The 280535-nt window shown below is 54.6% G+C and overlaps 6 protein-coding genes and 4 long non-coding RNA genes across 25 annotated transcripts; 5 read left to right on the top strand and 5 right to left on the bottom strand.

Moving 5' to 3' along the window:
- Positions 1–10916: 10916 nt before the first annotated feature.
- Positions 10917–13922, bottom strand: TFF2 (trefoil factor 2). The gene is made up of 4 exons (XM_045437039.1): positions 13793–13922; positions 12954–13103; positions 11957–12103; positions 10917–11099 (listed from the first exon to the last, which is right to left on the bottom strand). The coding sequence occupies exons 1-4, from the start codon at positions 13875–13877 to the stop codon at positions 11086–11088; spliced, it is 396 nt and encodes a 131-aa protein (XP_045292995.1). The 5' UTR covers positions 13878–13922; the 3' UTR covers positions 10917–11085.
- A 258-nt stretch (positions 13923–14180) lies between these two features.
- On the top strand, positions 14181–18145 carry LOC123575987. Its single transcript, XR_006701118.1, has 4 exons — positions 14181–14422; positions 15287–15524; positions 15609–15722; positions 17722–18145. It is a non-coding gene; the product is annotated as an uncharacterized LOC123575987 (long non-coding RNA).
- A 7681-nt stretch (positions 18146–25826) lies between these two features.
- TFF1 (trefoil factor 1) lies at positions 25827–28264 on the bottom strand. Its single transcript, XM_045437037.1, has 3 exons — positions 28047–28264; positions 26435–26587; positions 25827–26004 (listed from the first exon to the last, which is right to left on the bottom strand). Exons 1-3 carry the CDS (start codon positions 28120–28122, stop codon positions 25988–25990), a joined length of 246 nt encoding a protein of 81 aa, XP_045292993.1. The 5' UTR covers positions 28123–28264; the 3' UTR covers positions 25827–25987.
- Positions 28265–29430: 1166 nt separating this feature from the next.
- Positions 29431–39921, top strand: LOC123610529. 2 transcript variants are annotated; one of them, XR_006718175.1, is made up of 3 exons: positions 29431–29642; positions 36912–37397; positions 38857–39921. It is a non-coding gene; the product is annotated as an uncharacterized LOC123610529 (long non-coding RNA). The 2 variants fall into 2 exon arrangements; XR_006718174.1 differs by lacking the exon at positions 38857–39921 and adding an exon at positions 37563–37946.
- A 6489-nt stretch (positions 39922–46410) lies between these two features.
- TMPRSS3 (transmembrane serine protease 3) lies at positions 46411–62947 on the bottom strand. Its single transcript, XM_045501292.1, has 10 exons — positions 61506–62947; positions 61012–61135; positions 58853–58978; positions 57611–57654; positions 56758–56923; positions 55837–56006; positions 53907–54002; positions 51139–51281; positions 50379–50531; positions 46411–47088 (listed from the first exon to the last, which is right to left on the bottom strand). The coding sequence occupies exons 1-10, from the start codon at positions 61726–61728 to the stop codon at positions 47071–47073; spliced, it is 1263 nt and encodes a 420-aa protein (XP_045357248.1). The 5' UTR covers positions 61729–62947; the 3' UTR covers positions 46411–47070.
- LOC123610528 lies at positions 51227–54310 on the top strand. 2 transcript variants are annotated; one of them, XR_006718173.1, is made up of 3 exons: positions 51227–51322; positions 52387–52915; positions 53958–54310. It is a non-coding gene; the product is annotated as an uncharacterized LOC123610528 (long non-coding RNA). The 2 variants fall into 2 exon arrangements; XR_006718172.1 differs by having other exon boundaries at positions 51302–52915.
- Positions 62948–75621: 12674 nt separating the features above from the next.
- UBASH3A (ubiquitin associated and SH3 domain containing A) lies at positions 75622–116307 on the top strand. Of its 6 annotated transcripts, none has more exons than XM_045501287.1 (14): positions 75641–75837; positions 77641–77694; positions 80650–80836; positions 83061–83259; positions 86648–86817; positions 87870–88078; positions 96440–96566; positions 101287–101386; positions 104263–104385; positions 106250–106342; positions 108807–108951; positions 109671–109777; positions 112318–112424; positions 115770–116307. In XM_045501287.1, exons 1-14 carry the CDS (start codon positions 75725–75727, stop codon positions 115905–115907), a joined length of 1872 nt encoding a protein of 623 aa, XP_045357243.1. In that variant the 5' UTR covers positions 75641–75724; the 3' UTR covers positions 115908–116307. The 6 variants fall into 6 exon arrangements, with proteins under 6 accessions (XP_045357244.1, XP_045357243.1, XP_045357242.1 ...); XM_045501286.1 differs by having other exon boundaries at positions 112315–112424; XM_045501289.1 differs by lacking the exons at positions 112318–112424; positions 115770–116307 and adding an exon at positions 110069–110264 and having other exon boundaries at positions 75642–75837.
- A 16761-nt stretch (positions 116308–133068) lies between these two features.
- RSPH1 (radial spoke head component 1) lies at positions 133069–150430 on the bottom strand. 2 transcript variants are annotated; one of them, XM_045501285.1, is made up of 9 exons: positions 150324–150430; positions 147900–148013; positions 147692–147797; positions 140863–140953; positions 139995–140130; positions 136407–136478; positions 135490–135652; positions 134509–134664; positions 133069–134284 (listed from the first exon to the last, which is right to left on the bottom strand). In XM_045501285.1, exons 1-9 carry the CDS (start codon positions 150375–150377, stop codon positions 134280–134282), a joined length of 897 nt encoding a protein of 298 aa, XP_045357241.1. In that variant the 5' UTR covers positions 150378–150430; the 3' UTR covers positions 133069–134279. The 2 variants fall into 2 exon arrangements, with proteins under 2 accessions (XP_045357241.1, XP_045357240.1); XM_045501284.1 differs by having other exon boundaries at positions 133069–133271.
- Positions 150318–232958, top strand: SLC37A1 (solute carrier family 37 member 1). Of its 8 annotated transcripts, none has more exons than XM_045501276.1 (21): positions 169039–169200; positions 169832–169928; positions 173206–173438; positions 182892–182973; positions 190770–190902; positions 191603–191681; positions 194933–195068; positions 196286–196362; positions 197409–197575; positions 202474–202511; positions 204222–204302; positions 210671–210802; positions 213121–213211; positions 215262–215324; positions 215644–215729; positions 216682–216730; positions 218357–218430; positions 221047–221125; positions 227657–227754; positions 231466–231530; positions 232021–232958. In XM_045501276.1, exons 3-21 carry the CDS (start codon positions 173383–173385, stop codon positions 232034–232036), a joined length of 1602 nt encoding a protein of 533 aa, XP_045357232.1. In that variant the 5' UTR covers positions 169039–169200; positions 169832–169928; positions 173206–173382; the 3' UTR covers positions 232037–232958. The 8 variants fall into 8 exon arrangements, with proteins under 8 accessions (XP_045357235.1, XP_045357236.1, XP_045357238.1 ...); XM_045501277.1 differs by having other exon boundaries at positions 169829–169928; XM_045501279.1 differs by lacking the exons at positions 169039–169200; positions 169832–169928 and adding an exon at positions 150318–150426.
- Positions 232959–241913: 8955 nt separating this feature from the next.
- On the bottom strand, positions 241914–243532 carry LOC123575985. The gene is made up of 2 exons (XR_006701117.1): positions 242491–243532; positions 241914–242253 (listed from the first exon to the last, which is right to left on the bottom strand). It is a non-coding gene; the product is annotated as an uncharacterized LOC123575985 (long non-coding RNA).
- Between the last annotated feature and the right edge of the window lie 37003 nt (positions 243533–280535).

The raw sequence follows: 280535 nt of genomic DNA, 5'->3' as shown, positions 1-280535 counted from the left end.
TCTCCCGCTCTCTCTGCCCCTCCCCCATTCATGCTCTGTCTCTCTCTATCCCAAAAATAAATAAAAAAAAAAAAAAAAAAAAAAAGAAGAAATTATGATCGGTAGACTTGATGCATGCAGGGGGCCTGTGCTGGTCCTCTGGGAGATAATCCCACTGTGCTGGGGCACAGTCAGACCTGTCGTAGTAAAAACGCACCTGCACGGAGCAGGGGGATAGGGTTTGGTGTTAGCAGCTCCCCCTTCCACTGGGGAAGCCGTGCTGCTCGCTGAAGTCTGACCATGCCGGTGGGGGAGGGGGGAGGGGAACGGTGACACCCTGCTCTCTCATTCCCAGAGAGGGGACCGGGCACCCGCCGCGGTTCAGGTAGCCCTCACAGACAAGCAGTCTCCCCTCCTGTGTCCCCGGCTTCCATCGGATCCCTGCCCTCAACCTGTCTACCATCAACCAGCTAACACCACAGCTCTCTTGTGCTTTCTCTCTGGTGCGGCTGGAATTCAAAACCCCAAATCTTAAAGGACCTGACAAGGTGGAGACCCACTCGCCTCCTCCAGAGGAGAGACTTGCGGCCTCGCAGCACCGTGCCCGGCACTGTTCCGTCCCAGAAAAGCAGTCGCACGGCTGCACAGGTGCCTGGAGTTTATGGTGAGGCACAGTGATAAGCTGCGACCACTCTATCTGCCCTGTTGCCAGTGAACTCAGGGAAGGGGAACATTCTCTCCCAGAGGGACCCGGGGGATCCTCACACGCCCCTGTCTGCCGCCCACTCCCGGGCCTCTGTTCTCCTCCCCAGGAGCGCGGCCACGGGCCTGGCTTGACTCTGTCCAATGGCTCAGACTTTTAAAACCTCAGAACTTGAGCTCTGCTGCATGTAAACACTTGCAATAGCTCCCCTCAATTCCCCAGTTAATGGTTTTGGGGAGTGCGTTTCTTGAGCGAACCCAGCGTGCTTCTCTCTCTTTTTCTCTCTCTCTCCTCTATCCGAGAAAAAGGCTCCCCCCACCCCCCCCCCCCCCGTTACACGCCACCTCGGCTTTCCTCTCCCCTAATTCACGTCTCCGCACCACGTACCTGCCACGTTCTCTCCCTCTAGGTGGACAGACTGTTCTCTTAATCTTCAGATCGATTTCCTAGGTGTTCACAAGGATTTGATGTTGATCTAGCTGCGTTCAAGGGATGAGACGAGCCCTGGGTTCCCCTACTACTCCTCCACCTTAACTCCCCTCCTGGCTGCTGAAAATGTTCCTTTAGAAAATCCAGACAACGTAAGGTGGTTTGGGAAGGAAGGAGGGAATGTGCCGAGTGTGACCAAGCCTGGGACAAGCCGGCTCTGAGGCTGGGGATCAGAACACTGGGGTCCTGGTTTGGAGAAGCAATTGTAATGTTCCATCCGGGATGCCGGGTCAATATCAGAGGGGTTCATCTGGTCAGGGATGAGGGAGGGGACCACTCTGGAACCTCTTCCAGAATTCCATCTTTAATAGGAAACAATGCCTCCAGTCATTTCAAGTTTTCTGATTTTGAGTCCCAGGTCTCTGGGCCTCCGCAAGGCAACCTCAGCTTTCCCTCTATATCAGTAGGCTTGACAAATCTTCCAGATATGGAGGCCTGGCTGTGCCCTGGGTGGGGACGAGGAGGCCGTATGTGTGTGGCTCGGCATCCCAGCGGCAAGTGCCAAGTAAGTGGTCAGGGTTCGCACTATTAACCTCTGGATCGAACGTGCTATCGGTTTGTCCCCCTTCTGTACCTCATCTCGTCCTTCTCCCTCGAAGTCCGTCAGAGAATAAACTAGAGATGATGATTCTGACTTTCTGGAAATGAGCACTAATCCATCAGACGAGACTAAATGGCCCATTAGATGTTTCACTAAAAGACACAGTAAGAACGATAGAATTGAAAGCATCTTACATCTCATAAAACACAACTGTAGGCCATGCCTGGTTCTTTCCAACCACACCTCAGACAATTTTTAGTTCAGCTGCAGTAGTTTTTAAGGACTTCAAAAGAAATGGAAAGCAGACGCCATCCTTAAGCAATGCATTGTGTTCGGGGCGCCTGGGGGGTTCAGTTGGTGGAGCATCCGACCTTGGCTCAGGTCATGATCTCACGGTTCGTGGGTTCGAGCCCCACATCAGGCTCTGTGCTGACGGCTCAGATTCTGGATCTCCCTCTCTCTCTGCCCCATCCCCATTCATGCTGTCTGTCTCTGTCTTAAAAAATAAATAAAACATTAAAAAAATTTTTTTAATAAAAAATAAAAAAGACATACATCATTTGCCAAAAGCAAAAAAAAAAAAAAAAAAAAAAACAAACCCACATATCGGACCATCAAAACTACAAAGAGAATGTACAAGATGGCTTGGACCAGAGTGTCCACTTGCTTCCTTGAACGTGTCCATGCAGGGGAGGGGGAGTCCTCTGCATGGAGGAGACACTCCCCACAGCCAGCCACCTCTCCGGGGCTGCTGCTCACAGGGACTCCGCCTGGTTTGTGTCAAAGGTGCCACACGGACATTGTTGAAGCGAACGTCTCTCATGTACACCCTTCTTGTACTCACCATCAATGCTTTGAGGAGTGCTTTTTCCCTGCTGTCACTCATTCACCCCGTGAACCATTTAATCCACCAGGGAATTGAAAGCAAAGTGTGTCACATCACAAAGAAGGGCAACATCCATAGGAAACAGGTGGCCTCAACAGCCCATGCGTCCCTGTGGTTCTAGGTCATGAAGGTGCCCACCTGCTCTCAAGACTGTTTGGTGCCTCAAAAGGCAAAAAGCTAGATAGCACGGTTCATTAGCAGATTATTCGTACAGAGCACTCTCCGAGATGTTGTGTTTGAACGTCTTGAGGGGTTTTACCAAAGCGTGCATGTTTGTTGAACTCCTATAGGTGGATAAGTTATTGGACAAAGAACAATCAGTCAATATTTACCAAACATCCTTTGTGTGCACAGGCTTCAGCCCAGGTGCTGTGGGAGCCTATAAAGGAAGAAGATGTGATCACCCCTGATAAGAAGACTGCGGTCTGGAGGGGGCGTCAGAAACTCAAAGTCAAAGGCCACATTGTGGGATCCATGCCGCGTTCTCGCGGCTGCAGCGACCGCCCTCTAGTGGCCCGGGACGCCGAGTCGGTGAATGTGTTCATTGCAAAAATAGTTTCACAAACACGCATGCCCCCCCCCCCCCGGGGGAGGAAAGACGCGTGGGTGTCGGCTATGAACATTAGCACCTTGCTCTTTCCAACAGAGGCGGTAGTAAAGGGACAGGAGACCCTGCACCGACTTCCACCAGGCAGGCGGGATGTGAGTCAGTCAGTGTCGCCTGAAACGGGAAGGCACCCCTCTCCAGGGCACCAGGGCAGGGTGAGACATCCGGAGACTGGGAACAAACGTGGGAGGAGGGATCCTGGGCAGCCCCGGGGGGGGCAGAAGGATCTCCGGTACTTGGCCTCCTTTTGGCAAGAGCCGAGCACAGTGGTCACGGGCCGGGTTCTTCACCGTGATCTTTGCGGTGGGGTAGGAAGGTTGAGAGAGGATGACCCTGATGGGTCTGGAGACAGAGACTAGGATTCAAGCTTTCGTGGGTGTCCCTGGACACCCGAGCCGCGGTTTCCTGATGGATAACCGTGATGCCTTCCTTCCAAGGTGGAGTGACTCGAGGAGCCACACTCGCACAACCTAGTGGGCGAAGCACCATCCACCTGCCGGCGCCCGGGGTTGTCGCCGGCACGACAGAGACCCGCACGGGTCTTTACCACGGCTGTGATGATCGGGGGGTGCAGACGATAAGCATTCTTGGTCCCTCGTGACTCAGTTCCACGGGACTTGGTCTAACTCGCTAACCAAGCCCCTGAGTTTTATGCCCGGAGCAGCTGGGGACAGTCCTGGAGCAGACGCCTGGCCTCACCCGACCTTCCTGCTCTTGTCTCGAGCCGCCCCCGCTTAGCTGGCAGCCGCTGGCTGCTCAGCTCCCCCCTGCTGTACGGGGTCTGCAGACGGAGGATGGGGAAATGAGCGTCACCCCGACGCGCTTGGGGAAGAACCTTGTACCACAGAGCTGCGCCCTGAGGCCAGAGGTGAGCTAGGCAGCACGCACCCAGTGGCTTCGGATACGAATGGAAAACCATCCGCAGAGGCTGAGCACTTTCTTTTTTTTTTTTTAATTTTTTTTTCAACGTTTATTTACTTTTGAGACAGAGAGAGACAGAGCATGAACGGGGGAGGGGCAGAGAGAGAGGGAGACAGAGAATCGGAAACAGGCTCCAGGCTCTGAGCCTTCAGCCCAGAGCCTGACGCGGGGCTCGAACTCCCGGACCGCGAGATCGTGACCTGGCTGAAGTCGGACGCTCCACCGACTGCGCCACCCAGGCGCCCCTAGGCTGAGCACTTTCTTATCATCACGCTCCTGCAGACCTGGTGGAACAAACCGAGAGCGGGCACACGGGAGCCCTGCGTGGTTTATTTGCCACGACGAGGATCATTTGGATCCTAGTTCGATACGCCCAGTGTGCCGAGGTGCATTTTGCAGAACAGTGTCGCCACAAAGCACAGAAGTTCCGATTCTAGAGTCAATGAGTAACGCATGGGGGTGAGAGGTCGAGAGTGATGGGGGTCGAGAGTGGAAGGAGCGTAGAAGCAGACTGAGCAACCCTTCCCAACCCTTCTGTCTGTGAACACTTTACATGGGGAAAAAAAAGCCCCAAACCCTTTCTGATGGAATTATAAAAAATAATTGCCAATAAGTTTGTATGGCATAGGATAAAGCAAGTTGATATAAAAATCTCTTATTTCAGACACGTGTTTCATTTAAAAAACACAACAGCGTAGGGGCGCCTGGGTGGCTCAGTCAAGTTAAGAGAGCCCAATGCCGGGTTCGATCCCACAAACCGTGAGATCGTGACCGTGAGCCGAAATCGGAGCCACATTCCTACTGAAAAGTTAACTTGAACAGTGTCCTAAACCCAAAATGCAAAAACTATGAAACTTCTAGAAGAATATATACCAGCAAGTCCTTGCGGCCTTGAATCAGACAGATTTTGTTTTAGCGGGGACCCATCAAGTGTGAGTCATAAAGAAGGCGGGACTTCAGAAAAACGAAAACCATTTGTTCCTTGAAGGGTCCTGTTAAGGAAATGGAAAAGCACCTGGCGGGCTGAGGGAAAGCGTTTGCACAACACACACCCGATGAAGAACTCACTTGCAGAACAGGTGAAGAGCGCTCCGACTTGGAATAAAGACCACAAAGCCCCCTGAGTAAAATGGCGTAAAGGTTTGAGCAGACGCGTTCGCGGAGGAGAGGATGTAACACCAAGATGGGCCAACGAATGGATGTTCCGTATCACCGGCTGCCAGGGAGACAGAAATGAAAATAAAATCCTGTATCCCATCCACTAGCCTGGCTACGATTAACACATGACGGCAGGTGCTGGCGAGGACAGGAGGACACCTGGGGTCCTCATACGTTGTTCCTGGGAAGGCAAAGCCGGCCGATGACTCCAGAGAACAGTCTGTTACATTCTTAGGAAGTTAAGCAGAACACTACGCGGCAATCTGACCACCAGATAGTTGCCATGAGTAAAGGTGTCTTCCCAAAGCCCACTGAAGACCTGTAGGTAACCATCCATAGCACTTGGTTCGCAGTAAAGAACCAGGAACCGCCCACGTGTCCAGCAGCTGGCAAGCCATTCGCAGCGTGCGGTGTCCCCGCGGTGGGGGGACGATGGAAGGGAGTCCCTTTACCCGCAGCGACCGGGATACGTCTCGAGAGCACGGTGCCGGGTGAAAGGAGACAGGCCCAGGAGCACACACTCTTCGGTCACCTTGTGAAAATCCACAGGAGTCAAAACCGTCCCGAAAGAATGTGGACGGTCGGTCTCTCGGCGCCGGAGGTGGGAGACGGGGACCGACCGCCAAAGGGCGGAGGGAATTCGGCACCTTCGTGCGGTAGTGTTCCCGTGACCGCGTATGTTTTTCAAAACTCACCGAACCAAGTCACTTAAATTAGGCACGTTTTGTTGTATTGGATTATACCTCAATAGAGCTGATTTGAAAAAAAGAAACTTTTAAGGTACAACCGTTACAATTATCAGCATCACTCGTGTGAAGTCAGTGAGCTGAGGGCTGATGCTATCACTGAGTGGTGCCCCCAAATCCATATGCCGAAGCCCTGCCCCCGAGGTTGATGGTATTTGGACACGGGGGCCTTGACAGATGTAATTCAGCTTAAATGAAGCCATAAGGGTAGGACCCTGATCTGATAGGATTAGGAGCAGAGAGACTGGATCTCGGTCCTCCCTTTCCCTCTTTCCCTTCCCCTCTCTCCCTCTCCCCCTGCCTCCCCTCTCCCTTTCCTTCCCTCTCCCTGCCCTTCTCTCTCCCACCCTCCTCTCTCCCCTCCCACCTCCCTTTCCTTCGCCTCCCATGTGCAGACACATAACTGTCTTCCAGCCACAAGAGAGTCTTTTCTAACCCCCCACCGCCCCCTCCAGCTGCATCGTCGGACACAGAATCTCGGCTTTGTGAGCCCACATCACTAAATCTGGTCCAATCTGACTTACGTTATGAGTTCAGCAACTTACGCGTGTTACTGAGATCGCTCTCTTGACATTGGGAGGCTATGTGGTCAGACACCAAATCTTTGCAACTGCCTGGGGAAACCCGCAGGTGCCCAACGGGTGAATGCTGGGGACGTCCGCTCCCAGGGTGGCCAGCAGAGGGCACCAGAGGACTGGCGTGGGAGCTGCATGAGCGTCCTTGGCCGGAAGGTCCTTCTAGTCAATAGCCCTGTGTCCCAAGTAGGACAAACAGAACAGAACGGTCCTTCTTTCCCCCAAGCCACGTTTCTGCCTGTGCCAGACGAAGGTTGAGCACCTATGAAGTTCTGTGCTCTCTTTGGGCTACAGGGAATCATGGAGTCGGCCAGCCATGGGACCTTGTGGAAACCTGGTCATCCAGCCATGGTATGAGCACGTCCCTGTCTGAGCTGCCAGGGGAGCCCGGCTGGGCTGGAGCAGGGGTCAGACTCTTCCGGGTGCTGTGGACAGAGGCTACCCATCTGGGCCGTGGGGAAAGGCGGCAAACTCCCAGGAATGTCCTGGAAACCTCCCACAGGTGTTCACATAGAGGCAGACAAGCCTTGGGCAGGGGACAGAGGCTGTGAGAAGCTGGTGATGGGACCGAAAAAGTCCTCTTCACCGGAACACCTCTGGCCAGTGCCTGGGACAGGGATCACTGCCCCCCAGGACCACAGCACAGCCAGGGCCACAGGAGAAGCCCTGGGGAGGGGACTCGGAGGGACTGGCCTCCAGCATCAGCAGGCAGGATCGTGGAGGGTCTGAGAGCTGTATCCTGAGGCAGCGGGGACACATTTGTCTCCTGGTGGGGCCTGGACTGCTGGGCTGTGGCTTCAACAAGATGCTATTGGGGGCCCCTGGGGGGCTCAGTCCATTGAGAGTTCAGCCCAGGTCATGATCCCAGGGTGAGCCCCACATGGGACTCTGGGCGGGGCTTGGAGTCTACTTACGATATTCTCTCTCTCTCTCTCTCTCTCTCTCTCTCATAAAATTTAGAAAAGATGCTGTCAATACCCCCACTTTGCACATGAGTAAAATTAGGCACAGAACATCTACGTAACTTGCTCAAGGTCACACAGCTGCGAACTGAGCTTGAAGCAGAAATCATATAGAACATAAGTGCAGCATATGTATTTTGGAGATCTGATACCTATGCTCTCGCTGCCGCAGTCCGATTCCAGGGCTCCCCACGGAGGCTCAGATTGTGCTGTGGTCTTTTCTTCTCTTTCTTTAAGCAAAAGGAGCAGGGGGGGCCCGGGGCCCCTGGACCCCAAGGCAACAGCGAGGGGTATTTGTGTGTATAAAGCACACCTCCAATATCTGCGTATTGAGCATGCAATACCTATGATGAATATATAACCGATCCTCATAATTCAGATCCCCTATGTGCAAATTCACCTGCTGGCTAATGTTTATTGGTGACACGAACACTGCCAGCCGAGGTCCGGCAAGGTGACGCTGTGCCTTCTCGTTACAGCTCTTAGACTGTAGACAGGAGACCTTTCGTGGCCGATTTAGTACTGCATTTTTCGCATCTTTGTGCTTTTCGTTGATTTCGCTGTTTAAATGGTTCCCGTGTACAGTGGGGAACTGCGACCTGTGGGCGAGCAGGTCATGTCGTGCCGTGCAGAGAAAGCAGGTGTGCATGTGAGGTACGTCCGGGCATGAGTTATAGTGCTGTTGGCTGTGGGTTCAATGCTAATGAGTCAATAATACATTTGAAATAAATTGTCTTTAAGCGGACACACACATCAAGCACGGTCACCTATTGGTCATTGACGAAATTGGTTAGGAGGCCCTCGGGAACCTTGAACAGAGAATCGGCTGCACGTATATACTCGGGACATGGTGACCGTGTCGTGAATACGAGGAGTAGATACGCATTCGTCAGGCTCCCCCCACATTCTGGACACAGCCATGCTGCTGTGCGTGGGGACGGGCTTTCCCACCTGACCCCACTTGGTGTCAGGATGAGAGCAGATGATCACCTCTGCCCAGACTCTCCCGAAAGAGCCCACAGGCACCAGGCACCAGGCAGTTCACAAAGATCGGTTTTAATTCCCACCACAACACGGCGAGGAATCTAACTCCTACCTATGTTTTACGAACAGAAAAGCGGAAGATCTTGAGAGATAAGAGAACCCCCCCAAGGTCACACACATGGGATATCAACCCACTTGTGCCCTGTGACTCGTCCTGCTACTCCCGCTGCCAAAAGGCTGGCCAGTCCCCTCTTCTGTGAGCGCCTGTCATGGCACCTGTTACCTGAACCAGCCAGGAAGAACCCTGCAGGACCCTGAGAAGCCAGAGACCAGGACGGTGGGATCGAGGGCCGGAGATGGCCTTCCCCTTCCTCTGCTCAGGCTCTGGGGGCAACCGCTGGACCCTCTGCACCCCTGCCCGGCCAGCGGGGTCCCACGGGAGGGAGACGGAAGGAGGGAAAGAGAAGCAGACACGGCAAAGGGGTGAAGGAATTACCTCATCGGAGGAGGAGAGAGGAAGGTTGGTTTTTCTCATGGGGTGGGTTTGAATGTCACCAGCTGTTGCTCCTGGGACAACGAGGACCCTCCGGTGGCCCATCTGGAGGGGGAGGAGGGAGCACAGCCCCAGCCACCACGGTGGGGTGCCCCGCTGTGGCCTGCGATCTGCAGGGGTAGATCAGGAGGCAGAGGATCTGACACGGGCTAAGTCGGCCAAGCCCCTGAGCCCAGGGCGAAGGCCATGGCCGCTGTTCAAGAATCCACCCTTGGTCATCAGACGGGCGGTGTAGGCTCCGCTCCTCCAGGCAGGGCGTGCTGCACCAGGAGACCCTCCGGGAGGAAGCGAGGCTGGGGGCGGGGGGGGGGCGGGGCACGAGAAAGCTCTGAGAAGGACGCCACGTTCCCGCGCCCGCCGATGGGGGCAGAGGGCCCGAGACAGGAGCGGCGGGCCAGGAAAGGCCCACGGAGGGCATGAGACCTGGACCTTCCCGAGCCCTGCAGGCAAGACGGCCCTGTGCCAGTTCCGGGAGCAGAACCCCAAACTCTCGGTTCCAGTCCAGGGGCGAGACCCTTTCTGAAGTTCGGCTGTGCCTCCGGCGTGAAGTACACGGTGAGGGACACGGTGCTCTGTGGTGAGTGACGTCACAGGCGCCAGGGTCCGTCTCCGCAGCCCATCTGTCCTGTGTCAGAGACCCCGGTCCCACGGGAGCCCTTGTCTCCTTGAGCTCACGGGTGTGTTGTAAGCCAGACCGAGATATGACGCTCACTTGGCTTGACTCAAAATAGGCGTCCCGAGAGGTGATGTGGGCCGAGGTCCTTCCTTGAAGAGGCGTTTCTGAGCATTCCTACTTTTGGATGCAGAGTGGGCACCCTGGGCAACCCCCGGCCCTGGAAGGAGAGGCCTTGGATTTCCACGGTGGCAGGCAGACCAGTGGGTGACACCCTGGCTAAGCCGGCGGGCTCAAGCTGGAGGCGGCATCGGGGAGGAGGGAGAGGCCACAGAAAGACTGGCCTGTGTCATCGCCCGCGCTCCCGCCCGACTGAAGAATGCCGGGACCCTTTCGTGGAGACCCGTAGAACGAGGTTTTGAGCCCAAACCTTCCTCCGGGCTGGCTTGATATGATGGAAGCTGTCAGCCTCCTCTCCGGACGGCTTCAGACCTCGGCACTGAGAGGGGGAGGCCAGGAAACATGGAAACCCATTTTGGGAAAGTGTCGCTGGGTGGGGGGTGGGGGGCGCTGAGCCGGCTCACCCCGCCCCACACGCGGGATGAACAGGTGGCTCCCACCCTCCGTGCAGAAGCGGCGATCCAGGATGCATTGGATACAAGCGAAGCAATTTTGTAACTACGATCGGAAATTACGTGTTACTCCAAGACTTTTTTTTAAAATTTTATTTATTTATTTTTTAAACTTAAGTTTTTAAAAAATATTTATTTTTGAGACGGGGCAGGGGGCTGAGGGAGACACAAAATCCGAAGCAGGCTCCAGGCTCTGAGCTGTCAGCACGGAGCCCGACGCGGGGCTCGAACCCACGAATTGCGAGATCGTGACCTGAGCCAAAGTTTCAGTTGGCTTAACCGACTGAGACACTGAGGCGGCCCCCCCCCCCCCACAAGAGGTTTTCAGGGCTAAAGGCACTTGAGTTTTTACACAAGTGATCGGGAACAGGAGTGGTTGTGGTTTCTGAAATTCCCGTGCACACAATCCTTGATGGCGGCTGGCGCAGCCTGTGTGTGCCGGGTGGACCCTTGTTCCAGCAGCAAATGAGAGAATCAGAGCCGTGCACCCTCTCACCTGTACACGCACACACACTCCCTCTCCCCCTCTCTCCACTTTTGCCTCAATGAAGCCAAGAGGAAATTCAGCAGATTTTAAGGATTTTCTTTATTCGAAGGAGTTGTATGTGGAACCAGTGGAAAGGACAGAAAGCCGATTCAGGAAAGCCAGGAACTCAGGAAACCTGAGATGTGGTGGTGAGTAGTCCTCATTTCCAGACATCCAGGGAGCCTGCTGGGTCCTCGGAAGGGACTCCTCTTAATAATGACAGTCTGAAAATTTGAAATGGTGGAGGTTTGAAATGGGCAGCGTTAGGGGGCCAGGGGAGCCCTGGGGGCTCCTATCAATAGACTTCCTGCTGAAAGACCCCCGTTCTGGGGGGTGAAGGGGGACATTTCTAGGGGGTCCATTCTTCCCCCCCCCCCACCCCCACCCCAGGAATGGCAGTTGTCCAGAACGACCCTTAGCAAAGGCATCGCTCGGACGAGTCTGAGCGAAGGCTGCACTCTCCGGAGGACCCTGAGGTTCTAAAACGGGGAAAGACCATCCAGCACGGTCAAGGCCACGGTGCCCGTTTTGGGAAAGTGTCTGAGCTTTCCTTGGTGTGGCCAAACGCAGTGTCAGGAGACACGCTGTAGCTAATGGGGAGGGGGCAGCCAGACCTTCCTGGGGTGGCGCTGGGCAGGCAGCCGTGGGCAGAACGTGTCCCTGCGGCCCCCACGTGAAGGGAGCAGTAAGGCCCCGGGGGTTGGGGGAGGCCCACGTCCCCCCACGCGGCCCCCAGCACCACACACAACCCTTAGTAAGTAGCACCGCAAACCGGTGGCCTGAGGACAGTGAGTTGGGCGGTGCCACCAGCCGCACCGGGACCCGGGGGCGTGACTGAAGTGACCTGCTCCCTGCGGCCGTCACACGAGCCACAGTGGGAGCCTGGGGGCTTTCGGCTTCTGGAAAAGCAGCCGTCAGCGTGGACAGCATTCCGGACTCGCCCTCAGAGCCGCTTGGTGCTGACCTGGCCCCCACGGGGCCCAGGGGCCTGGCGTCGATGGCCGTGAGGCCAGAGTCGGCTCGGGGCCCGGCAGCCCCCCGCCACGGCCCCGGTTCCCGCCCCGACCTGCACGGACATTACCGTCCACGGACATCGGGAAGAAGCACCAGGGCACTTCGAAGATGTTGTCGGAAAAGCAGCAATTGCGGGAGGCGCACTCCTTGGGGCTGATGCCCGGGTACCCGCAGTTCCTACGGGCCGAGACTTCCATGACGCATTCCTCCGACGCTGGTCACGAGGCCCCCGGCACCGGGAAAGGAGCGACACGGAGACCCGGTTAGGGCAGCTGGCTAACGGCAACTTCTCTTCCCGTCCCCCCCGGAGGATGCGCTGGACGTCAGCCTCGGCGTGCGCGGGGGCCGCCGGACTACAACCCCCAGGCCGGCCGCCTTCGATCCACGCAGAGGCCGCACGTCGGAAGTTCTGGCGCCCGGGCCGACCCACCGTGCCGTGAACTTGAACATGCGGAGCGTCTGGCCGAGGTGCTGAAAGCCAGCCCCGCTTCCGCCAGCGGGAGGGCCCCGGCTAACAACCACCCGTCTGTCTTGTCCCCTTCAACGCCCAGGGAGCCCGTCACCCACAGCCGCTGGCGGTGTGGACGGGCGGCCGCGGGCACGAGCTCCACCCACACGGAGCGCTATGCACACGCAACTTTCTCTGGCGCACGCCTTGGAATTAAAGACCTGGTATCTTGCTGATGTGCTCTGACGTCAGACTCCTTCTCAAAGGAAAATCCTGGATGTTTTAACTGAGCCTCTTACCATTTAAGGTCTATGAGCGGTCATGTGGATACCGTCCTATGAAATGCCTTCATTGCCCTTAGAAGCTCCTTCCGAAGTCGTACTTGCACAGCTAGGAGGGCCCTGAGAGCTGTTTTTCCTTCTAACACAGTGAAACGGACGGGTTCTCACAAAAGTCTGCAGAAGGGCGAGTGGCTGACCCTGGGGGCTCCGGGTGTGGACAGCGGGCCAGGGCCCCCTTTCTCCTCCCTCCTGGCTGGCCCGGGCGGGGGTCCACACATACACACTGGGAAGCCGGTCAGGGCGCCGGAAGAGGGCCAGCTCCCCCTGGGGGTTACCTTGCTTCGGGAGGGGGTGGAAACACCAGGGGACCCCCACGACGCTGGAGTCGAAGCAGCAGCCAGAGGAGAAGCACTGGTCGCTGGTGATGCCCGGGAATCCACAGTTCTCCCTCTTGTGGGGGGCTACCCGTGAGCACCGGCAGGGGGCTGTGGAGACAGCCTCGGTCAGCCTGAACCACACGTGCTCCCCGCCTGCCACGTGGGTCCCGCGGCCACGCAGGGAAACAGGAAAGTCCCATCCTGCCTGTATTTGAACCATGCGATGCCCCTTCTGACACAGGGCTCTGCAGAAATTATTTTATTAGTTTAAAAAAAAAAAAAAAAAAAAGGAGAAACCTTCTGGAAACAGGGCCGACAGAGGACCCAGGAAAAGTCAGAGTAAAAGGTGACCAACGTGGGCTCCAGACACCCTGGGGGCCCCTTCCCAGCCCTTCTCCGTAGCTGGCCCACCGGCTCCTGTGTTCACCCCGACCTTGTCCGCGAAGGTTGGCTTTCCTGGAGGTGTCACACAGCCCCCCGTCATCAGGGTGTCCTTCCTGATGGCGGGAAGGGTGCACGAATCGCAGAGCCCACATCACGAATCTCGGGGTGCCTTCTCAGCTACTTCTGCTCTCAAGCGAGCCCATCACACCCCACCCCGGCGCTTTGAGGGAAACAACCAAGAGCACAGAGACCCAGCGAGGCCAAGGGAGGCACCGCAGAAAGCACGCAGTTTGCACACCTCCGTTGCATTTGGGGGGCGCGCGAGAAGGTTCTCGGGGCTTGCTGGCCCCAGTGCTCCGTCGCCCGGTCAAGGACTCCGAGAGACACAGGACAACCTACAGCCGCTCACTTACAAGGTTTCTGGGCCCCTGCCGGGGCCCACAGCCCCAGGACCAGGAGAACCGCCAGGAGCCGGACGCCTCGAGGTCCCATGTCCATGTTGCGTCCCAGGGCAGAATGCACAGTGCCTGCTGCCACGGGCTGTTTTATAATCTGCTCTCTGTTTGCTCACCAAGTGCAGATAACCTTCCTGTGTCCCCTGGGGCACCAGCCCTGTGGCTCCTTTGTTAGGAAAAGGGGCTGAGGTAGCCCGCTGCTCCAGAGACAATACGAGGTTTCCGCCAGGGGCTGCGGGCACACTGGCCAGGCCTCCCCCTGCCCTGGGCCAGGAGCCAGGTCACACCAGGATGCCGACGTGGAAAACTGGCCACGTGCACATCTGGCACTGGGCGCTCACGGGATCACACCCAGGAAGGGATAAGCCATGTATGTCTCCTGATAAAGGAGGCGGTTACAGGATTTTTTTTTTTCTTTTTAAATATTAGGCCCAAGGTTACTGGGGAAAATGACCAAGCCAGCCGGAGACATGGAGAAGACCCCACCTCCAAGGCAGCGGGGACGCCTCTGCCAGCCCCAGCCCCTTGTCTCCTGTGTCTCCTCGTGTCCGTCCCGGGGAGGGGCTGCTCCCCCTGGACACGGGGCCGGTGAGTAAAACGACAGGTTCATTTCAGCAACCCCCGAAACACCTCGGTTTCTCTTCCATGGGAGCGCTTTGTCTCCTCAAGACAGAAGTCTGCCCACGCGCAGGGGTGAAATGCTCCGGGGAAGAGAGTCCGTGCCTGGGACGGAGGGAGAGAGGAGGGGAGGGAGGGGGAAACACCCCAAGGGACAAAGACGGGAGATGGAGGGCAGAGGGGAGGTCGTGACCCCCTCCCCACTCCCGCCTGAGGTCCTGTAGGGGGTCACCCATCTGCGAGTCGCAGGTTGAGCCTCCCGGGACCCAGAGAGGCACAGAATCCCAAACCCGGCGTCCTCTGTGCTCCAGGCCTCCTGCCCCACCCAGTCCGGCCCCAGGATGTGCACACCCAGCATCCACACAGTCCTGGGGGCCGCGTGCCCGTCACCTGAGCTCGTGGGGGCCGGGGGGGGGGGCTGGGTGCTGGCCGTGTGCCCAGATGTCTCCACGTGCGCGGGAAAAGCATGCTCCTTGGGGAAGCAGGCTGTGACCTGCACCACTTCCGATGCCCCTGCCCTACGTCATCTGCCGACCTTCAGCCGGTCACTTCTGTCCAGGATTTCAGCACTGAGTTCACTGTGTTCCTCTCACGCCAAGACTTAGCAACATCCCTGCTGGCTTCCGCATCCCACGTCCCCGTGGGCCGCTCATCCAAACTCATAGTCGCTTGTGGTTTCATCTCTAGGAACACCCCTCCCTACTCTGTGTCTGCCACGGGTCTCCCACGAGCACGCTGGGGATCCACGCTCCACTCAGAAAGAAGACACGGCAATGTCCTTTCCGTTCAGGGGTCCTAAGCTTCTAACGTTTTCTCTGTCCTCCAAATCCCCAGGGACCCCTCGGTCCCTCTCGTCCCCTCTGTGAGCCATCGTGCCCGTCCCTTCCTCCGCCCCTCCTTCCCAGCCTGCTCCCCACGGTCCCCACTGCATCCGCTCTGTCGCCCTGGTGCCCAGTGGTGCGCCCATCTGCGAACTGTCTCCAGGCCCACTGCACCCGCCAAACCCAGCGGACGTCCGCCTCGACCGCGGCCACGGTCGGTGCGGGATCTGCACGGATCCCGGCCCTCACCGGTACGGACCCTTTCCTTTGAGGTTATTCTGCTCCAGCCCCGTCGCTTCCGTCCCCCAAACGGCAGCGGTGATACCGTCTTTCAGTTCACACAGAAAACAGATACTCACAGATGGGAACCTCCACAGACGTCCCTCGTGGGGATCGCTGCCTCCGACTCTCGCGGAGAAACTGGTCCCAGACCATCCCTCCCGGCACAGGTGACTCGAAACATAGGAAATAGCGGGCACGTACAGAGCAGTGGCAGGCCGAGGGAAGGAAGCGGTGCGGGCCCCCCTCGGTCGCCCTCGTTCTCTGCCTGCAGGTGCCGGCTGGACCACAGGCAGCAGGCAGACTCGCCGGGCTGCGGGGACGGAGGCTGAATTAGAAGCCTCGGAGGGAGTGGATTTCAGGGAAGGGGTCCCAGAGAGGAGGGCGCTCCGGAAATAGGAGTGGGGGGGTCTCCCTGGGGTTTTACTGAAAGAACCAAGCTGCCCGCACGGACACAGAGCAGGTGGGAGCAGCTGCTGGGGAAAGAACGAGCCCCGAGGAGGGCGAGCGGGGTGGCCACAGGGCGGGAATCATCCGAGCTCTGACAGTGGGAGAAAGCCCATTGGTCGTGTTGGGCACTCAGCAGGGACACAGAAGGCCCTGCCGTGTCTTAGCCGGCTCAGGTGACCACGTCAAAACGCTGCAGACGAGGTGCCTTGAACAGCAGGCCTTTATTTCCCACAGCTCTGGAGGCTGGATGTCCAAGATCAGGCTCCCTGCATGAGGGGGGTGTGGTTCTGGGGAGGGGTCTCCTCCTGGTCCGCAGACGCCACCTTCTCGCTGTGTCCTTGCCTGAGAGAGAGAGAGAGAGAGAGAGAGAGCGAGCTCTGGTGTCAGACCATGAGGACATCATCCTCATGACCTCAGCTGGCCCTAATTACCTCCCAAAGGCCCCACCTCCAAACAACGATCGTATCGGGGGTTAGGACCTTAATCTTACGGGGACACAAACATTCAGGCCACATTATGCCATAAAAGCAGGGTTGATCCAGTTGCAGAGCAAAGGCGCTCCGTGCCCGTCCTCGCGGAACTTTAAAACGAGTCCTAAAAGCAAGTCATTTTACTAAGGGAGACAGCAAAACCCAGACACGTGACGTTACATCCACGATGTTTAGCACAAAACCAGACATGTGAAGGAGCTGGAAAGCATGACCCATGGTCATTGGAAAACACAGGGAATAAAAATAGACCCAGGGGCGCCTGGGGGGCTCAGTCGGTTGAGCGTCCGACTTTGGCTCGGGTGATGATCTCGTGGTCCGTGGGTTCGAGCCCCGAGTCGGGCTCTGTGCTGACAGCTCGGAGCCTGGAGCCTGCTTCGGATTCTGTGTCTCCCTCTCTCTCTGACCCTCCCCTGCTCACACTCTGTGCCTTTCCGTCTCTCTCAGAAATAAGTAAACATTAAAAAAATTTAAAAAAAGAAAAGAAAAGAAATGGCAGTTTATCTGAAGCCAGCGCAGTGTAAATTTTTCAGACTCTAGCGGAGAGAGAAAGGGGGCTGAGAACAGTGAATAGAACGTCAGTGACCCCAGAGGCATTTTCAAGGGTTCTAACAGTCATGTAATCGGGGTGCCGGCAGGAGAGGAGAGAAAAAGTATTTGAAGAAATAATGGGCAAGCAGTTTAGGGGGGACGCTTGTTGAAAACTCTAAACCCACGTATCTTAGAAGCTCAACAAACTCCAAGCAAGAGAAGTACAAAGAGAACCGCACCCAGGCAAAGCTCGGATTGTTGAAAATGAGTGTTTAATATAACCCTTGCGGCCGCCGGAGTTCTCCACATACAGGACAAGTCAGGTGACTTCTCGCTGGGCCAGTGCAAACCAGAAGGAACCGAGTGACAATGTTTAAGCTTTAAGAAAATGGATTTTGGGGTGCCTGGGTGGCTCAGTCGGTTGAGCGTCCGACTTCAGCTCAGGTCATGATCTCACGGTTTGTGGGTTCGAGCCCCGCGTCGGGCTCTGGGCTGACAGCTCGGAGCCTGGAGCCCCGCTTCAAATTCTGTGTCTCCCTCTCTCTCTGCCCTTCCCCCACTCGTGCTCTGTCTCAGAAATAAATAAACACACAAAAAAAATAAAAAATGGCTTTTATTTTTAGAACCGTTCTGGGTTCACAGCAAAATTGAGCAGAAGAAGGCACAGAGATTTCAAACCATTTGTTTTGTTTTTTTTTAGACATGTAACAGAAGCCAAGAGAACCGGCCACCTGCAAACCTGTTGTCCGGGGGCTTTTCAAGGTCGTGTTTCTGGCTGAGGTTGCGGTGACCTCTAACGCAGGGTGTGAGTGCCCCCTTCTCAGCTGGCAGGATCCACTCAGCGTGGCACCTGCTTGGCACCTGTGTGTCATTAAAAACTTTTTTTAATGTTTTATTTATTTTTGAGACAGAGAGAGACAGAGAGTGAGCAGGTGTCCCAAGGAGAGGTAAGAGGAGAGGTGGAATGAAGAAGTTTAAATGCTTTTCAAAGTGTCACAAGCCCCCTAAAACCTGAGTAAGATAAAATCTCACATTTTTAAGTTTACTTATTTATTTTGAGAGAGAGAGAGACTGAGCGAGGGAGAGAGAGACAGAATCCCAAGCGGGCTCCGTGCTGTCAGCACAGAGCCCGACGCGGGGCTTGAACCCACCAAGTGTGAGATCATGACCGGAGCCGAGATCAAGAGTGGGACGCTTAACTCACTGAGTCACCCAGGCACCCCAATAATATACCATTTTTACACTATCATCAGGGGAAAATGTATGGTTACTTCCAGCATTTACAGACCCAATCTCCTCAAATGCAGAAGAGCAGGGATCGTCCAGCCCCCTCCTCAGCATGCAGGCATCTGCAGTTTGGTTGTGCTGGTCGATAGATTGGCTGAAAAGGGGCGCCTGGGGGGGCTCAGCTGGTTAAGTGTCTGATCTTGGGGTCTGTGGGTTCAAGCCGCCCATCGGGCTCTGTGCTGACAACTCAGAGCCTGGAGCCTGCTTTGGATTCTGTGTCTCCCTCTCTCTGCCTCTCCTCTGTTGTCCTCTCTCTCTCTCTCTCTCTCTCTCAAAAATAAGTAAAATATTTTAAAACTTGCTAAATAATAGAATCTTTATTTTTTTTTTCAACGTTTTTTTTATTTTTATTTTTGGGACAGAGAGAGACAGAGCATGAACGGGGGAGGGGCAGAGAGAGAGGGAGACACAGAATCGGAAACAGGCTCCAGGCTCTGAGCCATCAGCCCAGAGCCTGACGCGGGGCTCGAACTCACGGACCGCGAGATCGTGACCTGGCTGAAGTCGGACGCTTAACCGACTGCGCCACCCAGGCGCCCCGAGAGAATAATAGAATCTTTAAAGCCCAAAACTAAAATCATCCATATAATAAAAAAAAGGGGGCTAAAACTAGGAGAAGAAATAAGCAAATGAGCCAATGCTGATAGGAATTCTGATAGAGTCTGGGAGGGAATGACATTGGAGATTGTTGATAACTTATATTTGAGAGATATAATTAGACAGACATGAATTTTAGCACCGTTTTCAATGGGCTGTGTGATAAAATTCCTCCTTGAACTTCTTTGAAAGACTCCTGTTAAGATTGAAATTACTTGAAGGGGCACTTGGGTGGCTCAGTTAACAATCCGACTCTTGATCTCTGCTTGGGTCATGATCTCACAGTTCGTGGGTTCGAGCCCAGAGTAGGGTTCGGCACAGACAGCGTGGAGTCTGCTTGGGATTCTCTCTCTCTCCCTCTCTCTCTGCCCCTCCCCTCCTCTCTCTCTCTCTCAAAATAAATACATAAACTTACCAAAAAAAAAAAAAAGATTTAGGGGCGCCTGGGTGGCTCAGTCAGTTAAGCATCTGACTCTTGGTTTTGGCTCGGGTCATGGTCTCACAGTTTGTAGGTTTGAGCCCTGCATCAGGCTCTGTGCTGGCAGTGTGGGGCCTGCTTGGGATTCCCCCTCTGCCTCTCCCTGACTCCCGCTGACTCTGTCTCTCTCAAAATAAATAAATAAATTTGTTTAGAAAAATTTTTAAAATGATTTAAATTACTTGAAGACGTCTCTGTGGTATCTGAGTGGGTTCTTTGTTTCGTTTTACCAGCACCACACTGAGACAAGCCACGATCTGGCCAATCTTAAAACTTAAAAATATTTGAACCATCGGGGCACCTGGGTGGCTCAGTCGGTTAAGCGTCCGACTTCAGCCAGGTCACGATCTCGCGGTCCGTGAGTTCGAGCCCGCGTCAGGCTCTGGGCTGATGGCTCAGAGCCTGGAGCCTGTTTCCGATTCTGTGTCTCCCTCTCTCTCTGCCCCTCCCCCGTTCATGCTCTGTCTCTCTCTGTCCCCAAAATAAATAAACATTAAAAAAAATTAAATAAAAAAAAAATTTGAACCATACAGGTTACTACATATCAAGGAAGAATAATACATTGTAAAGAAGTTGGCAAACTATGGCCCGTGGGCTCATTGTCTGTTTTCTAAATAAAACTTTATGAGAAGCCAGCATGCCCATTTAAATCCTGTTTATGACTACTTCCACGTCATAGTGGAAGACCTTTTGAGTTGTGATGGAGACTGTAAACCCCACAAGACCTAAGATATTTACTATCTGGCCCTTTATGAAAGAAAAATCTCCATACCCCGTATTCTAGTCTTAAAACTCTAACAGTGAATTTTCAAAATAAAGATGGAGAGAAATATTTGTATTTTATTTCATTTGTAAAGAAGATGTTGCGGGAACACGCCTCGATGTTTGTTCTCCTTCTTCTGTAATTTGCTCTTGAAAAACGCCTCGATGTTTGTTTTGTTTTTTGCTTTTTCTCTCCTTCCGTAATCTGGTCTCGAAAACAATACGTTGGGTACACTGTTTGTTGGGAGACAGTTCTCCACGAGTGTCTCATTTCTGTGCATGTGAATGAGGCATTAACGATCCATACGGTATGGGACCTACAATCAAGGTTTAGGGGTACACGCTGCCTTGGCATCTGGTGGAACTGGAGGGCTTCGAGTGGCGAAACTCAAGTTCCCCTCCCTGCTCTGCTCCCACAGATATGGCCCCCTGGCCAAACAACCCTCCTTATCAAGGGGCCAGGCCTGGTTTCTGCTCACCCCTGAGCGGTGGGTCTCCCTCCCAGGCCAGCCGCAGAATTACTCAAACAAGCCAGCCACCCTCTCCTGTGGGAACCTCCTGAAGGCACTCCACCCTCTCTCGTTCCTCTAGAGCCTCCTGCCACAGCTCTCGGGGCTCTTTCTGTTCCCGGGGCTGCAACCCATGTGGCCCTGTGCGGCGTGACGTCTTCCCCCCCCTGGGGTGAGTGTATGTGACTCATAAACTGCTCTTGATCTCAGCTGTCCAATGTTTGTGCAGCAAACAACCACGGAAGGGAGATACGATGCCTCCCTCCAGGACAAAGGCAGGCAAGCTTCCTGCCCCTGAAAAGACTGGAGTCCCTGAAGTGGTCAGAGCTCCCCGCCTCTACTGCAACCCGCTGTGTGTGCCCGCATCCGTCCGGGGCCGTCCATGCCACCCCAGGAGGACCTGGGGGCAAAGGGAGGCAGCACAAAGATGCTGAGGCCCGTGCTGTGGGCTCTGCCGTGAGTAATAAAGCCCTTTGCCTCTGAACCAGGAATCTCGTATCCTCTGCCAGCACCTGGCAGTCTGTCAGCTTGCAAGGAAGGTAAACTCTCAGCCCTTCCAAGTTCTCCGCACTGACTGAAAGTCCTTTCAACGTTTGCCTTAAGAGTACACGTCCCCCACTTTCAGGTCACTCAGTCGTGTTGCACCGCATACGTATGTAGCTGTGTGTGGTTTTCCCCGATTCAATCTGCTACTCCCCAAACGGCCAGCTCAGAGCAATGTTACGAGCTGAGAACAATTAAGAAATACCTTTAAAAACAATGCCAATGCTCTTCCTGTTGCCAACTGTAACTTTCCATCTGCTCCGACCCTACACGAGTGACTGTTCCCTAGGAGCCCTTGACACCTTCCGGTAAGTTCCGGTGCTGGGCTTGCCATGCGTGTGTGTCTCTTTGAGCTGATGTTTCCTATCAGGCTCGCAGGCACTGAACCTTTCCACCAACCGCCTTTCCCCGAACTCACAGAGAAAGGTGAGGGAGTTTTCTTAAGCTAACAATATCCTTGTCAGTGACCCTACAAACATGATCTGAAACCACAACTTGGCTTCGAGAACTGGTTCCTGGTCTGGCGCTTAGTTCAACATTTTTCTGAACAGAACCCTGTACCTGTGCGGGAAATCATCTGGAAGCAAGGGTCGCCAACAGGTACACAGAACAGAAAGGCTCGTGGAGCAAAGCCACAGAGCGTGGTAATCCATCTGTAACGCGTGTGAAAATCGAGAGGCAGGTTCACATTTCGCCTGAGGTGCAGGTGGGTTTAGAAGGACCACACACCTGATCCTGGGTCAGGAAATACTCACGGGTCCTGTCCTGTTCTCGGACTTTCCACCAACGCATGGTAACCGGGACCAGAATCGGCATTTGAGCAAGGGGCCAGGACATGGATGGCACCAGGGGCCACCCCAAGCTCAGGCTTCATCGGAGAGACCCGGGGTGAACCCTTCCTGCCCAGCCATAGCCCACGGTGACCCGCAGAACAGCCGTGACATTAGTCTGTGTTTCTGGGGTTGACACACGGACCCCCATTTGGGCCCTGACGGGAGTCACGATGGGTACCCGACCGAGGGGTGTCAGAAAGCTGTCAGCCCAGACATGCACAGTCTGCTTCTGCTGGCCTGGCCTTTCCTGCCCTGCCTGTTTTTGGCAACATTTCTGTTGTTCGTTCCCTTTCATCATGTCACATGTCCTACAGGTTACCGTCTACCTTTTTTTTAAAGTTTATTTTATTTATTTACTTTGAGAGAAAGAAAGAGAGCACGTGAGCTGGGAAGGGGCCCAAAGAGGGGGAGAGAGAGGGTCCCCAGCACGTTCTGCGCTGTCCTTCAGTGTGCGGTCCTTCACCGAGGTGGCCTGAGCTAACACACCAACGCCAGCTGGAGGAGAAAGCGGGGAGAGGGTTATCTGGCTTCGGGGTGTCACTGGACCCTCAGGGCCGCAGCCCCGTCAGCCTCAGGGTCGGGACGTGCCTCCGCCCTGGCCTGGCCCCTCTCCATCGTCCTCCCCGCTCCTCTCCTGGGAGCTCCTCCGTCGTGCATTCCGAGATTCTGGGTCCATTCCAGGGCTGACGGAGACCAACTCTCTCCCACACCAGCTGTCTACCTACGAGATCCCCCAACTCTGCCTGAAACGTGAATCACTTGCCACGGGAGACTTCCTGAAGTCTTTCAAGGACGTGGAAAGTTCTGGAAGGTCCCCTGAGATGCTGGTTTCCAGGCTGGTGGGAAAAGGGCAGCATGTGGGATGGGAAGGACAGCTTTGCCAGGGTTTAAATGGATCAAGCTGGCATTTTAGCTTCGTGTCTAGTAAAACCAAGATCACTGTAAGCAGACACATCACTCCATTGCCTGTTCCTGAAAACAACATAGAAAATATACAAATCTGTCCACTGCCAAGCGATGTGTTCAAACAGAGCAGTTATCAGGTGGCCTCCTCTCCTGCGATGGAAATCCAGCGGTGTAAGGTACGGAAGGCTTGCCCCAAATGGCCCCCTTTGCTGGTTTCCCCGGGGCCCTTTAAGAGCCGAGTGTGCATGCGTGTGTGCACGCGTGTGACAGACACGTCCTTCCTGGCGCCTTATCAGCACAACAGTTCCCACGAAGGTGCTTTGTTGCCACAGCTGCCTGCTTCCCACCCCTTTTGGCACTTCAAGGACTCAAGGGCCCCCAGGCTGCCACAACCAGGCCACCCCGGGTTCCTATTTCTGGGAGGCAGGGGAGGGCTGGGGGTGGCCCCGGGGCCTGGAGAGGGGGCTGGAGAGAACTGGAGGGGCCTGGAGGGGGCCTGGAGGGATCTGGAGGGGACGAAGAGGGAGCCAGAGGGGCCTGGAGGGTGGCTGGGAGGGTGGCCAGGAGGGGGCTAGGAGGGGTCTGGAAGGGGCTGGAGGGGGTCAGGAAGGGGCTGGAGGGGGCCTGGAGGGTGGCTGGGAGGGGGCCGGGAGGAGTCCAGTGGGGGGCTGGAGTGGGCCCGGGAGGGTGGTCAGGAGGGGGCTGGGAGGGGGCCGGGAGGGGGCCATAGGTCCACCCATGGAGCAGTGACTCCTCTGTGTTCCCAGCGCTGAAGACACAGCCCCTGTCACCGCCGCAGAGCCTCTCTGTTCTGCCAGGCACCCTCCCTCCTTGGACCCGAGGGGAAAGCCGCACTCCCCCAGTGCCCCTGACCCCAGCTCCAGCCTCTGCGCCCACGTTACCCCCTCGGGCTCCCCAGCCCCCGCAGCAAAGCTTCAGGGAGCTGCGGGCCACCAAGGGACGGAGGGACCAAGGGACAGAGAGACAGACACAGAGCAGCTTACACTGAGTGTCCCCAAGGCAGTTCGAGTCCTAGGGACTTCGGGGCGCCCCACCCCTCTGATACGTCAGGACCCCCGCTGCCGCCTGAGTGTTTTCTCGCCCTCCCCTCGTCTGTAGTCTGCTGGCGGGATTCTTGGACAGGGTGCGATTTTCCACAAGGACAGAGTAGCAGAGACCAAACTGAACCTCCCTTGTGCCCCACCTCCCAGGCAGGGACAGAAGGCCGCGTGTCCCCTCTGGAGGCAGGGCCATCCCTGCAGAGTCCCCAGGCTCTCTCTAGTCTGCAGTCCAGATGGTGGGGCCAAGATCACACAGCCACGCATCCTGGATGGTGCCCAGCGGATGCCAGACCCGGATTTCTCCCCGTGTCACATGGTGGGAGGGGGAGCTGGAGACACTACCAGCCTTCAGCCCCTCCCCCCACCCCGCCCTCACTGGGCAAAAATCCAGGGAAATGCAAGGAAGGTGGGGACACAGCTCGTCACCCGGCCCGGGGCCCCTCCTGGTGCATGGGCCAGGAGGAAGGCCCGTCCCTGCTGGACACTCCCAGCCACGGGAGTGCTGCGATCAAGGAGCCCCCGGTCAGTGGGTCACAGAAAGTGCCACTTGAGCCACACAGCCCTCTGGGGGAGTCGGGGGGGGGCGCATCTCACAATCACATGCCCTGCTGTGTTGGCTCCAGCAGAGAAGTCGTCTATCGTCCAGCACGCTAGGTCCCGTGTGACACGGGAAGGAGCGAAGGCGTCCTCCACCCCCACCTTTCTCTCAGCTGCATCCTTGAAATTATCACAGACCCGGATTCTGGAGAGCCCGTGATCCAGGAGGGTGGCTGGGCTGGTCGGGCGGTGTGCCTGCTCACGCGGGAGACTGGCAAACGTTCTCCCGCCCATCCTTGTCAGTTGGGAAGATAAGGACGAGATATCATTTGTAAGGGAGTTGGTTTCGAAAACGGAAAGATATGCCTTTTAACTCTCCCCGCAACACCTGCTGTTCACTCCTGACACAGACCCCGAGCTTCCGCTGAGAGCCTGCGTCACACCAAGGGCTTAGGGAGTAGCCGGCGGGGGGGGGGGGGGGGGAGTGCTGGGTGTGAAGGAGAAAACCAATAGATTGCCTGCTCCTTTAACAGCTCAAGGGAGGACTCCGCCTAAGGACTTTCACATTGGGTGAGAGTTCGCTGCACCCCTCTCCCCCCACGGTGGCTGGGCCTTGGTTATGTGTGGTGGAGGAACAGAAGACCAAACGAGCAGTGGTTTAACCCATCGGGACATTGGGTTTACTCAACATGAAGTCTCAAGGTGGGTGAGTCAAATCAGGAGACCAAGGGTGTCAAACCTCTAGTTCTATGCCTTTTCCTCATTAGCACAGAACGGCTGCTTGGAGCAGCACATCACACCCTCAGAGCACACAGCGTCTGAAGGCAAGGCTGCAGAGCCTGGCCAGGACCGCCAGAGGGAGCTCTTCTCCCAAGGAGGAAAAGTCGCTCCCCAGAGCCTCCGAATAGACGCCCTTGTGGCTCAAGAGTCAGAAGGAAGCCACGCAGCCTCCTGCAGCTGCGAGAGGCTGGGAGAGTGAGTCCTTGCCTCCGCTTTATGTAGAGTGGGAGTCAGGTAAGAAAGAAGGTGGGGAATGGGCGGCAGGTACCCGGGGAAAGGCCTGGGGCTCCATGTCATGGGGGTGAGCCCCCCCCTCTGGTGCCGGGGACCAGACCAACTGCCCTCCCCAGGACGCGAGCTTTGCCCGAGACAATCTAGCGGGCTCATGGGTTGACGCCCACCGCTGACACATGCCTAGGAGACCTTGGTGGCACGGTGAGCGCGTCATTCCCTCCTCGGGCCCTCGCAAAGTCCAATCATTTGCAGTTTTTCACAAGAACTGAACACACGAGTAACATCCATGTCTTTTAATCTTTAAGCCAATTTCGAGCAGGGGAGTGTGTGAGTCCGTCCACGCAGTGAGCGCTGGTGCAGGTGCGGAGGCCCCGAGGGCTGGGCTCCCGGCCACCGGGGAGGCCATGGCCGCTCTTGGCGAGGTTCGGCCGAAGCGCGTCTAGAAGGAGCACTCCTCTGAAGGGTGAGGCGGGGGGAGAAGGCGCGAGGCAGGGAGAGGTAAACAACCACAGAAATTGGACTCGGCAGCCCAAGGGGGACATTTCCTTAGAAGACTCGCTCCACCCTCATATCGTGGTTGGCGTTTCCTCCACTGCAGCCAAGCGGCAGGTAAGGAGCAACCAGGATTCGTCAGAGGCTTCCGGTTAGCCACGCGAAGAAAAGCCACGAACAGACAGAACTCCTCGCCGGGCGACGTTTCAGCCCGGTCTTTGTGTCCCCAGCCCGACGTCAGCCCGACGCCACCTCCCCACGGCCACCCCGCGGCCCCTGTTGGGCGTGCAGACACAGCCGGCGGTGCGGACCAGGGCCGTGCGCTCCCAGGCCGTCCTGTCACTCATCCTACACCTTCAGACCACCCCCCCCCCCAGAGCCTCCCTGGCCCTACCTTCGGGAGGGTTGTCCACGGCCACGGGGAAGAAGCACCACGGGACTCCACGCACAGTGTTGTCAAAGCAGCAGCCCTTATCTTTGCACTGGGAGGGCGTGATTCCCGGGGAGCCACAGTTCGTCCTCTTGTGAGGATCCACGATGCACGTCTCTGAACATATAGGGGACAAGAGGCCAAGTCAGGTCTCGGGCTGTCATCCGCCTTCCTTCTCCAGTTGAATCAGCAGCCAGCTGGCTCTGCTGATGGGGACTTGGGGCTCAGGGGACAAGAGGGACACCCTGTCCCTCGTCTCCAGATGCAAAGACACAGAAGCTCAGGGCCATCGCAAGGTGCCCGGGATTTGTAAACGTCACGCCCAGCGACAGAACTTACGGATGCATTCATTCATTCCAGCCAACAATAACTCTGCTTAACACCTATGGAGCATCGTTTGTCTGTGCTAGAAACAGAAATTAGCACAGCAAAACCAGACGGTGAAGGTCAAGCTCGTGCCGGGCCCTGTGCTGGGAGCTGGGGACCCAGAAACTAAAAATAAGACAGTCGTTGTTAAGAAGCTAGCAGCTTAAGGGAGAGAAAGCCAAGTAAATGCCCCAAACGGCACAGTGTGTCCGTCCCAGGGTGCTGAGGGCAAGCACGGGACGGACAGGGACCAGACTGAATGAAGCAAGGAGGGCTTCTAGGTGAGGACGAGGCCGTGGGGGTATCCTGCAGGGGGAGCGGCGTGCTCAAAGGCAGTCAAGAGAGAGGGAGAGCAAGGTGCATTTCCGGAGGCATCGCCCCGTTTGCAAGAAAGACGCAGGGGCTGGGGTGGGCGGGCGCCAGCTTTAACCCGGAGTGGGGGCTGGTGATGGAAGCCAGACCACGTGGCCAGACCTCACAGGGGACGTGGGGCTCCCGTGTGGTCTACACACGAGAACCGAAGGGGCCGAACCCATGTCTGTTCCTCTGTTAGACCCGGCAAAGCACATGAAGGGGAGGATCGCCTCAAGCTTTCTCTGAAGAAAGGGTTCCGTGGCTTCGCGGGAAAGTTCTGGACCATCTCCCGCCGGCTGGGCGGCCCCTGCAGGATGGCAGCCTCCCCGGGTCTGGCTCTGCACCCGAGAGGGGGGGGTGGCATTGCCCCCCACACACACACACACAGGGAGGCTGTGAAGTCAGGAGGACACATGCACGTGCACGTGTGAGTGTGTGCACGTGCGTGTGCACGTTCAGACGCAGCTCTGTGTCCCTCCCCCTGCCCGAGGGAGAAGTGGCAGCTGGGGTGGGGGCGGGGGGCTCCCTGGGCGATGCGGCCCCTCCCGGCCGGCACTGCTCAACAGGAAGTCAAGGTTTCCAAGCTGCTGTCCACCCGATGGACTGTCGCATGACAGAACTACGCAGAAGCGATTTCCACTGGGGCGTCCACCCGCGTCCTCCCAGCAGCGCTCGGAGCTTCTGTGGCCTCTGGTCTTTCGCTGCTTTCCACCTGCCTTCACCCTCCAAAATCCTCCCAGGGCCCAGAACAGTGCTCGGCTCAAACACATGGAGTGTGATGCACGGTGTCCCCCCTCCCCTCCAGGGGCTGACCCGGGCCTGGCGCCCACCGTGAAGCGGGGAGAAGGCTGCTTACCCGGCTGGCCCTGGGCCAAGGAACTGAGGGCCAGTATGGAGACCAACAGCAGGACGCAGATAACCCTGGGCTCCATGGCGGCCGTGACCTTCCTCTCTGCTCTACCGGAGACCACGAGTCAGGGATGAGAACCCGTCCAGGCTCTGGATTTTATGCAGGCTCTGTTTGCCCAACGAGTGTTAGGTAACATTTGCCTAAGGAGGGTCCCGTAATTCTCCACTCCGCATAATCTCCTCTGATCAACACAGTGTGCTGATACAAGCAAGTGCCGAATTGTCATCTGGCTGAGGGACCTCAGAAGGTCCCTCCTGTGCCGTGGGAGTCTCCTGGGCCACGACCCCATCCAGCTCCTAACCGCAGTGGAGGCCCTCCTGTGAATGTCAACATTACACTCACCGAAGAGTGAGTCACCGGAGAGGTGGCCCGAAAAATCACAGTTGTGTCAACAGTGGCTCACAGGGTCACCCTTCACGGGGTCGGCTGATGCGGGGACGGGGTGGGGGTGGGGGGTGGGAAGGAGAAGGAGCCAACAGGGCCTGGCCATCAGACCACGTTCTCCATCGATCTGAGATTCTGAGAATCCAGGTGGGGGTAAAGGGGAGAGCCCTGGCGGGACAAGGAGGAGCAGGAAGGGGACAGGCCCGCGTCCCCTCCCCTCTCCACCAGAGCACTCGGGACTTCGAACGTCATCTTCTCTCCAGGAGTTCTGTCTCTGTTGGGCGTTTCTGTGGCAAAGTCGTATGTGACCAAAGCGCAATGAGGTCCCTCCCGGAGGAAACGTGACTCCCCCGGAGGGGCTCACGATCCGCGGGGCACCAACATTGAAAACTTGGAAATGTTTAACATCCCACTCAGAGGACGTGCGTGTGCATTTTTACTTATTTACCTAATTTTTTTCTTTTTCCTTAAAAAATTGTTTTTAATCTTTATTTGTTTTTGAGAGAGAGAGAGAGAGAGAGAGAGAGAAAGCACGAGCGGGGGAGAGGCAGAGAGAGAGGGAGACACAGAATCCGAGGCAGGCTCCGGGCTCCGAGCTGTCAGCCCAGAGCCCAATGCGGGGCTCGAACTCACACTGTGAGATCATGACCTGAGCTGAAGTTGGATGCTCAACTGTCTGAGCCACCCCGGCGCGCCCAAATTGTCTTTTTAAAATTTCATATTCATAACCAGAAGTTGTGTAGATAAGAGCAGCTATCTAAACCGACCGAGGACAGGTGTTCTTCCCTCTGGGGGTCCGCTCTCCCCATCTCAGGTCCCCAAGTGAGGCCCCCTTGACTTTGTGCTCGAGAGCCACCTGCAGCCTGTGCTCCCCTGGCCCCAGCTGCTCTGGGGTCTTCCGTCCCGGAGCCCTTGCCATCCTGGTGCACAGGGAACTTGCTCTGTCCCCTGGAGACAGAAGGTCCACAAAGGCAGGGGGCTCTGTGTGCTCCGTGCATTCCCGTGGCCCAACGCTGACCTCTGTCCTTATTCCATAAATATCTGTGGAAGAATGAATGAATGAATGAATGAGCCATAGGAGAAAGAGTTTTTCCTCATTGAAAGGTGGGGCTCTGAGAGCGGCTAGCCTTGGAGAGGTGCTCACTTGCCTTGGGCCTGGTGAGTAAGTCCTTGCGGCCCCTCTGGAGGGGAGCTCCCACCCTGAGCCCAGGCCCCTCTCAGGCCCGCCAACCAGGGTCTCCAGGAGAAGCCCCATGTGCAGGGCCCGGGGTGGGGGGACCAGGGCGCAGAGTCCTCTGTGGGGTTCAGTTTGCCAGGGATGGGCCCGGGGGGCAGGGGCTGCGTCTGCAATGTTGCTCATGATGAAGGAAAACCGCTACTCACTTCTCAGGGTGATGCGGGAGCTCTCAGACACAGAAATGCGAACAGCACAACAGTTTGGGAGAGAAGTGTGTGATGCTCAGTGGAGTTGACGCTACACAGGCTCACAATCCAGCAGTTCCAGGGGTTCTGGGTCTACTGTGTCCCCCAGATAAACCCCCCACATTTGGGCAGAAGGAAACACGGACAAGGACCATCTTTGCATCATTGCCTGTAATACCTTTCAAAAAAAGAAAGGAGGAAGAAAGGGAGAAGCTTTTTAAAAAAGGAAGAGAAGAAAGAAAGGAAGAAAGAAAGGGAAAGAAAGAAAGAAAGAAATGGAAAGGAAGGAAGAAAGAAAGAAAGAAAGAGAAAGAAAGAACAAAAGAAAGAACGAAAAGGGAAAGGAAGAAAGAAAGAAAGAAAGAAAGAGGAAGAAAGAAAGTAAGGAAGAAAGAAAGAAGAAAGAAAGAAAGAAAGGGAAAGGAAGAAAGAAAGAAAGAGAAAGAAAGAAAGAAAGAAAGAAAGAAAGAGAAAGGGAAAGAAAGAAAGAAAGAAAGAGGAAGAAAGAAAGAAAGAAAGAAAGAAGAAAGAAAGTAAGGAAGAAAGAAAGAAGAAAGAAAGAAAGAAAGGGAAAGGAAGAAAGAAAGGGAAAGGAAGGAAGAAAGAAAGAAAGAAAGAAAGAGAAAGAAAGAACAAAAGAAAGAACGAAAAGGGAAAGGAAGAAAGAAAGAAAGAAAGAGAAAGAAAGAAAGAAAGGGAAAGAAAGAAAGAAAGAGAAAGGGAAAGAAAGAAAGAAAGAAAGAGGAAGAAAGAAAGAAAGAAAGAAAGAAGAAAGAAAGTAAGGAAGAAAGAAAGAAGAAAGAAAGAAAGAAAGGGAAAGGAAGAAAGAAAGAAAGAGGAAGAAAGAAAGAACAGAAGAAAGAAAGAAAGAAAGAAAAAAAGAGGAAGAAAGAAAGAAAGAAAGAAAGAGAAAGAAAGAAGAAAGAGAAAGGAAAAAAGAATGGAAGGAGGGAAGGAAGGAGGGAAGGGAGGGAAAGAGGCAGGGAGGAGGAATCAGGAGGAGGGAGGGAAGATAAAAGAGGAAACAATATAAATGTTCATACATGTTTATTGACAAGGGAAAGGGAGAAAGGATGTAAAATACACGGGCACCAAGTACCTTGCAGACGATGAACATGAACGAGTAAATGGAAATGGATAAATATTGAAACAAAGCTGAACGGACCTATAAGAATGACCTTTACAGTGTGAACCCTTTGCTGATGCAGATTTCCGAGGTCAGCAAGGAGCACAGAGCGAGGGCCGCCCCAGGGAGGCCGAGGTTGCAGCCCTGCGTGGGGGGCAGGTTGCTGACCTGTGTCCGGGAAGGGGGACAGGAGGACGGGGACATGGGAGTCAGGAGGGTGCCGAGGGCCATCAGAAGGCACATCGTGTTCCTTCCACAGCAGGAAGTGGAGGGGCGCTGTGGTGGAAAGGTCGGCATCTATTACTTTAAGGAGACGCAGATTCACGGCTGTGCGTCCGGCTGTTCTCCCTGTGTTCCCCGCGGTGATCCCTGCTCCCTGGGAACAGCTGGGTGGGGGGTTCGCGGGTGCACTGGGGGCCCGGGCACGGTGACCGGGTGGTGGGCTGGCAGGTGGGGTGCTGTGGTCTGGGAGCTGCGCTGGGGGCTGGGGTACTGCCACATGGGGGCCATGCTGGGGGCCGGAGTGCTGAGACCGGGGCGGGGGTGGGGGGTGCTGGGAGCCAGGGCGCTGTGACTGGGGGCCTCGCTGGGGGCCCTGGGTGCAGTGACCGGGGGCCGTCCTGGGGGTCAGGGCACTGCGACTGGGAGCGGGGCCGGGGGCCGTGACCGGGGGGCACTGGGGACCGGGGCTTTATGACTGAGGAGTGCTGGGGGCCCGGGGCGCCGTGACACTTGTGGTGTAAGTCCAGGACTCCTGGCGGGAGTAACACAAGATCGCACAATTGCCTTACACACACCTTGTCTTTTGGGTTGTTGTTGTTCCTCTTGTTTCAATGCCCGGCCAGTGGGGCAGCAAACGCACCGAGTGCTGTCCCCGCTAACGCGCCAGGTCACGTGGCGCAAGTGCCTGGACCCCGAGACCCCTTGATGTAACGCGGTGCTCTCGCGCTCGGGCTCCACAGACACGCGGGATCCCTTGCTGGGGGCCCTTCTCCCCAGTGTCGTGCCCCGTGTTTGGAGCGGCCCGGCCGGTCTCCTGCCCCAGAGCCGTGCTCTTCGGTGCAGGGGTGAGTGTGCCGTGCAGGGCTGGATTCCTCGTCTGCCTTTGCCAGCCTCTCCGTGTCCCGCGAGGGCAGCCGCGTGGGCCCTGTCCGCCACACCTGCTCTCTGGCTTCTGGCCGCTGTGGGCGGCACTCGGGAGCAGGTGGGCTCGTGGACTTTACTCCTGGGTCCCTCCTTGCGGGGTCATCCTGGACGGCCACGTCCCCGTGTCCCGCCCTCTGCACAGGGCCCCCAAGCGGTCCCCTCTCCTCGCTCCCCCAGGCCGGGAGGTGCACAGCCTCCAAAGAGAGGCCAACGGTCCCTCCATTTAACCCTCCCCAAGCTACCCAGACTGAGAGTGCCAGCCCCCCGCAGCAGTGACGAAAGAGTGAACCCCTGAGACACGGGGCTGGGACGTTCTGGGCAGAAGCGTGAGGCTGGGAACTTTGGGCCCCAGACGCCCCGGGCCTCGTCCAGCAGCAGAGGTGAGCCCCCTGGGCCCCTGTGTGAGGGGGACAGCTCTCCTACCCAGCAACCTCCGCAGAGCATGGGCCACAGCACAGCTCACCCGGGTGTCGGCCCAGGAACAGGGCCCCAGTGTCCTCAGGACCATTCCACGCCTGACGTGGCCTCCAGGTGCGTCGGGGTTAGACCCCTCACGACCCAAGGCCCCGGGGAAGCTGCACACCTTCCTGGACAGGAGCCTGGGGGTGTCGAGAGCAGAGTCAGGCGACTTGAGAGCCTGGGGAATGAAGGGGCCGTGCTCAGAGCACTGACGTCATCATACCCGCTCAGGGTGAGAGGCCACCGTCTGGGCGGGCCGGAGCCGTGGGCTTGGTGGTGGCCAACGGCTCATGCAGTGGACATGCTGAGGGTCCCGACACACGTCAGCCTCGCTGCTCAAGGGGGTCCGTCCCCTCGCAGACGTCATGAAGTCAAATCTGCATTCTAGAAAGTTCCCAGGTGCTTCACGTGCACAGTAGGTGCAGGAAACTGGGTGCCGCAGCGGAGGATGGGGTCTCGGGCTCAAGGAGGCTTGGGCGCTGGAGTGCTCCTATCACGGGCACCCTTCTTAGCCACACTGGGAATGCCCGGAGTGTGCCTCTGTCACTCGGGTGCTCAGAACTGCCTTGGAGAGGGACCACCAGCATCCTTCACCGTGGGATGGAGGCCAGGTCCCTTTGAGGAAGGGCCTTGCATCGAGGCCACAAGTGCCGTGATGGGCCTTCCCCAAGCCATCCCCAGAATGATCTGAGCCACCCACCAGTGCTATGGGTTCAACTGTGTCCCCTCAAAAGATGTGGAAGTCCTAGCCTCCAGTACCTTATTTGGAAATAAGATCTTTGCAGATGACCAGGTTAGGATGAGGTCATTGGCGTGGACCCTAATCCGATATGCCCGGTGTCCTTATAAAAGGGGACATTCGGACACAGACGTACCCAGAGGGCGGATGATGTAAAGACACAAGCCAAGGAATGCCTGAGGCTCCAGAAGCCGGGAGAGGGGCCTGAGATAGATTCGCTCTCAGAAGGACCTAACCCTGGGGCCACCTTGATTTTGGACCTCCAGCCTCCGGACCGTGTGACCATAAGTTTTGGTTGTAAGTTCTGTTTGTGGTACTTGATCACAGCAGTTCTGGAAGACTAATCCAAGCAGGGTGAGTGAGCACCAGAGAAAGGAAACTATTTGGAGTTTCTGATGGTCATTAAATATGAGCTCTGAACACCACTAACCCCGAGACCCAAACTCATGTGAGTCACCAAAAAGGGATCCCGTGGGTTTCAGGCCCGAGATGGACTCTTGGCCTGAGTCTGTCCCATTATGGGTCTCTTTGGGACCCCCCCAGGCCCAGTGAGACGGGCAGCCCTCTTTGCAAAAGACCCAGTAGTAAATACACCAGGCTTTCTGGGCTACTTTGCTCTCGGTCGTGCATCTTCTTCACTTTATTTTTGCAACCCTTAAAAAGTACAGAAACCGTTTTTAGTTTGCAGGTTCACAGGCAACGTTTGGCCCCCAGACCGCCCTCTGTTAAGCCCTGTGCCTACAGTATCATAAATGTAATTGCAGCTGAGGCTCCAGAGGGGGTAGCTTTCCTGGAGCACCCCCCCACCCCCACCCCCCAGCCACCCGGCCCCTGATCTGCAGGGACTGACCCGGACAATGTCTGCCCTTCCCCCCTTCCCTTTAGACAAATTAGTCCACAGGATTTTGCTATCGTACGGCCCCGGCCACAATACAGCCCCACAGTATGGCGGGTTTAGGCTCCTGCCAGCTCTCCTGCTCTGTCAGAACACTCTGGAGAGACCTTGGACACGGTGCTAAACGTCCTGCTGGCCCGTTACATTGGTGTCATGAGGTTATGTCAGCTGGATTTGGAACACAGGACCGAGGACGCCTTCGGAAAGCCCACGTGCGTCAGAGATCGCAACCGCAGAAGTTCAGGGTCCCCGGCCTGTTAGTGGGGGTGTTTGGGAGTGTGGGGCAGTGGAAGCCTTCTCTCTAAAGGGGGAGATAAACCTCTGCACCTGCACCACTCACCCCAACAAATACACGTGGGCCTGTTTGGATTTCGGAGGGGACATATGCTAGATGTGAACGTTCTGTTCTGGCTCGTCGGCCAGGCTGTCAGTAAAGATTGCGGTTTCCAGGGGATGTCAGAGCAGCACACGCCTCACAGGAGCGGGCGGGGCTGTGATGCGAGAGCCCCGACCCTCGGGGCCGGGAGGCCGGACGTCTTGAGAAGTAGGCACCGCCGAGGCGGACGCTGTATGGTCGGGTCTGCACGAGCCTTCCCTCTGAGCCTGTAGCTGCCGGCGGCCCACACTTGTGAATTAACAGAATGCACAGTCCACGGCGTGGGATACAGAACAGTGCAGCGTAGGGCAAGGAAATGTAACGATGGGCAAGTAATTCGCCCGTCTTTCCACGTGGCCCAGCACGCGGGAGCAGTTACCTCGACAGAATGTGGACTCGTGCTCAGCGGGCAGCTGGTGGCCCATATGTCAGCCGATGCCTTAGACCAGAGCAGTATATGGTTCCTTCTCAACCGAAGTGCCCACGTCTGGGCACCAAGCGACAGATGATTATAGGACGGGACTCCTGGAAGAAATGTTGCTTCTGATGCCCATGACCGCGGCCCTCATGGGCTGGAGTGTTGTGGCCCACGACAGGCTGGCTTCCAATCAGAAACACACTCCTGGGTCCACTGAATTGGCCGTGAGGGCTGCTGTTCCTGCCTCCAAAACAGCAGACAGAGGAGGAGGTGTGACTGGAGGGACCCGTCCCAATCGTCAAGGGACATAGTGCTTCTGCACAGCGGGGTCTGGGAGAATGCTTGTTCTGCGCCCTTGCTCTGTGCAGACAGCTCGGGGCCTGGAGCATGTTTCGGATTCTGTGTCCCCTCTCTCTCTGACCCTCCCCCGTTCATGCTCTGTCTCTCTCTGTCTCAAAAAAATAAACATTAAAAAAAATTTTTAAAAATATGTTAAAACTATGAAGTTTATAGTACACTGGATGAACAAAGGTTTAGAAACTGTTTGACATAAGCGTCTTACGCACGTCAGAATTTAAAACCCTGGAGTGCCCCTGGATACAGAAGCAAAGAATAGGAACACAAAACCTTAGAAGACCATATGTAAATGCCTAAAAACTACAGGAGAGGTGAGAACAATAATTAGTAGTCAAAGAAATAATTTAAAATGACTGTAACAGGGGCTCCGGGCGGCTCAGTCGGTTGAGCGTCCAACTCTTGGTTTCGGCTCAGGTCACTACCACACGGTTCATGGGATCGAGCCCCACATCGGGCTCCATGCTGAGTGTGGAGGCTGCTTGGGATTCTCTCTCCCTCTCTCTCTGCCCTTCCCTGCTTACTCTTGTGCTCTCTCTCTCAAAATAACTAAATAAACTTTAGAAATAAATGAATCAATTAAACAATAAAATAAAATGACTGTAACAGTTTAATTCCGAGGAGACCACCGTTGAGGCTGAATCTTGGTGTTTGGAGCCTTGATCCACGGAAGGGGGTGTTGAGCCCTGACGTTTCGTCTCCCGGCGAGCAGGGTGGTGGTGGCTGGGGCGGGGCCGTGTCAGGGAGGAGAGAGCGTAGAGGCTCCCCGCGTTCACCATTTCTGTTCCCTTCACGGCCAAGTCTGCATCTCCCTGGCCTGCCCTGCATGGCCTTGGGGTTTCTGGATGAGACAAGGACTTGAGGGACAGGAAAGGGTGGCTTCCCTCAGTGAGGTTGCTGAAATCTCCAAGATAACAGACGCTGCAGGCCGGCCCCAGATCTGTGTTTGACTTCAGGGAAGGTGCCAGGAAGCAGGTGTTGGGGCAAACACATCGGGGTGTGGCCCACGGGGAGGCCTGCTGGGTCCAATACCCCTCGCTTGACTGGCTCACCGACTGTGGGGTCAGGGCAACACTCCCCTTCCTTTTGGAGGAGAGTGAAATCTTTACATGCGACTCATACGAACACAGTATTTTCGAGTATAAAGTCGGTTACGCTCATTACAGAAACAGTTCAATGACAAGGAAAAGCAGAATCCCGATGTGACTCGCCATCTTGCCCTCTGCTGTTTCTCCGTTCTTTTCCCTACTGAGTTGTTCTTCACCCTCTTTGCCGTGTTCTTTTTGGTGTGACCAGAACATTCTCCATGTTACTGCGAATTCCATACGGTAAGCTGCTGACGGTTCCATGGTGCTTCCTCAGACCCGCCATAGCCACACTTCGTTGATGATTTTTACATCATGGGTCAATTCTGGGTTGTTTACGATTCTTCACGATTACTGGGATTTCTTTCACGAACGTCTTCATGCGAGATGATTTTTTCTGTGCTTAGGACGGTTTCCTTGGGGCAGCCCCCAAAGTACATTTACTGGGCCTGGGAGCGTGTTCTTCCTAAGGCTCCGGATACACAGCACCGCATGCCGACTTCCACCCAGGCGATGTTCATTTCCGCTCGCCCTGGACGGAGGCGTCCATTCACCCAACCGCCGTCTTCTGGTTTAAGAACCAAAATTTGACAATTTTGCACAACTGGCACTCCCTGACGTGGCCCCGCTCCCCCTGTCACCACTGTGCATGCTCCGAGACGAAACGTCAGGGCTCAGTGCCCCCTTCCGTGGATCAAGTCTCCAAAAGCCAATATTGGGCCCCAACCATGCCCTTCTAGGCATTTAAAACTAGCAGCGAGTGACGAGGGAGCCCATGCCAAGTCTGTCACCAGCAAGCCAGCACCTCCGGCATCCGGGCTGTGCCAAGCTGAACCTCCCCCACGCGGCTCAGCACCAGCCAGGGCTGAGCAAAGCCCGGCTCCTGCCAGCAGGTGAGTCTGGAATTCATCCGCTGGTTCCTCTGCCCGGTGCCGGGGAATATGGGGGAAGTGTGGCCTCTGAACATCCCCCCATCCATCGGCAACTCCGTCCCTGTGGTGAGGAACCCAGCCCGCCCCTCATATGGTGCTGACGGCACCCCTTCCTCCTTCCTGCAGGCTGGAATCTGCCTCTTCGGGCTCAGTGCTCCACCTCTCTGACCAGAGTGCTGGCTGGTCCCCGTCACAGACTTCTGTCCCCAGGATCCACTATATTCCCCCGGCCAGCCCCCGACGGAGCCCTGTGATAGAGCCCTTTGGTCAGCTTCAACCGCGTCGACCCCAGACATAGGCGTGCGGGTCGGTTTTCTATTTCACACGTGGGGATTTTCCATCTGGCCTGAACTGTTGGTGAACAGTCCCTTCTCTCGCTGAGCAAGGAACGAGAGGCATTGCACGTGAATTACTATTATTGGGAGCTTCCCAGTGATGGCAGTTCAGGTCCCTGTTCTGTTCTGAGGCCATTGTGCTACGCTATTTAAAAGTCCCAGAGAGGGGCGCCTGGGTGGCGCAGTCGGTTAAGCGTCCGACTTCAGCCAGGTCACGATCTCGCGGTCTGTGAGTTTGAGCCCCGCGTCGGGCTCTGGGCTGATGGCTCAGAGCCTGGAGCCTGTTTCCGATTCTGTGTCTCCCTCTCTCTCTGCCCCTCCCCCGTTCATGCTCTGTCTCTCTCTGTCCCAAAAATAAATAAACGTTGGAAAAAAAAATTAAAAAAAAAAAAAATAAATAAAAGTCCCAGAGATAGGGACGCCCGGGGGGCTCAGCCGGTTGAGCGTCCGACTTCGGTCGTGATCTCACGGTTCATGAGTTCGAGCCCCGAGTCGGGCTCTGTGCTGACAGCTCAGAGCCTAGAACCTGCTTCAGATTCTCCCTTCCCTGCTCATGCTCTGTCTCTGTCTCTCTCTCTCTCTCTCTCAAAAACAAACATTTTTTTAAAAAAATTAAAAAAATAAATAAATAAACGTCCCAGAGATGAAGGCAGAACAAAGAAGGGGCCAGAGCGTCCTCTAGTCTCAACTGATGGACAGGGAGACTCTTTTACTGGGCAAAGGCCCTGGGGTTGGTCTGAAGATCTCCAAAAAACTTTACTTCCTGTTTATACCTTTTATTCATCTTCCCTTGGTTATTTGCTTCTTCTAAACGTGGTTACCGAGGGCTGGGTCCTACAGCTCGGGCAGATCTGGTCACACAGTGATGCTTGGATTATGATGCATAAAGGATTGTGACTCTTAGACCAAGTCCTAGCTCGTTGGTTGTGTCCTCGCCTGGTCCTCATGTCCCTGCGGGGCACAGCGGCCCTGATGACAGCCTGGCATCCCTCTGAGCTAGTTGTCAGGGTTCCAGCTTCTGTGCAAAACTCTCACACCTGCTGGAGACAAAACCAAAAACGTTTTTACGACTTTTATCATTACAGTTGTTACTGGAAGTTTATGCAAAACCAAACCGCAGAAACAATCTCCCCCAGCCGGGATCCTGTTTCCTCTTCCTGACAACCCTAAGATTTAGCCCAGGCGGGTGATCGGGGAGGGCTCTGGGGGGTAGGGGTGAGATGAAGAAACCGCCTGAGCTCCGTGGTTAGGCCAAGGTGGTGGGGGCTGGAGCCCGCCCTCGGGCGATGTTTGTGCTCCACAAGGCGGCCTCACTGCTCCGATGGCAGCCACTGGGACGCCCCCGGAAGCCGGCTGACGCCAGGGGCCAGTCACACTCCCAGACGCAACCACGTAAAGGGTGAGCCAGCGCGGGTTGATCAGCAGCCCTCTCTATGGTATGACCAGCAACGTTGACAGGAGTGACTTTATTTTTAAAATATAAATGAGAAGCCATCCAAGATTCTCCCCATATTTTCCTCTCTCCCCACATCCTTGGATACTTTCTTCAATAGCAAGAAATATGGCGGTGGAGTTATCGAGCTTGGGGCCAAACTCAGCCCAGAGGTCTCGTGTGAACCTCACCCTGAACACAGGAGGCGGGGAATAGCTTCATATCCACAAGGTTCTCTGTGACATTCTATTTTTTTGTTTCTTTTTTTAGAGACAGACAGACAGCGCAAGTGGGGGAGAGGGGCAAAGGACAGAGAGAGGGAGAGAGAATCTTAAGCAGACTCCACCCTCAGCCCGGAGCGCAAAAGGGGGCTCGATCTAATGACCCCAGGATCACGACCTGAGCTGAAATCAAGAGTTGGATGCTTCACCCACCGAGCCACCCAGGCACCCCTAGTGACATTCTATTTTTAAATCCCTGCTTCTAAAAGGGGGCATCATGGGGCATCATGGTTCCTAAGCGTGTCAGCGGAAAGATTAGACTTGCCTTGAAAGTCTGCCCTTCCTGTTTTTCGTCTTTCCACATGAGGAGGTAATGAAAACAAATTTCAAAAACATGTCAAAGGGGAAAGTCAGTTTCTGAGACCCACGGTCCTGGCCTCCCCGACCAGAGTCGGTACCCAGGATGGCGAGAAGAGGAAGGTGACAGTGGCTCAAAATAAAACATGTGGTATGTGCATTCTTGAAAACTTATGACACTTCTGTCACTTTAAAACATCATTTTGCGTTTTAGGGGCAGCTGGGTGGTTCAGTCGGTTGAGCGTCCGACTTGGGCTCAGGTCATGATCTCATGGTCTGTGAGTTCGAGCCCCACGTCGGGCTCTGTGCTGATGGCTCAGAGCCTGGAGCCTGCTTCGGATCCTGGGTCTCCCTCTCTGTCTCTGCCCCTCCCCCATTCATGCTCGTCTCTCTCTGTCTCAAAAATAAGTAAACATTAAAAAAAACCCATCATTTTTCATTTTAAGACTTCAAAATGTATTAGTTCTTACGATGAAACAGCACCAACAGATAAAGCAAACACTGATAGAGGAGAAAAGGGAACTAGATTACCCACAGTTACCGTAGGGGACCCCAAGATGCCCTCCCAGCCACTCACAGAACTACTGGTCAGGGAATCAGCAGAGACAAGGGGATCGGAGCCACACCCCACTCTCAGGACCAGCTGGTATTTACAGGACACACAACCCCACAATAGCAAGATGCACACTGTTTTTGTCCACGTACGTTCACCAAGGAGGACCACATACTGGGTCGTGAGACAAATGCCAACAAATCTAAAAGAACTTTTTTTAAAAAATCACACAGGGTACGTTCTCTGGCCATAACGGGATCAGACGAGAAATCGACAGCAGACAGGAAAATCTCTAAACACGTGGAAGTGAAATCACACACTACTCAATAATCCTTAGGTCAACAAGGACGTTTCAAAAGCAATTTAGAAGCGCACAAACCGAATGAAAATGAATACGTGACATAGCAAAGTGTGCGGGACTCTGGCTAAGGCAGCGCGGAGAGGGAATTCTGTCGCATCAACTTACACGGGAAATGAGGAGAGTTCTCAGATCAAAGCCTGAGTTTTCATCAGCCCCTGGGGGAGTACAGATTAAAACCGTAGTGAGATATCACCACTCACCTGCCAGAATGGCTGAAATGAGAAGCTGTCGCAGCACCAGATGCTGACAAGGGCTGGGAAAACTGGAGCCCTCCCACGTTCCTGGTGGGGATGTAAAACGTCGGGGCCACGCTGGGAGAGAGCGTGCAGCTTCTTTTTTCTTTATTTTCTTTATTTTCTTTATTTATTTAAAAAAATTGTTTTTAACGTTGATTTATTTTTGGGACAGAGAGAGACAGAGCATGAACGGGGGAGGGTCAGAGAGAATCTGAAACAGGCTCCAGGCTCGGAGCTGTCAGCCCAGAGCCCGACACGGGGCTCGAACTCACGGACCGCGAGATCGTGACCTGAGCTGAAGTCGGACGCTTAACCGACTGAGCCACCCAGGCGCCCCATGCAGCTTCTTAAAAGCCCGCACTGAGCACGTACGGTCTCACCCAGCAACCTGAGAGACGCAGGCCGTTTGGTTCCACGACGCGAGAGCCGTGAGCAGTTCTTCAGGAGCGAGACCAGGGCTGGCCAGGGCTTGGAACGATGGCAAGTGTGGAGGATTCGTGAGGGGGTTCAGTGTGGTTTACATGGGGGAGCTTTGGGGCGCCCGGGTGGCTCAGCCCGTTGAGCGACCGACTTCAGCTCAGGTCACGATCTCGAGGTCCGTGAGGTCGAGCCCCACGTCGGGCTCCGTGCTGACAGCTCAGAGCCTGGAACCTGCTTCGGATTCTGTGTCTCCCTCTCTCTCTGCCCCTCCCCTGCTCGTGCTCTGTCTCTCTCTGTCTCAGAAATAAATAAACATTAAAACAAAATTTAAAAAGTAAAAGTAAATAAATGGGGGGATCTTTGTGGCCATGGAGCTGCTCAGTATCGTCCCTGCGGTGGGGGACATACGAACCCCCACGCGCCCTACACGGTATCCAGAGCTATGTGCACACACACACCACGTACACAGATATGTATACGTTTACACACACACACCCCATAGGCAGATGCACACTCACTGCACACAGATGCACAATTACAAACAACACCATGCAGATACATATGGTAACCACACATACCACACACACATATAGACACAGATACACAGAGACACATGGAGACACATACTGGGTATAAATAAGACTGGAAAAGTCTGGGGGAGCCTGCGCGGCTCAATCCGTTGAGCGTCCAACTCTTGATTGCGGCTCGGGTCGTGATCTCATGGTTCGTGGGTTCGAGACCCTGCACTGTCAGCACAGAGCCTGCTTGGGATTCTCTCTCTCTCTTCCCCCCTCTCTCTCTCTCCCCTCCTCCTCCTCCCTCCACTGTCTCTCTGTCTCTCAAAATAATTAAATACGTTTTGAAAAAAAGAAAAGACGCAAGAAATCTGGATAAGATCAGGGGATCTTAACACTGTCGATAACCTGCTTGTGCTGCTGGACTGTAGTCTTGCAACGTTATCCTTAGGGGAAAACTGGGAAGTTCATAGGAGACCTCTCTCTGCACTCTTCCTATGACAGCATGTGATTCTATCATTACCTCAATAAAATAAAATAAAATAAAAATAAAAATAAAAATAAATAAAAATAAAATAAAAAATAAAATAAAATAAAATAAAATAAAAATAAAAATAAAAATAAATAAAAATAAAATATAAAATAAAAATAAAATAAAAAATAAAATAAAATAAAATAAAATAAAATAAAATAAAATAAAAACTTCAATTAAAGCAGACCGATAAGAATGATTCTGAAATCATAGCGTTTCTGACCACGTAAACCAAAGAAAACTTTATTTATGTATTTCTTTTAATGTTTATCACTTTGAGAGAGACAGAGCGTGAGCAGGGGAGAAGCAGAGAGAGAGGGGGACCCAGAATCCGAAGCAGGCTCCAGGCTCCGAGCTGTCAGCACAGAGCCCCATGCAGGGCTCGACCCCATGAAATGTGAGATCCTGACCTGAGGCCAAAGTCAAACACTTAACCGACTGAGCCACCCAGGCACCCAAACCAAAGAGAACTTGAAAAAAGTGGCTTTGAATGAAATACAGAGAACAAACTGTGGGTGGCTGGAGCGGAGGTGGGTGGGGGACGGGCTAGATGGGTGACAGGCATGAAGGAGGCGCTTGTCGGGATGAGAACTGGGTGGGGGTGGGGGGTGTCCTATGTAAGAGATGAATCGCTGGGCTCTACTCTGAAACCAAGGCTACACTGCATGTGAACTAACTTGAATATAAACAAATTTGTTTTAAAGTCATTCTGAAGGTTATTGTCCTCAACCACCCTCTGGGTGATTGGCGAAGGCTCCCGTCCTGGGGGTGTGAGAGCATGTGGGAGTGGACAACCGAATCCCCCTGCCAGGAACATAAGGGGCCTCCCAGCCCCCTACAGGGGCCCACGGAGGGACTCTGCTTGAGGCCGGGGAGCCCCGGGACTGAGTGCAGCCGCAGGCCCGACTCCCTTGGGGGATGGAAAGGACTCGGGCGCTGGGATCTCGCCTACGGGCTCTGAGTCATGGTGGGGGCTGGCAGGTGTGGCTGTGGTGCACAGCTCTGAAGCTGGTCTGGCAGCCAGCAGCCCGGTGACGAAGCCGGGAGGAAGGTGAGATGTGTCACTCGGGTCAGGCCAGGAGGCAGCTGCCGGGTGCTGGAAAAGATTCTGGAATTTTCCAGTGACCAGGAGGCGTGAGTGGGCTGCCTTCCCCAGAGCCCCACCTGGCGGCCAGGCCTGGGAAGTTTCTAGGTCTCCTTTGAAGAAGGCTCTCTGGGAGCGCCTGGGGGGCTCTGACTTCGGCTTAGGTCATGATCTCGCGGTTTGTGAGGTCGAGCCCCGCGGCGGGCTCTGGGCTGACGGCTCAGAGCCTGGTTCAGCTTCTGGGTCTCCCTCTCTCTCTGTCCCTCCCCCACTCAAGCTCTCTCTCTCTCTCTCTCAAAAATAAATAAATCTTAAAAAGATTAAAAGAAAAAAAAAAGAAGGCCCTCTGGGTGTGAGCTCTCTGGACCCTCGGGCAGCGATGGCTTCTGTCCCTTCCCCTTCCTTGCCTTTTCCTCCGGGGCCTCCAGGACTCTGTTGGCAACCACTATCGGCCGCCATGGGCACCACGGGGAGACCGGGGAGTTCGGCTCGTCTGCAGCCCCCCTCGCTGCCCCCACCTGACCAAGGAAAGCAGGAGGGTGGGAGCTTCTAGGGTGCAAGTAAGAAATTTGGGGGAAAATTCAGAGCACGTAGGCACCCCAGAAGGGACAGGTGACCTGGGACGCTTCTGGAAGTGACACAGGAGCAGTCCAGGCGGCCGCGGCTCTCCACCTTCAGCTCAGCCAGCCACCTATGCGGATGCAGGAAACGTCGTGCCAGAAACCATCACCATGGCGGCAAGCTTTCCCTCTGGTGGGGAGAAGGGGGTCCAACGGGTAGGTTGTCGAAAGTAATCTATCTGAAGCCCGTGTCTCAGATTACGCAACAGACGCCCTGTGCTTGTCGGCCATGGCTCTGTCTCTGTGCCACTGGTGAGACCCCGTGCCTCCCGGCTGCTGGGGACCTGACCAGGAATCCGCATCTGTCCGCCTGGAGGGCGTGGTCCTCACACACACACACACACACACGCATCAACCCCCAGTTGCCCTTCGGGGCATCTCGCAGCCAGTCAGACCTTGGACGCGGAGGCCAGTACCTGGAACTTCCTCCAGGGCCAGTGATGGGGTGAAGGTTTGCACACCCGTCCCTGGCTCATGCTCCCTGTGCCGCCGCGGGTAGATTCTCCAGGTGCGAGGTGGAGAAGTCAGACTTCTGCGAGCATCTGGACTACCCACCCCCCCGACCCCCGCAGTTAGAAGAGGGACACAAGCGTTCACGGTTTTCGTGGCCAACTTGGCATTTAAGTCATCAACTGGTTTATGACACTCCTTGTTCCAAATGTCCCGTAATGTTGGTAGATCTTCTATGATACGTTTTAAAATGTTAAAATCCAGCCGTATCAAACACAAAAGAACCTACAAGAGAAGGAGCTGTCCCCGTGGCGCTGTCCGGGACACGTGGGCGCAGGCGCGGGCCCCCTCATTCACTAGCCCCCGACACGCACACCCCGCACTTGCTTCTTCGGGCCCAAGCCACCAGGAGGAGCGGCCCGCCTCAGCCGTGGCATGTTCTCCTGCCTGTTTCTGTGGCTGCGGGTTAGCAGGGCTCCGGCCGGAACTTTCTCTGCTGGCTCCCACTCTGGCCTGGCTGTCAGGCATGACGTAGATGCTAAGGCGTATCCCCCCCAAAAAAGGGAAAAAACTGGAAAGAGCTCCATCCACGAAGCTCTGGCTGCAGCCAACAGGGGCCTCCATTGAGACCAGACGTTTCTAGAGGAGGAAGCAGTTGACCATGACGTTGAATGGCTGATTCGTCCCGGATGGGTTGAAGCCGGTGGAGCAAAGTCTCTTTAGACCCAGATGCCACCGAGCGTGGCTTTGCGGTGAGTTCGTTGCTTTAATGCGTGCTGGTACCACGTGCCTAGTGGAAACCCCCAAGGCCCCACTGGCCCCACACGTGGGCTCGGGAAACTCACTCCTCTCACACCTCAGCTTCCTTATCTACGGAACGGGACTAACGATAATTCCTGTCTCGTAGGGTCGTTGCGACGATAAAAGAGAGCACACAGGAAATGCGGTAGGTAGAGCAGTGCCAGGCACATGGTCCACCCTGATTAATCGCCTGCCGTTGGCATTACTCAAGACCTTCTGAAAGATTGTGAGACAGCAAATATTTCCCCACACAATTCAATAGTAATTAAGGAAGGACAGAGTCACAACGTCTAGCCATTCAACTGCGCTGGCCCCACAGTCAAGGGCTCCCAGCTGAGGTCACATACAGCATCCCTGCTGTCTTCACAACTCGGACGCCCCACGCAGGAGCTACTGTACCTCAACCTTCAGAGAGGCCTGGGCAAAACCCCTTAAAATAAACACGCTCTTGTCCCTTTCTGACACGTGGAGATCCGTGTCGTGAGGCAGGGCTGGTGGGGCACAGATGGAATTGCTGAGCGGCCAGTCTGCCGGGGCTCTCCCTCTCTCCCTGCGCAGCCCCCCCACCCCCGGGGTCTCGGACGTGCCGGGAGGCTCCCCGCGGCCTCCGCCTCCCCAGGCACCTGCCTGCTCTCTGAAACTCACCATCTTTCCTACCGATGCCTCAAGGCAAAGCAATAGATTCACGTCTGACGCCTTCATCTGTGATGAAGTACCTCCGGACAGAAATTGCCTACAAGTACCCCTTCCTGCGATGTGTGTGCCTGGGGGTGACAGAAGGTGTGTGGGTAACCAGGCAGAGACGCAGGGAAGCCTTCGGCCTCTTGATGACACCTGACTGCCCGCTGTGCCTTCGGCACCCCCTACGCGGGGTTAGGTGGTCCTGTCTTATTCCAGTGACCTCTCATCACCCTCTGCTTCCGAGTCTCTGGATAGAATTCTCATCTGCCGGGAAACCTGTTCCGCCAGAAGAATGCAAAACCCACAACGTATCTAGAGGAGATCAAAGTGATCAAGGCTCCCCAGTTAAAATTATGATTCAAATTTACACGAGTGGTCGGTATTCATTCAGACGAGCTCTGATTGACGGGTGCGTTAAGAGAGCACACGTCCCTTGGAAGTAAAGGACAAATACTACACCAAGCACCAAATACTACAAAGAGAGACTAGAAAGAAACCTAACAAAGAATCACTTGTGGGTTAAGTTCTCACAGGCAAAAAGGGATCTTGGAAGTAGAAAGACCTGATTTGGTTCCGGCGCCTAGGGATAAAAAACGTGCAGACAGGGACATTTATCACGACACCCCCTTGTGGCTCCGGGCTGGCGTGTCCCCACTGGGCACCGGTGTGGCCTGTGGTGAGATCTGCCTGTCTCGTCGGTCATGGTGAATGCCCCAGGGCAGAGAAAACCAAATGGACGAGGGGGGCAAGGTAGCACCACGAAGGCGTTCCTGCTTCTGAGCTCAGTGAAGGGCACGTCACAAAGGAGCTTCAGGGCCATTTTAGCCCGACACCCCAGTGGCTCGAAGAGGGGCTAGGAGCTGTTCTGGAGGTGCCGGGGCAGAAAGATGCTCCTTCCTGGGGCTCCGCGGTGGCTCCAGAAGGAAGAGTACCCGAGGCGCTGGCTCAGGCCGCGAGTTTCCACCCGGGGACCCGCGGAAGGACGGGGTGTCTCCATCAAGGCGGGAACTCAAGGTGGCGGCCCGTTCCCCTGTCTTCAGGTTTTCAGGTCCCTCTAGGAAGGAAAACATAGCTGTTACCTTCTTTAGCCCGTCAGGCCGGCCTCCGGCGCCGAGATGGAGTAGGCGCCTGCATTTTGCCACAAGTGAAGTGTGGGTGGGTCCCCAGCATCAATGGGGACAAGGTTGGCCCCGGCTAGGCGGTCCCAGGCGCGCATGGGACAGCTCTCTTCCCCGCACGCGCCCCCGCATCGTCCGTCCCTGACTGAGTCCTCTCCTTAGTTTCCCGTGACTCCCCCAGCCCTGGCAGTCCTGCTTTGAGCCAGAACAGTTACGTTTTACGCCCCAAGCACAGAACATAGTGGATAAAAGAGAAGATGAGCCAGTGGGCAGTCCTGGGTGGGCTCCCAGAAGGCCCGGGCGCCATGTTCAAAGAAACAACCAAAGATCCAGACCCTCTGGAAAACTTCCCTTGGGAAAGGAAGCCTCTTCTGGACCTTCCCCCCTCCCGAGGACACCTGAAGACACTTGCAAAATGGCGTGTCGCATACCGGCCCCCAGTGGCCCCGAGGCAGCTGGTGCCTGAGGCGCCTCTGGCCTCAAGGGAGCCATCCATCCACCATCCATGCATCTGCTCATCTGGGGCCAGGGAGGGTGGGAGCTCCTTTTTTTTTTTTTTTTTTTTAATTATTTTTTAACGTTTATTTTTGAGACAGAGAGAGACAGAGCATGAACGGGGGAGGGTCAGAGAGAGAGGGAGACACAGAATCTGAAGCAGGCTCCAGGCTCTGAGCCATCAGCCCAGAGCCCGACGCGGGGCTCGAACTCACGGACCGTGAGATCGTGACCTGAGCCGAAGTCGGCCGCTTAACCGACTGAGCCACCCAGGCGGCCCTGGGAGCTCCTTTTAATGCCCCCCCAGGGAGCCACGTGGCCCACACCAGTGTTTCCCAAAGTGTCTTCCCTTAAGACCCAGTGCATCAAAATCGCCAGGGCCCTCACCCCACACCCCCTGATCGGAGCCCTGAAGAAGGGGCCTGGGGATCGTCAACGTGCACAAACAGCCGGGGGAGTCCCACGTACCCCCACGGTGGAGATCCCAGCAGCATGCGCGAGGACTGGAGTCCCACTCTGCTGTCACTAGCTCCGGGGGCCTTACCCAGGTCCCCTCCCTGTAATATGGGGATGGTCCTAGGACCTGCCACCCAAGATGACACTGAGGGAACCGGGGCGAGACATCACCCGGCACCCCGGTGAGAAGGCTCCCAGACTCGGGAATCTTGTTCTCCCAGGAGCCAGCCCTCCTCCCCAGCTTGAAGACGGGGAGTGGACTTCCTGGACCTGCCCCCATTTCGACCTTGACCTTCCATGATTACTAGCTCGGCCACATGGACCGTCTGTCCCCGACTGCAGCTGCGTGGAGGGAGCACCTCCGTGGCTCTGTGGGCGACTGCCCCTTCCCCGCCCTCCACCCCTCCACACCCACACGGCCCTCTGCACCCTGGGGTCCCGTCACCGGCCATCGAGGCCACTGCGGCCAGAGGACCGGTCTTGCAAACAGAAATCCGTTTCTCTTGCTTCCAAAGAGGTTGATGGTTGGGGGCTGGATTCTGCACTTAAGAGTGTGACATGTCCCAGCAGTGGGCGCCGGGCCGGTCTGCCGGCTGACAAGATGAGTGCCAGTGGACGTTTCCAGGAAAGGCCTGTCTCCCAGCATCACCTCGCGATGAGCCGGCACCGAGGGTAGGGAGCATCCGTCCCTGCCGAGGATGCACAGCAGGCCTCAGCCTGGACGGGGCAAGTTCATGCAGCTTCTCCTTGAAAAGCAAAACTTCCCCGGGGGGCGCCTGGGGGGCTCCATCGGGTGAGCATCCGACTCTTGGTTTCGGCTCAGGTCATGATCTCACAATGGATCGAGCTCGGCGTGGGGCTCTGTGCTGTGCGTGGAGCCTGCTAGGGATTCTCTCTCTCTCCCTCTCTCTCTGCCTCTCCCCTGCTCTCCCTCTCTCTCAAAAATAAATAAACAGTAAAAAAAAAAAAAAAATTCCGGGAGGCAGAGCAGGGAAATTAATGTCCAAGGCACATGAGGTCTTTGATGTTTTTCTTAGCCAGTTGTTTCAAATTAAAAGGAACATTTTAAAAGGTCTTTGATCGGGGCGCCTGGTGGCTCAGTCGGTTGAGCATCTGACTTCAGCTCAGGTCATGATCTCACGGTTCGTGAGTTCGAGCCCTGCGTCGGGCTCTGTGCTGACAGCTCGGAGCCTGGAGCTGCTTGGGATTCTGTGTCTCCCCCTCTCTCTGCCCCTCCCTAGCTCACATTCCACCCCCCCCCCCCCCGGTCAAAAATAAATAAACTTAAAAAAAAAATTAAAAGGTCTTTGATCTAGGGATGGAAGCAGATTACTGCTTGCTAGAGACTGGGGGAGGGGATGGGAGGGGAGGGGAGGGGAGGGGAGGGATGGTGACCACGCGTGAGGTTCAGTTCAGGGAGTGAAGGCATTCCCGACCCTGCAATCAAGGTGCTGGCTTTACAACACTGAAGAGCCCAGATACCACTGGATTGTCCACTTGAAAACGGTTAATTTTATGTCATGTAAATTTGGCCTTCTTTTAAAAGCAAAAGGAAGATCTCAAGTTCTTTGAAGCTATTCTAAGGCGTGAGTGGTGCGGCTCGGAGTTGGAGGTCAAGTCTGCAAATACGTGCTGAGCGCTCACAAGGCAGAAGGCTGTGCGGACGCCCCCGTGTGGCCGGGCCCCGACGCCTCCCTCCTGCTCCTCCCTCCTGTCCGCCTGAGGTGCTCCCTTCTCCTGCGCGCCCTGGTCCTGCCGAGCCGGCCTCACCGATCTGTTTCCCTCCTCCTCCAGGGAGGCTGCCCCAAAGCGCAAAGCTGTCCGGGGACGCCCCCACCTCCGCCCCGAGGTCAGAGACTCTCCAGCCCATCCCTGGCTCTCCGCAAGGTCCAAACTCTTCAGTGGGACCCTGGGGGGCTGCAGATTCACACCCTCACCTCCTGTCTGCACCTGGTCCACACTCCACTCCACGCACACGTGCCCACGGGATTCATCCCCATCCCCAGGGGCTCATCCTCGGCCACCCGTCACCCTTTCCCCACTTGGTGGAGCAAGTGGTCCGTCTCGTTTCTGCCTCGGTCGCCCTGTGTGTCCCCACCCCTCACGGAGCCTTGCTTATGGGACTAGCCATGCTCCTGTCCACCAGCCAGGGGCCACGGAACACCACTTGCTGAACAGAGCACCCAGTGATCGCTCCCTGGCTCGCACAGCAGCGCTGGGGCCGCAGAAGAGGATGCCGGAGGCCAGTGATGGGGCCAGAGTGAGCTGCACCCACCTCCAACTGCTCGTGGATCCAGTCCAGGAAGGAGGTGATGCGCGTGTAGACGCCGGGCTTGTTCACGTCGGCACAGCCGATGCCAAAGCTTGTCGCTCCCACCAACTTCCACACCCTCCTCTCCTGACACACCAGCGGTCCCCCGCTGTCTCCCTACGTGGCGAGGAGAGAGGCACTGCCGTGCGTGTCCCTTGTCTCAGCACCACGATCCCCCCCTTTGTAGCTCAAAATCGGTTCCACGATGGCTCCACATTACTCCCCCAGCCTCCAAGAGGGGTTGTTGGCACTCCCAGCACTGGGGTCCTGGGTCCCCCGAGGACGGTCTCCCCCCTCTGTCTCCCCGCCAGATTCTGGAGGCGCCGAACCGTGAAGGTCAAGGCAGCTCAGAGGGAGGGTCTGCCTGGCGGGGGCTGGGCTCAGGCAGTGATGGAGTCTCACCTCACGGGTGAGGCTCAGATCCAGGGTTCCCACCTGCCGCCCCTGCCCCCCGCCCCCCCAAACCCTGAGAGCCAGGGCTGGGGCGAGGAGCGCCCTGGGGACCCCTCCCACTGCCAGCACCCAGCCAGAGTGGGAGCGGTGGGTACACTGGGCCGGCAGCCAGGAAAGGGAGGGATATCTTGAGCAAACTTCTTCCCCACGCCCTGTATATTTGCTTTTCAGTCACGGGGAAGTGCTGGCGGTGGCCTGTCCCACAGGCCGGGTCACCGTTCCAGAGCCTCACCCGCGGCTGTGGCCCCCGGAGGTGACCAAGGGCCCCCACCTGGCAGCTGTCCACACCGCCCTTCAGGTAGCCGGCGCAGAGCATGGAGGGGGAGACGATGCCTCCATACACATCTCTGTGGTTGCAGATCTTGTTGGAGAGTAAAGGCACGGCTGCGTGGTTGAGGACCGGGGACGCATCGCCTGTGGCAGAGCAAGAATTCAGAGGGCACGCACCGGGACGGGTGAGGGGCAGGCCACCACACTCCGGGGGCAGAGGAGGCGGCTCCTGGAGGTGGACGGATGGCTCGTGGCTGTGGCGAGCTCCCTGATGCGTGGGCCCTGCGGCCCCGTCGATGCGCATCAGGAGGAGGGGGGACGGCAGTAGCCGGCATGGACCTCCCCAGGGCCCCCCTCGGGCCGAGCACTCGACCCACACCAGCCTGTTCAGTCCTCAGAGCTGTCTGGGCTGCAGAAGGGAAACTGAGGCCCATGAAGGTCACACACACAGTTTGTGGGCAGAACCCGGGTGCGGTCAGCAGAAAAGTGTCCTCCCAAAGACGCCGGCGTCCCCACCCCGGGGGCCTGTGTTCGTGTCACCCTCCATGGCAAAAGGGCCTTGAGATGGAGGCGTGATCCTGGGAGGCCTGGGGGGACCTCTAAATGTCACCATGAGCGTCCGTAAAAGGGTCAGAGAGGAAGACACGATGGTGTGGAGCAGAGGCCAGACAGGAGGGACACTGGATGGGGCTCTGCCAGCGGCTGGGAGGGTGGAGGAGGGGCCACGAGCCAGAAAGCGCAGGCGGTCCCGGATCCCGGAAAAGGCCAGAAAACGCACTCTCCTTCAGAGCCTCCAGGAGGGACCAGCCCTTCCGACGCACTGATTCCGGCCCACGGAGACGGATCTGGGACTCCCGACCTCTCGAACTGTCAGATAACACGTTTCGTGGGTCTAAAGCCACTAAGTTTGGGCTTGCTGCTGCGGCAAAGGGAAATGGTGCATCTGGATTAGCCCCAGCACCGACCCGAAGGGATCGACACCCTGTAACTTAACCCGTTTGTAAAGCAGTTATCCTTACGCTTTATAGGCTTAAAACAAGGGACACACCTCTATTCTCACGCCTCTGGCACGCATCAGCAGGTGGTGTGGGGGGCGTGCTCCTCCAACCCACACGCTGAGTTTCTCTGAGTGTGAATTATACCCTGTTTTCTGCACGGGCTTCCCCGATCCACCCACACAGCCACTTGTATGGGGACCACTGGCCGCAGGTTGGACTGAGAACGGTTCCTCTCCCTACTCGCCCCACAGGATCCAGCGAAGTCAGAATATAATCTGCCACGTCAAGTCACGAGGGACGACATGAACAGGGCTGCGGGGGGAGCGTGAATGCAGCAGACCTCCCACCACCTGGCCGTGGGAGCCCAGGCAAGGTGCTCGGCGCCCCCTCAGCCCCAGTCTCCTGGCCCTCAGGACGACCACAAAAAGAATTCCCCGCCGAGGGGCTGCTGTGAGAAGCAGACAGCGTCTCACGGGGACATCCGGCTCGGCACCTGGTACGTGGTGAAACGGAGCTCAGCGTGTGTGCGGAAGAAGCTTCTAGCATGGGCGAGAGGAAGCAGCCAGCCACACGGGCGGGACCCTGCTCGCGGAAGATCTGGGTACGCCCCGGGGTGCCTTGGACATTCTGGAGGGAGCGGACTCAACTAAAAAGCCTCGAGAGGGACATCCTGAACTTCCTGTGTTGGGGTGAGCTGCACCCACCCCCAAAAAAGCATGCTCACCCACAACCCTAGAAGGTGCCCTTATTTGGAGTAGGGTCTTTGCGGATGTAGTTAAGGTAAGAATCTCAAAATGAGATCGCCCTGGATTTAGGGGGCGCTTTAAGCCAAAGACTTACAGAGAAAGGGGAGGGATCTGCGACATGGGGTAAGGGGGCACGTGAGGCTGGGACAGAGACTGGAGGTATGTGTCTACAAGTCATGGGAAGCCAAGGATGGCTGGCGTCATCGGAAGCCAGAGGAGGGGCTGGGGACAGGTTCTTCACCCCCAGAGCCTCCGGAAGGAACCGGCCCTGGGACACTTTGATCTCAGACTTGCGGCTCCAGAGCCGAGAGACAATGAGCCTCTGCTGTTAAAGATGCCCTGTTTATGGACCTTTGCTGCAACAGCCCCAAGAAACCCACGCTCTTCCTACCAGAGAGAAAGCAATTGGCGGAAAAACTCCACCGGTGGCAAGCACACGTGTGCCCCCCGAGGACGGATGGGGCGGGTTCCAACTGCGTGCACGGTTCTTACTAAGATGACTACTTCTGTTAGGATTAGAGTGGTAGGGTTCCGTTTGTCTGCTTTCTCTGCTTGAGTGAAATAACACATCTTCCAAAGTCTTCACCAGTTACGAACGTCTGTCTTCTGAACAGACCTCGGGAGGGGTTCTCTAGGGGGTCCTTGTGTGCTCAGTTAGCAGGGTGGGGAGGAGGAGGAAGGAGACCCCCCTGGTCATTCGGTAAAGGTCTCCCTGACAAGGGGTGGCCACGGTTCCCCTTTCCGATTTGTTCCTCTCCTGACAAAGTCTGCAATTTCACATCCCGAGACAAACGGAACCATGACTCTGACCCACAAGGGCTCTGCGGAGATCGTGTGTCCAGTGGTCGACCCGCACCCCCTCCCCGGGATTTGTGAGCCTCCGGGGGGGCTGCGCTGGGGGGGCGGGACACGGCGGGGGGGGACGCTGCGCTGGGACACGGGAGGAGCGTGTGGCCGTGGGCGTCCACCCCGACCTCGTGGCTCTGGGCTCCCTGGACTTAGAATCTCGAGTTCAGATGACTGACCTCCATCCTCTGTGGCCCCCCATCCTGACGTCCAGCACATTTTTCCATCAGGGAACTGTTCCTCGGAGTTGGGCAGACAGACCGGCTGGATCATCTCTGTTCCAAGGGGAAACAACAACCTTGAACTCGACTGAAGCAGAAACAACAGCCTTGAACTTGACTGAAACACTAGTCCAAGAAAACAGTTCATCTCTCCAGCGTCTGCCTCTCCGAGGGGCTCAGACCGGCTCCCAAAGGAAGGTCAAGCCCTGGGTCGTGTTGAAAGCTACCGGCTCAGAGCAGGGACTTCCCCCGGCCAGAGCCGTAAACCTTTAAACACCCCTAAACCGTGGCACCGTGAGTGAGTCTGGACCAGGGGCTGGCATATTTTCTGTGAAGGGCCACATAGTAAATACCTGAGGCTTTGTGGCCCCGTGATCTCTGTCGTAACTGCTCCTATCTGCCACAGGGGCGTGAAAGCAGCCACAAATGCACCTGGTCATGTTCCACAGAAACTCCGTTTGCAAAAACAGGCAAAGGGTCAGATTCGGTCCCGGGGCCCCGGCTCGCCCGCTCCTGGTCTGGACCATGGGTACGTCGCCTTAGGAAACATCCCTCCATTAGTATTCCCGTCCCTCCCGACACATCTGGAGGCAAGAAGCTTGCCTGTCCCTGCCGGCCGTGTCACATAAGCCCTCCGCCAGAGGCAGGGTCATGGCTGCGTGAGGCTGTCAGGTGAATACATTCTGACACGCTCTGAGTTTTTCTGCACGGGACGGTGATGGGAAGGCAGACAAATAATAAGGGTGCTCGTTAACTTTTATCAAGGTACAGGTGCGGGGGTGCCGGGGGTGGGGGGGGGCTCCGTCAGCTGGACGTCTGACTCCTGATTTGGGCTCAGGTCGCGATCCCACGGTTCATGAGTTCGAGCCCCGAGTTGGGCTTGTGAACACGCTGCTGATTCTTCCAGGTCAAACCTGCCACTGACCTTGTGCCGGGATCCCGCTGCATAAGGGGCCCCGTTGACTGTACCTCCGCCCGCGCCCCGAGCTGCCGGGGAGGGAGAAGGGGGCTTTGATTGACTTAGCAGTGGGCTCCTAATCCTTCCTTCGCCTCTGCAAAGTGTTTGAGAGTTCTATCCTGGGTGGCTTTTCTGGTATTCTGGTAACTTCCGGAGGTCAGGACTTGCTGTCCCCCATGGAGAAACGTGGCCTGCTGAGCTCAGCCTCTGGGTGGGAGAGAATGTTTCTGAGTCCCTCTGGGAGCTGCAGGTGCCAGTATCTTCTGGCTAGTTAAGAAATGGCGGCAGGGACGATCACGCTACAACTGCGGGCTGACCTGGGGAGTCCACGACTGAGACACCGGGCAGAGGAGTGGCCCCGGCAGGGGACCTCACCACAAGCAGCTCCAGGACAGGGAACAGCTCTTTGTCCCCAGGGGCCAGAGACCCCCTTCTGCCACCTGGGGGCACCAGGTGGCCTGGCCTGGGGAAGTCCCTTTCATCTCTAGGTACCACCAGCAGGAAGAAAAGTGGCACCAGCAGGAGCCCCAGTGGAACCAGACAAACCGAGCTGACCAGAGTAGAGCCGTAGTCTCTAAAATCCAACACCATCAGAAGCACAGCCCACAAATAGGAACGTCACGCACAGTGAGCCTGAACAGGGTCACCGCCTGCTAAAACCGAAGATGGCTAGGGACCCAGCGTCTCCTAACGCAACAGCCCAGCGTCCGGGATGCTACTGAAGGTGACTCATTGTACCAAGAACCGGGAAAGTCACAACTCCGGTGAGAAAAGGTAATAAACTGAGGCCAGCAGCAAAATGAATCAACCAACCAGCGGGATTATCCCGCAAGATTTCAAAGCGGCTGTCACACAAATGCTTCAACGGACAATCACAGACAATCTTGGGACGCACAAGAGGAACCGAAAAACAGAGAGACCCGGACGTACCGTTGAAGGTGAGCGGCCCGGCCAGCTTCATGAGGGCAATGTCATTGCCCAGCCTCTTGGGCTTGTACTTGCTATGGTAGATGATCTTTTCCACCAGGTGGGAAGGGGCCGGACTGTCGAGCAGGGAAACCAGGCCCACCTGGATGGTCCACGACTTGGGGATGTACAGGCTGCAATGAGAAGTCAGAGAGGGGGAGCGAGAAACCCCCAAATACTCTAACCCACGGACCTCAAACGTCCGGAGACCCTGTGCCAGGCGGGCGGCCGAGACAGAGGCTCCCCCTGCACCTCCCGAGCTCGTGCTTGGCCTCTGACCACGCCCCCATGCCCCGCACAAGTGCAAGTGTGCCCCAGGAGTTTTCCAGGCAGGCCTCGGTGCCCGCGCCTCTGGGACTTCTGGACCTTTGAGGCTGTGAGGGGTCTGTCAGGGCCCATTCTCCGTCAGAGAGCAACCAAAACAGAGCGAGGCAGAAAACAAACAAAACAAAACAGGCCATCGGAGAATTAACCAGTGCTTGGGGACTCTCTGTGTGGCTTTTCCCCCGAGCTAATCCCCCTGCCAGCCTGCCCTGCCTCCCGCCCTCTTGGCCGCCACACGTCACTGTAAGTGCCACAGGGAGGCTGGCGGGTTTCTCCCTGCACCAGAGCTTCCTTCTGATGCCTTCTACCTTCTCTGTACGAGCTGCAGGCCTGAAATCCTCAGAATGAGCTCAGAGTCCCCAGTCACAGCCAGCGGCGACAGTGGTGGTGGGTCCACAGTGGGGGCGGGGGGGGTGTCCCTCGGGTGGACGTTACTTTGTGACTATCTGGTCTGTTTGCCTGCTTTTTCCGGACCTGCTGCTGAGCCCTGAAATCTACCCAGTCTAGACGGAGATCTGCGGGCAATGAGGCCCATGCCCGGGAGGCCAGGGGCACACTCACTCGTGGACGCAGTGGGCAGCGGTGACCACCCACACGGGCGTGATGACAGAGCCCCCACACAAGTGGTAGCCCTGGAACTGGAGGCTGGCCTGCCACGGCCACTGCGCGAGCGAGGACACGTTTCCACCCACGATGCGCGAGCTGTAGCCCATTCTCAGACCGCAGGCTGCAGAGACAGAACAGGGTTCAGGGTGGAACCCACAGACCTTTCTGGGGAGACTGTGTCACAGCCACAGAACCCCCCCCCCTCTCCCTGGCATCCTGTGCCCTCCCAGAGCTCACAGCTGAGAAAGAGAGCCGGGAGGGGAGAGGAGGGAGCAGATCCCGGAGATGTGGGGGTGCAGTGGGAAGAACCCCTCCCCGTGGCGCCCGTGACCCCGGTATGACCACCGCTCACCGGGGGGGGGGGGCACGGGAGCCCGGCTTCTGCAGCGCTCCCCTCAGTAATGCGGGGCAGCGTGCACGGGCCTGACTTCTCCAGACCCCACCCCGCGGGGCGAACCCTCCCCGGGGCCAGAAGCAAGGAGCCTGGGGGATTGAACGGCCAGTGCAGGCTCTTCCTTGAGGCGGGAAGGGGGTGGGGAGGAGAAAGCGGCAGTTAGTCAGGCTCCTGGAGCCACCACGGACAGACAGGGCCTCGTGGACCATGGTCCGCCCGCTGCTGAGAAGATGCTCTGGGCTGTCTACCACCCCGCCCCCATCGGGTGACAGGGGCCAGCACTGGCCTCCTCCTCCTGTCCGGTGGGGCCCAAGTGTTCCCACCTGGCACCTAGGAGAGGGGACCCCGGGCAGCCAGAGCGGGGCAGGGGGGACAGGAGTCTGTGAGCGACCTCTGTGGTTGGAGAACTCTTACCCATGCACTTCAAGGCAACCACGTGACCCGAGGCACATTCCTCCCTGAGGAGGAAAAGAGTAGGTTTACGGTGAATACCCAGAGGCCTGTGAAACGGGCGCTTCTGTAGACTTAATCTTGGGGTAAAAGAAAAAGGAATTCTATTCCCCTGCTCTGGAATACAGACGGCAATGTTAGTCTACGACACGAGTGTGAGGTCACACATTCACCCCCAAACACTCGGCTACCGTGAAGGATTGTGCACGCGACAGGGCACGGGGCATTTCTAAGCTTCGTGTAGCTGGTGATGGGAGATACCAAGACCCGTATTATACAAACGCGCACTGGGGTCACGTGCAGGTGGATTTTACCCCGGTGTTCTTCGCCGGCCCCGGGAGGACACCAAGCGCCCTTTGGACCGCGTGGCAGCCTCTCCTGGCACAGAGGCCTTGCAGCCCGGATCCCCCTCCTCCCCAGAACACAGCCGTGATTGCTGCAGGAGTGACACGTGCTCGCCCTGGCATGGGTGGGAGCCGGGACACCTCCAGCCGCGTCCCTTTGTGACCTTCTCTGCCTTTCGAGCCCCAGTTCGCTCATGCAACCATGCAAGAAAAAGGGAGGTCGCCAGACTGAGGTTTTAGGACACAAGGGACGCGCTGTCCCCACAAATCGCATGTGGGCCCTGGGGGGAGGGGAGTGTGAATTATGCAATGACAGGCCGACCAGCTGGTGTTTCCCAGAGCACAGAACACGCTCCTGGGATTGGGTCCGACGTGCCCGGAAGAGTGTATAGAGATGCCTGACCGTGGGGGCAGGGGACCAGGTGGGGACTGGGCCGCGGGTACCTGTCATTTAAGGGCATCTCATTTTACCTTCCCCCACGAAGTGCTGGGGGAAACACAGAAGAGAAACGGGGAGCGTTAAGTACTTTACAGACAGATGACACGCGTCTGGGTCTTACTCTCTTTCCTTCTAGTTTCCTTGTCCCTCCGTCCTGTCCCGCACGCACACCCGGCGCCTACGAAGAGAGGGCCCCGTCGCCCTCACCACCCCCTCCCCCTGCCGGGCCATCTTCGCCCGGTTCCGGGTGGGTATTCCACCCCAGCCGGTGCGTCCACCCAGTCTAGCCGCGGTGGCCAAGCCCCCACCTCGCATCCGGAGAAACGCTTGCCTGTCCCTTGGGTCCTCGTGGGGCCGCGCAGCTGGACGAAGCCAGCAGGCGACTCGACCCCGTGCAGACAGCGGCGCCTCCTGGCCGCCTACCTCACGTACACCGAGTGGTGGAGAGCCGTCACTTTGTCATCCGGCAGCAGGTGATTGACGGAAGCGAAGCCCCCCTGCAGCCGCTCTTCCACTAAGTCGACCTTGAGGGCGTCTGAACTCACGTAGCTGCAAGCACATCGGGAACGCAGACCCCATGCGTGAATTCTCTCGGCTTCAAAGCCAGTGCTCCGGTCAGAATGCCACACGTCTCACGCTGGGCCGTGTCATTTCCCCACCACGCTGGGAGCCAGGCTCGCTCCCACGTGCTCCGAGGCCGCTGGAGTCTCACACGACCCTTGAGAGCGGCCGCTACTGTTCTCCAGATTTTCGAGGCCCGAGTCAGGGAACTGGGCGGAGGACATGGGGGTTCGAACCCAGGTGATCTGGCTCAACAGCCCCCCCTACTTCTGTCATCACAGACAGCTGACACGGGACACAGCCGAGCAGAGGAGGGCAAAGAAGGGCTTTCGGAGGGAAGTAGGGAGAGAAAACAGAAAGGGAACAGAGGTACATCTTGGAATTGAAGCACCAGATAGGGAGGGAAGGACGGGTTCGTAGTGAAGGGAACAGGCCACATTGAGGGGCAGCCGGGGAACGTGGCCTTGGCTGCACGTCCCCTGAGGGGCGCATGCTGGGGTGGGCAGGACTCTCTCGCCCTGGCCGGGCAGACAGGGGTTCAAGAGAAGGGGTCTCTGGGTCCTTCTGCACAGCAGAGGGAGGCTGTACGGTTCAGGGCAAGGGGTGGCGCTCCAGGAGGGGGAAGCAGGGGAGCTGGGAAGGGATGCGCACCCCCCCCCCCCGCCGTGAGTCCAAGAAAGGGCCTCCGTAGGGAACAGAAATGCCGGTGGAGGCTTTCAGCCCTTTGCACTGATGGTGGGGGCAGCGGTGTGAGTGTGTGTGTGCGTGTGTGAGTGTATATGTGTGTGTGTGCATGAGGCTGCGTGTTGTCTGAGTGTATACATGTGTGTGATGTAGTGTGCTGTGTGAGTATATGTGAGCGTATGTGACTTCGTGTGTGTGTGATGTGCCTGATGTGGTGTATGTGTGATATGGTGCGTGTGCATGTTGGTGTGTGGTGTGTGGAATGTGTGGTGTATGTGCATGTGCTGTGAGCGTGCATGTGTGTATGTATGTGTATGTGGGGTGTGTGCTGAGTGTACGTGTATGCTGTGTGTGGTGTGTGTGCATGTGTGTGGGGAGGGGTGTGTGCCTGTGTGAGGTGTGTGTGTATGTGTGTGATGTGTGTGCACATGTGTGTGGAGTGTGCAGTGTATGTATGTGTGTGTGTGTGCATATGGGTGTGTAGTGTGCGTATGTGTGTGCATGTGTGTGGGGAGGGGTGTGTGCTTGTGTGAGGCATGTGTATGTATGTGTGTGTGTGTGTGCACATGTATGTATGTGTGCGTGTGTGCATGTGAATTGTGTGTGTGCCTGTGTGCATGTGTATGTATGTGTATATGTGTGTAGTGTGTGCACATGTGTGGTATGTATGTGCATGTGTATGATGTGTGTGCACGTGGTGTGGAGTGTGTATGCCTGTGTGCAGTGTATGTATGTGTGTATGTGTGTGCATGTGTGTGGTGTGTACGTGTGTGGGGAGGCGTGTGTGCCTGTGTGAGGTGTGTGTGTGTGTGTGTGCACATGCATGTGTGTGTGCATGTGTGTGCATGTGTATGTGTGTGATGTGTGTGCACATGTGGGTGGAATGTGTATGTCTGTGTGCAGTGTGTGTATGTGTGCATGTGTGTGCATGTGTGTGGTGTGTGTGCATGTGTGTGGGGAGGGGTGTGTGCCTGTGTGAGGTGTGTGTATGTGTGTGTGTGCACATGTATGTATGTGTGCGTGGCATGTGTGTGCATGTGAATGGTGTGTGCCTGTGTGCATGTGAATGTGTGTATGTGTGAGCGCATGCGTGTGCATGTACGTGGGTGTGCGTGCATGTGCGCTTGTGTGCACGCCTGTGTGCGGTGCACGGTGATCACGGCACGGAGCGTGCGGGGCCTCGGTGCGCGCACCTGTGACGTGAGGACGCCGTCCAGCACCGACGGCTGCCGTGGGGACGCAGCCCGACGAGCCACCCGCCCAAAGGGAGCTTCCTCCCTCCCCCGTCCCCGCCATCCAACGCTTTACCCGGCAGCTGGCGATGCTCTTCACGTTACCTTGGAAACCCCAGCTGGGCACAGGCGACGTTAGCGTGGTGACCCCTCCAGTCGTCAGAGCACACGGTCCTCCAGGCGGCAGCCGTGAAGACCTGCAGCACCGCGTTCCGGCCGCTCACGCGGACTGTGCGGAGCGGGCAGAGCGGTCCCTTAGCGGCCCGGAGGCCTGAGCCCGCGGGCGAAGGCCCCTCTGCCGCCTGCCCAGGTCCCTCCTCCGCTGCCTCTGACCCGCCCCTCCCCGCCAGGGCACGTCCCCCCCTGGCGGGCGGGCCCGGACCCCCAGCTCTCTTCTGACTTCTCCTGTGGCCTCCCCAGGCGAATCTCGGCCCCGGATGACAGCCCCTGCCTTGTCCCAACCCGGCCACCCCTGGGGATGAGTGCCAGCCGGATCCCAGCTAAGGCTGAGACCTGACACTGGTGTGGACCTGGACCCACTTCACGGATGGGGAAGGTCAAGGCTGGGTGGTGCTTCTGCGGGGAAGAGCGCGCCTTACCGCAGCGGTACTCGTCCTCCCCATCCCTGCAGTCAGAGACCCCGTCACATCGAGCTGTCAGTTCAATACACTTGAAAGACGAGCGACACCTGTACTTTCCGGAACAATCGAAGTGGACTGAGGAAAGGAGAAGACGGGTGTGGCAAGGAAGGGCTTCTTCGGTGCTCAACACTAACAACCATCCACTGACCACGTGGCCTTGAGCCATCAATAATGAAACCATCAATAATGAAACCTGCACTGAAATTGCAGCCTGTTTCCCTCAGCCCGGTTTCTGTGCCAAATTCCAGAGGGTGGGGCCGCTGTCTCACTATGTGGCCTGGAGCCACAATGCGTGGGGTTCAAGGTCAAGAGAGAAAGGGCCTGGCTGTGGGCCGACTGGCTGAGCCTGCTGAGCAAGGAGCTCTGAGTGAGGGCCACGCAGCCCCCAATCCACCACCTGTTGTCTCCGACTCCGGGCAAGAAGAGAAGGGACCACAGACCACACAGCCGAGCAGGTGGGCCGGTCATTTGAAAGAGGAAATGAGATACTGTTCCCTATCAGAGCCCATCCAAATGACTCACTTTCTCAAAAGCCACATGAACCTTCTTTTAAAAATAGCAGGTATGCCCGGCCCGGCATGAATGGCCTCCTTGTCTTCTCCTCCCGGCCACGCACCCCCTCCTGCCCGCAGGATTCTATTTCATCAGCTGCTTTGGGACACTTCCAACTGGGCAGGTTCCTTGGTGACAAAGCCCCGAGTGTGGCCAGCAGCCCCTCCTGGGCCCCAGGCTGGCTTTACACTCGTGCAGGCAAATAAAACTCAAAGTCAGCAAACCCCAAAGACATTTGCCTCCAGTAATTAAGGCTGAGTGGCATGAGCTGGGGGCAGGGGGAATGGGGGGGGCTCATGAAAGTTTAAATGCCTGAATAGGCATTTGAGAGCCTACTAAATAATGAATTGTACTCACTGCCCAGACCAATGGCCAGTGCTAATATCAGTGCAATGATCCCGATGACGATGATTGGAAAGAACTTCAACGGCAGGAGGGACAGTATCTGTGCCGCGACCGCGTCCGCATCTGAAAATCGAAAGGTGGGGCAAGAACAGGAAGGCACAGAGAGGAGGATTTCAATAAAACAAAACTTAAAATTTAGCTATCTATTCCCCCTTCCCCCGGAGCAGAGAATGTTCCGGCCCAAAGCAAGTGGCCACCTACCTGGGGACACTTTGTCCCGGGGCTCAGCCCCACACTCTCCGCCCTTGGCCCCGTTGTGTCCATCCTGGGTTGGGGGGTGGTGTTACGGCTGAATTGTGTAACCCCCCCATCCCCGATTATGTTGAAGTTGAACCCCAAATATCGTCTTATTTGGAGATGGAGTTTTTGCAGACCATCAAATTAAAAAGAACTCGGGGCACCTGGGTGGCTCAGTCAGTTTAGCATCCAGCTCTCAGTTTCGGCTCAGGTCATGATCTCATGGTTTGATGGGTTCAAGCCCTGCATCAGGCTCTGTGCTGACAGTGCGGAGCCTGCTGGGGTTCTCTCTCTCTCTCTCTCTCTCTCTCTCTCCCCCCCCTCCCCTGCTCACCCTGTCTCTGTCTCTCTCAAAATAAATAAATAAACTTAAAAAAGTGTTTACAAATTAAAATAAAGTCATTGTGTGGGTCTAATCTAATCTGACTGGTGTCCTTTACAAGGGGGACATTTGAACACGGAAACAGACATGCACATGGTGCATGGTGTGAAGACGCACAGGCACGACCCCATGTGAAGATCCAGGCAGAGATTGGGGTGGTGAATCTACAAGTCAAGGAACCCCAAAGGTTACCAGACAAAAATGGGGAGGAAGAGGTGGGAAAGAAAGGAGGAGAGGGAGAGGAGAGTAAGAGAAGGAACGGGAAGAAGAAAGGCCACACACTTCATGGCCCGAAGGATACAGAGCAAGGGGGTGGGGGCAGAGGGCAAGGTCTTTGTTTTGGCCGCAATGAGCAGGCAGCTGCACTCTCAGAGCCTAGACCGACACTTGGCGGGCAGCGGTCCTTGGTCAATATGGCTGTCCATACAGCTGACCCTTGAACAACGTGGGTTTGAACTGCGCGTGGAGTTTTTATAGGACGGTCCGGTCAATGTATTTTCTCTTCCTTATGATTTTCCTAATCACGCCTTCTCTTCTGGAGCTTACTTTATTGTAAGAACAATGTATAATACGCACAGCAATCAAAATACTTGTTAAGTGAGTGTTGATGTGATCGGTAAGGCTTCTGGTCAACCGTAGGCTATCGGTAGTTAAGTCTTGGGGGAGCCAAAAGTTATACGTGGATTTTTGACTGTGAAGGCGAGTCAGCAACCTAACCCGCCCCTGTGCTGTTCGAGGGTCAACTGTGTCAGGAAACTGAATGGATGAATGGATGAATGACATCATGATAATGGAGGTTGTCTTATCTCCGCAGAGGAGATCAATTCCTTTCAGGACAACCAATCTGCGGTCTTGAGTTAGTAGAGCAGACTCTTCCCCCCAATCCCTTTGCGCCTCCAGAAGCCTGCCCCACATTACTGAGTCCCCCTTACTGAGAGCCCACTCTCCATTTACACTTTAAAAACCAGGAGGAACCCCAAGAATGACCTCTTATCATTCCAGTCGTTCTGTGTCTAAGAGTTGGATTTAGGAAATCAGTCCAAATGGTAGATTCAAAGATGGCTGTTCATTTAGAACGTTTAGTATCCATTCACATTTGCCCCTTGATAGTGCCTTGGCCATGGTGCCCTGTGGGCGGTACTGTGGCCCTGCTCCCTCTCCTTGTTCTGTCTTTGAGGGCATGCTTGGAATAAAAAACAAAAATGCATAGCACCTCTCCAAAGAAGAAATGCAAATGATCAAAAAGCACGAAAAAAACCTTCCACCTTCTCTGGGAATCTGGGAAACTGCAAATTAAATGTAACGACATAACAACCTCACAACATTTATCATTATTATTATTATTATTATTATTATTATTATCATGATTACATCCCCACTGTCATCCAAAGTGAAAAGAAATGGACCCCCACTTACAATTGATAGGAGTATACGCTGTGGAAACTAACTTCTGAGAGTTCGAATCGGAAATATGAACCAAAAGGCTTAAGAAATGGATGGAGGTTTTGACATAGTAAAACCACTTCCGGGACTTTATCTTAAGAGGTCATCATTGATGCACACAAATTTCTACTGACTCGGACACTTAAAGAGGTAGCATGTGTAATACCGATGCACAGGAAACAGCCTGAATGTCCATCAGAAAGAACTGGTGACAGAACAGATGTGTAGAGTTAGTTACGTGATAGGGAAAGGGGGTTGGCAAACCTCTTCTGTAAAGGGCCAGACAGTAAATATTTTAAACTTTGGGTTCATATAGTGTCTGTTGCAACTACTCAACTCTACTATGGTATGAAGGCAGCCATGGACAATAGTGAATAAATGTATGTGTCTGTGTTCCGATAAAACTTTATTTATAAAAACAAGTAGTGGGCCAGATTTGGTCCATGGGCCATAGCTTGCCGACACCTAAAAAAAATTTTTAATTATTTAATGCCATGGAAAGAATAACATAATATTGTTTGGTTTGGAGGGGGGACCTTCAAAATCGTATATGTCACTTCCAAAGGAAAATGCTGATATGCTGGACAGAAAAAGGCAAGAAATACAATACTAAAGCACAAATAGGGTTATCTCTGAATAATGGTAAAATTGTGGGCAATTAAAAAAAATCTTTTTGGGGGCACCTGTGTGGCTCAGTCCGTTGAGCGTCCGACTTCGGCTCAGGTCATGATCTCACAGTTTGTGGGTTCAAGCCCCGTGTCGGGCTCTGTGCTAACAGCTCGGAGCCTGGAGCCTGCTTCAAATTCTGGGTCTCCCTCTCTCACTGCCCCTCCCCAACTCATGCTCTGTCTCTCTCTCTCTCTGTCAAAAATAAATAAACATTAAAAAATTTTTAATAAAAAGTAAAAAAGTATTTTTGATTAACTGTGTTTTCTAAATTTCTATAAAGAACAATACATTGCTCATTTTTTTTAAAAAAAGCACTACTAAATTCCTACCACTAGGAATTAATCATGAAGAAGTCATCAAAAGTTAGCAGAGGTGACTGTGTATAGTGTTATTCTTGCTCATATTACTCGTACTATAAAAATATTAGAAACAATTGTATGTCAAATTATGATTTTTAAAAACCATGTAAATTACACATTACTTGATGGGATGTTGTGATGTTATGAATGCAAAGCATTTATAGAAACCAAGTCACACATGGAAAAACACCCATCTGGACCCACACGGTGCGTGAATGTGTACTTATCAGCAAAGACAGGAAGAGAATGAAGACAAACATAATATATCTTGGGGGTCAGGTGATAGGGTGTTTTTTAAACTTATAGTTTTGCCAACTTTTTGAGCTGTATTTTAAAACCTGTCCTACCTCAGTCTTCTCCACCCCCCCCCCAACCACAATTGTCCAGAGGGTTTAAAAAGAATCATTAGGGCAGCCCCCACTCCGTGTTTTCTGGAACCTCAGCCAGAGCCCCCAGGTGACCCCCTTTCCGGTCCCAGAGGTCAGCACTCCTGAGAGCACCCAGGACCAGAGAGCTACGGCTCACCGTGACAAGTCCTGTGTTTGTGACCTCTTTACAAAACCAGCTTTCCTTCCTTGTTGCTCAGAGTGGCTCCTGTCTCCTACAGTTGGATTTTAATCTGGGCATCGAATACCTTCAGCAATGCCCAGCTTATTTTAAATTTCTTGGAAGAGCTGGTGAGCCCTAGTTCTTAAGACTTTCAGGGGGAGGGGGGGCTCAGAGATTTCCTGGCAGGACTTGACCCCTAACTCCCAGGGGCAACTGGAGTCTCAATTTCTGAAAACCTCCATCCAGAGAATGCAAACTTCTCTCTCTGGGAGTTGGTAAGGGGCTGGACAAGGTGATGCCCTCTCTAATGCCCCCCTCTCCAGGGTTCGGTAAACCCAAGGAAATGCAAGCATCCAGGTTGTGGGTGTGAGAAATCCTGGTGGGGTGTGTGCCCAGAGGGACATTCTGGGGACGCTTCCCCAGAAATCACACCTGGTTCCACCTACCTGGTGCTACAGGACTTATTTTCAAATCGTCAAGTCCAAAAAGCGATCTGAAGGAGAAGGGGGCCTCAGCCGCGGGTGGGTCATTTTCCCCCATGGTGACTATTTCAGGACCTCTGAGACTTGGCTCCACATCGACCTCCACCTCCTTCACCGGGAAGAACAAAAAGCATTTGTTTCCCTGTTTATAGTTTTAGCATCAACGCATCTTTGACAAGTTAAATCTCTGAAATCTAACAATCCACATAAAGCACATTCAATACCGATTAATCAAACCGTTTGTCCAGTGAGAACTCATTTTTTTCCAAGCCACAGCAGGTAACAGAGAAACTTCCAGAGTTAGTAAAAAACTATGAACTTACTTCCGCTAAAATAATGACTTTCCCCTTGTGTAGTCTACCAATCTTAAAACCAATTCACTAGCCATCTTTAGAGATATGCCTTTTCACGATTTAGAAATTACTGCACCATTATTTTTCAGAAGATAAATCACTTTCAAAGCACTTTCCTTCTCTTGTCTGCATTCTTTGTCCCATGTAAACTCATCCCTTTGCCAGGACCTGTGGGACACCTATCGTAAACATGACAAGTTTTTTATACTCACATAATGTCCGTGCCCAAAAATGTAGATGGCACCAGGGAGGGGATGCTCACCCACCGTGTTTGTAGTTTCCTGTAAACACAGCCCTTCCCGGGCTCACGCGGACATGACCTAGTTAAGGATGAAAATATCCATGCCTTCTGGATGCCCCGTCTCCCACACAGCAAAGGGAGGAGTGGCTGGGGACCGCTGGCTTGCACCAGAGCCACACTGGGGCTCTGTTTCCTCCAAGAGAATTGCACCTATCACAAAGCCAGAGAGGTCAAAAGCCTCTGGAAGTCATTCCTGCAACTCTAAGAGGGGCGGAGTGAGCAAGAAAATGGCGGAATGTTCCCAAGGAAATCCCAACTCACCCTCCCAGGCATCAGTCAGGCATGAGTTCTCTGGGAACCTGCTTCCTCAAAAGAGGTTCCTACGGGCATATAAGCATAGACACTTACATCTTTCTGTTCGGTTGGTGGCAATGTTTGAGATTTGAAAAGAAGCTACGAAGCCATTGAACGCACACTTTGTCTTTGTGGTCTTAGGAAAATCTAAGCAGGAGTTATGTGCTAAAAGGATTGGTTTCATTTCCATCTCAAGAGTGGCTTTGAAGGGTACCTTAGAAAACTAATAAATTCACATGCAGCATTTTTGCTTTTGATTCTTGCTGTTACTTGCTTCATACTACCAGCATGTGGCAAATTACACAGCTTAACTTTATGACCAGAATAAGAACAAATGGTAAAATGGTTTCTGAAACCTTGAACCTGGGCACAGAAGTCCCTTCCCAGACAGGCCATCGGCGGTCGGTTTCAGAACACTGAAAAATGTTGAGAAATCCCCTTTCAGAAGAGACTCACTTCCCCAGCCCCCCCACCCACTTTACTCACCATTTCTGGAGCCGCCATCATCCAAAGCAGAAATATTTTCCTTTTTCATTATAAAAGCAAGCCTGATGGTAAGCAGGCTGCCAACAGGGTAGTCCAATCGGGAAATACTTCCTTCCACCAAGTCACCCAGCCTTGTCGACTCAATCGTCACAGCGAATGGCATTATCGCGGGCATCTGTGTAACCCAATATGGCTGTGGCTATCAAATAGCCATTGGTGGTATGACTGCAGAGACCAGGGAGGGGAAAAATGTGACTTGCCTTTAATTAGTAAGTAAGGTAAGCAAACCTTTTCAGAAACTTCACATAAGAGAGTCTTCTGAACACAGACACTCCTTTTATAAAATAACAGATAGGTCCTGCCCCGTGCTAAGCAAGTGCGCCAAGAGGGGCAGGCAAAACGCTTTGGTGGGGGTTTCTATTCCTCCCCGTGACTGAGTCTGAGTTTAGACTCACAGCCGCTCCACAGACAAAAGAGAGGGAACCTGAGGGTGTTCTCACACAGTCAGCACTCTATAGAGACACTTGGCACTCTCTTCTGTGGGGGCCTCTAAGTCCCAAGGGGTTTCTGAACACAATGCAGCTTTAAGATGTTTTATCAGGAGAGAACATAGCCCTGCCGCCGTGGGCAGAGGACTGAGCCCCATTGGAAGTCTAGTGGAGTGGAGCTGGGTGTGAATCGAGCATTCATTTATTCACCTAATATTTATGGGCCATCTGCCATGAGCCTGGCATCTAAACTCAGAGCAGATGGCAGAGGGGACAAAGCACTCACCTGTGGTCTCAGGTGATGACAAATGCTAGAACAAGATGAGGCTGGGAGAGGCTTAGGGAGGGATCAGGCAGGGTGGTGGAGGAAGGCTTCTAGGAAGAAGTGGTATTTTAGTCAAGACCTCCATGGTGGGACAAAGTCAGTCTTGTGAGCTAAGATGGTTCCAAGCATGGGACCGTCAACTCCAAAGGCCAGGAGAGATGAGCTGGGGATGTTTGAAGAACCCCAAGAAAACTATGTGCTTGGAGATTGGCAGATCGTGGAAGGCCTGGGACACTGGAAGGACTCGGGTTTGGTTTCTTTGAGATGGAAAACCACCAAAGAGCTGAGCAGGGCAAAGTCGGGTTCTACGCATGTCCAAGAGGTATAGAGTCAGAGGTGGATTCACAGAAAGCCGGGAGGATGCTACTGAAAACCTGGGTCACCATGGCAGTGACTTGGACCAGGATGCTGATGGTGCAAAGGCTGGATTTGGGATTGGTTTTAAAGGTATCGGTGGCAGGATTTGCCACTGGCAATGAAGCCAAAGAAATATATTCAGCCAATTGTGGTTTCATTCAGTCTCGTTTTCCTGCCCACACCTCTCAATGTTTTTTGATTTAAGACCAGGAATCCTTCAAGCTCACCCATACGTCCTTCACATCTTTGTAACTACTATCTCTAGCTCTTAAACCAACATTTGCCCTCAAAGACAGGGACGGAAGACTTAGAACTTAATTCTTTCTTTCTTTTCACCTGGGTTGCTGTAGATGGTGCCCCCATGGAACAAAGCTCTTGGAGGACAGAGTCTAGAATGTACTCTCGTGATGCCCGGCGCAACGATGAGTGTGTGATGGGGCTCCACAAACACAGATGAGCTGATCACAAACTAGGTTGTGGAATAATACTGAGTAGACACGTGGAAAACCAAAAGCAATCATGAGCAATCATTCATATATTAACATGTTGACATCTTGGCATGTGTTTCAGATGAAGTCTGTTTGCCGAGGTATAACAGGGAGATGACCCATGATGGTGGCTGAACTTCTATGACCACATAGCAGCCTCTCAGAAAGTTCACCTGTAAATCAATCCCATCAAATTCAAAATCAAATTTAGAGGAAATAGAAATCAGCATCTCCAGGGCTGGCATCTGACATTCACCGAGGCCGTGTTTTGCTGGGTTTGGTGTGGAGGTATGAGAAGGGACACCCTACCCTGAGGGTCCTCTATGAGCTGTGAAGCTTTTGTAACCATCTGCACCCAGCTTGAGGTCCCGGCATGGTCTCAGTCTCCACCCTGACGCTGTTAGTGAGAGAAGGGTGGCTTTGAGGGTAAGGCACAGGAAAAATTGTCAATCAAGAAGCTTTTGTCACTTCACTGTTGGTCTTGGAAGGTAAATTTTCAAGGTAAGAAAAAGGGATTGGGCTTGAGAGGGCATTTCTTGGCTTACATAAATAAGATTTTTTCCAGAGAAATTTATATTTTAATATGTTGTAAGCACAGTTGCTCAAAAAGTGGTTTACTATTAAGAAAAGAAAAATATGTTTGAGTAGAGGCTATATTCCAGACCCAAAATCTGCTTTTTTTTTTTTCTTCTGGATACCAAGTTTTGTCTACTTTGAGACTTTTAAATTTAAGATATTAAATTCAGGGGCGCCTGGGTGGCGCAGTCGGTTAAGCGTCCGACTTCAGCCAGGTCACGATCTCGCGGTCCGGGAGTTCGAGCCCCGCGTCGGGCTCTGGGCTGATGGCTCAGAGCCTGGAGCCTGTTTCCGATTCTGTGTCTCCCTCTCTCTCTGCCCCTCCCCCGTTCGTGCTCTGTCTCTCTCTGTCCCAAAAATAAATAAACGTTGAAAAAAAAATTAAAAAGATATTAAATTCATTTAATTATGAAATTGTTTTATCTTTTGGATTCCTCAAAGCAAAAAGATATTTTAAAACATAATTAAAAACTTACAAGTGCAGTATTGAAAACTTTTCCTCCGAAATGGGGGAATGCAGGGAGATGCACAGTATTGATATATACTGTATCTATTCAACATTTGGAGTTCATTCCAGTTCAATAAAAGAAGAAAAAGAAAAGGAAAAGAAAGAGGAAGAAAAAAAAAGAGAATGAGGAGGAGGAGGAGGAGAAAAGGAGGTAAATGAGGAGAAAAAAAGAAGAAAAGAAAAAAGAGAAGTAAAGAAAATTTAAAAGTAAAGAATATGTACTGGTAAGAAAGAAATAAAAATAGCATTATTCATAGACAACTATTTTTGTACATATAATATTTTTAAAATTCGAAAGATTATGAGAATTAATAAGGAAGTCAAGCCAGACATAAAATTATATATAAGTTCAATATAAAATAATGTGAAAGCAATAATATTTTGATTTACCAGCAAGAAAGAGTATGAACATGAAATTTTGAAAAGATAATTTAGGGGCACCTGGGTGGCTCAGTCGGTTGAGCGTCCAACTTTGGCCCAGGTCATGATCTCACAGCTCGTGGGTTCGAGTCCCGCGTCGGGCTCTGTGCTGACGGCTTGGAGCCTGGAGCCTGCTTCAGATTCTGTGTCTCCCTCTCTCCTCCTCCCCCACTCATGCTCTGTCTTTCTCAAAAATAAATAAAAACCATTTAAAAATAAATAAAAAGATAATTTACAGTGGCATCAAAAATGATCCAATACATAAGAATAATCTAATAAATACTGCAAGACCTCTACACAGAAAATTATGCGACAAAATTGAAAGAAATTTTTAAAAACCTGGCCTGCTATGCCAGGAAATTTGACCACTTAGATAACATTTTATCTAAGGAATTTATCTATCAAATTCCTTGAAAAACAACTTAATGAAACCAACACTAGAAGAATACTCCTGTATCCGTTAAATAAATTAAATCCATAATTTAAAACTTTCCAAGGAAATTCTAGGCCGAGATGACTTGGCCAATAAATCTTTTCAAACATTTAAGAAAGAAGTTATCCCCATCTTTAAAAAAAAAAAAAACTCAGAGAATTGGAAAAGAGGAAATATTTCCCAACTCATTTATGAGGCCAGAATAACACTGACACCTCGAGTGACCAAGTGTCCTTGACTGCCTGGGACTGAGGGGGTTCCTTCAGTATTGTGACCAGGAAGTCTCAAGAGCATCAGAATGAGCTGATCACTCTACTGACAGCAACATGGGAGAAGGAAATTATAAGAAAGGAAAACAACAGGCAAAGCTAATTCACAAACACTGATGCAAAAAAATTCTGAACAAAGTATTAACTAATGGAATCCAGCAATATACACAAAGGATAACATATTACGATCAAGGTTATATCTTAGAAACACAAGGTTGACTTAACATTCAGGAGTCAACTGTCGCAAGCTACCTCATTCACTGAATAAAGAAGGAAAACAATATAATCATTTCAATAGAAAAAGCCTTTGATAAAATTCAATACCTGTTAATAAATTTTTAAAAATACCTCAGTGAACAAGGAGTGAAAAATTCATTTAATCTGATATAAGGTACCTATCCTAAAAGCCCCTTTTATTCAACATGGCACTGGAGGCCTTTGTCAGAACGATATATATAGCAAGGAGAGGAAATAAAGTTTACAAATATTGAGATTTTTTAATATATCATAATTTTGAAGTATACCATCATTTGAATATACCATAATTGATTGAATATAGCATAATTTATGTATGCATTCACCAGATGATGGACATTTGGGTTCTTTCTAGTTTGAGTCTACTGTGAATACAGCCATCAATGACATTCACATACAAGTCTTTGTACAGTCACGGATTTTCACTTCTCTTTGGTAGACAGTTAAGAGTAAATTTGTCATATAGCAAATGTATGTTGAACTGTATAAGAAACTGTCAGAATATTTTTCAAAATGGTTGAACAATAAATAAAAGTTCCAATTATCCCACAGCATTGTCAAAATTTAGCATTGTCGATCTTGTCAATTTTTGCTCTTCTGGTGAATGTGTCGTGGTATCACAATGTGGTTTTAATTTATATTTCTCTGATGAATAATCAAGTTAAATATCTTTTCACGTCCTTATTAGCCATTTATGTACCTTCTTTTGTTAAGTGTCCCATTTAGATCTTTTGCCCATTTTTAAGTTGGATTTTTTTGTTTTCTTAGTATTAATTAAAAGAATATGCATATACACAATTATGTTACATTCTATAAATAATTCTGGATACAAGCCCTTTTCAGATATATACGGTGATATTTCTCCCAAGATTACATTTTAATTTTCTTTATAGTGTCTTTCAAAGAGCAGACGTTTTCCATTTTTTTAAAGTTCACTTATTTATTTTGAGAGAGAGAGAGAGAGAGAGCATGAGCAGGGGAGGGGCAGGGAGAGATGGAGAGAGAATTCCAAGCTGCCTCTACTCTGTCAGTGCAGAGCCCGATGCGGGGCTGGAACCCACAAAGTCATGAGATCATGACCTGGGCCAAACCAAGAGTCAGTCGCTCAAACAGCTGAGCCACCCAAGCACCCCAGAAGTCTTCAATTTTGATGAAACCCAACTTACCGATTTTCTTCTTTTACGACTCTTTTATGAAGCTTCGCAAACCCCAGCATAGCAAAGAGTTCTCTCCTAAGTGTTTTTTTAGAATTTTTGTAGTTTTAGCTTCTACATTTAGGTCCATCATACATTTTGAGCTAAGTTGTGTGCATCATGTGAAGTAGGCATTGACATTCATATTTTTCCCGTATCAATAGGCAGCTGTCCAGCCTCATTTGTTCAGAATATTATCCTTTCCTTTATTGAATTACTTTGGTCCTTTTGTTGAAAATTAAATGACCACATACGTGGGTCTTTCTGCAGTCTCCAAAGGCACACTATACTGATCTAATTTTTAAGTTTATATGAAACAACAACGGGCCTAGAGGAATTAAGGCAATCTTGAAGAAAACAAAATCAGAGGAGTTAACACCATAGTAATTAAAACCAGTATAGTGTAAACACAAAAATGAACAAACCAAACAAGAGAAAGGAAGAGAGTAAGAAACAGATTAATATATATTCAGTCACCTGATTTACAAAAAACATCCAGTGATTCACTGGACAATGGATGGTCCCTCAATGAAAACAGGTGTAGGGAAATAAATGAACATTTACCCCTACCTCACACCATACACAGAATGAATTCAAATGGATCAAACAGCTAAATATAAACAGGGAAAATAGTAAACTTCAAGAAAAAAACACAGGGGAATATCTTCATCAATGTTGGGTTAACAATGATGTCTTCAGTAGGATGCAGAAAGTTCTAACTATTAAAAAAAATGCTAAATTACTTTTCATTCAAATTAGGAGATTCTGTTTCACCCAAAGACATTAAGAGATTAGAAAGGCAAACCACAGCCTGGAAGAAGTCGTTACCATTAAGCACATCCAAAAAAAGACTTATTATCTCCAGGGTTTCCACAAATTGGTAAGAAGAACCCAAGAATCCAATTTTTCAAAGGCAGAAGATTTAAGTAGGTCCTTCCCCAAAGAGGTTATTCAAATGGCCAAGAGCCTGTCTCTTGGGGCTCGATGTCATTGCCATTTGGGGAAATGCAAATTAGAACCACAGCGGGACACCACTCCACACCCCCAGATTGGCTACAACTAAGAAGACTGACAGTAGAAGGATGTTGGTGAACCGGCCCCTTAACCCACCGCTAAGAGAGCAAATTGGAACCACCATTTGGTAAAACCTCTTCGTAGTTGCTAATGAAGTACGCATGTATCCTATGACCTAAAAACCCCAATCCTAGATGTGTACCCAGCATGAATAACATAAATCGGGCACTAAAAGGCATATACACAAGAATGTCCACTGCAGCAAAACACCTGACAGCCACCCAAATGATACACCAACAGAGAAGTGGAGAAATAGGTTATGTTTCATTTATCGGATCGAAAAATATACAGCAATGCAGCGAACGAAGTATAGTTACAAGCAATCGCGTGGGTACGTTTCACACGCATAGTTTTGGGGCAAAAGAGATCACACACAAAAGGGTATATGCTCTATGGCTCTATTTATGTAAGACTCAAAAATGGCCAAAGTTAATGTACACGTGAGCACAGCAGTTACCTTCGGGGGGGGGGGAGGGAGGAAATAACTAGGAGCCGGGGGGAGGGGTGCTAGGGGGGAGGGGTGCCTCTGAGGTTCTGGGTGTGTTCCAGAGCAGATGTTCTCAACCTTGATGCTCTTGATATTTTGGGCTGGGTCCCTCTTTGCTGTGGGGTGCGCCCTCTCCGTTCCTGTCCTCGACGTGATAGATGCCAGTAGCAAATGTCCCTGCCTCCAACTGGGACCCTCAGAAGTGCCTACAGACATTGCCAATGGTCCCCGGGGGTGGAGCCCAAATCCCCCAGGCTGAGGAGTCCCGTTTTATTGCTGGTCCTGGAGGGAGCTAGGTATGCGTGCTCACTTGCCAGGTCACTGACTTCTACATAAGATTTGTCAACTTCTCTGCACCCATATTAAACTTCAGAAGACTCTAAAATCAAAAACAGAGTCAGTGAATAATTAAAAGAACCAAAAATGTCAGAGCCCGCAGGGACAGTAGATGGTGTGTTGTTTAATGTCTCGTTTGCAGGCAAGGGGGCTCGGGGTCTCCCCGGGCCCATGGCTGGTGGCCCCAGTGGGGCACTGAGTCAGGGGCTGATCCCGCGCGGGGGCTTGGCTGGACCTCCGGAACGCGAACCCCATGTGGAAACAGGGCCGGTGGACATGGCGCCCCAGCACCCTGCAGAGAGCATTCTGAAAACCAACATCTCATGCAAACAGGATATTAGCTTTTGTCAGAGAGATCAAAACGGGCTTGAGGTTTTTCTTCACACCCTCAGCCTTGCCTGCGTGTGTCTCTCTCTCTGGCTTTATCTATTCATTTCTGTCCACAGGCAGGAAGAGATGGCAGCCGGGGAGACTCAGCTCTACGCCAAGGTCTCCAACAAGCTCAAGGTCCGCGGCCCGTCCTCACTGCTGGAGCCCCTTCTGGGAATGGGCTTCCCGGTACACACCGCGTGAGTACTGTCCTGCTGGCCGCTGGACGTGCGTTCCTGGCCCACTGACGCTTCTGCCCCCACCACAGAACTGCAGGCAGCTCAGAGCACTTACTTCCTGCCCGAGGGGTGCGCTTTGCCGAGCGAGATACGCTCTCAAAATACAGCCCTTCTCTGCTTTTTATAAATGACATACTCTTTGCCCTTTGGTCAAACTGTGCTGGCTGGCTGGTGGAGGGACCCTAAAAGTTGTGAGAGTCGGAAGCCGCGTGTTACGGGGACACCCCCATTTCTCAGGGTTTGGAGGGGCTTGGGCAGCCTCTTTGTGGTTCAGGGACCGAGACGACCCTGGGAGGGCATTTCAGATGCCCTTCGGCTTCCCTCCAGGCCGAAGGGAGCGGTGGAGGGCACCACCAACTAGAAAATATTTCTAAGTGGTGCGGGGGAACCAGTCACCCGTAGGCAAGATCTCTTCAATGTCTGCTGGTGAAAAGAGATGGTTAAGAAACTACCGGAACAGTGTTGATCGATCCTGCTTATCCAAGGAGGAGGTCCCCGTACAGAAAATGTTCATCGTAGGGCCCACCCTGTCAGAGAGAGACAAAGTCCCCAGAAGCCATGAGCTATGGTTGGCACATGGGATACTGATTTTTCAGAGTTACTCACTCCTTGGACTGGGGACCAAGGTTTCCTGAAACGTTATAACAAAGCCCTGAGCAAACTAGCTGCCATCACTTTGAAGTTTCACCCTTTTCTTTTTCTTCTTTGAAAATTTTCTTTTAATGTTTACTTATTTTTGAGAGACAGAGCATGAGTGGGGGAGGGGCAGAGAGAGAGAGAGAGAGAAAGAGAGAGAGAGACAGAATATGAAGCAGGCTCCAGGCCCCGAGCTGCCAGCACGGAGCCCGACGCAGGGCTTGAACCCACAGACTGTAAGATCATGACCTGAGCCGAAATCGGACGCTTAACCAACGGAGCCAGCCAGGCGCCCCAAACTTCACCCTTTTCTTTTCTAATCCAAACCAGAACTTGGTCGCTTTATGTTGATAATAAACCGGGGGCCTTTGAAATGGGCAGCGGAACTGTGTGCCAGGCCCCGTGCCGGACACCTTCCCCCGGGTGCAGCCAGGGATACCGAAGCCAGAGAACACAGGCGGTGGAGGGGTGGGGCCCTATTCTTGGCACCTCTAAAGCCCACCCTTTATGATGTTCTCGAAGCTGGACTCATGCTCAGAATGCCTTGTGATTTAAACCAGTATCATCCTTGTCGGTATTCACCAAAGAGCAGCTCTGAGCAGCGTCACGTGGGTCCGCTGATCAACTCCAGCTGTCTCCAGGCTGGATTCCTGAGTGAGTTACCTTAGCCTCCTTCCATGCTGTCCAAGTTGGTCCCATTCAGTTACCCCAGTGTCTGTACGTCCTGGGTTCTAATGATGAGTAGGACAGGGCTGGGCCTCAGGGACCCTGCAGGCCGGTAGAGGAGGCAAACAGACACAAGCTCATAGACGAGGCAGGTGGCCCTATGTGGGCAGGCTGGGGGTGGGGGGGGGGAGGGGGCTCGGGGAAGGTTTCCCGGAGGTGGGAGCCCCCGAAGGAAAACGAGCAGGGGGGTGTGAGCAGGTCCGCGTTTTCAGAAACCACGGTGAGGCCGCACGGAGGCCTGGTCAGGGCATCCGGCTTCAAAGTCTAAGCAGTCCAGGCCCTCGTGGGGCCCCCAGCCCGGGCCCCATGTGCCACAGTGCTAGCCCTGACTCTCCCGTGCCCCCCACCCCCAAAGAAGGGAAGGCAAGGTCTGAATGCTCCTCCCGGTCTGCTCTCCTGTAGGCTGAAGGCTCTGGCGGCCACTGGAAGGAAGACAGCGGAAGAGGCATCAGACTGGTGAGTGCGGCTGCCTCCACGCGTGTGCAGGGTGTTTGGCTCGAACTGCTCGGGCCTCGAGAGCTCCCCGGGGTGGGCGTGGGAGGGCCCCATACACCCTGGGCAGGCACCCCGCCCACCCAGCACCCTGGGAAAGGAATAAAGAGCCCGCATTTCAAGTGGAAAACGGGCACCTGGGTGGCCCAGTAGATGAAGTGTCCAACTGCGGCTCAGGTCGTGATCTCACGGTTTGTGAGTCCGAAGCCCTTGTCGAGTGCTGCTCTCAGTGTAGATCCCGCTTTGGATCCTCTGGCCCCCTCTCTCTGCCCCCTTCTGCCCACTCCCTCGCTCACGTGTGTATTCTCTCTGTCTCTCTCTCGAAAATACACATTAAAAAAAAGAAAAACAGGGGCGCCTGGGTGGCGCAGTCGGTTAAGCGTCCGACTTCAGCCAGGTCACGATCTCGCGGTCCGTGAGTTCGAGCCCCGCGTCGGGCTCTGGGCTGATGGCTCAGAGCCTGGAGCCTGTTTCCGATGCTGTGTCTCCCTCTCTCTCTGCCCCTCCCCCGTTCATGCTCTGTCTCTCGCTGTCCCAAAAATAAATAAACGTTGAAAAAAAAAAAAAAAGAAAAAGAAAAACAAAGTAGAGAGATTGAACTTTGAACAAGCCTTTCTTCACTTAAAAATCTGAGTTTATCCACATGTGACTGTCAAAGAAGGAAGAAACCCACGCGGTTTGTTGAGTAAATAGGGAAGAGCTATTTCTTCTGCCATAAAATACAGGCCACCACTCTCTCAGGCTCCCTCTGATGGGGAGAGAATTTACTGGTGGCCCCGAATGGCGCCTAAGGCATCGGCACGTTGCACCTCAAGGGGGACGGGTGGTGGGGGCGGGGTGTGGAGCTCAGGGTGCCAGGAGGTTCTGCCACAAACCGGCTACGCGACTGGGCAGGCCGCCCACTGTCGCGGACCTCCTCTTTCTGCTCTGGGATCACAGGTCCTCTTAACCCCCAGTCCCGCCTGAATGTGCCATGATGCCATCATTCTGTCCTGAGGCGGGAAGTCCCCTCACACGCTGCTCTGGAAAACCACAGCGAAAATCAAACACTAAAAACCGGGTCGCGCCCAGCTGCGGTGCCCGCCCCGGAGCAGGATGGCAAATAAGGACAGTGGGCCTCTGAGGGGCCAGTGTGTCCTCAGCGGGGACCTCCTTCTTCCCCCAGAACCTCTAGGCCAAGGACAAAACATGCAACCCGTCTACCAGGCAAAGGGAAACACCCAGAAGCCTCTGGGTGAGGCTACCTCTAAAGTCAGTCGCCAAATTTGAATTTCAGATGAAACCCACGGTTTCAAGGGCCACGGTTCCTTCCCCCTGGTTACAACAGGTCAGCCAGACCACGAGTCCCACCGAGGCCCGGGGAGGCAGTGAGGTCCCCTAGGCTCAACCAGGAGTGGGCCGACCTTACCGAATCAGGGAAGCGCAAATTCAGATGCCGTTAAAAACAGAGGGCAGCTTCAAGCGTCCACGCGCGGTCTCTCACGGTCCCAGTGGCAATCGCAGCCGACCGCCCGTTTCCACGTCCAAGTACATGCCGTGGAAACACACAAAGGGCCTAAAAAAACACGGGCCAAGATCTTGATTACAGCGCCATGACATTTTTCAAAAAGAAACCAATTTAAGTGTCCAGCAGTGGAACGGATGAGTGAAATATCACCCGCGAGTGTGACGGGCACCCACAGCCCTTAGAAAGGTCACTCGGACCCACTTAACCAGATGCCTCCGTGCCAGTGTGGATAAAGCACAAAAACGGGGTCGACAGAGAAAATGTAAACTGCAGAATAATTTAAGCAGCAGCTTGTGATTTACGCAAAACACACACGAGTGTTATCTATGGATTTGTTACTTGGGTTTCTAGGAGGAAAAAGCAAAGTGACAATAGAGGACATGTGTGTGCAGGGGGAAGGGGGTCAGGATAAAGGATCAGAGCGCCCCCTGTTGGTATTTGTTTTTACTCTTAAGGAGACTATATCTGTGCGTAACTAGTGTTTCCTCGAGGCGCGGCACACTGCCCGCTAAACTTACTTTCACATCCCGGGCACGTCTCTGAGTCATTAGAAAGTCGTCAAAACTGTGGATCCTGATGAATACCTGGTAAATACACTCCTCGTCCTTTGTCCCACGTTTCCTAACTGGGACCCGTAACCGTACAATAAAATATGCGTGCAGTTTTATGTATACCGTCTGCTTCCTGCTTTGGAGAAATTTCTGGAAGTAGAAATGTTAATGGAATTGTAGAATTGTCAGATGAAATGGGTATTTTAAGGCTCTTGGTGCGTCCTGGCAATTTGCTCATGTACACACAAATTTGCACAAATTCGCTGCCCCTTTGACACCGCTGGGCGTAACTTTTATCCTTTCAAAGGCATTTTGTTAGTTTGACAAATGAGCAAAATAGCACCTTGGGGGTGTCCCCATTCTTGTTTTTGTTGTTAGTGAGAATGACCTTGAATTTGGGGTTGTAGGTCATGTCTCCTTGTCCTTAAAGTAAGCTTCTGAATGCAAAGAAAATATGTAATAGCCACCTAAATTTCGTCTATTTTTTTTCTATAGTTTTAACTTTTACACTCAATTTGAAGTCTGCTACAATTAAAATGTGAAGGTTTTCTGCAAATTGTTCTCAACACTAAGGGGGTGGCTGGGTCCCAAAGATCGCTTGAACAGGTGCTGAGGTCTCCCGTCACCTTCTCTCATTTTCTCAGTCTCTGGCCTGGGCATCAGACTAACGCGGGTCCGAGACTCGGGTGGCCCCTGAGCTGCTCCGCGGCCTGGGCCCGCTGCGTCCCGCCCGAGAGGGGCTGGGGGTGCAGCGTGGGTGCTGGACGCGCTCGGCACGGCCTGTTCCTCCGAGTTGCTGCCCTCCGTGGGGAAGGGGCCTTTCGTCCTGGCTTCGGGTGACAGCGCTGTTCTCTGTTACAGGCTACGCTGTCATCGCAACGACCCTTCTCTGGACGATCCCATCCCCCAGGAGTATGCCCTGTTCCTCTGCCCCACGGGGTCCCTGTTGGAACAACTTCAAGAGTTCTGGAGAGAGAGCAAGCGTCAGTGCACGAAGAACCGAGCTCATGAGATCTTCCCGCACATAACGCTCTGTGACTTCTTCACGGTGAGTCGGCCCAACACGCCTTTAATGCTCGTTACCAGGCCGCTGAAGCCATTTCCCTGAGATAGCTAAGCGAAGTTGGATACAACTGAGGGCAGCCACGTGATCTACTTCCCACGACTGTAGTATCAGCCGTCCTCTTCGTGTGGGACACCCTTTACTTTCCTCCTCAGCCTCATCCGGTCAACTCCTACGCATTCCGCAAAACCCCACTCACTTATCCCCTCCCTCTGTTAAGTCTTGCCCAGCTCCCCGGGCAGAAGGGGCTGCTGCCCTTTGTGCTCCCGTCATCTTTTGGCGTGAATCTCTTGTGCCACTGTCCATGTGGCGTGACCATGTGTCCGGTGCAGCCCTGCAGCCCCCACGAGGCTGAATCGCCACAAGGTGGACGCCTCACTCACCTTTGTGCCCCGAGACCAGCACGGTGCCTCAGAGCGGGTGTTGCGGAAATGTGTGATGGATGAACTAAAGAACGGTCGTTGCTGGCCCTTGCAAGCGCGGAACCGTTCCCTGCTTCTGTGGGGACCGGCCCTGATTTAGAATATGGCCCAACACGCACCTTCACAGGGGTCCTGGAAAGGGGAGAAGGACCTGGGCCACTCAGCAGAGAAGCAGGCGGGCACGAGAGAGAGGGAGGGGCCGACAGCCACTTCCTGTGTGGCTCCACACCAGACAAACCTGGAGAGGACACGCCCTGGCCGGCCGCCTCTGCCATCGGCAAGCTCTAAGGGGCCCACTCATTTCAGGGGCCCCGCCAGGGCCCGAGGAGCGCTCCGTGCCAGGCTCCACGGCGTGCACGGGAAGGGGGCTGCGAGCCTCCACCGGGAATGTTTCCAGCAGATTCCCCGGGAGCCTTTGACGGTCACCCCGGTTTGCCAGGGGCTGAGGGGAGGGGCTCCCAAAGCACAGAACCTTCAGTGCTAAAACCAGAAAAGTCCCGGGCACACTGGGGCGCGTGGGTCACCCTACTTTGCCGGCAATGGCATTTGTGACGGTCAAGCTGTTTTCCAGCTTGTCCTTAGGAGCTCGTCAGGAAAGGAAGCAGCCAGAGACTGTGATGAAAATAACCCTCGAATGGGCCATGCTTCATCACTCCAGCGAGGGGGCCACCTGGGCCTTTAGGTCCTCTTTCCACGTCCATGTCCAGACACACACACACACACACACACACACACACACACACACCTCCCTTCTCCTGCGTTAGCCACCCCACCAACCCCCAGCCCCGTCCCACCCTGCCTGGCTGGCTAAGCAGCCGTTCCGGCAAAAGAGTGACAGGGAAATGCAGCCTCTGCCTTTGACGCTGTGAAAGGAAAACGTCCAGCCTCCAAGGGCGGGTGTCCATTGCGGCTCTGTTCATACACGACCCGGTGCCCCCAGACTACTGACCTGAGACCGAGAGACACGCTGTGGACAGACCGTCATTTATTCAGGGTTATACCGTCCGTGCGTCAGGCGCTTTCCCAGGACCCGCGAGGGCCACAAAGACGCAACACACAGGGACGAGTTTAGCGGGCCGCTGGTCAGGGGGGACGTGAAAATGCATCTTAAAACTACAATGCAGCTGATTCGTACAAGAATGAAAGGTGCTGTGGGAAATTCGGGGGGAGCCAGTGCCGGGAAGCACAGGGCTGGGCTAACTTCCTGCTTGGGGCGGTGGGGGAGGGTCTGCGTCTCACCGTGGTCTCACTGTGGTCTCACCGCGGTCCCACGCGGCCACGTGAGTCTTCCACATGGAGGAAGGTCTTCAAGCCCAGGAGGCGCTCGGGCAGCGCTGAGCCCAGGAACCAGGAGTGGGGAAGGGCGGTGAGGGTGCGGCCGGCGCCCGCAGCCTGGCACCCAGGCTGAGCAGGGGGCCCGGAGCCGTGCATGCACCGTGGCTACCTCCGAGTCTAGGAGAAGCCTCCAGAAGTCCGAACAGCTGAGCACAGCTGTGGGTTGAGTCAACATGACACAGAGGGACGAGAGGTAAGTCAGGGTGACAGGCGTTTCCAACCTGGACCCTTAGAGGACATTCCATTCCAAAAGGAATCTTACCTGGAATCTCTAAGAAACCGAGGCGGGGTGCAGAACAGATCCATAGCCCCAGACACGGGGGCGAGAGAATCATGTTCCAGCACTGTGGCCACAAATAAGCTCACGGGGCTGCCTGATCCGAATCAACTAAGCTAATAGCTGCCCTTCTGACGAGAGGCAAGAAAGCACATCCTTGTCTCCTCTCTCTTAGTGCGAGGACCACAAAGTGGAGTGTCTGTACGAGGCTCTAAAGAGAGCCGGGGACAGGATCCGGGGTTCCTTCCCCTTGGTCGTCCCTCTGGCTCTCCATTCTTCCATCAGCTACCTGGGCTTCTTCGTGAGCGACAGCCCTGCGGACGTCATCCGGGAATTCGCCACGACGTTCGCCATGGAAGTGGCTGTCTTGGCAGGTAGGCAGCCCTGGCCAGTTGCGCACGAAGGGCGCGGTTGACGGGGACTGACTGCTCTGTGTCCGGGGCCGTGCTCTGCTCCTCAGGCGCCGTGGGCCAGCCGCGGGGGGAGCGGGCTGCGGGCTGCGGGCTGCTCCTTGCTGCCGCCGGCTGGGCTGGGCTCAGGGGACGCAGACGCCCTGGCCCAGGACTTTTCCATCGCTACCTCTCCCTTTTCAGCCAGCTCCTCCAACGTGGCCTTGCTCTGGGGCTGAACAGCTTAGCTGGAGCTAAATCTAATGAGCCAGGATGTCCTTCAGAAGGAAAGCAGACTCTGAAAGCAGAGGCCACCTTTTCTCCAAGTGGGAATACCTTTGTCTGCATCGATATGGGTTTTCAGAACACTGGGTGCGCTCCAGCTGCCTGGAAAACTGTCCCAGGAGGAGACCTTGAGTGGTCACGTGATGACGGTGGATTACAGGCTGGTTCCCACACGGGGACATCCGAGGCTCCCCAGCCCCATGCCCGCCTTGGGCAGATGCCCTCCCGGGGTCAGTGCTGTGTGTAAAACACAAGTCCTAGTTGGTTTTTGTTGTTGTTTTAGGGAAGACCATAGTCTTTTCTCCTGTCGGGGAAGGATCGTCGAGATTCACTTTGAGAATCTTTGAGCCTCCCTTTTTCCCCAACCCCTGCGCTGGTCTGGAGACAGGATCCGGCTGGGGTTCACGGGAGGGACTCTGGACTTGACCTCAGAAGAAGAGCGTCTCTCCCTCGTCTCTGGTTAGTGCTGGGCCTTCATCAAGTCACATCAGCCCCAGAAGTCGCTCTTTCTCTGCAAATCGGTGAGGACTCTGGCCCTTCAAACAATGCAGCCTGTTTCTGTGGAGTTTCCCCCTCGGTCCTGGCACACAGAAGAGGTACAGTGTTGTGGTGACTCCCGGCACCCTGGTGGAGAGACGCCGCCCTACCCCTCCGCAGGTGTCGAGGCCCCTTCTGATCTGGCCATGCCAGGAGGTCACTGAATCCCGGATTTCCAATTGGAGGCTGGCCTCTGGGCTCCGGGGTCCTATTTGCTGGACGATTAGCAGCTTACCCTGTGGCTTTGTGGATTGGCGTCCTTTATAGAAACAAGAGTCAGGTGAGGGCTCTTTAGTCTCCTTGTGGCCAAAAGAACAAGGTGGTCTCACCCTGCCCTGCCCTGTCAGCCCCTCGCCTCAAGGCACACAGGGCACCTCCCTTACGCACTGCATCCCCCAGTTGGGTCTCACTGACCCCATTTTAAAAATGAAGAGACCGAAGCCGGCGAAGGGGAACATTCCTGTCCAAGGTCATTGGCGCGGGGGAATCGTGTCCCCTAAAATTCCTGTCCACCCTGAACCTTAGAAACAGGCTTTATTTGGAAACAGGGGCTCTGCAGACACAATTAGTTAAAATGAAGCCAGACTGGAAGCCAGACTGGAGGCTGGGGTCCAAATTCAGCGACTGGTGGTCCTATGAGAGAGGAGAGAACACAGAGACACAGGGGTGGAGGCCATGGGGAGGACACAGGGACGCAAGGATGCGGCCACACGCCAGGGACCACCCGGAGCCCCAGGAGCTGGGCGCAGCAGGGAGGGGCCTCCCCAGAGCCTTCAGAGGGGGCGCAGCCCTGCGGACGCCTGCAGACTTCTGGCCTCCAGACTGCGAGAGAGCACCTTTGTGTGGTTTTAAGCTCCCCAGTTTGTGGCCATTTGTGACCACAGCCCCAGGAAAGCAACAGGGTCCCCTAAGTGGGGGTCGGAGCAAGAACCTCAGTCCAGCTCGGTCTTGTTCGGCCCCACCCGGGTTCAGGCTGACCGGCCCCACGGCTCTCGCCCTGCCCTCCACGCCTGTGCCCTGGCCTGACCCCAAAGGGCTGGGAGGGGCCGGCCAGCTTCAGTGTGTCCCCATCAGGGCACCTGTGTCTGTCCCCAGAGACACGCCCCCAGAGGCAGGGGCTGGGGAGAGCGGACAAGACAAGGGCCCACGCAGAAGCCACGTGTGGTTCACGGATGACAACCGGCGTGGATCTTTCCCGGGCCACACTGACTCACGTGGCCAGGTGGTCCTCCGCCCACGGCCGAAACACCCAAGAAAAGAATTTCCCCGCCACCCACACGTGCTCTCAATTTATGCTTCTCGCCCCGGTGGTTTCTTGTTTGCCGCTGAAGTCTCATGTGGCGGATGGGAGACATCGCTGGGCCACCAGGTCTGGGCCCAGGAAGCAACTGCATCATCCAGGCCACGTTCCAGGGGAGAACGGGGCCTGTCTGTTGGTATGTGTTGCCCGGGGGAGAGGTGGCCGGTAACCAGTAGTTACGAAAAGACTCCCGGAGATGCGAATCAAGAGACGGGTTTCAGCGCCGCCCCAGCAGGTGGCCCTCACCGTCCTCAAGCCGCTGCTGTGCAAACGCAAGCTCTTCCCAAGGTCGCCCCACCAGGAGAGGAGGGTGGCTCTAAAGCCAGGCCTACGTGACGCCAAGGTCCGTGTTCCCGTCGGTCACCGCCTCCCCCAAACACAAACTACTTTGTGGCCCAGAGGCCGTCGGATCCTGGCTGACCTCAGGGCCCTGGAATGAGGACCAGGAGGGCAGGATCCACCAGGGCAGAGGCCTCCCAAAGACACCAGGGACCGACCACTCCGAGGGCTCCCTGCTCCGCCAAAGTGAGCGAAATGTGAGAGATGCCGTCATGTTTGACACAGTTGGATCCCCTGTGGCATTTTCTTCCCGAGACTCTGCAGCAGAACCAAAACCATCGGCCCAGAGTTCAAGGCTATGAGTCCAGGCAGCTGGGTAGTGTGTGAGCCCCGGAAAATGAACGGAGAAGCTGTGACTACATCCACTGTAATCAGAGGTTCAGGCCACTGGCTTGCAAACTGATAGGCTCCAAACACCCGGACCCGTATCTCCACCCCTCCTCCTTCCTCCTCCTTATAGGATTTGCAGTACCCAGCTATGTCCTCTATAAGCTGAACTCTGGGGGGTGCCTGGGGGGCTCAGTCGGTTGAACGTCTGACTTCAGCTCAGGTCATGATCTCACGGTTCATGGGTTCGAGCCCCACGTCGGTCTCTGTGCTCACAGCTCGGAGCCTGGAGCCTGCTTCGGATTCTGTGTCTGCCTCTCTGCCCCTCCCCGCTCATGCTCGCTTGCTCTCTCTCTCTCTCTCTCTCAAAAATGAATAGACGTTACAAAAATTTTTAAGCTGAACTCTGTGAAATGGCACAATCTGGGGGGAAGGAGAGGGCAGAGGCAGGAGGCACCGGGCAGACAGGCTTCGCACGCCAGCCCTGGGCACGTGGCCGTCGTGGATGCATAGCCACCCCACGCACGCAGCGCCCACGGTGGGGGTAAAAGCGCCCACCATCCTCGTGTTGACCTGGTTTCGCAGACTGCACCGTGAAGCCCTGCGCCAAGCAGCTGCACCTGACCCTGGCCCACAAGTTCTACCCCCACCACCAGAGGACGCTGGAGCAGCTGGCCAGAGCCATCCACCCAGGCCACAGCTGCCAGTGGACCGCCGTGCTGTACTCCCGAGACATGCGCTTTGTGCACTACCAGGTGAGTGAACCCAGGCCGGGAGCCTCGGCCGGAGTGGCCCTGGCCAGGCGGTTGAACTGGACAGTCCCCAGGGGAGCCAATGGCGGCCCACCGGTAGACAGAGCACTTACCCCCAGGAGCCCTCCTCCTCTGGAGCTATTTCAGGGAAAGGAAGTCCTTCTACTATTTTTTTTTTAAATCATTCCTATTTTTGTGCAAATTTAGAACTAGTATTCTTTTATGTATGACTGGCAGACACAAAAAAGTTTGAAAAAAAAAACACCAGAACCATTTCTGGCAATAAAAAGTGGACTGTTGCAAAAATTTATGAGTACATGGTGTTGCTTATTAATTTGCTTCAATGACGATTTCAGTGAAACCTCACATGAGACTTCCTCCCCCAAGATGGATGGTTCAAATGGAAAGCATGCAGTGCTCCTTTCAGACCCGTGGAAGTAGCATGGATGAATCCACCCTGTTCCGTGTTGTCTGAAAGGCTATAAATAACCTTATGCCAAGGGAGGTGGATGTGAATGTCTAATTCTGCTCTAAGATCTTTCATGTTAGAAATAAGTAGTAATAAGAGATGATAGATATAGGTAGATAAATGAATAGATAATTGATAGATGTGGATAGATAGATGATAGATTAGACAGGTAGATAAAATAAATGATAGATAGATAGATAGATAGATAGACAATAGATACGAATAAATAGGTAGATTAGAGAGATAGGTAGATATGGATACATAGGTAGAAAGATTAGATAGATAAGATAAATGGATGGATGGATGGATGGATAGATACATAGATACATAGATAGATACATAGACAGATGATAGATAGATGATAGGTAAATACCAGAATTCATTTCCAAACCTATCCAAAGAATTCTGTGCCATAGTCTGTCATCGGCTACTATCTATCACCCGACACAAGCCTGGACAGGCCCTGGAGCCGTAGAGCACATCCGGGGAGCCTGGGGGCAAAGGGCAGATGTTATCCCTCTCACGCTGCCATCTTTCCCAGCCCGAGTCCATGCTTGAGACATGAAAACACTCGCGTCTTTTCCAGACCCTCAGGGCCCTATTTCAGTACAAACCCCAGAACGAGGACGAGCTGACACTAAGTCCGGGCGACTACATCTTCGTGGACCCCACCCAGCAGGAGGAAACCAGCGAGGGCTGGGTGATTGGGACCTCCCAGCGGACCGGCTGCCGGGGCTTCCTGCCCGAGAACTACACGGAGCAAGCCAATGAGTCTGACACTTGGGTCAAGCACAGGTGAGTACTACCTCTAGCGGCAGCCCAAACATCTTCTCTCTGATTAGCATCCAAGAATGTCCCTCGGAAAACAGTGGTTGCCGCGTGCTTGTAGACCATTCCATCACTGGAAAGAAAATTGCCTTCTCCATGCTGGTGACATTATCCCTGCAGGTATATGGTAAATATCTTGGCCAATCCATGGTTTTCTGCAAATAATGCTCAGAAAGCATGAATTGCTCTATGTGGCTTCTGAGATCGTAATCCCGAAACAACTGTAAAAAGTTCCGTATTATGGACCTGACAGATTATATCAGAGCCTGAGCTTGGCTTTACCTAGCCTTCGGCTCAGCGTGTCAATTGTCAAGTCCGAAGGTCCATTACTAGTTTTCTACTGCTCTGTAGCAGATGACCGTGAACTCCCCAGCTAAAGCAACACACGTTTACTACCTCATACTTTTCCTGCAGCAGGCGTCCGGGCACGGCTTAGCTCGGGGTCTCTCGAGGCCACACTCAGGTTTCGGCTGGAGCTGGGGATTTACCTGAAGCCCAGGGTCCTCCCCCAAGCTCACGTGGTGTTGGCAGAACGCATCTCCCAGAAGCCGTGGGGCTCCTGGTGGCTTCTTCGCGTTCAGCTGGAGAATCTTTTCATTTTAGCACTTTTAGCCTCGTCTGGAGAGGCTGGGGTTGCTCAGAGTCATTAGGTACCGGTTCCTTTCGTCCCATTTACTTCCCTCCATTAATCTCTTTCCTCACATGTGTTACTGTGAGCAACAAAAGGAAACCGGTGCTTGGAAATATTCTTAGCGACGCAACCAACTTCACTCAACTTGCTGCCACTACATGGTAGGGATCCCCCTTCCTCCAGTTTCCTGGAACGTGTGACTCTCACCAGCATCCATAAGACCATGAAGAGTCTGTCCAAAGTAATTTTTTTAGCGTGTGTCTCAAAATTCTCCCCACCTCCACCCACGGCTCAGTCCCAGAGCTGCTCCCGTATTTTAGGTATTTGTCACAGCAGCACCCCACGCTTAATACCAAGTTGAGGAGCAGTTAAGGCTTAGCCAGAGAAGCAGTAATTTATATACATATCCACACATACAATAGAAATGCACTTATAAAATATAGAACATTTCGTATTTAATATACAAAAATTATTTATTAATAATGTAATAATTTCTATTTACATCATATTATTTATATTATAATATATGGCCGTGTTACACACCACACACATACACACACATTTAAGGAATTGCCGTGTGTGACTGTTGGGCTAGCTAAGTAAGGACAGGCAGGCAAGAAGGGAGGGAGGGGACCACAAACGTTGGAAGCCATGACTCATGGAAGCACTTGTCTGCCTCTGACAATCGGGGAGGAAGCCCCCCAGGCAGGTGGGAGAATGGTTGCAGGCACAGCTGCTCTTTGGAATCACTGAGCTCAAGGAAGCCCTGAGCCTTTTTTAAAAACCTTCCAATGAAAGAAGTCAGGCTCCCCTCCCCCCCACCCAGGATAATCTCCCTTTTCATTAATTTAAAGTCTGCCCACCGGGACTTTAATAGCATCTGCAAAATCTCTGCACAGCAGCACCCAGCTTAGTGTTTGGTTGGATAGCCAGGAAAAGGTGTGTGTATGCTTCCCACCACGACCTAAACTTCCCCTAAAAGAGACCGTTAAATCATGAAATAATGTATTAGTGAAATAAATTAGGATATATCCATATAGTACAATACTTGCAGTCTTTAAAAAGGGTCACAAGAAAGTATTTTACGTGCTGATATGAAAAAAATCCAAGATAGGTTGCAGAACGCAGTGTATATTACAGAGCTATTTGTGGGGAAAGGTAAAATAAAAAACTATTGTCTGTACATATATGTGCTTAATATGGATTTATATGCATGCCTGTGCCTAAACACTGCCCGGAAAAGAGAATCTCTAGAAACTTCCCACAGTGGTCCCCTGGGGGTTGGGAAAGGGGCTGGGGAAGAGAAAAGGACTTGGGGAAGGGACTTCACTCTCTACCATCCATGATTTGTAAGTATTTGAACCATATATATATATATATATATATATATATATATATATATGCATTACCTATTCAAAATATAAATTCATCCATTTTAAATTTGAAGAAAAGAATATAAGGACATGGAGTCAAAGAGACAATAAAGGGGGAGAAGTCAGACAAATCCAGGGCTAGGTTGCAGCCAGCATGCATGCTGTGAGATCCCTTCCCACACCTGATGCAAAAGGGTCACAGCTTCCACAGAATGGTCACGGCCAACCAAGATGCGGTAGACCAGTTGTCTGCGAGAAACACCACCGTGCGAGGGCAGACACGGCCATGGGTCCTGTGGGCTACCACAAAGTCATGGGCCATTGGTGCCACAAGGGACTGCAGAGATAATCCAATAGGGCCTCCTGTCCTGGAGAGTCGAGGACACTCTGGCCCAGGGAGGTGGGGAGGTTGGATGATGTCACACAATTAAGGAAGGACTTGTTTCCCTTGAGAACCAACTCCATCCACCATCCAGTCCAATGAACTGTTTAAGAAATCAGGAGATTCTGGTTATACCCTAACTGACCGTCGCAGTTCCAGGAAGGGTGAGGCAGGTCCTTCACTCCCTGCTCAGGATGTGAGAGCTTCACTGCCACCAGGAAGTTGGCAAACCGAGATATTTCTAGAACTACATGGCGAAGACTCTGTAGAAGATGAGTTTTTGGCTCCTACATTTTTTGCTTCACAATTAATCCTCCAGCCACCTGTGGCCAACGTAACCATTCTGGACTTTATCCCTGACACTTCTGGGACTATTCTTCCTAAAGACACGTTTCCCTTATGAATTAATAAATACTAAGAACAATCGAAACAAAAAGAGAGAAAAATAAGTTGTAGTAGGCTCGGCGATGGGGTGTCTGACTGGCCATGTTTTGGAAGCACCCCCATCCCCTCTGGGAGCTTTCAGGACTCCCACTTGGCATGTGCAACCACTGGCCTTACAGTGCCCGAGGACAGATGTGCACGTGCACCGGGAGGAGCCCCTACCTGCCAGAGGAGACACCCTTCTCGGTATGAGGTTGCATAGGTATGTTCTACCTATGCACATCTAGGTGTGTTCATTGCTTGGCAATTGAAACATCATTCACCCGTCATCAATACAATGCCAGCCTTTTCGAAATGGTCCCAGGCGTCTTTGGATTCACTGGGCAACAAAATCGCCCCCCAAAAATCTGTCCACGGCCTTGAAGAAGGAGATCAGAGGGGACCGGCATGATACGATGAGGGAATGTCTTCCTGGTTCAGAGTGGTTTTCAATGCTCTACGTAAAAGAATGGATATAGCATAATCTAGAACAAACAGCAGAGAGGTTTTGAAGGTTAGAGCTCAGAGAACAGTTTGTCCTCTGGGCAGGGTGAGAAGATTTTCAAAACTAAAGCCACACCTGTCCAGTAATTTCCAAAGCCACAGAGCGAGTCGGTGGCAAATATCTCAGACGTAATAAAGGCACTGTCATGGGTTGAATCGTCTGCCCCAAATTTCTATGTTGAAGTCCTGGCCCCCAGCACCCCAGAACGTGACTATAGAGACGGGATCTTCACAGAGGTGATTAGGGTAGAATGAGGTCCCTAAGGTTGTCCTGACCCAATCTGACCAGTGTCCCTGTGAGAAGAGGGGATGAAGACACAGACACATGCACAGGAACGACTGTATGAGGACACGGTGAGGACAGCATCCACACCTCCAAGACAAAGGCCTCAGGAAGAGCCAGCCCCACCCACACCTGGATCTTGGACCTTGAACTCCCGCCCTGAGACAGTAAATGTCTGTGGTTTCAGCCACCTGGTCTGTGGCGCCTTGTTATAGCTGTCCCAGGAATCTACTATGAGGATGTGGTCCACACAACCCCACAGACTACAGTTACGCCCTTTTTAAAAGCCACGGTGAATTTAAACCCATCTATTTTCATGGTGTAAGTTGCCCATTAAGTAGTTCTCCTAAGTTCAAGAGAAAATCAGAACTATTTAAATGTTCAGTTATTTCCTTTCTCCTCTCGTTGTAATCTTGATTATATTTCCTTTGTTGGGGGGCCCGGGTGGCTCAGTCGGTTAAGCGTCTGACTCTTGACCTCAGCTCAAGTCTTGAACTCAGGGTCGTGAGTTCAAGTCCCACGTTGGGCTCTGCCCTGGGTGTGAAGGCTACTCTGAAAAAAAAACTTGCGTTTGACAGACAGGCAAAAAACAATTTGGTTTTCTCTCCGACTGTAGACTTCACAGATGTTATCTATAGATAAGGAGGCTCCGCTGTCTGTGAGGTAGAACACTAGCAGGATGTGCCATTCCCTCCCCCCCACGCCCGCCCCGGAAGAGGAAACCCACGGCGTTTCCTTTGTCAGTGGGAGACTGCGAATGGGGCCTCTGCTACGGGAGGAGGGGAGAATGTCAGCAGTCTGGACATGGATTCCAGTGTTCTTGGTCCACTTATGGCCAACGAAAGCCCGCACCTCTCAGGAGCTGGCCACCGACGCTGTGACAATACATGAGCAGAAGAAATCCATGTGACCTGGATCCCGCCAGTGGGAGTTTCCAGCACGAGGCAGGGCAACAACCTGAAAACAGAAGGTAAAACTCGCAGACATTTTGAGAAGTGCACTCGCCAAATCAAAACACCACGCAGGCACAAATGGTCCAGGGCACGAGGCGGTGTCTGTGGGAGGCCAGTGGCCAGAGCCTGGGGTGCAGGGGGCATGCTCCCGGGGAGCCCCAGAATCTGGCCCTGGTCAGGTCTCAACATGAACTTGTGGGGGCTAGCGGTGACTGCGGGTGAATCGGGGACATGACGTCTGTATGGGAGAAATACTGACGTTCACACACGGGCCGAGGAAGTACAAACACACCACGTTCATGACTGAGGAAGAAGAATCGTGAATGTATCGATTCCTCTCGGATTCACTTCCAGGTTTAATGAAATTGCAGGAAAAGATCCCAACGGAATCATTTGCTGGAACTCTACCGAATGGTCGAAAAGTTTATCTGGAAGAATGTACAGGAGAAGAGCTGAGACAACTTTGAAAAATAAAAATAACGAGAAGAGATAGTTACTCTAGGATGTTAAAAACCTATTATAAACCGACGATATAGTCCTGGATTGAGGGAAAGAGAAAAACAGATCCGTGGCACAAAACAGATACCAGAGCGGGGAACCTGGCCCGTCAGGAAGTTTACAACCTGCTCGACACATCAGAAGCAGAGGAAGAAACAGGCATAAAACGAACAGTATTTTATGTGGCCTCACCTCATACACAGAACTCCATTCCCGACAAAGATGAGAATTGACCGGAAGCAGAAAATCATGTCAGGTAGAATGCACTTTAAATGAATGTATTTCTGATTTCTACACTGAAGGGAGCTTTGAAAGCATACAAGTAGTGGAAGGAGTCTTTTTTGTGTGTTTATTTTTGAGAGAGCACGAGCAGGGGAGGGGCAGAGAGAGAGGGAGACCCAGAATCCGAAGCAGGCTCCAGGCTCCGAGCTGGCAGCACAGAGCCCGATGCAGGGCTCGAACTCACGAACAGTGACATCATGACCTGAGCCGAAGTCTGATGCTTAACTGACGGAGCCACCCAGGTGCCCCCAGAAGGAGTCTTAATCAGAGACCTAGCAGATCGGTCTTTAACACTGACTGTTAAAGGCTTAGAATTTAAGGGTTTGGGGTGTTAAGAACAATGAAGTACACTACAGTTGGAAGGTCAGGAGGAGAGCAATGCTCTTTGGAGCACAGGAATGAGGACGATGAGCCCTGATCGATCATCCCCGTGAGCACATCACCTCCCCTTCTCTCCCTCCGTGACCACACCGGCTGCGACCCGGGTGTCCGCCCTCCGGATGATTCGTTTCTGACGTTTTCGTTTCACCAAGAGGTCACCTACTGTATTCTTCACTCTTGGCCACAGTGACAGGTGAACAGTCAGAAGAGAGGCCACCAGCTCTGGCCACCAGGCCACCCGCCCACCTGCAGCCTGGGCCCACATGCCCTTCTCCCCCATCAGACCACACTGGGCTTTTGGAACTCCTGCCCAGGGGCCCACGGCGCCCCACACCCCGTGCCCCCAGGCATCCCACGCCCTCCGAGGGCTCCGCTCCAGCATCTGCCCTTCCCAAGACTCTCCCCCCGTCATTCCCGCCAGCAAACAAACACGCCGCTATCCTTAAAAACAAACTCAAGCACAAGCCCTTTTTTCTTGTTTCCCTTTCTAGCTACTCTGCTCCTCTTCTCCACTCAGATTGTAGATTTTTAAAATTAAATTAATTAATTAATTTCATCATAAGTATACTCTTTGATCCCCATCATCTATTAACCCATCCCCCACCCACCTCCCCTCTAGTGACCATCAGTTTGCTCTCTGCAGTTGAGTCTGTTTCTTGATTTGTCTCTCTCTCTCTCTCTCTTTTTTCCCCCTTTGCTCATTTGTTTCGTTTCCCAAATTCCACATGAGTGAGGTCATATGATATTTGGCTTTCTCTGACTGATTGATTTCACTCAGCATAATACCCTCCAGCTCCATCCACGCTGTTGCAAATGGCAAGATTTCATTCTTTTTGATGGCTGAGTAATACTCCATTGTATCTATATACCACATCTTCTTTATCCATTCATCAGCTGGTGGACACTTGGGCTCTCTCCGTAATTTGGCTACTGTAGATAATGCTGCTATAAACATAGGGGTGCACATATCCCTTTGAATTCGTGTTTTGTGTTTGGGGGGTAAATACCCAGTAGCACAATTACTGGATCGATGGGTAATTCTATTTTTAACTTTCCGAAGAACTTCCATACCGTTTTTCAGAGCGGCTGCACCAGTTTGCATTCCCACCAACGGTGCACGAGGGCTCCCCTTTCTCCACAGCCTCGCCAACACCTGCTGTTTCTTGGGTTGTTAATTTTAGCCAGTCTGACAGGTGTGAGGTGATAGCCCACTGTGGTTTTGATTTGCATTTGCCTGATGATGAGTGATGATGAGCATCTTTTCATGTGTCTGTTGGCCACCTGAACGTCTTCTTTGGAGACATGTCTGTTCGTGTCTTCTGCCCACTTTTAGTTGGATTATTTGGTTGTTGACTCTAGATTATTTTTATATTTATTTTTTTAAGTTTGTTACTTTTATTTTGAGAGAGAGAGAGAGCATGCACACAGGAGGGGCAAAGACAGAAAGAGAGAAACAGAATCCCATGCAAACTCCACGCTGTCAGCACAGAGCCCGACACAGGGCTTGAGCTCACAAAACATGAGATCGTGACCCGAGCCGAAATCAAGTCAGAGGCTCAACTGACTAAGCCACCCAGGTGCCCCGACTGTAGATTATTTCAACATAGAATTTATAAACATGATTTCTCCTTTGATAAAATGAATTTCCCGTAGGGAACTTGGCCAGTTTCTTGCTCGTGGAGCAGGTAGATGCCCTTCTCTGTCCTCCTCTGGCCGCTCTCCCTGTTCCTTCCAGACACACTCACTTGGGGCACCTGCATGGCCCCTCTCATGTTGAGGAGCTCACACCACTCTATTTAGCTGTGACTTTTCCCCTCCGTCCTTCCCAGGCCACCTGGGGGCGTGCCCACCTCACAGCATCTCTCTTGGTTGCTCGGACAGGTAGCGATTTCTTCCCTGCGTCCCACCCCTTTCCTCCGTGTTTCCCTAGATCTTAATGTGTCTCTTCACTGCTTATTCATTCTTATATCCCAGCCACACCTATCTTCCCACCGTTGGCTATTTCAGAAGGTGAATCTACGAGGACGTGGTACCGGGTTGCCCGGACCACTCTACCGCACAACAGACCCGGGGGCGGAAACCACCCGCATCTATTCTGTCAGGGTCACAGGCTGCAAGTCCAGGATCAGGGTGTCGGCAGGCCTGGTTCCTCCAGAGGCCCCTCTCTTTGGCGTGTAGACGGCCACCTTCCCAGTGCTTCTTCATGGTCTTTCCTCTGTGCTAGCATCCGTGTGTTTCTCTGTACCTCCTGGTCTCTTCTTATAATATAGAATCGGGCCACACTGCTGACCACATTTTACCGTAATTACCTCTTTAAAGACCCCGTTCCCAATAAAGTCACGCTCTGAGGTACTGGGGGTCAGGACTCCAAATGTCAAGGAGACACGGCTCAGCCCATAACCGGTGGCGACAGTGATGACGGACAACCAGGGTTTACTCGGGATTTGTTATGCGCTGAGCACTGAGCTCCTTGAACACACCATTGTGTTGTGTCCTTAAACAATGACCTTACCTGCCCATCTTGTCGTGAGCATTCCCGCACACACGCGTGACCAGATGCGGGCAGGTCGCTTCCCAATGCCTTCATGACAAGAGCACCCTCGTTTCTTCCTCCACAGGACGTACACCTTCAGCCTGGCCATGGACCTGGTCTCCAGAAAGGACGGGGAAGCCAGCAGCAGGCGAAACGGAGAACCGCACCCTCCACAGACGCCGAGGGACGTTAGCAGCATCCAGGCTTTACAGGTGACAGAATTCCCTGCTTTACAAGGTGAACGAAGGGAAACCACACTTTATATCAACTCCCTGGGAGACTCAGGCCCTTGGGTACGGCTACAGACCCGGGGGGCAGAGGGATGGATGCCCCATAGCTGTGAGCCGGGCTGCAAGCCCCTCACGGCAGCCTGCTGGGCATTGCAAGAACACAAAGCATGTGTCTGTCATTCTGTCAGTAATGATGCCAGGACATAAGGCAGGGAAAACGCAGGGACACAGCCCTACCCAGAATCCTGGACTCTAATACCAATGATCTCATCAGCAAGTTGTGTGGCCCTGAAGAAGCCACCTCCCCCAGAGCCCCAAAAGTTGGAGGTTCTGAGCTTTCAAGTCTGCACTGGGAGAGAGGATGCTGGTGCTCAGTAATCATGAGGGCCAGAGGCCGCAGGGCCAAGCGTTGGGGCACAGCAAGGGCACGGAGGCCCTGCCACCCGCAAGGCGTACGTGCATGGGTGAAGGCTGCCCGCAGGACCTCCTTGGAGCAGGCAGCCCCTCCTCCAAAGCACACAAGTGACATGGTGTCCCCGATGTCGTCAGGGCGGTGGGCAGGCTGGCCCTCTGGTTCCTTTCCCAGGAAGCCCCAGGGGGCAGGCCAGCACGTGCAACGAGCCCTTGACCACTTCCCACTTCAGTGGGGGTGCCTCTCTGACCCGAGGAGTCTCCAAAGTGGTCCCTCCAGGCCCCGCCTCCTGTGCCCCCACACTGCGCGAGGACTTCATCCCAGCCACCTCCAGCCAGCATGGGATATGTCAGTCCTCATTTTACAGATGGGAAGACTGAGACTTATGGAGGGGAGGAAGCTTGCGGGGGCCACTCAGGCACGTAAGCGCCCCGGAACTTGGTTGTCTTGGAGGATTACGGGAAACAAGGTGCCCACCGCAGGCCAGGCCCTTAGTGCTGAGAGTCTGTTCCTGTGCAGAGAGCAGGCCTGTGCTGTCTGGCTCGTCCCTGTGTCCTCAGCACCTGGCTCAGGGCCTGGTTTGTAAGTCTCATTGGATGAATCACCGAATGACCAAATGAAGACCCTCATCGGGACTCTTGATCGAATCACCCTAAATCCAAACTCGCCCTCCTTCCCCAAGAAGCCACCAGCCGCTCAGAGGCTGCCTCCAGGCTGAGGTGGGCTTGGTCCAGACGAGAGCTGAGCACAGGACGCTGGGCACTGGGGAGGCCACAGATCGTCCCTTGTAGATGGATCTCCAGTTCCAGAGCCGCCCCGGGCAGAGCAGAGCGGCCTCTGGCTGGGAGCCAGAGACAGACAAAACCAGGGCTCCTTTACCCAGGCTGCCCAGACTCCGGAAGGCACAGCGGAGGCGGGACTTGCCCCCCTTGGTAGGCTGCAGGAGAGAGGGCATGGACTGGGGTGGGGCTCCCTGAGGCCATGCCCCCTTTTCCAGATGGAGGGTGGGAGAAGCTGGAACGGGAGGGTCGGCCCACAGCTTGGCCTGTGTCTGAACTTGCCGAGGCTCTAAATGGGCGAAAGCCCGACAGACGTCTCCCTGCGAGCCAAATGCTCCTCACCTGGTCTGAGGTCCCCCCTCCACGTGGTAAGGAGAGAATACAGTGGCATCAGCTTTGGTGAATGGACGTCAGTAGGCTGAAGAATGGCCCCAAAGATATGGGGAGCTAATCCCTGGAACCTGCAAATGGTCTCTTATAAGGAGGAAGCGTCTTTGCGTATGGGGCTGAGCTCAGGGTCTTGATGGGGAGTGTCCCGGGGGGCCTAAATCTAATCACAGCAGCCACTAGGAGAGGGAGAAACAGGGGATCTGACCCACAGGGAAGAAAAGAGCACGCAGATACACAGAGGAGGAGGCTGTGTTGAGTATCGGGACAGAGACTGAAGTGCCTCAGCCAAATCCAGGGATTGCTGGGGCCCCGGAGCTGAGAAAGCCAGGAAGGATCACCCCCTAGAGCCTCAGAGGGAGCACGGCTCTGCTGATACGGTGACTTCAGAATTCCAGACTCCAGACTCTGAAGGAACACATGTCTTTTGCTCTCAGCCTCCAGGCGGTGATGCGTTGTTACAGCAGCAACACTTAACCTCCACCCAGGGACCTCGTGTCTAAAGAGGCGACACGGCCCTGGTATCCCCTGGACCCCAAAAGCAAGGTCATTCCACTCCCCGTGGACCCTGCACTTTTTCTTGATACGCCTGTTGCAAAGCTCTGCATTTCAAATTTCAAATGCTCCAAATTTAAAAACCCAGGGAAGAAGATGCTCCAAACTCAAAACCCCAGCCCAAAGCAATCAACAGTACTTGGAGACTCAGTAAGCGGACTAAGGCTGGGAGCCCTGTGTGTCCTGCAATCTGCCTGCAGACAGGGGGCAGGGATGAGACATTTTAATGTTCATCCTCCTGGGGAAAGGCATCCTGGTGGAAATAGGCATCAACCATACTTCACAAGTGGAGGACAAGACCAACTTCCCTTTGGTGCTCTACCCGAGAAGGTGGGTGTTTGCCTCCAGAACCAAACGTCTGCACCCTGTATTAAGAGACCATCATAATATTGGCTTTGCTTTGACCATATGTCCACTTTGGAGCATGGGCCCCGAGGCCCTGAGAACCTGTGCATGGAGACTTGGAATGTTCCACGGGCTCACAAGCAACACATTTCATGCACACATCAGAAGGCAGCCAGACTGGCCAGGAATGGCCGGTGGGTCAAGCCGCTGGAAACTGTGCATGGCTGTGGCCTTCACGAGGGACGAGGGTCTGGCAGGAGCTGTCCGTGGTACTGGCCCCAAGAACACGATGAGGCACGTGGTGTTTGCCCGCCACCTCCTTCTCAGCACGTCCCAACACATGGTGCCACTTGACCCTGCCGACAAACTCAGAGAAGTGCTGAGAAAGGAGGCAGCTGGTGCAGACCCTCCAGGCTCCACTCCGTTTGAAGAATCAAATCTGAAAAGGAACGGCCAGTAGCATTGCCTGGGGTACAGATGTGTCATTGTCTCTCCAGGGTGCTGGGTGTCCAAGGCATCTGCGTTTTCCATTCTAGGATTTGGGAGAAATCAGAGCAGGCCTGGGGATTGGTGATGGGGCTCCATGCTGAGGAGGGCCATGTCTCGCCGCCTCCCTTCCTTACTCCACTCTGCAGCAAGAACACACAATATCAGCTCCTTCCTTCTCACCTCTAAGCCCAGCCTCAAACTGCTATGAGGCCAAAGATGGGAAGCAGGAGGAAAGGGTCCATCTGCGGAAAAGGAACTGGGCAAAGACAAGCTGACCACCAGCTACAGCTGCCTGCCCAGTGCCCTTCTCATCCTGACCATCCCTGGTGAGCTTGGCCCATTCCTCCCCAGTGACCTTGGCCCACCATCCCTGGTGACCTTGGCTCCAGGCATGACCAAGCTCCATGTCCTACCTGAAGTCCCCCCAGCCCTCCTGCTGTGGTAGGACTTGCCACCTCTGCCTCTCATCTTCTTCTATGACTCACCTTTCTATGTTTTTCCCTTGGTCCCAATGAGATCCAAGGTCCCTAGGTGGGGAACCTGTGAACTGAAGCTTGTGTCCTAGTCTCTGACATGCATGCTCCCAGTATGCTAGGCCCCAGGGATGCTGACAGCAGTATCTACATGCAGAGAAAATACACAGTATCTATTATATGGTAATATATATGTATAGATATAGATAACGTCCTAAGAAGTCGCTATGGAGCGATACTCTTGTCTGAATGTTTGCGTCCCCCCAAAATTTGTATGCTGAAATCCTAACTGCCAATGTACTAGCATTAGGAGGTGGGGCCTCTGGGACTCGATTAGGTGAGGGGAGGTGGGGCCTTCATGATGGGATTAGTGCCCTTATACCGTTGCATCCACACGACTCCTGAAACAGAACGCTATGGGCACCAGTGACAGTCACAACAAAATTTATTGCGGTGAGAGGCAAGGCAAACCGATCGATCGGGACCAACACTCTTGACCAGAGTGCGGTCTCGAACAGCCGGGGTACAGAGTTTTTATAGCCCACCACGTCATCTTATTATCACCTGGGAACAGAACAAAAGAATAGTTCCCAGGTGGAAACAGTTCAAACAGGCCCTTGTCCCCATCCAATCAAACACTAATCCTTCCCTTGATTGATAGGATAAGGCTGTTATCTTTTAACCTATAGTGTTAAAACAAAGCTGTTATTTGTTAAGGCTACAGGTTAGCCCTGCACTACAATTTAACCCTTACAATACGAGAGACCCCACAGAGATCCCTTGCCCCTTCCCCCGTGTGAGGACCCAGCAAGAAGTCAGCCCAGAAGATCACCAGGCACCCCAATCTCAGATTTCCAGCCTTCAGAACTATAGGAAATAAGGATCTGTAGCTAATAGCCCCCAGTCTGTGGTGTTCCATGAGAGCACCCTGGAGGGACATGGGGTAAGGACCTAGAAGAAACAGAAAGGTAGACAAGTTGATGTGCTATGTATGGCATAGGTTATTCCTGTGGGTTTTCTTTCCCTTTATAATGTCATAATGCCCAGGAAACAGAAAGTGGCCAGAAATTAAAGAGATTCCCACCTTCAATGCCCAACCTTCTTTCATTGCAATGACTTTGGTGAAATGGGCTACAGTCCCTGAGCAAGGAAGACGACACTCTGTTTCTCGGCTACCTGTGGGATGACGAGGGGAGGTGCCCATTGAGTAAGTCTAAGAATGGGGGTGTTAAATTGCACATGTCTTTCCTCCACCATCTCAGGCCACAATAGCGAGGAAGAGTGTGTTGGTGGTACGCCACGGGGAGAGAGTGGATCAAATCTTCGGGAAGTCGTGGCTGCAGCAGTGTTCCACTCCTGATGGTAGGTAACATCCTGGCAGGATCTAGCCCCAGAAAGTACATAGATCTAACAAATGACATCACTTCTCCGTTTCCTGAGCCGGGTCCCCTGTGGCACCGTTCTTCAGGGTGATAGTATATGTGGGAGGGGTACGTGCTATATCTTTCTCCGGAGATATTCTACATGTGCACACTGTCTGTAAGTATCTTACCTCAAATGCTTTGTGGAAGGTGGGGGAATGGCTATCAACAGTAAGCAATCAGCTGGTGTGACCCATGGACAGTCGTCTTTATTCTGGATGCACACACGGCAAGTTGGTTAGCGAGTGCAGCATTGAGTTGACACTGTGTCACTGTGACCTGCGGTCTCTGAACCCTCAGCTGCTGGCACAACCCTATCTCAGTCTCATTGCTGTATCTCTCTGAGATAATCTTCGCTGCTGTGGTCACTTCCCTGCAATGTTTAGCTGTGCAACTCAACTGATGGACATATTTTGAACATGTGTCTTGCTTATCCCAAGTTCACCCACTGGATACCAGGAACGAAGGACAGTGCTTATAAATACAGCCCACCCATAATGATACGCATCTATACCAATGCACATCCCTGAACGGAAAGCCCAGCATGCCACAACATCTAAGCCACAAATAATTGTACAACTGAAGATACTGAATGAACAGAGTGATAAAATCCACTCACAGTAACTGGTCCAACTAAGCTCTTTTGGAATTCCTCTGGGAGCCCAGCAGGATAAGAAAGGGGGGAAATGAGTAGGGGAAACCACTGGCAGATGACCAGCATGCACCAGGAAAATTCTGAACGGATTACATCATGGCCAAACATATCTACAAGACCCTACGGAAGTGATGCTATGCTTGTCTCTATAAAACAAGATCAATCACAGACGCAAAGGCTCAGGAAAGAGACAACAGGATGACACGTGGCTGTGAGGACAAATTGACATTCAGACGTGCAATGAGAAGAAACTTCCCTGTAATACAACAATTATTGAAACCACGGATTGAAATGGCACACCACGTCAGTGTGCGTGTGGCCGTGGCGGTGTGAGGACCGACACAAAACAACCAGCGCCAAAGACATTCATTGGACATCATGGAAAGAGGAAGAATATTGACAAAAGACTGGCATCTACAGGGGAAAGACACCGGATAGTCCCAGCTGGAAGGAGGCTCCTGGTGGCTCTTTCCACAGGCCGAGCAGGCCTTGATAATGTGAATACTGACAGTCTAATTTGTCCAAACTTTGCGTATTACATTGTTTAATCAATTACAATGGGGTATTCAGGGGGTGCTGCCAGACTCTCCTCGGACCCCAGATTTCCTCCTCGTTTCTGCTCACTTCTGGCCCTCATATGGCCCTTCATTTCTCAGTGGTGCTAGCCAGTTGACCCCCCTCCATCTGTGAGGCTCTACACCATCAGACCCTAACTTCGTTCCAATCCTTATCCCCTCCTGAGCTCTGCTCTCTGCTTCTCACAGATAAAGCGTCAACGAGGACAAAAGACCTATGTGGAACAGGTTAACAATACCATCAAGGGACCTTCTCTGGGAAGAAAACAAATACGACTTTCCCCAGAAAACACAAGATATGTTTTGGCATTTAATGAAAGCCTTTCTTCAAACAAAGTCTCTGCCAATGGAAATGCCAAGGAGGGAGCTTCCAGGAAAGTCATGCATGAAAGCAAGCCATTCAAAGTAGCAAGCTGCCTCTTTGTGTTTGTGAAGGGCTAGGAGGCCATGTGGAGGGCTGGGCTGGTGTGCTCGGGCAGGGTTAGTGACAGGGTCTACCCCAGGATGCGCAGCAGGTCTCAGGAAAGGAGGCTGGGCTGCTAGAAACTACCAGCAGCCGGAAGGTTTGGGGTTGCTTGGGGGGACGTGAGGGCTTGGTGTGGCCTAGTGTCCTCTGTAGGGGTAATCAATAATTCGATATGAGGTTGAGCTTACCACTTATCGACCACCTCCCCTGAGCCAGGCGTTGGGATCCGGGCACTACCACACTGATTCATTGTAACAGCTCTATCATTTCTCCCTTTCACTTATGAGGGAGAGTAAGTCAGTTGACTCTAATCATACAACTAGTAACTGGTGGTCCCAGGATTTGCACGTGGGATTGTCAGATCATAGAGCTCAAGATCAAAGTCAGGGTAAGCGTTTTGCAGCCTCTGGTTGGAGGGTTGTGGGGAGACCCCACAGATCCACCTGATTTCCAGCAATCGACTGAAGGAGCATTCTGGCCATGTGCACTCTGTCCCCGGGGACAACGTAACACACTGTCAGCTGCAGGGATGGGTAGAATTTCCCTTCCGTAATTAATGCCAACTTGAGATGTCTATCAAGTTAAGCTCAGTCAGTAATGGAGACATTCCTTTCTTAACCAAGAAGATTGTATGAGTGAATCTTCTTGAGGAGACCTCAGGGGACACAGAGGGTCTCGAGGTTTCTGGGGCTGACACCTGGGTCCTGTGCATTTGAAGAGATGTGTCACAGTTGACTCCACATCGCAGAGCACCTTTAAGAAAAAACACAGATGAGGGGTGCCTGGGTGGCTCAGTCGGTGAAGCGTCTGAATTCAGCTCAGGTCATGATCTCATGGCTCGTGAGTTCGAGCCCCGCATCGGGCTCTGTGCTGACAGCTCGGAGCCTGGAGCCTACTTTGGATTCTGTGTCCCTCTCTCTACCTCTCCCCCATTTGTACTCTGTCTCTGTCTCTATCTCTCAAAAATAAATAAACATTAAAAATTAAAAAAAAAAAAGAAAAAACACAGATGACAACAATTTAAATGATAACCTTGCTTCCGATGTGGGTCATGATCTTGGGGGTTTCAAACCTGCACTAAGTCAGTGGACCTGAACGCCTGGTGATTATTTATGCTTCAGGGAAATACTACCGGCCAGACCTGAACTTCCCTTGCAGTCTTCCCAGAAGGAGCAGTGGAATCAAAGACTTTGAAAATGATCCTCCACTATCATCGTGTGGAATTTTCCAGTCCCGCATGGCAGGTACGTTTGGGGATCATTCTCGTAGAAATAGTAACATTCATCACAGCAATGATGATCACTAATGCATACTGAGCCCTTGCTACATGCCCGCAGAGGTCCGTGTTAGCATTAACCCCATTCTGCTGAGGAAGCGGCTCAGGCACAGAGAGGTTAAGGAAGTTGCACAAGGCCACACAGCTAGTAAGTGCAGGTGCAGGGGTTTGACCCAGGATGGACAGTTGGGGGGGTCAGAAGGAATGAAAGATACAAGAGAGGGGAGGAAAAAGCAATGAACACTAAAAATTTTTTTTTTAAAGAACACATCCTCTCTGATTTTACTTCAGAATCTGTCAGTCTGGGCTTATGCTTTATGTCTGGGGTTCTGGTCCCACATGGTTGACTTTTTGGAGCCAAAAAAGCCAACGGGTTCATCTGGTCTTCATTCTATGAATGAAAAGAGCCGAATCAAGAAATGAGGGAGGTGTGTGGGCTTGCACACTGCTGGTTACCGGAAGGAGCTCAGGGTCTCTGAAGGGGTGTCCGTGCGGGCAGTTTTTGACCTCTGCACTCATTTCCGGGGACGCCCTGATGAGGTGCCACAGGTGGAGTGGCTCCATCAGCAGAAACGTGTTTGTTCTCTTGCGGTTCTGGAAGCCAGGCGTCTGAGTTCCTCCCGAGGCCTTGAGGGCGGCTGCTCCAGACCCCTCCTCCGGGCTTATAGACACCGCCTTCTCCCTGGGTCTTCACGTCGCCTCCGTTGCCTCCTCGCCTCCCTCTGTGCCCATCATGGCTGTGTCCAAACTCCCCCCTTTGAGAAGGACGCCGGTCAGATTGAACCGGAGCCCCCCCACCTAGTGACCGCATCGTAACCTGACTGCCATTATAAAGACACCGTGCCCAAAGAGGGTCACACTCTGAGGAACGGAGCGTGAGGACCCCCGCAGATGAATTTGGGGGGTACGATCCAGCCCGTGACAGCCTCCCCTACAGCCTCGCCAGCTTGGCACCATGCATTTCCTAAAAAGGTCTCCTTCTTTCCCAGGGGCGAGGCCTTCTAATTTTGCGAGAGGAAATGTGAGTTCTGGGCTTGTCCTTCTCTGCTCAGGATCTCACGGCCTGAACTCCAACTGTCAGCAGGGCTGAGCGCCCATCCGGAGCCTCTTGGAAGCTGTTGCAGTTTCCCCCAAAAGACTGTTGGGGGAATTCGGTTCCCTGCGGTCGTAGGACTGAAGTCCTGGTTCCCTTGCTGGCCATCGCCAAAGGGCTTTCTTTTCTCAGCTCCCACGCTCCTTGCCATGTGGCCCCCTCCATCTCCGAAGCCTGCAATAGGGAATATCTTGCATGCGGAATCCGCATACCTTGGACTCTCTGACTTTTTTTCTGTGACAGCCAGAGATAAATCTCTGCTTTTTTTTTTTTTTAATTTTTTTTTTCAACGTTTATTTATGGGACAGAGAGAGACAGAGCATGAACGGGGGAGGGGCAGAGAGAGAGGGAGACACAGAATCGGAAACAGGCTCCAGGCTCTGAGCCATCAGCCCAGAGCCTGACGCGGGGCTTGAACTCACGGACCGTGAGATCGTGACCTGGCTGAAGTCGGACGCTTAACCGACTGCGCCACCCAGGAAATCTCTGCTTTTAACGGGCTCGCCCGGATGGGTCAGGCTTACCCGCAATTATCTCGCTTCTGCCGTTGGACACAACACTCCCACATTCACAGCCTCCAGCCACACTCACGGGGACCTTACGGGTGGGTGCATCAGGGGCTGGAAATCTCGGGGCCATTTAAGATCCTGCCTACCTCAGGTAGTGAGCCCGCCCTCAGAGTCCTCCCCATGGGAGGTTACAATTATGAAGAGGGGTTTTTGCACCTGCTGTTTTCCAGGAGAAGCACTGCTGGACAGCGGCATCAGAATCACCTCCGTCTTCACCTCCCCAGCCCTCCGCTGTGTGCAGACAGCCAAACACATCCTGGAAGGTCGGTAAGAGCTGCAGTGAGCATCGCAGGTGGCCCTGACCTCATGGTTATTCTCCAAAGGGGGGAGGGAAGGGAACGGGGGTAAGAATCGGATGAGTGGCAATGAATGGCCACAGAAGTCGCAAGACAGTTTTGGACCAGTCCTCCGAGAGCGGTTAGCAGACACTGAGCCCCTCAACATTTCTGGAATGCCAGGATTCTAATCGAGGGGCAGGAGCCTGTCATCACACTGTCCACCTGCATCTGCTTGTATCTAACATATGTTTAAAAAGAGAGAGAGAGAGAGAGAGAGAGAGAGCAGAGGAGGGGCAGAGAGAAAAGGAGAGAGAGAGGATCCCAAGCAGGCTCTGCACTGTCACTGCAGAGAGCCCCACATGGGGTTTGATCCCACGAACCGTGGGATCATGACCTGAGCCGAAGTTGGACGCTTAACTGACAGAGCCCCCAGGCGCCCCTGCCATGTGGTTTTCAAAACAGCATCTGAGGAGGGGTTTCAAAAGCCCACAGAGCTGGGAACAGCTGTGGTCCCTTCTGAGGGCCAAGCTCATGACTCTTGCCAGGGCGAGGGGAGCGGCTGCTGGGAGCTGTCCAGCACCACTGAAGGCTGATGTCCCTCAGGAAGCCCCCAGACCATCTTTAGCAGCTTCTGCCTGCAGGAAAAAGAGAGTTCCTGCCAGAGAACTGCAGCCTGTTCTGGGGGCCTTGGTTCTTCGTCTGCTGCTGGAGCCCTGCCCTGCCCTCTTGGAGGGAGGGGGCGGGGGGCAGTGGACATGACGTAGTCAGCAGTGCAGGAGCACAGGCCAAAGCCCCACAGTGATGGGACAGAGGGCAGAAGACTGGACAGAGACACAGCAGGTGTGCTAATGTGGGGGAGGGGGCTTGCCTCTACTTTCTTAGAGACAGTGGGGGTCAGGCCACCAGCTGGAAGCGAGAAAGGGAAGGACTTCTGGAGGCTTGGGGTGCACGGAGGGCACGACACGTCTATCAGAGAGATAGAGGGTGGTCACTGAGTACTGACTTTACATGGAGACCCAGCCACCACAGGGCCTGGGGCTTTCCTGCGGGGGCAGATGTGGAGGACCAGGTAGAGAGCTGGAGCTAATGACGGTGGGCTCGACAAGTGAAGTGCAAAGTTCTCAGAAATGTTCTCCGGTGATGATAACGTCAACGTCTCTAATACGATGTCTCGTGGACTTTTGGTCTATATGCAGAACATCTTTTTTTATTATCACGATGCTGTTTAAAGTCCAAGTGTATAAATTCTGGGTCGTTCAGGAAAATGAGGGCGCTCAACCTTCTTCACAGGTCCTGGAACAGGACAGACCTGTTTCCAGACTGACATCTGAGAGGCTTACATGCTACCCTTAGTTTCACTGTCATGTCAGTGACTGTCCAGATGGACCATTTCCCAAAATGTGACCCACAGAACAAAGTGGCTGCAAGATGGCTCCACAGAAGGAGTGGCCAAGACCATTTGGGAACCTCTCCAACTGTTCGCACTGGACACACGGGCCCTCCACAGGCTGGAGGGAACTCAGGAGCCTGGTTAGACCGTGTAACTCCCTTTCGTAAATGTGCTTTGGCAAAGGAACTTGTTCCGTGGACCTGGAATACATTTGGGGAACTGATTTATTTCCAGCATTGGAGCTTAATGACATTTTCTCCATTTCAAATAAAAGCATTCAGGCCCTCTTTCCCCCACTCAAAGAGATGGCCTTATGCTATAGGTGTTCTCTTGGTCAAGGTATGAAATTCTCGGGAAGGGTAGCTGGGAGAAGTCTGGGTGTTCCAAGAGACAGCTCCCTTCACCCTTCACCTTCTCCTCAATCTGGGTGTCTGTCAAGATGGCGCCTCAGTGGTGACTAGTGTGCTCCTCGATTGGCCGAGTCTTTTCCATGGATCACTGGGTTGGTCGACATGGTGTGCTCTCACTCTTGATCAATGATGAGGCCCAGTGCTAGTCTGGCTGTAGAGATATATGGGACCATCAGGGTGAGCTCACTGATAGTGGCATCTCGCAGGCCAGGCAGACTCTGTCCCCTTCCTTATGGACAGGCGTCACTGCTCCTCAGATGCCTTTCAACCATCTGGTGGGTTCTGTCTTAGAAATAGCATAGCAGGGGCACCTGGGTGTGTCCGTTGGCCAACTGTCCAACTCTCCATTTCAGCTCAGGTCATGATCTCATGGTTTATAAGTTCGAGTCCCAAGTCATGCTCTGCGCTGACAGCTTGGAGCCTGCTTGGGATTCTCTCTCTCCCGCTCTCTGCCTCTCTCTCTCCCTTTCAAAATAAATAAATAAACTTAAAAAAAAAGAAATAGCACAGCTGTAAGTAATCACAGAACAATATTTGCCAAGGGAAAAAAAACCCACATTTTTTAAAAAAAAAAGTATTGTTTAAGAGACTCACATAAAACCAATCTGGACACTGAGGGTGACAAACGCTTGTATTCCGTTGGATCCAGAGCTCAAACTGGAGAAAACAATTAAGATAAGAGTGGAACCCGGCATCTTTGAATGGACAAAATGGGAGTCCGGCAAAACCACCCCAACCCTCATGACCCTGGACGAGCTGCAGGAGGCAGGTTTCAACGTCAGCATGGATTACAGGTGGGTCACTCCCTCCCTTTCTGCTGGGGTGGGGCACCTTCGTAGCTCCTGCTCAAGGAGAAACATTCACGACAGCACTAAAGACTATATTTGGGGGACCACTGCACTAGGGGTGTGACCAGGGACCAGGACTGGACCCGGCTCTGAACATAATGGGGACAAGTGAGGGATTTTAGTGAAGGAGCAGGGCAGAGGTGGGGCGCTACTGAGGGATGGGGCAGTGGGGGGGGGGCAATTCTCCGTACACCGCCAGAGCAGTAGCCTCGCCGAGGCAGGCCAGAGAGAGCGTGCGCAGGCATCACCTGTGGGTGACGGGGGAGGCGGGGTTTGCTCAGGATTCGAGGAGGAGCAGACACCAGGGTGAGGGTTCCGGCTCCCTGTGTCAGCAGGAGTCTCGCTAAAACCGACTCTGTGTGGTTGGACACGGAAGCCCACGGTCGGCCTCGTGAGACGCGGGCTCCGGGAGCCCGGCCAGGGTGTGGTCCAGGAGACAAGGTTTGTCCTTCTCTGCCATGGCCCACTCTTTGCCGTCACAAACGCTCCTGGGGTTCAGTGAGCGTACTTGCTAGAGATCGAACGTTGGTCCCCGGCCTGCTTGGGGCCCACACTGGACTGTCACGTGGACCTAGAGCCCCGCCTTCCCGGAAGGGCTTCTCCTTCTCCCGCTGACCACACGGCCAGCAGGCCGGCGTGGCAGCCACCGCCGTCTCCTCCTCCAGGCCTGCGTTTCCCCTCGCCTCCCTCATGCCGGCCGAGAGCTATGATGAGTATGTGAACAGGTGTGCGGTGAGCGTCGGATGGATCACCAGCATCCGCCCACGGGACGGTAAGGGCCTCCTGCGTCCCCCAGCCCCCGGCCCTGGGGATGGGCAGCCCCCCGGGGAGGTGGGGTCTTACCTCTGGGGTGGAAACTGGCCAATTTTTAGAGTTTAGGAAAGCCCCAACCTCGTCCGCCCCCTCCCCAACCAACAGTGTCACACGGAGGCCTCTGCAGTCACCGGGCGCGTGGCCACATACCTGCCACCACCCGGGGGGGGGGGGTCCCAATTCTGTCACCGAGAGCCGATGGGATCCAGGATGGCAGGGTCAACACAAACCGCTCGTGTCCACTTCCTAGGAAACAAGAGACTAAGAATGGAACGCGAACAAGATGTCAGGTCACATTCGAACAAAACATCTGTACATGTAGACGGTTGAGACCGTTAGAGAAACCTGAATACGGAATTTGAGTGTGGAGTCTGAATGTGGACATGCCTGAGAAACCGTGTGAATTCTGTTAGGTGTGACGGTGGCAGGCTGGGCGTGGCAGGGTGGGAAGCGGTCACGTGAAGGGGCAGACTGAGGTATAGTCTGTGGAATGGTGGGACGGTGGGGGTAGCGGGGGAGGGGCGGTGTAACTCACGGATGGTGCGCGATGTGCCAATGTCACGCCATTGCGGCTCTGGGATGCGTTAGACCCACCTGTGGGCCTATTGAGGGATATTTGAAAACATCCGTGGTAAAAGTTGACGTGTAACCCTTTAGAATTTTAAGTTAGCACACTGAACATCAGCGACATGTCAGAGACCAAATAAAACATCGTGGGGAAAATCCAAGCAAAGAAGGCACGCGCTCTGCCCTCAAAGAGTTTGGAGATTGTTGGGGAAAGGCATGACATCCAGAATATTAGCAGTTTTGAATAACACGAGGAAGAGTCTCCGAGGCAGTGAGAGACCACCAGACCCGCTTCCCCACCTGGCTGTCCTTCGTCCCTCATCCCACAGACTCAGGCAGAGATGTCTGCTGACGAGGGAAGACCGTCTCTGCTCTCAGGGAAGAGCTGAGCACCTGGCCTCCCTGGACAGTCCCAACGCACCAGGGGGACACGCTCCCTCACATCCTGTAGGAAGAAACCCAAACCTGGCCGCGCCCAGCTCCCCCAAACACAGCCAGCCATGAGGCTGCTTTACAAATGGCCCATTTTGACCGGTTGGCACCCTGGGGAATGTGCTTCCGGAAGCCACACCTTAGTGGCATTTGGTTGATTCCCAAACTCCTGTTACGCACAGTTACTGCGACAGAGGGCCTCAGGACAGACGGTGACGTCAGAGCCTTTCGCTGTACAAAGGGGGCCCGTCCTCAGGCCACCGCTGTCCAGCTGCTCCAGTTTGAGCCTCCGTCCTGAGCTGAATTTCAGTGTCCACAGGATGCTCTGCCCTTCCGAGGACACTCCCCCCGTTACAGGGGTGAGGCCTTCCGGAACCGGGATGGGGATCTGCTCAATCAGCTCCAACCCCTCTGAACACTGTCTTGTGACGCTCACCGCAGGGAACACAGCCCATCCGTCCCCGTGTGGCTGAGGCTGTCAGGATGCAATGCTTGAGGGACAGGACAAGTCGGATTTGGAAGGTGAGCGGTGCCGGAGAGGGGACAGCATGAGGCAGGAGGGAGCGTGACAGGTGTGGCCAGCGGCAGAGGAGGATTAAAAACTCCAGGCGGGCTGGAAGGTAACAGCCGACCCTACCGGTCCCCGAACAGACGTTATCTGTGAACTGGTCACCGTCCTGCACAGCCTGGCGTCACCTCCATGCACACCGCATGACTCTGCAGCCCAGAGGACTGAAGCCTACGTGCCCACGTCACCCCAGGACCAAGAGCACAGGCCCAGAGCCAAAGCCGTGCGTCTGCCTCCCAGGCAGCATCCCGGCTGCCACCGCACCGTGACTTTGGAGGCCAGAGATGTGAGAGCGGAATTAACAGGAAATAGTACATCAGGGCTTCGGTCACGCTGGAGAATTCAGTGTCAGGAAGCAGCAAGAATGAATCGTTCTGTGTCGGCCAGAACCTTCAGGAAGCTCTCCACCCGACTGCCTCCTCCAGGTGGATCCTGTGGGGCCGGCCACAGCACCTCGTGAACCCACCAGGACCCGCCAGCTCCCCCCAGCTGTGACTGGTCCCCGCAGCAGTCACGCCCGCCAGCAGAGACTCGCTCCACCCGTGGACTCGGGGTGTCGTTATTGAAGCGAGAGGCATCAGCAGGCTCGTGGTGGCTGATGCCTCTCAAGCTGAGGGACCCAGCCTGGGAGGCAGCCACCACATCCCGCAAGAGGTGGTCCCTCAGGTCACAGCGCAGTCCCATCCCCAAAGCTCCCGACAGGCGTGGCCACCCCCAGAAGGTGCACGAGGACGTGATACAGCAGGGACCGTGCACATGCATGGGGGACCCGCAACTCGGGGTTACCTGCCGCACCGCTTCCGACCCAGGATCTCTCAAGGCTTTGTGTACCCTGGGGGTGATTCCACCCGACGACTTTGGGGACTCTCGTTCTACTAGGAGGCGCTCTCCGTGCCTGCTCTGACTCCGAGGTGTCCCTTTCTGTACAGTAGGCGTCATCCTGATCGTGGGCCACGGCTCAGCGCTGGACTCCTGCACCCGCCCACTCCTTGGGCTGCCTCCCCGTGACAGCGGAGACTTCGCCCAGCTCGTGAGAAAGGTATGTGCCCGCCCCTTCCTCCCCTTCGGGCCGTGAAGTCAAGCACCCCGAGCACATGGGGTCATCACGCTCCCTTCTCAGAATGAAAGCAGGCGTCCAGACAACCCGGGGCAGCCGGGACGCCCCCCACCCCACCCACCCTGTGTCCTGAGAATGTGCGCACCTGCTCTTACACAAAGGGCGGTCCTGGGTGGGGGGCTGATGGGAGCGGTTTGTCATCTTTATCATCATTATGGCAACTTTGGCCATTTGCTGCCCAGATAATATGAAAAATAAGAAACAGGCAGTCCCTGTAGTGGACCAGATGGTCCAGTGAGTAGTAAGCCATGTGGATACAAGGACAAAGGACAACTGCGGGGCTGGCTTCCTCTGGGGACCCAGGGGCAGGGGGTGGGGGGCTAGAGGACAGAAAGGAACCCCCACCCTTCGTCTTTGGAGTCAGCCCACCATGGAACACACAAGCACTTGCGGTGAACAGCCAGCGTGGCCGGGGCCGGGCTGGGGCTCTGCAAACACTCACAAGAAAAGCCAACAGGTGACGGATGTGTAGAGAAGGGTAGCGAGTGGTCTGCACCGACCTGTTGACTGTCACCCAGTGAAATGACTCAAGGCAGGCAAACTGGGGGCTCAGACACACCCCCTGCTCCTGCACCGAAAATCTACTCAGGGCCAGACTTGCCCACTGTCCTTGGCCTTTTTATCAAACTAATCGGCCAGTGACCTTGAGGCCAGGAGTACAGTGGCGTAAACGACACTTGGGATGGGTGATGGGCCCCTGAGCTGGTTCCTTTGTGCAAAATCATCACAGGACCACGACCAGCCCCAGCTTGTTTGCAGAGGGGCAGCCTCGTGCCCTGCCCGGCCCACACGGGCTCTGTGCCTACGCAAAGTTCCCGGCTTTTGGAGCCCCGCCCTGCCTGCCAGAGAAAGCCGGGTCCTCCCTCACGGGGGGCGAGTCAGAGAGCGATACCTGCGTGCACCCTCTCTCTTCCCATTCACTTTCCTCTGGACCTGAGTGGAAGCCCCTCAGAGTGCCCCCGAGGTGGGCTTTCCCAACTGTGACCCAGATGTTCCCGAGCCCTTAGGGGTCCTGGGCCACCGACTACCACTCTCCGAGTGCAGGGCTCGAGGCCACACTGGGTGAGAATGCAATTTTCTGGGGTTTTCCTGGTCGGCCCCCGTGCACCTGCTCCCCGTCTGTGGCTCTAGCCCCTGTCCACCTCCCCTGGGCTCCCGTGCTGCCTGCTCCTGCTCCCGCACCCCTCCCCCCTCCCCTGGGGCTCCAGGTCACCCCCACGATGGCCACCACACATGCCAGCTGCTGACCATTGCAGGTGGTGGGAACAGCATGTGCTGTTCCAAAGCCCTATTAGTCTTTGCAGCCCCATTCCCACCCACTGCCCCGACCCTTGGCCAGCCTTGAACTTCCAAATTCCTCTGACATTTTTATCCTGACACTTTGGTGCCCACCCCACCCCATCCCCAAATAAGCTGCACTCGCCTGCACACAGCAGAAATTTACCAAGGGGCTCCGTGGAGCCACGGGCCTTCAAATCGAGGGCAGACGGAAACAGATCGTTCACGGCCTTCCCCTTGTCCACCCCATCACGCTGCCTCCCCGTGTACACACACACGCACACGCACACACATACACTCACACGCATACACACACAACCACACTGGTATACATGTGCACGCACATAGATGCATACACATATGTGTGTGCACATACATACATGTGTGCACGTGCATACACACATGTGTGCACTTGTACAGGCACACGTGCATACACATGCACGCACACATACATGCATGCACACAGATGCACACACATACACATGCGCGTGCACACACATGTGCGCATGCACACACACACACACATACACACATGCACGCTGGTGTACACGTGCACACACATACACAGGCACGTGCACACAGGGGTACACATGTACATGTATGCGTGCACATGCACACATATATACACATGCATGCACACATGTGTGCATGCCCACACATACACTCACAGACACAGATGCACACAGGTGTACACCCATAGGTACATGCACACAGGTACACACGTACACATGTGCATGCATATATGTGTATGCACATGCATGTGCATGTGCACGCATGCGCACATGCATGCATGCGTACACATGTGTGTGCATTGCACACATACATACATGCGTGCATACATGTGCACGCATGCACACATACACACGCACATGCACACAGGGGTACGCATGTACATGTATGCATGCACACATGCACACATATATACACATGCATGCACACGTGTGCACATGCACACATGCACACAGGTACATGCACACGTGTGTGTACATACACATGCGTGCACACACGTGTACACATGTGCATGCATATGTGTGTGTGCGCATACATGTGCACATGCACACATGCACACACATGCACCCACACAGGTACACACATGCATATGCGCATGCACACAGGGGTACACATGTACATGTATGCGTGCACACACATATATACACATGCATATGCACATGTGCACATGCACACACATACACTCACAGACACAAGTGCACACAGGTGTACACACACAGGTACATGCACACGTGTGTACATGCACATATGCATGCACACACGTGTACACATGTACGTGCATGCACACACACATGCACACACATGCACAGTCTAAGTAGGAGAGAGTCATCCTGAGTCAGCACCATCATCCACGTGGACCCCCACCGCATGTTGGAATTTCTGCAAATTTTGTCTCACCAAGAAATTTCCAGACATCAAAAGAGAGAAGAAAAACAAGAAAGCAAAACATGCAAATGACAACAACAACAAAGCCTTAAAAACAAAGATTTCCAAAAACACATTCATTTTACAGATGAAGGGATTAAGGCCTAAAGTCTCACTTTGCGGTTTTTTCCTGGGCTCTGAAAACGCCTATATCTTTTTGCGATGCCAACTTTGAGAATGTAAGTCACTCTTCAAGCTGTAGCCTGGGCACCGTTGAGCCTCGGGCAGGGTACTTCTGTGCCGCGGGGCGTCCTGGGCACCGTAGATATCAGCAGCATCCTTGGCCTCTGCCCGTTAGATGCCAACAGCACCCCCAGTGCCACCAGCTTATTGCTGGTCCGCAGACATCGCCCTGGTCCGTGGGAGCGAGGGGCGCGGCCCCGCTGGGGACGGCTGTGTGAGGCGCCAGCATCTTGTTTCAGGCAGCGGTGCCAGCGAGGGCCCATCGTGCCCACCTCCCCGGCCCAGCAGGGCCTGTCTGTTGGGTCTAGAGCGACGATAAAATCGATCGACCTCCTACAAGATATTAACAAGTGATTGAAAACTCTGTCCTAGATTCCTTCTCTGGGTATGTGCTTCTGCGAAGAAAATAAAGAGGAAGGGAAATGGGAGTTGGTGAACCCTCCCGTGAAGACTCTGACCCACGGCTCGAACTCCGCGTTCAACTGGAGGAACTGGATCCCGGGCAGCTAAGAGACTCGCTCGTGCTCTGCGCGGCTCGTGCCGAGGAGGCCCAGCTCTCGGCGGGGCTGGGCGATGCCGGCGTTTGAGGGGGTCCGACGCCCCCTCGGTGTGATTTGTAGATGCACAAGACGCACTTTCACATCCCAGGATGTTCAGCCACCTGCCGCCACCTTCGTAGCCGCCACAGGTGGTCCTCTGTCCTGCGAGCTCAGACCCTGTAAGGTGTGGACGTGCCGCGTGGCCCGGAGGGAAGCGGGTCACCGTGACCCACCGCAAAGGACAGAAGGACCTGCCCACTGTGGCTCGTGGGTTCCCCGTCATTCTCCCAGTTCTGTTTCAACCCCCTTTGGGCTATGTCTACACAGACCCAAAGGGGGCGTAATATGCAATAAAATCTCACCAGAGACCACCCACCAGCTGGAAATCAGGGCCGCGCAGCTCGCGATGCCCGCTCCCCGGGTACCAGTTCTATCGCCGCACAGTAAGTCACCACGGAGCGGTGGTCAGGGACAACACGCATTTTTGAACACACACACGCAAATCAGTTCCGTTCCGGCTCTGCAGGTCAGGATTCCTAAGACAGGTCAGCGGACTCCGTGGCCCCCAGAGGCTGTGGAGGGGTCCGTCTCCTGGCCTTTCCCGGCTGCAGAGACCCCTGCCCTCTCCGCCTCGATCCGCACACGGAGCGTCTTCAGGTCTGTCCCTGCCCTCCTCTTGCACCTCCTCACACCCTCACACCCCCAGCCCCCTGCGGTAAGGTCTCTTGCAGTTATAGAGGGTCCTCCCGACAGTCCGGGACGACCTTCTGCCTCAAGATCTGCAGCTTAATCCCATCTGCATGGCCCCTTTTGCCCTGTGAGGGACACAGCCGCAGGTCTGGGATTGGGATGTGGATGTCTTTGGGGACCATCGTCACCCCCCACACCCCACACATGGGGCTGCTTGTACGGGGGCCCCGGTATGAGGAGGAGACGCGCTTCCCTCGTGCAGGCCTGCCCCAGCTTCTCCTTTTCTCCCTTTTGGCCAAGTGGAGGGGGGGGCGTGGCCTGCCCTGACTCACAGGAACACCCACTGGCACGGGGACGCCTGCCAGGATGCTGCAAATCCAGGGGTGCCTCTGACTCCGAAGCAGCTGGTCCAGGTGGCTGATGGGAGTCTCTCCCCCCCCCACCCACTGGTCACAGCGGACCCCACCGCCAGCGCCCTCAGTGCCCCAGACAAAATCCCACCACGGTGCGGTGAGCCCGACTGGACTCCCTGCTGTCCCACCGCGCTCCAGTTCTGACATTTCATTGTCGCGACGGGGGACCGTGGGGGACCGTTGCTGACCCGTGCCTGGCCTTTCTCAGGGAAGTACCCACCCCGTCCCCAGCTCTCCTCTGCCGTCTCCCGGGCAAGGCTGGGGCTACGCAGTCCGTGGAGCTCTTGAGGAGCAGAGACGGTGAACCCAGAGTGGACCCCAGAACCCGCACAGGAAGCGCCACGTCCCAAGGGACACACACAGGCTTTGGAGTCTGACTGTAGAGAGGAAGACAAAAGTGTCTGTCCCTTGTTTTACTTACGCGTGACATCATTTTTCTGTCTCCAAACATAAAGCAGTTTAAGGTTGACACAGAGGAGAGAGCAGAGGGCAGCCGGCTCACAGGCGGCTCCCATATCTGGTGGACAACACAGTCTCCGGGAAAACAACCCTGCACACGTCCCAACAGGAACTGACCAGAAAGCCAATGGGTGTCCTGGAGCACCTCCTATGGGTCCGTCCTGCCTCGGACGGCCGCCCCTTTCTCTGCAGCAAGTATGTGACTGGGAAGAAGTTATTTCCTTGTTTTCTCTCCCGGATACCCCCTGGTGCCACCCGGACACTACTAATCATGACGATGATTAAAAACCTTACAAATCAAGCAAATGGCATTTAAATAGTGGCCCCTTCTTTGGGGCGGTCCCAAGGTGTCTGGATTTACCCTTTCAGGAGGGAGGCTTCTGGGTCACAAGCCCCTGACCCTCCTCCTTGCTGGGCTGCTGGTGGGGGTGGGCGAGGGACAGAGAGATGGGTCTGAATCTCAGATTCCAAGGCCAAAGTGCAAGAAATGTGGGGCGCCTGGGGGGCTCAGTGGCTGAGCATCTGACTTCAGCCCAGGTCACGATCTCACAGTTTGTGGGTTCGAGCCCCGTGTTGGGCTCTGTGCTGACAGCTCAGAGCCTGGAGCCTGCTTCAGATTCTGTGTCTCCCTCTCTCTCTCTGCCCCTCTCTGCTCACGCATTCGTTCTCTCTCTCTCTCTCTCAAAAATAAACATTAAAAAAAAACCTATAACAAAAATAGCAAGAAATGCCATTTTCTTTCTATTCTAGAATTCTGGTCCCCGCTAGCCCCTCATTCTGACACAATCACAGGAAAGCCCAGTTCTGTCACTTTTGGCTTCCAGAACGAGCCTCATCATAAGCACGGGACCCTGAGAACAGAGCCGCCCGGCAGAAGGGCGGGAATGGAAGTTTATCGTCAGTTGGTGCCAGTTTTCAGTTCTACGAGCAAGGAGCCCGGAAACCCAGAACGATCCCCTAAGCTCTCGGAGGTTCTGTCCAGCACCCCTGCGTTTGTGAGCCTAGACTGACCCCTGCTGACGTCCTCTGGAAATGCTTGCCCTATTACCGCGGCGCCCCCCACCGCCTGGGCCACCCAAGTCATCTCTGGTTTTCTCAGCTGTGAGCTGGAAAAAACACACCTGGAAAGAGCTCCCCGCGCGTCTGCTGCCTGCCCCGATGTGGCGAATAATTTGTGCACAGTCACCAAAGCCCCCCTCTGCCCCACCACGGGCTGTTTCGAAGATGAAAGCAGGGGGGAGGGGAGGGGGGGGAGAAACAGCAGCAAAGGATAGGAGCCTGAGCCTGGTCTGATGGGGCACCTGGTGCCTCGGAGACACACGTGTGTGGTGACAGGCCCGGGGCCACCGTCCCCTGGCAAACACCCTCTCCCGTGTTACCCGAGAAGAAACAGCCATCGTGATTTCTCCCTGGAACGAGTCTTATCTTAGAACCGAATGCGAGATTGCTTTTTTTAGACGTGAGTCATGTTGGCGAAGTTTGCAGGCTGAATGGTGTGCCCCAAAATTCATAAGCTGACGGCCGGGCCCCAGCAGCTCAGGAGGTCAAGGCCGGGTCTTTAAAGAGGCAATTGAGGTAAAGCGAGGTCGCTAGGGTGGCCCTGATGCAACCTGGCCGGTGTCCGCGGGAGGCAGACCTAGACTGTGGTACTTTGTCACCGCAGCCCCAGGACGATGCGGTGCGTGAAAGTACCAGTATAAACACCAAAAAAAGGTACAGCTCTGGACAGCTGGGCACGGGCCACGTCGCGCAGCTCAGCACAGGGCGCGTGGCAAACGGCACCATCACCCGAGCCTGTTAAACGCCCATCTCCGTGCACCACCTCTCCTGACCTTTGCCTTTGCTTTTTGTCCTTGCTTTTCAGCATGAAACACAAGAGTTCGACTCCGTGTGGGCAGATGAGGTTAGCGTGAGGGGCAAAGGGAAGAACACGGGTCACCCGCGTGACCTCCCACTCCAGCCTTGGGGAAGAGCTTTGTCGCGGTGCTTCCTGGGCTCCTCTGTCCCCGCTCCACGCGTTCCGGGAGCCCCCGGGGGGCTCGTGGTGCTCAGGAAGGAGTCTGTGTGACACAGCCCCCCAGCTTCCTCGCAGAGCCCACGGCCCTTCCCAGCCCCCCCTGTTCCAGAAGCCTCTGCTGCCTTAGCCAGCCTGCCCGCCGGGAAGAAGGCCAGGAACCCACCTGGGGTCACCACCCAGCGCTTCCAGAGCCTCCAGTGCCCGGCTGGAGGGAGCGGGCTTCTCCGCTCTGACTCTGAGCCACTTTGTCACCTGGTCTCGGGGGCTCACAAAATCCTGCTGCACCCTTCAGAGCCCCAGATCAGCGCAAGGAGCTGCGGTGGACGGAGGTGGGCAGCACAGGTCTCACTCCGCACCCACCCACCCACCCTCCCCCCAGCCCGCACACTCTTCGCAGACGCCAAGACCACGGCCCTGGAACCCCAAGAAAATCAACCAAAATCCTAGAGCCACAGAAAGCGAGTTCAGGAAGTGCCTGAGCTCAAACATAAAGCCCAGACGTTGGTGGATGTCGTGCACGCCGACATCGCCGGGACACGTGGTGACAGGAACGGCCCGTTTGCCCGGCACTGACAGCAGAACGTAAAATGCCCAGGAACATGCTTGCAGGAACACCTGAGCACATAAGCGTGCCACCGAGGGACACGGAAGAAGGCCCACTGGCTGGGCAGGTGCACCGTGTTCCTTGGCAGCAAGATTCGACACCCGGAAGGCGACGTCTCCCTGCGCCAGTCCGCAAAGTGACCACGGAGCCCCTGTGATCACGACTCACCTGCAAAGCTGTGTGTCCGGGGTTTCGAAATCTCAGCACCGCTGACATCTGGGGATGACAACTCTTCATTGTGGGGGGCTGTCCTGGGCATCGTGGGGGGTTTAGCAACACCCCTGGACCTGACCCAGTGAGATGCCAGTGGCACCCCCCCCCCCTTGACAGTGACAGTAACCAAAAATGCCTCCAAATCTTGCTAGCAAAACCGTCCCCCGCTGAAAACCCCTGACGTGTCCCCTTCGTACAGGTGCCGAGAGCCCTGGTCCCCGGTGGTGTGTCAAGGCCCTCGGGCACACACATGATGGCACAGGTGCGCGGGGGAGCCTGGAATAACTATTTCACACCCTGGCTGAATCTACACACTATTACGGAGACAAAAGCCAGGAAAAAAATAATAAGTCTGTATCTTTTTTTTTTTAATGTTTATTTACTTTTCAGAGAGAAAGAGAGAGAGAGAGAGAGAGAGAGACAGAGTATGAGCGGAGGAGGGGCAGAGAGAGAGGAAGACACAGAATCCAAAGAAGGTTCCGGGCTCCGAGCTGTCGGCACAGGGCCCGACGCAGGGCTCGAACTCACGAACCGTGAGATCGTGACGTGAGCCGAAGTCGGAAGCTCGGCCGACTGAGCCACCCAGGTGCCCTTTTTTTATTTTTTTAATGTTTATTTTTGAGACAGCGGGTGCCTGAGCGGGGGAGGGGCAGAGAGATGGGAGACAGAGGATCTGAAGCCGGCTCTGCGCTGACAGCAGGGAGCCCGATGTGGGGCTCGGACTTATGAACCGCGAGATCATGACCTGAGCCGAAGTCAGACGCTCAACCGACTGAGCCACCCAGGCGCCCCAGAATGTACCCATATCTTGAGTCGAGCGGCTCGTGATGTTCCGAAGGGCAGGGTCCATGAAATGAAGACGGAGGACGTCCAGGCACGAACCAGGCTTTCGGAAGCATGCGGTGAAGACGTGAGCCCGGGTGGGGACACCTTGCCAGGGCCACCAAGAAAAGTGTCAGCAAGCCTGAGGAGGGGGCTGCTCTGCCGTGGCGCCTGCATCCGGATGACAGCAGAGCCTGATTTGACCAAGCCCCCCGCCCAGACTCTAGATCTCGAAAGTGTGCCAGGATCATCCAGAGCCTGCAGAGTCCTCGGGCGGGGGGCACGATCCCAGCACCGCAGATGCTCTGAGAGAGGAGTCTTGTCAGCCCCGTCCGGTGCAGGCATGAGGATTTGTGGAATTGCAGCAAACAGGTTCTGCTAATGAGGGAGACGGTAGTCGGTCAACACAAATGAACATCAGCCACAATCTTGTGCAAAGGAATCACACTGGGACTCAGGACACCTGGGCTTGGGCCCCCATTCCGTCTCTCGCCCATTGTGACTTTAGCTGCAGGCCAGCCGGGTCACAGCCTCGCATCCTCTGTCCCGGAAGAATCTTCCAAGTGGTGAGCCGTGGTGGCCTGATCTGGAGTGTGTGTGGTGTCGGCCGGTCCCCATGGTGTACCTGCTCCCCCCACCCCCACCGTGGCTGATCCTGAGCCACCAGTGTTTTAACAGCTCGTTTAGAAAATGCCTGAAAATGTAGGAATCCGCTCTCATGAGCGGGTGTGAGCCGACTTCAGCCCCCCGCTGACAGTAAGCATGAACCTGGCTCTGTTGGGAGAGGTCACCTTTAGCGAGAAGGTGCTTGGACAGGCCTGCCGGGGGACCTGGGACAACACAGCATGCGCTTCAGGCTCCGCCCCCTTCCCCCGCCGAGGAAGTGAACAGTCTCCCCAGTGGGGATCGGGGCGGGGGAAGAGGGGCCACGATCTGGGCTCGGGCAGGGCCAGGAGAGGAAGACAGGGACGCTGGATCTGGGAGGGTAGCAGCGCTGGGGAGGAGAGTGGGCGAAAGGCCACGTGGGATCCCTCCAAGGCTATGCCTCCTCCAAGCTCCCCCCAGCAGCCAGCGACTCTGGCGCCCGGACCAAGCCTGCAGGGAGCCCGACTCCTTGCCTCCCCACCCCCCCTGTTCAACTGGATGTCTCTGCCTCTCCTGGCGGCATTGGCTCAGCCACACCAGGAAGTCACACACTTCTGCCAAGGCGAGACGAAGCCAGCACGTCAGGTTTACTGACAGTGAATTTGCAGGCGGGCATCGGACTATTAAGTCGGACGGAATCTTTAGAGACGTGAGGGATTTTACAAATGCTCCATCACAAAGTGTCACCAGAAGCCGGCTGTGTCAAAAGGTGTTTGTAAGCTGCCACGGAACATTTCCGGAATCGCTAACTTTTCATCCCCATTTGGTTCCAAGCAGATGCTACTTGCAGCTGTTGAGGACCATATGCTCCTAAAACTCGAGCTCACAGAATAAGCCAAGAATCGCACACACACACACACACACACACACACACACACACACCCCTCTTCTTGCTGAAACCTGCGAGCAAGTTCTCTGAGAAGTCATTCGGCAAATAAACGATCTGGAAACGTCAGATGTCTCCTTCTCTCCAAAAGCATATTTCTTTTAACTATCAACTCATCTTTCAGTGTGTGCCACCCCTAATGAGGTAAAGATTCGTCAGTGCAATAAATAAAGTATTTTCCAAAGAAGGTACAGCACAAAATGAACCTAAATCCCAAAGGAGAAGTCTGTGAACCAGCCACCCACAGACAGACCTCCCCACCGACGCCTCCCAGAAAGGCAACACAGCTTATTTTAATGATTGATTTGGGGAAACGCACATTTGATTTGCCCTCAGTGAGCCCTGGACCGCTTTGCTCCCCCCTGGTCTGGGTGCAGCTAGAGAGGGCGAACCCTGTGCCCTGGTTCACTTTGACATGATTAAAAAAACGGGGCTCCCAGAGCACAGTATCCGGAGGAATAGAACCAGCCTTGAGGAAAGGTGAGGAAGGCCCCGTAAGTCATTGGCTACCTTGCTTCTCAAGCGTGTGGTCCCCTGGGCGTCACCTGGGAGCTTGCTGGAAATGCCGTTTCTGGGGCGCCCCGGGGGGCTCAGTCGGTTAAGCCTCCAACTCTTGGTTTCCATTCAGGTCATGAGCCCACAGTTTCGTGAGTTCGAGCCCGTGTCGGGCTCTGTGCTGATGGTTCAGATCCTGCTTGGGATTCTCTCTCTCTCTCTCTCTCTCTCTCTCTCTCTCTCTCTGCCTCTCCCCCACTTGCACTGTCTCTGTCTCTCTCAAAATAAACACACTTAGAAAAAGAAACCAGAGACCCAGGCCCCCTGCCAGGCTGCTGGACCGGAAGCTGCCGTTAGCACCGTCCCCAGGGGGTCTGCGTGCCACCAACGAGGAGCTGGGCCGTTTGCCCCGAAGTGTACACAATGCCATATACCGTGAGGAGATGAGGAAGAATAAAGCAGAGAGGGACATGGTGACGGGAAGGGACACTGTCTAGTTAGAGAAGCCTGCTACTGTCCCCCGGGTCACAGCTGGTCACCTGAACATCTCCCTAAGTCTTCCTCTTGCTTTGTTTATTGCGTGAGATAAGTGAACTCATAATCTTACTGCTGGAGGGAAAGCTGTCCTCACCCTTCAAGGCCTCATAGGAAGCCACGTGGCTTGTGTGAGGCGATCACGGGGTGTCTTTGTGGGCAGCACACCACGAGGTCCTGGCAACAGAAATGCAGGCTCGGACCCTGTCCTGCAGGAGCTCCGGGCAGGTGGGTCTCCTGGCAGGTGGGTCCCCTGGCAGGTGGGTCCCCTGGCAGGTGGGTCCTCTGGCAGGTGGGTCCTCTGACAGGTGGCTCTCCAGGCAGGTGGGTCTCCAGGCAGGTGGGTGGGACCGTGATAGGGAAGATGGAGGGGGCGTGCCCACCTTGCCCAGCACAGCCCCTGTCACTGGGTCGTGAATGTCACCCCAAGCGTGTACTCTGATGCCACAGCCCAGCGCACAAGGCAGGAGCCTGGGCAGGACAAACCAGTGAGGACTCTCGAGCAAAAACACTCACCATTTCGTATGAGCCAGAGATCAAACGAGCCTCACACTGGCGCCCCCAGACTGAACCCCGGTGAGCTGAGTGTGGCAGGTACAGCCCGGGGTTACTCACAGAAAAAACTACCCACTGTTCCCCGTTCAGACCAGACTGGGCCCCTCCTTGTAAATCCGACCTGGCCCTTGGCCCTGCTGGGTCCTAGGGACGGCAACGAAGGAAACCCCCAGAGAATAATGGCTTATCATCCATTTCCGTAGTTGTTTTTATTGTGGTGATAAACCTATGGGAGCCCCGTTATAATCCTCTGTGATCTTAACATACCCTGCGACTTGCCAACATTCCGAACTTCGTGGCATCATGAAACGCATTTGTATTGCATCCGCAAAAGGCAATGAAATCCAATAATGTCGTGTAATCTGTTTTACGCACTCTCAACAATCCAGATTCCAGGCAACTGTTTTCAAGTCCGTTTCGTTCAGCAGATGTGTTCTGGGTCACTGCTGTATAAAACGAACTTGAGCGGACTGAGTCTTACGACGGCAGCGACTGCCAGGCAAAGGTTCAGTCCTTGGAGCTGCTGTGATAAGCAGGTTCCGGCGTTATCTCACCGAATCCTCAAGGCAGCTCAGATCTAGGATGAAGAAATCACATCACGTGCAGAGGCAGTCGTGAAGCTGGCTGGCTGTGAGGCTGGTGCCCGAATCCCGGCACCCTGACGCGTCAACCCGTGGGTCCTGACCACCGTGACCCCAAGGCACGTCAGAAAGGCCCTAAGCAGGTGGTTCTCGAAGTGGGGTCCCTAGACCGGCAGCACCTGCATCCCCTGGGAGCTTGTTACAAACGTACCCTCTGAGGTCCTGCCCCAGGCTCACTGAGTCAGAAACTCTGGAGTCGAGCCCAGTAACCTGTGTTTTAACAAGCCCGCCGGGTGATTCTGGTGCTCGCCCGCTGGAGTTTGAGAGCCACCGATGTAGGGGGACTTGCTTTGTAAAGGAATCCTATCGCAAATCCCTTACAAAGATCAGCCCCTTGAACTTGGCCACCAGGTGTTCATGTCAGCTTTGCTCAAAGGCAAGACCCCCGGATGAGGGGAAGACGGTCCCATGACTTTATAACTATCTAGACACGTACATAATTTGCCCGTCGGTAAAATCCGAACCACAGGGAAGCTGGAGGCACGGACGGTGTTTCACTTGATGGTCATTTTCTCCTCCTCCCCCAGAAGTGTTCCTGCAGCATGCATCGTTGGGGGTCCACACTGTGCCAGGCTGGGTACCAGGCCAAAGGCTGGGTAGGCAGTGAGCTCGAGGACTTCCAGTTGCCTGTCTCCAGGCTGACCTGCGTGGACACATCACCCAGGCTCCTGTGTCCTCGGGGCCATTGGGAGACTTGGGGGGGGGGGGGGGCGCCCAGAAGGAGGGTGGGGTTGGGGTATCTATTTCCACAGCTCATTCCCTTACGAGGTTTCTGTCAAGTTACCCTCACCTTCGTGCATTCACTCCTGCCGCAGCGTTGACTAATAAAGTCATCGGTACCAGAGTGGCTCAAGAAAGAGCTTCTCCCATTATCAGGTTCCACACCAACCAGCTGTGGTCACCCCATCGCTGGCTGGGACAGGGAGTAGGTCACCCACGGCGAGCAGTAGCATCCCTACTGCTCACTTTAGCTGTGGCTGTCACCATAGCAACTAATAACACAGACTGCACCGTCAGTCACCTGGCGTCTCATGGCCCTGGAGGCACACGCCCAGGGAGAGAGAGACGAAAAACCGTGGGCATACAAACAAGACCAAGCACAGGGACTCAGGGGTCCTCCTCCGCTGATCACCGGGCAGATGTGCCAAGGACATGGGTCTGCTTATGGGGCTGGAGGGCAGCAAAGAGCTGAGAGCCCATCAAATGCTCAACCCTGTCAGATCGCTTCCAGGAGAAGGTGCTAGAAGGGAGTGAGGGGTGGAGACACGTCGTGGACACATTTGGGCAGAAGCGGATGAGAGGCTGAAGATTTGAAAGCGCAAATTCCCCTGTCGGTAGAGAAACATCCCCCTCTCTTCCCCTCCCCTCCTCTCCCTCCTCCCTTTCCCCTCTACTCCTCCACCCTGCTCTCCCCCAGGGAAGGAAGCCACCCTTTCTTTGCTACACAAGCCTTTCCACACCTGCTTCTGGGGAAGTTTCCTCTGATCTGCTGTCGGTTCTCAGGGCCCCCTCCTCCTCTCATTGCTCCGGCCCCAGAGAAGAGTTGAGGTCAACGGAGTCCGGGTCGGGGGACACAGACCTTTCCAGGAGGGGGCTGCCCACACAGGGGAAGACGTCGGGTACCCCCAGCACGCCAGCAGGAACCCAGGAGCAAGTGGCCGACCAAATAGGGTGGAATGAGTCGAGATTTGCTGAAATGTTCAACATAAGCGCCCTCGCCTGGGATCTGCGTACGCGTTGCCTCAAGCCCCGAAGGCGTAGTCAATGAGTTACCAGCTTGACTACCTGAAGCCTGAACAAGGGTGGTGTGGAATTCATGAGGGCAGACTGTTTGAGGTCCTGGGCTGCTGTCCAGGACAGAGGTCGAAGGCTCAGGGACGCAGAAGTGGGGAAACGGATTTGTTCTCTGCAAGTGACTCAGCCACTGCCTCGTCATAGCCTCCCGCCTTTGGGGGCCCCGGGGACAAGAAGATTGCATGGGAGTCCTTGCCGAGCCCCGGGCTGTCCTCTGCAGCCTGGACGGGGTGCTGGGGGCACAGCCCCTGCACTGAACTCCGATGTCAGCAGGGGATAATGGGATCCCAGAGTGGGAGTAGCATCCGGCCACCAGGGGTCAGGCGGGCCTGGACGCCTCCAGAGGGCACGGTGTCTTGACCCACTGGCCTGTGTGGCTGGCTCCTTGTCCACGGGGTCCCTGGACACGAAGGAGATACCTTCAAAGTGCTGCGTGACCTGTTTGGGTACGAGAAGCCGTGGTCTGCTAAGAAGGGACCTGACTGATGGCTTTTTCCCAGCCAGTTTTCTACACCCGGTTCACACCTCTCTCGAGAGGCCCTCCCTTTACCAAGTGCTCCCTTGAATCACCCTGTTTGGAGAGGGTCATCCGTTTCCTGCTGGGATCCCCCTCTCAGAGGACAGTATCCGGTGGGGCGGTGGTCACTACCGGGGCCATTGTAAAGATAACCACATCAGGAAGCTCTCCTTACCAGAAGATAAGGGCGCTGAGAAAAAGTCACCCGAGGACAGTCTAGGTGAAACAGCGAAATCCACATTTCACTATTTGTGAAAGCTCGGGCTCGACCGGACTTCAGTTTGATCAACTAAAAACGGTGAACACAGGTCACCTTTACCTCGTATTCGCCAAGAGGGAAATCGTGCAAAGTCGTGGCTGGGCGCCACCGAGGCTTAATACCGACCTGACGGAGTTGCAGCCTTCCCCCAGGGCGGGACCGGGAACCGTGGGCCTGAGCTTTCCTGATCAGCACGAGCGGGTGGCCTGCCTGATGAGACCCCCTGCCTTCCCAGGGGAAAGTGACCTTGCCTCAGACAATGGTTTGCCTTCTGCTAATAACTTCCTGGCCCCGCCCATTTCTGCCCCCGAAAGCCTTCCGTTCTGTACAACTGCTCAGAGCTCCCGTCCATTTGGCAGGTGGGATGCTGCCCCATTCACGAACCCGCCGGTAAAGCCAATTAGATCTTTACATTTTCGGTTAAGCGTCCGACTCTTGATTTTGGCTCAGGTCACGATCTCACGGTTCACAAGATCGTTCCCCGCAGCAGGCTCTGCAGTGAGTGTGGAGCGTGCTGAAGATTCTCTCTCTCTCCCCTTCCCTCTGCCCCTCTCCCCTGCTTGTACATTCTCTCTCTTTCTAAAATAAAATAAATTTTAAATAAATAAAGTTACTTGGTTGAGTTTTTGTTCTTTAAAATCCTAAAACCCTTATAATTTCTTAGGTGATGAGAGATATTCGGTGTTTGGCCCCTGGGTCCTGAAACTGAGCTCCTAAGTCCCTTGGAATTTCCGGGGTGTCAGGAGCATCTCTTGTTCGAACGAGGTGGCTCAGGATGGCTCCCAGGTGGGGGCTGGTCACCAGGAAGACCTTACCTGCTGCCCAAACTGAGACCAGACCAAGTCAGCAGGGAAGAACAGGGGTGCGTCTGACAGGAGAGCCCTGGGAGGCTGGGTCCCCAGCAAGAGAGAAGAGCTGGCCTGGCCAGGGCCCAGGCCATCCCTCTGGACTGTCAGGGAGAACGGGCAGGTGCAGGAACTTTTCTGAGATGGGGCCCCAAGAGCATCACCCAGGAGGGCAAACACGCGGGGAGCAGCCCCCAGGACGGCTCCAGCGGAGATAAAGCCGTAAGGCTGGCGGAGGCCAGGGGACAAGAACCGTCTCCATCTTGAGGTCAAGAGGAATGTCGCCATTGTTCCACTTGTGATAAAGACATTTGGTGAACAGTTCTGTGCTCGGCCCAGCGTCACACACGGCAGGCTCCATACCTGGCAAGCACCTTCGGGACCCAGCCTTCCCAAGGACGATAGCTACGCGCTCTGCGGAGGTTACAAAACAAGGCCCCGGTGCCAGTGGACAGTGAACGAAAAGCAGCCAGCTTCTAGGAGAGCCAACAGCGGCAGGAAAAGCTGGTAAGGGTGACTTCCGTTCGTGTGGCTTCAGCCCGTACCCGCTGCAACCACGCAGAGCGACCTCGGCCCCTGTCCAGTCTGAAGAGCCAGAGGGCTGGGCTCAGGCAGCCACAGCCTTGGAAAGTGAGCGGAGAATCCAGGAGCTGGGGGTACATCTGCCCAGTTAGACTCGCCTGGCTTCCAAGTCCTGCACATCAAGGACTCTGACAAGAAGACAAGGAGGCAGGGGCCCCTGGTGGCTCAGTCGGCTAAGCATCTGACTCTTGATCTCGGCTCAGGTTATGATCCCACAGTTTGCGAGTTCAAGCCCTGAGCCCTGAATCGGGCTCTGTGTTGGTGACACAGAACCCGCTTGGGATTCTGTCTCCCCTTCTCTCTGCCCCCTCACCCACTTGTGCACTCTCTCTCTCTCTCAAAATTAATAAACTTTAAAACAATTAAAAGTTTTGTTCATTTTGTGTCGAAAGTCCATCACCATCTGGAAGCAGATGATGTGTCATCGGAAGGTCAACAGTAGCCTAACGCTAGGTCACAACGTCTCCGACACTCACCTCACCTCATCACGCGGCATTTTATTATCTCCCATCATCACAGGAGGGGGGAGTGCAGAGAGAGAGAGAGAGAGAGACCACGTTCATATAACGTTCATTAGAGAATATTATCATTGTTCTATGTTGTTATTACTTATTGTTGCTAATCTCTTATGGTGCTGATTTACAAGTTAAACTCTATTATATGTATGCGTGTATGTATAGGGAGGACATAGTCTATGTGGAGTTAGGTACTACCCATGTTTCAGGCATGTGCGGGGGTCTGGGAACACATCGTCCTCGGATAAGCGTGACCACGGAACCACATGTATACACTTATACACACACACACACACACACACACACACTATTCTTTCTCTTTTGCTCTCCCTAAAGCAAACGGGGCAAGACGGAAACAATTCCGGAGTCTGGGCGAAGAAAACACAAGTTCCTTTTCCTATTCTTGCAAATTTTCTGGAAGTTTGGAATTATATAAAAATAAATTACAAAACATCAAAAGCACTGGGAAAATGTGATAAAATTTTCAAGGACTGATGGGGTTGTGTCAGAAGGACCAGAAGTAAGCACGAGGAGCTACCAGTGGCCAAAGCCGTCCGTTTCAGCACAGTAAAGAATGAGGATTGCACTGGGTTGGAACACAGTGACTCAGCGAAAATCCATGAGGCCACAAGGATCGCTCGGAAAAAAAAAAGAGAGAGAGAGAGAGAGAGAGAGAGAGATCCGGGGGCACCTGGTGGCTCAGTCGGTTAAGCATCTGACTTCAGCTCAGGTCATGATCTCACAGTCTGTGAGTTCGAGCCCCACATCGGACTCTGTGCTGACAGCTCGGAGCCTGGAGCCCGCTTCGGATTGTGTCTCCCTCTCTCTCTGCCCCTCCCCCGCTCGTGCTCTGTCTCTCTCACTCTCCAAAATGAATAAATGTTAAAAAAAACTTTTTTTTTAATAACAACAAAAAAAGGAAAACCACTGTTTAAACCATGGTTGTAATGGTCTGAGGGGTGGCCCAAAAGATTTCAGGTCCTAATCCCTGGAATCTGTAAATGTCACTTCTTTGAAAACAGGGTCTTTGCAGGTGTGATTAAATCAAGCAACCTGAGATGGGGACGTGGTCCCGGATCATCCAATCACAAGGGTCCTTGCGAGAGAGAAGCAGAGGGAGACGTGAGACGGAAGAGGGGGGCATCAGGGTAGTCACTGAGCACCGGACCCACCAGGAGCTGCAAGGACAGGTCCTCCCCTAGAGCTCCTCAAGGAGCACAGCCCTGCACAGACCTCAGGTTTGGACTTCCCAGCCTCCAGCACGGTGACGGAATAGACGTCTGTTGATTGAATCACCCTGTTTGTGGTGATCTGAGACAGCAGCCACGAGAAAGTAAGGTAACAATAAAACAGATTCGGACAATGATCAGGAGCTGGTGTTGAAACTGGACGGTGAGGATGGAGAGCAGAAGGTCGTACGATGTCAGCGTTCACAGCATACACGCCGCTTTTGGCTGCATGGGACAAGAGGGGTCAGGCTGCTCAGTGCAGGGTGGCAGAGCTAATGCAGGGGCCAGGCAGCCACACTGTGTCTTCTGATCAGATGACACAGGAAGTATACAACAGCAAAAAACGGTGCATTTAGCTAACTGTTCGTGAACGGCGAATCCACCAAGCCTTTGGCCATAACTTCTAGAAATTAGAAATACAGGGGATAGCAGAACAAGCTAAGAGAGCCCAGACACAACCAGGGGCTGCAACAATCTGCAGACAGCAGCTCCGTCCTGAAAACCAGCGACGTGGGAGGGACTGCGCCCAATAAAGGGTGTGAAGGCTCATGAGCCCGAGGTCCCTCCACACCCTGACGGTGTGCTCTCACAGGTACAGGCTCTTGTGCATTTGGCACAAGTATCTTCCCCATGACCATCTAAGTCCTCTGTCTCTTTTCCCTCTGAGGCATTCTGACACCTGCCCCCTGGTGATGGGTGGCAATACAGCCATCACAGCACTTTTAGAACATGATAAGGGATGGGGCACCCAGGTGGCTCATAAGCGTCTGACTCTTGATCTCAGCTCAGGTCACGATCTCAGGATTCACGGGACTGAGCCCCCTGTCGGGCTTTGTGCTGACAGCACAGAGCCTGCTTGGGATTCTCGCTCTCTCTCTCTCTCTGCCCCTCTCCTGTTTGTGCTCTCCCTTTCTCTGTCTCAAAATAGATAAACTTAAAAAAAAAAAAAGAACACGCTAAGGGAGGGCCCAATCGGGGATGGATTTGGCAGGTGTGGGTTTCTGGAATACATGCGTGTTACTGGTTTGTAGTAACTCCCACGTGTGGTTCCGTTCTTGCATGCTGCTCCGGAATAGCTTCCGGAAATACTTCTGTCACCCATTTGGGTGACTTACCCTGCACTCTGACACATAGGTATGGGGTCAAAGGTCAGGTCTCCATCTGCCCTTGTCCCGTGGACCCAGCACCACGTCTGTGGGAGTGGAGGAACGAGCTTTGAGGGACACCAGGCTCTAGAGTGTGGACGTCACTTCATCTACAGGACGCTCTCCCGTCGGGAACTTGATGATGCACCGTGCACAATTTTCGGCGCCCAGTAGGATCTATCAGACCGCCTGTACATAGCGCACAGTCGAAGGCAGTTTTATGGGCCAAGAGATGTGGGGTGTGAGGGGCAATGCTCTAGCCCATCAACCGCCAGGAATTACAAACCGCATTCAAGGGAAAACAGTGATGACCTTGCTGATCTCCCTGCAGGAAATCTTGCAAAATTATCGTCGTAGGAAGAGACAGGCTCGGGGCGTGCGGCGAATTCACACCGTATTCCGATAGTTTTCTAGATGTGCTATTTGTGGACTCGCTGGCCTCTGAGTGGGTAATTTTTTTTTTGAAATTTCTTATCCTAGAACAGTATCTGCCTTGGTGTAATTTTACATTCATAATGCTGTGTGCGTTTCTGTGGAGAGGCTCGGAGGCCATGGTAATAATGCATGGTTCTTAAAGAGGCCCCCGCTCTGGGGACCGGATGACCAGATGCAGGGCATGGCGCCGGGCACACCAGCTACGAATGCCATTCTGGGGTGATGAAGAACCCCCCCCTCCAAGCCACTCTGGGGGTGGAGGAAGACAGATGCTGTTCGTGGAGTTGGGGTAGACAGGGGACAGGGGCTCCTCCGGGAGCTCAGGACTTCACAGCCGTGCTGGGCAGTCAGGAGGGGCTGGGACAGAGAGCTCGTGGTCTACATGTTAGCCCCCGGCCCACTGGAGAACCCAAAGAGTTGGCACCACAGGCCAGAGCCACGCCTGTGGGCAGCCCTGCCCTTCAACCATCCGTAGGGACCCCCGAAACCCACACTGGGATGCTGCAGCCCTAGGATGGCCAGGAGCACCCCCTCCAATGGCAGCCGATGGTTTCTCGCTCAAGCCCATAGTCTATTCATCACTCTGTGCTTCGTGCGCGTCGCACACGGGGTTATTTTCCAGGCGTCTTCCTGGCTCTGTCGAGGAAGGCCTGAGAGAGAAGCTTTGGTGAGTAGTTACTCCACGAGCTCGGCCAGGAGGCCGCTGCCATGAACCATCTTCTGCGGAGTCCGGGTCGTGGGACCTCTTTCTTTGTCCCAAGAGAAAAGACCACTGGGCAAACACAGCAGAATAACCTGGCAACTTCTGGCTTAAATAACTGGAAGCAGAAGCTCCTCCACAAGCAAAGGATGAGGAAGAAATTTATTCGTATTGTCACTATAGTGAACCATATAAACAACTAGTAAGATAGGTGGATAGACTCGCGTCAGCGGGCAAGTAACAGCGCGTTTGTGACGCATTCACCTACTCTCCCCGTCTGCTTCCCCTCACGCGGGCTGCTCTCTCTGCTTACTTTCCTCTTCTTCAAAGTTAACATTTCCTGGAGGGTGGGGGGACAAAGAAACATGAGTATATCCCACGTCCCTCTTGCTATCTTGAAATTCTGTGAGCTAACAGGTCTTTCGCAGTGAATAATATCATAAATATTAAGCATTTCTCGGGCAAAAAAAAAAAAAAAAGGAATGTTCAATTTTATCTCACACAGACGCTGGTGGGTTTTTTCTTTGGCACCGGTTAATACATTAAGCCAAAGTTGTATTCCAAGTCGAGGCTGAGAATGTTCGCGTCGGCGAGCGTGAGCTCGGGAACGTGTCTGCCCGCACACGCCGTCCAAACACGGGCAGCTTTACAAGCGCGAGGGGTCACTATTTGGCCTTTGCATCAATCAAAAGAAAAGCAGGGACTTGCTACATTCTGGAAAGATGTTATCTTGAATGCTTCATGAAATCGAGAGTTACCTTGTTTTGGGAAGTGGGCTCTGTAACATGTCAGAAGTGATGAGCAGGGTGAACCTCAGACACACTGTCAAAATCACGTTAAGTCTCGAGTTTGGGTAATTGTGCACGCAGGCACACGGCAGGAAGACACGGGCACACGCAAGCACACACGGGCACACACAACCACACACAGGCGTGCACAGGCACACGCGGGCACATGGCACATGCTTCTCCACTCACTTCCTGTCGGGCCCTCAGGGCCTCTCGGCTCCCCTGGGAAGCACCCGGTCATCCCATCGGGGATGCTCCGTATCAGCTTCTCCGTGCTGTTTCCATGCTCTACGGACGCAGCCTACTCCACCCTCACACACCCCGGGCCATCCGGTCCACATGCAGGAGGCAGGGGGACAAGTGAGACGTCACCGGGCCGCCCCTTAGCCACGGGCCACCCGGTGCCAGCGCGGGCTTCTCGGGTGTGGCCCTGCAGCGCTTACAATCACTTGCCAACAAAAGCCTAACGCTCCGTGCACCTCAAGCATTTAGATTGAAACCTGATTTACGGGAGTTCATCTTTTCAGGTATCTCCAAAAAACCGGGAAAGACATTTACTCTTACTCTGCAACAGAGACAAACTAAATTGCGCGGGGCCCCTGGCCCTCCAACCACCGTCTAGAGCCGGCCGTTCCCAGACCACCGGCCCCCCTCAGCGCCAACACACCCGCCTTAAATCAGATAAAAGAAATCCGGTTTGAAGACAGCCCTCAGCTGGTGCCCACAGCTCTCGGAAGACCTTCAAAGGCTCCAGGAACCTGCAGCCCCAAGCAGACCTACAGAGCTCACCCTGGTCGATGGCGCCGTATCGAAGCTCCTCTCGGCCGTCCTCGCGCCCCTCCTCCCTGGTGGCGTCTTCGTCGTCCTCCCCAGGCCTCGTGAGGTCAGCCTCCCCCTCGGAAAGGTCCGCCAGAGCCTGGTCGTCCTCCGCAGGCTCCCTGCCACCTGAGACAGAGCCATGAGAACCGCTGTCGTGTGGGCTGCGGCCTGTCTCAGGCGGCCTCCTGCTGATAGGGCGCCCGCCACCCCTCCGGGGACCCTCCCCTTCCCGAAGTCACCCAGTCCAGCGTGCACCAGGAGCGCCTGTCCCGCTCCCCGGCGAGGGGGGCAGAGGGGGAACTCTACTCCCCACTGACAAGACACGCTCTGTCCCCCAGGGTTCCAGCGCTGATGGGGCCACAATCTGATGAAGTCGGTGAGCACCGCTCTCCAAAGGGGACGGAGCGCACACAGCAGAGACCAGAGAGCCGAGGCCTGACCCCACCAGGCCCGGGGAGGCACCTCCACCCCCGACCCCACAGCGGTAGGGACCCCAGCGCGTTAGTATAATTTCACTTGGGCCAGTTCGGGTTTGGGTTTCAATCACTTGCGACGCAAGGACCCCTGCACGGTGTCACCTTCTTCATCGTCCCACGGCACGGTGGCTGCTTCTCGGGAAGACCCCGGGCCAGACACAGAGGCCGCACCCTCCTCGGGAAGGACTTGCTGCCCAGCTGCTGTCGGCCCTGCCCGAGCTCGCGCCCACGGACAGTCGCTGACCGAGGCGGGAGTGGGGGGCTCTTAACCACAGGGCTTTCCCGTGGAACCAGCCAGGCTGTCCCTGCAGCCAGTCTCTGCCACTGCTCCTTCCTGCTCCGCCAGGAGGGTCCGACCCCCAAGTCTCCCGGCCCCCTGACTACATCCTGCACACGAAACAGGCTGAGTCTGAATCCCAGAGATCAACCGGCCACCGGCCCACGGAGAGGAGGCGCCCTCCCCCATACCCCGCACCCTCGGGTCCCGGAGCCTCTTCCTGGATGGTCCCGTCCGCAGGTGGCTGCTCCTCAGGGAGGGTCGGTGTCCACAGAGCCAGTTCTGTGATGCTGGTGGCTTTCCATTTGGGAACAACGGTCATCAGGGTCACCTCCTCCTCCTCTTCCTCTTCTCCTCTTTCCTATTTTAAGTTTGAAAATGTAAAATTACTGATGTCTCTGTGAACTCGCCATGGGATGCTCAGAGTGAAGGGCCACTCGGGCGTTGTCACCGCACGGCTCAGGGGTCGGCCCGATTGCCAGCTGGCCCTGGTGGTGATCTGGGCTGCGGCAGAGTGACAAAGAGGAAGTGGAGCCCAGCAGGAAAAGAGGGGCTGAGCCGCGGCTGGGTGCGGGGGTGCCCAGGGGACGTGGGGGGTGCTGTAGATAAAGTGCCTGTTACCTACAGGCCCCGATCAGGTGACAATGACAGGAAATCCAGCACAGACAGCGCTCCCCCAGCGCACACACACACACACACACACACGGATGCCTGCTAATGACATCATTCGGGGCTAATCTCCGCTTCGACCAGGGAGCATCGAGGTCGCATTAGCATTACTGCTGAGTACCGGAGAGGGACAAAAAGACAAAACTAGGAGAGCTACCTGCCGCATGCGGGGAGCAGTGTCGCTGGACGGACTTGGGGGGACCACAGCCCCCCGACTCGGGGCCAGAGCCACGCGCAGGCTCCAGCGAGAACCGTGACGCAATACCACTCGGTCCTGGCACTTGGGGGCCGAACCAACGCCCGCACGCCCAGAAGGAGGAGGAGAGCGTGAACGATGCCGAGGGCTGGCACCACTCCCGTCCGACCTCGTCGGGGCCGTAGGGTCCACGTCACGGGGCAGCTCGGTCGCCCACGAAAAGAGAAACGGTATGCGGTCTGCCACGTACCACATCCGTCAGACGGTACTCCCCATGCTGCTCACATCCAATGTCGAACACGTACTTTCCAGGGCCGACGGGCTGCGAGCAAAGGGAAACCGAGAAGCACCTCATTCCCAAGTTCACCGCCCAACGTCTAGTGCACCTGCTGCAGAAATCCCGCCCAAAGTCACGTCCCGGGAAGGCCGGTGCGGGTTAAAGAAAGCCTTTTTGTACTCGTGGCGCCCGGAATTGCCAAGTAGAGGGCCTCTCTCTCTGCCTGTCCCTCTCTCTCTGCCCCTCCCCCCTCTCAAAAATAAATAAACGTTAAAAAACTATTAAAAACAAGAGTTAATATAGTCTGTTTCACCCATTTACTCCGCTAATATTTGGTGTGCCGATACTAGTCTTGGACAAAGGCCACTGCAGGAAACATAAGCAGAGTCACATCTTATGTCCCCTCTTGACATTTTCCGCGGGGAAGTTTCCAGAAGTGGAATTTCTGGGCAACAGCACGCGCACGCACACATATACACGGTGCACATATTTACACACAAAAGATATAGACACACGTATTTTTTTAAATATATTGACCAGAATGAGGCTCCAATAATGTCCCTTCCCACAGCAGCACTCAAGAACACCTTGTCCTCAAACGCTTGTTTTTTCCTGGGCATTAACATTTTGTTCTACTTTTAGATTTTTTTTTTAACATACTTTTACATTTTTTTTTTTAACATCTAGAAAACAGGATCTCACCATGAAGTCACATTTTTAAGCTATTAGTAGGGTTGAATTTTTTTTCAACATTTTTTGGCCACTTAAATCACACTGATTGATATACGTGCTTTATATTTATATTAATGTTACAAATACCCTAACCCCATTGGTCGTGTATCTCTTAAATTTTTTAAAATTTTTGTAATGTTTATTTATTTTTGAGAGAGAGAGAGAGAGAGAGAGAGAGAGACAGCACAAGCAGGGGAGGAGCAGAGAGAAAGGGAGACACAGAATCTAAAGCAGGCTCCAGGCTCTGAGCTGTTAGCACAGAGCCCGATGCAGGGCTGGAACCCACAAACCATGAGAGCATGACCTGAGCCAAAGCCGGACACTCAACCGACTGAGCCACCCAGGCGCCCCTCTTAAATTTTCTTTATAGTGCATTCTAATCTATAAGGGGTTATTTTTATCAACCAGCTCTATTGGGTTTTCCTTTTCTATTTCTGTTTAGAGAGTCCTCTCTCCTCATTTCAAAGTTAATAAACATTTGCCTATTTTTTTTCTGTGACTTTGTTCACACTTAAACCTTTCTTCCTGTCCTCACATGTCTCCATCCAATGCTAGAGGGGGAACCCTGAAATTGCTTCCCTGCCCCACCCCCAGTGGTTATCAAGGGTCCTGGGACCACTCTTTCACTTGTCCCTGTCGGACCCTCACTGACTTAAAACGATGCCCTTTTCCGGAGCTACATTACTGTAGGCACCTGAATCTGTCCCCGGACTCTCTAATCCACGCCACTGATCTGTATTTCTCCATTCGCGTATGTCGGTTTCATTTATCACAGCTTTAAATTTGTTTTAGCAATTTGCCGGCAAGGGTTGGAACAGGTGATTCTCTGAGGGAAAGTCAAGCCAGTAGCAAAAGGGTGTAAGGTTGCTGGACTTCACTAGGAATCGGGGAAAAGCGCATTAAAACAACGTGAAAATATTTTTTTATCCATCGGATTTGCAAAAAAGTTAAAGACTGCCGTTGGCGGGAATGCAAACTGGCACAGCTTTGGAGGGAAGTTGGCAGCATCGATCACAATTTAAAATGTCAATATTTGTGGACTCCACGATTGCAGGGTCTAACCTACACGGATATCCCCAAATGCGCAAATGTGTATGTTTCCATGTCCTGATGTAATGTTTTCCCACGTATGTAAGTGTGTGCATGTGGGTTGCACAGAAAGAAGTGTGGGGGGGGGGGGTCACACGGCCCCGGGAGAAGAAGCAGGGGAAGAAGGGAGGGCTGGAGGCTGGAGCTCAGGTGGGCAGCAGAGGGGGCCACGTGTCTGGGTGCCCTACAACTGGAATGGGCAGCTGACCCTTGAATAACGTGGGTTTGGGCTGCACGAGTCCACTTACACGAGGATATTTTTCAATAAATACAGGAAAGCACTGTAAATGTATCTTCTCTTCCTTGTGGTTTTCTTTTTTTTAATTTTTTTTTTAAGTTTATTTACTTACTTTGAGAGAGACGGAGACAGCACAAGCGGGGGAGGGGCAGAGAGAGAGGGAGAGAGAGACCCGAGCAGGCTCTGCGCTGTCAGCTTAGAGCCCAACGTGGGGCTCGAGCCCACGAAACGCGAGACCATGAAGCCGAGCTGAAACCGAGAGTCGGACGTGCCACCGACTGAGCCACCCAGGCGCCCCTCTTCCTTATGATTTTCTTAATAACGTGTCCTTTCCTCTAGCTGCTTTATTGTAAGAATACAGTGTATAATACCTACGACGTACAAAGTGTGTGTTAATCGACTGTTTGTGTCGCTGGTAAGGCGTCCAGCCGACACCAGGCTGTTAGCAGTCACGTTTTGGGAGAGTCAAAAGCTATCTGTGGATCTTCGACTGTGTGGGGGTCAGCGCCCCTGACCCCGTGCTGTTCAAGGGTCAGCTGAACTCCTGTGTTTCTAGCACACTTTCACTACCCGGCAGAACAAAGCCCTTGTCCTCCAGGCCCATCTAGGCTCGCTGATTCTTCCCGATTAACTCCTGCCGACTTCTCTTTCCCTCCACATACCTCCCCATGCCAAAAAATGTCCCAAGAGAATTTTGCCGGGAATTCCGTATAATTACATATAGGCAGCATATAGATTTGGGGGAAATGTGCTGTTTTACAAACACTGGAAAGGAGAATCTGGAAAGTTAGGGCATGAACGATACGAAAATGAAAACTGAGTTGTAAGAGAGTCTGAGGCGACTCCCTGAAATCAGTTAAATATTCCCCACGTCAACTTCCAACACCTTGAATTTGCTCGGGAAACTCTTCAGGGAGAGTTTCTGCCCAACGCCTGCTCGAAGCCACGGGGGATGGCAGCGTGGTGGGCGCTGAATTAGCCGGGGTTTCTCTGTATCCCCGCCAGGGCTCGGCAAAGCCGCGGAGCCCTCCAGACAGAAATGAGCAGTCGTGAGCACTGCAGACTGAACGCGGGCACGCCCGAGTCCAGGCCCAGGGTGGGTGGCCTAGCCTGCAGGAAGCAAGCTCACGCACGGCTCGGCCTCCCCAGGGCTCCGGCCCCGGGCCTCCCGGGGCGAAGAAAGTCCAGACACCCGCACGTGCAACCGCAGGAGATGCTTCACGTCCGATCTAGCCATGACGGGGAGCACGTAGGAGAGGAAGGATGCCCCCGTGTTACAAGGATTGGCTGGATCGCTGCTGGGGGGGGGGGGGAGGATTTCGCTCTCTACTCTGCCCCTCTCCACGCTGCCCTCTGTAGGCACCAGAGGCCAAGGGAGAGGCACGGCCACCTGCTCCCTGTACTTGGAGGGGGCGGGAGGACTCCCTGAGATTTTAGGGTTCTTCCTTCACGTATGTACACAGACGGGGGGAGGGGGCACACGTTGCTGCCCAGTGACTTACGTTTTTGTTCAAGAACTTGCCCTGGTACCTGTGGTTCAGGTGAATGAGCTCGGCCATGCCCTCCTGCTGTCCGTTCACCCAGGTGCCTACATACCTACTGCCCGTCTCGGCGTAGAAGTAGGTGCCTTGCCCGTGCCTGGTGAAGACAGAGAGCGCAACGCGCTTTGTTCCGACGTGGGGAAAACCGCCCGGGTTTCTGAGACAGACGTCAAAATTGGGCGTGGCCTCTGTGTGGCTTGTCTGCGCCCCGTCCAAGCGCGCTCCTGCCCTGTGTGCCCGCTTGCGGGAGGGGCATCGCCGGCTGCGCAAGGACGACCTTCCCGCAGCTCGGCCGGTCGACGCGGGGAAGAGGCAGCGCTCCCGGGAGCTGTGGCCGTGTCCCCAGGAGGGTTCTTCTGTGCCCTCCTCGTCCCCCGGGGCTCTCGGACGAAAGACCACATACCCTCCCCACAACGTGCACCTGCCCCGTGACGTGCCACCCGGCGTGCTCACCTTAAAGCCGTGAGGGGTTTGAACTGCCTGGCAAGAGCTGGTTAGTGGGCTTTTATCATGATTCTGCTTCTTTTTTAAATTTTTTTTTTTCAACGTTTATTTATTTTGGGGACAGAGAGAGACAGAGCATGAACGGGGGAGGGGCAGAGAGAGAGGGAGACACAGAATCGGAAACAGGCTCCAGGCTCTGAGCCATCAGCCCAGAGCCCGACGCGGGGCTCGAACTCACGGACCGCGAGATCGTGACCTGGCTGAAGTCGGACGCTTAACCGACTGCGCCACCCAGGCGCCCCTATCATGATTCTGCTTCTTAATAAGACAGCATCCTGTTCTCGTTACGTAAGTAGGTCTACCGAGCTGAGGGGAAAATGCGCACCTTTGGTGAGCAAACCACTCTCCGGTGTAGGTGTCGTTATTGACGTAGCAGTAGACGCCGTAACCGTGTCTTCGGTCATCCGCCCACTCCCCTGGAAGGGGCGACACAAAAGCGGACCCGGGTGAGAAGGGAAGGACAGCCGCCACCTGCTGTGACCCTCACCTCCTGCCGTGACTCCCCGCTGTCCCCCTGCCCCTCTGGCTGGATGGCGTGGCGTCGGGCGCTGGTTAGGGGAAGCTGGGTCAGGGGCTCACCGCGTGCAGGTCTGGGCGTGTGGGCCGCGGCCACCCGCGTGTGCCGACAGCAGGTATCACGGCCGGTCAGTGGCGTGGCCAGGACTCAAACCAGGGTTTCGTCCGCCCGGCCGCCACCAGTCCCCAACACCACCCTCCCTCTGCTTGCGTGGGTTTACCGATCCAGCAGCAACCATCTCGTGCCGTTTCCCACCTCCTTCCTCACCAGACTCCCGCACACTCTCCCAGCCTGGGCGCCCAGGGCGCCCCACCTGTGCCCCTGCTTCGCATGACTGGATGCCACACCTTTGCCAACCAGCGTCTGTGCGTGGACTCTTCCCTCACTGATTGTCCCCGCCGACTTACCTCCGAGCAGGTTCCTGCTGATTTCTGAAATACTGGAACCGGCAAAGATACCATAAAATTCGTAACACCTCTACCAGAATGACCGCAGCAAAGTAGCTAGTGATCGCTGCCCATTCTTGAACATTGATCCCTGCCCTGGGAGACTCACAGCGTCCTCAAACAATGTCCTCAAACCTTCCAGCCCCCAGATGAAAGAAACTTAATACAGATTTCCGAAGACGACAGCTATCCTGAAAACTCACACGGCATTGCTAATAACACGCTGTTAAGCTGAACGACTCTTCTCTAGACAGGGAATAATTTTTTTCAAAAGCTAATTTCTATCGATTTTTGATCAAAGACCAGAGATAGAGTTCTCTTATTTTCTCTCTAGAAAGTGTTATCACAAAATTGTTGTCAGACAGACATTCCATTCTTCGCTAGAAAGGCAAGGAAAAGGCACATCAGACATGAATTTAGACAGGAAGACTCTTGCACAGTCGGTGGGAATGCAAACTGGGGCAGCCGCTCTGGAAAACAGTGCGGAGGTTCTTCCAGAAATTGAAAATAGATCTATCCTATGACCCAGCAATTGCACTGCTAGGAACGTACCCAAGGGATACAGGAGTGCTGATGCATAGCGGACTCGTACCCCAATGTTTATAGCAGCATTTTCAATGATAGCCACATGATGGAAAGAGCCTAAATGTCTATCAACTGACAAATGGATAAAGAAATTGTGGTTTATACACACAATGGAATACTATGTCGCAATGAGAAAGAATGAAATCTGGCCTTTTGCAGCAACGTGGACGGAACTGGAGAGTGTGATGCTAAGTGAAATAAGTCAGGCAGAGAAAGACAGATACCATATGTTTTCACTCTTATGTGGATCCTGAGAAACTTAACAGAAGACCATGGGGGGAGGGAAGGGGGGAAAAATAGTTACAAACAGGGAGGGAGGGAGGGAAACCATAAGAGACTCTTAAATACAGAGAACTAAGGGTGGATGGGGGGTGAGGGAGAGGGAAAAGTGGGTGATGGGCATTGAGGAGGGCACTTGCTGGGATGAGCCCTGGGTGTTGTATGTAAGCCAATTTGACAATAAATTCTATTAAAAATAGCGATATGGGGCGCCTGGGTGGCGCAGTCGGTTAAGCGTCCGACTTCAGCCAGGTCACGATCTCGCGGTCCGTGAGTTCGAGCCCCGCGTCGGGCTCTGGGCTGATGGCTCGGAGCCTGGAGCCTGTTTCCGATTCTGTGTCTCCCTCTCTCTCTGCCCCTCCCCCGTTCATGCTCTGTCTCTCTCTGTCCCCAAAATAAATGTTGAAAAAAAAATTTAAAAATAGAGATAAATAATAACTAAATAGCAATAAAATAAAAATTTACATATTATTTCCTCAGATTTTGTAATGGTCACAGTATTTAAAATCTTTACATTTATTTTGATTTCTTGTTACAAATCAAAATTCACTTTGATGCCAATTTTATATTTTTTCTTTCTTTTTTTTTTAATTTGTTTTTAATGTTTATTTATTTTTGAGACAGAGAGAGACAGAACATGAACAGGGGAGGAGCAGAGAGAGGGAGACACAGAATCAGAAACAGGCTCCAGACTCTGAGCTGTCAACACAGAGCCCGACGCGGAGCTCGAACTCACGGACCGTGAGATCATGACCTGAGCCGAAGTCGGATGCTTCACCGACCGAGCCACCCAGGCGCCCCTATATTCTTTTTCTTAAATAGAGCCCCCAAAACTTGTATAAGCTTCCGGCTTACAGGAAACCTGGACCCGCTTCCACACAAAGAAGAAGAATTCACATGCCTAGAATACGTTGATCGTCCAAGAAATACATGTTCGCGCGAATAAACTCCATGTTCACCACGACCACCAACACATCTACAAAAGGAACTTGTACGCGTTCTCTCTGTCAGTCCCACAGGGTTCTCGGCACTCTGTGAGACAGACCAGCAGCTGGGCTGGTGACAGAGCCCTCGGGGAGGGCCTGCCCTCGTCTGGGCAGGAGACAGACACCACAAAGGAGGAAGAACTGTGCTTTCGGGAAGCAGCTCCCAGGTTCAGGACAGGGCGGGCGAACCGAGCCTGCCCAGAGAGGAGGATTGGGCAACTGGTAGCAGTTAAGAGGACTGGGTTCCGTGGTATGACATGTGTCAGGAACCCCATGAGCAGAAGGAACGGAGGATCCCCAAACTGAAGTATTTCAGTAAACACAGGAGTTCGCACCTAACGTAGCCACGAGGATAGACAGAGTATGCAGAAGTCCCAGAGGACTTGTCTGGAGTTTTTAAAAAAATTTTTAAGTTTATTTTTTGAGAGACAGAGAGACAGAGACAGAGAGAGAGAGAGCAGGGGAGGAGCAGGCAGAGAGGGAGAGAGAGAGTCCCAAGCAGGCTCTTCTCTGCCGGACGCAGGGCTCAAACTCACAAACCGTGAGATCATGACCTGAGCAGAAATCGAGAGTCGGGCGCTTAACCGACTGAGTCACCCAGGCACCTGGATTTGTCTGGATTTTTAAGGGGCAGTTGTGTCCTTAAAAATTACCAGTTTAAAAGAAGAAGGAAGGGGGTGCCCGGAGAGCTCAGTCGGATGAGCAGCCGACTTCAGCTCAGGTCATGATCTCGCGGCTCGTGGGTTCAAGCCCCGCGTCGGGCTCTGTGCTGACAGCTCGGAGCCTGGAGCCTGCTTCGGATTCTGTGTCTCCCTCTCTCTCTGTTCCTTCCCTGCTCGTGCTCTGTTTCTCTCTCAAAAACAAACATAGAAAAAAATTTTTAATAAAATAAAAAAAGAAAATAAATAAAAGAAGGAACAGGAGAAAGAGGAGGGGGAGGGGAGGGGAGGGGGAGGAAGGGGAAGAGGAGGGGGAGGAGGGCAGAGGGAGGAGGGGGAGGAGGGGGAAGAGGAGGGGGAGGAGGGGAGAGGGATGGGGGAGGAAGGGGAAGAGGAGGGGGAGGAGGGCAGAGGGAGGAGGGGGAGGAGGGGGAAGAGGAGGGGGAGGAGGGGAGAGGGAGGGGGAGGAAGGGAGAGGGAGGGGGGAGGAGGGGGAGGAGGGGGAGGAGGAGGGGGAGGAGGGGAGAGGGATGGGGGAAGAAGGGGAAGAGGAGGGGGAGGAGGGCAGAGGGAGGAGGGGGAGGAGGGGGAAGAGGAGGGGGAGGAGGGGAGAGGGAAGGGGGAGGAGGGGGAGGAGGAGGGGGAGGAGGGGAGAGGGATGGGGGAGGAAGGGGAAGAGGAGGGGGAGGAGGGCAGAGGGAGGAGGGGGAGGAGGGGGAAGAGGAGGGGGAGGAGGGGAGAGGGAGGGGGAGGAAGGGAGAGGGAGGGGGGAGGAGGGGGAGGAGGGGGAGGAGGAGGGGGAGGAGGGGAGAGGGAGGGGGGAGGAGGAGGAGGAGGGGAGAGGGAGGGGGAGGAGGGGAAGAGGAGGGGGAGGAGGGGAGAGGGAGGGGGAGGAGGGGAGAGGGAGGAGGAGGAGGAGGAGGATGAGGAGGAGGAGGAGGAGGAGGGCAGACGTGTAGCATACACCGATTTCTGTGGTGTAAGTATTCGCACTGTGGCCAAGGTTGGGCTGCATGTGGTTCTGGGGACAAGCAGGCAGAGCTGGCTCGTGTGAACGTTCAGGAACTGACCAAGCAGGGCCCTGGGGCCAAGACCTCCCTTGGTCTCTTCCCAACAAAAGACCACGACTGACGAAGCAATTCCGTCCTCTTCTCTTGGCCGAGGGAGCTGGTCTCCAGGGCAGCGTGGCAAGAAAAGTGTGTGAAGTATTTTATAGGAAATGTTCAAAAAAAGAATTAACTTGCAAACCAAATTTCAAGCCAGCGAGATATGGTGAGGAAGCTGTTTTTTATAAAGTCCCAGTCTAGGGGCACCTGGGTGTTCGACTCCCGATTTCAGCCCAGGTTATGATCTCACGGTTCATGGGTTCGAGTCCCACGTTGGGCTCTGCGCTGACAGTGTGGAGCCTGCTTGGGATTCTGTCTCCCTCTCTCTCTCTCTCTCTCTTTGCCCCTCCCCGCCTCGTACTTTCTCTGTCTCTCCAAAAATAAATAAATAAACTTAAAAAAATATTTTTTTCTTTTTAAAGTCCCAGTTTACCTGTTGGAGACCCGGCCCAGCCACCGGTACCCCGGCCGCAGTAAACAGTGCAGAAGTGGGAAAGGTGGCCTCCTGGAACAGGGGTAATAACCGAAACATGCATTTACAGGGACGGCACCCAGAAACCAGAGACATCATGCACTTTGCCCAAGGCCACACAGCGGGGCTGAGATGAAAATCCGGGTTTCTCTGGCTCTCTTCCACAGGCACCCCAACGGCCACGCATTTGTGTCTCCCTCCGGCTCCTGCCACCTGAGAGCTTCCAGAAGAGCCGACCCCAGGTCATCATGGCGCTTTGTTTCTCTGCAACTTTGTTGCTAAACATCATCGTCTTTATTCGCTCCTTGCAGTCGGGAGCAGGACCAGCGCTGGAGACGCTCTCCTTCCCCAGCCCTCATCGGCCCTCCCTCCCCTCACCTCACAATCTGTGAGGGTGGTCCAGAGGCCCCTCCAAAGCCTGGCACCCACTCACCCCTCCAACCCCATCCCCTGCTTCGCCAAGCACCCCCGACTCCCTGCCTCTGTTCAAGTGGCCCCGCAAACCGGGAGTGTCCGCTCCGTCCCCGGGCTCCCCATCAGGCTCAGCTCGGTGTCTGGGAGACCAGGAATGCGCCCCATACCTCGGGCCGAGGCTGAGCACACTCGCTAGCCTGCGGGAAACCACTCTGTGTCCCTCAGGGTGGCAGTCAGCCAACGCTCAGTCGTGACGAATTCAGCCATGGGTTCACACGGACTTTGTGGCCGGAAGGTTGTTCGCTCCCTGAGCTCAGATGGATGTTGCAGCTTCTGACCTCGGAGAAGAACTCCCCGAGTAGTGACTACACCCTGCACCCTCTAAGAGACAAAGCCACAGGGAGACACAAAAACGCGCAGCTGTTTCCAAAGACGGTCACGTTAGAAACTCCTTCCATCTCTTATTCTGAGTATCTTTTCTTTTCTATATTTGTGTGTGGTTCCACTTGTATTAACGTCCACATGAAAATAGAACATGACGGCAATGAGATCAGGCTCGTGACGGTTTGGAAAGAATTCGATCGAACTCTATAAATTAAATTGTTGAAAGTCGATTCCAAAAGCAGATGGTGCTCCATCTGGAATAAGCCCTCCGAGAAATAGGGAACGAGCAGAAATGCCCCCTCTGACGGGGAGGCATTAACCACCTGCATCTCGGACGCGGGCAGGATGGTTGCTATAGAATTCCTGGGCCCTGCCTTCATTCAGCAATGGGGCAGGCGGCTGTGGCTCGCACCCGGAGGACGTGGCGTCGCCCGTCGGGAGGTGATGCCACCTCCCAGGCCGCCGCACGCTGAGCGATCGCCACCTGTCAGGTGCCCTGTCCTGCTTGCGTTCATCCATTCAGTCCTGGTGCCTCAGACGAGGAGCGAGGCTCCCCGCACAAGGTCGCACCTGTCACCATAGCTCCGGGGTTGGGGGTCACGGGTCTCCTTGGAAAACTAGGTAAGTTCTTCCCAGAAAAAGTCCGGAACCCAGGACCCTGCATGGTTTCTGAAGACTCACATGCACACTCCACTTGTGTCTCTCCCCCCAGGCTCGCCCCCCTCCCACTGCGAAAAACAGCAGAAGCAGCTTCAAGGAGAAGAAAGCTACAGGGCATCTAACATCATGGGTCCGGACCCCATGGGGGTCTGTGCGGCCCCCCGTGCCTCAGCACAGGGGCTCACAAGAGAGTGTGCTGGCCGCAGCGACGGCCACATTTCCCACGGAGGGGGCAGCTCGCTAATTAAGCCTTTCTGGCGTCTGTGTCGACCCTGTGAACACAGGGGCACAGCCTGTGTTTGTTGAGTGACTGATCTGGAGAACTCTAAGCCCTCTCCTACAGTTCAGCATCCACAGCCAAGTCCAGTCCCCAGGGGACACCACTACAGCACAAACATCTGCTTTGTGAGTGCATTTTACCTTCGCATCTTGTAATGTTTTTATTTATGTTTGAGAAAAAGAGAGACAGAGTGGGAGCAGGGGAGGAAAGCAGAGAGAGAAAGCGAGACACAGAATCCGAAGCAGGCTCCAGGCTCTGAGCTATCAGCACAGAGCCAGATGCGGGGCTCGAACCCCTGAACCACGAGATCGTGACCTGAGCCAAAGCCAGAGGCTTAACCAGCTGAGCCACCCAGGCGCCCCTTACCTTCATATCTTGATCCATCTGGGTATATGAAAGTGCCATGGCCATGCTTTCTGTTTTTAACGTATTCTCCTATGTATCGAGCGCCGCTTTTAAATTTGTAGATCCCCTGAAACACGTTGGTTACATAATTCATATCATTCCTGAATTTAATACTCACCCATAGAGTATTCACTAGAGAAAACGACCCACTCACGTCACCAGTTCTGACCTGGCCGTGCCTTTTACCGTGTTGGTAGCTCCCTTCATACGTGTCCCCGTTGGGCAGCCTTGCTTTCCCGTGTCCGTGCCGTTCACCTGCCTCATTCCGTTCCCCGTCGTACTCCTGGGCAGAAGAAAGCGGGATCATCACAGCTACCGTGTGTTCGGCACTAACGATATGTTAAAGCATTTTGTAGATAGTGGTTCGTTGAAGCCCTCCCAATCCTCAGCCCCATCTTACAGGTGAGGTAGGTAACTGCACCTGGGCGACATGGGGCATTTGTCCAAGGTGACACACCTAGTACCTGTCGCTGGTGGAAGCCTCACTCTCTCTCTGCCACGTCTGAGTTTGTAATTTATCATGATAACCCTTCACACTGTAAACAAAATTCAAGGTATTCCAAATTGCGTTCTTTGTAGCAACGTGTTTGAACTAACATATGTGGGTGGAATCGGTCCTCGGTCACTCAAGTACCTCCCTGGTGCTTCCTTCAACAATCCAAGACTTAAAATGCAAAGACAAGTCTTCCTTCAAATGATTCCCTGGGCGCACGTGGTCTCAGGAGGCACCAGTGGGAGAGGAAGCAGCAAGGGGGAGCTGAGGCGTAAACAGGGCTCAACTCTCACAAGAGTCCCTAAGTCCACTTAGTTTAACTTCCTTATCAAGAGACTTGAGTTTCTAACACTCATAGACTCATAGGGAAATAATGACGTATCTGAAAAGTAAATCTCTCTCTCTCTCTCTCTATACACACACACACACACACACACACACACACACACACACACACACATATATGTATATATAACACAAGCTTGCAATTCACCTGTTTCCTCTGACCCTTCATAAAATAAACCTTCCTCCAGCGCCTGATCACGAGTGCAGAGTGCACATAACAGATAATAAAACGGCCAAGGCACAGAGTAACGATTTGACATAGACCCGCATCTGCATGGACTTATTACAACACAAGTTCAAACACAAGTTCAAGTTCCTGCCGGGGCTTCAGACCCCCTTTCCCAGCACGATCCAGCTCAGAAATCCGTGCTCAGGACAGAAGGTAAAAATGGCATGATCTTACACACTTGTTGCGGGGTTAGTCTAAATCAAAATGTATAAAAGCTTTTGAGGTCTGCTCAAAAGACCTCCCAGTGCACCCCTACTGAGCCACTGGGGTGACCGAACAGGAAGGGAACCCTTTAAAACGACCCCAGCTGTGATTGAAGCTACAAATTGCAGGCACTAAAACGTGACAAACCAGCAGGGCTATTTGAGGAGACAAACTTGAAGTCTTCCTGGGCTGATGTTGTAGGTCGGGCTCCCCCGGAAGCAGACCCCGAGCAAGTGATTTTTATAAGCCCTCCCTGAGGAACGGTAAAGGGGATGGGGAAACAGATATGAAGGAGGAGGCCGCCCAGCATGGGGATGTCAGGAGGTGTCCCAGACTCGGCCTCATTGCTCGAGGGACCCTGCAGCGCAAATCCTGTGGTTTTCGGTGCTGTTAGCACTAGCCACTGGCTGTGGGGACAGCGTGCAGATTCCAGGCACTTCTGGCTCTCCGACCTGGCCAGGCGGCTCCCCGCGATGGAGGTGCTAGTCTTGAGCAGAAAATGGGGCAGAGGCTGAGAGACGGGTGCACAGAGCTGCCAGAAGGTCTGAACAGGCACCATGACATCCGGCCCCGGAGAGGTGCTAGGTTTTCAGTTAATTCTGAAACTATCTCGACTCTGTGCCCTGAACGCACGCACCGTGGCTGGGGTTCCCAGCCTGTCAGCCAAGAAATGATCACCCCTGGGTTAGACGGTTAATCTGTGGATATGGAGATAGATAGATAGATAGATAGATAGATAGATAGATACACACACGCACACACACCTATGCCCACCCTTCACCCAGCTCACATCGCGGGATGTGCACCCCATACCGCCTCTCTGCTGCCCAAACCCGGGAATAATGCCAGAGACTCGGGTCACCTCCCACCACACTGAAGAAAGCACACGGCATTCCGGGCCTGTAGGAAGCCTTCGCTGAGCCTGAGACCCTCTGAGCGTTTCTTGAAGGTTGCCAGGAAGAACTTTCCTCCATCCTCCTTGATCCCGAGCAGCCGAGCTCCATTACAGAGCAGCATGGCAGGTCGGGGTGACGCCGCCAACCAAGGAGACTGCCTGGGCGGACTGCGGCAGCGGGGTCGAGGCCGCTTCCCAAGTCTTTGACTTGGAAATCTTTGCCTTTAATGGGAGGCGGGCTGGGGAGGGGAGGAGGCGGCGAGAAGGGATGTGGCCAGAGACGTCACAGCGTTTCACCTTTCACCGCCAACTTCCAGGCCGCGGTGGCCGGCGCGTCCCCGTCCCTGGCTGGGCCGCCCGGGGGACTGTGGTCGGCCTCCGGGGGTGCGCCTGGGAAGCACTCCCCCCGTACACCCGGAGCTCTCACCCCAAGATCGTTCTCTCCCTCTTCCTCCAACTCCTCCGAGCCCAGGTCCGACATGGCCTCGCCCCCGTCTCGGTCCTCGCCGCCACCAGCGCGTCTCTGGTAGGTAGGTACACGCTGCTCGCACAGCCGCGTCCGCCGTCGCCATGGAGACGCGGCCCGTCCCGCCTCCCCCCCCAGCGCGGGCGGAGGGATGGGGAAGCGTGGGGCGGAGCCACTGGCCGCGTTCGGGTGCTGTCATAGCAACGGGAAGGGGCACCTCGACCAATCGCGGCCCGGGGAAGATAGGGGCGTGGCCTGGGGCGGGAAGGGGCGGGGTGGGAAGGCGCGGGGCGGAGCCACTGGAAGCTCTCGATGCTGTCATAGCAACGAGAGGGCCACCTCGACCAATCGCCGCCCGGGAAGCGGGAGGGGGCGGGACTTGGGATGGGCTTGGTACCCACCAGCTCTCCTACCTGGACCCCAGGTGACAGGTCCCGGGACTCTTTAGTTGGAGGCTGGGTGATCCTGTAACGTGGAGCCACCTTTGGACCAGGGCCCTAAAGAGTTGGTGCACAGAAGGTACACCGGGCCAGCTCTCGAGAGGGCCTCATTTCTGCCCCGCGCTGAGCACTGCCCCTTCCCACCCCTCCCTTGGCTTCTTGAGTCCCTCCGTGGGCCCTGCCCGCTCTTCCTCACCTGGCTGGGCCCTTCTGGCCCTTCAGCGTTAGCAGTCCAGACACAGGTGTCCGCTGAGATCTTTTCTCATGTTTATAAACGTCTCCTGAAGCGCAAGGAGTCGGCTCCTCGCAGAGGCGCTTCCACACTGATGCCCTGCAGGGTTTGACGTCCCATCTCCACCCTGAACGTGAGTGCAGTCCCCTTTATACCCGAAGGAGGAAAGGACTTCAGCTCCATGTATGATCTACCCACCTGTCATCCATCCATCCATCTACCTATCATCCATCCACCTAGCTACCACCCATCCATCTAGCGATCGGCCCCCACAGCACCTAGAAAGGTGTTTTTCCCACAGCCGGTGCTCAGCCAAGCCAGTGAAATCAGTCCACCTGAGCCTTTAGATACCTGGTGAGATGGAACTATGGTCGAGGTCTTTCTTCATCAGTTGCACTTAAAAGAATCTCTATCTTGTGGTGTGAATAGAGAAAAACCGCCCAAATGAGAACAAGCAAAGACTACTTATCCAGAGCTTGCTACAGCAAGGGACTCAGCCACCATTATTTGCATTTTGGCAGAGATTCACAGGCAGGCAGGGGATTTGGCAAAGTTGACAGTGGAGAACAGGGAGGCTCCAGGTGCGCCCCGTCAGAGGCTGTTGGCCCGGGAAGCTGTAGGCAGCTAACTAGAAGTGGCGATGAGCGAGCACAAGGCAAGCTGACACCTCGCAAACACCCCCCACCCCCAGGTGGGATTGTGTAACATTCCTCGGGCACTCCTGGCTGCCCAAGAACAAAGGAAAGCGGAAAACAAATGGTTAACTGGTAGAGATCATCGACCCGCACGACCTGAGTCTCCATCTATTTACAAATATCTTAGTAAATTACAAGAAAAAGGCAATCTTATCAATAGCTAATCTCTAGAAACCTAAAGACTCCGTTTCCTGGAGCCCCAACATCACCCCCTCCATTAGTGACGTGGGGAACAAAGGCAAGAAGGAAATGGCAGGTAAGATTAAATTTCCTTCTAACCTGCTGCCCATTGACAACCATTTGAGGCCGGCAGAATCCAACGTCTCTCCAGGAACTCCCTGCTGTCTTAATGCTAATGCTTTGCTAGAGGGAAAAAACAACCTTAACTTGACAATAGCTAGGCCTCCATATCCTAGGAGTCTTCTTTAGCATATGAAAATCCTTCTGGGAATTTCCCCTTGACTTTACCTCCCTCAATTCCCAAGTATATAACCAGTCTCTTCTCAGGGTCTGGGGCCGCTCTTCCTTTCTTGGGTCCTGTCTTAAACTCACCTTTTTGCACCAAAGACGTCTTCAAGAATTCTTTCTTGGCCGTCAGCTCTGGACCCCACCATCACCCCCAAACCTCATCAGTGGGACATCCCTAAATGATTGGTTATCAGTGCAAATTGGACTCCCTCTGGTTGGTCCTAAGCTGGAAGTAGGGAAAATGGTCAGGAACCACTCAGTTATTAATCAAGTCCTGGCCACTTGTTACAGAAGTTATGGTTTGCTCCCAGACCAATTGGTAGAGACGGAGGACTGACTGCCGACAAGCCTGACTTACAGCACACTGGTTTTTTGGGCTGGTTCCTATAAATAATGGGTTGGTTTCCTGGGCTGTAGCTTGTGCATCAGAGTTCTATTTTTCTATACAACTTGGCCATCATACATTTGTATATCTGATTTCTAATGCGTTTTGGCAAATTATACAAATAACTGTGTCATCTTAAATCTAAATACTGTTGCTTTTTGAGATTTAGTACCTTCAGCAATAACAATAGCCCAATAGTTTTATTTCTTTAAACCCATTTAAGTACTCAAAAAAAAATTGACCTAAATGGGGAGAGGGGGGAGACCGGTCCTAAAGTCATCATCATCATTGTTCAGTGGAAACATTACTCATCTAGAGCCAGAATGCCCAAGTTCCAATTCTGGTCCCCATGGCTTTGGTGACCTCAGGCAGTTCAGCTGCCCTCTGAGGCTCGGATTCCTATTTTGTAAACTGAGGAGAATTTGCCCTTCTAATCTCAAAGAGCCGCCATGGGGACCAAAGATAATATTTTATTAATGTATTGTCATTTATTGTGATAGCTACATCATGTTAACAACAAAAATATTACCAAGAAATCACACATCCTTCATAGAAAGTTCCCCACACACCCACCCCAAGGTGTGTTGTTTGTTGTTGCTGTCAGAGTAGGGGAGGAGTGGCTGAGGAAACAGAGTTTGATCTTGCCGGACAGCCTTGTGGATGCCACATCCAAGAAGGGAAACATCCACAGGTCTCCCAGGTCACACACACTTTGCCCGCCTTTCCCTCAGAAACAGTGACAGAATGGAAGATGGGCTTAACCAAATCTCAGGCCCAAACACATCATTTACTGAACAAAGAAACAATTTACAAGCAGATTAACACACAAGACCCTACAATTAACATTATTTGTTAGTTGCAAAGAAAAAAAGGTGTAAAGAAAAGTCAGGTGTTTGGGATAAAGATGATTAAGATCTACTTTATGCTTGATGGTTGCCACACTGACTACAATTGTGTCTTTTTATAATAAAAAACGTCAACAATATTTTAATGTTAGAAATCGGTGATGATAGGGGCGCCTGGGTGGCACAGTCGGTTAAGCGTCCGACTTCAGCCAGGTCATGATCTCGCGGTCCGTGAGTTCGAGCCCTGCGTCGGGCTCTGGGCTGATGGCTCAGAGTCTGGAGCCTGTTTCCGATTCTGTGTCTCCCTCTCTCTCTGCCCCTCCCCCGTTCATGCTCTGTCTCCCTCTGTCCCAAAAATAAATAAACGTTGAAAAAAAAAATCTGTGATGATAATAGTAACGGAAATAAATTTTGCTTTTATGCATGTGAAACTGTCGGAAACTCAACTTTCAGATTTGCTCTAACAATGACAGTAACTACGGTTTGCTAAGTTCCAACTTGTGCTGGCAGTGTTCTGTTGTTGTTTTTAATTTTGTTTAATGTTTATTTATTTTTGAGGGGGGGAAGGGCAGAGAGGGGGAGACACAGAATGCGAAGCAGGCTGCAGGCTCCGAGCTGTCGAGCCGGATGTGGGCCTCAGACTCACGAACCACGAGATCATGACACCAGCTAAGTCAGACACTTAACCCGCTGAGCCACCCACGCGCCCCTGGGCTGGTGGTGTTTTAAGAGTTTTATATGAATTATCTTATTCAACCCTTGCTGCCATTCCCCCACCATACAGTTAAGGAAAGGAAGCCACAGAGAGGTAAAGTCGTTGCTTGTGATCATAGAGCCAGAGGGATTCAAAGCTCATACCCCTACTGCCTCCCAGATCTCTGATTTAAAGGAGTAACTATGGTTTTTGAGGAGTGGCCTTAACCAGCTACCAAACAGAGAACCACTGGCTCAATACGCTTTAGATTGGAAAAAGACAGGGGCGCCTGGGTGGCTCAGTCGGTTAAGCAGCCGACTTCGGCTCAGGTCATGATCTCGCGGTCCGTGGGTTCGAGCCCTGCGTCGGGCTCTGTGCTGACAGCTCAGAGCCTGGAGCCTGTTTCCGATTCTGTGTCTCCCTCTCTCTCTGCCCCTCCCCCGTTCATGCTCTGTCTCTCTCTGTCTCAAAAATAAATAAACGTTAAAAAAAAAAAATTAAAAAAAAAAAAAAGATTGGAAAAAGACAGCAAGTGGCATAAACAAACCCTGTTCTGGATCACATCGTTAGTAAGCAGCTGGGTGTCTGGCCATAGCACTGGTGAACCCTAAAATTTACAACTTATGTCCCACGCACAGTAGTCAGAGTTCCCCCTCCCCCCAACTTTCAATCTACAGTAATTTCACTACACGGCAGGTTTAGCAAGTGTCCAAATAAAGCAATACCGGGCGACAGCAGGGCCGCCTCCCCAGCCTCCCACAGCAACACGGGACCTGATCCGAACTCCTCCTTCCAGAAGCGTTCCCTGGCTCAGATCAGGCTCTCTCCCTCGCAGGAGACCTGGGGATTCCCGGGAAGACTTCATCAGGCCAAGCCGGTTCCTGGCAGCTTGACCCCTAACTCCCAGATGACCCCGAAGTGCCCGGTGATCACAAGAGCATTACCCTCAAACTCCGAAGGCCTTCAAAATGCTCGCTTAACTCATCCTTTGCCTTTCTTTGGGGGGAACGAGGGGCAAAAAGGTGAGGCCATCACCAGGAGGGGAAAAAAGGAAGAAATCCTCTACTCCTTCAAAACTTTCTCGGGGAGGCCCTTCCCATAATTCCCCCGCAAGGATCTCCCGTCGCGCCCCAGCCGGCCCTCCCTGCCACCCGCCACCAGGCGTTTCCCATCATCCCCCAGGGAGCTCTTCCCATCATCCCCCACGAGGGATTTCCCATCCACCCCCGCGGCGAGCTTGCGCAGAGGCGGCGCTCCTCCGTGAAGACCGGCGGGCGTGGCCGGCGGGACCTCGGGTGAGTGCGGACGGGGCGCGCCCACAGGTCCGCCCAGCTCCCTTTCTCGGGTAGGAAATCCTCTTCTGCCCCTTCCCCCCGTGTGGGTGATGGAGGCCACCTCTCTACCCACCTGCCCTCCTCCAAAACAAAGAACGAGAGCACAGGGGCCCGATTGGAGCGGGTGCCCCGAGCCCCTCTCGTGGGGGAGCTCCCGAGCGGGGGGAGAGGGCTCTTGGAAGCCCTCCTGGGCGTCTGTTACCCAACCGTGCACACCTTTCTGACCCACTTCCCAGCGGAAGGCTGGAGGCCTGGCGGTTGCCATGGCAACTGGGGGAGTCCCCGAGCCGTCCCTTCTGAGCTCTTCAGGACCCTGCATGGGAAGCCCTAAGAACTGAGGACGGTGGGAGGCATGCCGGCAGGCCTGTTTTGTTGTGTTGCCTTTGCGGCAGCCGCTCAGAGAATAAGCAACAAAATGAACTCAGACCCGTCTCAATTATGGAAACGTCAGGCTGTGTATTAAAATTGCTTATATTCTTGGAAACGTATGCATGTGTTACAGGTATACCCACATATGACCATACATGTACAGATATAGGTACGTAGATACCTAGATCTGTAGATATGTGGGTATACAGATATAGATGTATAGCTATTTTAAAAACGGGAGTTGCGGGGGCGCCTGGGTGGCTCAGTCGGTTAAGCCTCTGACTTGCTCAGGTCGTGACCTTGTGGTTTGTGCGTTCAAGTGCTGCATCCCACCCAGAGCCTGGATCCCACTTTGGATTCTGTGTCTCCCTCTCTGTCTGTTCCTCCCCCACTCGCATTCTGTCTCGTTGTCTCTCAAAAATAAATAAAGAATAAAAAAAACATTTTAAAATAGGAATTGCAACTTTTTTTTTTTTTTAGAAGGAGGGGGAAGGGCAGAGAGAGAGAGGAAGAGACAGAATCCCAAGCAGGTTCCACGCTGTCAGTGTGGAGCCTGACACAGGGGTTGATCTCACAAGCTGTGAGATCATGGCCTGAGCCAAAGTCAAGAGTCAGTTGCTCAACCAACTGAGCCACCCTGGCGCCCCTAGATAGATACTTTATATGGATTTTTTTAAGTTTATTTATTTTGAAAGAGAGAGAGAGAGAGAGAGTGTGTGTGTGTGTGTGTGTGTGTGTGTGTGTGTGTGTGTGTGGAGGAGGGGCAGAAGGAGAGCGGGAATCCCAAGCAGGCTCTGCACTGTCAGTGTGGAGCCTGACACAGGGGTCGATCTCACAAACTGTGAAATCATGACCTCAGCCAAAGTCAAGAGTCATTTAACCAATTAAGCTATCCAGCCCCCCCTCCAACAGATAGATATTTTAAAAACAGGAATTGCAACTTCTTATTTTAAAAAATAAAAGATTTTAGGGGCGCCTGGGTAGCTCAGTTGGTTAAGCCTCGGATTTTGGCTCAGGTCATGATCTCACAGTTCATAGGTTCAAGCCCTGCGTCAGGCTCTGCTGACAGCTCAGAGCCTGGAGCTTGTTTAGGATTCTGTATCTCCCTCTCTCTCTGCCCCTCGCCTGCTGGCACTCTCTCTCTCTCTTTCTGTCTCAAAAATAAATAAACATTAAAAAAAAAAAAAAGACTTTTAATGACATTTAGTGGATAGGAGTCAGATGCAGGGTTGGAACCCTAGCTCTGTTTACTTCTTTCTGGTCAGTTTGTCCATGTTTAAAGTGGAGATCTAGCTAACTGCCCTCTTAGGGCCGTTGCCATGTCTGAATAAAATGTTTCTGATGAGCTCAGCCCAGTGGGGAGTGCTTAGTAAATGCAAGCTATTATTAATAAGTATTCTGTGTTAACTGTGTAGTAAGCTAAGCACCTTCTATCGGTAGGTCTTTGGTGAACTTTTGACTCCAATTTATCTTAATTATCTTCAATTGTCGTTTCTTCCTAAAGAGGGATCAAACTGCCAAGGTGTCAGCCAGGTAATTGTGAGGATTGGAGTTAGGCCGTGATGAAGAGATTTCACTAAATGCTCGTATTCATTAGTGCTAATACACCTGAGGGCAGGAAGAGACTGCAGTTTCTGGAAATATATAGACATGTAGGTTCTCTTTTTAACATTTATTTCTTTATTTTGAGAGAGAGAGGGGGGGGAGACAGAATCCCAAGCAGGCTCTGTGCTATCAGCGCAGAGCCCAAGGTGGGGCTCCACTTCAGGAGCCATGAGATCATGACCTGAGCCGGAAACTGAGAATCAGACACCTAACTGTGAGCCGCCCAGACTGCCCTTGACTTGTAGATTCTTAAGCGCAAGTGGCTCTTTGAACAGTTTGAAGTCACGCCTCTCTCATGCAGTATGGCAGTCAGCAAAGAAGAAACAAACAGACACACCTGCCTGAGTTATGTGCTTTAATGAGGGATGTTGAGAATCGTGTCATCAAGAGACAAAAACAAATTCCTGACCACCCAGGAAGCGAAACCATTCAGTAATGTGCATGGGGTGGGGAGGTTAGTGGCGTCAGCCGGGGTGGAGGCGAGATGTCTGGAAATTGTGCAGACTGGCCTTGTCTGCTGGACAGCAACTCAGGGGAAGAGCTGCGGCTCCTCTGGGCTCTGCTCTCACCACCCAGCACGTAGTAAGGGTTCAGTCAACACAAGCTGATCAAACTGAATGTTAGGTATCATTTTGCAACAGCACTGGAAGTTACGCAACACTTGGAAAAGAGAGAGAAAAGGAAAGTACATCCAGTTTTTATTCTTTTTTTCTTCTGCTTTATGATCTGGGTTTTTTACCCCTCTTAAATCAGGTTTGATTTCCCAGGGGCCCTCTCAATACATTAGTTAAGTAATTGTAGCAGTGTGTGTGTGTGCGGGGCCCCTGGGTTGGGTATTAGGGGGCTGTGAGGAAAGGAGGAAAATGTGCAGACCATTTAGGACAAATTCAACATTAATCCATGCTATGAAAAAAAAAATTCCCAAAACTCTGATGCTTCGTGGCTTCATCTTGGACCCCTATTCTAAAAAAGATGTCACTCCTCTGTCCTAGTGGATATGTAAGATTGGTCCTCCTCTGCCGTCACAGATGACGTTGGTGTGGCCAGTGATGGTGGAGGGAGATCTCAAGGGACAAGGGGCTGCACCCTGCAGGACTTAAGGATGCATCAGGCTCTCTGAGCAAGGTACAGGGAGGAGCCTGCGAGCTGAGTGACTTCTGCCGCAACGAGGCTTGTCCTGCCCAACTTGCAGAAAGGTCATGAGAACCAAAGATAATGAGGATGAGATGCTCTGGAAACGCCCCGTGCTGTAGAAATGGAACGTGTATATTTCGCTCGGGCTTTTATTTATTTATTTTTTTAATTTTTTTTTTTCAACATTTATTTATTTTTGGGACAGAGAGAGACAGAGCATGAACGGGGGAGGGGCAGAGAGAGAGGGAGACACAGAATCGGAAACAGGCTCCAGGCTCTGAGCCATCAGCCCAGAGCCTGACGCGGGGCTCGAACTCACGGACCGCGAGATCGTGACCTGGCTGAAGTCGGACGCTTAACCGACTGCGCCACCCAGGCGCCCCTCGCTCGGGCTTTTAAATCACTGACCACATACTCTTCGCTCCGTCCGGAAGAATCCGGAAGAATAACGTGTTCCCACATGCCAGCGATGTAGCAAGGTGATGCAGTGGTCACCCTGAACCCACTCCCCCAAATGAAGAAATGTATCCGTGTGAATATCTGCGTGCATAGGTCTCTGTCCACACCTCAAATCCACCTGTGTGGGATTTGGTTGTGTGCGGGTTGAGGGTTCACCGACCAGAGGGAGGAACATGGAGACTAAATGCGCACTACCGTGTTGCCTCCTAGAATGGCCGGCCCCGCCCCGCTCTCCAGCCCGGCGACTGCTGCCCGCGGAACCCGTGCCTACTGTAAGTCATTTCTCTCCTTTGCTAATTTGATGGGCAAAAGGGCATCTCATGGTGCTTTTACTTTGTATTTCCTGGAGTGTTCGTGAGGACAAGCACTTTTCCGCCAAAGGCTTATTCTTCACCTACATGAGCTACTGTTAATTTTTTAGATCATTTTTCTCCAGGACGCCCTCCTAGATCAGTGTATGCTGTTCTCTCTTTCTGAAACGCGATTCCCGGTTCTCATGTTTCTCTTCACCTTGAATACCCTACCCAGACGCAGCCTCCTGGGGGGCTGCTTTCCTACCTGCTTCGAGCCCCTGGGTCCCCCTCCCTTCTGTTGCGTTCCTGCCACAATCGTGAGTGGTGCCTCCGGGTCTGCCTCCCTAAGTGCTCCCAGGGCCTTGACCCCCATAGTCTAGCACAGAGCCTGACACAAGGTCAAGGCTCAAATTATTAAAAATTACTAAGTGTTTTTTGCAAAGTGGGTAAAATGCAGTGAAGTATAAAGAAGAAAGGAAACACTACCAGGAACCTTGCCTCCCGGGTCCGGCCGTTCCTGGCGTTTCGGCGTGAATCCTTCCAGGCTTTTTAAATGCATAGATATTTGTACTTGATGGGAATGCTTTCATTTCTCACTTGCCATTACCATGTACCTTCTATGGCACACGTGTCAGAGCTTCTTCAGAAGTGTTTTAAATTTTTTTTTAATGTTTATTTTTATTTTTGAGAGAGACAGAGACAGAATGCAAGTGGGTTGGGGCAGAGAGAGAGAGGGAGACACAGAATCCGAAGCAGGCTCCAGGCTCTGAGCTGTCAGCACAGAGCCTGACGCGGGACTCAAACTCATGAGCTGTGAGACCATGACCTGAGCCGAAGTCGGACACTGAACCGACTGAGCCACCCAGGCATCCCACTTCAGAAGTGTTTTTTTCTTTCTTTCTTTTTTTTTTTTTTTTTTATTTTTAATTTTTATTTTTTTTCAACGTTTATTTATTTTTGGGACAGAGAGAGACAGAGCACGAACGGGGGAGGGGCAGAGAGAGAGGGAGACACAGAATCGGAAACAGGCTCCAGGCTCTGAGCCATCAGCCCAGAGCCCGACGCGGGGCTCGAACTCCTGGACCGCGAGATCGTGACCTGGCTGAAGTCGGACGCTTAACCGAATGCGCCACCCAGGCGCCCCTTCAGAAGTGTTTTAAATGACCAATGTTTTGCCTTGAGGATATGTCAAAATTGTCTTCATTCAATCAAGGTTTGATAAAAGAATGAGTGGAAATGTTTAATACAAGTTTGAAGGAGGTACGGAGCGTTCCTTAAGGAGATTATACTCCTTTACGTTTTTAAGGAAATACCTTTTCAGCTGTCTTTTCTGGGCATCCCCTTCAATCCCTGCTCTGGAGCGACCATCAAAAGTGCTTCCTTGGCTCTGGGTGCGAGCCTCGCCTCTGCTTCGGGCCCCGGTATACCTGCGTGTGACCGTGTCTGTCTCTCCCTCCCGGGCCTGGTCTTTAATGATCCAGCTGCTAGGAGAAGCCTCTACAAGGCTGGGGGCCAAGCACAGTAAGTAGTCAGGAGAGCTGCGGGATCGGTTCCCTCGCCCTCCACAAAGAGGAGAGCCACAGAGGGTTGAAACACCACGTGAGCACTACAACTTGAAACTGAAACCCCGGCTGGGACCCCCCGTGGGCCACCCCGGGGGTCCTGGTCGCCACCCGTGCCACTGCCGCCGTTTCTGGCAAAAGGGGCAGGATCTCAGTGTGGGGACCCTAGAAGTTTCCCCACCGAAACGGGATGGAAATGTAAAATCCCACGTCTATTAAGCAAGGTCAGTTGGGCGAAGGCGACTTCGTCTCACCAGTGCGCTCCTTTGATCGGCTCCGTAGAATGTTCAGAATCCTGTTTGATTCACAAAAGTTGGGATATCAACAAAGTGCATGATTGTTTTTTCTAAAACACTTTTTAAATTTTTTTAAGTTAAAACTAGAAAATGTGCAACCTGTTTGAGGATCTTTGGGGGGATTTGGGGGTCTCGTGGCTTGAGGTTCTCTGTTGTTTCATGCCAGCTAGATGGTGAGCGCCCTGCCCTTTCCCTCTGTGTAACAGGGACAGTGTCTTACACAGAGAAGTGCTCAGTGACCCTGCCTTAGAGGAGGAAACACTGAGGTATAAACACGTTCAGGAACATTCCACAGTGGCACATCCAGTAAGTGCTGATCGGCCCAGCGGCGATCGCGAGGAGCATGCTTGCGGGAGGAAGGTGGGCGCGGGCAGCCGGGCCACTCTTTGGTATCCGGCCACTGACGTGGCACACTGCACGTCCCCTCACAGATGCGCCCGTGTCTGCCAGCAGGGGGATGGCTGTGAAGGAACACATAGGCGCCCTGTAGCACATTTGGCTTTAAAACCTCTATTAGCTCTATGCCCCCGAGCCGAACCTTAACGCGACTTACGTTAAAGATCGGGGGCAGGAAATCAAATTCCATTTTTTTTAAATTTTAATTTAAACATTTTTTAGGATTCTTTATTTATTTCAAGAGAGACAGAGACGGTGTGATTAGCGAGGGGCAGAGAGCGAATTCCAAGCAGGCTCCGTACCGTCAGCGCAGAGCCCAACCTGGGGCTCAGACTTACGAAACCGTGAGATCTTGACCTGAGCTGAAGCCAAGAGTCGGACACTTAACCGACCGAGCCACCCAGGCGCCCCGAACTCCATTTTTAGAAGAAACTGGCAAACCCACAAAATAAGCTGCGGAGAGGGACTTTGTAGTTCCCTCTTACCCAGCGCCCAGTGTGTGTCCGGGAACCGTTACGCATTCATGCCGATGTGCTGTGTTTGCCGGTATTTACGGTGGAGCCACTGCACGCTTGTGACCAGTCAGCGTCAAGGGTTCAGCCAGGGTCCCCTGTGTGCCAGGCTTGATTCTAGGCGCTAAGGATTCACGGTGGACAAACAGGTAAAAAAAAATCTCTACCCGGGTGCCATCCTAACACGTGACCTCCTTCGCCCTCACGTCAGCCCCAGGGAACCATGGGTGAGAGCTGGCGCTCGGGAGGGTAGGGTGATGTTCCCAGGGTGCCCCTCCAGTAAGGACGGGCCACCGCCGTCCATTCTGTTCGTTAGCAACAACGCGGATAATTGAGCAGAGATCACCTCGCTCACCGCTGAGCGCCCCAGAGCTGCCAGAATTCTGAGTTTTTGATGAGTGGAGATAAAATGAAGCTTCTCTTCTCCGAGTTAAGTGAGCCCTGCTGATTTTACGTCTCTAATAATGGTTAATGCTTGGATGCTTTCTAAGCCTGAGGCATTTCCTCAAGCTCTGAAGCCCAGAATCGCCAGAGCTGTCTCCAGGGAGGCCTTCTCTGGGAATGTCTGCCTCTGCTCCTTCCCTGGAGCGTCCTGGCCTCGCCTCCCGGTTCCGGTTCCGCAGACACCGAGCTCTCTCGGACTGGAGGTCCTTGTTTTAAGCCTTACTTCTCATTGCAACCCCAGCCCCCGAGCACAGGCCTTATTTTACACACAGTAGGGTCTGAAAGACAGAACCTCCCAGTAGGTGGAGTGACTCCTCCCTGCAAATTGGGGGGGGTGACAAAAGCTGACCCCTCAGGTTGGATCTGCCCACCCTCGTCCTCTCTCGGGGTCACTCGGGTCACAGACACGCTCACTCCATCACGCGCACAGATTGGCACCAATAGAAATTCGAGATCTTGTTATTTTCTGTCTCTCAGCACCTGCTGCCCTCTCCCAGCGTTTGCTGCCCTTCCGCTAGATCCTCTGGATTGTCCCCAAACGCCAGAGGCCACCTCCTCCCTCCCTCTTCACTTTCAGCCCCCGACTTCACCTTCTGCAAGAAGGGAGAGCAGATAACTCTCACCTCCCGCCTTCCCGCCCACAAAATGATCTCTGTCTCCATCTGTCCCGTCCCCATCCTGAGGCTCATTCCTCCGCGCGTGTTTTGGATTCCTGTCTTTCTGCCTCTGGAGGGCCCCGTGTCCTTTAAGCTGACAGCCCCCTGTCTTGTGCGCATCGACTCCCACTCCCTCTGGTGGCTTCTGTAGGACGGGCGTCTCCTGAGAGAAGTGGCTGGTTCCGGGTCTGGGGCAGACGTGTGAGGTGAGCCCAGAACGTGTTGTCACACTAGAAAGCAAGGAAGCTATCGGGGGACCAGGTCGTGGCGGAAGGAGTCGGGAGCCAAGGAGAAGAGGCCGGAATGGGTGAATGAGGGGGGCGAGGGCAGCGGGTCAGAGCACAGCCAGGCGCCGGCCACTGGTGCGCGTAACAAAAGGGCAAAACAAAGCGGGAAGAAACTGTTTGGTGACGAGGGGAAGAATGCTAGAAGACCTACACCTTATTTTGCAAACTGGCCACTAAGGAGTTCCGCATGTATTCTTCCTTGCCTGTATGCACCGCGCCTCAGAGCTAAATAATTGGTGAGGGGAGGCCCGTCCTTGTGGACGCACGCTGCCAACAGGAAGACGTCACGGGATGAGGACCTCACAGTTTCACTGCTCCTGTGATTGTCACCCCCGGTGAGTCACCGGCTCGGGCCGGGGACATCTGCTGTCGTGCTTGCTGTGCTCCTCACTGCCCGAATCTGCCCCCGCCTCGAGGCCTCGCCACCCAGCTCAGGAAGGGCAGGGAGCAAAAACGACATGTTGGGCCACATCGCGAAGATGGAATCTGCACCGCACGGTGTGGGAGGCTGCGGGACAGACGGCCCGGACTCTGCGACCAGAGCGCGGGGGCAGAGACAGAGGTGCAGGGCAAACCTCCAGATGGGGAGACCTGGGGGACACGTCAGGACAAGGCGCGTGTGGACTGTTTGGAACCCCACTTAAAAACAGACACGATAGCGGGGTGCCTGCCGGGGTGGCTCAGTCAGTTAAGCGTTGACTCTGGATTTAGGCTCGGGTCATGACATCACGGTTCCTGGGTTCAAGCCCCGCGTTGGACTGCACTGGCAGCATGGAGCCTGCTTGGGATTCTCCCTCTCCCTCTCTCTGCTCCTCCCTTGCTCTCTCTCTCCCTCTCTCTCTCTCTCCCTCAAATGGACACACTTTAAAAACAAATACGATAATGAGAACGTAGGGAGTCAGGGAGGAGAGAGCACAGGCTGGGTATTTGATGCTGTTATGGGGATTATTCTTGTTTGGGGAGCCACGACGATGGGGTTGTGGTGGTGTTTAAAACCCTATCTTTTAGAGATACATCCTGAAAATTTGCCGATGAAATACGGCCGTGTCTGGGATTTGCGGCAGAATGGTCCTGGGACGGGGAGGGGGTCGACAGAAGGAGGAGGCGCGGTCGGCCGCGTGTTGGCAGTGGATGAAGTGCGTGATGGGCCCACGGGCTTCACTCTCGTGTCCTGTCCCCTTCCACCTGTGCTTGGAAACGTCCAGACGCCTCAAACGTGCCCTTCCTCCTCCCCGGGTCCTCCTCCAGCTTTGGGTCCTTCTGTCTCCTCCCAGGCTCAGCGAACCCTCCTGAAATGGTCTGTCTGCTTTATGTGGCCTCTGCTTCCTGCTCCCACTCAGTCCCCTACGAAGGTCTGCCCGCCCCCCTGGAAGCTTCAGTCCCTGCCTTCTGGGCCAAGCCTGTAAACCCTGACTCCTGTGCTGCATCTGGCCCTCTCCCTCCCCTTCTGGAAACTGCCTGCCTCGGGCCCTTGGACATCACCGCCTGCCAGCCTCTCCCACCACTGTGTCCGCGGCTTCCAGCTTCTCCTCTCCGTCCGGCCCCTAAATGTTGGCCTCCCTGGGTTCCGTCTTAGCCTCCTGCCTGGGCGAGCTTCTCCCCTGCTGTGCATAGCTGTCCACACCCAGCCGCCCCCACCGGCCTAGGATTCTTCCAGAGACTCTAAAACCACACATCCAGCCCCGGTCAGCATCTGCACTGACAGGTCCCCTGGGCCAAATGCTCAACAAGTACAAATATGTTCCTCTCCCGCCTGCCCCCCAAGTCTGTCCCGCATCCATGTCTCCCTAACGACTCCGCCACTCACTTAGCTGCCCAAGTCAGGCATGTGGGGGCCAGCCCTGGCTCCTATCTCTCCGTTGCCTCCTTCCTCTGGTCTCATAGATCTTTCTCCAACCCGTGCTCCCCAGCAGCCATGTCTCGGGCCCAGACAGCCACAGGAGCGGCTCTCTTGCACCTGTATGCCCCCTGTTATCACGTGTAACAGTGCTGTGATCGCTGGTTATCTGTGTGACATGTTCCCTAGCTGGGTGCTCTCTCAGCACATCTGTCTCTGCCTCCCAGAGCCGTGCTGTGGCAGTGGGGCCCCGTCGCCTCTACCTGCCTCTTGGCTTGGGTCAGTGGGAGAGTAGGACTTGAGAGAGAGGACTGTTCGCTCCCTGCTCGGTCCCTGCCAGGCCACCGCCAGACAGCAGTCAGCCCCGCTCCCAAGCCCAAGCCCCCTCCTGCCGAGCACCTCTGGCCACAGCCTCAGCTCCGCCTGCCGTGCTAGCAGCTTCCTGATGTTGCTAGCCTAAGGATGCATTCCCCCATTAGTTTCCCTACACCCTGTGCCCTGCTCGAACTTAGGGAACGCCCCCCGTACCAGGCTCTGCCCCCTGCCGCACACATCCTTGTCCTTCCTGGAGCCTCAGAACGTGACCTGACTTGGAAATGAGGCTGCAGATGTAAATAGTTAAGATGAGGTCATGTTGGAGCGGGGTGCACCCGAAATCCAACGACCGGTGTCCTCATAAGAGGGGAGACATGGAGACGCAGTGTGACGACTGGTAGCTTGGAGCCTGGCGTCCGCAAGCTGAGAAACCCCGAGGATTGCCGGCAACCCCGGAAGCTAAGAGAAAGGCCCGAAGCAGATTCTTCCCTGGAGGCTTCAGAGGGAGCATAGCCTTGATCTTAGACTTCCGGCCTCCAGAGCTGGGAGACCATAAACTTCGGCCGTTCGAAGCTACCCAGTTTGAGGTACTTGGTCACGGCAGCCCTAAGAAATGCCCCTTCCTCACGCTCACGTCGATTTGCTTTGGAGTGCGCCCGGCCTCTTGCTCTATGAACTTTTCAGAGTCAAGGCCCCTTGCTGACTTGGAGGCCTCAGTGCCTGGCACAGGGCTGGCCGCTCTAGGCAAGCAGTAAGCATCTGTTGGATAAGAAAGAGCTTGCCCCTCGTTTGGTCTGTGGCTCTTTCACCGAAATAGCATCAAAACATTGACAGCAAGCATGGAAGTTTGGGGTTAAAGCAGAGGCCACACCCCCCCCCCCATCAGGCGAGGTGTGTTCAGCTGACCAGCCCCAAGTCTGGCCGCCCTGGGTTCGTCCGTGTGGAGCCCTGGCCCTCGGCTGTGTCAGTGGCCCCCCTAGGGCACACCGCCTGTGGCCTGGCGTGCCTGGTCACGATTTGGAAATGCTGGATATGAGAAGTTCAACTGGATTGGAATTCTTTCTGTTCTAAGAAATTTCCACATGACGTGTCAATGAAAGAGAAGGAAGAGCTGTTAGATTCTTCACAATTTCAACTGTTGTAAGATCTGTGATGGCAACAAACGGCTTTAAAATTATCTGGTCGCACAAAGAAAGCGTCTCAGTGGTGACGTGCGAGCTGCGCCCTCCGTCCTGAACCTGCGTGCGCGTCTTCACCGTCAAGCCTGGTGCGTTCTCATCGTGAAGCAATCACAGGTTTTCATTTCAAAGTGTGACCTGTCTTATTTGGGGAGTTTGACACAAATTTATTATCTCCCCTAATACATTTTTAGGTGTTTCTTACAATCGCATACCCGATTAATATTTTATAAAAGATAAATATTGTCATCATTTCTAAAATTAAGAGACCAACACTCTCAGCAAACACCATGAAGACCGCCCCGGCTCCCTCCGGTTTTTCTGTGTGCCATACAAGTACCACTTTCTCTGAGAGGAGATGTTGTGAACACCGTCAGGAGACGCCACCCCTGTGGCACCGCGTTCCTTCACGCAGCTGGCAAACAGAGACTGGTGTCTTCTGAGTCAGGGCGGGACCCTGAGAATCTCTCCAACCCCAGGCCGGGGGCCAGGAGGTAGATTTAGAAATAACTGGGACCAGTTCCTGGTGATAAGTCAGGATAAACTGGTTTCTACTGCCCCCAGGAAACGCAGCGCAGACTAGGAAGACGGAGAGAGTGGATCCAGCTCGCAGAGTTTGAGCCCACCGGGACCGGCTGAGGTTAGAGGGCAAGGCAGAAACGGCCTTGTGTGGGAGAAAGCGACAAAGCTTGGGCAGGAAGCTGTAAGCGCGGGTCAGGCCTGTTGTCCCGCTACTAAAGGACCAGGTCGTGTTCCTGCGGGCCAAGGGGCGTCGTGAAGGGTTTTCGTTGGGAATGACAGGATCCCAGCTGCTTCAGGAGGGCGATTTGGTGCAGCTGGGAGAGTGGGTGCCTGAGGGAGAGCCTAGAAGTGGGGGGACGGGACAGCTGATGCACACGTTCAGTGACAGACAAGGAGCCCTGAGCAGACCCTGCAGGAGTACCAGAGGAGGGGTGACCTAGGACGAGCTGGCAGCCACACTGGGCGGGTTTGGGGATCACTCAGAATGGAGAGTCAGGAAAGGGAGAAGGGACTGGCAGACAGAGACCCTGCCAAAGGGAGAGAGACGTTGAGGGGCCTGCGGCCATCCCCAGCAGGTGTCCTGTGGCCGAACCCCGGGGCCACCTGCAGCCGGCAGGTTTCCTTTCTGCATGGAGAACCTTTGCAAAAGCCAAGTAAGCCGTGCATTGGACACAAGTCAGCTCAGCCAACGGAAAAGGATAACCGTGTTCTAGAAACAGAACGGGGCCCCAGGGGAAACCGCGAGCCTGGCAGGGGAGGAGGGAGCTGGCCCGAGGGAGATGTTGGGCGGGGCAGGGCAGGTCGGTGTGGGCCGCTGTCCCTACAGACCTCAAGGTTTTCACAGGGAGGCCCTGGATTGTTTTAGCCCTAAGCATTGTTTTTAGTTTTAGCTGGGGGCAGCCACTTCCTGGAATTTCATCTGCAAGATGTGTTTTCTGCTGCGCTTTGCTCTTCCTGGGAGGTGCTCCTCTGGGAGCTGGGCTTGGATGCTCTGTGCCTACAGAGGGTGCTCTGTGGGTGCTGTAGGAACATCATGGGGCCCTCTGGCGGCTGCCCAAGGTCAGTTGTGGGCCAAAAGTGAGAGCGGGATGCAGAGAACAATTGTTGGGGGGGGGGGCGGGGGACGGGGACCATGTGTGAAGACACCAGCAAGCGCAGCGGGTGCAGGTGACTGAAGCCAGGCTGGGCTTGTCCGTCTAACCCTGTGAGCTGCCGTGGGTCATGCGCATCCAGACGTGATAAAAGAAGGCTCAGCAGAGCCTCTCCGTGGACCCCACTTTCACTTAATACAATGCTACTTTCCTGATTCTGACCCTTGAGAAGGGACTATAGGAATAAAGGCCAGTAGCCCAAGGCATGCCCTTTTTAGCGCTGGGCCTTCCCGCGGGATGCGTCGCTTTGTCTCTTTGCTGCTGGTCGGCAAGACCTGCCTTGAGGACTAAGGGCCTGGGGGGGGGGGCTCCCCGGGGGGGCTCCCCGTTGGCCAGTGGAGAACAAGCCAATGAATGCCCGGGAGCCCGCTGGCAGGTGCAAGGACACAGGACGGCCGCCGAAATACCGCCCGGGGGGATGGCCTGGGGGCCCCAGCAGCCGGCGGGCCGGCAGCGCCGCTCGCGTGGGGGCGCCCCCGGGGCTGTTTGGGACCCTGGACGCGCCCCGGGGCCAGGGTTGAGGCGTGGATCGAGGGAGGGAGGGGAGGATCGGAGGAGGGGGATGAGCCGGAGAGGGAGGGCCGCGCCGCCCTCCGCCGCCCGGGCCCCGGCGCCCCACGGCCCGCAGGAAAGTGAAAGGGGCGGCGGGGCCGGCGGGGCCTCCGCGCGCCGCCCCAGGAAGTCGCGAGCAGGAAGCGCCCGCGGCGGCCGGGTCGGGCTGCGGCGCAGGTGAGGCACGGGGACAGGGGTAGGGGCTGGGAGGGGAGAGCGGCGCGGGGTGGGCGTCCTCGGGCTTGGCGGCGGCGCGGCACCTGCCGCGGCGGGGCCGGTCCCGGCGCGCCGGCTGCCCCCCGCCCCGCCGGCCTTTGTGCTTGGCCTTGGCCTGGGCCCGGGAGTCTCGACTCCTTCCGTGCGTCTGGAGGGACCCGAGCGGCGCGGGGACCCCGGGCAAGTGGGGGCAGGGGCGGGCCGAGCGGTCCTGCGGGCCCCCCTCCCCACCCCGCCCCGGCCGCGCTGGCATTGGGGGACCGGGGCCGCCGCGGGAGGAGCCCCGCGCATTGTCCGCCGCGCGCCGGGGACGTGGGCGTGCCGCCGAGTCCGCCTCCCCCGGGACCGGCCGCCGGGGAGGAGCCGGCGGAACAGCCGTCCCGGAGGCTCGGGGCGCCGGCGCCCTGGGCCTCTGGGCGGTTTGCGTGCGGCGCGGCTGGTTCCCGGGCTCGTGAGCCTCCCGGCCGACGCGAGTGACAGCGACCTTGTGGATCGAGAGGGGAGCGCCGGGACGTCCCCCACCTGCCGACCCCCACCCATCGGGCTCTTTTTTCCTCTTTCTCCCACCTTCCGGCCCTCCCCGCCCCAGCAGCCACGCGGCCCATCCCGGTGACCCGGCGACTGCGGCGGAGCGCCCGGATTTGCATTTGAACGGAGGACCCTGGAAAGCCCCAGCCCTCGGCCCCCAGGTCGGAATTTCTTTCTAAAAGGGGAATGAATTGTAACGCCTGCCTCTCCTCCGGCTTCCCTGAGCTCGCTGCCGGGAACGTGCTGCCTGCCTCGGATCTGAAATCCTGTCAAGTTGTTTGAGTTGGTGACTGTGTTAGATTTCCTCCCAGGCCCCTTCGCTGGTGTCCTTGTGGGTCAAGGCTCCAGACCTTCAGTGTGTCACCATGTAGTCTTGAACCGGCATCTGTAGCTTCCGTTTTGTGCACCACCTTTGACGTTCTGTCTGCGGGTGGAGGCAAGGACAGTGGTAGAGGCAGAGGAGTCCCTTTTTGTGTTTAAACCCGGGAAACACACTGTGGCCACTGTCATTAATCTTTAATATGGAATAGAGCCTTTAAAGTACCAACCACAGAAAGTATTTTCTCTGGCAAGGAAGCTGTATTTGTTCTCTCTCCTCCCTTCCTCTCCTCCTTCTCTCTCTCTCTCTCTCTCTCTCTCAAGAAAAAAGAAAAACTTTTTGGGGGGGAGGGGCATGCACTTGCCATCCATGTTTGTCTTAAAATAAGGCCCACTTTTAAAACTTTGTCTTTAAGTCGGTCATTTAAAATGTGCTCAGGGTTGTGTAGATCGTTTACAGCAGCACTCAGTTCTGGAAAGACCCTTTCCGCCTTACTCTTGCCATTACCTCCTTTCAGTCTCCTTATTTTTGCTTGGAAGAGCGCACGGAGCCACTGCCGGGCCACCAGTGGAGGATCTGAGGCCGCCCTGGGGAACGCAGGTCTCCCTCGGGTCATTCCTCTCCTAGCTGGCTGGGTTGGGCTCTTCCAGAAGGTGGGTGTAAAAACATGCCTGTGGCAGATTTTAACAGAGTTGGTGGGGGGTCCTGAAGTTGCTGTCTTCGGTGATAGAATGACACTGGACATTCTGACTTCTCTCCCGAATGTTGAGTTCCAGGGGCGCCTGGAAAGAACCACTGGGGGGAAAAGTCTGTCTCCTTTTTACGTGATTGGGCTGCATGCCAAACACAGGATGTCAAGCAGGTGCTTTGCCTCGTTCTTCTGTGCTCTCTGGAGGGGACAGGACAGCCTGGAGGAAGCGAGGTGGGAGGGAGGACGGGGCTGAGAGGATCTGGACCTGAATTTGCCCAGTGTCCAGCCCAGGCGAGCCATCTGTCCCTGTTGTTCTCCGTAGAAGGGAACGCCATGTCTCACGGTGGTTACAGGAGTCCTCGCCGTGAACCTCAGAGGGCTCGGCTGGCTCTCCGTGGAATGCTTCTCAGTGGGCACCGCCCGGGCTCTGGAGGAAGGAGCCTCATTAAGTTGAGCTCTTAACATCTCGCGTGTAAAATCACTACCTTTATGCAGCTTAACTGCACTTGCTATGAGAATTATAGCACTTGGCTTTGACCCACTGTACAGGGGGAAAATCTGCTGTTGTTTTAAAAAGAGATTGACGTTTTTCTCCCCTGCTGTTTTCCAGTGCCTTTTGGATTTTTTAATTTTTTTTTGAAATTACAGGTTTTACCAGAATTGAGGTTGGTTGGTTGATTGGTTGATTGATTCAGATGACAATAGAATATTCCTAGATAAGCCGTGCCTAGAGAAGCAGTGTTTGGACAGAGGAAGAAATTGGACTCTGACCATCCATTTTCAGGCACCGTGAAGTTGAAATCAAATCGTTCACTACGAGGTCATTGTCGCAAGATTGTTTCTCAAAATAGATTTAAGCTCAAGCAGGGGCCCACTCGTTTTGAGCAGAGTTTTAGTAAAATATTTTGTAAATCTAGATCTTGAGCAAAAACATTTTTGAAGCATTTGTGGAGATTCATTTCACACATCTCTTGAGCCCTTGTTACTGCGTGTGAAGTTCTAAACCTCAGTCACGGGAGCGGGGCCGTCCCCGGCAGTCCTGGGCCTCCCTCATCCGTATTCACAAGAACACTAGCTGCTATTTACCAAGCATCTTCCACACCAGGCCCTGTGTGAAGGGTTTTCCACGGACAATCTCCTGTCCTCTTCATAACAACCCTAAAATGTAGGGGCCGTCATCCCTATCTTTTAGGCAGGGACCGCAAGGGAGCAGACAGTTTAAGCAGTGTGCCCAGGGTCACCCAGCCCAAGGCGGGGTGGCGGGGTTGGGAGGGGTGGTGCAGCAGGCTGGCGGAAGTTAAGGCACAGTTCTGGCTGGAGCAGACTCACCTCTCCACTGCCTCCCTGGGTGGAGGGTTCAGGGTCGGGGCTTCTGGGATGAAAACTCAGCAAGGATTTTGAATTTTTCTCTACCGTCATGCAGGGAGATCCTTGAAGAAGGAGTGCGGAGGAAGAAAGGAGAAGGGAGGGCTGGAATGGAGGAGGAGGAGACGCCCGGGCACTTAGGAACTTAGTTGGAGTGCTCCGACTCTCCTATTTGCTTTGCTTGTTTGTTATCCCAAGGAAGTTGCTTGAAGACGTTAAATAAATTTCAGCTGCTTTAGATTGAGATTCATGTTTACTCAAAGTAGCTTTCTTTGAAAAAGTGTATAAGCCGGTGAATTTTTGGCCAGGGTCCTACAATGCACCGTGTACCGTGTTATTTAAAGCGTTGGTCCAGAAGACTCCTTGTTGCCAAGCATAGCGGATAGACTGGAAAATAACACAAGTCATGAGGTTGGCTTTGGGACAGGGGACAGATCTCCCTGGGGTGCTGGGGGTCTCTGAGGTGACCACAGGAGATGAGGAACGGAGAGGCAGATGCGCAGTCGAGTTCCTTCCCGTGGCGTTCGGTGTGTTTCCACTGAGTTGCGCGGCCACGGTTCAGCGATCGGTTTGCCGATCTGCCATCTTGTCTAGGCCTGCGTTCCTCTCTGTTAGCGCGGCCCAGACGTGGCCTGGTCCGCGGTGGGCGGGACCGAGCGTGTCCGGGGTCCTGGCGTGCCCTGGTAATTGAGCACGTGGTGTAGCCACCGGGCACAACCGGGCTTCCTGTGGAGGCTAATATTAGCTCTGAGGAGTACCGTGGTTAAGAGCCAAGGGGTTGATCTGTAGACGTCTCCCACATGGAGGCCAGCCCTGGGTCGCCTGAGGCTTCATCAGAACATCAGGTGAAACTCATTCCTGTGATCTTTGAACAAGCCGTCCCCGAGGGCGGACGCTCTGTGTCCGCCTTGTAGCGCTCACGGCGGGAGTTCCCCGTCGTGCTGGACGCCCAGCTTTGCCGCGGGCTGGCCGGCAGCCGTCCAGGGTGTTCCTTCAGCCGGGGACCCCACCGGCGTGCGCCGGTCACAACAGCCGACTTTTCCATTCCTCGTCCTCCTTGTAGAGAGCCGAGGCTCCGCCGGACGGAAGAGGGCCAGCGAGAACCAGCAGGACGCCTCGACGCACTTTCCAGTCCGCGTGAGCCGCAGCGGCCAGAGGGAAATCCTTGGAGCCGGGGTCAGGAGCCTGTGGAGGAAGCATCCTGCCTTGTGACCGGAGCTGCGTGGCCAGTGCGGCGTAAATGGCTCCCCTCCCTGCCGGCATCCGCTTCATCATCTCCTTCTCCCGGGACCAGTGGTAAGTGCTGGCACCAGCCAGGCCCGCTGCCCTGTGCCGGTGACACCGCACGGCCGGTGGCATTAGGAAGTCCCGTGGGCGACCGGCCTCCCTGCGACCTTTGAGTGGCCTGTCGGTGGTGCAGACGTGACCAGGATTGTTGCCAAACCGTCTTCCATCTTCGCTTCTGGCGGTGACAGTGTTCGGACCCCTTCACGGTCTTTGGTAGTTTCTGTGATGACTGCAGGCTGCACAGAAAAATGGCCACTGGCTCCCGGCAGGAGTGAAATAAACACAAAAGGGCTGCGGGTGAAATGAGTACATTAACTCCAAACTCAGCGAGTGGCTTAGCTGGGGCAGAACTTGCTGGGAGAAAAAGAGACGTAAACAAGTTAGATGCAGACCCGAACACCACTTTCTGTTCTGAGAGCAACCTCTCCTGGCATGTCCTTCTCATGGTGGGTTCAGGAACCCCAGGCTCCTTGGAGGAAGAAGAGGGTGAGGGCAGCCTGGAGTCAGGCTCTGCATCGTCTGGCCCGCCCTCTCAAAGGCTTCTCTTCCCTGCTGATCTCTATTGGGAAGGAACAAGATTTCCCGTACCCTCTTAGGTTCTTTCTTTGGGGGCATGCGAATTAAACCACAAAAGACAAATGTGATCACATATGTATGGGAGGTTGCAGAAGGATGTGACTCAAAAGGGCTTATTTGCCATCTTAATAAGGGAAGAGGAGGAGGAGAAGACGTGTGGGAAAACAAACGATGTTGTGGAAAGGGTGAAATGGGCCCTTAGGGACTAGGCGAGACAGATGATAGTGCTGTGGCTACTTCTCATCTCCAGTAAGAAGGGTCGTCTCCCCTGGTTGTGCCAGGGAGGGTTTTGTGACACTTGAGTTGTTCTAGGTGGCTGTGCTTTCGGGCAGGTAAGAGATTTCAGGAACTCAAATGCCTTCTATTCAAAATAGTTCTTATGCCATAGTGGTGTATTCTGGACGCTTCTTCTCTGCCACGACAGCCCACTGGTGGCATCACACTCTTCCCTGCTTCTCAGGCCCCTGCTGGTTGGTGGGCACCCACAGGGTCTCCGGTGTGACCGCAGACATTTGCCTCCTTTCCAGAGTAGTTCCCGTGTCAGCTCATTTCATGCCTACTGGTAAGCCGGCCACAAGGCTTTACACACTTACCTTTCATCTCCTGGGTGCTTCTCTTCCGTTTCGTTGCCTGTTTTGTAACTCTCTTTTGGTACAATGTTTAAACTCCCAGAGGAAAATTACAAGGATATCACAAAGAACTTGGAAGAACCCCTGAATGTCACAAATTCTTTTTCTTTTTTCAGGTTGAGGCAGGGGTAGAACAGAGCTTCTCACGCTTTAGCGCACGTGTAAATCACCCCGAGAACTTGTTAAAATGCGTTGCTGACTTGGGAGGTCTGGAGTGGGGCCAGAGAATCTGCATCTCCCAGGGGATGTGGAGTCCGTAGACAGTACTTGGGGTAGCAAGGATATAGAGTATCACTTCCATCTCTGCCTCAGACTTGCTCTTTGACCTTCAAAAGTTATTGAACCTTTCTGGACCCAGCTTCCTTCCCTGTAAAAGGAGAGAGCTGGCTTTAAGATTCCTCCGAAGGGCTTTATGTTTTTCTCCCAGCATGCATTGCCCTTCCTAACAGCACCTTGATGTCCTTTGGGGACCTGACTTCCCTCCTTCATGTGCAGTTGTGGGAGTGACGCAGGCTGGCTGGGTCCCTGGACCCAGAGGGGGGCCCACAGGACCAGCCAAGAAGGGCTCTGGGTTTCACACGGGATAGAAATGAAACGTGAGCCGAGAGGAAGTAATAAACAGAGTTTATTAAAGATACGGAGAGAGTGTGGATACAGACAGAGCTTTTGGGAGACTCGGAGAGGAAAGAAGAGGGAGTCTCCTGTTTGCTTGGGGCCTGGGGTTTTTATTGATGGTGGTCTAGTGCCTATGTCTTCTCAAAATCCAGGAACAAAGACCTAGACGAGTGCTTAGGTGTCGTCCACCAGTCACTGATGCCCTGGGGCCAGGGGTCTTGGTGAGTCCGTAGTCTTGGAAAAACAGTCATGCCGTTGATGAGGACCCACCCAGTCACTCCTTAGATGTCATCTCTTGTGCTCGAAGAAGACTCCAAAGAAGTCATTAACTCCTTGACCTTGACAAGGAGGACATATGTTACCTGTTCTGTAACAGGTGTGTAAGGCGGGGGTGTAGGCCTTAGCAAAAAACTAGAAACAGGAAAAAGACAGAAAAGAGCAGTTTTTTATGGGGTCCCTTCAGTTTCCCTGTCTCAGCAGGTAGGTAAGTCTCGTGCTTTCGGGTCCGTTATGGTGGCCAGCAGAGGCCCTTGAGGCTCTGTTCCCCTGGTGGTTCTCACACAGCCCACGTCCCCCGGGAGGCAGGGTAGGACCCAGGATGGGCTCTTGGTCTCTCCTGGGACGTTCAGTCTTTTTTGTTTTTTACTTTTTTTTTTTTTAAATGTTTAGTTTTGAGAGACAGAGACAGAGTGTGAGCGGGGGAGGGGCAGAGAGAGAGGGAGACACAGAATCCGGACCAGGCTCCAGGCTCCGAGCTGTCAGCACAGAGCCCGACACAGGGCTCGAGCCCACTGACCGTGAGATCGTGACCTGAGCCGAAGTCGGACGCTCACCCGCCTGAGCGCCCCCGGGACATTCAGTCTTGAGGGTCTTGAGTAGAGTGAACCTCGGGCAGAAGTACTCTTGAAATGCAGCGAGTCCACCGTCCATCAGCATGGAGCCTGCTTAGGAATCAGTCTCTCTCTCTTTCTCTCTCTCCCGCCACCCCTCTCCCCTGCTCATGTGCACGTGCCCAAGTTCTCTCTCCAGAAAAAAAAATGAAAATAAGTGATACTAGGAATGGATGATAGCCCATTGGATACACCAAGAATCTAATGAGTAAGTGAATGCACAAACGGGAGAAAGGAAGCCCCTCCCCAAGTGGAATGCCAGCCGCTAAGTAGAGCAGCCGGGCCCGGGATGGCACACCGCCGTCCCGTGACCGTCAGGGTCACTGCTTCAAGCTGAAGCTTCCGTGCACACATTGTTGAGGAGGTTGGAGGGGCAGGGCGGCCGTGTGGTCTCCCCGTATGTCCCCATGGTTCCTCCGTCAATTGCTTAGAAAAGGTGTGGCTTTCCCTGAGGGACAGACAGGGGCAGACAGCCCCTTAGCCAAGTGGCCACTGCTAACACCACACCGACATCCTGCCTCTGCTTTAGGATGCTCTGAAAAGGACTCCCGTCACAGCTATGCCCGGTTTCACTGTTTCCAGATGAAGCCTGTGGACTGGTGTCTGTGCCAAATCGTATTGCTCCGTTACCCTCATCTAAAGTATGCGTCATTAGCTGCATACAACTCAGAGCGATAACACCCAGAGGAGGAAACGGATACTCTGCCCCGAATCTCTCAGGTGGCAGCAGGCTGCTATCCATCTGGGGACACCTGCGATATTCAAGAACGTGTCCAGGCAGACTCTGGAAGTGCACACCTGTCCTGGGCTGTCGCTGCCGAGACGTGCTCTGTTTTTGCTAGAGACGTGGTGTTAACCCGCACGCTGTTCTTGTGGTACCGATAGACGCGGACGAGGCCACCGTCAGACGTCCCTGCAAAAAGCAGGCGGAACAGCCAGGAACGAAAGTGTCAGGCAGCTCATCTGTAAGGGTTCCTGTTTAATGTCCACAAGCCTGTGTGTAACACAACACAAAAATAAAAGCATGGGATGGTGTCCGTTTCCCAAGGCTGCTGTAACAAAGGACCACAAACTGTAGGGCTCCTGACAGCAGAAATTTCCTCCCGCCGTCCTGGAGGCTGGAAGTCAGAGCTCCAGGTGTCGGCTGGTCTGCAGGGTGCAGGGAAGGCCCCCTCCTGCCTCTCCTGGCTTCTGTGGTTGCTGGCAGTCCTTGGCTTGGCTGTGCCTCTGCAGTCACATGGCCCTCTGCCCTGCCTGTCCCTGTGTCTTCACACGGCCTTTTATAAAGATAGCAGTCATTAGATTTAGGATCTCATTTGATTTGAGGTTGCACATGAGCTAAGTATGACCTCAACTAATTACAGCCCCAGGACTCTCTTTCCAAATAAGGTCACATTCTGAGGTTTCTGGATGGACTTGAATTGGGAGGAGGGAGGGCTGGGGGGGGAGACACTATTCAACCCAGTACAAAGTGGATAATAGAACAAATAACCATCCACAATCTTGTTTCGTAAACGATAAAGACAGAAAAAGGAGGGTAGAACCACAAAGTGGGAAAAGGAATCAGGAGGGCCGCGTAGGACTTGGGTCCCATAACCCCGGGTAACCCCGAGGAAGTCGAGCGTCTGCTCCCTCTCCAGGACAGGCGTAGTGACGTGGCTGCTGTGGCCAGGCCTTCTGAAAGGGGAAAAGTCGACCTCTGCTGCGGGCTCTTCCCCCTCCCCAAGTCCCACGTAAACAAGAGGAGGAAAGAGGGAGGAAGGACCGTCGGCCCTGACACTGGCTGAATCAAAGATACGGCTTTCCTTTTTGGGAGACACAGTTTCCATCTCCAAGAAAACTCCAGTTTGCCGTGTATGTTCACCCTTCGCCCTGACTTCGGGACAGCTTCTCTCAGAACGCTGCCGGCCCCTCGGCACGTCCCCTCCCCAAAGACGCTGATGCATCACAGAAAATTCAGATTGGTCTGGAAGCACGTACAGCTCCCCTCTGCGGCCCCTGTACTCAGGGGGCGTCCCCCGGCGAGGGGCCGTCAGGGGAACGACCTTCACCCACCAGGCCCTGCGCTGGTGAGTGCCCCCTGTAGAACTGCCAGTTAGGGAAGGAGGCAGCGGCCCGGGGAGTGAAGTTGGAGGCCCAGGGAGGGAGGACAGCAGCCTCGAGGTGGAGGGTGGAGGCCCGGGTTGTCCACTAAGTCCCAATAACCTGGACGGACTGCACGATCCAGGAATGCAGGGTAGGGTAGGGCCCCCGGGCTCTTCCGATGTTATCTGGACGAACCGAGGAGCTCTTTATGTCTGGGTTTTTTGACTGTATTTAATAAACATGTTAATGTATTTAATAAAAATCAAGTATTTGTAAGTAGAATATTCCGTTTATGTCTGGGTGGAGAGTAGAGAGCGTGAACCCAAAAGCCACTCTGTCAAATTCCTGAGCGGAATGACAATGAAATTCGGATTTCTCCTGGCTGATAACACACTCGTGAACCGGTGTTATATAGCATCCTCGAAGGCTCCAGATTCTTCTCCCAGACTCTGGCCCAGCAGGTGCTGGAGCTGACTCAGCCCCAGACTGGTGTTCATACTCCTTGTGGAGACTGGAGAAGGGAGCCCCGTGCCCAGGTGGGGGCAGGTCGGGGCCCCTGTGGAGGTGGAGCCCCGACTTGCCCCCTTCTGTCAGCCATGCCTCCACCGGAGGTCACTACCCACCAAAGCGGACACTCTTTGGGAGACTCACTGGCCTTTTCAGACCAGAAACAGGCAGGTTCTTCAGGGCTTGGGGCTGCGCCTCCCGAAACGAGGGGCCTGCCTCTACCTGAGAGCAGGTTCAGGCCCCTGCTCTCATCTCTTGCCGAATACCCTTCCTGCTCACCTGTCTCCCTCTCTGAGAAATACTTTTCTAGAAAGTGGTTCAAACTCTAAAGCTGGAAAAACTTTTATCTTCTTACACAGTTATCTTTTCTTGAGTCTCTGATTCAGATTCATTTCAGTCTTACTCTCGGTTTGCTTTCCGTATCAGCCGAGAAGAGCAGCAAGGCTTGAGGCCAGGGTTTCCTACGTCATCGGCCTTGATCGTCGCATGTCCGCATCGCTGCCTTTCTCGTGGAGGTGCCTGAGATATTTATATTCCTGCATTTCTTGTGTCCTTCTACCAAGTTGCACAGAAACAAAAAAGTAAAAAATCAACAGGATCTGAAACACCCAGGATAGTAGGCTTACAAGAAATTTGCAGTTAATTCCGTTACAGACTAGATGACGGTTTCTTTCTGTCTACTTTATGGACTCTGTTCATATTCCGCATCTCAGATTTCTCTTTGTCGTCGTTTTTTTTAACGAATATTTGAATAGCTTCGATTTGGACAAAAGTGGCAGATTTTTTAAATGTAATATTATGGCCATCCTGCATACAGGATTAATAATGATATAGGACTGAATGAACAATATACAGCATAAGACGATTTAAAATGCATCCAGTACAGAGGTGCCCGGTGGCTCAGTTGGTTAAGCGTCCAGCTCAGCTCAGCTGATGATCTCGCGGTTTGTGAGTCTGAGCCCCGCGTCGGGCTCTGTGCTGACAGCTCGGAGCCTGGGCCTGCTTCAGATTCTATGTCTCCCTCTCTCTCTGCCCCTTCTCTGCTCGTGCTCTGTCCCTCTCTTTCAAAAAATAAAATAAAAACATGACAAAATTAAAACACATTAAGTACATTAAAATACAATACAGTTACAGTGTTTTAGTATGTATGTATTTATTTATTTACTTACTTATTTTCATCCTGATAAGTGCCCTCCTTAATCTCCATCACCTACTCACGCTTTCCCCCACCCACCTCCCGTCTGGTGACCATCAGTCTCTATAGTTAAGAGTCTGTTTCTTGGTTTGACTCTCTCTTTTTTCTTTTCCTTTATTCATTTGTTTGGTTTCTTAAATTCCACATGTGAGTGAAACCGTATAATATTTGTCTTTCTCTGACTGACTTATTTCACTTAACGTTATACTCTCTAGTTCCGCTCATGTCACTGCAAGCGAGTGGCAAGATTTCACTTTTTTATGGTTGAGTAATATTCCAGTGTATATGTATACCACATCTACCTTATCCATTCATCAGTTGGTGGACACTTGGGCTGTTTCCATAATTTGGCTACTGTAGATGATGCTGCTATAAACATAGGGGTGCGCATATTCCCCTGAATTCGTGTTTTTGTATTTGGGAGGTAAATACTCAGTATTGTGATTCCTGGGTCATAGGGTGGTTCTATTTTTAACTTCGGAAGGAACCGCCATACTCTTCCCTAGAGTGGCTGCACCAGTTTGCGTTCCCACCAACAGTGCACCCGGGTTCCCCTTTCTCCGCATTCTCACCAACACCTGTTGTTTCTCGTGTTGTTGTAATTGTAGCCATTCTGACAGGTGTGAAGGGATATCACAGGGTAGCTTTGATGTGCATTTTCCTGATGGTGAGTGATGCTGAGCCTCTTTTCATGTGTCTGTTGGCCATCTGGGTGCCTTCTTTGGAGGAGTGTCGGTTCATGTCTTCTGCCCATTTTTAAATTGGGTTATTCACTTTTGGGGTGTTGAGTTGTAACAGTTCTTCATATATTTGGATACTAACCCTTTATCAGATATGTCATTGGCAAATATCTTCTCCCATTTGGTAGGTTGCCTTTTCGTTTTCTTGATTGTTTCCTTTACTGTGCAGAAGCTTTTTATTTTGATGTAGTCCCAGGACTACATCAGGAGTTTATTTTTGCTTTTATTTCTTTTGCCTTGGGAGACACATCTAGAAAGATGTTGCTATAACCGATGTTAGAGCAATTACTGCCTATGCTCTCTTCAGGGATTTTTTTAAGTTTATTTATTTTGAGAGAGAGAAAACAGGACTGGAGTAGGGGCAGAGAGAGAGGAGAGAGCTAGAATCCCAAGTAGGCTCCACACTGCCAATAAGAGCCCAACACAGGGCTCAAATGCACAAACCGTGAGATCATGACCTGAGCCAAAGTTGGACACTTAACTGACTGAGCCACCCAGGCACCCCTCTCTTTAAGGATTTTTATCTCCTCAGGCCAGTATCTCTCATGAATATAGATGTGAAAGTCCTTAACAAAATATCATCAAACCAAATCCAACAATAAATCAAAAAAATCATACGCCATGATCAAGGGGATTTATTCCTGGGATGCAAGTGTAGTTCAGTGTTCGCAAAACAATCAGCACGATGCCTTACATCAATAAGAGGAAGTATAAAAACCATAAGATCATTTCAAAGCATGTCAAAATGCTTTCAAAAAGCATTTGACAAAGTATAACATCCATTCATGATAAAAACCCTCAACAGAGTAGGTCTAAAGGGAACGTACCTCAACATCATAAAGACCATATATGGAAAACCTACAGCGAACCTCATACTCAGTAGGGAAAAACAGAGCTTTTCCCCCAAGGTCAGGAACAAGACAGGGATGTCTGCTCTCACCACTGTTTTTCAACATAGTACTGGAAGCCCTAGCTTCAGTTACCCAACAACAAAAGGAAATAAAAGGCATCCAGATTGGTAAGGAAGAAACAAAACTCTCGCTATTTACAGGTGACATGATAGAATATATAGAAAACCCGAAAGACTCCACCAAAAATCTACTAGAGCTGATAAATGAACTCAGTAAGGGCATAGGATACAAAATCAATTTACAGAAAACTGTTGCATTTCCCTCTTATTTTTTTTTAGCATAATTAGAGCATTTTATTTATTTTTAGTTTGAGAGAGAAAGAGCGTGAGGTGGGAAGGGGGCAGAGCAGAGGGGGGAGAGAGAGAGAATCCCAAGTAAGCTCCACACTCAGCGCAGAGCCCAACGTGGCATTCGGTCCCATGACCCTGGGATCACAACCTGAACCAAAATCAAGAATTGGACACTTAACCGACTGAACCACCCAGGTGCCCCTGGTGCATTTCCATACACTAATAATGAAGGAGCAGAAAGTGAAATTGAGAAAACAAATCTGTTTACAGTTGTACCAAAACCAACAAAATGTTGAGGAATAAACTTAACCAAAGAGGTGAGACACCTGTATCCTGAAAACTATGAAACATTGACAAAAGAAAGTCAAGGTGGTGCAAAGAAATGGAAAGCCATTCCACGCTCATGCATTGGAAAAACAAACATTGTTAAAACGTCTGGACTACCCAAAGCAATCTATAGACTCCACGCAAACCCTATCAGATACCAAGAGGACTTTTCTCAGCCCTAGAGCAAGCACTCCTAAAATGTGTATGGAACCGCAAAAGACCCCGAATAACCCAAGCACTCTTGAAGAAACTGGAGGCGTCATAATCCCAGATTTCAAGATATACTACAGAGCTGTAGTAATCAAAGTAGTGTGGTACCGGCACAAAAATAGACACATAGGTCAGTAGAACAGAGTAGAAAACCCAGAAATAAATCCACGATCGTGACGTGTGGTCGATTAATCTTCAACAAAGGAGGCAAGAATATGCAATGGGAAAAAGACGGTGTCTTCAACCAATGGTGCTGGGAAAACTGGACAGTGACATGCAGAAGAATGGAACCGGACCGCTTTCTTACGCCAGACACGAAAAGAAACTCAAAACTAAATATGAGACCTGAACCATGAAAATCCCGGAAGAGAGCACAGGCAGTAACTTCATTTTCTAGCTATGTCTCCGGAGGCAAGGGAAACACAGTGTACTCTGAATGCATCTTCTATCATTTTACGTCACCGCCCACCTCTGTTCTGTGTTTCAGGTACAGAGCCTTCATTTTTGTTTTGACATTTTTGCTGTATGCCAGTTTCCACTTATCCCGAAAGCCTATCAGCATAGTGAAGGTAAGAAATCATAAAAAGCACCCCGTTTCATGTCCTCCCTATAATTTCCGTGAGGAACTTGTTACTTTAGGACCGGGTTTGGGAGCGAGGGAGGGGGTGGGGGGTGGTGGTGAGACAAGTGGAGGAAACAGACGGTTTAGGAGCAAGTTATCCTCCTTTGTTTCTCTTTTCTGAAATGAACGTCTTCGAAGTGTTTTTAGGGTTTGGAACTTCAGAGGTGCCGCATTAGTCGATGGTTGCAGATTTCTAAAGCTTCGTTAAGTATTTATTCTGTCCTGCATGAATTTTTCCCTCCAGACACATCTAATCTGAAATCGTTCCCCAAGGTGCTTCTCCCGTCACTGTGCTCCGATCCTAAGCCTGGCCGTGGTGGCCCCGCTATTCTTAGAGCCACGAGCTTCTGTTTGAGTGACGGGTGAGCACCAGGTGACGCTCAGCAGGGCACTTAACTAGACTTCAAGAAGAGAAGATTCAAGTAGACAGTCCTACGTAGTAGCCAGTTTAAACTGGGGAAGGAGCGAGATAATTTTCTTACCCTCACAGGAACGACATCATTTTTGCCTATAGACTGTTAAGGCTTTTGACTCTTGGTTGTAGAAGGAACAGGAAATTGTTTATTGCCAAAGATCGCTTAGTGAGAACTCGATTGCCTGCCCCCTCACCCTCTGGTCCTGGGCAGGGATGCAGATCGGGCACCGTGGTTCTGACCTTTGTAGCCACGCTTCCTCCCTTCCCGCCCAGAGGCCTTCAGGCCAGCGGGACAGGGAATGCCGAACACGGCCATCGTTCTGTGGACGGTTTTGTGTTCCCTGCTCTCCAGTAACGCCCAGTGGGTGTTAGTTAAACAGCATCCATCTACTCGAAGGATTCTACAGTTCGTCCTTGACCCCCAGTTAGCAGGAATCTTCTGTGCCCTTCACGTCACTGGAGTTTTTGATATACCAAGTTTGAATGACTGTGGGGGGACAAGAGATGGTGGGAAGTGATGCACCCAACCAGGGACTCTAAAATCATACCAAGGACCCGCCACTACATTTCAATGCTACCACTCACTCCTCGTCTTCCTTGTTAGGGAAGCGCACATGCAGCTCAAGGAAAGGCAAGTTCCAAGAATGGAAGAGGCCATTAGAGGGGTCCCGGTGAGCGCCGTGGGGCTGAAGGAGCTGCTGGGGGTTCAGCATTGACCTTGGGTGGGGGGCAAACGCCTAGAGTAGGGAGGGTGGGCTCTCACCGGCGAGCCCCGCCTAGGGGGCAGAGGCTCTGTGCGAGGACACAGGAGGGGGCGCCGGCCGCCACAGGACCTCCGTGGCGGGACAGGACACTTGGATTCCATGTGCTATCACAAGGGTCCTGCTCAGCCAGGAAGGGATGTAGCATTGTTGTGGGGCACCCTCCCAGCTTCCCCGCCGGGAGCTTGGGGCTTACTGATGGGGCGGTGTCCCATCAACTCCTGTGTGAGTATTGCATCCGTCAGGGCACCTGCTGAGCCCCGTGGCAGGGCAGGGTGCCCTGTTCATTGTTTGACAGTCCTCGCAGCAGGCCTGGGGGCTCGGGAGCCCGGTCCCCTCGTGCAGGGTGGCGCAGCTCCAGCAAATTCCGCAGGGTCTCTGCTCTCGGCCTCTGTGCCGCGGGCCCGCAGGGTGTGGAGTACCTGAGTACGTCCGCAGCCTCACACCCGGCTTTTCTTTCACACACGGATTTTCAGGCTTAGCACCTGCGATGGGCTGATCTGAGGTTTCTTCTTCTCAGGTGGATAAGGTTGTCCCACTACCTGCAGCGACTTAAGCTGTATAACACCTGACAAAGCGCTCACGTGCTTGGGCCTCTTCTGTATAAAATGAGAAGTAGGGATGATTCTGGTGACACAAGGAATAGTTTGAATTCTCTGCAGCCTGTATTTCCTAACGCATTATGAGCAACACAGAATTAAAATATATTTGCTTACCTGGAATTGATCACCAGGTAGAACGGTTCTCATTCTTTAAGGACATCTGTAGAGTGACAGACATATGTCATGTCAGATTTAGGCTACTCTGTTTGGACTCGCCTTTAATCACCATTGAGACATTTCACTTGTCTCTGATTTTAGTGGAGCAAAAAGAAAGCAAAGATAACAGTGATGGAGAGCCGGGGCACAGCCCTCCCCCTTCCCACATCCTGTCCCAGCCCGGCCTCAGGCCACGAGGCTGGGCACTGGCAGGGCCTGCTCCAGGCACTGGGTGCCGCTGGGGGCTCTTTCTCCCCAACGCGCCGCCCCCGTGGGCCTGAGTGTACCTGAGGGCAGGGGGCTTCTCTGGGGAGCTGCAGGGAGCCCTGTGCCCCGCGGGAATGGGGACACCCACTGGTTTGAGTGTGAGCATCTGGCCCTCCCTGCACACACAGGGCCTGTAGGAAGGAAGGTGTGAAACCCTCAGCAGCAGACAGAAGACCACCGGGAAAACTGGCCACGGTGCACGCCGTGGGTAGAGCGGCCAGTGTCCCGGTGTGCGGGCTTCATTAGAACACAGCAGCGTTTGTTTTTTTAAGTTCATTTATCTATTTTGAGAGAGAGAGAGAGAGAGAGAGAGAGAGAAAGCACGATCAGAAGAGGGGGAGAGAGAGAGGAAGAGAGAGAATCCCAAGCAGGTTCCACACTGTCAGTGTGGGGCTCGATCCCACAAACTGACATGACCTGAGCCCAGATCCAAAGTCGGATGCTTAACCGACTGAGCCACCCAGGTGCCCTGCTGCAGTGTCTTTTTAACTGAACAACGTCTCCCTAGAATATATGTGGAAAAATGTGCAAGAATTAATGACCAAGGAAAAATTAAGCCACCATAATCAAGTTTTTATGGTACGCCTGAGAGTAGACCAAGAGGTCAGTAGAAGAGAATAGAAACGTGGCGTGGTCGACGGAGGTGCTGGGAAAAGTGTAGCTTATTTAGCAAAAGGCATGAGCACAGCTAGCTACTCAGCTACAAGAATGAAGTGGGGTCTCTGTCTTATACAAATAGATGGGTACATTAAAGAATTAAATGGGAGGGGGGGCGCCTGGGTGGCTCAGTCGGTTAAGCGTCCAACTTCGGCTCAGGTCATGATCTCACAGTCCGTGAGTTCAAGCCCCGCGTCAGGCTCTGTGCCAACAGCTGAGAGCCTGGAGCCTGTTTCAAATTCTGTGTCTCCCTCTCTCTGACCCTCCCCCGTTCATGTTTTGTCTCTCTCTGTCTCAAAAATAAATAAACATTTAAAAAAAAAAAAAGAATTAAATGGGAAAAATAAGTAAAATTCCAAGAGCGAAAGTATGTCCATCTTAGAGGTGTGGAGTTGGCAAGCCGAAGGCGGCCGGCCAGAGGGGATGGCGGGCGGGGTCGCTCACGGACACCCGGTGGCCGGGCGAGAGCAGTCACGAAGGCAAGCGAAAGTGGCCCCTGACCACATCACTCCCGCTGTCGAAACACTTGCCCTCGTCACGGCAGCGAGGGCAGGGAGACGGCCAGGCGCTGGCAATGGGGACGCTGGGCTCCCGCCTTCTGGGGACCATTTTGTGAACCGTATCTCTTCCGAGATAGAATATGCACCCTTCAGCCGCGCTGGGACCCTTGCCCATTAACCGAAAGCGCCGCCATCCTTAAAATCCGCAAACGTGTCTTTACTGTGGCACTGTTTGCAATTTCAAAAAGAAAAAGGAAAAATCCTGCATATTATGTGACCCCAGTCAGCAGGTGAAAGAAAGTCTGAGTAAATTATGGCCAGTCCATAAGCTGATATACGCAGCCACTTAAAAGAATCACAGGGGCGCCTGGCCGGCTCAGTCAGGAGAGCGTGCGGCTCTCCATCTTGGGGTCGTGAGTTCCAGCCCCACGTGGGGTGTAGAGATCACTTAAATAAATAAACTTCAAAAAGTAAAGGAACAAGTATTAAGAAACGAAACGATAATTAATCAGAGCCAGACCAGGTGACACAGGAAGATTTCTAGAGCTATTTCGAGAGGGGAGAGGAAGGTGTACTTAACGTCTATATAGAACGGTTCCGTTTTTGAAAACCAGAGGATGCACAGGAGCAGAAAGCCCCCCGCCCCCTTTCCGTGCCCCTGTGGCAGCGGGCGTGGGCTGGCGGCGCGGTCCTGTGGTGCCAGTGGTTCCCGCAGACCAGCTGAGCACACGCAGGGCCCGCTGCCCTTCCCACGGTCAGCCTGTCCCCGCGCTCACTCTGCTGTAGCAAGTTCTGTGGGCTGGGTGGCTCACCAGCAGCAGACGTGTACTGCTCTCAATCCTGGGGGCTGGAAGTCCCAGATTGGGGTGCCAGCGGGTTCCGGCCTGCAGATGGCCGCCTCCCTGTGTCCTCACGTAGGGGACCTGCCGTCCTCACAGAGGCCCCCGCTCCTACTCCATCACGGGGGCGGGGGGCAGGTTTCAACACAGGGATTTGGGGGAACACAGGCATTCAGACCGCCGCAGGTACCGGAACTTTCCTTTCTCCTTTAGGACTTCCTCTGGATAATGCCTTGGCAAGTTCTTTTAACCCAAAGCCTGATAAAAGGAATGTAAAGGACTGAAGTGAACGGGCCCACACCACCTGGTGGACCACAGAGAGCTAACCACACGTGTCCCTGCATGTGGACTACGTCCACACTCACACGTCCACGCATGCACGCGTGCTCTAATCTAAGCTCTCACTGTGCTGTCTACAGGGGGCACAACCACGACCCCTCTCCTGGGGGCGTTGACAAGGCCGGCATCCCACTCTGACCTGCCGCCCCCATCGTCACCGCCCTGAATTCCTGACCCCGTCCTGGTCCCCGCCCAGTTGGTTTTCTGCTCAGTCACCCAGAACCAGCAGCATCACTGGGGCCTGGCAGACCTGAGAACCCAGGAGGCGCCCTGCCCCCCCCCCCCACAGTTGGGATGAATGAGTGTATGAGGCTCGTGGCTCAAGTTGAGGCTTAAACAACAGTCTTTGGTAAATGTGCGTCCACGTACAGATATGTGTGCCTAAGTCTGCGTGGATGTGAGCGCGTGTAGAACATCGGTGCCTCGGAAAGGCCATGCTGCCCGCTGATCCCGCGTGGTTCCCTCTTGTTGCCCACTGGTAGGGGCACTGGGGGAGGGGCCAGGGCTGGAGATGCATCTGCAGATGGGACAGAGAGCACCCGCACCCCACCCCTGCCTGCCCCTCCCCACCCCCACCCGCCTCGTGGCCCCGTGGCTGTTTTCGTGGCTGCTTGCCGTGTCCCCCCATCCTGTGGACACCAGCCCCTCCCGCCCCCGCCCCCACCTTCCAATCCCCGTGGCACTTGCTGTGTAGTTTGTTGCTGTCCCGCCGTGTGGCACGTGGGCAGTGGTAAATAACCTGGAGGGTCGTGTACCTGGAGCCTCCAGGCCACATAGTCTCCTGATTGCTTGGCTTTTAATGACCGCCTGGTGTCACACGCCCATTAATTTTGTTACCTGTGGAAACATTCGCATAAAAATTGGCAAGGGCCAAGGACTAGCCCCCCGTCGCTGTCACACCAGGGTATGAACCCGTTCCCCTGCTGAGGGTTTTTCTGATCAGATCCTCTTGGCCTAATTCATCCTTAACTTTCCCTCACACACCGGGTGTGGGAATAAAGCTGGTGGCTGACAGCCAGCACGTGGCGATAGAAACAAGCATCCTCGGGACCGGTGTGAAGTCTTTGCTGGCTCTCCTGCAGCCCTTCGGCCGCCCGGAGGGTGGAGATCGAGGTTCCGGTGGGAAGGGTGCGGGCTGGGGAAGGGCTCAGCGCGGCCGCCGGAGGCTGGAGTGAGTGGGGGGCCCCCTGCCTTGGTGAAGTCGCTGTGCCCTCTGAGAGTCCAGGGGAGAAGCGGGAGGCCAGCCCCGTGGCACCAGAGTCCGTCCCCCTCATCACAGGACAACCAAGATGAAACCCTTTTCTTCTTGTTTATGACGCAAGAAGGGATCCTTCCTCATCTTTCTTGGTTCCAGGGGATGTGGAAGCCCCGCTTGGAGCCGTGGCCCACAGCCACCTCCTCCCTCATTCCGTCTCGGCAGGCGGGTCAGCGCCCAGCCTGCCTGCGGCTCTCTCGGCGACGGATAGACAGCGAGGGTGGTGAGGCACGGGGTCTGGCCCAGGGAAGGGTGACTTCTGTGGGGAGAGGAGGAGCCAAGTATGAACCCGGGGGAATGGGGAAAGGGCGACTCCGAGATCCAGGCCAGCACAGCCGGCCTCCGGCCCCGGGAGGGTGAGAGGAAAGCTGTCTTGCAAAGACTCGACTGAGTTTGTAAAGCGGAGCCTGCGGGGAAGTTTTAGGGCGAGGTTTGAATGCTAGCAGAACGCCCAGTGCTGATGACAAGCCACGGGATCACAGAGTGGCTGAGTCCCATGTGCCCTGCCAGGCCTCGGTGGCGTGTGTCCGTGCAAAACCAGGAGGCGTCCAGCCCAGGCTGACCACAGCCCTGGCAAGGGCAGCCGTTCGCAGGAGCCTCTTTGGTGACTCCCTCTGGAAGAGACGGGTGCCAGGGAAGGAGGCGGTGGGCAGGACGTGTGGCCGCTGTTCTTTGTGGGGCCAGCTTTCTTCGTGAACCCCAGACCCCTGCCTTCACGCTGCGGCTCCGTGAAGAACGCCGCTTGGGGCCCTGCTCCCACTAAGGGCCACTCCCTGCCCTTGTGGTTGCCTCCTTTCTGCCCTCACTCACACCTGGGGGATTACTTCATCTGAGCCCTTGGGAGCAGAAAAACCCAGAAAATGCACAGCAGGTGGCAGGGGCACTTGGGGAGGGGAGACATGGACTGTGGGGCTGAAAGGCAGACTGGTAGACAGGTGGAGGTTCCCCCATAGCAAGACGGGCCCTTTTCTGGAAGGGGAGGTCCTCTTGTAAGGAGCACCCCACGTCCCCTGTGCCCTGCACACAGCCCCAGTGCCCACTCCTCCAGCCCTCCCTCGTGCGTCCATGCCCCGGAACAGCATCACCAATCCCGCTAAGTTCTGCGGCTGAGGGGGGCAAGCCCTGTCTGCAGGCGGGCACACTGAGGCAGGTGGGAGCGACTTCCTCAGGCCCCTGCACCTGTCAGCCAGAGGGCTCCCGAGCCTTACACTCCTCTGCCCCTGGCCCGCGTGCTGGCTCCGTGGACAACTTGGTGGGTCGGTGGCCTTGTGCCCCAGCTGTGCTGTTGTCTTACTGAGGCACGTGATTTGCACATGTCAACACGCGCAGATCTGAAGCGTCTAGCCTGGCAAATATGCGCAAGCTCGAACGATCCCCAGGTTAGGGTCGGGCCCCTTCCAGCTCCCGCTCCAGGCCCCGCGTGCCCCGCCCCCTTCACGGCCCTCCTGCTGGTGAGTGAGTGTCACCGCTGCCACCTGGGGCTAGGTTCTGTCCTCCAGTGACTGACCGAGTCTGCCCTTTGCGCTCCTCACGTCAGGCTTCTTCTGATGGGAGATTCATCCTCCTCTTTGCTTGGACCTGTGCCTTGCTCTCCGGCTCCGCGGGGCATTTACTCGGGTGTAAATCTGGCACGATGAGGCCGTGTTCGCAGTGTGGCAGGCGGTGCCAGGCTGGCAGCAGGCGGCTCTCAGCTGCGTGGTCGTCTCCACCGCCCGACCGTCACAGGCCTGTGTTGGCTGTGTGTGAGTTCGGGGCTGGGAGCGGCAGAGGCCCGAGCAGCCCCGGTCACCGCAGGCATTCGGTGGGTCGTGCAGACAGACCGCCCCGGCGGGGGCCTCGCTCCCCCAGAGCGTGGTTGCCCTGGGAAGACCGAAAGGAGGGGGCGGCTGTTCCAATGCCGCGAGCCCCTGAACCTGGCCTGAGCGCGCTCTCTGTCTCTGCTGATGTCCTAGGGTGAGCTCCACAGGTACTGTGCCGCACTGAACGAGGGGGACGTCGAATTCAGCAGCCAGAGCCAGAGGGCCAGTGACACCCCCCGCCAACAGCCACCAGACAACGAGACTGACTGCAGCTGGGCCCCGTTTGGTGAGTTCTCCGTCTGTCCAGCCCTGTGCATCCCGATCCTGACGCGCACCGTCCTGCGGCCTCTCGCGTGGCTACACAGCCAGTGCTGAAAGCGACAGGCAGCCTCACCGATGCGGGCGGCACTAACGATGTTCCCGGACGTGACTGCCTGTCCGGGGACAGCTCTGTCCTGTCACCCGCTCGCCTCCTCCCGCAGCTACTGTGCCCGCGGCACCTGCCGACTCCTGGGAGATCCTCTTTCTGGGGAAATCTGCTCAAGAGGACTTGTATTTTGCATCTGTCGGGGCTGAGATCCAGGCTTTGCCGAGCGGGGACCGTGCTGGACAGGAGAGGGAGCCCCCAGAGGTGTGGGGCGGGGGCTGGCCCGGGGCTGCTGCAGAAAAGCCAGATTAACTCGGGAGGCAAAAGGAATAAAAAAACCACATGCTCCCCATGCACAGTGGGGATTTTCTCTAATCCAGATGACGTCTAGTTAGTGATTATTTGAGAATGTGGCAACTTTCTTTCCCTTTGTCCAGAAGCCAACCGGATGTCCTGCCACATTTTCCGTGTTCAAAACCGTCCCTTTCTCCTTCTGCGTCTGCTGCCCAAGTGTAGACAGCAGGCATGTGCACTTTATCACCCGGCCCCAGAACACAGACTGGTATTTAGTGGAAGTAGGCCATACTCACTGTTTCCTGCCGATTTTCACCCTGTGTAGACCAGGACAACTACCAGCAGCTGCTCGGGGCCCTGGACTACTCGTTCCTGTGCGCGTACGCCATCGGCATGTACCTGAGGTAGGTCTGCCTGCATCTCAAGATGCTCGTCGTTCTCGTCCGTTCGCCGCAGGACATGTCTGCGGGTTGCTTACTGCCCCGGCTCTTCTCCGAGAGGAGGGTAAAGTGTGCTGCAGGGCTGATCAACGCGAGACCGCAAAGCGGTGCGTGTAGACGCCCCGGATGTTGTGCTGCTCAGGGCGGGCCGTCCGGGGACGGCTCTCAGGGCCCCGGGCTTTTGGAGGCACCGTTAACCCTGCCGTGGGGTGGTCACCGGGGACAGGGTGCTGGTAGCTCCTGGGGATCGTGTGCAGAGTGATCCTCTCCTCCGTCCCTGGGGCCACCATCTGTTCACACGACCCGGATCACTAGAGTCACAGCAGTTTAGGGTGTGTGCCGGGCACATCCCCCTGGCTGCCCAGCTCTCCCCAAACAGCACCTCACCATCCTCCTTGTGGTTGGGGCACGGACCCCAGAGACACGCAGCTGGGAATAAATCCGACTCAGTGCTGCCCCTCTTTGGGCCTCAGTTTCCCTTCTGCGAAATGGGCACAACAGTGGTTAACTCCCCGGATCATGGCAGGAGAGGATGAGCTAATCCGTGTAGAATGCGCAGAGCAGAGCCCGGCCCGTGGAGTGTTCCCAGCGTCGGTCACATGTGATTCTCACCCCATCCTGCATCGACCCAGGAAGGTGGAAGTGTTATGTGGGTAACAGGATATGTGATTGGCTGATTAAAAACTGGTATCGTGTCAGTCCAGCCGGCTTAAAAAAAAAAAATTATAGGGACTAAAGGCCTTCAGCTCAAGGGGCTTTTGTTCAGAGACCCAGTGATCTTCAGAGCTTTGAGCATCGTGGGGACACCTGTGAGCGGTTAGCTTCTCTGTGATATCCACCCAGAGTGTGGCATCATCCAGACCTGCCCCTGGACCCCAGTGCAGGGTGGGGGTGGTGCCCGGTCCGGCACTTTCTGTTGGTGGAGTGGACGGCCCCTCTGTATTTCATTTGCATATAGCCCTGCAGAACGGGTTTGAATGACCGAATGTGTACGGGTAGATACGGAAGCCTGTGGTGTGTGCCCCTCCCCTGCTCATGCTCTGTCTCTCTCTCTCTCTCTCTCTCTGTCTCTCTCTCAAAAATAAATAAAGCTTAAAAAAAATTAAAAAAAAAAAAAAAAGAAAAAGCCCAAAGGTTGGACTGTTTTTCCCAGTTACTCGAAAACAGTGTTTAAATGCAGTTCTCAGCTTAGCGTGATATTGTCCCCTAGGCAACACTTAGCAGGATCTGGAAACAAGGTTGGTGTCACAACCGGACAAAGGGGTGCTTGGCATCTAGTGGGCGGGGACCAGGGCCGCTGAGCATGCTACGGCACAAAGAGTGACCCGACCCCACGGGTCAAGAGGGTTGAGGTTAAGAAGGCTTTAAATGAGAGGGTCTTACTGTTGCTTATGTATCAGCAAAGATAACGTGTCATGAAACTCGCCAGTGAGGGTTTACTAACAAGATTCTGCCTCGTGTAGAATCCGGAGTAGACTCGTGGCTGTAACAAAGGCATACACCGCTTCTTTGGATGGCCCTTGAGTGACACTGCGGCACGTGGCTCAGGAAATGGATCGTTTGTATGTCGCGTGAACCGCATACGGGGGCGCCTTCATCAGCCCAGACCTTCCTAGCAGGTGCGCCCTGGCCTTTGGTCCCGGTATGAATCGGATGTCATGTGGAATGGTGTCCGTCCCCTCAGGCCTTTTCTTTAGCGACTTGGAAGCAGAAACTAAATTTGGGCCCAGTGTCATATAGCAAGACGGGAGAACATGTGTCAGCCCTGGCCGACGGCACTAGCTCTGTCCCGTGACGCCAGGCAGGTCAGCCCGCCCCTCCGAGACACGTCTTCTCTCCTCTGAAGCCAGCGGGTTGAAGCAGAGAACTTGCTTAGCTCTAGAACGCTCTTGAGTTTGTGACCGGTTTCTCCCCAGCTTAAAATCTGGCCTGAATGTTGTTTCTAATTTTTTTTTTTAATTTTTTTATGTTGATTTATTTTCGAGAGAGAGAGAGAGAAAGAGTGTGAGCAGGCGAGGGGCAGAGAGAGAGGGAGACAGAATGGAAGCAGGCTCCAGGCTCCAAGCTGTCAGCACAGAGCCCGACGCGGGGCTCGAACCCACGAACTGTGAGATCACTGACCTGAGCTGAAGTCTGACACTCAACGGACTGAGCCACTCAGGCACCCCTGTTTCTAATTCTAAGTTACTTCCTCTGCCTGAGTCGTTTGCCTCAGTCACCGGTGCGGTGTTAGGTAGATTGGCTTTATTTGGGGACTCCAGAAGGACAGGTTTTCTAGTGTGTTGGTTCTTGAGATGAAAGACAGAATCGTGGAGATGGTTCCCAGAGCATTGTTCACGGGCAGGTAGGGGTCACTCTCCATTAAGTTTCTTGTTTATCCGAATCCCTTAACGGCCACGTGGAAGAAAATGTGACCCGTGGTTTCTCATGGCTGCCAAAGCCTCCCAGTTACCTGGGATTATTCTGGGTTTTGTGCACTGAACAAGTGACACTGTCACGTTGCTCCTTGGTGGCCCTTCCCCTAAGGCGGTGAGAGGCCACCCTGCCCCGGCCCTTCACCCACAGCGACCCACCGGAGCACCAGACGGCTCTGGGAAGGAGCTCTCCAGCCAGCCGCTCATTTTGAGCCACCTTGCCGGTGGAAAGGAGCATGTCACCCCCTGTCCCCGACCTCACGCTCCAGTCCGTCTGTCTTCAAACCAGGTCACGGTGGTGCCAGCAGGAAGGCAGCTGGCAGAGCCCCTCCAGCCCGGCGTGTTAATGCAGGGGACTCGGTGACAGCTCGGGGGCGAGCGACTAACCGAGGCCACAACTGATCCCTTTCATGACACGCCTACATCTGCCCTTCCAGATGTTTGAACACTATGCGCAGTTACTGGATGCTGTTTACAGAAAAACGCGTTTAACTAGCAGGACGAGATTTTGGTTGTTTTAATTGGCAACCGTCACAGGCAAGCCATAGTGTTTGAGGTTTATTACTTGACGGTTAGTGGCTTTTACTAGAAGTAAAGTCCTAAGAGATGTTGCCAATTGCCAACTTCTGGTTAATAAGTGCTCCACTGGAGACAGCTGTGATGAAATCTTCCTGGAAACTGTAGCGCATCGGAGTTCTGAAAGCTCGGAGAACAGCGTGAAAACATCCGGAAAGATCCGGACCCTTCACGTTATGGGTGTGTTTGTTTTCTCATGTTTGCTTCTTTCTTCTCCGTCCTCAGTGGCATAATAGGGGAACGCCTGCCCATTCGGTATTACCTAACTTCTGGGATGCTGGCCAGTGGTGCTTTCACCGCCCTGTTTGGATTAGGGTATTTCTACAATATCCACAGTTTCGGCTTCTACGTGGTAACTCAGGTGAGGTCTGGGTCCGCGGCTCCCCACGGATGGGGTTTCCCTGATGAGTCAGACTGGGCCTTTCTGCCACGAGAGAAGAATGCCTGGGGCTGCGGGTGCACGGGGTCCTGTCTGCCGTTGGGGTCGGTGCTGGCACAGGAAGTTCTGTCCTTGCAGTAGCTGTGAGGCCTCCCTTAGTCCTGGGACCTGCCTCTTAAATCCTCCCCCTCCGAGCCCCCCGCTGGGCACTGGGGCAGGGAGCCTGGGAGCCCTGCCGCCCGAGTGTGGGAGACTTCGTGTCCTGTGGCCCATTTGACGTATCTCGATGGAGGGACACAGGGTGGCAGGGGTGGGTGGAAGGGAGCACTCTGGAGCTGCTGGCGGGAGGTCGGCGCTCTCGGCCCTGGTCAGCAGGGCGGAGAGGAGAGAGCCTCACTGGGCTCCAAGGGGAGTAGAGCCAGGCCGTGGGCTCTGCCCTTCCTGCCGGCCCATCTGTCTTGGTCTGCCATTGCCCCCGCCCTGCCCCGCCCTGCCCCGCCCTGGCTGAACATCGACCACAAGTGAGAAATGACGAAAATACTCATGCCCAGCCTCTGAGGCTCTCCAGAGCCTGAGGGTGTCATCAAATCATCAAAGCCAACTGTCCGGAATTTGCTTTTCAAATGTTGCCGTTGGACTTGAACAAGTTTGGCTGTTTTAATGACAACAGCGATTCACACTTTATAGTAAAATAAAAAATTAGGAAGGAAAAGAGCTTCCCAGAGTCCCAGCTTGTTCCTAGAGGGAAGGCAAGCCGGACTGGCCCAGGGGCGTTGTAGGGGGCAAAGGAGGGCAGCTCCTGTCGTGCCCTTGACCCTGGATGCCCCGGAGACTAAAGCAGACCTGCTCGCGCTTCTTGAACCTTCTGAGAGCGTCAGCCCGGGCGCTGTTGAAACGTGGAGAAACGCTTCCCCGAGCTCTGCTTCCAGCCCGTTCTCCTCGCAGAGGCTCAGGCCACAGAAGTGAAAGCACTTATCTATGATTTCCGTGCACGTGTGTGTGTGTGTGTGTGGCTGAAAACACATCTGTGGCTGTTGAGGCTCCCATCAAGGAGGGTTTTGCTGCCTTGTTGCTGTGGGAGTCCCGCTGTGCGCCCAGACTTGCAAAGAACCGGGGAAGCGAGCGCCTGTGAGCCTGGCCCGAAGACGGCTGCGTGCGCTTCCCCGCCTGCCGTCAGCCCTCCTTTGCCCCCGTCACAGATCATCAACGGACTGGTGCAGACCACCGGCTGGCCCAGCGTCGTCACCTGCCTCGGCAACTGGTTCGGAAAAGGAAGGTGAGAAAAGGCACCCGCTTTCAGCACCATTTATTTTTTAAGATCCTGACGCAGACCAGACCACGTCATTCGTAGCTATTCTTTAGATCCGCTGCAGAAAAAGCCGCTTTTGCTAGCCTGCTCTCTCAAAGACGACGGACACTCTGGGGTTCTGAGGTTCAGGTGGGCCTTTGTCCCTGTCGCGGGCTGGGGGAGCGTGTCGCTCTGCGCAGCTGGCCACCCGCGAGCCTGGCAGAAACACGGAGCTTAGGGCCCGGCCCCGGGTCTTGTGAAGCGATAAGTATATCGTCCCAAGACGGGAAGGCACCTGGAAGGGTGACAGGTCCTGAGCTGCACTCGGTGTTTGGCGATGGGCCCACGGTCCGTGATTTGTGCATGGCGCACGGCGTGGCGAGGCCCGAGAGCACACAGCGCTGGGGGCCACGGGGAAAGCGGGGAAGCAGGGCCAGAACCCACCGCCGTGAGCCCGGGTTCGATCCTTCAGCCGGTGGGGTCCTCGACGTGAACTTTTGCTAATGGGGCGTCTCCTCAAACGATCGTATTTGTTTTTCAAGTTTATTTTTAGTTTTGAGAGACAGAGACAGCATGAGTGGGGGAGGGGCAGAGAGAGGGCGAGAGGGAGAATCCCAAGCAGGCTCCGAGCCGTCAGCCCAGAGCCGGATGTGGGGCTCCAACTCCTGAGCCGTGGGATCACGACCTGAGCCCAAATCCAGAGTCAGACGCTCAACCGACTGAGCCCCCCGGGTGAGCCCCAGATGATTGTATTTCCGTTACGGAGGCACAAATGTAAATGTGGGGCCTTCCAAGAAGGTCAGGGAAAGGCTTCTTTCCTCTTTGTAAGCACAGAATAACAAAGCTCTGAGAGGAGCGTGCAGTGCCACGGCCTGACGCGTGTCCCGCCAGACAACCTTGCGGGAGTGGCATCCGCGCTGCCCGTTGATTTCGATGTTACCTCGCACCCGTCGTAGGCACCGTCTGTCCTCCACCCGCAGGTCCACTGAAGCTTCTCGACATCACTGGCCGTCTTGTGTTTTGTTGTGTTGCAGGCGAGGTTTGATTATGGGGGTCTGGAACTCCCACACGTCCGTGGGCAACATTTTGGGGTCCTTGATTGCCGGCTACTGGGTGTCCACGTGCTGGGGCCTGTCCTTCATCGTGCCCGGGGCCATCGTGGCAGCGATGGGGATTGTGTGCTTTCTCTTTCTCATCGAACGTAAGTACCCCGGCCTTGGAGATGGCGCCCCGGGAGGGCCTCGCGGGGCGAGTTGTTAAGAGAACGGGCTGTGTTGGCCCCGCGCGGGCCCGCAGTCGCCCTGCTCTCCCCTTGCCAGGTAGCCTTCTGTCTTCAGGTCTGGCTGGCTTTTCTGTCGTCTCCTGATTTCTGGAGTAACTGATGTTGAGATTCCTCCCATCCCTACCTGCCCTCCTGCCCCGCGGCGCAAGGCGCGCGTGGCTGGCCCGGTGCCGGCAACGTCACGTCTGCCCGAGGCCTGCCACGCTGCTCACCTGCCGGGGTGCAGCGCCCAGCCCGCGTGGCCGCACCTGCTCACCTGTCTTGCCGACGCAGACTGGTACCTCGCCGGCTTGTCTGCCTTCTGATAAGATCTACCTTAGACAGTGTCACCAAGTCATGGCACAACCCGAGACCGGATGTTCTAATCAGGTGAAGGGTGCTCTACCAGAAACTCAAATTCTTTGCCCCATTCTAGACTCAATACCACACCTCTGACTTAATTGAATTTGAAATCAGTTTTCAAAGTAGAGATCCGGCAGGGACAAGGAGTCCTGGCAGTACCTCCAGCGGGAGAGAAGCTGGCGAAAGTGTCGGGTGTCGAGGCGTCCCCGTCCCACAAGCTGTTCTGAGGGGTCGCGTTTGGCATTTACTTCTTTGATTTGGCTTCAGGGAAAACAAAATCATATGGTGCAGCACAGCTCCCCACTGTTGACTCCCAGGTAGGGACCCTCAGGAGCCCGGCTACGCCCTCCGTGCTGGGCATTCATTGTCACTTCAGCTCTGAGTTCGGGGCTGCCGGCTTCGTCACCCGGGACGTTGAGGTCTGTTTGACCCAGCTTCTCACTTCTTGTTTCTTGCTGCTAAAGGTAACCTTTCCGTCTTAAAGTGACTACCATCAGCTATGCGGGTGGAGGCTCTAGGCCAGCCTTGTCAGTGAGAGCGAGGCCGTGGTCCGCTGAGGCCTGGGGTGCACCGCGGGTGGGCGCAGGGAGGGGTGGCTGCGGCTCACCCCCTCCTCCCCCTCCTCCGGGGCCGAGGACACTATTTGCAACATGTCCACGTGGCCAGGACCAGTGAATGGTGAGATGGACGGGGGTTTAGAGCCGCCTCACCCACATACCCAGCCTGTGGCGGGCAGCCACAGCTTGGCTACCACGGACTTCCGGGAAAGGTCCCTGTGTCCCTTGTTGTCCTCCACGCTGGCTCCCTGGCACCTGGAGCTCGGTCCCGGGGCTCTCCAGAGTGTTCCTTACGCATTAGTCATCTGGAGAACAACGCGCGTCCTCTTTGCTAGTGCGCAGGGGCCCCCGGGTGTGTCCTGCCCGAGGTCTAGAGTCCACGGCACCTTTTTTTTCTCTTCCCCAACCAAGGAAGGGTTGGTTTAGGGGGAAAGAGGAAATGTGACACGGAATGGGGTGTGTGGCAGGAGCGATTAATCCGCCAGCCCGGCCGGGATCGTAGCACCGTTCGGGTCGGTTTTCCCGGGTGGGGGCCTCGTCCCCCACTCGGGACAGGATTTCCAAGAACAAGGAAGCTGTGGTTCGTCCTCCGTAGGAAAACGAGAGCCCCCTTCCCACGGAGCCACCGCTCCTGTGTCTTCCGAGGGGGCGGGACAAGGCAGAGAGGGTCCACGCAGGGCTTTCCTGGAGCTGCCCTCCCACCAGCCCTGGTCGGGGGCCCCCTCTCCGTCCGGCGCCTGCGGTGACCCCCGAGCTGCTTTCCCGGCCCTGCCGAGCCGTGAGGCCAGGGACCCTGCCCAGGAAGTTGTCCGGAGGCTTACAGATCCCCGGGGACGGACCTGAACTTCGTTCCCCTGCTCCTGGGTTGTCCTTGACCTGAGGAGAAAGGCCACGTGCTGACCACAGGGGCGGCCTGAGGCACCCTGGGCAGAGCGGTGCTGTGGGACGGAGGCCTGGACTCGGAGCCCGTGCCCCCGGCCCCGTCCAGGCGGTTTTGCGCCCTCGCCACAGGCGACCCGGGCCCTTGGCCGAGCCCCCGTGCCTCCCCTCCGCGGCTGCACCCGCGGTGTCTGCCCACTCCCCCTTCCCGGCCCCCCCACGCCCGCCCTCCTGCTCCCGCACCCTTCACGGTCTGGGGCAGGTTTCTCGGGGAACCTGCCCCCCCGCCCCCAGAGCCAGATCAGTCACCTGGTCCCCGCTCTCACCCCGCCTCGCCCGGCACTGCCTTCGGACGAGGCTCACCCCGTTCTGTGCCCTGGACTTGAGTCATCTTTCACGCCCTCTGAGTAATTAGTGGCCCTTCTTGTGTCACCGTGCTGTGTCACCATACAGCAGGTGCCTCCTGTGTCCCCGGCACCGTGCCAGGCTTACTACAGGTATAGTTGCGTGGACCTCCAGGGCTGTGGGCGCCCTGCCCAAGGTCACACGGTAGACGGTGAGGTTGGGGTGTAACAGGTGCCTGCTCACCCATTCAGACTTTCTCGCATTTTGGCCACAGATCCCTTAGGTCCCTGGGATGTGTTCTCGTGGATACAGTTCAAAAGGTTTTTTTTGTCATTTAGGTGATAATTAAAAAAAACAAACTCTGTCTGTTGTAAACGCTATGTTCTGTCACAGAGACAATATGCATTTGAGAGACGTTTTCCTGCAACAGAGAGCGTAGGTTTTTCTTAAGTCTGTTTGTCAGACCGGGGTTCCCTAGGACCCAGAGAGGAGAGATTATCTCTGGGGCTGTGGGAATTCTTCTCTTAGAAAGCGTCTGAGAGACGCCACACATGGGTGTCTTCTCTGCCACCGTCGCTCCATTACGTGAGCCCCTTTCTCCTGGTGAAGTGAAAGACTGGCTTTGCTCGTGGGACCCGCACTCCCCTGACCACAGCCCCCTTTCCCGCCCTCGCCGCGCACGTGAGGCGGCCTCCACCCCTCCTCGCCCTGCCTCCGGCCCCCCTCTCCCCGCAGGCCCTTCTCTTTCCTGCCGGGGATGTCGGAGCCCCCGAGGAGGCCCCCCGACGGGAGCCAGGAGGAGGTCGACAGGGCTCGTGACCCCATCGCTCCGGCACGCGGGCCAGACTTGCCATCCGTACCTGTCGGCAGGGGACCTCATCCCGCAGTACAGCCCCCCCGACCCCCAAGTGGGCCTCTCTATGCCGCCCTGTCTGGGGAAGCCCCCTGCCCCCGCCACGCACCCCGTCTCCCCGCAGCCGTGGTCGGGGGGCCTCTGTGCGCGCGGCTCTGACGGGCGCTGCCGTGTGCTGACCGCGGACTTTCCTCTGGAGGCGGCGCCTCTAGCCGGCCTCGTGGGACGAGGTGCTTCTGTGGTCCCCGACATTCCCTCGTGCCGGGACCCCAGGCGCCACGCATGAGCTGGCGCGAGCAGAGAGAACCCGGCGTGCAGGCTCAGACCCTTCCCGTCCTCCTCGCCCGGGCCCCGGCTGGGCTCTCGTGCACGAGGCCCGTCTTCGCGTGTCCCCCGTCAACCCGGGTCCACATGGACGCAGGGCACGTCAGCCTAAAGGAGGCCGCTTGCCCTCCTGCACAGCAGAACAAAACGGGCCTTTCTGCCGGGGGAGGGGGGACCGTGTTCTGTCCCCGTGACCGGGAGGCTCCGTGTGCACGGTGATGACGGCCAGCTGTCAGGACGGGCGATGCTGCTGGCAGAGCCCTCAACACAGGGGAGGCCAGTCGACGTGCACCTTGCTGGTTTCTCTCCGCTCCCTCCCCACCCTTCTTGTGACCGGGGTCCCTCCCGGTCCCCCGTTCTCGGGCCCCTCTGGGTCGGCCTGGGAAGCCACTCTCTGGCGTGTCCCATCCGAGCGTCCTTTGTGCTGATGCCCCGTACAGTGAAGGCCGTATCGTGGGGACTGGCCGAGCCTCATGAGGAGTGGCGACCCCCTGACTGACCCTTGGGGACCTCACAGGGGCCTCCCTGGGGAAAGCCACCTGCGCACCGCTGACATCACTGTAAGCAGTGACGGCATATCTCAGGTGTGCCACCGGGACCGCCAGTGCCAAGCGGCCACGCACGGCGGGCGTGGAAGAGCTGCTGGTCCAGCAGAATGTGTGTTCAGTCCGGTGGGGCCCCCCGTGGCTGTCACCCCTGTGTCCCCAGAGGGAACTCAGCTGTGGGAAGTTGAAAGCCCCGTCGCTCTTTGTGTTTCAAGGCAGTGAAGCTGTTTTACCAAAAGTTACACAAAGACCCGGATTCTGGGTAGGAGGAAGGGCCGGGCTGTTTAAGGCAGTGTCTGGGTTCCAAAGCAGGGGTTCTGGCGGCCACCTGGGTTTCAAAGCCGTTCCGAAGCAAGGGACCTGTGTATCCCGTTAGGGCGGCCGTCTGGCTTCCGAAGCAGGGGGTCCGTGTCCCCCAGCTCCTGGAGGCTGTGAGTCTGGCTCTCGGCCCTGTGGCTTTGCACCTGTCCTTCCTTCTTCGCGTTTCGATAAAAGGCATTTTGCTCTAATCACGATAGATGTTTGGTCCCCACTAACTGTTATTCGTAATCCATTCCGTAATGTTAACGAGCCCATCGCATATGTTGAAAGTGACCAGCTGCTCCAAAGAGGCTTGTCCCACCTCTACAGTTCCTTCTGATTCCTGTCCTTACGTGCGTTTTCCGTGGCCTGTCATCGTAGCACACATGTGCTCTGCTTATTTTTATGTCCCACGTTTTCACACGTGTGACGGTCTCCCTTTGCCGGTGGCTCCCTCGGCCATGCTGCGGGCACTGGGGGAGCATGTGGTCCCGGGGACGGAAAGAGGGGGCGTGGGGCGGCCTGGCGGGTTGACCAGCTGCAGCCTCACCCCGCCGGGCAGCCGTCTTTCCCTTCCGTCTGGTCAAGTATCAGATGGCCCGTGGCGGTCTCATTTCTCACAGTGGAAGCTCTCAGGCCTGGGTTCACACGTTGCTCTGTTTGGTGTTTCAGATCCCAAGGACATCGCCTGCTCTTCCTCCCTGGTGGCGGTAAGGACTCCCTCTCCGCTCCTCGCGTCTGCCGGGACCGTGTGCCATCGGCTAGGTGTCTGCCGACCGCCGCCAGTCTGGCTGGTCTGTGCGGTGTCAGTGGGTAGCCAAGTGTGGACAGGGTCCCACCCTCGAAGTATTGGCAGTGCCAGGAGAGGGCTAGTCATGACCGTGGCGACAGACCCCCAGACAAGAAGTTTGGAGCAGTCCGGGCCAGGACGTCCCCCCCCAGAGGCCGACCTGAGGCCGGGCCCCTCCTCCTCTGCCGCGCCTGGCAGGTGGTGTCCCTTCCCCGGGCGGAGCCCCTGTGGCCCTCACGCCCAGTTCCCCGCTGACCGTGGAGCAGTCCCCGCGGGCCACCCTCGCTGACTTCACGTGCACGCCTCCTGCCTTCCCTCCGGCCCACGCTGGGCCGTCGAAACAGCCCGCCAGGGTCCCTGCAGCCTCAGATGCGTCAGCACCCCAGCCTCTTCCTTCCCCCGTCCTCTGTGCTCTCACCACTGGAGATACGTTCGGGCCCTGCCTCGGCACCCCCTGTGCGCCGGTGTGGAGTCCTCTCCACACTGTCAGCGGGGCCTCTCCCTGAGCACCACGGTCACACAGGGCACTGCCCGCCTGCCACCCCTGTAGAGGCGTCTCAGACGAGCCACGACCCAGTAATCTCTCCCCCTCACCCCATAAACAGCTGGGCCCCGGCTGTCCCCGTCTCAGTCGGGGAACCACTGTCCCCCCTGTGGGCAGGCCAGCTCCTGGGACGTCACATCCACCAGGCTGGCCCCCGGCGCCATCCTCTCCCCTCCGAGCCACTGCTCATCAGTTTCCTCAAACACGGAGCCCTTGCTCCCCCCAAACCCGTGTTTCACGCTCTGCCTGGGAAGTCAGGGCACATCACTGACTTGATTAACCGCCTCCTACTCCACCCGGCTTTACCCAGTACATCTCGTTTACCCCTTGCCGCTGGTCTCCCCAGTGGGAGGTGACCACGCAGGCAGGAGCTCCTCTCGCTCACGGCCAAGGCCCGCTGCTCCCGGACAGCGCCCGCCGCCGTGCAAGAGAGGGAGCCAGAGACTCCCTCTTGTTAACACTTGGAGCCTTTAAGCACAATTAATCTGAAAAGAGGGGTTCCGGTGCCTTATTGAATGAAAACAAACCCGATTTTGAAAATCACGACCTTCAGGAAGGTTAACACATTAAAAAAAAAAACTATAGTTGATATTGTAAAACGTTTTAAAAGCCATTTTCCTGCCGCGAGCATGAATTTCCGTTTCAAAGCTCGTAAGGATCGGTTTTTGGTTGTGCAGTGACTAGTGTCCGTGAAAACGCCCTGCCCTGAATCGCGCTGCTGACCCCGGCAGGGCCTCTGTTCCGCACTCGTTAGAGAAGGACACTGCCCTGTATCGTTTCTACAGGCCTTTCCGTCCATCATTGAAAACTGTCAAAGCCAGTAAGGACAATTAGGTTGCCATAATCAGCGTTTTTACATTTCCTTATCCCTCAGTCTTGGCTTATTCGTCAAGAAAGATCTTTCCACGTCTTTTGTCTGAGGGTCCAGAGCCCCCGATTACCTGTTGCTTTATCTTAGTCGTGTGTCTTGCTCCCCCCGGCGCCTGTCCTGGGACGTGTTGCACGGTGCCCCTTGCTCTGGGGTGGCCACTGCGGTCGCCGCTGTCCCTTCGGGAATCGCTGTAACGCTCTGCTCTTCTGACCCAGCATTCAAGGGGCCACGAGAACGGCGCACACAGATTCAGGCTGCAGAAGCAAGTCTTCGCGGATGACGAGAACAAGCCCCTGGTGAGTCGAACGAGCCCCCACCACCTTGCGGAAATCCGAGCCCTGCCTCGGTGACAGACTTGGGCCTCACGTTTCCTGCATGAGACCTGAGCTTGCCCCTGGGTGATTTCTTTGGGCAACAGGCTGGACTTACTTTAAGTCTGTAATCAAATTCGGAATCGATGCCCTCATTCAACGGCTGTGCTCAGCGTCCCGTGTCCCAGGCGTGTTCCGCGTCAGGCCATGCCCTGAGCTGCAGTCACACCGTCCCCGCTGCTCCCGTGGACTCACGTTCTGGGGGGGGCGGGTGGGGGACAGAGGAGAAACCAGCAGTTTCCTGCAGCAGCTAAATGCCAGGCACAGAGCCCGCCGAGACGGGTGAGCGGGCGCTGGTTCAGGCCTCGTGTGGGGAGCCATCCCTAAGCAGGGGGCGTGGACAGAGCCGTGAAGGGGGGCGGGCCTGAGCAGACCTGGGCCAGGGGGTTCAGGGGCCACACAGGGAGGGCTGGCGAGTGAGGTGGGCACAAGAGATAACGTAAAATCATCTCCTAGCCCTCTGCACTGCCACTCCCATGTTACAGAGGAGGAAACTGAGGCACCGAGTGCTCAGCTGCCTGCCTGGTCCTCCTCAGAAGGGAAGCCTCGATGCAGCCGGTGGGCCTCCCCCTCCAGGATACTGCCAAGAACTTTCTCGTATGGCTCCACTTCACTGACCACACTGAGCCACAGGGGCATTTTGGATTCGTTTTAGTCATTGAAATAACAAGCTGTTTTCTTTTTCAATCAAACAGCTAGAAGGATACACGCTCCACGTGGGCTTCTTACTTTTTTTTTCTTTACTGCCTAAGGAAATTTATTTGTGGTGGCTGAAATAACAGAAAAGGGAAAAATGACGTCTCGCACGTCTTGGTTCTCGGAGTTGGGGGAAATGCCACTGGAGTCCTGTAAACTCTCTACTCTCAGCTGAGTGTGCATGTCAACAATTGGGTGTGTTAGTTCGGGCCGCCGGAACAAGAATACCGCGGACTGAGCGGCTTAAACGACGCGCGTTTTTCCCTCGCATTTCAAACATTTGTTTCTGGAGGCTGGAAGTCAGGGCTCAAGGCACCGGCAGGTCTGGGGTCTCGCAGACGCCTGCCTTCTCCCTGGATGCTCAGAGACAGAGCACAGGGAGAGACGCGGGCTCCCGGGGCCTCTTCTCACAAGGCGCTGATCCCATCGTGACCTCTCTGCCCACCACTCGGGGCTTGGGGTCCCACACGGGAATCTGGGAGGAACACATATAGTCGGTCCACACCACCAGATGTTAACCGATGTCCAAATGGCTGCGACTCCCCTCTGGCTGTTACTGAAGACTCACCTTTTCCTCTGAGGCGAGACCCCCAGGCCGCGTGTTCTGGCAGCGTGCCACCCGGTACGGCTAACCACGTCTTCTGAGCGTAACTTCCCCCTTGCCTTCCGTTGACCAACATGTCACCAGAGAGACAGTGGCATGTTTAGAGACCCTGGTGGGTCTTTTCAGGCCCGGCCACACCACAGGCTGGCCTTGATGTGCCCGTGACCGGGCAGATTTTGGTCCCATGTCCCTTACGCGGCACCCACTGAAGGGGGGGGGGGGTTCTTGGGTCACCAGGCAGGATGTCCCTCCAGTTTGGCAGGACACCCTGTTGTCCCCTCTCCCGGAGTGACCGAGCTCGGATCCGCGGGGCCCAGAGTTGAGCAGCGCCCACCCCCTCATCACCTTCATCACCGTGGCGTCTGGGCCGCGCGTGATTCTTAGCAACTTGGCGAGAAAAGACGTGAAGCCAGGGGCGCGAGGGGAGGCGAGTTCGAACAAAGAGGGAGAGGCTCAGGCATCACGAGCCAGGTGGACCCTCTTCCATGTGGGTCTTTGTGATGCTCGGCTTGTGGCTGGCTGGTGGGAATTTGTCACCCTCGGAGGCCCACGTCACCGTCATCCTAGGCTTCTCTGAGGGTCTTTCTGGCTGTCTGGGGCTCAGCCAGCGCTTAGCGCTGAGTGGGCGTTTTAATGCCAAAGGCGATTCCGCGTGGCACACCGATGGGAACCCACGCTCTCTGGGGGAGACCTTCCTCGGTGTGGCTGCGGGCAGCACAGGGCGTGCCGTGGGCTTGGGTTTCCGTCGGGGCAGGATTGCACGCTTCCCCTCCGCCCGCCGTGTGCGCGCGTCTGTGTTCATCGCATGGAGCCCCTTTGCCCTCCGAGTCCTGAGCCTAGGAGTGGGCTGCCTTGGCTGAGGAAGCTCTGCCCCTGCCGGTGCCGTCAGATCTCCTGGGGCTCTTGGTGCCCGGCGTCCCACGTCCAGTCCGCCCGGTTGGTCTCTGGCTCTATAAGGAGGAGGCAGATTTCCTCCCCTGTTTGTTGTGGGGTCTTTTTGTTTTTGTTTCTGTTTTTTATGTTGAGAGAGAGAGAGAGAGCACAAGCAGGGGAAGAGCAGAGAGAGAGAGAGAGAGAGAGACTTTCGAGCAGGCTTTCATGCTCAGTGAGGCGCCCCTGGAATTAAAAACCTGAGCCAAAATCAAGAGTCAGACGCTCAAGGGACTGAACCACTCAGGTGCCCCACCCCCTGATTTGTCTTACAAAACCCACCAGGACTTCCCTTTTTCCCTCTGCCTCCTCCAGACACTGCCAAGGACTGGAATTTGGTAGGTAGGAGCCCCCAGGCTGTGCATAAACATGAGTGGGTGTGGGCAGGAGGCCCTTCCCAACAAAGACCAAGCTTGCTTAGATAAAGAGCTGAGGGGCTGGATCCGAGACTTTCCTCCAGCCCAGCGGGCAATCCAGACACGCTTTACGGAACCAGGAAGGGCTGTGACCAGGCGGGTTTCTGTGTACAATTCCTGCTCTGAGTTAGAGGCACTCTTCTTCCCTTGGCTGAGCAGGGTCTGTTCCCTCTAGTTTTCTCTTTATCTGGCGAATCTCATCCACTGGTGAGTCTGTTTTCGTGTTTACAAAACACCTGGCCTAGACCTGAAACGATAAAAATGCTAGAAGAGAACACAGGCGGTAATGTCCCTAACATTGGCCACAGCAACTCCTTTCTAGCTGTGTCTCCGGAGGCAAGGGAAACATAAGTGAAAGTAAACCATTGGGATTTCATCAAGAAAAAGCTTCTGCACAGCAAAGGAAACTGTCAAAACTAAAAGGCAACCTACCGAATGGGAGAAGATATTTGCAAATGACATACCTGAGAAAGGACTAGTATCTAAAATATATAAAGAACTTACACAGCTTAACACCTAAAAAACAAATAATCCAATTAAAAAATGGGCAGAAGATATGAACAGACATAAAGAAGACATCCAGACGGCCAACAGACACACGAACAGATGCTCAACATCACTTATCATGGAGGAAAGGCAAATCAAACCCACAACGTGGTATCACCTCACTCCTGTCAGAACCGCTGAAATCAACACGGGAAACAACAGGCGCTGGCCAAGGTGGAGACAAAGGAACCTTCGTGCACTGTTGGTGGGAATGCAGACTGGTGCAGCCGCTCTGGAACAGCGTCACGGCGCTTCCTCAAAAAGTTAAAAGTAGAACTACCTACCCTGCGACTCCGCGATCACACTGCTGGGCATTTCCCCCAAAAATACAAAAACACTAATTCAGAAGGATACACGCACCCCTATGTTTATAGCAGCATTGCTTACGACAGCCAAGACACGGACGCAGCCTAAGTGCCCATGAACTGAAGAATGGATAAAGAAGATGCGGTGTGTTATATACAACGGAATGTTACTTGGCCATAGAAGAGGATGAAATCTTGCCATTTGCAATGATGTGGGTGGAGCTAGAGAGTATTATACCAAGAGAAAGAAGTCGGTCAGAGAAAGACGGATACCATAGGATTTCACCCGTATGTAGAATTTAAGAAACAAGACAAATGAGCAAAGGGAAAAAAACAAAGACAAACCAAAAAATGGACTTTTTTTTATTTTTAAATAGGCTCCACACCCGGCATGGAGCCCCGTGTGGAACCCAGGGTGGAGCTTGAACTCACGACCGTGAGATCAATAGTCAGATGCTTAGGGTGCCTGGGTAGCTCAGTCAGCTAAGCATCTGCCTCTTGATTTCAGCTCCGGTCATGATTCATTCTGTCTCTCTCTCTCTCTCTCTCTCTCTCTCTCTCTCTCTCTCTCCCCCTCTCTCTCTCAAAAGTAAAATTAAAAAAAAGAGTCAGATGCTTAACCGACTGAGCTACCCAGGCACCCCAAGAAACACTCTTAACTATAGAGAACAAACTGATGGTCACCAGAGGGGAGGTGGATGGGGGTGGGGGGATGGGGGAAACCGGTGATGGGGATTAACGAGGACACTTATTGTGATGAGCACCGAGTGTCGTTGTCGTGTGGGAGTGTTGAGTTACCACATTGTACACCTGAAACTGATATTACACTGTGTTCGTGATACTGGAGTTAAAATTTTACGTACAGTATCTTATTAAGAGACTATAGTAACTGTATCGACAGCTACACATAGGTATGAACTCATCTGAAAATCTTTATTTTCTCCTATAAAATTTTTTCATACGTTTTCTAATTTAGACTCTTCATTCCATTCGTTAGCAAGTGTTTTACATCTTTTATTCAAAGAAGCAGTTTCGGGGCACCTGGACGGCTCAGTCGGTTAAGCGTCCGTCCGACTTCGGCTCAGGTCATGATCTCACGGTCCGTGAGTTCGAGCCCCACATCGGGCTGTGTGCTGACAGCTTGGAGCCTGGAGCCTGCTTCGGATTCGGTGTCTCCCTCTGTCTCTCTACCCTCCCCCGCTCGTGCTCTGTCTCTCTCTCAAAAATAAATACACATTTTTTTTTAATTTTCGAGGAAGAGGCAGTTTCATGAGATATATGAGATTGTATAGGTTTGGGGAGAGTCTTCATGAAATTGGTGACACCACACACTGCGGGACTGATTCCTGTGTGTATAATCCACACCTGAAAATTCAGAATTAAAAAAAAAAAAAAAAAAAAAAACCTGTCCAGCTTTCGGCCTTGACTGCACACCGACTCACCCGCGGCCTGCCCCCCGAGATTGCGGTGACTGGCCTGGGGAAGAGCCTGAGCGCTGCAGCCCCTCCGAGCCCCGAGTCTGCAGCGTGTGGTTGCTATTGATGTGGCCTCCTAAACTGGACAGCCAGCATCATTCAGGAGAGAGACGCGTATTCAGCACAGACTCAGACGGAAGTCTTCTGTGTCCGTATGCTGTTGTGGGACTGTGGTTGGGAAGATGTGCGGTCACACCGGGGGTTGTCATCCCCAGTCGGAAACATCAGATTGTACGCTTACACGTGAGTGTGTTTGTCCCCAGGCCACGTGGGGCCGGAAGCCAGCCTCCCGGAGGTGTGGATCTTGGCCCGTCCCGAGGCGAAGGGCCGCGGGCGAGGCGCGGGGCTCCCGGCGGGCGTCGGACTGTCCCCCATGGGGACTGTCCCCACCCCCACCCCCCACCCCCGGTCTTCCAGTTTCTGTGTTTCACTGGAAGAGAATCCTGAATATCCAACTTGCACAGGTTATAGCGAGGGAAGCGCGACAAAACCGTTGGACTTTGTGGAAAGTGTTCATGCACAGAAACACTGCTTTGGAAGTCTTTGCAGTTCATGGTTCACTCATGAAGAGTGTCATTAGGTCATCCCGGCCCTGGCTGGGCCCCCATCCCCGAACGGGGGAGCACCGTTCTTTGCTTTCGTGAAGGCACACTTTGTCCTGCAGGAATGTCCAGAAGCGGGATTCACAGGATATTGGAAGTGGTTTATGAATTTTAAAATCATGCAATTTCTGGTAACACGCCTGCGTCCAGTGTGAGCTCCTTAGAAAACACAGGGCCGTGTGAAGAATTTTTGACCCCTCCCTAGAAATTACATGCAATCCTGTCACCTGGCAGTAACCATTGTCAGCTTAGAAGTCAGCTGCTCTCCCCCCATCGTTAGATCCCGCCAGTTACCCCGATAGAGAAAAATAGGTACGTGTTCAGTGTTCCGTAAGATCATAATGAAAATGCGGTTCGGAACGTTTTGTTACTCAATGTGACATAAGCGTCAAAACCTCACAAGCTGTTGGTTTGTTTTTACTGCTGCTGCCACATTATGTTGTTTTTGTGGATGCGCTTCACCCCTTTCTCCCAACGGGGGCGTGGCGTTCACCGTATCGTATTTTTCCGCCCTTCCAACCGTCTTTCACGGGCAGAATCCTAGATTGCCGGGCCCAAGGATTTTGTATGTTTGTAGCGTTTTGTAAAGACACGTGGGGGCCCAGGCCGCCCCCGAGACCCGGCGGGGCAGCGGCTGCCCTAGGACGTGCGGCCTCACTTCAGCCGGATGCCTGCTAACCCCTTATGTCTCTTTTCTTCCCAACGGGCTTCACCGCCAGGACCCCGAGATCCAGTGCCTACTGCTGTCAGACGGAAAGCACCCGGTCCATCAGAGCCACGTCGTCGTCCTCCCGGCCGACGGCGGGGGCAGCATGGCCGCCATCAGCTTCACGGGGGCCCTGAGAATCCCCGTGAGTACGCGTGCCTGGGAAGGGTTTCGGAAAGGGCCGCTTTCGCCTGCTGTGAAGAGAACTGGCCTGTGGATCAAGCTTTAAACAAAAAGTCCGTGGTTCTATAATCCGGGGGTTAGAAATCTACAGCGTAAACCAGAAGCTGCCAACAGGTGGTCTTGGGTCTGAGTGAGGTGCAGGGTCGTCAGCCTCACACCCGGTGCCTGAAAGGTTTCAAGTTAGTTGCCTCCGAGTAGACGTTGACCCGCTTCCTGGACGAGTAGGGCTTCCCGTCCCCCCTTGGAAAACCAGAAAGTCTGGCTTCGGCAGGGCCTGAAGCCCCTCCTGGCCCAGCCCCTCCCTGGCCCCGAAGACCCTGACCGAGAGTCCCGGGGAGGCACTGTCCCCGACTTCCGCTCTGTGATGTGGGTGGGCCCGCTCCATTTTCTCTACCCTCTGAAGTGCTTTTAGGAGAACACAGCTGGTCCGCGTGAGCCACGTGTGCTACTGGGGAAGGGGTGAGGGGGAGGGCGAGCCGGGGGGAGGGCAGGAAGCCACCCCAGGACGCACAGCTGCGGTGTGCAGCCTGTGCACCTTTTTGGGGTTTAAAGATCAGGTGCGCTGGTCCGCGGGGAGGCGGTGGGCCCTGGCTCCAGACTGACGGGCGTGCGTGGCACCTGCCAGCGGGTGATCAGGGCTTGAAGGGGGCCTGGGGAGAAGTGACCCCAGACGGGTGGGGGAGGGGTGCAGGGGTGCGATTTCTTGTGGGTTTAGACTTTTCTTGCATTAAAGTCCTGGGCTCCCTCAGCAGAAGATCCGGGGAGCTCGCAGAGATACAGGGGAGATGTGTTCTTCTAACGTGGCGAGCCGTGGTGGGCGGGGACGGCAGAGCCAGGGGCAGAAGCAGGTGCAGAGGGGAGACAGCAGACCCTGCCCACGCAGGGAAGGATGTCCAGGCCCTCGCTGCTGCCAGACCTCGTGGACCACACCTAGAAACGTCTGGGCTCCTGCCCTCGGGTGTGACGGGCTGCTGCAGATTTCACGCCCAGACCGCACCCTCGTGGGCCCTCAGCGAGAACGGGCAAGGGGAACACGGGTCCAGAGACCCTTTCGTGACTGGGTGAGGCTGGTCTCCAGCCAGTGGGGAACGTTGAAGCCCAGGCCGGGACTCCCAGAGTCACCAGAATGTGGGTGGCCTGTAGGAGATGCCGGTTTAAAAAAAAAAAAAAGTTACCTTTAAATTTTTGTTGTGAATAACGAGCAACTTTTCTGTGGCGCCTTATGGTCCGGATGCTGGGCTGAGGGTGGGGCGGGGTGCCACGGTCACATAGGAAACGTGGCATTGTGGACAGAACAGCCTCAGAACCCCGGCCTGCTTGACCCTGGCCCAGCTGCGGACGCCCTGGGCGTCCCGGGCCAGTGTGGCAACCACTCTGAGCCTCCGCTTCCCCATCTGCGAATCGGGCTCAGCGCCTGGTGTAGGACTTGCCTCACGTTCTGAGGATTTCGTGAGACCATTCGTTCCGCAGTGAGCGCCACGCCAGGCGCCTGGTTAGCATGAGGCCGGTCACGCGCACGTCCTCATTATTGGGTCGCCGCTGTGAGACCCTGACTCTTTTAATCTCGAAATCACATCACTTGGGAACTGTGTCCTCCGCCCAGTTTTGGGGGGTGTTCCCGCACGCACCCCGCATGCTGCCTTAGGGTTACCCCTTCTCTCACCCGGATTTCCCAGTGATACCCTGAATTACTGTCTCAAAATGCCACCCCTTTCTAAAAGTGGACCTAAACTCGAGCAGGTGTCTCCCCTTAGCTGTCAGGCCGCAGACCTTGGCTTCCTCGGGGAGGCCTACGTCTCTCTTCCGGGTGACTTCCCGGCACCCCCGGTGTGTTGAGCACGGGCAGGGGGAAGGCTGTTCAGTGTGGGGCGGCTGCCGTGTCGTTTGCAGTGGATTCCGGTCCGGGGAGAGAGAGCGCTGGGTGCGCGGTGACGACATGTCCCCTCCAGGCACGCTGTTGGAGAGCTCCTCTCACCGCTAAGTTCCCAGAGCTGTGCGACGTGGCGGTCGTGTCAGCGTGCGCTCTTGTGCACTCTGGGCACGCCCTGGGGGAGTGGCCGCGGGCCCGTGCGCTGACCCCCCCTCCCTGCTCCCCCATCCCCAGGCGGCACCCTGCCCTATAGGTCCCGCATCCTCTCTCCCTGCAGCGTCTGCAGCTGCCCAGGCCAGAGATGCCAGCCGATGGCATGGGAACGAAGTCATTCATAATTCGGTCGCACGTGTAAGTCAACCTGCAGAGTACACGTTGGGGTAAACACCGGCTCTCTGTCTCCCGTTCAGGGTGTGATCGAGTTCTCTCTGTGTTTGCTGTTTGCAAAGCTGGTCAGCTACACCTTCCTGTTTTGGCTCCCACTCTACATCACCAGCGTGGGTGAGTGTGTGCGGCTGGAAACACAGACGTTAAGTTCACGCAGGGCCTTGACCGGCGCCCCTCTCGTGCGCCGGCTTCCGCAGTCTCGGAAGGAAAGGGCACACGTGGGGCCCGAGGATTTGAGACGTGCTTTTGAACCACACAACGTGTGATTAGAGACACGTATAGACAAAAAGAATTCGGGTACGAAAGGTCCGTGGCCGTAATAACCTTGATGGGGCTCAAAGGGCCCACGTTATAGCCCAGCTGCGGCTGCCAATTCCACGGGGCTCTCACTATCTGGGGCGGCCTGCATTTAAATTTAGTCTGCCTGGAACTTCACGTCCCAGCCGCAGCGCGGGGAGGAGGCCTTGGGGATTGAGATAATAAAGGCTGACTAATCCGACCTGGAAATGGCTGCTTGGGGAAGAGCTCTAGTTCTAGGGACAGCTGACAGCTTGTCTTGGGTTCCCGAAGTCCAGCCACGGCCGAAGCTGTACATGTGACTGAACCCACAGCTCCGTGGCACCGTCACCCTCCCTGTGCCGCGTGTGACCACGGTTCTTAAAGGAGCCTTGAGTGCGGGGGCTGCAGACACGGCCGAAAGGGCACGGGGACCGTCAGAGGGGCCGGGGGACAGGGATTGCAAGGGTCCCCGGGAGATGCAGGCTCTGGGGAGTGTGGCAGCGAGGGGAGACGTGGAATCTGGGGGTTCACAGAGTACAGACCGCTGTCGGGGAGGAAGACCTTTCTCTGCCCTTCAAGGTCCTTGTGGCTGGGCTGAGAGTCAGATTGACACGAGACACATGAGCAGGAGGAAGTCAAATGGAGTTTGGTGCCTACGGGGAATCCACACAGACGTGGACGCTCCAGAGACAGTCAGGCGACAGGAGGCCAGTAGGACGTCCTGAGCCCGGGAGGGGGTGGGCTCTGGGGGTCCCGAAGGGGGAGGACGCTAGCAGGAAGGGGAGAGGAGGTGTTTGGAGACAGCGTCCGCCCCGCTGTGCAGACCAGTCCCTTAGGTGCAGAGGAGCGTCTGGGAGAGCTCGCTTCCTGCTCGGGCTCTGCCTTCCAGCGCGAATGTAGGCAGTTGTGGGCGAGGTGAGGAACGTTCCCGAATCTGCCGGGCTTCGATTGCTTTCGACTCAAAATAGTCTTCAGGTCAAAGTGGCCCTTCTTGGGGCTGCCTGCCCTGGGCCCCCACACCACATACTCCCCACGGCCACAAGGTCCAGCAGACGTGGCTGTGAGCCCGGGGCAGGAGGGCTGAGTTTCAGAGGGACAGCAGGTGAGGCAGTAAGGGGACCGCCACGTTATGGGGGACAGAGTCTGGGAAGGAGGGAAGGCGGTTGCTCCCTGTCAAGCAACCCCCTCTCCATTAGGGTGGGAAAGCCACGCGCGGTGTAGACCGGAGACCCCCATTAGGGCAGGCAAGCCGCACGCTGTGTAGACAGACGTCATACCTTCTTTCTTCCTTTGTTCCCCCATGATTGCAGAAGGGGTGACACTTTTAGGACTCCAGTCACGAATTGCTGGCTTTTCCAGTCTGAGCGATTGGAAGAAGCTAAGTCCCTTGGATACTGTATGTGCCTTGAGGACACCAGGAAAGGCTGGACTCGACTGATGGTCCCACATGCGTCCCAAGCCCGTTTCTCCTGCACTGGCCAGCCTCGATCCCCTTGCAGCCCAGCGTGGCTCCCTCCCTGTTGTCTGAGGAGTTCCTCGGGGTCCGCCGAGTGTCCCAGGGTGCACCCAGGTGCCGGGGCCTCCGTGCCAGGCAGTTCTTGCACCTTCGGGGCTGCGCCTAACCCGTGGCTACCCCAGGGATGGACACTGGACCAGAGGGGTGGGAGTTGGGCCGAGCCACGCGGATCCTCCTTTTCCGGTGAAGAGCGTTTCGCTTTCATCCTTCCTGCGCGTCTCCCCACCTAGCAGCCTCTGCTGTTTTTCCTTTACCCCGAGTTCACCCCTAACTGCCGCTTGGCTCAGGTCATGGCCTAGGAGACAGGAGCGCCACGCACGGTCTTACTTTGCTGTGACTCGCTCACAGGGACGCTTGTCGTTTTGTTAGATCACCTTGATGCCAGACAAGCCGGGGAGCTCTCCACCCTGTTTGACGTGGGCGGGATCTTCGGTGAGTCCCTCCCTCCCTGTCGCACGTGGATGGAAACTTGGATGGTGGCATTTGGACACCTGCGTCCGTGTTGCCTCTGAGTTGACTTCCTGTCGGGAGGAACACGCATTCCCCAAACCGTCAGATCACCCAAGTGGACGTATGGCCGTCACTCTGGGAGGACAGTCCCGCTCGGGGAGGGACGGGGACGTGGCTAACGGCGAGGGTGGACAGGGGCGTGGAGAGGGAGATTATTCTCTCCTCACTGCCGTCTTGCATATTTCACTCTCTCTCCGAGGGATCTTGCCCCGGGGACCCAAGCGCCCCCTCTGCATTGCAGGTGGGATCCTGGCGGGCGTGATCTCAGATCGACTGGAGAAGCGGGCCTCCACCTGTGGCCTGATGCTTCTGCTTGCGGCCCCCACGGTGAGCCGGGCCCCCATCCCACCCCACCCCCCGTCCCGTCTGGACCCCAAGCCTCCAGGAGCAGCCGCCTCCCCCCTCCCCCCCACCTACACACACCGTCACCTCCAGCCCAGGCTCAGCCCCATTTGTGACTCATGGTTTCTGGATACCGGCCGTGGCCTCAGAACCCCCTCAGCGTGTCCCCCCACTGAGCCTGCCAAGCCTCCTTCCCCAGATGTCTCCCCTGCCCTCTGCACGTTGCTGGGCCACTCTCTTCATTCATCCCTGGCTCCCCTTTGGGTGCCCCCTCCCCTGGCCCTGGCCCCTCCCCCACAGGCTCCTGCTCAGCCTCTAGGGTCCCCCACCTCCCCAGGCAGCAGCAGCCCTGCCTACGGTAGTGCTGGCTTCCACTGCTTTCGACGCATTTGGTAACAATGACCTAGGGCAGGTGACCTTCCCTTTGTGTGCCTGTCTCTATTGTCACAACAATAGTACCGTCACTCATTGGCCTGCACGGCACACACCTGCCCGCCTGCCACTCGGCTGGGCTGTGTCCGGAACGAGGCCCGGCTGTCCGGCGTCTCAGGGCCTGGATGCCGCCTGACGCAGACCCGCAGAGAACCTCACTGAGAAAACGTCAGTGTGGCCCCGTGGCCCCTGCCTCAGGACCCCCTCAGCAGGTGCACCTGTTTAGGCAGACGGCGCGAGGAGGGGACGGTCGGACTGAGGCGCGGGTCCCAGGGAGAGCCGCCCCGAGCCGTGCGCCCGGCCCTGGGAGCTCAGCGGGAGGCGCCATCGGAGCCCCGCGCGTGGGGACAGGGCACCGGGCTTCACAGCGCCTGGCGAGGGCCGCAGGGCCCCCGCTCCTTCTTAGGGGCCCCCTCTCTGGTCGGCTGTCTGAGAACCCCCGGCCCGGGCAGCGTCCGGCTCCGCACGGTGACCGGTTGTCCCCCGGGTTTTACACCGTTCGCAGCTCTACATGTTCTCCACCATCAGCAGAATGGGCCTCGAAGCCACGATAGGTGAGTCCCCACGGCCTTTCTTGTCTTCTGTGTGCGGTTTTTGTCCACACGGCTTGATGAAGCAGAGCAACAAATTAGCGTGGAGGCCTTCGGCTGGTGTAAACGGAGCCTGTGGGTGGCCCAGCTAGTCCCAGGTCCCTCGGGGGGGGGGCTCCTGCTCCAGGAGTGAGGCCTGCCGTCCGCAGGCTTGAGAACAAGTGTGGGAGAGCACGGGCCACCCGCTCCAGGGCCACGAGGAGGCGCTCTGAGAAGCCACGTGTCCCCCCGGAAGGCAGAGGCAGGGCTCCACCCCGAGACCTGCACCCCAGCAGGTGAGGACAGGCCAGAGCCCGGCAGGGGCCAGACTCCCAGCTGCCCTTCGCCAGCTGTCTTTCTGAGAGCGGGTGCAGGACGCTGGAGGACGATTCTTTACTTCCTGCGAGCAGTACCATCGGATATGGCTCTGACGCTTGGGAAGGATTTTTTTAAATGTTTATTTATTTTCAGAGGAGAGAGAGAGAGCAGGGACAGAGAGAGAAGGGGGAGAGAGAGAAGGGGGAGAGAATCCCAAGCAGGCTCTGCACTGTCAGCACAGGGCCGGATGAGGGGCTCGAACTCATGAACTGTGAGATCATGACCTGAGCAGAACCAGGCGTTTCACCAACTAAACCACCCAGGTGCCCCTCTTTTTTTTTTTTTTTTTTTGAGTTTTTAAATTTATTTTGAGAGAGAGAGCGTGTGTGTGTGCAAGTGGGGGAGGGGCAGAGAGAGAGGGAGAGGATCCCCTGCGGGCTCTGCACTGTCAGCACAGAGCCTGACTCAGGGCTCAGTCTCGAAAACCGTGAGATCACGCCCTGAGCCGAAATCAAGAGTCAGATGCTTACCCGGCTGAGCCACCCAGGCGCCCTGGTAAATGTCTTTTCTGTCTTAAGCAGCCAGCAGTGGTGATCGGGAGGGAGGCAGGCTGTGTGTGATCCCGTTAGAAGTCATCCAGAAGTCAGATTGCTGACACGAGGAGCTGTGGGTTTCCCGTGACCCACTGGTCCAGAAGCTTCTGCACAGAGGAGTGTTAACCAGTAGCTAATTTGGAAAAGTGAGCCTGGAAGACGGTTTAGAAAGCGTGCCTTTTAGAAGTAAGCACGTTACCCTGCCCGTGGGAGCTCGGTGGCTCTGGGTGCCCGGGTGTCCCTCGGGGGCAGCCGTCCACAGCTGCGGGCACAGAGAGAGACAGACAGACAGACACCCTCCCACTGCAAAGCAGGCCAAGGCTGGGGTTAGCGCCAGCCGGCACTGACCACAGGGAGCATTCGCACACCCCCGGCACATCCGTCCTCGGGACACCGGGCTTCTGGTCCCTCCAGGCTCTCGACAGTCGCCGCCAGTTGAGGGTCGAGGAAACGGAGCAGCAGGTCAGGCGTACCTGGGGCAGGTTTAAAGGAAGAAGCTCACCACACTGGCCCCAGCAGTCGGCAGTCACCGCGCCCCAGGCGTGCTGGCCTCCTTCCCAGCACCCGCCCACATCGCGCTCAGGCCAGACCCACGCATGACACCAGGGCGCTCACCCAGGGGCTGCCGAGACCCTGGGGGCTCTCCCAGAGGGCACCGTTCCGCTGCTGAATCCCTCCTTCTGGTTTCTGGTTCCCACAGCCATGCTGCTGCTCAGCGGGGCCCTGGTCAGCGGGCCATACGCCCTGATCACGACCGCCGTGTCCGCCGACCTGGTGAGTGGCCGCGGTCTCGGCGCAGGGCGGGGGCGGGTGCTGGTCAGAGACGGTCTCTGTTAGTAAAACGGTGTCTTTAGAGACGGGGCTTTTTGCCCGTGACTGATACCTACGCTTCTGAGAGTCTCCTGAAGCAGATACAGGGAGGTGCTGCCCCCGTTCCATCAACGAGGGTGTCGAGCGAGTTTAAGAGGCCCATCTGAGGCCCGAGGTCAGAAGGCAGCAGTCCGGCTGGCTCGATCCTCTGTGCTACCCTTGCTTAACCCCGGGGACTGGTGACCATGCACCCCTGAGCCCGCCCCCGGGGCCCAGATCTGAGGTGCACTGGGGTCGGCCCCTCCTTTCACCCGGCCCCCTGTGCCTGGCCCTCTGCTAGTCTCCGCAGAGCCAATCTGGACGGGGACCTGAGCCCCAGAGGACCTGTTCCAGAGAGGAAGCAAGCCCGCGTTCACGCACGCGGCGAGAAATGCCAGTGCCGTGGAGAGGGGGGAGCCACCTGGGCCTTAGGGTCCACAGGAACAACTCACCTGTCCTTCCTGGAGGGAGGGGGCTGCTGACAAGGTGACCTCGGACTCCTGATCATGCCTGTAGAGACCCAGTGGGGGCGGGTCACCCTCATGTGCCTGACACGAGGGACATTCCACACTGTCCGTAGCGGGCACCGACACCCACACTAAGATACAAGATCCTCTTTAAAAAGTCGTTTCTTAAATAAACGGGAGAGAAGAGACAAATCCCCTGCAGAGAAGAGTTTCTGTGGACACCCTGTCCTCCGAGAGGGAGCGCCCTCTCTGTCCTTAGGTGCGGGCTGTGCACGGTGACGTCATAGCTACGGGGAGGCCTGACAGACGGCCCCGCCAGGGGACCAAGGTCAGTGCCAACAGTGACAGAGCGCGTGACGGCCTGCACCCTGGACACGTGCTGTGAAGATGTCACTTCACCTCTGAGACCACCCTCCCCAAACCCGCTCCCAGGCTCCTCAGGAGGGAAACGTCCCACACATGCCAGTAGAGAGCACTTTGCTCTGCTGTCGGGTCAGAACCCAGGAAGGTGGGCCGAACTGCGAGGCAGGAGGCGTGACGGCTGAGTCATGTGGTGTCCCACACAGAACGAGGTCAAAGGAGACGTTAGATGAAAGTCCTTGGGTTAGGTAAACATAACGCAGCAGTGTTGGGCTCCTGACTGTGGCAGCGACAGCAAGCCATATAAGGCGGTGACCCAGGGAAAGCGGGCACAGGGCACGCGGCCCGTGTGCCGTCTTGGCAAAGCTAACGTGCACCCAAGACTTTTCTCAAGCAAAACCATAAGCAGCAACCCAGAAGTGGCCTGTAGACTCGTGGGCAGGATGGCCGGCCTTCTGGGCGTCTGGCCCGGTGAACCCTCCCCCGCTGGCCCCTGAGGCCCCTGGAACTTTCCTGCCTCCGGTGACCCTGCTTCTCTTCTGCATTTCTGTCCAGTCCTCGCAGAGTCAGACCCGGAGCTCACCAGCCACTCGCTCCTTCTCCTGCTTGGAGGCCATGGCAGGCCCCCCGAGGGCACGGACCCCATGCCCAGGTGGACCCCATGCCCGCCCCCTTCCCCTCCTCTCCCGTGTCTGCCTGACACTCACCCTGCCCATCGGCTCAGAGCGCTGTCCTCGGCCCCTCAGGCCCTTCTGCTCCCGGGACAACCAGAGGCCCCATCGGGTCAGCAGAGAGAGGCAGAGGAAGGGCTCTGGGGAGTCCCACCAGGCGGCAGGCCCTCCAACATCAGGCCCCCCTTTGTGCTCCTGCCTGCATGGGGCACAGAAGATGCTGGGAGGGGCCACAGCAGACCAGTAGCAGTCATCTGCTCTGTGGGATCAGAGGAAGGACAGAGCAGGGACTCCAGACTCCAGAAAACATGGGTTATGGGTGATTATTGCTTTGCGTGTGTGCTTTATTTATATATTGCTGTGCACACGCTCACAAGCATCTGTTTTTACAGGTTTTGGTTTGTGTCATTTTAGGTTTCCAGGCACTTTTTTCCCCAATCAGTTACTTTTCTTTTACTGTCCTCGGTTTGTGCTCCCCCCTCCCCCCAGCCTTGTATGTATTGCTTTTTGAAAACCAAAGCTCCTCTCGGTTTGTCATTTAGGACTTGGTGACCGTCACACTGGTTTCTTGGGTCCTGCCCTCTTCCCCATCCTCCCTGGCGTTTGCCATTACCCGGGTTGGGTTTTAGGTACTGCAGAGCCACCGGCACGTGTCACAGAAGGCCCCTCGCGGGAACATGGACGTGGGCGTTGATGCTGGCCCCCCTCCGGGGTAGGGACAAGTCTGTGTCCTTCTTTCCCACGTTGGCAGGTGTGGTGTGCTGAGTAAAATAGTTGCTGATTGAAGAATTCTGAGAGTTCTCTCAACCAGAATGTGTTTGGACAGATATCTCTGATGGTGTCTTACTGTTGAAAACCCTAAAACTTTGTGTATTTTTCCAAAGTAAGTTTGGATCGGACTAGATTTTAGATTTTTCTGATGGAAAACGCCCCATGTTTTGAATTGCTTCGAAAATTGGGTAAATTGTCGTAAGGAGGGGCAGGCTGGTTTCTCACTGATGCGGCTGAGATGGGCCTCACATCTGTTTTTCCCTCTCTTCTAGGGCACGCACAAAAGTCTCAAAGGAAACTCCCACGCCCTCGCCACCGTGACCGCCATCATTGACGGGACCGGGTCTGTAGGTGAGTGGTTATCTTTAGGGCTAAGAAGTTAATTGTGGTCACAGGAGAAACCACATTGTCACATCCTAGTTAACAGATGCCAAGAATTCCAAGGGTCTGGATAATACTAGTATTGGCTGGCCTTTTTTGGGGTTTTTTTGTTGTTGGTTTTTTTTACTGCACGAAACACTCTTTACAGTATTGTTATAATGCTTATTCTAATTTTTTTTTTTTTAACGTTTTATTTATTTTTGAGACAGAGAGAGACAGAGCATGAACAGGGGAGGGGCAGAGTGAGAGGGAGACACAGAATCGGAAGCAGGCTCCAGGCTCTGAGCCATCAGCCCAGAGCCCGACGCGGGGCTCGAACTCACGGACCGCGAGATCATGACCTGAGCTGAAGTCGGACGCCTAACCGACTGAGCCACCCAGGCGCCCCGATACAATGCTTATTCTAAAAGAAAGATTATTTTTCAAGAATCTTTCAAAGATTATTTTTAGTTAGGTGGTGTAATGATGCCGATAAAAGTATCTTTTTTTTAATAGTCTCAGTTAATTTCACAAAGAGAACTTAATCCAAAATTTCATCAAAATGGAGAATGTCTCTCTTGTCGTAAAGGTGGTACTTACTTAAAATTAAGTATACTCTGTACTTAAAATTTAAAAATATTAACTTTTTAAAATAAAAAATTATTGGGGCACCTGGCTGGCTCAGTCAGTTAAGCAAACAACTTTGGTTCAGGTCATGATCTCACAGCTCGTAAGTTCGAGCCCCACATCAGGCTCTGTGCTGACAGCTTAGAGCCTGGAGCCTGCTTCAGATTCTGTGTTTCCCTCTCTTTCTCTCTGCCCCTCCCTTGCTCTCTCTCTCTCGCTCTCAAAAATAAACGTTAAGGGGCGCCTGGGTGGCTCAGTCGGTTAAGCGTCCGACTTCAGCTCAGGTCACGATCTCACAGTCCGTGAGTTCGAGCCCCGCGTCAGGCTCTGGGCTGATGGCTCAGAGCCTGGAGCCTGTTTCCGATTCTGTGTCTCCCTCTCTCTCTGCCCCTCCCCCGTTCATGCTCTGTCTCTCTCTGTCTCAAAAATAAATAAACGTTAAAAAAAATTTTTTTAAATAAATAACTAAATAAATAAATAAACGTTAAAATTTTTTTAAATAAATATGTAAAAATAAATAAAAATTACTAATAATTTTTATTAATGGAAAAATATGGTATTTATAATCACTTAAAGTTCAGTTAGTATTTCAGCAAAGGTGTGAATTTATGTTAATTTCTTGCAAAAACCAACCAAGGGCAATTTGATTAATTTTTTTTACCACAGAGTTCAGATCATTGCTGTTGACAAGTTTGGATCATTTAATGAGAAAAGAGGCTCTAACAGTTACCATTAGTTACCGTGAAAAAGTGGTCTTTTCTAAAATGCCCAGCTCACAAGCCCATAGGCTGTAGGAACGGTCTAAGGTGCAGGTCATGGGTGGGAGAGTAAGGAGAGCATGCGCACGCTCAGTCTAGGGTCAAGGGCACGCATGTCAGAGCGACGATTCACTGTGGCACGACCATAACATCTGAGGTGCATTACGTTACAAAATTTCCACAACCGGATTTTTAAAATTGCAAGTAGAAGAAAGTAATTCCAAAATAGGATGTTCAGATCAATTTCAATATTCAGAAGGTTCAGTCCCCGTTCAGAAACAGGTAAATGGTATATATTTATCAATGAGTTAGGACGAATAATAAAGGATCGGCCAGCCTTTTTCAAATACGAGCAGGTCAAAAGCACATGCGGACCCAGGGGAAGGGGGGTGTGGGCGCCGTCTGTCCGCCCTGGTCGGACGGCTCCAGAGGAAACACGGGCCCGTGACTGGCCGGAAGTGGTTTCCCTCCGTGTGAACGAACGCGTACTCAGCTTTTCACCCAGGCCAGCCGTTGGCACACCGCGGCCTCTGGGCCACTGGCCTCCTGACTTTACCGCTGCCATTTGGAGACGGACAGAATCTGAATTAAATGCACGTGGCAGGAAAACTAGTAGGTGCCCAGGCATAAGAGATCGAGGTGTTGGCAGCCTCGTTACAGTTCTGGAAGAGCATTCCGTAGCACGCTCTGGAGGACAGAGGGGCTGCAAGACGCGTGGGTCCTGCGCTCAGAGACGGGCAGGTGCGAACCATGAAGCCTGTTCTTACCCACAAGTCAGAAGGCTGACGGCAGCGTTCTTGACCTCTCTCCGCCTTCGTGCAGGGAGCACGCGCTCTGTGATGGATGGCTCCCTGCCAGGGACCCTGCAGCCTCCTGAACGGGCCTGCCCTGCTCCAGGCGCTGCCCTCCTGCGCTGGTCCCTCGCTGGAAGCGGGAAGCTGACGCTCAGGAGCTTGGCTGGCGACGCCCGCGGCCACCCTGGAGGATCCTGGGTCTCATCCTGCTGTCACCTGCTGCCCCAGGCACCCGAAGCAGGGGGACTGAGAGAGAGAGGCCAGGCCGGGTGGGGAGGGGCATCTGGGCATCTGGGACGGTCTCGTGGCAGTAAAGCCGAGCTCTTGCCAGACAAAGGCAGCTCAGTAGACGCACAGTTGCACCTGCCCCCGGGGCCGCCCCTCTGTGTGGCTGTGGGAGGTTTCCCTCCTGGTGGTGCCCGCGGGCATGCGTGCTAGCTGCATAGAAACAGCCGCCGTCCTGTCCTGGGCACCCACTGCTGTCTCACTAATGCAGAATCTGAAGTCCTCCCCACCACTCTCCGCAGCCATACGGCCTCCCTGCGGCTGCTCTCAGACACCAGCGTGTCCCCGTGTGGGGCCTTTGCACGAGCTGTGCCCCGTGCTGGAGGAGCTCCCCTCGGGGAACCTCATGTCTGTGCCCTGTGCCCTGGGAGTCTTTGCTCAGGAATCACACCACCCTTTCAGCGAGACGTCTCGGCCTGTGTGGAACGCGGACCCTTGTCACCCGCACTCTGAAACACGGACCCTTGTCACCCGCACTCTGGAAGGCGGACCCTCGTCACCCGCAGTCAGGGCCCCTCAACCCTGGCGTCTTCTCCGCAGCACCTTCCACCTGCCTGCCTCGTGCCGTCCCCTCACCCTCCGCCTCAATGGAAGCTGCCCGAGGACAGGAGTCCGCCTCACTCTCTGCCGTACCCTCAGCACGGAGGCGGTGCCTGGAGCACAGTAGTCACTCAGTGAACGGGTGGAAAATGAATTGCCTGGCGGCTCCCACACCCAGAATCCCACACGGGGCCAGGCCGCCTCCTGTTGGGGGTGCTGACTTCACAGGGGAGGGGCCGGGTCGGAGAGGCCTGCACGGTTCAGCAGGACAGGGCCGCCCGCCCCTGGGTCACAGGAGCCCCGGTCCCTGCTCCGGCCGCCTTCCCAGGGCCCCCGGCAGCTCGCTTCCCGCAGCAGGTTCTGCTCGTTCTAAGATGCACGGGGCAACGTGGCCGTTGTGAGGGGGCCACGCTTGAGCCTCTGTTGCTCCCCAAAGTCATACCTGCCCCGTATTTGGATCATAGGGTGACTTTGAATTTGCTGGGCAGTGTCCGTGGTCACCCCTGTGGTGTTTAAACTGAGACAGTTCCCCTTCGGGGAATGCGGGGACGCGTCCAGGAAAGGGGGGGTGCTGTGCCCATGGCGGTCGTCTGCAGGGCAGCACAGTCTGCCCACGTGGAGCAGGTCCCCCGCTGTCCGCACTCCCATGGCCCACGAGAGACTTCCCAGGGCCTGGAGGACATGCTCGGCCAGAAGTTGGGACGCTTCTGGGCTGAGCTCAGTCACATGAGCCGTGTGACTTGGAACCACCTTCTGTGCCTTCTGTCCCCAGAGGACGGTCCACGAGTCCGTGCAGCTGCCACCCTGAAGCCATGTCTTGAGGCTAACTTGCAGCTCTGCCAGAAGGGTCAACAGCTCTTCTGTAGCAGAGGAGGGCAGTTTACAAGGACGGAAACGTGAACTAGGTGAAAAACACATCTTTCTTGATTTTCTTCTCAAAACAAGAGGGAGCAGAAGTGCCGAGAGTGGAATGTGTGCATCGGGGAGCCCCCAGGAGACACCAGGGCACAGCTCTAAGCGTGTTCTCCCCCACAAAGGACGGCCGAGGGCAAGCAGACCGGCTCGACCTTGCCACTAATAGGCGGTGTGCACCGGCCACGGGGCCCTGGTGCCTCAACCCCCACGGCACCTGCAGTGCTGTTTGCTCCCGGCCCGCGGGCCCAGGAAGTGGCCATGGCGGAGCAAGCCGCGTCCCCACCCTTCTCTCTCCCGCCAAGTGCCGCCCGCTAGACAGAGGAAAGAAAGGCTTGAGTGGAAATGCACACAGTTCAGCAAAAAACCCCGTTCACAGAGCGCTCACCCTGATGCGTCCATGCCGAGCCGTAAATACTGGTTTGGACGGGGGCAAAGCTCAGCGAATAGTAACTAGGCCGATGTCTTCTCACAGCTCACTGAGGCCCCGTGGTTCCGGTGACACGGTTTATGTGCCTGGTGCGTTCCCAGGGCTTAGAGCTGCCTCCCTGTGGGGCACGAGCCCTTGTCGTTCCTCTGTGTTTCACACACAGCGACTGCACAGCACCCCGAGTTTCCTCCTGCTAAGTTTTATTTTATCAGAGTAACACTTGATGCAACTGTTGAGGCCAGGTAGCCTCACGGGCCGATTATGACGTGGGACGCGGGTCCCTGTGCCCCTGCCAGCTCCCTCCTCGTAGACGCAGCCTCGTCGGCTCTTCCCTGTGGTCTGAGCTGCGTACGAGCCTACACGCTTCTCCGTCCCTCGGCCCGACACTGCTGTCCTCCTGCGAAGAAGGCCGGGGCTCGGCTCTCACCCCCTCCCCAGCCCCCTCAGTCGACTCCGCTCGTCGGGTCGCAGCACTCACTCTAGGCCAAGAAGTGAGCTTTTTGTGGTTATGCTTGCTCCCTGGCTTCCCCCCGTCAGCCGAGAGGGGCCACCGGCCACAGCGCTCCCACGCCTTGTCCCGCAGCCGCGTCCGCCACGTTCCCGCGTTGGACCCGTCTTCCAGCTTCCGTGTCTGCTCCTCTTTAGTGGAGACCTCAGTGGCTTCCTGAGCAGTAGCCCACGGGAAGCGGAGCCTGAGGGCTGGGAGTCCGTGCAGTCTGGATTCTGCTGCAGCCTGTGGATACGAATCCCGGGCTAAAACTCCTTCTTCAGGATTCCAGTGTCTTGTAGCTTCCATGGTCTCTGTTGAGAAGTCTGTTGTCCCCCCCGGCCCAGCCTGCTTCCCCCCAAAACCTCTGGGCACGCTTCTTTATCTCTGGTGCCTTTCTTTGTCCCCTGTGCCCCGGGCACCCGGGGACTCACCTGCCTGGAGACACGTGCCCTTCCTCACGCATTTCCCTTTCCGCCGTCTGTCTTTAAGTCCTGGAAAACTGATGCGTCAGATATTTCTTAACACTTGTGGGCTGATCCTTGCATTTTTTTCTTTTTTCCTTTCTTCCTGTCGTTTTCTCTTTTCTCTGCTTTCTCAGAGATGTTCTTGACTTTCCTTTCCAGTCTTCGTTTTGGTTGTCATCATGTTAACATTCGTTAGTTCTTACTCTTGGATGCAGCGTTTATTAGACTGAATCGTGAAGCGTTGATGCTGGTTTTGTGAGAATGTCGTGTGGCTCAACTCGATTTTCTGTCACTTATCTGAAGGTATTCCAATTTCCTGGGAATTTTCTCCTCCCCAGTTTGTTTCTTTCCTCCCGGTTCCCCTCCTTCCGTCTGGTTTGCTCTCCCCTTGGAGCTGTCCTCAGACACAGGTGAGCTGGGCTGGCCCATCGTATATTTGTATTTAAGGATGAGCCACCGAGCATTTGCTAGAAGCCCTTTCCACACGGAATGATGCATCAACCACTGGTCTTCGTGGTCATGGGATCCAACTAGAATCTGGAGGCAGAGACTCCCCAGTGCCCGCCGGGGTGTGGGCCTGCGGCCAGCACTCCCATCATTGTCGGGGAGGGTGGGCACCTGCTCAGTGGAAGTGAAATGTACGTATATGTCCATACTTTATATATATATGCATACTTTTCCCCAAACCACTTAGGAGCAAATTGCGGAAGGCTGCCCCTTTACCAGTAACTGTGTATTCAGTGTGCATTCCCTGAAGGCAAAGGATCCCCTGATGTAACCACAGTGCCCCATCATCAACTGAGGAAGTTAACACTGACACAGTCTTAGCATCTACAAACCTTACTCATATTTCCCCAATGACACATCTCCTAACCAAAGCGTATCTGAGATCGTGCATTAGATTCAGATTTCATTAATAAAGTCTTCAATTGGGATTGTTGGATCCAAAGAATGAGCGTGTTAAGGTCAATACATATTTTTAGATTTGCTTCCAGAAACAGGCCGTGACCGTCGCGTCCTCACCAGGACTGAGCATGAGCAAGCCTTTTCCCCCCACCAGTCTGGGAGGTGGGGATGAGATTGTGCTGTTCAGCGTGTTTTTCTTTAACTGTGAGGGAGGCGTCGAGCACCGTGCTGTGTGCTCGCTGGGCCTGGGTGTGTCGGAGAGTCGCCTTCCAGCGTTTTCCTCACCCGGCTCCTGTGTGCGCTTGCCCCCCTCCAGGAGCCGCGCTGGGCCCCCTGCTGGCTGGGCTCCTCTCCCCGTCTGGATGGAACAACGTGTTCTACATGTTGATGGTTGCAGACGCCTGTGCCTTACTGGTAAGTCTCTGCGGCTGTCGTCCCAACACGGTGACGCTCTTTCCGACGGAAGTGCGGTCCTCGGGAAGACCTGGCCCGTGACAGACCCTAGCTTTCCCGAGTGCTCGCGATCCGAGGCCTTCCTCTTTCTGGTCTGAACAAATGTCAGAGCAGAAGCCGGCCTGCCACTCTGCAGCTCTAGGCAGGATGGTGGGGAGGCAGAGATCAGGGGCTCCCTGCGTGGGATCCCAGCCCCGTCCTCTGCCGAGTGTGTGTGCACCTGGGGCAGGTGACTTGGCCTCTCTGTTCTGCAGCTCCCGCGTTGGTTAAACAGGCATAATAATGGCACCCCAAGACAGGATCATCGAGGGGACTTGGAGGGGACGGCAGGCCGAAACCCATGTCCTACGTGGTGACCTCCGTTGCCCCAGTGCTCCTCCTGCACCCTGCAGCCCCGGGGAAAGCGGCCTGACTCTCGGAGCCCAAAGGGGTGGGAAAGAAGGAGCAGAGGCTGTGGGTGCCGGCCCCCAGCTTCCGCCTGCGGCCCCTGCAGGACAGAGAGGCCCGGGCACTGGTCAGAAGCGGGCCGTGCTCACCCGAGTGGCTAGCGTGCGCTCAACCTGCAGCCGCCCTGCGCACGGGGGTCCCCGACCTGAAGCCACGTGCCTCCTCTCGCTTCCCCAGAAACCCCCCCGAGGTTGATCCCTGTAAGGGTGAGTCGAGGATTTGGAAATGTCGGCTCTGAGAGTTCTGTATTTTCATTCCAGGGCTGTTACACAGACCCCCATGTCGTAGAGGGTCCAGCGCCAGCTTTCAACTCGGGAGCCTGTTAGGTTTTTAAGAGGCTCTTCCTCAAAGCATTTGTTTTTGTAAATGCCTGAGGGCTTTAGTTAAGTCCCAGATCATTTCAACTAAATGGCCTCGAGACTTCCATCATCATGGCTGGTTAGAGACTGAAGACTGTCCCTCAGCAATGCGGGGGAACACACATTATGCGTCCTTTTAAATGCACAGCCACCCCCGTGGAAAGGGAGGGTATCCTCGGGATGGGACCCAGAATGTCGAAGCGGCATAGACAAGTACCTGGGCTAGAGCAGCGGGAATCGGGGGGGGCGGCTGGTTCTGCCCCCCTGGGGAGCAGAGGTGGGGCTTCAGGCCCGCACGAGTGGGGCAGGAGGCCAGGACCCTCGGTGGGCTGGGCTCCAGCGAGCACGTGGGTCCAAGAGACAAAGATCTGTGTCCACCTCAGCCTGTTCACCAGGTTGGAGGGGGCTAGTCGTCCCTGAGGATTTTTAGCCACGGACCTGCCTGTGGTAAGCTTAGATTTTTGAACTTAGGTAAATGCACATAATGTGTACCCAAAAATTGAGTAAAATTGGTCTGGAACCGTGATACGCCTGGTTCTTGGGCAGAGGCAACCCTAAAACCATTTGCAAGGGGCAAACCTCAACCCGCTGGCTGGATCCCCACTGCTAACGCCCGGCAGAGAGGAGCCTGAAATTGGGAAACGGTCCACCGTGACTGAGGTGACAGACGCGACAAATGGCAGAGTCAGACCCCCCAAAATTGCCGATAACGTGGTTATCAGATAGACGTAGCAGTACTGAAGACGTCCGAGAAGGACGTGGGTTCACGAGCAAAGAAGGGGAGCCCATGGAGCACAGAGACAAGGACGTCCCCGGGTACAGCCCAGCACGCGGAAGCCGTGGCCGCCGCCAGAGATGAAGCACAGAACGGAGCCCCGGGGAGGAATCTAGAGACGGGGGCCGAGCACAGTCGAAGACGGAACAGCCGACAGCTTCAGGGCACAGAAGGCGGGGCTGCGCGGCCGACAAGAGGGGCGAGCGCACGCGTGCAAACGTGACCATCACCGGGCAGCGCTGGGGTTGCGGGCCAGACGGCACGTGTGGTGCGTCGGAATTCAGAAAGGACAGAGGACAGGATGTGAAAGTAGTAGACAGGCAAGTGGTGACCGGAAGCAAGCTGGACCGGCCAGGCCAGGTGAGACCCAAACGGGAGAGCGGGAGGAGTCCGCAGGCGGCCTAAACACCAGACAGACGTCTTGTCTCCGCGGGTCAAGAGGCCTGTCCCACCCCCCAAGTCTGAGGCTGGAACCCCAGCCCCCAGCAGGTCAGGTCACCCTGTGGGGTCAGACCTGGGGCCTGCCGGACTCTCAGGGGCACGTGTGCAGAGCCCGGTGGCCATGCTGTCACACCCATGGGCTGACCCCCGCCGACCCGGGCCAGGGGGCTCCAGCCGTCTGGGCAGGCACTTAGAGCAGGCGGGCCTCCCTGGGCTTGCCCGCAGACACGGCTCTCCGTCACATGCGACAGTGTGACCTTTTTAAAAAAAATTTTTTTTTAATCTTTACTTTTGAGAGAGAGAGAAACAGAGCACGAGCAGGGGAGGGGCAGGGAGAGAGGGAGACACAGAAGCGGAAGCAGTTTCCAGGATCCGAGCTATCAGCACAGAGCCCGATGCAGGGCTCGAACTCACGAACCATGAGATCATGACCTGAGCCGAAGTCGGATGCTTCACCGGCTGAGCCGCCCAGGTCCTCCCCCCACCGCTCCCCCCTCCCCACAAGAGTGTGACCTTTGTCCTTCAGGTTCGTTACTACTGTCTGCAGTGTTTCATGCCACCTTAAACACTCGTCATTTCCTTCCCTTTTCCCTTCGTGTCCGGGATCTGCTTTGGATGATGGCGGGTCTTCCTGCGAACGCTCGACAGGGCACATTTCGGCGGGACGTGTGTCGACCAGGTGTCCAGCTCCAGGCGAGCAGGCCCATGCTGGGCTGCTGGAGGCTCACGTTGCCAGGGTCCGCTTGCTCCACAGGAACGTCCCCCTCACCGCCAGCCCCACGCTTGGCCCCTGACACTTCCCCTGCTTTACCCCTGTGACTGTATGTGCACCGGTCGAGGGTCAGGCACGGCAGCCGGACCGCACTTTCTCCGGCCACTTCTCTTCGGAGCTCCTGCTTGAACCACGAGCGCTGAAGGCTCCCCTGCTTCCTGGAGCTCTGACCTGAGGCCACACCCGCCCTCTCTCGGCCCACTGGTCCCTCCTGGGCCTTGGAAGGGGCCCTCCTGTGGGGCTGGGGTCAGCTTGCGGAAAGACCGGGTCCGCAGCCGCAGACACGGGCAGAACCAGTTAGCTGGTGTGGCACCAGGTCACCGGTCTGTCTCCGTAAGCGGACCCAGCCCTGTGGGCGCGTACGGGGCAGAACTCTGTCCCTGGTTTACTCCCACGGCGGCTGCGGAGGCTGCGGGCGAGGGGCCCGGCGGGGCCCAGCGCTCTCCCAGGAGTTTCCTAAGAAAACACGGCTGCTCCAAAAGTGAGCCTGGTCCGCCTCTGGGTGCCGGGGCCCATGAGATGCTCACCTGGCCTTCAGAGTCCCCCGTGCGGCTCTCCAGGGCCCCCACCCAGAGTCACCGCGATCGTGGGTCACCTGGTCTGCATTCTCTTTCCCTAATTTGGGTATTTTATGATTGGACTCGTTTCATTTGCAACGTTACTTGATCCCGGACGTTTTAGGCTGAAACCTGTCCTTACCTCCAGGAGCACGGCCTCCGTGCGGCTCACAGGCCCACAGCCCTGCCCTGGAGCCCGGGGCACCCCAGCGTGTGATGTGGGGCCCACACAGCCGCCCCCAAGTGAGCTTCCGAGAGCACTGATGCAGGGTCCCTGCCCGCAGTAACGGCTTCTGTCTTTGGTCTTTGTTCTGGTTGCAGTTCCTGATTCGTCTCATTCACAAGGAGCTGAGCTGCCCGGGGTCAGCGGCCGGGGACCAGGTTCTGTAAGTGCCCCCTCCCCTTGCCCCCTGCCACCGGTCAGAGGTCAGAGAGCAGCTCTAGTACGGGCCTGCCTGCCTGCCTTCCACACCTGGCCTCTCCTAAAATGGAAGGAAAAGAAAACCCACCCACTGTCTTATCATCCCACGTCTCGTCTCGTTCATGCTGATTTGTCCTTTCCTAATAAATGCCTCGGGGCGGCTGATGGTGGCAATTAATCTCTCCTCAGAAGCTGAGGGAGAACATCAGAGAAATTGCCTTCTGTGTTGTCTTTGAACTGCAGCTTAGAGACATAGGAGTCCCCACAGCCAGCCTACCCCACCCCCCGCCCGCCCCATCTCTGTCCCTCCTCGTCCCCAGAGCTGCGGGTGGGGTGGGGCGGGGCTGCACCCCCCAGGTGGCTCCAGAGGCCCGGGGGGGGGGGGGGTTGCTGTGCGTCCTTCCTGTGCCATTTCTGGCTGTGTCACCAGCTGCTCCTTTGTCGTCCTCTTCCAGGTTCAAGGAACACTGACCGCCGAGTCCCCTGGAGGGAGGCGGGCCCGTCCTTCACCAACGGTCTGTCAAGGGAAAGTTCAAATAAAGGATCCTGTGTTGGAAAGAATGATTGACCCTTGCCTTTTGCACACACACCTGGAAAAGACACAAAAGCCGCCTTGAGAAGTCCAGCTGCCGTTTTAGGCGAGCCGTGGGGCTCAGCACCGCGGACAGGAGGCGCGTGGGAAGTGCTCTCACCACGGCGGAGCCGGGGGACACGTGGCTGGGCGGGCGGGTCCCCGGCGGGTGGCACTCACGTCAGCCTGAGTCTCGGGCGCTCCAGCCTAGGACGTTAGAACGGGCACGTGTCACGCTGGCAGGGACCTTGATGTCACCTGAACGGGCCGTGTCGGGGACCCGATGTCGCAGCGGGCGCGAGAACGCAGCCAGCACGGAGCCCAGACTCTGGGAGGACAGAAGAACCCCGATGCCGGGTCAGAAACCAGGACGGACGTCAGGGCCCTCAGGTCTCCCACAAGACTTCCCGCCACCGCCCCCGGCTCCTCACCGGCCTGGAGAATCGTCGACGAGTGGGCAGCTGTGAGGCCATCGGCCTGCCCGTCGAGGGCCCTGGGAACACCAGGCCCGAACACCTGGAAGCGTCTGCCACCTGAGCGCCACGGTGGCCGCCGCTGCTGGTCCCTGCGGGGCTCGGGGAGGACGTGGCCAGGCTGTGCAGTGAGTCACCTGCGACACGCCAGGCGCCTGGAACTGTCTCCAGCCCCGCGGCACCAGCGTGGGGTTAAGATGTGCTGTGTGTTCTAGAAATCCAAGAAAATAAATGGCCTTTTGTTATTTATTAAGACGAACTCTGACTGTTTTTGGCCATTTGTCTTCCCAGTTGTTTCCTAGCAGAATACTTGTCTGCTCTTTGAAATAAAATGGTTTTTTAAAGCTTATTTTGATTTATTTACTTGTTTTGAGAGAAAGAGCCCAAAGCAGGCTCCTCGCTGTCAACGCAGAACCCAGCACGGGCTCGTTCTCAGAAAGCGGGAGATCCCGACCTGAGCCGAAATCAAGGGGCGCCCCGAGAGAAAATGTTTAAAAAATAGCTCAAGCAGAATGTTGATGACGTCTGCTCACGTTTCCCTCATGTTAAAAAAAACAAAAAACAAAAAACTTCCAAACACTGTGCGTTCTTGGTTTTCTAGGGCCTGGACACAGTCCGTAGCTCTGCAGCTGGAAGGAGAGGCTGTTGGTGGCAAAGCCAGGGCCGCCCTGCTGGGGGAGGGGTTGAGTCTGGGCAGTTTGCGAATTATGCGAATGCCACCCGGGGAGGAGCAGGGCCTCTCCTGAAACAGCCAGTGCTCGGTGCTCGGTGCCGGCTCTGAGTTTCTCCCCAACAACAGGCGACAGGCACCTTCTCCGTCTGCGTGACGGGGGCCGTGTGGTGGCCTCCCCCGCGCCACAGTGCCAAGGGCCACGGCCGTGGCCCCGGCGGAGGCTCCTGCTGCGGGCTCTGCCGAGAAGGGCCAGAGAGACGAGGGGTCTCCTGCGGGCGGTTGTCCTCACCAGACAGGCTTGCTTTGCTCAATAACGAAAGCTGCTTATTACACGTGTAGAAGTTCCCTCCTGCTAGAATAAAACTTGCCCAAGCACCGAGTGGATTGCACGGTGCCTTACACACGGTTCGCTCCGCCCACGGGGTTCTCTTTCCCTCCGGTTCCTTCCGTCTTGTGTTTCCTCTTTGCGGCTGGGGTCACTCCTTTCTGCCTTCCTTCCCTGTTCCGGGCGGCAGGGGCCCCGAGGCCTGTGCTCGCTATGCCCGGACAGCCTCTTGCTCGCCCCACGGCCTGTGTCCGAGGCGGGCAGGGCCAATAGTGACTAACGCACAGAGAATCCTTCACCGTGACGTTCTGGGGCCCCCTGCTCCCCGAGGCTTGAACCCGTCAAATGCCCGGGTGAGGCCTTCAGCAGACCCTCTGACCCTCTTTGCTTCTGCCCCCACCCCAAAGAGCAGCCGCCATCGCCTGTGGTTCAGCGGCAGGAAGCTTTTGGGCCGTTATTTTTCCCCAGTCTGGGACTGAAGTCGAGACAGTCTCCCACAAGCTACAGAGGACGGCCGCTCCGTGCTCCGAGCCTGCAGGGGCCCCCCTAGAAGGCCTGCTGAAATGCAAAATCGACATTGGAAAGCAAGGAGCGCACATAGCAGAAACATTCTGGGCCCAGGAGTGGAAGGTCTCACCGCCCCTATTAAAGAAAAAGGCATACGATTTCAATATAACTAAATCTTCATTTCCACCTGAGCGATCGGCTGAGAAGATGTCCTTCCGCCAATAGCTGGTCACGACGCGCACATGCTTGCCTTTGTACGGAGATGTGACTCTGCCTTCCAAGAACCTGTGCGTCGCTAAAATGTTCCTGTTCAAATCCAGGGCGGGGTGCGGGGCGGGGGGGGGGGGGGGATGCCCAGCAGGATAACTGCCAAGCAAGCTGGGACGGGCAGCGAGAGAGACGTGAGGGCAGGAGCAGAGCCCGTCCGGAGTAGCGTGCCTGGAAATGCACCCTTAACCACCTCCCCAGCTGTGACACCCGATAAAAACAAATCACTAGATGGGGCCCCTGGGTGGCTCAGTCGGTTGAGCGTCCGACTTCGGCTCAGGTCGTGATCTCACGGTTTGTGAGTTCGAGCCCCGCGTCGGGCTCTGTGCTGACAGGTCGGAGCCTGGAGCCCGCTTCGGATTCTGTGTCTCGCTCTCTCTCTGCCCCTCCCCTGCTCATGCTCTGTCTCTCTCTCTCAAGAATAAATAAAACATCAAAAATTTTTTAAAAATCACTAGAAAAAAAATGGACTGGGAAAACCCAAGTCCTGACGCCTGTTAGATTCAACAGACACTGTGCCAAATTGTCGTCGGAGTTGGTAATGCTCGCTCCGGTCTGCATACCGCGAACTTCCTCAGGAGAGACGTGCAGGGAGGCACTGGGGCAGCCACGCGCTGGGGGCCGGTGGTGCGGAGGCTGGGGGCACAGTACGCAGGGACTGCTGTGAATTGCTCACAATGTGTCCCGTGGGGTGTCCCCAAGGAGCCGCAGCAGCCTGACGCCCGGTGCCCCCCCCCCAACCCTGCAGGGCCTGGTTGGGGGGCTGCGATGTGCAGGCTGCCGATCTCTCGGCCAACGCGGGCCCTTTGTTCAAAACACAGGAAAAAAGTGCCGTTCAAGGTACTGAAATAGAAAGTGCCGGGGCGCCTGGGTGGCGCAGTCGGTTAAGCGTCCGACTTCAGCCAGGTCACGATCTCGCGGTCCGTGAGTTCGAGCCCCGCGTCGGGCTCTGGGCGGATGGCTCAGAGCCTGGAGCCTGTTTCCGATTCTGTGTCTCCCTCTCTCTCTGCCCCTCCCCCGTTCATGCTCTCTCTCTGTCCCAAAAATAAATAAACGTTGAAAAAAAAAAAAAAAAAAAAAAAAAAAAAAAGAAAGTGTCTTCCTGGGGCGCCTGGGTGGCTCTGTCGGCTAAGCGTCCCACTTTGAGCCCAGGTCATGATCTTGCAGTTCACGAGTTCGAGCCCCGCTCGAACACGCTCTGTGCTGATAACTCTGAGCCTGGAGCCTGCTTCAGATTCTACATCTCCCTCTCTCTCTGCTCCTCCCTCTCTTGTGTGTCTCTCAAAAATAAATAAAGGTTAAAAAAAATTTTTTTTTTTAAGAAAATGTCTTCCTTTCCTCTGCCTGGGAGGCGGGAGGAGGCCGGTAGGAGGTGAGATCGTGGGGCCTCCCAGCACCTGCGACCTCAGTTAGAAACCTCAGTGCAGAGATAACATTATTCAGCACGTGAACACGGAGACCATGAGGCATGAACCCCCAAGCGTGGGCCCTTCTGAGCACAGGGCCCGTGCGGCTTCAGGGCCACGGGCCCGTGACGTCGCCCTGCGGACGCTCCACCCAGACTCAGCACGGGGACTGGCGGCGGGCGGGGGAATGGGCTGGTCCTGGCCTTGTCTCTGACGATCGGTGGCAGTGTTGGGAAGGCGGGGGTGTGTCCACTGGGTGTCCCTTCCCCTGGTGGTGCCTCCCTGAAACCATGCAGCCTGTTGAGGTTATGTGCGCTGGGTTCCGAGTGCTCTTGCCACCGAAGGTTAATTTCGAGGCTCTGAGTTCGTCCTTGCGAGCCTTCCACGAGCCGGGCCACTCAATCCTCCTCCGCTACCCTTTCGCCAGTGTGACGTCATTGCCACCAAGGGCTCATACTTTCTGACGTGCACCTAGGATGTGCGGGTTCAGGGCTGCTGGCCCCATTCTGCCGTCCCCGGGCCCGGCCTTTCCAGCCACTGCAGGGAGACGCTAACTAACGCAGACACGCTCCACCGTGTCCTTGCGAGGGCAGAGGTCAGAGTGCAGCGGAAGCCTTCATCCATGGACGCACTCCAGACGGGGGAGCCGGGCTCCCTCGGGCCCCGAACCAACCAGCAGAGCTGGCAGACGAGACAGATGTGAAGCCCGACTGAATGAAACTGGTGAGTCACGGTCCCAGCTGGCACAATCCCGTGACAGCAGCGTCACCTGCAGAACTCACGGCTGGGAGCTGCATGAGTTGTCCTTGGAGCCCAAGCAGGGGCAGAGGGGGTCTCACCCGGAAGCTGAGCAGGTGGGCAGGGGCGAGGGCCAGCGGGCACAGTCCCAGGCGGTGGGGCGGGGCCGGGCAGCACCTTGACTTGAAGATGCCCCAGATGGCCCGGGCCCCCTTGGGAAGTCCTAACCTGAGGCCTGAGTCCGACAGTCTGTTACCTGTTGGGTTTCGTGCCCGATCTGCTTCTAAAGGCACCGTGGGTAGATGTGCATTGAGTAGAGGCACAGAGACATTGAACGTGCCCACGGCCTGGAGAGTTTCGGGGTCTCGGGCTGTGGCGCCCCCACCCCAGGACGTCTCGGAGTCCACCAGAAGGGGCACGTGTGCTCCGGCCCCACGCGTTTTATTTGTACGTTTCAGACTGAGGTGAAATTCACACAACACGCACTTAAGCATCTTCAAGAGTGCACACCCGTGCCATGCGGTGCACACACAATGCCGTGCAGCCACACCAGTCTAGTTTCAAAGTTTTTCATCACCCCTGTGCCCGTCAAGTAATCCCACCCCGTCCCCTCTGCCCCCAAGCCCTTTGTATTTAAGCCAGGGCACCTTTTAGCACCAAAGTTCTGGAGCCAAGTGTCTGGAAAACAGCACTTCCTCTATTTATCGTGTCTTACGTGGACGCACAGTGCTACGTTTCTATGACCTCCGGCCTCCTCTGAGAGGCCTCCCCGTGGACAGTGGTCCCCGGTCTGCTGACCCCAAAGCCCTCCCCGAGCCGTCACTGTCCCAGGAACCACACCTGAGTTCTGCGTAGGCCGCGAGTGGGGTCAGCTTTGGTTTCCCCTTCCCACACCCGCCGGCCTTCGTTGTGGCTTTGTTCTCCCACGTCCCCACGTCCCCGGTGGCAAAGCTGCCATCGGGGCTGTGGGGCACACAGGTGGGAAGGACGGTGTGCCTCCCACAGGGGCGCAGAGGCCGGGGAGGGGGACGCTGTCTGAGTCATGGCACACAGTCCCCTCGGTGTGCACCTTGCCTGCAGGGAGAGCTGCTGGGCCACTGTAGGAGCCCCGGATGTCGCCGGTGGAGGCCGCTTTGTCTAGAAGGGAGAAGCGAAGTCTGAGGTCCTTAGAGCCTCTCTGCACCCGTACAAACACCCGCAAACCTCGCTTCTCTCTGGGGGTCGACGGGCCAGGAGATGCGGGGCTGGGAAGGCCCTTAGTGATCCCACACCTTGCAGAGGGCAGCGGAGGAGAAAACACGCGAGCCAGTGCTGAGCTTGGCGCGCCGATGGGGCTAGAACTGCAGGGCAGTGCAGGGACGTGTGCAGGAACCAGGCTGCAAAGCACCCACACCGCCCACACACAGCCTCTCCGTGCGTGGACACACATACCACACGCTCCCCTCCCCTCCCAGGCCGAGGCCTCCACACAGCGGCCCTTTCCCCCCGCTTCTCGCGGGATTTTATTCACCGGTGATGTCCTGATAACGCCCGACGGGCTCGCCGTCAGGGCTGGGGACGCCCCGTGCGTGTCTGTCCCCGTGGCCACATCCACCAGAATTAAACACAGGTTGGCTTATTACTGGGAGTCAAACAAAGCAAGTGGCCTAAAACGAATAGATGACTCTGGCCCAAACCTGTCTTTGGGCCTCGAAACAGTTGTGACTGGGCCTCCGCATGGGTTCGTGCCGTCTGCACCAGACAAGCCTGTGCTCCGGTGGACGGATGAGAGGCAGGCGGCCCGTTTAAAGGGCCAGGGAGCCGGTGTTTACTCCACAGACTTGTCTGACCCCACAGACAAGTGCATCTTTTCCGCCCTGAGGACCGGAGCCCGGCCCTGGGAGCCCCGGCAGCCTCTACGTACAGGTCAGAAATTATCAATTGCGCGGTCACGTAACCAGTATCCAGGGCAAGAAATAGAGGATCACCAGCACGCCAGAGATAGGCCGGGGGCCCTCCCTGCCCTTCAACGTCCGCGTTATCCTGACCATCGTGGTTTCCATTTAAGTCAGCGAGTGGGGTTGAGTGTCTTTCTGTGTCTGTGGCCTACCATCCCCTCTACAGCTGGGCCCGTGCTCCGGACCCACAGCTTGTTGTCTGCCTTCTGACGTGCAGACCGCCTTCTAGACTCGTGACGGCTGCTTCTCGGTATCAGCGTGGCTGGGCCGCGACGCCCACTTGGCCAGACGCTAATCCAGGCGTTGCTGGGAGGCACCTGGCAGGCGTGTGAACATCTCCAAGGAGCTGACTCTAAGTCCGGAGGTGGGCCCTCCTGTGTTGTCTACATGTCTTGCGGTGGACGTGTCTTATTCTTATAATCGGGAGAAGTAGTAAAAAAGCTAATTTTAATGGTTTTTTAATTTTCTTTTTTTTTTTTTTTAATTTTTTTTTTTTTCAACGTTTATTTATTTTTGGGACAGAGAGAGACAGAGCATGAACGGGGGAGGGGCAGAGAGAGAGGGAGACACAGAATCGGAAACAGGCTCCAGGCTCTGAGCTGTCAGCACAGAGCCCGACGCAGGGCTCGAACTCACGGACCGCGAGATCGTGACCTGGCTGAAGTCGGACGCTTAACCGACTGCGCCACCCAGGCGCCCCAATGGTTTTTTAATTTTCTAATGTTTATTTATTCTGGAGAGAGACAGAGCACGAGCGGGGGAGGGGCAGAGAGAGAGGGAGACCCAGAATCCCAAGCAGGCACCAGGCTCCGAGCCGTCAGCACAGAGCCCGACGCGGGGATCGAACTCACGAACAGTGAGATCGTGACCTGAGCCGAAGTCGGACGCCCAACCGACCGAGCCACCCAGGCGCCTCTAAAGCTAATTTTAAAAGTAGAGGATGACACTAGAAAGTCAAGGAATCTGTTACACAGGCCACTGTTTCCCGGGAGGGCTGCATTTGGAGAGGCGACGCTGTAGCCACCCGGCTGAGCCTGGCACCTGCCACACCCTCAGTGACCTGGGACATCGCCAGCTCTATGAGCTGCGTTTTCAGGGTCCCTTGTCCTAGGAGCTCCTCCCAGGAGCCTGGAGGAAGATTGTAAACCTGCCATTCATTCATTCATTCATTCAAAACGCTTTGTCGCCAAGCGCTGAGTGAGCCCGCGGACAGTGACAACCGGGGTGAGCCCAAGCCACGCACCCACGAGGCTGCACTCTGGCAGGGGCGACAGACCCCAAGGGGCAAACGGGTGGGCCGCGACAGTTCGGGGAGGCCCGGCTCTGGCAGAAAGTCACCGGGGGTGAGGGGACGGCAGAGGGCACAGCATTATCTGCTGTCAGATGGCCTTCCTCGAGGAGGGAAAGCCGAGCAGAGACCTCAGCGATGTGATGAGCAAACCACCCGGGAGAGGGTTCACAGACACAGGGCAGCCGGCAGGTACCCAGGATTGGGGTTCTCTTGACAAGCAGGGCCAGGGGAGGGGCAGGGGGTGCATGGGGAGGGGCGAGGAGGGGGCGGCCTGAGCTCCGAGACAGCCAAGTGGCTTCAGAGAGGGTGCAGCGGACAGTGGGTGAAGCCCTGACTGGGGGAGCAGGGCTGGGGCCGGCCGGGCGCACAGGAGGCGGTGGCCACGGGCCCCTGGCACAGGCTCCCTGGAAGGGGTGCAGATGTGGCCGTGACCAGGGCGGGTCCGGCGACGGTAGGACTCAGGGGCCGCCCTAGGCCTGGGGCTGGTGGACACGCAGGACCCAGAATCTCCTGCCCCAAAGGCTGCGACCCAGGTTTGTTTCCTTTCTTGTAATTCAGCCCAGATTCTCTGCCGCCACGAGAGGGCCCCCGGAGCTGATGCAGGGATGGACTTGGGGAAGGACAGCTCCTCTGCAGGGGGCGTCCGGGTCCTCTTGGGGGGGGGGTGAACCTGCAGACCCCCTCCCGGCGCCTCCCTGGCGGGGGGGCCGGGGGGGGCTGGGCTGCTTGCTCGCCTGTCGCACTTCCAGCACGAGCAATATCCTGAGAAGGCCCGCACGCAGATGGGCAGGCGGGAGCTGACCAGGCTCAGCCAGGCACTCGGGAGGCCTCGTCACCCTCCTGCTGAAAAACGGGGGGGGGGGGACTGGGTCGAAGAGGTTACCCCGCAGAAGCCGGGCAGCGTTGGGTGGCGGGGGGGGGTGGGGGGGCCCAGCCTGCAGCCAGCCAGCTGCCTCTGACCCCAGCCTCCCTGCGATTCTCTTGTTTACGCTTCTCAGTAGGGGGCTTCTCGTGGGGGGGCCCAGAAATGCGTGAGACAACAGCTTATAAGAAGCTGCACTTGTCTGTCCCCTGGCCTCCACGGTGAGCACGGGGTGCCCTTCCCGGGAAGGACAGGGGACCCCTCGGTCTCAGGGCTTCCAGCGGCACTCAGAGCGAAACTGATGTGAGACAGATTACAGGAGGAGAACAAGTCTCGAGACGGAATGAGCCAGGGGGACAGTTTCCACACCTCTTAGACCAAGAGACAATCCGCGTGGGAGGGACTGGCGGACAAAGAAAACTTAACTTTGGGGGCTTCAGGCAGTAAGGAAGTCTAACAGAATTTGGGCTGGGGTGGTGACCAGGGTTGTTTACACAGCCCTCCGGGCTCCAAATGTCCCACTTCCGGTGACAAGGATGCGTCCCTTCCTCCTGGGAGAGGGAGGGCACCTTCCACAAGGGAGATTTATTTCCTGCTCTAAGGGGACAGAGGAGGGTCTGTGTGTCCTTCCTGCACTGGCCGTCTCTTAAGTAACTTCTGTTTAAAATAGTCAACTTGCTGGAGTGCCTGGGTGGGTCAGTCGGTTGAGCATCCGACTACGGCTCAGGTCACGATCTCGCGATCCGTGAGTTCGAGCCCCGCGTCGGGCTCTGGGCTGACAGCTCAGAGCCTGGAGCCTGTTTCAGATTCTGTGTCTCCCTCTCTTTCTGACCCTCCCCCGTTCATGCTCTGTCTCTCTCTGTCTCAAAAATAAATAAAGGATAAACCAATATATATATAATGTGACCTGTCTTTAAGCAAATTCTAAATTCATGTCACTGTGCCCTTCCCTGCCTCAGCCAGCCGTTTTCCTCAGCCCTCTGTTGTGTGGGAGCGAATATCAGACACTGTTCCCCAGCGTGCAGGATCGGAGCCCCAGAGGGCGAGCGACTTCACGAGGCAGGTCCCCCAGGACCGGATCTGGGGACCGCTTGGGGACACCAGTCCCGCCGGGTGACCCAGCCCATAAGGGGAAGGGGCCGTGACCACACCCGTGCCAGCTGCACCCAAATGGGGGGGCAGGGGCACGAGCACGAAGACCGAGCCCAGGGTGCCTGGTCCCCCGCCCGTCTCCTCAACTGCAGGATTTTATAATCCAATCGCCTGCTGTCGAAAGGGAAGAGAAAGGAGTAAGAAGCTCAAATTACCACTAACTTTATTTTTAGAAGTGGCAGCATGAAATGAAAAACAAAGTCTCTGGAATACCAAGTAGGGGGAAATGATAAATCAATGCCTCCAAATTATATGAAATGCAAGAAAACCATCCAAGTGCCAATGACTCAGAGGAGCCGGGGGGTGGGCTTTGATCAGGTCCAGGAACTTCGGGAGGGGCTTTCAATTCGGTGACAAGTCGACGGTGTTAATGACACCCTCCAGGACAGATCCCAATCTCCTCCACAGGTCACTCGCAAATGCAGCCGCAGGGAAGATGCGGCACTTCTAGGGCTCCCAGATCCAGCCGGGACAAAAGCCCAGGACCTGTTCCCGGAATGAGGACAGGCGGCAGAGGGACCCCTCGGGGCGTTCAGGCCATGACCAGGGTGAGCCAGGGTGAAGCAGGCCTGGAGAGCTAAGGGGCGAAGCAGACCCCACTGCGCGCAGCCGGCACGAGCCAGCGCAGGGGACAGACCGCACAACACGCTGCGTTCCCTCCCCCGACCGCCATGCAGCCCCTCGGTGGGGCTCGTACCCCACCCTGGGCACCATATCAAGCACCTGCTCTTCGGGTTCCCGGCCAGCCCTTCGTCTCTTTGGTCCTCGACAGCAGCCATCGGTGCTTTCCGCCAAGGGTTTCCAACCCGTGCCCCCTGCGTCGCCGGCCCCCGACTCGTTCCGACAGCGCTCCGTGGGCGGAGGGGACACGCGTCCCTCTGGGGCTGGGGCATCTCACCGCCCAAGTGCGGCCCTCCACACCTCTTTCCCTTCTGCCGTGGCGGCTGGTGGCGTCCGAGGGGCTGGCTGCTCCGTGAGTCTGGCCCGGACGTGACGCAGAGCCCGACGGTCCCGGTGGCGTGTAACCTGCATCACGGGAGGGCCGCGGGGAGACTGCGACCAGAGGCGGGAAGACGGTCCCCCTCGGTGGGCAGCGGTGGCTCGTTGGGTAACCGCCGGCGCCCGGGAGTCCCAGGGGGGCGGGTCTTGCGCCTCAGGACGCGGCGTTGCAGGGGCCGCTCCAGGGAGGTGCCGGAAACCGGATTTTAGCACTTTGTGCTGCTTGCTGTTGGATTCCGTTGGAAAGATACCGTAAGGAGAAGAGGGGCTCAGAACACGATCTGGTTTGTGAGCGGGGACGAAAGGGAGTAGGGAGTTAACAAATCCAGAAACGTGCAGGATGAGAAGGAAGCTTTCTCCCCACGCACCGACAGCAAGAAAACATTGAGAAGCGCCGGGGACAGCTGCCAGCCCAGGTCAGCGGCTCTGAGAGCAATGCCCAGCCCCCCACCCCCGCCCGGACCGCAGGCACCATTGCAGGAGGACCCAGGGACAGAGAGCGACGCTGTGGCTCTCCCCCCCCACCCCGAGCTTTTTTGTCTCCAGAGACGGGCAGGGATCTCTGTCCATAGTCGCAGTGAGGAGCCACCTGCATTAAGAGGAAGGCGCCCCCAAAGAAACCGCAAACCTGGGAGAACATAGTCAATTCTCATTATCTGCAGTAGCTGGCTTCTAGAAAGTCTGCGTGGACACCGAATTAGCAAACATTGAGCCATCGCTCGGTGGGGGGGGGGGGGGGGGGTGGGGGTGGGGGTGGGGAGGGAAACGCAAGGTTGTCCCTTCAAGGCTCTGGTCACAGCATCATCATCCATCAACACACAGCCTGGCTGGATGTGTGCTTCTGTTTAAATTTTTTTTTTTAACATTTTATTTATTTTTGGGACAGAGAGAGACAGAGCATGAATGGGGGAGGGGCAGAGAGAGAGGGAGACAGAATCAGAAGCAGGCTCCATCCAGGCTCTGAGCCATCAGCCCCGAGCCCGACGCGGGGCTCGAACTCACGGACCGCGAGATCGTGACCTGAGCTGAAGTCGGACGCTTAACCGACTGAGCCACCCAGGCGCCCCTAATGTGTGCTTCTGTTTAAAAACACCCATGTCACGTCACATACATTGTTGGTGCGTTCACATGGGACTCGCGGTCAACGGCATCGGCGCTCACCCCGGAAGGAGCTTATCCACTTGTCTCGGGTGGCGCACTGCAAACACCGCTTCCCGCTCTGCGGGGTCCGTTTTATTTATTATTATTATTTTTTAATGTTTTTGTTTATTTTTGAGAGAGAGAGAGAGACAGAGCATGAGTGGGGGAGGGGCAGAGAGGGAGGGAGACACAGAATCGGAAGCAGGCTCCAGGCCCTGAGCTGTCGGCACAGAGCCCGACGCGGGGCTCGAACCCACGAACAGCAAGATCGTGACCTGAGCCGAAGTCGGATGCCCAACCGAGCCCCCCAGGCGCCCCTGCAGGGTCCATTTTAAACCGCGGAATCACCGGCAGAAACAAAGCACACAAAAATGTGGAAAACACTGTATGACACCGAAGAGGCCTTGGAAGGGACACTTGTTAACAGTGAGGACGGAAGCAAGAAGCAGGGCGTCGCCTCGTCCCACCTCCGCTGGGAACGTGCGCATCCAGCCGCTCACGTGTTTCTTGCCGGCCCCGTTCACGCCCCAGAACCATCTCTACGTTCCTGGAGCGAGGCTCCCGTGAGGGAGGCTGTAGGACAGTAGCCATGCAGTTTGGGCCGGCCCCGCGGGGTGAATGGGCCACCGTCCGCCCACGCGGGGCCCCTCCGCCTCTGCTTCACCGGAGGACTCCCCCATCGGGCCACCGAGCGAGCTGGGGGGGGGGTCACTGGGTGACGCGCAGCCTGCTGGCCCCGTGCGCCTGCTGCAGGCGCATATCCCCACCGATGACGGGCTCCTTCCAACCTGAGGATGTGACGGAACCCAGCTCCCCCCGAGCCGGCCCAGATGCATGATGGGACGCCCGTCTCTGTCGGGGCCCAGCAGCCCATCAGCAGCTGTTTTCTCAAAAGGCACGGACTTCTCTCCAGCGGACGGTGTGGCTTTGTTCCAAAAGCCTGGGGAGGGGGGGGGCCTGCATGGGGACTCTAACACAGGCTTGCCGTAGATGCCACCGCGTGTGCCCGAGATAACACGGGGTCTATCGGGTCGCACGGCCAGGCTCTCGGGGCTGCGTGCGGTCGGCCCGGACCTGCCGCAGAGCCCCTTCCTGCTCTAGGCTCCCCCAAAGCTGGTAGCCTCTCCGTCAGCCTCGGGCTGGGGCAGTCTGCCCACGTGTGGAACACGCGGCCCCCAGGAGCCCTAGAGAAATGCCAGGCGTCGTCTGCGGCTCCTCACGGCGGGAGAGGCAGAGTGCGATCGGCGGTCCTTCCCTCTGGATGTGGTCCCAGCGCACCCCTGCTTGTGGACCCCCTACGGATGTCATTGATGAGGCCCCTCCCTCTCTGAGCCTTCTTGGGATTGAACTTCCACCTGCTGAGCTCACACATCTTCCCAAGACTTCCGACGTGTTTGCCACTTCTTCCCCGTCACCGACCGGCATGGTGTCATCAAGGTACTAGACCGATGTCGTGTTCTTTGAGACGCCCAGGTCCCCCAGATCCCTCAGGGCTGCTTGAGGGCATAGAGCACGCGAGCGGACATAGCCCTGTGGCCGAGCAGGAATGCGCCCCGTTACGCAGCCCACGTGAACGCAGACGGTTTCCTCGTGGGGACCGAGGGCACTGGCCAACCCGCTGGGGACAAGCCACGTACCCGAGGCCATGTTAACCTGCTCTGGAGAAGAAACCACACCTGTCAGGGCAGCTGCAGGGTGGGTACCTCTGGGCACAGACTGTGCCCACAAGACACGCCCACCAGCCGTGCGAACTCCACGTCCGTAAGCTTGGAACTGATTTCCACACCACTTCTCACCCGGGGGTACGCAGTACGGGCCTTCATTTACTGTCTTGACCAGGGTCAGGGGTGTTTGCAGAGGCCTCCGTTGTCCTGTGACAGCCGATTTTATCCCACAGGCCAAGGACCTACAGTGAGTTTTACCCACTGCCAAGTTTGAACATCCTATGATTTGGGATTGGAAGTCCTAGAGGCTGGGACAGAGGTAGGGACCCAGTGGACCTATCGTAAATCAGTGCTTGGTCAAGACCACAACTGTCACCTGGCCTCCGTGTACCCCCTCTTTGGTGGGGAGTCGGGATGAAGCTTTGGGTCCTTCGTGCAAACTCTAGCCCTTTATCCAACGGGCTTTAAGACGCTAGGATATCCCTCCCTCCGCAGTGCATGGCTACTCGAGTAAATGACCATCAGTCTCCTCGGGGAAGCAACAGGACCGTTGTTACCGAACTCACCGGCTCGGCTGTGCTGTCGTTCTTTTCCCCTGGGGATCCGACCCGCTCTTCAGCCAACAGGTTCCGGGTCTGAAACGGCTCCGATCTAGAAACAGGGCAAAGGACCGTGACCCCTTAATGGGGCACCTGTCTCCCCCTCCGGTCATCCATCTGCACTTTCTTCTCTGGTCTGGCCTGAGGGGTACCCTTGCTGGCTGCACATATGTTCTGCCCCTAAGGATGCTGTGTTCTATTAACTGTGTCCCCTGCGCTGCAGGCCACGCCCCCCTTGGCTGCCTCGGTGACCTTTCTGCTCGCTGCAGTGTTTGCACCCGGCTGTCTTCTGACAGTCCAGCACCGACACCTGTCCCTGTGGGTCTGATGTCTTTGTTCCCTTTGCTCTCAGTGAGCCTGGTTGCAATGGCCTGTCCCACAGTGAGCCCGGTCTACAGAGGAGGCCACCACTGGCTTCTCAGTGAGCCTGGTACTCTTCCCAGGAATGCATTTCATGCGGCCACGGTCAATGGCGTCACCTCCAGGACTTCCCGTGGAGTAGAACCGTCGGGTAGGCGTTTGGCCTTAGGTGGTATCCTCATTCCAGGTGTCCCTAGGACACCTCCCGTGCCTCGGAGGAGGGACTGCTTTGTCCGCCATCTGCCATGGCAACCGTGGGGTCCTGTCACGCTCGGTGCGAGCCTGTGTTTTTCCATGCTTCTAGGGACCGTCCTAGCCCAAAGTGGGTGACATCTCTTTCCTGGGTCCTTGCCAGGGTATGAAGTTCTGACGCAGGGGAGACATCTTACGTTGTCTTCAAGCAAGCAGGGGTCTTAGCATCTGTACCAGGACGGGATGGCCCATTTCCGCAGACTCAGGGGATTCCGGGGAAATTGGGAGTTTAGGATTTTTGGACGTTCCAACCCAGAAGTCCCTGTTTCCAAGTGCCAGGGTCCCACTTATTCCCAGCCAGGGTCCTGGCCTTGGCATAGCCAACCTGCCTCGGTTGGGTCGGGGATCTAACCTTCTTTGGAGCTCAGCTGTTGTGATGATTGAGTCCTGGGTGTGGCTCAGCTTTCTCTGTCCTACCGGGAAGCTGTGAGCCTGAAGACAGCCTCGGCCAGCTCCCAGGGAAGCTCGATGTCCCATCTGGGGCCAAAATGGCCAAGGCTTTCAGCCCCTGCCACGATCGGCCCTGGAACGTGGGCTGCCTGGGAGGCTTGACCTCGGGCCGGGTGTCTCCCCACAGCCGAGACGGTCACTGAAAGGGTTGCAGGCAGCGGCCCACCTGCTGCCATTGGAGCCAACATGTTAGATGGGACCTCTGTGTTCATTTCTGTAGAGAACATTTCTGGAACTCCTCGTGTTTGAGTGGATCATCTGGGCATCATCTGGCTAGAGCATTTCATTGCGAGGGCAAGATGCTGCACAGCCCTCTGTCCCAGTGGCGTCGTCTCTGACTCATAGTAACAGATTTCTTTCTCGTTCTTACTGCAGGCACTTTGCAGTAGTTTGGGGGCTTTTCTCCAAACCCCCCACTCCGGGACCCAAGCTGGCGGAATAGCCACCACCACCTGAAAGGTCGGGAGAACATACCAGAGGGAATAAGGGCTCTGACACTTTTCCATCCATGACTCGTGGGGCACGGCCAGTCACGTGACCCCACCAACAGCAACGAGGCCCGCAAGCTGCACCTGTCTGAGGGGCAAGACCAGCTTCCACAGTCAGTCACTCAGCGGGGTTCCTGAGAATTACCCAGGGAGCCCAACTTCTCAGAAAGAGCCAGCACTGGGTAGGACCTCCAGTACGAGACCGCACAGAAGTGACGAGGGCCGCCATCGTTGTCTTGCTTCCAGTGTCCAATGTTAGATTTTAACATTCCACTTGTAATTATGATGATCTGTCTAGTTTCTTGGCATGCCCTTTATCAGATTTAGGAAGTTCCTTCATAGCCTAGTTTGCTTGTTTTTTAATTTCTTTTTTTTTTTTAATTTTTTAAATGTTTATTTTTGAGAGAGAGAGAGAGAGAGAGAGAGAGACAAAGTGTGAGCAGGGGAGGGACAGAGAGAAAGGGAGACACAGAATCCGAAGCAGGCTCCAGGCTCCGAGTTGTCAGCACAGAGCCCGACGTGGGGCTCGAATCCACGAACTGTGAGATCATGACCTGAGCCAAAGTCGGACGCTTAACCGACTGAGACGCCCAGACTCCCCTCACTTTTTTTTATTTCTAATCACAAGTGATTGTTGGAATTTTTCATAGTTCTCCCCCCATGTACTGAGATGATTTATCCATCTTTTTAATGGTTGTAAGACTGTTCACATTTTCCATTTCTCATTGTGTTAGTTTTTTTTAAGCATGTGTATTTGAGAGAGAGAGCATGAGTGGAGGAAGGACAGAGAGAGAGAGAGAGAGAGAGAGAGAGAATCCCAAGAAGGCTTCATGCTATCAGCACAGAGCCCAATGCAGAGTAACCTGAGCCGAGATCAAGAGTCAGAACCTTAACCAACTGAGCCACCCAGGCACCCTTATTGTGTTCGTTTTTTGTAAGTTATTTTTCTGGAAATGTTTCTATTTCATCTAAAATTTTCAGTTACTGGTATGAAGTTTTTCACAAAATCCTCTCGTTATTTCTTTTCTCTTTTCTCTTTTCTCTTTTTTCTTTTTCTTTTCTTTTCTTTCTTTTTTTTTACATCTATCGGTGCCCTTAGGAATGTCCTCTTTATTTATGACGTTGGTTTCTTGTGCCATTATCTTTCAACTCAAAATATTTAAAAATTTTTCATTCGTATGTCTCCTCTGGACTTTAAGCTTTTAGAAGAATTAAATTCCAGGGGCTCCTGGGTGGCTCAGTCGGTTAAGCCTCCAACTTTGGCTCAGGTCATGATCTCATGGCTGTGGGTTCAAGCCCCGCGTCAGACTCCTCACTGACAGCTCAGAGCCTGGAGCCTGCTTTGGATTCTGGGTCTCCCTCTCTGCCCCTCACACCGCTTGCACTCTCTCTCTCTCTCTCTCTCAAAACAAATAAACTGAATAAAAAAAATGTTTTTAAAGAATTAAATTACAAGCATGGGGGGAGGGGTGGGGATTTTCTATTGTTCTTTTGTTATTGCCTTAGTTGCATTCGGGCCAAAATCTTACTCTGCATGATTTAGCTTTTGCAACTTGTTGAGATTTACTTTATGGTCTATTTTGGGAAATACTTCACATGTGCTTGAAAAGACTGGGTATCTAGCAGTCTCTTGGTGCAGTGTGCCATATATATGTCTATTATGTCGTTTATTCATATTATGAAATATTTCATATCATTCCTGATTTTCACGTTACCTACAAGTAACGAAGGTATGTCAACATCTCCCACTGTCATTGCAATTGTGAATTTTTCTATTTATTTTCATTCTATCAAATGTTTTTAAAATACACCTCGGTATCATGTGATCAAGGGCACGTGCATTTGGAATTGCTACACCTTTCTGGTAAATCAAACTGTCCATCTTGGTCTCTAGCAAGTTTGTGTCTCTAATGGCGTCATGCACGAAGTCAATTTTGTCTGATACTTGTATATATACACTAGTTTTCTTTTTGTGAGTGTTTAGATGGCATTTCCCCCATTATTTTGTGTCCCCCCCCCACCCCCACTATTTTGTTTTAAGCCATTCTTATCCTTATATTTCAAATATTGGGAGATGTAGGAAAATAACATTTAGAAAAAACATGTTAGTCTTAGGTGACTTTCTTCAATTACACAAGTTCTTACCCAGTATCTTTTGAAATGTTGTTTCTTCCAATTCTTTTTTCCCTCTCCTTTTCAGACTCTGGCAAATATTTACGAAATCTTCTTCATAAATATTTGCTGGAGTCTGAGAAGATAAGTAGCATATCGGATAAATAGCATATCTTCTATGTCTTTTTCCCCCTATTTTGTATGTTCAGTCCTTGTGTCTCTCTCCAGGCTTTATTCTGGATATTTTCTTCTAACCCACTTTTAAATTCATTAATTTTCTCGTTAGCTGATATACTAATGTTCTCCTAAACCCATCCATTGAGGGTTTTTCTTTATTGTTTACTTATTTTTGAGAGAGAGACAGACACGGAGACAGAGCATGAGCGAGGGAGGGGCAGAGAGAGAGGGAGACACAGAATCCAAAGCAGCCTCCAGGCTCTGAGCTGTCAGCACAGAGCCCAACATGGGGCTCGAACTCACAAACTGTGAGATCGTGACCTGAGCCGAAGTCAGATGCTTAACCTACTGAGCCACCCAGGCGCCCTGAGGTTTTAATTTCAATGATTGTATAATTGTAGCTCTCAAACTTGTGCTCAGATATTTTCATATATGTTACATCATTTTTTATAACTTTCAACTCTCACTTATTTTAATGTTTTGCTTGGATAATTCCAATATCTAGGAAGAGCCCCTGAGGGTCTAATTTTATTGTCCTTTTTTTCTGCTGGTTCTTGTCAACACCGTCTTTTCTCTTTGTGTGTTTACGTATTCTAAATTGTGTGCTAGACATTGCACTGGGGAAAAATTGTAGAAATAATGTGCTGATAAAAACTTTCTCTGGGGATTTTTGTGGCTGCCAGGCACCTGGTTGTGTTGACAATTTGGAATAATCTTAATCTAATTTTATGGACTGAGATTTTCCTGGAATATCCAGATGTCTTAAAACAGGACTGAAGTTTTTGTGAGGGCTTGTTTATTTCCAGTTCACCTTTTTCTTCGGGTGCAAGACCTCAGCGTCCCCCCTCAGAGAAGAAGAGTTACCAAGACCCCCATAGTTGGAGGACCTTGGACTCTAAATTTTGTCTTTGGCTTGGCCTCTCAGCTGCCTCTTCCATGATTGGCAAACACTCCTGTTGGAAAAAATGCCCCAGATGCTGGGCTCATCTTTCCAAATTTCTATCTTCTCCCTAGTGCTGGCCCTGTGGTTCTCACTGCCTGATTCGTTCATCAGTATTCAAGAATACTTTTTCAGATATTTTGTTCAAATGTGTCTTGCTGTCCTCAGAGGGAGAGTCGGTCCAAATTGCTTAGCTCACTATCACTGGAAGCAGAAGTCTGTACGCCTCTATTCTCGGCATAAATTCAATAATAACTCGTTCTTCTGACACCAAGAGATCAGAGCTTCAAATATGCTCACTTTGGCAGCCTGGCTGTGTTGTTCTACACTCTGAATACAAACGGGGGAAAACTCAGGCTCTGTAAACATTTCGAGAAGCCCGAGTACAGGCTGACCTAAAACTCTGAATAGGTTGTGTTCCAAAGTTCATTTGTAAATAGGTTATCTAAGGTTGAATGTGTGTTCCTGTATAGGACAGGCTAGCCCTCAAGAGCGCCACCGCGGGGCTGAGCCCCTGAGGCACCTGCAGTGGCCTGAATTCTCTGCTGTGGAATCTGGGGCACCGACAGGCGGAGAAGCACAAGGAAGAGACGTGTGGCATGTCCCCTGTTTACCCTGCAGGAGGAGGGCCGAGGGAAGGGCAGTAAACGGGACCTGCCTTAGGCATCTGTCCATCTCCTCTGTCCTGAGCACTTGGGTCCCAGGCACCCTGTGCCTTCCTGGGGTCCCTAGTACCCACTGGAGAGTCTCATCCAGCCTGTCCCCCCCCCCCCACCAAGTGCTCCACACTCCCAATTAATCTCATGGTTCCCCCAATAACAAAACTCCCAAAGCCTTTGCAGGCCTTGTCAGTGGTTCAGGGCTGAGGGAGGGAAGGAGGAAGCCCCAGTGACTCTGCACACTAATGTCCTGCCTGTTGTATTTGAAGTTCTTAAAGATGCACCTGTTGTGACAAGTGACCCCATCATCCCAGGCCAGGTAACAGAGAGAAAACTTGCAGGGGGTGTGGTGGAGTTATTTGAGGGAGAGAGAAAAATGGGAGAAGGCCATTGAGGAGTCTACTGTAACTATTCGGTTCCCTCACCTCGGTGCTGCCTTTCCAACTCCTTCCCTCCTTTCAATTCCGAATCCTAGGACTCTCTCCAGGTTCCGAGTCTGGCTGTCTTTCCATTGGCTCCGGGGTGGAGTGCCATCAGCGTATCAAAGGGGACAGGTGACAGGAGACTGGAGACAGCTGAGGGCAGGGTTCCCAGAGTCGCACATCTACAGACTGGGATTCTCTGGAGTCACACCCTTCAGTTTCGCGCCTCGGATGAATCAACGTTTAGGCGCCCACCATGCTGCCATTTTCCTTTTTCCTTCTGTGTTACCAGTTTACAAACAAAGCCAAGTTCTCTTTCCCGGCAGGATTGCCCTCCCTGTGCTTTACATTAGTGGACCATTCCATTGCGCTCAATTCGTCCATAAAACAGAGCGCCTTCTGAGTTTTGTTGTGGCCCCAAGAGGAACACACGTTACGAGAGAGCACAGGATCATTATAGAGCCTTAGAGCTGCACAGCCAAGCGTGACCCTCACCAGCCCCTGGCCTGTCGTGCGGCTTTTCCCACTTTACAAAGAAAATGAGGCTCACAGAAGTCAGAGTCCCTCCGGGTCACAGCTGGCCAGTCCACGGGTACCGATCCAAGTTCGGCACCTGCACGGCCTTGTCTCCCTCTGTCCGTAAAACTCTGCTCTCGTGGTTTCCAGAGTTTGATCAAAGTGTCTGCAGTAGAAAACCACAGTCGCCAAGGGGCTATTTTGGGGCAACCAAACTTTGTCATAGTTTTTGCAAAAGGGACTTCTCTGGGCCTTACAGGGACGAGGGGCTACGGGACACTTATAACCCTCCACAGGTCCCCACAGAGTTTACGCCCTGACAGTTTGGTTTCTGAACACAGCTTGGCAAACTCCACAGGAGTCCAGGAGAGAGAAGGTGTTGTGTGTGTGGACAGAGGCCACATTCAGGCAGTGAGGGCACCGGTGCTCCCCAGCGGCGATGACCGTGTCACGATGGGTCTCGCCCGGTCCACACCTGCGGGTCTGAGCCACCTGGCATGGCCTCTGGGGCCACACTGGGGGCGGGCTCCACACGTCCCCCCAGACCAGTCCTTCCACGGCCAAAGCTTGTGCCCGTGCCAACCCACCCCTGCGTGTCACAGAACCTAAGACCTGAGCTGGAAGGGATTTTAGGGATGTCAGATGTAAAAAGTGATTAAATAATCCGCCAAGAAGTCCAGGGAAGCTGGGAGCAGAGCCGGGACAGGTCTCTGCCTTGCTGCTGCTCTGTCCCAAGGCTGGACATGATCCTTCTCGCACACACATGCACATGCACACACACGTGATTGCACGCACAGTCATGTCCACGCACACCCGGTCTGTGGCCAAGTTCAACTCTGCACTGGTCATAATTTGTCGTTATTTATCATTCTGATCCCGGAAAAAAACTCTATCTTTCCATTCACAGGCTGTTCTGTAGTATAATAAAGGGTGTGATATTGGCCACCACACATGGTTCAGAGATGAAATGGAACCGTTTGTGAATGATAAGAACCAAGTCTCACGAAACGGCAGCCGTGAAAGGAACAGAATGATGGAGACGGGGCGAAAAGAAAGCCCTCCAGGACACAGCCACACAGCACGGAAGGGCAACATCCAGAAATCTTCTTGGAGCCTTTTAAGCAACCTGCAGATTTAAATGTTTTAATGTTTATTTATTTTCGAGATAGACGCAGAGTGTGAGTGAAGGAGGGGCAGAGAGAGAGGGAGACACAGGATCCAAAGCGGGCTCCAGGCTCTGAGCGGTCAGCACAGAGCCCGGCGCGGGGCTCAAATCCGTGAACCATGAGATCGTGACCTGAGCCGAAGCCGGGCGCTTAACAGGCTGAGCCAATCTGAAGCATAAGGGATGGTGTCAGATTGTTCTTTTAATCTGTGTGCCCGGGGTTACTGGTGAGGTGGAAGACGTTTTCACGGGCTCGTTGATGAGTTCAGTCCTGAGTCCTCGGCTTCGCCGTCTTTACGTTGGACGCGTCGCAGACACTGACAAGTTATTGTCGTAATCGTTGGTGATGGCGATTCCAGGTGCCCTAGAGATGTGCCCACGAGGGGGGTCCCACCGCTCAGTGTGGCGTCCCCTGCAGGATGGGGCTCATATTGGGTAGTGCTCCTTCAGCCGTCGGCTCCCTAGCAACCATAAGAAAAAGGGTGACAGGACCCCAGAAAAACAGGCCACTGTTCAGACTCCTCCAGGCAGGAGAAAGGCATCACCGTGCGGGGAGGGGCAGCTGACCCTGACCGATGTGTAGGGCTGCTGATATACGGGGGGAGGGAAGGAATGTGTTTGGGGCCCATACCAACCCCGGGGACGCGCCTTGCTTCTCTCATGACCGGTTTTCATTGCAGACAGACAAGTGCTTAAATGCAGCCTGATGAAAACACAGAAACCCTCAAGGGTGACTCTGGGCCCCACCAAGCCAGCCACCCAGCCCTGCAGAAACGCGAGCCACGGCGGAGAACCTGGACCGGGCTGTAGAGGAGGGGACCCTGAGTGTCAGTCCCAGTCCCAGGGTGAGCAGCAGAGGGAGTACAGTTCGTCCCTCGAAGCCTCCTTTAACTGTCCCCGGACTCCGCGACCATCTGGGCCCTGGAGCTGCTCTGTGGGACGGAAAGGCCTCAGGCAGACGCAATCGGGTCTGTGCAGTGCTAGGGGCGCGGAGGGGTGGAGAGCGCTCCCCGCACCCCCAGCCCCTGCCGGGTGGGCGCACACATCCCACCACCACGGGGAGGGTGAGGGGCGAGGGGCGAGGGGCAGAGCAAAGGGTGCCGGCTTCTCCAAAGAACTGCTGTCCGTCATCGTTGGAAGGGGGCACCCCCGACCCCGGGGTACCGCCCTCCCCCGGCCCCCAGCCACAGTGCGGGGCCGGCCGACGGTTCCCGAGAAGCGCATCTCAAGGGGCGATGGGGTCTGTGGAGCAGTGTCCCTCCAGGGCGCCTGTGTAGGGTCAGGCCGGAGCCAGCCCTCAGCTGCCGAGACCCCACCTGGCTTCCCTCTGTCATGTCCTGGGTGCCTGGGAGCACGCCCCCAACCAGTCACCTGCACGGAAGTCCCCACCTCAGGCACCGCTTCTAGAGAACGCAGCCGGAGACGCCACGCTCCGTGTGCACGACGTCGTTTTCCCCGAAATGGGGATGGGACAACTGTCGATCTCGCCGCATCTTCCTACTCGAGCCCCTCGCTTATGGGCCCCGCGTCCACGCGCCGACAAAACTCACACGCTGAAGCTGCGACCTCCAGGGTGAGGATATTTGGAAGCGGGGCCCCGCGACGAGATTGGTGTTTTCATAAGAAGAGGACGAGACGCCGGAGCCCTCAGCTCCCTGGCACGGAGAGGAGTTGACGTGAGCGCGACGGGAGGGTGGCCATCGGCAGGCCCCAGAGAGGACCTCACCCAGAACCCCAGCTCCCGGCCCCTTGCTCTGGGACGAGCCGCCTGCAGAGCCCTGAGAGATACACATGTGTTGCTTGAGCCCCCCGCCCGGGACATTTTCTTCCCAGAGCTGGGACGGACATTCCTCTAACGTGCAAATATTTGTCAAATGTGTCCCAGGCTCATTCTAGATGGTGAGCCTAACATAGGGAAGCCTTGTAAATCTATGACCTATAAGCTCTCAGCAAAGCAGCTAACACCGAGGTCAAAACCAACACACACACACACACACACACACACATGGAACCAGAGTCCGAGCCCCCTCCCCAACCGCCATCTCCAGTCTGCTGTGCCCGGGGGGTCAGTGCGTGTCCCCCACACGGTTACAAAATGGCTCACGTTCTCACGCCCAGCGTCCCCAGCACGAAGGACGGGAAACAAAAGGCATCTTTGCAAAGCTCTCTTTTTTTACTGTCAGGGAGAGAACGATTTCCCAGAAATGCTCCAGCTGACTCCCTGCGCATCTCACTGGCCACCGGTCGGTCACTCGGAACCCGTAGATGCCCGCAGGGACAAATGGACAGGACGGCCATGGCTGGCTTGGGTCAGAAAATACTTAATCCCAGGGCGAGGGAAAATGGCACTCAAATAAAATTGAGGTGTGTTAGCCGGGGAAAAAAGGGATGGAAGCCGTCACCAGGTGGTGGGAGGGACTTGGACAGTGCCGATCCATGGTCTAGGTGTAAAGGCGATGTTTTTGTATCTAAAATAGTTGTTCACTGCCCGATGTTCTAATTCATTCTTTCAGTGAACATTTAATGAAGACCGGCCATGGGATTTTTAAATAGTAGTATAAAAATAGTGGTCTTTACCACGCCTCCTTACTTAGACATCCTGGTTGTACTATGCTTCACAGCCGACGTGCGGAAGTTAAGTGTTTATTTCTGGGTTGCAGACCAACCGAAGACGATGGTTCGTATCTTTTACTCTTCAGTGGATTTATTAAAGAGATTTTGGTCACTCGAGAGTTTTCTTGCGGTTACTTTTCTCATCGGAGAGGGACACTGCCGTGGTCCGAGGGGGAGACTGTGCCCCTAGCTCTCTCTCCACGCGGGTTTCAGGACGCGACATTCCGCTCTCACGGCCCTCGTGGCTCACGACCTTCATTCAGAGAGTATCTTGGTACCGATGCTCGCATCTTTTCCACTGGACGTTACCTCTTGAAAGACGTTTATGAAGGAGACACGGGGACTTAAGTGGCAATTTGGTTCCACCACCGGGAGACCATTTGTCAAGGGCTCCAGGGATCGGAGTCCCTCCACACTCCCAGACAGCAGCCCTCTCTTGGCTTAGTTCACTTCTTGTCGTGGGGGATTCAGGCAAAACACACATTTTAAGTTCTTTTACGTGGTTGTCTTGAAGGTGGCAGGAGGAAGACAGGACTGCATAGGGGATTCAGGAGTGTGCGTCAGCACAAATCTCAAACGGGCCCATTTACTGACTCCAACTACTGACATGGAGAAAACGCTCATTGCCCTGTGAGGTCTAACCCCTCACCTTGCCCCGTCACCAGCAGGGAACAATGTTGTCCTTTTAGGAACCGCGCTCAGAGCTGACCTGTTGTCACAGGAGCAGCCTGCTGAAAGATGCCCAACAGGAATGTGCTTCATTAAAGCACATGTTCTAGAAATAGAAAGCCCCCATCTTTGTCCAAAGGAGGCTATGGGTGAGGACAGATTGGCCATCGCTCATCGGAATCATTGCCCACTTGAATTGACAGGAATTAACCCAAAGCCTCCCTGAAAACGGTGCCAGAATACATAGCTGTGCCCTTGGACTCACATCTCCTGCCTTCTTCCTAGTACTTTTATGGTCTGTATAATGTTGTGGAATATCTGCTCTGCAGCCCTACTTCTAAAAGCTTACAAGACGCTGGTCTGGCAGCAGAAATCTGGTAGGAATAACAGATCTGAGGAGTAAACGTAAACAGCTGCTGCCAGGCACACCGTCTTCCATATGGACAAGTTAAATCACGTCCAAAAATTCAGACCATCTTCTTTGGTGTTAGCATTCCAGTGAAATGCAATGAAAAGCCAAGAGAAATGTTGGCCGTTGAAACCCAAAGACATTTGACAAGGCAACTGCCACCATCCCGATGCAGGGCAGGTTTTCGGTTCTGCACAGACACCCTAAAGACATACGGCCCAGTCGCGCAAACCACTGGCCTCCTAAAATCAGCATCATTTAGACAGGATGTTAAGTGGTCACAACGCCAGAGAGAAGATCTCTCCCATCTTGACCTCTCCTATCCTTGCCCTAATTTCTCTGGATTAGTAATGCCCACCATCTGTGGGCACTCTCCTTCCGAGCCAGGCCCTGTGTTTATCCTCAGGGTCCCCATGCCCCTCGTGTACCATTGCTGGCCCTCATATGGAGTGGGAATTGTTTGTGTTAGTCTGTCCACATTAGATGGCGACCTCTACGGGGACAAGCTGTGGTCAGTGCCCAGCACACACTGACCTTCCAAAGAGCATTGCCGATTGAGTGAGTGGACGAATGGGGCCTTCACCTGTCAGTCCCCATCCTTCCCAAGGATGTTGCATACAGGTAGGTCTTAGATGCAGGACTTAGCAGCTATAACATGCTCACTGCTGTTGAATTTGAAGATATGACATCCCTCAGCTCCCTTGTTCCTACTTCCAGTGACTGAGCTTGGTAAAGAACGGATCGCCGCCATGTTGAAAACGCCAACTGGCATTTGTCTCTCTCCTCGGGTCATCCCGGGGCGGCAGGAACCTTTCAGCCGCTGGTGAGGTGTGCTTCCCGTCAGCCTCACGGAGGCTGGTGGCATCTTCCGCATCCCAGACACTGGTGACATGATTCGTTCATTCTTCAAAAAAGAAACACTGAGTTCCTGTCAGGAGTCGGATGCCACGTCGGATGCCACGTCGGATGCCACGGGGATTTCTGAGATGGGTAAGATGTAGTCTGGCACTGGAGGCGTGTGCAGTGCGCTAAGGGGGTAAAATGTGATCGGAGTCGGGGGCACCGGCAGAGACAAGTCCAGAGGCTACAAAGCCTCTCCGTCGGTACCACTGAGTTACGATAATTTCAGCTCAGCTCGCTGTGATTCGGGGCCATGTCGCCTTCACTTCCAGCCCAAGCCATGCTTCCAAGAGTGGGGGTCTTAAAAATACTGATTATTCTATTTCAATTAAGCTTCTGTCATCTGCATTTCCATTTTGGGACAAGCTGCCACTCACCACTTCCCTGAAACGCATGCAGATGCGCTCAGGCTAATTTAGGGGCGGCTGGATAATGAGTCACGTTGGAGAGGAGCTAATGAGAGCTGTCTGCTTTGAGATGCTCCCGAGAAGGGATTGGCCCAGTTAGTGTTTGTCAACTTTACAACCTCCCTGCGGGGCAATCACCCAACCTTCCATGTGGTTGGTCTTCAGCCCGGATAATCCTGTGCCCTGGGTTTCAGCATCCACCCAGGGTGAGCCTTTTGCAAGACAGATTCCCAGGCCCGCCCTCCGAGATTCTGGGTCCTTTGGTCTAGAGTGCGGCCCGGGCATCAGCATTTTAAAATACTCCCCAGTAGATATCCACGGGCACCCAGAGTTGAGAATCATCGCTCTTCTGGAAGACCCTACGCTGGGGACCCTGAGCCCTAACAAATTGTCTTCTCCTGGACTCAGCTTACACCCAGGTCTGGAGCACATGTCTCAAAACATCTTCGCTTGAATTAAAATATTGACTTCTTCGGAAATTCTTTTATTTTTTTCAATGTTTATTTATTTTGTGAGACAGAGAGAGCAGGGAAAGGGCAGAGAGAGAGGGAGAGAGAGAGAATCCCAAGCAGGCTCCATGCTGTCAGCACAGAGTCCTACACAGGGCTTGAACTCACGAACCGTGAGATCATGCCCTGAGTCGAAATCAAGAGTCGGAAGCTTAACCCACTGAGTCCCCCAGATGCCCCTCTTTCAAACTTCTCGAACTAATTTAGCTTATTTCCCTTGAGAAGCTATTACTTCTTTCCAGAAACAATATAGTGAAATGGCTGTTTCTCATATCGACAAACATATAAGGTGAAATTTTGTATAAAACAGATACCTGTACCGCACATGAGATTAACCAAGGCCTTTGGCACCTAGTGATGTTTTCGACATCTGCAGAACAAGGAACCTGAAACCTCTCTCTCCCACAGAGCGGGATGCACAATAAGGAGATGTAGGAGTTGTGCCCCGTGGCACCCTATAAAACCTCGTCCCGAGACCAGCCCAGCCTCAGCCACAGAGCACAGAAACCACTACGCCTTTGATGGCCAAAGCCTTCCAAACACACACGATGGGAGACCTTGAAGTGAAAAGTGGAATTGGAAGGTCTGGATGTGGAGTCAGACTGTGGATTCCATTTGGAACGTCACTGATGTCCCCACCTTGGCCATTTTTGGTGCTAAGACTACAGTGTGCCTTTCTGTCCCAGCACGGCTTCTCCACACCCTGAATTGATTGTTTCCATTTTTTTCTTGTTTTCGCTGATGACACTCATGAATAACTGGCCGTCCTTTGTGACGACTGTGGCCCTGGGCACAGTCTGACCCTGAGGGAGAGGAAAGCTGAGCCGCGTGGTGTCTAGCGGGGTCCCCAGCACAGACACCCTGGTGTTACCCCATTTCCCAAGGTCACCCCCACCTCCCTTGTCATTAGCCTCCCCGTACAGAACACGACCTCAAAGGAAGAGAATTGATGGGGCCTTTTGATCCTGAAACAAATATCCCTCCCCCAGGTTGACTGTCATCCTGGCGTCGGGCACCAGCCCCCACTGGCTCCTGTCCCCTGGGGCCCTCAGAGAGTTGTTGCCCGCTGATAGCCCCACGTGCTCCCAGATTTGAAGTCTGGATAGGGTGCCTCTGACACGTGCCCTGCAGGGCGCTGGCATCCTGGTCTCTTCTCGTCACTGTTAGGGCTTTGTCTGTACCTCAACTGTCACCTGGTGCGGGAGGCCAGCCCCTAACTCCTCCTTCTTCAGGAAGCACCTATTAAGCTCCGATTTCCTACAAGTATGCACTACGAAATGCCACCTTCCTCCCCTGCTCCCACTCTGCCATGGCAATACAGCCAGGCCTACTGCATAGACCCGGCTAGGTTGTGCCTCACACAAGGGTGCTGACCAAATGGGCAAGGAGGGTCCTACAGACAAGCAGCTCATCTCATAGCACTGTCACCAAATCTGTGAATGGGCACCCGTTGGTCCCCATAGGGAAGGGACACCTTTTGATCTCCATAGGGAAAGGGTACCCTTTGGTCCCCGTAGGGAAGGGGTACCCTTTAGTCTCCATTGGGAAGGGGCACCTTTTGGTCTCCATAGGGAAGGGGCACTTTTTGGTCTCCATAGGGAAAGGGTACCTATTGGTCCCCATAGGGAAGGGGCACCCATTGGTCTCCATAAGGAAGAGGCACTTTTTGGCCTCCATTGGGAAGGGGCACCCATTGGTCTCCATAGGGAAAAGGTCCCCATTGGTCCCCATAGGGAAGGGGCACACTTTAGTCTCCATTGGGAAGGGGCACCTTTTGGTCTCCATTGGGAAGGGGCACCCATTGGTCTCCATAGGGAAAAGGTACCCATTGGTCCCCATAGGGAAGGGGCACCCTTCAGTCTCCATTGGGAAGGGGCACCCATTGGTCTCCATAGGGAAAAGGTACCCACTGGTCCCCATAGGGAAGGGGCACCTTTTGGTCTCCATTGGGAAGGGGCACCCATTGATCTCCATAGGGAAGGGGCACCTTTTGGTCTCCATTGCTGAGACTAGGAACCTGAGCCTAAGTGATGTTAAATGACTCCCTGGTGCATATCTGTGTGCTGGTTCATGTCGCAGCAACATCCGGGCAAGCATGTGAACACAGTCGTGAATTGACACGCACACGTTTCAAGAGACAAGGGGTCCACCACACCATCTTCTCCCAATCCCGTGGGTCAGCTGGGAGGACCACGCCCCTTCCCTTACAGCCCCACTGCCCGAGTGCAGGACGCTGGTGCCAGCTTCTTAACAGTACGGAGTGGATGGATCCTGGGCTCAGGCCCAGTGAGCAGGAAGGGCCTCTCCCGCCGGCTTCAAGGCCACTGTCAGGGCTAATGCTGTGCGTCCACTGCTGCGGGCCAGGGGGGACTCGGAGGTATTTGGTTCAACATGGTTCTGGGTGTGTCTGCAAAGGTGTTTCTGGATGAGATATGCATTCCAACTGGTGAACTGAGTAAAGCAGGGGGACCCCTCCCCAGCGTTGGGGGGCCCGTCCAGCCTGTTGGAGCCTGAATGGAGAGCAAAGGGCGGAGAGGGCAGACTTGCCGTCTGTTTGGCTGTTGAAGCAGAGACATCGGACTTCCTGGCTTTGTACTGGGTCTCACACCACCTGGACCTCAGGCCTTTGGACTCAAACTGGGTCTCACCACCGGCCTCCTGTGCCTCCAGGCTACAGACACAGGTTCAGGGACTTCTCCTCCTCGTGATCACGTGCACGGATTCCTTATCTTAAACACATATCATCTGTCCCTCTGGAGAGCCCTGACGAATCCGCCCGCCTGCCCGGACTCCGCTCTATGTGCCTTTGACCCAGACCTGCCCTGCACCCTGTGGGGTGGGCCCCACGCAGGGCGGTGTTGGAGAAGCCTGTCTGCCTCTCTTACTCCACGAGGAAGACCAGAAGAGAGCTCCCCGGGAAGCAAGTGTCAAACCGGCTTCTGCTCATGAATGTAAGAGGATTGCCAGGCCCGGGAGCGGCGGGAGCGGCTCCCTTCTCCCATCTGGTGCTCGTGTCACGTTCACAGAACAAGCCAACCGCGGATGGAAATGCCCGGCAGGAGAACTGCCCATCTCTGGGGCCAACAGGACAGGAACCCCGGGGCGCCCGAGTGCCCCGAATTTGCATCTCTGTCACGGTTGACGCACTTACCTCTCTGAACCACGGGGGTTATCACGGCTGATGGAGGTCGTGGCAGCCAGAGTGTGGTTGGACAGGAGACATCCAAGGTTGGACGGGAGACAGCCCTGGGCAGTGAGGCCCTCACTGCCCTGTCCAGAAGGAACGGGTCCCCTTTTAATTTTTCCCCCTTTTGGTATGTGGGTCTTTGGGCAGTGAATTATTTTATGCTGGGTTTTGACCTCTGCACGAAAGACTGAGAAACAGGTTTTTTAATGTCTGTGTATTTTTGTGGGAGAGAGAGAGGCAGAGCAGGAGCAGGGGAGGGCAGAGAGAGAGGGAGACACAGAATCCGAAGCGGGCTCCGGGCTCCGAGCTGTCAGCACAGAGCCTGACCAGGGGCTCGAACCCACAAACCGTGAGATCATGACCTGAGCCGAAGTCGGACGCTCAAGCGACTGAGCCACCCAGGCGCCCCACAACAGGTTTTTTAAATGCTGAGTTGGAGTTGGTTGGTTGGGTTTGAAGATACGGCCCTGTGCTGAGGAGGGAGATCTGTGCCAAGCAGCTCGGCCTCCTTGGGGAATGCTTTGTCTTAAACCCACCCTCCCCCTGCTGCGTAAGCTCCAGCCTGCGCTCGGATCACCTTGTTTTCCAAGGACTTGAACGGCTGTGCTGTTCTCCCTTAACAAAGGGGGCGAGGGCCCAGTTTCTGTGGATTCCAAGCACTTGCGCTCTCCTTTCTCTGAGACAGGGAACCTTGTAGACGCTTCTGTTGGGCCCCCGACAAACGTCCCCTTCCCTCTGGCACTCTGACGGCACCCCAACACGGCCACATAACTAAAGAAGGGTCGACAACAGCAGCTGACACCCTCCTAGCCCCTCACGAAGACCTTTGCCCCTGCTCAGACCGGGAGATCCCCCGGCAGCCGGATGTTTCTACGCAACGATCGCTGCCTGATCCGGTCTCAGGCTTCTCTCCGGGTCTCTCTGGGTGAGACCTGGCCCTCTCACAGATCCTGCGGGTGTACCCTTAAAACAGCCCACCCTGAACCCGCCTGCCCTTGTGCCCTGGCATGCCCAGAGCACCCGCAAACTCATACCTCTGCCCCCAGCCATGTCCCCTTCCAGTGCTCGTTGCCTTGGCCGTCTTACAGAGCCAGGCTCCGGTAGGATCACCCAGGGGCCAAATCTCACTTCCCACGTGGGAGCTGTATACCTTTGGGCAGTTCTTTAACCACCTTGGCCTCAGTTTCCCTTCTTGTGAAAAGAAGAGTAAATAAGGATGATGTTTTTTTTTTTAATTTTTTTTTCAACGTTTATTTATTTTTGGGACAGGGAGAGACAGAGCATGAACGGGGAAGGGGCAGAGAGAGAGGGAGACACAGCATCGGAAACAGGCTCCAGGCTCTGAGCCATCAGCCCAGAGCCCGACGCGGGGCTCGAACTCACGGACCGCGAGATCGTGACCCGGCTGAAGTCGGACGCTTAACCGACTGCGCCACCCAGGCGCCCCAATAAGGATGATGTTTTAAAAGGTACACGACTGAGAACAAACCGAGGGTTGATGGGGGGCGGGAGGGAGGGGAGGGTGGGGGATGGGTATCGAGGAGGGCACCTGTTGGGATGAGCACTGGGTGTTGTATGGAAACCAATTTGACAATAAACTTCATATATTGAAAAAAATTAAACAATAAAAAAAAATAAAAGGTACACGAAACCCTTAACACTTCCAGGTATACAATAGGTACTCGATAAATGTTTTTCTTCTCCACTACCTCCCCTCTCTGCTGTGCCCATGAATCTTCCTAAACCACCAGCCGGCTGTGAACTGAATTCTGTCCCCCCAGTCCCCCCACCAAACTCATAGGTTAAAGTCTTAACCGCATGGTGGGCGCATTTGGAGAAAGGAAGCAATAAGGTTAAATGGGGTCCTAAGCGTGGGGCCCTGATCCCGCAGGACTAGCGTCCTTGTGAGAGTCCAGCAGAGCGAGCTCGGTCCCTCCCCCACCCCTACCGCAGTGCACGTGCTGAAGAAAGGCCACGTGCGGACACAGCAAGACAGTGGCCGTCTGCAAGCGGAGAGTGAGCTCTCGCCAAGAACCAACTTGCCGGCACGTTAACCTTGGACGTCCAGCCTCCGGAACAGCGAGGAGATAAACTGCTTACGTCGCCCCATCTGTGGGATTTTGTTGTGCCTCCCCGAGCAGACTGAGACACCCTGACCACATTAGCCTCTTCCTGCCGATGGTTTCTCCCAAGTGGTGAAGTCAGGCCCTGGGCCGGCAGTGAAGGCCTTGCCTGGAGGCTGACCGAGCCCCTGTCCCCCCCAGAACCTAGAATCCGACGGTGGATGTTACGGAAGAAATGCAGGAGGAGGGCGAGCCGTGAAGGACAAGCTTCAGCAAGAGGTCTTTCGCTCTCCCTTTGTTTATCAAAAGCAAGCCTGGGGTGTTGACTTTACCTTTATACAGACGGCGGCCCTGTACCATCGGGCCAGCCTGTGTCCTCTCACAGGTGGTTTCTGAAAGGCTGACAGTCGACCCTCTCCCTGCGTTTAAAAGGTCCTTGCAAGCAGTGAGACCTTTACGGTCACAGTATAGAGGCAGCTGCTACTGGGAATCTATGAAGCCCAAGCATCGTTCAGAAAGGGAGAGGCTTGGGGGCGCCTGGGTGGCTCAGTCGCTTGAGTGTCTGACTTCGGCTCGGGTCATGGTCTCACAGACCATGAGTTCGAGCCCCGTGTTGGGCTCTGTGCTGATGTCTCTGAGCCTGGAGCCTGCTTGGGATTCTGTGTCCCCCCCCTCTGTCTCTGCCCCACCCCAGCTTGCTCTCTGTCTCTCAAAAATAAACATTTTAAAAATAAAATAAAATTGGGGTGCCTGGGTGGCTCAGTCGCTTCAGCGTCCGACTTCGGCTTGGGTCGTGGTCTCACAAATCATGAGTTCGAGCCCCACGCCGGGTTCTGTGCTGACAGCTCAGAGCCTGGAGCCTGTTTCGGATTCTGTGTCTCCCTCTCTCTCTGCCCCTCCCCCACTCACACTCTGTCTCTCTCTCCTTCAAAAATAAGTAAACATTAAAAAATAAATAAAATTGGGGCGCCTGGGTGGCTCAGTCGGTTGAGCGGCCGACTTCGGCTCAGGTCATGATCTCGCGGTTTGTGAGTTCGAGCCCCACGTCGGGCTCTGTGCTGACAGCTGGGAGCCTAGAGACTGCTTTGGATTCTGTGTCTCCTCCTCTCTCTGCCCCTCCCCTGCTCATGCTCTGTCTCTCTGTCCCTCAATAATAAATAAACTTAAAAAAAAATTTTTTTAATAAAAATAAAAAAATAAATAAAATAAGGGATCTTTTTTACGACACCACCCCTCTTATAGACTACAAGCTCAGTATGTCCAAATGCAGTGAGCATCCTTATCATCATGGAGACATGACCTTCTGTCCCCAAAGTGGTTTGGGAATATGCCACTGCTTCCTTGGTGGCCTTCTAGGGGTTCACCTCTTAGGACTTTTCACAGCTGAAATGTTTGGAATTATGTACAGGAATTTTAAGAAACTCAAACTCATAGTCCATATGTTCACGTGAAAGAATTTACGGATATTTGGGGTTTGCCGAGTTCGTAATTGCAATACAAGGGCTGCCTGGCTTATTTTGTTCAGTTAAAATAGAAGTGACTGATTTCAAGACTGGGGATGTTAGGCAGAAATTTTACTAAATTTATTCCAGCATGGGAACAATCAAGAGAACTTGAGAATCTCCGCGTCTACAAGGTTAATTTCTTACCTAATTAGATCAGCAGGTAAGTTTGGTTTGTTTGTTAATCAAATAGCTGAAGCAAGAAAAGCCACTTTGCTAAACTGACACGTGCATTCCGAGGTGTTTGATGTCAGTTCATATTAAACAAGGGCCTAGTTAAAGGAATTACTTCCAAACTTATCAGCTAACTTAGATATAAGGGTATAAGCTAGTAATTTAAATTCCGAAAGATAGAAGCTAGTTATTCAAATTCTCCACTTTGATAAGATGAAGATTTTTTTTTTTTCAACGAAAGCCAGTTTCTGAATTATGTTTTCTGTATAAAAGCCAGCCTCGGGAGTGCCAAATCCCTCACATTTAACACAAGACGGAAAATGCAGGAAGGAGCCAGCCTCGCACTGAACTGTGAACGCGCTCGGACCAGGAGCCCTCGACGAGAGCTGATGCGGACTGGGGGCCCGGCTGGGGGCTTTTCATCGGGACTCAGTGAGTGCGTTTGCCACCAGCCCAGCTCCCCGGGCCTCCTCAGCCCCTCCCGCTCATGGGCCCTTTCCTGGCACCCGGCCTGCCGCCCACCTGCGGCCCCCCAGCTTGAGCACCCCCGTCTCCCCATCCTGCTGCCCCGCCCCACGCTGTACCTCTCCCCTGCCCGTGCTTGGGAATCGCACACTTTTCCTCCAGTCCTCACTGTGGTCAAACACAGAACCCGAGGCTGAGCAGGAGGAGGCCACCCATCTTCCCTGTCCACCAGGTGGCCGAGGCAAGGCAGGGGAGGGGAGAGGGGGCCTGAGCTGGCATCTTGCACCACGGGACATCGGCTGCACCTGCTGAAGAAGCAGCGGAGGGCCCCCCACCCCCCGGGGAAAGCAGGGTCACCAATTGCCGTCCAGGGTCCAGGCTGAGACCCAGGGGAGGGAGGCCCGAGTCAGCCAAGCCCAGGGGCCCGCAAGCAGCACTCCTCCCCCTCCTCCTCCTCCTCCCCCTCCTCCCTCTCCTCCCCTCTTCCTTCCCCCCCTCCTTCCCCCCTCCTCCCCCTCCCTCCTCCCCTCCTCCCTCTCCTCCCCTCCTCCTTCCCCCCCTCCTTCCCCCCTACTCCCCCTCCCTCTCCTCTCCTCACTCTCCCACCTCCCCCTTCCTCCTCCCCTTCCTCCTCCTCCTCCCCCTCCTCCCTCTCCTCCCCTCCTCCTTCCCCCCCTCCTTCCCCCTCCTCCCCCTCCCTCCTCCCCTCCTCCCTCTCCTCCCCTCCTCCTTCCCCCCCTCCTTCCCCCCTACTCCCCCTCCCTCTCCTCTCCTCACTCTCCCACCTCCCCCTTCCTCTTCCCCCTCCTCCTCCTCCTCCCCCTCCTCCCTCTCCTCCCCCTCCTCCTTCCCCCTACCCCCCCTTCTCTCCTCACTCTCCCTCCTCCCCCTCCCTCCTCCCCCTCCCCCTCTTCTGTCTCCTCCTCCCCTCCCCCTCCCCCTCCTCCTCCCCCTCCTCCTTCCCCCCTACTCCCCCTCTCTCTCCTCTCCTCACTCTCCCACCTCCCCCTCCCTCCTCCCCCTCCTCCCTCTCCTCCCCTCCTCCTTCCCCCCCTCCTTCCCCCCTACTCCCCCTCCCTCTCCTCTCCTCGCTCTCCCACCTCCCCCTTCCTCCTCCCCTTCCTCCTCCTCCTCCCCCTCCTCCCTCTCCTCCCCTCCTCCTTCCCCCCCTCCTTCCCCCCTACTCCCCCTCCCTCTCCTCTCCTCACTCTCCCACCTCCCCCTTCCTCTTCCCCCTCCTCCTCCTCCTCCCCCTCCTCCCTCTCCTCCCCCTCCTCCTTCCCCCTACCCCCCCTTCTCTCCTCACTCTCCCTCCTCCCCCTCCCTCCTCCCCCTCCCCCTCTTCTGTCTCCTCCTCCCCTCCCCCTCCTCCTCCTCCTCCCCCTCCTCCTTCCCCCCTACTCCCCCTCCCTCTCCTCACTCTCCCACCTCCCCCTCCCTCCTCCCCCTCCTCCTCCCCCTCCTCCTCCCCCTCCTCCTTCCCCCCTACTCCCCCTCTCTCTCCTCTCCTCACTCTCCCACCTCCCCCTCCCTCCTCCCCCTCCTCCTCCTCCTCCCCCTCCTCCTTCTCCCCTGCTCCTCCTCCTCCTCCTCCTCTCCCTCCTCCCTTGCCTTCTTGGTGGCAGTGTCGGGAACCTGAGTTCAAGCTCCAGCCACACCCAGCTCCCCGCACGCCCCCACCCATCCCCACCCATCCCCAGGAGTTCTTTGAACTCCTTATTGAAGTATAACCTGCATAAAGCTGATGCACAACTCCGAAGAATCTAGTTTTATGAACTGGCCCCACGAACGCACCTGTCAACCCCGCCGCCCGCGGTGCCACGGGCTCGGTCCCTGATGCTGCCGGTCACGGGTGCCTTGGCAGCTCCCCGCTCGTGGCTAAGATGAACGTGGCACTGTGAACGGTGTCCACGTCTTCGGCTCCCACGCGAGCGCAGCTTCCGTGGGTTTAGAAGGTATCGGGGGGAGGGACGGCTGAGTCCTAGGGGCTCCCGGGCTCGCTGCGTGCCGTTGGCCCCTGTGCCAGAGCCACGTGGCAGCTTACGCGCCCCCCACAGCCGTGCGGGAAGGTTCTGGTTGCTCCTTGCCCTCATATCCACCCTGAGGGCGCATTCCAGACCTAGGCTGGGCGCCTCTGCTGACTAATGAAGGTGGGCATCTAGAGAATCCGGTGTGGTCCTCCCCACGAGTGACCCCTGGCGCGGGGATCCCCGCTCCCAGACGACGGGTCACCGTGGTGCTCAGCGGGGGCTTGGAGGTCCCACCCCTTCCCGAGGTCTTGGGGGCCAGAGGGACTTCCGGCTCCCGGTTTAGCGGTCCAGAAAGTGGGGGAAGCGGGGAAACAACTGGATGTGTCGAAGGAGACCGCAGGCAGGGCACCAGCACGGTGTGGCGGGTGGCGCATCCTCAGGGAGCGGCGGCTGCGGTTTCCCGCGGATCAGCCAGGCTCTGGACGCCAGCCGACCCTGGCCGAGCTGATCAGAAAGGGGGGTGTTGAAGGGAGGTCGGGGGACGTGCTCCGTCTGCAGAAAGACGGCAGAACCAGGCAAGGGTCCGGCAAGAGCCGGAGCCCCTCACGTGGTCTGCCGAGGACGCTGCAGCGGATGCCCCCGCGGGCCTGGACACGGCCCCCCAGGCTCCTGCCTCCTCCTCCAGGAAGGCTTCCCCTCATCCCTGCTTCTGGCCTGCACTGGGCACCCAAGGTCTAGGTGAGGGCCCCTTCGTGGCCGACCTGCCGTCGCGTGGCCCCAGCTTCCCTGCGAGGAAAGGGGCTCAGGGGCTGATCTTCCCGGAGGCGATAGAAGTTCCACCACCCCGACACGCGTGGAGCCCTTAGGCTTTTGGGAAATATTTTTGCCGAAGCAGGCAACGGAACAGAACGCTATACGCAAGTTTTAAATGTGCAGATGGCGATAACTGAAACAGGAAAGAAGCGAAGCCTTAGCTCTGTGTGTGTAATACTACGCGGCCGGAAAAGCAGGGGCCGGACCGGCAGGTGGGGGCAGTGGGGGAGGAAGCCCTCACACCGGGCCTGCCTCTAGCGGGCTTTGCAAAAAGCAGCGGGACCCGCGGTCCCGCGAACACCTCCTCAGTGCCCAGCACTTGGGGTTACGGCTCAGCCCCACCCAACGACGGTCGTCCACCCGGCCCCGCACCGCACGCACGCCCAGGCTGGGTTGTTGGGTTTTCTGTGGTTTTCTGTTTTTTGTTTTTTTAGTTTATTTATTTAAGAGACAGAACCAGCAGGGGAGGGGCAGAGAGAGAAGGAGAGAGAGAATCCCAAGCAGACCTGACACAGGACTCGATCCCACGAACTGTGAGATCGTGACCCGAGCCGACACCAAGAGTCAGACGCTCAACTGACGGAGCCACCCAGGCGCCCCCTCTGCTCTGTCTTCATGTGACATTCTCCCTGTGTGTCTGTGTCCCCTCCTTATAATGACGCCTGCCATGGGATTTGAGGCCCAGCCTAAATCCAGGATGATCCCATGGCGAGATCTCTAACTGAATGACATCTGCAAAGACGCTTTTGCAAATAGGATCATTGGGGTTCACGCAGAAGCTTGGCTTCCACCAGAGTCAGGGAGCCTCAGAACAGGTCACCACAGCGGGGTCCCCAGGCCCACCTACAATACTTTGCTTTCTAGGATCTTTTCCTGCTGACGCCTGGAGCCCAGTTTGTGAAATCAGAAAGGAGGCATTTGCCCGCTCTTCACAGATCCGGCAGAGAAGCAGCTCAAAGTCAAAAGCTGTTCAGATCATATTCTCTCAGTGCGTTTTCATGTAAAATGGCGTATGTGTTCCTTCCCCACCGAGGACCGCGAAGTGACACGTGGTCTGTCCCAGGCGCCCTCATCTATGTGATGCTCTGAGGGAAAGACATCACTAGTCGCCCAGGAAGCCAGGCCCAGGCGGCCGGCCAAAAGGATGCTTTGGGGGAAGAGCCCACACTCGGGGGCTTGGCTCTTGCCTGTCTGGGCCACCGTCAGGGCCTCGGCCGTGGTGATTTGATGTGGAACCCACCCAGCCCCACATGGGAATCAGATGGGCAGCTGGGCTGGTATCCCACGGCCTCTGAGGCCCCTGACCCTGGTGAGATCCTGATTCCTGCCAAGCTGGGAAGCCTTCACGAGATGTGCCCGCCATGAAAGACACCAAAACCGTGAGAGAACCCCAAACTATGAACGGCAGCAGCCGAAAGTCTAATCCGAACGATACCTCAGTGCCGGCCCATCCCCCTCTGCCTTCATCCCTTGGGGGCCACCAGCCCAGCCACTGGCCGCCCCCCACCTGCCTTTGATACCTGAGCAGTGCTGTGCCAACCTGGAGTAGACCTGAGACAAAAAGAAGCATATGGACCCCATACGCATGTTTTTTGGAGTTGTAGCTGGTTGTTTTTCCCCAGAGCGCTAAAGCAGTCGAAAAATAATGAGGGGCGCCTGGGTGGCGCAGTCGGTTAAGCGTCCGACTTCAGCCAGGTCACGATCTCGCGGTCCGTGAGTTCGAGCCCCGCGTCAGGCTCTGGGCTGACGGCTCAGAGCCTGGAGCCTGTTTCCGATTCTGTGTCTGCCTCGCTCTCTGCCCCTCCCCCGTTCATGCTCTGTCTCTCTCTGTCCCAAAAATAAATAAACGTTGAAAAAAAAAATTAAAAAAAAAAAAAAGAAAAATAATGAAAAGCTGAAAAGTAGGTGTATTAAAAGTCACAACCCGACTGGTGTATTTAGATTGAAACAGAATTTGGGGCGTCTGGGGCACCTTGGCTCAGGTCATGATCTTCAGTTTGTGAGTCCGAGCACCGCATTGGGCTCTATGCTGACGGCTCAGAGCCTGGAGCCTGCTTTCGATTCTGTGTCTCCCTCTCTCTCTGTCCCTCCCCCACTCATGCTCTGTCTCTCTCTGTCTCAGAAATAAGTAAACATTAAAAAATTTTAGATTGAAACAGAATTTATTATAAGTCTATTTCAAATCAAGTTAATTAAAAATGATTTAGGGGCGCCTGGGTGGCGCAGTCAGTTAAGCGTCCGACTTCGGCTCAGGTCATGATCTCACGGTCCGTGAGTTCGAGCCCCACGTCGGGCTCTGTGCTGACGGCTCAGAGCCTGGAGCCTGCTTTCGATTCTGTGTCTCCCTCTCTCTCTGTCCCTCCCCCACTCATGCTCTGTCTCTCTCTGTCTCAGAAATAAGTAAACATTAAAAAATTTTAGATTGAAACAGAATTTATTATAAGTCTATTTCAAATCAAGTTAATTAAAAATGATTTAAGATTACCGCTTAGCTAAGAGAAATCGTCAAACTGGGAAATTCTTTCCATTAAACATCAGATTAGCAAACAAGTCCACTTTGGATATATTATTGATGCGTTTGCTTCGGGAAAGCCAAGTGCAGTGCACTGAATGGTGGTCCCATCCCCCAAAAAGATAGGTCTACCTGGAGCCTATGAATATGACCTTATTTGGAAAAAGGGTCTTGGGGGGAAGGGTGATTAAATTACAGGTCTGGAAATGAGAGCATCCTGCAGCAGGCTGGGCCCTTAATCCAAAACAAGTGTCTTAGAAGAGAAGAGGAGGGGTGGGACGCGCAGGGGGGACAGTGATGTGGAGAAGGAGGCACACGTGGAAGTGACACAGCCGCAAGCTGAGGGCCCCCAGGAACTGCCAGCACCCAGCCAGCAGCTGGGACAGAGGTTGGAGCAGACTGTCCCTCAGAGCCTGGAGCGGCACCCAGCCCTGCTGACACCTTGATTTCGGACTCTCCCTCCAGAGCCTGGAGAGAATATATTTATCTTGGTTTAAGCCAGCTAGCTTGTCACAGAAGCCCCAGGAGAGTAATACACCAGGGGTTCCTTTTATCCCCCTCCCCCGGCTCCAATATGGTATGCTGGTACACCAGGTTTTATTTAAAACTTCAATACTTTGTTTATTATGGATTTTTGTGCATTTTAATTTTTAAAATATCTTGCCTTGGGGCAGCTGGGTGGCTCGGTCGGTGAAGCGTCCGACTCCTGATTTTGGCTCAGGTCATGATCTCACGGTTCATGAGATCTGTCCCTCTCTCTCTGACCCTCTCTGACTCTCTCTCTCTCTCTCAAAATAAATAAATAAACAAACATTTAAAAGTAAGTAAAATACATTGCCTCTTTTACATGGATCCAATGAGCAAGCACGAGGCTGGTTGAAGAAGGAGATTAAATTAGCTGATATCCATAAGATGGGTCACCCATGAGCCCTGAATATTGGGATGCCCCCACACCCCCCGGTGGATACTTATGTCGGATACAAATATCTTCACACTCTGCCCTTTCTGCAAGGTCCACACATATCTCCCCAGGACGCACTTCGTCATTAGGTTTCTATTTGCGTTCTTTCCACATCTCTGGAAGACTGGCCAACTTTTTGCCACTCTGCACGAGCCAACAGAGACCTGTCACCTTCAGTGAGCTCTACATCTCATGAAGTAGACAACTAAATGTGTTTCATGTGTTTTGTGGTGTTCCGTCCACCAGGAAGATTTCCATCATCATTGTCTTTTTTTTTTTTTTTAATTTAAATGCAAGTTAGTTTACATATAGCATGATAATTTCAGAAATAGAATTTGGTGATTCATCACTTACCTCCAACACCCCGTGCTCATCCCAACAAGTGCCCTCCTTAAGGCCCATCATCTATTTAGCCCACCCCACCACCCAACACCCCTCCAGTAACCCTGTTTCTTCTCTGTATTTAAGAGTCTCTTATGTTTTGTCTCCCTCTCTGTTTTCATATTATTTTTGCTTCCCTATCCTTATGTTCATCTGTTTTGTATCTTAAAGTCTGAGTGAAGTCATATGATATTTGTCTTTCTCTGACTAATTTTGCTTAGCATAATGCCCTCCAGTTTCATCCACGTAGTTGCAAATGGCAAGATTTCATTCTTTTTCAACATTGAGTGATATTCCATTCCACTGTGTGTGTGTGTGTGTGTGTGTGTGTGTGTACATATATCCCATCTTTGATGGACATTTGAGCTCTCTCCCATACTTTGGCTATTGTCAATGGCACTGCTATTAACATTGGGGTGCATGTGCCCCTTCGAATCAGCACACCTGTATCCCTTGCATAAATACCTAGTAGTGCTATTACAGGGTTGTAGGGTAATTCTATTCTAATGTTTTGAGGAACCTCCATACTATTTTCCAGAGTGGCTGCACCACTTTGTATTCCCACCAGCAGTGCAAAAGAGTTCCCCATTCTCCACCTCCTTGCCAACATCTGTTGTTGCCTGAGTGGTTTATTTTAGCCATTCTGACAGGTGTGAGGTGGTATCTCACTGTGGTTTTGATTTGTATTTCCCGGATGATGAGTGATGTGGAGCATTTTTTCATGTATCTGTTAGCCATCTGGATATCTTCTTTGGAGAAGTGTCTATTCATGTCTTTTGCCCATTTCTTCACTGGATTATTTGTTTTTTGGGTGTTGTGTTTGATAAGTTCTTTATAGATTTTGGATACTAGCCCTTTATCTGATATGTCGTTTGCAAATATCTTCTCCCATTCTGGCTGTTGCCTTTTAGTTTTGCTGATGGTTTCCTTTGCTGTGCAGAAGCTGTTTATCTTGAGGTCCCAATAGTTCGTGTTGGCTTTTGTTTACCTTGCCTGCAGAGACATATCAAGTAAGAAGTTTCAGAGGTTGTTGCCTGTTTTCTCCTCTAGGATTTTGATGGCTTCCTATCTTACGTTTAGGTGTTCCATCCATTTTGAGTTTATTTTTGTTCATGGTGTACGGAAGTGGTCCAAGCTCACTCTTCTGCACCTTCATCATTATCTTTTAAGGCTGTGCCTTGGTTGCACCACATTGCCACTATTCCCAGCTGGTGCCAGCACCACTTGCAGACCCTCCCTTGGCCAGGCCCTTGCTGCTCCTTCTCCACTGACTGGCCATAGGAAACACCCTTGGTGGCCACAGGTGTGGGCCAAGGGAAAGGTGATGAAGGGACTCATGGATCCCATAGAGTCTGAGCTCTCTGCCATGCAGTTTATATATGCCTTGTGCTCTACTCATGCCCAGGGTCTCCCATGAAAACTTCCATTTTGTAATGGAATTCTGTTGTGCGTATCCAATTTCACGGTTGGGCCACATGACCAGCTGGTGATCTTCTCTTTCGGGGGCAGCAGCACTTGCTGGCCACGAAATGTGTTGCCGTTGGAGGCGATGTAGTACGAGTGGGTGGCTGGGACTTCCTGTAGAACAAGACTGGTAATGCTCAGAAGCACTGGGGGCGGGGCTTGGTGTAACCGGCCAGCCACCAGGTAGTCAGCTTGTCCCAGTGGGGAAAATGGGGACACCACACTGGTCTCAGGTCAGCACTCAGCAGGTGGTAGGAACCAGGTCAGCTTTGGGGAGAGGAGAACCATGTGGCTGAGCCCCCGTGCGTGTCCCCCAATCTGCCATGTAAATGGAGACTGTTAACGATTCTCATTACTGATCAGAACACAAAAGAAGGCATTTTCCAGGCAACAGAGACAAGTCTGGTGCCAGTAGCTATGCTGATTCTTCCAGTAAAGATACATCTGAACCGTGGTCATCATCACCTCTAATCGAGTTTGTGAAAACCTACTATCACGCTCTAGGATCCATCTAACTTGTGTACCAGCTAAGCGGGTGTATTAAATGGGCTCGTGGTATGAATCTTCACCCTGGAATCTCCCAAGTCTGCTGGTGCCCCAACTTTTCAGGTTCTCAGGGATACAGTTTTGGGTTTGAGTCATTATTTCCCAGGGGTATGGTGTAGAGGGTATGGGGCCCCTTCTACCAACACGGACATTTGGCCAGTTGCTAAATACTTGGACCGAATGTCTGTGCCCCACCCCCGCTACCCCAAATTCATATGTTGAAGTCCTAAGCCCCCAGTGCAATGGTATTTGGAGGTGGTGCCTTTAAGAAATAATTAGGTTTAGATGAGGACATGAAGGTGGGCCCTCATGGTGGGGTTGGTGTCCTTATAAGAGGAAGAGACACCAGAACTGGTTCTCTCTCTGCCATGTGAGGACACAGTGAGAAGGCAGCCATCTCTGCAAGCCAAGGAGAGAGGCCTCACCAGACTGAATCTGTAGCCACCTGGATCTCAGACTTCCAGCCTCCAGAACTGCGGGAAATAAATGTCCATTGTTTATGCCACCCAGTCTGTGGTATTTATTAGGGCAGCCCAAGCTAAGAAATTAAGCATATTTATTCCTACTATATATTCTGGGTCTGGGGAAATAATCAGGAATGGATCTGTAAGTCCACTGGACTCCATGTGAGGTGAACTTGGACCAAGACTCCATGATCGCCGTGCCAAAATCTTCCACTTTTATTAGTGGATCACAGTGTCCCTTGGGGGTCAGTGTATGTTCCATATCGATATCTAATTACACCCAGAGGGTTGGCCGGTGCCCTAGCCCCAGGACATGGGCACTGCTAAGAAAGGCTTGAGGAAAGGGCCACAATGCACACCTGTGCTTCATTGCAACACACCTTCTTCAAAGGAAGATAGCCTCTCCATCAGTGCAGGCACCCAGATCTGTGAACTGACTTTAGGTCCAGATTGGGTAATGGGTCACGCATCCCTACTATGGTCATTTAAGTTGGATCTCTGCCAGTCAATTTAGAATTTGAATTTTCCATAAAAATATTGAGATAGATAGATGATATAGATGATAGATTAGATAGGTAGATAGATGATAGATAGATAGGTAGATAATAGATAGATGATAGATATAATAGATTAGTTGGTAGATAGATAATATAGAAAATAGATATAGATGATAGATAGATGATATAGATGATAGATAATAGATAGATGATAGATAGGTGATAGATATGATAGATTAGATGATAGATAATATAGATAATAGATAGATAAATGATAGATAGATAGATAGATAGATAATAGATAGAAGATAGAATTTCCCTCCTTAAACACATACCTCTTGAGAGAGGCTGTTCACCTATTCCATTTCTAGTAATTCCGTGATCAGTTATCCACTGCTGCACATCCTACTTGTCCAAACACTCAATTGACTACCCTTCCTATTTGGATATGGAAGTGGAGCCCACTTGTATCTGATGGGTAAGCACTTGGCCTCTGCCCCTCCAGGACCCTTCTCAGAAATGCAGAGTCACAGGCTCACCTGGCCCTTCTGTAGGCCATCACTGAGTCCAGGCTCTGATGAGCAATCCAGTAGAGCACTGGTGAAGACAATACATTTAACCACATGTAACCAGTGGTTCCAGCCCTGGCTGCCATTAGATTCTCCTGGGGAATGTTTACAACTCCTAATGCCCTACCACTCCAGATCATTACATCAGAGGCTCTAGAGGTGGCACTCAGGCTCTGCAGATGATTGCCATCCGCCCCTGCCCCAGGTCAGTGGGTTGGGTGAGCCTTTGTAAGCCTCATATCCCCACTGGACCTTACACCATCAGAGTCCCTTCACACCTGCTCCCCTGGTTCCTGCTGATCATCTGTCACAGTCCTGACCCGCTCCGTGGGTAGGCTGCCTCTTCCCTCCCCAGCAGGACTGTATTGAGCTTGCCTCTCTGCTGCTCAACCCGCCGTCCGGAGCCCAGTGGTAGCACCAGGAGCTTGTTAGGACCAGCCTCCTAGACCCTGACCTGGACCTACTGAGTTGAATCTGCATTTTAACATGACCCCCTGAGGATTCACACACACGTTGAAGCATGAGACAGGAGAGCTGACCCCACTTTCATTTGCACCTGGTGGGAATGGAGGTGTTTGGAGTGGGGAGAAGGAACAAGGAGACTCAGCATCAGCTCAGGGGGCACCTGGCCCAGTCTAGTCCTTGAAAGGTTTTGGAGCAGAGCAGGGCTGGTGTCCTCGGACAAGGGAGGGGATTGCCTCAAGGGGGAAACAGGGTTCAGGGAACCTGGAAGTTCAACATTTTCAGCTCTTACGTGTCTTCATCCCATGTGTTGGGGTCCCTCTCTTTGCCCACCAGGGCCCTTATCTCATGCGTGTCCAGTAATCTAAGTTTTTCCTTTCTCTAGGGAGGTAGGACGAAGCCAGGAGATTAAACTCTCCTCGGTCATCACTGTTGCCCTAACAGGGGCTTCTGTCCCAGTGCTTTGCCCTCCCCACGTCCTCCAGTCCATGCTGACACCAGTGATTATCAGAATCACCGAGAGGCCACTGTGCCTGTGTTTACCTATGTCGTTTCCCTTGACAAGGGGACTGCTCCTGGGTTCCTCGAATATATGACCAACCCATTCCCAGATCCCACTTTGAGGATCTGTTTTCTAGGCCCCTTCTTGTACTAACTATATTAGCAGTCAAGATCCCAACAGGAACCAACTCCAGAATCAAGGTAATTTGGGGGTTATTTGGAAAAGGAATATTTATAAAGGTGTGGGCAGGCCAGGGAGTAACCTGGAGCTGTTACCACCCTGTCCCAAAGGGGTCATAAGGAGGGGGCAAGCATTTAGCAGGAGCCTGAAAGAAGACAGCCATGTATAGTAGGACACCTTGAGCCGAGTAGTGACCTTCAGTCATGGGAAACAGCAGCCTGATGAGAGCAATGTCACACAGACCAAGGCCCTGACCTCTTCCTCCAACTCTGAGCTTCTGGAGGGGCTCTCTGTTGGCTGAACCCCACCAGAAGCCAGAAGATAAAGGGGCCTGGTGTGTTCACATGGGTCAGCCCCAGGACAGGTGAAGAAAAGGGACAGAGAGTGGACTCAGAGGGCATTGTCCTGTAGCACCATGCTGTAGACTTGCAGGTCTTTGTGACACTCAGTATCGTCACCAGGCTGTTGTCTCCAGATTGTTACCATAGTTCTTCTCCCCGCTGGAAAGCTCTGGCTCCTGCCTGCTCCAGGCCAGCTCCATCTTCACTTGGGCTCAAGCCAGCTGCCATCTCCTCAGACGGTCTCTTGACCCTCTACAAACCACAGGGGTCCCCACTCTCTAAAAGGTAAGCCTCCTACTGGCACTGTGTCTCCCACAAAGTAAGTACTCCATGAATATGTGTCCACCTATCTACAGGACTTCTGTGATTGAATGTGCTGACATTTGCCCAACCCAAACCAAACATCTGTATTTATTAATTCATCCACCCATACATCTGTGATCCATGATTCATGCATCCATGCATCCATCCATAGATATAACCAAGTATCCATCCATCCATCCATGCATTCATCCAAGGACCCATCCACATATCTAAGTGTCCATGATCTATCCATTATCCATCCAACCATCCAAGCATCCATCCATCCACTCGTCCAAGCATCCATACAGCTATCCATCCATCTCACCATCCATCCACCCATCCACCTATCCACCCACCCATCCATCCATCTATCCATCCATCCACCTAACCATTCACTCATCCATCCATCCATCCATTTACCTATCCACCCACCCATCCACCCACCCACCCATCCACCCACCCATCCATCCACCCACCTACCCATCCATCCATCCATCCATCCACCCATCCATTCATCCATCCATCCATCCAACCATCCATTCATCCATCTATCCATCCACCCACCTAACCATTCGCTCATCCATCCATCCATTCACCCATCCACCTACCCACCCACCCACCTATCCATCCACCCATCCACCCATGCACCCATGCACCCATCTACCCATCCAGCCACCCATCCATTCATCCATCCTTCCATCCATCCATCCATCCGTCTACCAATCCAACCACCCACCCATCTATCTATCCATCCACCCACCCATCCACCCATCCATCCACCCACCCATTCATCCATCCACCCATCTACTCATTTAAGATATATTCTCTTATCCCTTTCGGCACCACCATCACTTTACCAGGTGCCTGTGGCTAATGACATGAACCTCATATTTAACTCTTCTGACTTCTTTTCTTGGAGGTTGTGTGAAGAAACACACAAAGTGACACTGAGATGCAGATACCCTGGAGAAAGCTTTGCCTCTTAGGTCACCATAGCCCATCTCCACACTAAGGCAAAGTAGCTCTCTCTCTGACCAAGGGTCCAGGATGAACACTTTCACACCCACCATGGGATGGGCAGGCAGGGAAGCCCTAACTGGTTGTGGCAGTTTTTCTTATTCTCCACCCCCAGTTAAAGCAAAGAATAGAAGGCAGAGAGCTCTGGGGCATATCGTCTGGGTTTTATTTGTTTACTTAAAGATAGCTTTTTTTTTTTCCTGTCTCCATGAGGCAGCTAAGTAGATTTAACAATGATTCATTAAAGTTCTGTCTACAGAACATCAAATCTGTCAGTGGAAAGGTTTACATTGTCAAATTACTAGATATTTATTCCACAGAGTAACTAACTTTTCCACTGAAGCAATGGTTTTCTTGTTCTGTAATACTCATACCTTAATAATGTGCTATTACATAACATATTAATAACATTCTGCAAACACCATAACTCAGTTAAGGAGCATTTCTAAATAAGCCTTGCATGACTTCCCAAAGATGTTTGCCTTTTCTAGTTAGATGGCATTTCATGCACCATTTTCTTTCTCAAAGCTGGAGAATGAGCGGAAAGCCAGGATATAAGCCACCTTATGGAACAGGGCAAATGACGTCATTTGTTGGTAACGTGGGATGTGCATTATTATTACCATGCGCATTATGGTAATCCCACGTGCCTAATATCGGCATCCCTTAAATCAAACCCACGTGCCTAATAACGGCATCCCTTAAAGGAATCAATCTGGGTTACAAAACGATAAAAATGAATGTTTCCAGACTCCTGAAGGACTGTGTGTTTTCTTAAGCCACCGTTAAGAGGTTTTCATGGAGTAGGTCATGGAGGGTGTATGTGTCTTCTAGGTGGGGTGAGATTAATCAGCATGCGCCAGAAGGCAGATACGTGTCGACTCCCCATTGGTGCTAAATGGGCTTGGGAATAGGATCTTCCGGTACATGCACACATGTACACAC

The sequence above is a fragment of the Leopardus geoffroyi genome, chromosome C2 (assembly GCF_018350155.1).
Source record: "Leopardus geoffroyi isolate Oge1 chromosome C2, O.geoffroyi_Oge1_pat1.0, whole genome shotgun sequence".
Lineage (NCBI taxonomy): Eukaryota > Metazoa > Chordata > Mammalia > Carnivora > Felidae > Leopardus > Leopardus geoffroyi.
This window is presented reverse-complemented; position numbering and strand designations above follow the sequence as displayed.

Bases quoted from the DNA above. Each gene is read 5' to 3' on its own strand.
- SLC37A1 (XM_045501279.1), top strand. From the start codon at position 173,383: ATGGCTCCCCTCCCTGCCGGCATCCGCTTCATCATCTCCTTCTCCCGG. The intron at 182,974-190,769 runs GTAAGAAATCAT...CTGATGTCCTAG, and splicing joins AGCCTATCAGCATAGTGAAG to GGTGAGCTCCACAGGTACTG. The intron at 215,730-216,681 runs GTGAGCCGGGCC...CACCGTTCGCAG, and splicing joins TTCTGCTTGCGGCCCCCACG to CTCTACATGTTCTCCACCAT.
- TMPRSS3 (XM_045501292.1), bottom strand. From the start codon at position 61,728: ATGGTTTCATTATTGATGGCTCAAGGCCACGTGGTCAGTGGATGGTTG. The intron at 58,979-61,011 runs GTAACGTGAAGA...ATGTGCTTGCAG, and splicing joins GCCCAGCTGGGGTTTCCAAG to CTACGTGAGTTCAGACGCCC. The intron at 56,924-57,610 runs GTAAGAGTTCTC...CTGTCTCTGCAG, and splicing joins GGTTGCCTTGAAGTGCATGG to CCTGCGGTCTGAGAATGGGC.
- UBASH3A (XM_045501286.1), top strand. From the start codon at position 75,725: ATGGCAGCCGGGGAGACTCAGCTCTACGCCAAGGTCTCCAACAAGCTC. The intron at 96,567-101,286 runs GTGACAGAATTC...CCACCATCTCAG, and splicing joins GCAGCATCCAGGCTTTACAG to GCCACAATAGCGAGGAAGAG. The intron at 106,343-108,806 runs GTCGGTAAGAGC...CGTTGGATCCAG, and splicing joins AGCCAAACACATCCTGGAAG to AGCTCAAACTGGAGAAAACA.
- RSPH1 (XM_045501284.1), bottom strand. From the start codon at position 150,377: ATGTCGGACCTGGGCTCGGAGGAGTTGGAGGAAGAGGGAGAGAACGAT. The intron at 135,653-136,406 runs GTACGTGGCAGA...AACTTAAAATAG, and splicing joins AGTACCGTCTGACGGATGTG to GAAAGAGGAGAAGAGGAAGA. The intron at 134,665-135,489 runs GTGCGGGGTATG...GCTCTGTCTCAG, and splicing joins AGAGGCTCCGGGACCCGAGG to GTGGCAGGGAGCCTGCGGAG.
- TFF2 (XM_045437039.1), bottom strand. From the start codon at position 13,877: ATGGACATGGGACCTCGAGGCGTCCGGCTCCTGGCGGTTCTCCTGGTC. The intron at 13,104-13,792 runs GTAAGTGAGCGG...CTGTCTCCACAG, and splicing joins GGCAGGGGCCCAGAAACCTT to CCCCCTGCCGGTGCTCACGG. The intron at 12,104-12,953 runs GTAACCCCCAGG...CCTCGTGACCAG, and splicing joins CCACCCCCTCCCGAAGCAAG to CGTCGGAGGAATGCGTCATG.
- TFF1 (XM_045437037.1), bottom strand. From the start codon at position 28,122: ATGGAGCCCAGGGTTATCTGCGTCCTGCTGTTGGTCTCCATACTGGCC. The intron at 26,588-28,046 runs GTAAGCAGCCTT...CTATATGTTCAG, and splicing joins CTTGGCCCAGGGCCAGCCGG to AGACGTGCATCGTGGATCCT.